Source organism: Aquarana catesbeiana, linkage group LG02, assembly GCF_042186555.1.
Source record: "Aquarana catesbeiana isolate 2022-GZ linkage group LG02, ASM4218655v1, whole genome shotgun sequence".
Taxonomy (NCBI): domain Eukaryota; kingdom Metazoa; phylum Chordata; class Amphibia; order Anura; family Ranidae; genus Aquarana; species Aquarana catesbeiana.
Genome location: NC_133325.1, coordinates 765,797,400 through 766,085,757, shown reverse-complemented (window position 1 = coordinate 766,085,757; position 288,358 = coordinate 765,797,400). Strand labels below are relative to the sequence as shown.

The window sequence follows — 288,358 nt, the reverse complement described above, 5'->3', positions numbered from 1 at the left end:
TTTCCTTTTAAATTTTTCTAAAAGCGGAGCTAGATTATCCCTAATATAATGACTTGGGTTATTATCTAGAACTATACCCAAATATTTGAGCTTGTCCACCACCCTAAAACGGGGTATCCCCTGCGGAAGAGAGCCCGTGGTCGAGTCAATCGGAAGGAGAGCAGACTTCTCCCAGTTGACTATCAACTCTGAGATCCTCCCAAATCCTTCCACCAACTGAATTGCCCTTACTAATGATGGCCCCATATCCCCCAAAAACAACAAAACGTCATCAGCGTATAACGCTATTCTTTCCTCGCCCCCCTTTTCTTATATAACCCTGCAGGCCAGATGAATTTCTTACTACCTCCGCAAAGGGCTCCATAGCTAGGGCGAACAGCAAAGGGGATAGCGGGCACCTCTGCCTAGTTCCCCTTTCCAGGGAAATCCGTTCCGAGTGTAAATTGTTTATTTTTAATCTAGCGCTGGGTTGGTGATATAATATTTTAAGACAATTTATATATAGGGGGCCGAACCCATATCTTTCCATTACCCACCATAAATACCCCCATTCTAGAGTATCAAATGCCTTGGCAATATCCAAGGACAGGACAACTCTGGAACCTGTGTTTTCTACCGGAGCCTGGAGGTTCAAATAAGTCCTTCTTATGTTTTTACTCATGGACCTGTTCTGTATGAACCCGGATTGATCCGGGTGAATCAAGGAGGAGATACATTTATTTAACCTAGTTGCCCGGACTTTTGCCAAAATCTTGACATCGGTACCCAGCAACGAGATTGGTCTATATGATGCTGTATCTAATTGGTCCTTCCCCTCCTTGTGAATTAGTACGATACTGGCTTCAGACATCGATGATGGTAAACTACCGGCTGCAGCTGACCAGTTCAATGTCTTCAGGAGTTCGGGGGCCAGCACCTCCCCATACTGCTTGTAAACTTCAACAGGCAATCCATCAGGGCCTAGGGACTTCTGGTTCGACATATCCACTATTGCATGCCGAAGTTCCTCTAGTGTTATTGGGGCATCCAGACTATTCCTGTCTGTGTCCAATAACATCGGGAGCTTAGTACCTTCCAAGAACTTCACCATCTCCCCCCGGTCTATGCTCTTCACACCCGATCCAATTGATTGTTACACTGTATTGGACGACATATCACTTCATGCTTGATGTCCTTTTTTTAACGTGAACAAATTTTTTTTTTGAATAAATCAGTAAAATGTATTCCTCCACCCTTTTCCTTGCCATTTCCCCCACAGAATATTTTTCTTTTTTAACATGTGAAGAAATATAAAATATATTAATCTAATGTGGCTACCTAAGCATTTTGAGATGTATTGCAACATGGCTGTATCTGTATATTTTTCTGTATCTCCAACAAAAAAATAAAATAAACTCATTAAAATAAGATGAAGTAAATATATGACTCTAATAATGAACTGTTTGGAAGCTCCATTAAGAGTTTGTCTTTACTAACCTTGTTCTGTGCAAAGTCTTATGGTGATTCACATTGCGTACTGTGATTTGTCTGGTTATAAAAACTGGGCCGTGGTGTGCTTAGCACTACTCCTGGTTTCTTTCTCTTTTTTTTGTTTGTTTAGGTCTCCATTCATTTTTACTGTGCTCCACCAGCATTTGGAATCTGGATGCCGGTAAAGCACAGATCACATTTGTAAAGCATAGCACTGTTCCAGTGTGGGAATACCTCTTCAGTGCAGTCCAGTGGCACTGGTAAAAAGCACAGCCTCAGCTTTACTGAGCCTTTCGGGTTGCATTCATATCTTACCGGCATTTGGAATACCAGTAAGAAATTAAGAAATAATGCCACTAGAAGCATGACACACATTTTTAAGCATTTTTTTCACAGGTTTCCAGAAACTTGAGCAGAAATTCACATTTCTGCCCACATTCCTGGAACACTTAGATGTGTATGCGGTGGCCCCTCAGTTTGTTTTTATGCACAATGCAGGGGACAGAAGGGGAAATACATGAAAATAAAAAGTAGATATTGGTCAAGGTTTTACAACTTGTTAAATTGTTATTTCCATTTAGACGCCTCCACTAGTAATTCTGCAATACTAAAGCATGAGATTGCAGGTTGCATACCTCCCCCCCAAACTCATCCCTACACTAAGACACTATGAACAACCAAATGGCTTGAATAATGGCCGCGACACTTTTATTGGTATGAATGAATTTTAAACAAATTAGTCATCAATTTTAACAAACATTTTGAATAATAAATAAATCTTACATAAACTGATCAGTCATAGGACTCAAGCAAATATCATAACTTCAAATTACAATCCCCTTGGTACAAGGATACAAGGGTGACAAACCACATAAAGTGTCTGCGATGGGGGGGGGATTCAAAGTCCAGTGTTAAGCCAACGGCATGAAGCCAAGGCAGCTGCTGCCTTATATACCGATCAAGCCGGTTTTAGAAGGTTCTTCACGGTCACATGTTTTACTTGGACCATACAGATAACACCTGCCCAGGTAGGCTTTAAAATTTAAAGGGCCAGCAATTCTATAAATACAATTAGGGTAATTTGAATTAGAACTGTAAACAGAAGGGCATGAATAAATTGCTCCCCCTTATGCCATGGGATTGCAGACCACATACCTCCCTCCCAAACGCATCCCTACACAAAAAACACTTTTATTGGTATGAGTGAATTTCAAACAATTTTATTCATCAATTTGAACAAACACACTGAATAATAAATAAATCTTACGGAATCCGCCCAGTCATAGGACTCGAGCAAATATCATAACTTCAAATTGCAAGTCCGCACCAATCAATCCTGTTTTAAACAGGTTTTGCCTACCCAAGAGCTGCCACCATTTCCACACAAGATTGAAGACCCAGATTGAATAGATTAAGCCCAACATCAGACAAATGAATGGAGATCTGTTGTTCCGCCTTCTCACCTTCTCCCAAAGCTTTAACTGAGTTGAAGAGAACCAAAGAAGGTGGGAATTATCTCCGAAAAGAAATGAAAGTACAAAAAGGAAAAGAGAGTTTAAAGCATTGAAAATCAATTCAATGAATAATAAAATTATAGTTTTTAGGTGGCCAATAACATTCCCTACCACATGAACTATAATTACCAGAGGTGGAGGCCATTGTATGCAAAGCTGAGAAAGATAAAAAGATAATTGACTCCAACGTAAACCTCTAATACCTTTCAAATAAATGGAGTCAGTGGACAGTGAAGAGTTTTCGGTATGCTGAGATGCTCTCCTACGTGTACAGAAAACAAAAGAGTGGCTAATAATCCACACGATCATTTTGGAACCTGTAAAAATCAAACAGAAAGGTTAGGGTGAATATAAACATTAAATCTATCAGACTCCCATCTACCCAATATTTTAATTATTGCATCGTCTAGACCCATTCTGTCGGCTTCTGTGGCAGCACCAATGTGTTAAAAATGAGTTGAGAACTTAAAATCAGAAAAACCAATGACATGCAAACATTTCTTGAATACTGAGGAAAACTGAGATTTTGTGACAGTTGAATCTTCAGGGTGGATCATGAAAATACCAGACACTTTAGGCCTGGCGGCCAAATAATTTGTAATTACTACTGAAGGGCAAATCATAGGATCACTGCATGAATAGGATTTGTATGATTCGGGTCCCGCGTCGGCTTGTCTTCCTGGTTCCTATGATAATAGGCGTTAATATTTAATAAAACGGAACAAACACAGCAACTAGTAGATAAGCTGACTGTTCTGTACAGGTAATGGGAGGATTTTATATTTGTGAATTGTTTTAATATTTTCTTTGGGCCTTCTTTGTTAGGTTTTTTTTTACCTGCTGAACTGTTCATTTATTCTTTTTTAATTACCGTATCTGTTGTTAGGTGCCAGCAGAGAGCTACAACCATCCCCTTCGAAAACCCATCAAAGATTACTTCAAAAAGTTGGACACCTTAGTGGACAAAGAGGTAATTTTTGTTATTTGTAACAGAATGGTTAACAGGGTGCTTGTTTTGAAATGTAATTACCGTAGTTGTGAATCGACAATAGCTTGGCCATAGAAAAAACAATTCACATTATTTTCTGAAGCTGGAAATCACATCGATGTCTTCTTTGCCAATGAAAAACTGACTAGTATCTACACAAATACACAAATGACTAGTTTCTTAAAATTTGGGACCCGTGGGTTAAATATCACCATCCAACGCTCTCCACAGAGAGTTTGATGGCTTTCTGAGGAACCCTCCATAAGAACCTGGGAACCCCCTCCACCATTCATCTCCTCACCCATTCCTTTGTTCCCCACCCACCTACCAACCGATCTTTTCCCTCCAAACTGTTTACTTTCACTTCCTTTCATTGCCCTCCTATCTTTATATTTTCAAATCTAGACCAAAGTCCCCCACAAAATCTCCCATTTTCTACTTTCTTTCCAACACTTACCTTAAATGTTTTCCCACCCTGGGATCAGAGAGCTTAAAGTGGATGTAAACCCTCACATATACCCAGTGAAGTGAATAGCTTCAGCTGATACACAGAGATGGAACAAATTCTCCTACATAAGTTTTACTTGTATATCTGCTGTCTTCTCCTTTCTACACCCTTTGAAAAGTGTGGATTGTGTTAAAAAAAATCTTTCTTCATCTTTCAGCAGTACATAGGGGTGGGTGTGGATACTGCACTTACACTGTGTGAGAGCTGATTGGAGGAAAGGGACACCCCCCCTCCACATAGGCAGAGGAGTGACGGAACATCCAAACCTGTAGTCTGAATAGGCCAGCTGTGTGCTTATTTCCCTCTAAGCTCCCTCCCTGACACACATTTTCAGCTCATGTTATCTCATGTGTCTGAGAAATTGTCAGAAGTGACTCACGATGATAACAGAATAACGAAGCACCGGAGAGAAACGACACTTAGAGCTTTGGAGAGAGACAAGTAAACACTACAGATATATGTACTTAGATCAAAATTCATGAATGGGGTTTACAACTAATTTAACCACTTCAGCCCCGGACCATTATGCTGCCTAAGGACCAGAGGACTTTTTCCAATTTGGCACTGCGTCGCTTTAACTGCTAATTGCGCGGTCATGCAATGCTGTACCCAAACGAAATTTGTGTCCTTTTCTTCCCACAAATATAGCTTTCTTTTGATGGTATTTGATCACCTCTGCGGTTTTTATTTTTTGCGCTGTAAACGGAGAAAGACCAAAAATTTTGAAAAAAAATGATATTTTCTACTTTTTGTTATAAAAAAAATCCAATAAACTCAATTTTAGTCATACATTTAGGACAAAATGTATTCGGCCACATGTCTTTGGTAAAAAAAAATGTCAATTAGCGTATATTTATTGGTTTGCGCAAAAGTTATAGCGTCTACAAGCTAGGGTACATTTTCTGGAATTTACACAGCTTTTAGTTTATGACAGCCTATGTCATTTCTTGAGGTGCTAAAATGGCAGGGCAGTACAAACTCCCCCCCCCAAATGACCTCATTTTGGAAAATAGACATCCCAAGGAAATTGCTGAGAGGCATGTTGAGCCCATTGAATATTCATTTTTTTTGAATAATGACTAAAAAAAAAAATTAAAAGTTGTCACTAAATGATATATTGCTCACACAGGCCATGGGCATATGTGGAATTGCACCCCAAAATACATTCAGCTGCTTCTCCTGAGTACAGGGATACCACATGTGTGGGACTTTTTGGGAGCCTAGCCGTGTACGGGGCCCCAAAAACCAATCACCGCCTTCAGGATTTCTAAGGGCGTAAATTTTTGATTTCACTCCTCCCTACCTATCACAGTTTTGAAGGCCATAAAATGCCCAGATGGCACAACCCCCCCCCCCAGATGACCCCATTTTGGAAAGTAGACACCCCAAGCTATTTGCTGAGAGTCATGTCGAGTCCATGGATTATTTTATATTTTGACACAAGTTGCGGGAAAGTGACAATTTTTTTTTTTTTTGCACAAAGTTGTCACTAAATGATATATTGCTCACACAGGCCATGGGCATATGTGGAATTGCACCCCAAAATACATTCAGCTGCTTCTCCTGAGTACAGGGATACCACATGTGTGGGACATTTTGGGAGCCTAGCCGCGTACGGGGCCCCGAAAACCAATCACCGCCTTCAGGATTTCTAAGGGTGTAAATTTTTGATTTCACTCTTCACTGCCTATCACAGTTTCGGAGGCCATGGAATGCCCAGGTGGCACAAACCCCCCCCAAATGACCCCATTTTGGAAAGTAGACACCCCAAGCTATTTGCTGAGAGGCATGGTGAGTATTTTGCAGCTCTCATTTGTTTTTGAAAATGAAGAAAGACAAGAAAAAACATTTTTTTTTCCTTTTTTCAATTTTCAAAACTTTGTGACAAAAAGTGAGGTCTGCAAAATACTCACTATACCTCTCAGAAAATAGCTTGGGGTGTCTACTTTCCAAAATGGGGTCATTGGGGGGGTTTGTGCCACCTGGGCATTCCATGGCCTCCGAAACTGATAGGCAGTGAAGAGTGAAATCAAAAATTTACGCCCTTAGAAAGCCTGAAGGCAGTGCTTGGTTTTCGGGGTCCCGTACGCGGCTAGGCTCCCAAAAAGTCTCACACATGTGGTATCCCCGTACTCAGGAGAAGCAGCAGAATGTATTTTGGGGTGTAATTTCACATATTCCCATGACATGTTTGAGCAATATATCATTTAGTGACAACTTTGTGCAACAAAAAAAAAAAATTTGTCTCTTTCCCGCAACTTTTGTCAAAATATAAAATATTCCATGGACTCGACATGACTCTCAGCAAATAGCTTGGGGTGTCTACTTTCCAAAATGGGGTCATTTTGGGGGTTTTGAACTGTCCTGGCATTTTATGCACAACATTTAGAAGCTTATGTCACACATCACCCACTCTTCTAACCACTTGAAGCAAAGCCCTTTCTGACACTTTTTGTTTACATGAAAAAATTATTTTTTTTTGCAAGAAAATTACTTTGAACCCCCAAACATTATATATTTTTTTAAAGCAAATGCCCTACAGATTAAAATGGTGGGTGTTTCATTTTTTTTTTCACACAGTATTTAGCGCAGCGATTTTTCAAACGCATTTTTTGGGGAAAAAACACACTTTTTTAAATTTGAATGCACTAAAACACACTATATTGCCCAAATGTTTGATGAAATAAAAAAGATGATCTTAGGCTGAGTACATGGATACCAAACATGACATGCTTTACAATTGCGCACAAACGTGCAGTGGCAACAAAATATATACATTTTTAAAAGCCTTTAAAAGCCTTTACAGGTTACCACTTCAGATTTACAGAAGAGGCCTACTGCTAAAATTACTGCCCTCGATCTGACCTTCGCGGTGATATCTCATATGCATGGTGCAATTGCTGTTTACGTTTGACGACAGACCGCTGCTTGCGTTCGCTTTAGCGCGAGAGCAGGGGGCGACAGGGGTGCTTTTTTTTTTTTTTTTTTCTTTATTATTTTTTTGCTTTTTTATCTTATTTTTAAACTGTTCCTTTCATTTTTTTTTAAATCATTTTTATTGTTATCTCAGGGAATGTAAATATCCCCTATGATAGCAATAGGTAGTGACAGGTACTCTTTTTTGAAAAAATTGGGGTCTATTAGACCCTAGATCTCTCCTCTGCCCTCAAAGCATCTGACCACACCAAGATCGGTGTGATAAAATGCTTTCCCAATTTCCCAATGGCGCTATTTACATCCAGCAAAATCGAAGTCATGAAATGTTGGTAGCTTCCGGTTTCTTAGGCCATAGAGATGTTTGGAGCCACTCTGGTCTCTGATCAGCTCTATGGTCAGCTGGAGAATCACCGGCTGCATTCTCAGGTTCCCTGTTGAGATAGGAGAGCCAGAGAAAAACACGGAAGACGGTGGGGGGGGATTCCCTCCCACGGCTTGTAAAAGCAGTCTAGAGGCTAATTAGCCGCTAGGATTGCTTTTACATGAAAGCCGACCGCTGGCTGAAAAGAATGATGCCAAGATGATACCTAAACCTGCAGGCATCATTCTGGTATAACCACTCAAAGTCGTGAATGGCGTACCTGAAGACAAAAAAATGGTTAACAATAAAACACAGTAAACGGTAAAGTATAAAAAATTGCATACCTGAAAAGCAAACATGATAAAACATAATAACAATAAAACACTGCAGAATAGAATACACTAAAAAACAGCAGAACAATAGAGAGAGAGAATAGAGAGAGAGAGAACAATAAAACGACAACTATTTTTTTTTATTTTATATATATTTTTTTTTTTTACACTTTTTTTGTAACTAACTTTTATAACTGTAACCGGTTCCAGGTTCGGGTCTCTCAAAATGCGATGGCATCTTAGGAGACCCTGTGAAAGTGTGTCCTAGTCTGTGCAATGCTGTACCCTACGCTAATACTCAACTAGTGTATGGTAGCGTTCAAAACATTCACCAATGCAAAAACCAGGATTGTCAGGACAGGAGGGACAATAATAGAGGGTGTCACGCCTATATCCGCGCTTGCTGCAGACACAACACCTTTTTTTGGGGGGGTTCGTTGGGTAGGGGTACTCGGGAGGACATAAAGAAAATGCCTCTCATGCAGCCGACTGCATTTGGTTGGGGATGTGAATGGGGGAAGTACGGGCGCTGCAGAAGTAGTGGGTTCCCAATTAGGATTGGCGAATGCAGCAGGAAGGGCATTATGGGCACGACAGGCCTGTTTGTCTTCTTCTTGGTGGCAGCGGGACACTACTTGTGCTTGCCACCTCACCAGCTTGAACTGCACTTATGGGACTCGCCACGTCACCAAGTGTTACTGCAGTGCTGGTTTGACTACGACCGGGGTGTACTAGGCCACTGGTGCTTGCCAGTTCACCAAAACGCTACCAAAAAACTGTTAGCGATCGCAGGGATCAGGCCTGACTCTGCAAACGCTGCAGTTATGCGTTTAGTGTTTTGTAAGTGACAGTGATCGATCGATACTGCACTTGGGTGGGCTGGGCTGGGCCGGGCGGAGGGGCAAAACGCAGGTGCTAGCAGGTATCTGGGCTGATCCCGCTATCACTGCGTTTTTGGGAACCCTAAACTACTGGGAACGCTAGTATAGATCTGATCAGATCAGATTTTGATCCGTTCAGATACTATACCACTAAGGGAGGTGTACGGTGCGTGCGTGGGTGTTAGCGGTACTGGCACTAACCTGACACTGCCTGGGGCTGGTGCTTGCCAGTTCACCAAAACGCTACCAAAAAAACTGTTAGCGATCGCAGGGATCAGGCCTGACTCTGCGAACGCTGCAGTTATGTGTTTAGTGTTTTGTAAGTGACAGTGATCGATCGATACTGCACTTGGGTGGGCTGAGCTGGGCTGGGCTGAGGGGTAAAACGCAGGTGCTAGCAGGTATCTGGGCTGATCCCGCTAACACTGGGTTTTTGGGAACCCTAAACTGCTGGGGACGCTAGTATAGATCTGATCGGATCAGATATTGATCAGATCAGATACTATACCACTAAGGGAGGTGTACGGTGCGTGCGTGGGTGTCAGCGGTACTGGCACTAACCTGACGCTGCCTGGGGCTGGTGCTTGCCAGCTCACCAAAATGCTACCAAAAAAACTGTTAGCGATCGCAGGGATCAGGCCTGACTCTGCGAACGCTGCAGTTATGCATTTAGTGTTTTGTAAGTGACAGTGATCGATCGATACTGCACTTGGGTGGGCTGGGCAGGGCGGAGGGGCAAAACGCAGGTGCTAGCAGGTATCTGGGCTGATCCCGCTAAGACTGTGTTTTTGGGAACCCCTGCTGGAGACGCTAGTATAGATCTGATCGGATCAGATATTGATCCGTTCAGATACTATACCACTAAGGGAGGTGTACGGTGCGTGCGTGGGTGTTAGCGGTACTGGGGCTAATCTGACGCTGCCTGGGGCGACACATATCTCCGCCGGGCGATCAGGGGGCTAAACCTTTATTCGGTAATAAACGGCGGGTGCCCTGACACTATAAAAAATAAACGAACTAACCAGCGTCACCCGTAACAGTTATACGGTGATCAGTGGTGAAAGGGTTAACTAGGGGGCAATCAAGGGGTTAAAACATTTATTAGGTATTATATGGGGGTCCCTGTCGCTATAAAATGCTGACGGCGAACCTAAATATTTACGTCCCTAACTAGCGTCACCAGTGACACTAATACAGCGATCAGAAAAATTATCGCTTAGCGACACTGGCAACAGGGGGTGATCAAGGGGTTAAAACTTTATTAGGGGGGGTTAGGGGGGTATCCTAGACCTAAAGGGGGCTAACAGTAACTGCCCTAACACAGTAACTGTCACAAACTGACACCATGCAGTAATCAGAAAAAAAAAAAAAACTGCTTGGTGTCAGTGTGACGGGGGGGGGGGGGGTGATTGGGGGGTGATCGGGGGGTAAAGGGGGGTGTTTTGTGTGCCTGGCATGTTCTACTGTGTGTGTGTAGTGTTTGTGCACTCATATTCCAGTCTTCTCTCCTCGGCGCTGGAACGGAAAATACCGAGCTGAGGAGAGATGACATCACTTCCTTTGTTGCTGTTTAGCATACAGCAGCAGAGAAATGATTCTATTGGCCGGCGGTGATCGCGAGGGGGGGGGCACGAATGGATGGTCTCCCCCTCACCTCCGATCGCCGCTGTACAATAGCTGACCGCCTCGGGCAGGGGGGGGTCCGGTCAGACCCCCCCACCCACGGGAAGCAGATCACGTATATGTACGTGATTCTGCCTGCCCGTGCCACCTTGCCGACGTACATCGGTGTGAGGCGGTCATTAAGTGGTTAAGCTTACGATTCAGGTACTCTTTGCATTGTTGCCCTGACTTTTATTGTAATACATTTATTTCTGGACCTTTTAGCAGTGGTGTAGTGCTTCAATTTAATTTTAGCTACATTACACTGCAAGAAGATATGGAGATCCTCTGGGGTGTAGAAGCAGCTCACCCAGGAACCAGATTATTTATATCAACTTCAATGCTTTAGGATAGCAATGCTATAGGTTAACCTTATGGGTTCAATGCTATTGTTTCACTTTCTTTGATTACATTTTTACCTGACAACATTTTGAAGTGTTCTCCCTGGTGTCAGTTTTATCTTGGGTCATTAAAACATACCTCTGTTAGTATTTTCTTTCTTATCTCAGATAATCCCATTCTCTGCTTCTTTTGTAGAATTATATTGAGTGCACCAAATGGAAGAGTACTGTTGGGAGTCAGGAAACTCTTGAATTGATTTCACACCTCAACTCCCATATAAGGGCCAAAAGCAGCACCATCTGATCAGGAAACAGAAGAATTTTATGTATTTTCTATTCAAAATAATGTCTTTTCTCAGTTTTTTATACCTTTTTTTTTTACTTTTGCACTATTTTAATTCTATGAATAAATGTAACTATTTTTCCAGATTTGCCAAAGGTTTCTATCAGTACAGAAGATACGACATTTGTCATTCATGCTACTATCTGCTCAATTTAATGGTGTTAAATGTTCAGCATGGCATAGTTATGGGTTATGTGGATTTCAACCAATAAATTGCAATAATTGAGTTGTCTGTGGACAATGTGCCAGTTGAAAAATTGGGAAACAGGGTTGATTTGGCAAATGTAAGAGAGGTATTGTAGGAAAAGGGGAAATATCCTTGCATATAAGACTTTTTTTTCTCAAACTTGTCCACAATATGAAAACTTACATTTTCTCAAGAAAATTCAAAACTGAACATTATTAGATGTATTATGACATCAAGTTATTTTTTTGCAAATGACACTGTATGACACCCAGCTGACTGTATTGAAATAACCCACTTGGATCGGTCTGTGCTCTTCACACCCGATCCAATGAATTGTTACACTGTATTGGACAACATATCACTTCATGCTTGATGTCCTTTTTTTAACGTGAACATTTTTTTTTATTGAATAAATCAGTAAAATGTATTCCTCCACCCTTTTCCTTGCCATTTCCCCCACAGAATATTTTTTTTATAACATGTGAAGAAATATAAAATATATTAATCTAATGTGGCTACCTAAGCATTTTGAGATGTATTGCAACATGGCTGTATCTGTAAATTTTTCTGTATCTCCAGCAAAAAAAATAAAATAAACCCATTAAAATAAGATGAAGTACATATATGACTCTAATAATGAACTGTTTGGAAGCTCCATTAAGAGTTTGTCTTTACTAACCTTGTTCTGTGCAAAGTCTTATGGTGATTCATATTGCGTACTGTGATTTGTCTGGTTATAAAAACTGGGCCGTGGTGTGCTTAGCACTACTCCTGGTTTCTTTCTCTTTTTTTGTTTGTTTAGGTCTCCATTCATTTTTACTGTGCTCCACCAGCATTTGGAATCCGGATGCCGGCAGAGCACAGATCACATTTGTAAAGCATAGCACTGTTCCAGTGTGGGAATACCTCTTCAGTGCAGTCCAGTGGCACTGGTAAAAAGCACAGCCTCAGCATTACTGAGCCTTTCGGGTTGCATTCATATCTTACCTGCATTTGGAATACCAGTAAGAAATTAAGAAATAATGCCACTAGAAGCATGACACACATTTTTAAGCATTTTTTTCACAGGTTTCCAGAAACTTGAGCAGAAATGCACATTTCTGCCCACATTCCTGGAACACTTAGATGTGTATGCGGTGGCCCCTCAGTTTGTTTTTATGCACAATGCAGGGGACAGAAGGGGAAATACATGAAAATAAAAAGTAGATATTGGTCAAGGTTTTACAACTTGTTAAATTGTTATTTCCATTTAGACGCCTCCACTAGTAATGCTGCAATACTAAAGCATGAGATTGCAGGTTGCATACCTCCCCCCCAAACTCATCCCTACACTAAAACACTATGAACAACCAAATGGCTTGAATAATGGCCGTGACACTTTTATTGGTATGAATGAATTTTAAACAAATTAGTCATCAATTTTAACAAACATTTTGAATAATAAATAAATCTTACAGAAACTGATCAATCATAGGACTCAAGCAAATATCATAACTTCAAATTACAATCCCCCGTGGTACAAGGATACAAGGGTGACAAACCACATAAAGTGTCTGCGATGGGGGGGGGATTCAAAGTCCAGTGTTAAGCCAACGGCATGAAGCCAAGGCAGCTGCTGCTTTATATACCGATCAAGCTGGTTTTAGAAGGTTCTTCACGGTCACATGTTTTACTTGGACCATACAGATTACACCTGCCCAGGTAGGCTTTAAAATTTAAAGGGCCAGCAATTCTATAAATACAATTAGGGTAATTTGAATTAGAACTGTAAACAGAAGGGCATGAATAAATTGCTCCCCCTTATGCCATGGGATTGCAGACCACATACCTCCCTCCCAAACGCATCCCTACACAAAAAACACTTTTATTGGTATGAGTGAATTTCAAACAATTTTATTCATCAATTTGAACAAACACACTGAATAATAAATAAATCTTACGGAATCCGCCCAGTCATAGGACTCGAGCAAATATCATAACTTCAAATTGCAAGTCCACACCATTCAATCCTTTTTTAAACAGGATTTGCCTACCCAAGAGCTGCCACCATTTCCACACAAGATTGAAGACCCAGATTAAATAGATTAAGCCCAACATCAGACAAATGAATGGAGATCTGTTGTTCCGCCTTCTCACCTTCTCCAAAAGCTTTAACTGAGTTGAGGAGAACCAAAGAAGGTGGGAACTATCTTCGAAAAGAAATGAAAGTACAAAAAGGAAAAGAGAGTTTAAAGCATTTAATATCAATTCAATGAATAATAAATTTATAGTTTTTAGGTGGCCAATAACATTCCCTACCACATGAACTATAATTACCAGAGGTGGAGGCCATTGTATGCAAAGCTGAGAAAGATAAAAAGATAATTGACTCCAGCGTAAACCTCTAATACCTTTCAAATATATGTGGTCAGTGGACAGTGAAGAGTTTTCGGTATGCTGAGATGCTCTCCTACGTGTACAGAAAACAAAAGAGTGGCTAATAATCCACACGATCATTTTGGAACCTGTAAAAATCAAACAGAAAGGTTAGGGCGAATATAAACATTAAATCTATCAGACTCCCATCTACCCAATATTTTAATTATTGCATCGTCTAGACCCATTCTGTCGACTTCTGTGGCAGCACCAATGTGTTAAAAATGAGTCGAGAACTTAAAATCAGAAAAACCAATGACATGCAAACATTTCTTGAATACTGAGGAAAACTGAAATTTTGTGAGAGTTGAACCTTCAGGGTGGATCAAGAAAATACCAGACACTTTAGGCCTGGCGGCCAAATAATTTGTAATAGCTACTGAAGGGCAAATCATAGGATCACTGCATGAATAGGATTTGTATGATTCGGGTCCCGCGTCGGCTTGTCTTCCTGGTTCCCATGATAATAGGCGTCTTTTCATCATTTCTGGTTTTGGCACATCCGCTAATGTCACCTCCGGTTGTTTGTTTGGCAGAGAGGCAACACGGTCGGCTCATGAAATTACAAAGGAATTCACCTCTCCTAGCGTTCATGCCTGTGGGAGGTGCGGGTCGGGGGTAACTATGAGGAAGGGGCTGCCCACATCGCATACCATTAGTCCTGGCATGACCAATGATGGCCAGAGGGGGGAGCAAGCCAGCTGGCCATGTAGTGGAGGTCCTGCGGGGGGATTAACTGATGTGAAATGTCAGACTATGTCACTGCAGGCATAGATGTCTTACAGCACGGACCACGGGGGGAGGGGGGGTTAGGGTGCAGGCCAAGCAGGTGCATTAGTCGTGCTGTATATAAGAGTAGCCTGCAATTACCAGATGTCACCTTCTAGCCTAATGTATCACTCTGCAGTGTTTTAAAAAAAATTATTAAATTTAAAATTAATAGAATCAAATTCAATGGTATCAAATTCAATGATATCAAAAATAATAATAGTGACAAATGCTCTTTAAATAGTTAAATGTTGATATGTTGATCTGTCCATACTAAAAAAATCAAATTCAATGGTATCAAAAATAATAGTGACAAGTGCTCTTTATCCATGCTGGTGAAGGATCTATTAGTGCAAGTGTTCCACTTCGTGCTCCCCCTAAGCTCCCGCACTCACTGAAGAGCTGTCCCCTCAGGGGGGTATCTCACATTCACAGCCTGTACTGTTTTATGCCAGGACACAGATCCACGCTTGGTATACTTCTTTGTTCCTTCAAGCAGTTAGCCCAATTTTTCTCAGTAATATGTAGAAAAGAAATAACATCCCATAGCGCAAGGACGTGTTACCATTTATTACATAAAAACATCTAGACATGCACTTACATTCGGTTAATACATCAACAGCAGGAAGTCCGGGACGCTCGTGCACTCCATGGACCAAGCCAGGAAGTGACGTAAAGACGCTAGAAGCAGCTGCACAGAGCCCATAGCACTTTTTACTTTACAACATACACATGCTTAAGAGCAGCGCCATACCCACTACCCCTCTTAATCCTTCAAAAACTGCAGATTACCAATGTCTGTATACAAGGAGATCCACAACACTTTTCAAAAAATGGTAAGTTCTATCATGTGAATTCTTGCTGCTTTTGTTCTGAGGAAATGTAGAAATCACAGACGTTGAAATATCTTCCCAGACACTTGCCTTCATAGACACAGTTTCCTTGACTTTCTCCTGTCTTCATTGACATGTCCCAACTATTGCATCATGTCACCATCCCTAAATGACACATTGCTTTCTCCAACTTTGTCTAATGTCCAGCACGTCAGTTTTGTTGCCTTTTGTCAAGCGACTGGCTTTTGGTTTGAACGCAATATTCCCAACGCACACATTCCTATAGAGATGGCTGTATTTGCAAGTGGGTGCTGAAGTGACCACCGGTTGGAACCGTATGTAGTCAGAGAAAGTAATGTCGCCAGCAGGCAGCCCCTTCATCAGGCATGTGGTCCTGTGTGGCTCCGAAACGTTGCTTTCTGCTGTAATGATGTGATCACTGATTAAAGATTTGGACCCATTTTTTGGAGATCCTGGTGTGCTGGTGACACTACTTTCTCTGGATTTTGGTTTGATCGACTTTTTTCCGGCGACTGGCGTGTTGGACTTGCTGGCTTTCATCTTTCCTGACAATGAGATCCACAGCACTTTTTGAAAAATCATAAGTTCCATCATGTGGTTTCTTGCTGCTTTTGTACTTAAAAGAGGTAGAAATTGCAAACATGGAAATATCTTCCCTGATACTTTGCTTTTACAGACGTACTGTCTTTCCCAAGGCATTGCTTTTATTGACATGTCCTGAATGTTGCATCATGTCGCCTGCCCTGAATGATTTAATTGAAGCAAACTTTTGAAATGTACAGTAGTAGGAATTATTTTTTTTAATTATTTTTCCATCTTCTCTCTTGGCTTGGTCCAAAGGTTTGAACAGATAGCAAGATGAGACTGTACAGTATACTAACAATGGGTCTAATGTTTGGCCAGACCTTCTCTAGCTTAATAGGAACTATTGAGGTTATGTGCTTTCCTTAGCCAGTAGTTTTCAGTGCATACATTGCTTATACTATCCAAATATCCTATTGTCTTCAACCACTCTTGTTTAAATACTGCTTGATGCAACACGTGTCATTTGTTTGAGAGATGCACCCATCAGAAATGTAATGTTGTTTGCCAGACAATACTGAATACTTTGCTGGCCTTCTTACCACGTATAGTCCAATGAGTAATCTATTTCTGAAAGAATATATAAAAATCAGCAACACTTGTGATTAAAATAGAAATATTCTCTTCATTGATCTTAATGTTGGTGTGATATATTTTTCATGCAATTGCATTTGTGGGCTTTAAAACTTCTACAAAGATGACACATCGCTTTCCATGACCAATGTGCCAGTTCAGTCACCTTTCATTGAGCTACGGCATGTCAGTTTTATTTCCTTTTGTAAAGCCAACTGACTTATTGTTTTCAGTCGGCTATCGTCAAGCAACCGGCATGTTGGACTGGCTGTATTTTATCTTCCCTGAAAATGAGATCCACAACACTTTTTGAAAAATGGTAAGTGAGTTCAGTTACCTTTCTCTGAGTGACCATTATATCAGTTAAAGTGGAGTTCCACCCACTTTTACAACTCTTCAGCATCCCTCACTAAACTGTGCACTGTAAACAAATTGGATATTTTTTTATTTTTTTTCTCAGCACCTACTGTATATCTGCTGTGTTCATTTTTCACTTCCTCCTCCCTGGCTGCGGCCCATCGCATCATTTCCTGTTTGTAATGCCTTCTGGGAAGGGGCAGCAACTTCCTCTGAAACTGCCGTTGCTATGGAAACCTGACCTGAAACCTATTACACTGCTTGTGCTGCACTGAGCATGTGCGAGGTCTGCAAGGATGAGATCCAGGAAGAAATACAGTCTGGCTTCAGATGCCCACACTTAAGATGGCCACGGCCTGCTGTAAGTTTATAAAGTAACAAACTACTGCTATAAACTAACAAAACAGACCTTAATTTACAGACTAACTTTACTAGAATACATTAAGCTTGTGTATTATAGGGGTATTTTTATTTAAAAAGTATAATTTCGGCCGGAACACCACTTTAAGAAACTCAGATCCATAGAAGAATGATGGCAGAAAAAAAGAGCAAGTAGTCAATCGAGTTTGCCCTTTTTTTTTTATTTATAAATATTTTTGTTTTTGTTTTGTTTTTTTTTTAATTAACTTTTATCAAGCAAATGGCTTGAGATCGTTGAGGCTCCAAATGGGTAATAAGTTGTGTTACACATTCTCCTTCGAGCACTTGATGTGACTCTTTCAAACACAACATTCTTTGCTGCAGTAATGAGTCACTTCAGCCCCAGCCCAAAAATGTTTTCTTCTTCCTGTAAATCCTTCTGTAGAGTTTAGTTCTTAATTTCCGTGTTCACGGTCTTCAGAGCTCCACAACACTGAGAATAAATACAGATTTTTATACTTTTATGGACCATGATTTAGTGAACATCAAACACATTCTGTACATATAAATCATCTAGTAAAGGTAAATCAGAGATCTCTGAAGCTCCCAGTATGGGTAGTTATAAATTCTCCTTCAAGTTCTCAATGTGTATTCTTCAATCAAAGCCTTCTTTGCTGCTGTAATGAGTTATTTAATTCCTAGAAATTCCTCAGGAAATGCTCTGTAGTTCATAATAATTATCAGTAAATTCTTTCGTAGAGCATGTTTCACTCTTCAGAGAAACTTCAATCTAGGGGCTCTAGTCCTTTATATAGGGGCAGGGATGTCTCCACTCAGAACAACTAACCAATGATAGTTAGTAAATCAGATATAGTGTAAAACAAACCAGCCAATTGTCAGTTACACATTAATACTGTATTTACAAACTACTTGTTAGTAATAGAACAAAGGATAGAAATTGGAGGCATGTCAAAGAGTTGATATAAGGTTGTTAATTAGAATTAAATTACATTAATTTTTACCAATACTAAATCTATAATCCATAGTATTAAAATGATATCAATAGACAATAATATAGACTGAATAACGTAATCACAAAGGATTTACATAGTAATATTCATATAAAATTATTTAATATAATTAATCACTGGACATGATAAAGCAGGTACAAAAAAATCGAACAATAAACACAATTGATACAATTGGTACAAGATCGATACATAAAAAGCTATTGTAGAGTATGAAAGTTTGTAGGCATCCATAAGTTGGTAACTCAACGCGTTTCTTGGCTTTCAACCAATCATCAGGAGTCAGATGCATAGTGACTATAAAATAGGATAATGAAACATCTATTAATATACAAAACCCTCTAGGTGGGTAAATGGTAAGCAAAAAGGAAACATCAGTTTCAATGGTGCTCACAAATCTCCATAGGTTGATAGCTAATGTAATGGGATTTTTCGGTGGTCTGGGTTAACAAAGTCTCACCCGGGGTTGAGGCAAAGAACATCCCCCATGATAACCCAAGGAAAACAACCACCAAGGGTATCGGAGCACCCCAAAAACCGCCACGTGGGAGTGGGCAACCAAGCCGCAAAACACATCAGATACTGTAAAAAGAAAAAGTGACTGCGTGAGGTTGGAGAGGGAGAAAGTGAGTAAGTGTAGATGGTAGGAATGAGTGTTACATTCACAGGTACACACCGAAGGATGAGTGTGTGTGAATATATTAAATACTATGGGCCAATGGGAAACATGGATCAAATAAATGTGAAAATGTGAAAAAAACAAAAATCAAAGACTAAATATGTGTACCATAAGGGTATGCAACAAAAACAAAGCCAAAGTCACACTGGTGAAAATGGAGGGTGGATGAATGATGAGGTGGTTACCTGTCTTGTCAGTGTTTAGCGCAAACTGATCACTTCCCCACTGCGGCGGTGCATGGAGCGAACATGCCATTAGCCGGTTCGCTCCATGCACCGCCGCAGTAGGGGAAGTGATCACTTTACACAGTCAGAAAGAGTCAGATACAGAAATGTTCTCACAAAGTGGAAGGAAACAGAAGTCAGTGCTGAGATCTCAGAGACATGTATGAGAAACTGAATACAGTTCTGCAGAAGTCTTATCTGGGCATGCTCCAACGGCTGGCACAACCCCAATACCAATTGGCCACTTTGATTCACTCTACCTTTGACTTATGAGCTGTCAATCAGACTTAAGCAGTCTATTACAGACGTAGATATACAAAAAGAGTGCAGAAAATGTGTCTTTTCACATGCCTGTACAGTAGTAAAATGAACCGGGCATGCTCCAACTGCTGACCCACCCCCAATAACCATTGGCTGCTTTCCTTCACGCTACATCTGACTTATGAGCTGACTTATGACTTATGAGCTGTCATTTGTCAGTTGTTCTGGGTTAAGAGCTTCCCTTCCCTTCCCTATATAATGGACTGGAGGCTGTAGACTGAAGCTTTACATGTGTGGAGCTCTGAAGACTGTGAACACGGAAATACTAAACTAAACTCTACGGAAGAATTTACTGATGATTATTAAGAACGAGAAAACATTTCCTTATTAGGACAGAAGTGACTCATTACTGCAGAAAAGAAGGCTGTGCTTGAAGGAGACACAGCGAGTGCTGAAATGAGAATGCATAAAACAACTTAACAAAAAATATGTGAAAAAAGTTGCGCTACTAGTGACACAAGAAAAATTACTATAAAACAGCAGCTAGCATCAACAACGTGACAGATTGTGTATAACGATAAAAAATAGAAAATGCAGCGCTTAAGGAACAGACACCCCCGGAGTCACCTTAGGGGTCAGTATTCAACTGGTGAATCATAAGTGGTGGAAAAAGAAATAAATGTGCAAAAATACACTGAAAGTGACAAGTGCATGAATGATGAGTAAATGAACTCATATAAACATGGCACAAACAAGTACTTTGGAGTACATATAATCGTATGACATAAGCTAATCAAGCTGACGATAAGTCTGTAATAAACAAAAACACATCCATGAACTCCTCTATATAGAGATATATAGTCTGTTGGAGAAGGCAGTAGAAGATATTTCTTCTGATGATGACAAATATGGGAAATGACTTCCCCACACAGCAATCAGAGGTGTGCATCAAAAAACAACAGGGGGAATGGATACTCTTACCCCAAAGTGTGGACACACACACCAGACGGCGGTGGGTCGATCAAGCATAAGACAATTGTTTCCAACAGGCTCTCCAATAAAACAACATAATACTCATACTTGGAACCTCGGAGATCTCTGATTTTCCTCACTGGATGATTCATGTGTTTAGAATTTGTTTGATGTTAATTATTCTCAAATATGGAACACGACGTTTAAAGATCTGCACTTATCAGCATGGTAAAAATAAAATCAGCAGCAATGGGATGCTTTTTTAATCAATTTGATTAAACAGAAATACATTTCAAGGCGTTTCACAATTTATCAACATGCTACAATTGACTTTACCTAAAGTTTTTTTTTTACTAAATGTAGAATTCTTCACGATAAAGCTTTGTGAATGTAATATCACAGTTCTACGACGGGCAGCTTGCTCTGTTATACCGTCACACTCCGGCAGTCAGAAAGAGTCAGATACAGAAATGTTCTCACAAAGTGGAAGGAGACAGAAGTCAGTGCTGAGACCTCAGAGGCAGAGAAGGTTTCTATCACACCAACATGTATGAGAAACTGAATACAGTTCTGCAGAAGTCTTACCTGGGCATGCTCCAACGGCTGGCACAACCCCAATAACCATTGGCTGCTTTCCTTCACGCTACATCTGACTTATGAGCTGACTTATGACTTATGAGCTGTCATTTGTCAGTTGTTCTGGGTTAAGAGCTTCCCTTCCCGTCCCTATATAATGGACTGGAGGCTGTAGACTGAAGCTTCACATTTGTGGAGCTCTGAAGACTGTGAACACGGAAATACTAAACTAAACTCTACTGAAGAATTTACTGATGATTATTAAGAACGAGAAAACATTTCCTTATTAGGACTGAAGTGACTCATTACTGCAGAAAAGAAGGCTGTGCTTGAAGGAGACACAGCGAGTGCTGAAATGAGAATGCACAAAACAACTTAACAAAAAATATGTGAAAAAAGTTGCGCTACTAGTGACACAAGAAAAATTACTATAAAACAGCTGCTAGCATCAACAATGTGACAAATTGTGTATAACGATAAAAAATAGAAAATGCAGCGCTTAAGGAACACAGACACCCCCAGAGTCACCTTAGGGGTCAGTATTCAACTGGTGAATCAGAAGTGGTGGAAAAAGAAATAAATGTGCAAAAATACACTGAAAGTGACAAGTGCATGAATGATGATAAATGAACTCATATAAACATGGCACAAACAAGTACTTTGGAGTACATATAATCGTATGACATAAGCTAATCAAGCTGACGATAAGTCTGTAATAAACAAAAACACATCCATGAACTCCTCTATATAGAGATATATAGTCTGTTGGAGAAGGCAGTTGAAGATATTTCTTCTGATGATGACAAATGTGGGAAACGACTTCCCCACACAGCAATCAGAGGTGTGCATCAAAAAACAACAGAGGGAATGGATACTCTTACCCCAAAGTGTGGACACACACGCCAGACGGCGGTGGGTCGATCAAGCATAAGACAATTGTTTCCAACAGGCTCTCCAATAAAACAACTTAATACTCATACTTGGAACCTCAGAGATCTACAATTGACTTTACTTAAAGTTTTGGAATTCTTCAGTATAAAGCTATGTGAATATAATGTAATGTAACAGTTCTACATTTTTGTAGCACGCACTGTTATACCATCACACTCCGGCAGTCAGAAAGACTACAAATACAAATCCATTACATGGTTGCATACAGTAATCAAATAGTCCATGGTAAATTTGTCATAGCATCTATGGTGACCCGTGTTTCGTGAGTTCAGTCTCACTCTTCAGGGGTTGATGCATAGACATAATCTATGAAGTAAAATTGTTAAAAAAATAACATAGTAATGAACATAAAATGTACCAGGTATATTGAAATGTGGGAATCAGACTAAGGGATCCATACTCACACAGATGCAGGATGCTGCATGCCAAAGTCCCACAGGTAGCCACCAGAGACGTCTGACCCAGGAGGTGTGGGTAAAGGATCCAAAATGGGCCAGCAGGACAGATGGAAAAACGGGCAAACAGAACAGTCCAGGAAAACAACGAGGAAATAAAAAGAACAAAATGGCTTTGCTATATCAATTTAGTGGCAACTGGTGAAGGTTTTTTTGATTGGTGTTTAAGTGAATTTTTTCAATAAAATTAATATATTTTTGCTAAAATGCCTGTTCCTCCTCAATGAATTGCTTTTGGTTGGAATTGGTCTCCAGTTCCATTTCTCTTCCCTCCTCCTCCTCTTTTTGATAAACAGAACAGTCCAGCACGGACTGCCAGGATGGTGGCTAGAAAAAGGAGTGCATATGGGTGATGATGTGCACTAAGAAAAAATATATATAACATGATGAAAAGGTAACATATTGGTGAGAAACTAATATAATAATGAGTGAATGGCCAAGAGCAACCACGTGGTACAATTGGGAATGATGAAAGTGACCTGCACAGCTGAATTGAATGAGAATCCACATGTGAAACTAAGTATATGTGTTATAAAGTATAAAATGCAACTTGGTGAGGCAGTGACTCCAGTGCTTAGGCACTTAGGCGAGTATCAAGTTAATGGAACAGAGATATGAAATATCACAATATTAACCAGGTTAACCACATACCAGTGTTCTGGCTAATCATCAGTAGAATCTGCACTTGTAGATGGGGATTCAACCCAAACATTCCAAACTTTATGGAACTTCAGGGCAGTGGGCACAGCCACGGGACAGGTAAGTGGCCTTGTATAATGGTAAAGCTAAATTGACTAAAAGTGTACAGAAGTTAATTGATGGCGCGGAAAGGGAATTTCCACCTAAGCACAATGACATAATAAAGTAATAACCCCAAAAAAGTTTGCCAAAGGATTAACTAGTCCTAGTTAACACACTTCTACTGTCAGAATAGTAGTGACAGATAAAATAAATGAAACAACATCACTCCAGAAAGTTTGAATCTGAGATCATTGCCAAAATATATGAATAAAGTCAGCTGAGGGTGAAGAACACCTCCAGCAGGAGGCTAGAACAGATGGATATATCTTGTGTAGATGTATGGGGGTGAAATACACTCTGTGCAAAATCTTGAGCTGATTTAGTGATTTGAGGCTATTTTGGACATTCATGGTACCGTACAAAGGCTAGACATAACCAAGGCACAGTATCTTGATCAGAATCCCAAAACTATACCTCTCACATGTGTACAGCTAATTTAAATTGTGTACAATAATGGGTCAGAGCAGTATAATGCCTATGACCCTGTACTTATACATAAAAATAATAATAATAATAATAGTGTCATGTAAAAAAAATTATTTTTATCATGAAAAACATTTCTTTAACAGGTATAGTTTTGGGATTTTGATCAATTTACGTATTTACTTAAGTGACAGCTTTTTTCACTGTACACTGTGTATTTACACACATTTTGTATTCATTTACACATCTTTTATACAGCTTTGTACTTTTCTTTGGTGCAGTGGAGTAAGAGAGATTCAGGGGCGGTTTATTTGTATATCTCTTGCTACAAACCAAGGCACAGTATCTCACAAAAGTGAGTACACCCCTCACATTTTTGTAAATATTTTATAACATCTTTTCATGTGACAAGATTGAAGAAATGACACTTTGCTACAATGTAAAGTTGTGAGTGTACAGCTTGTATAACAGTGTAAATGTGCTGTCCCCTCAAAATAACTCAACACGCAGCCATGTCTAAACCGCTGGCAACAAAAGTGAGTACACCCCTAAGTGAAAATGTCCAAATTGGGCCCAAAGTACCAAAACTTTGTGTGGCCACCATTATTTTCCAGCACTGCCTTAACTCTCTTGGGCATGTAGTTCACCAGAGCTTCACAGGTTGCCACTGGAGTCCTCTTCCACTTCTCCATGACCTGTACTGAGGAGGTGGTCTGTACTAAGGTGATGGTCTATACTGGGGTCTGTACTGGGGAAGTGGTCTGTACTGCGGTCTGTACTGAGGAGGCGGTCTGTACTGGGGTCTGTACTGAGGAGGTGGTCTGTACTGGGGGGTCTGTACTGCTTTGGGGTATGTGTGGTAAGACTAAAGTGTGTGGTAAGACCAAAGTGTGTGTGTGGTAGGACTAAAGTGTGTGTGGAAGACTAAAGTATAAGCGTGGTAAGACTAAAGAATAAGTGTGGTAAGACTCAAGTATAAGTGTGGTAACACTAAAGTATAAGCGTGGTAAGACTAAAGAATAAGTGTGGTAAGACTCAAGTACAAGTGTGTTAACAAACCTACGAAGTGACTACAAATAGACCTACAAGCATCCTTTCCTAGAAGTCTCCTCTCCACTTCATGCACACAAACATGAACCATTGCGCAAACTTCTTGAAAATCACTCTTGTGATGTTTTTACTCTTGATGATCCTGCCAAGCTGTTTGGAAACCAAAGAATGCACATTACCACTGTCGATCATCAAGGAGGTCCGCAACACTTTTAAAAATATGGTAAGTTTCATTGTGGATTCTTGCAGCTTGTCATGCCACTTTGGGCTCCCTTGTTAGTGTGATCCCCCCTTTATACTGTGCACACATTCTTATTCTGAATAAGTCATACTGGTGGTTTGCACTGAGGAGGGGGTCTGTCCTGGGGGTCTGTCCTGATGAGGTTGTCTATACTGGGGGTTTGTACTGAGGAGATGGTCTGTACTGGGGTCTGTATTGAGGAGGTGGTCTGCACGGGGGGTCTGTACTAAGGAGGTGGTCTGTACTGGGGGGGTGGTCTGTACTGGGGGGGTGGTCTGTACTGGGGAGGGGGTCTGTACTGAGGAGGTGGTCTGTACTGGGGGGGGTGGTCTGTACTGGGGAGGTGGTCTGTACTGGGGGTCTGTACTGAGGAGGTGGTCTATACTGGGGTCTGTACTGGGTAGGTGGTCTGTACTGAGGAGGTGGTCTGTACTGGGGTCTGTACTGAGGAGGTGGTCTGTACTGGGGTCTGTACTGAGGAGGTAGTCTCTATTGGGGGTCTGTACTGAGGAAGTGGTCTGTACTGGGGTCTGTACTGAGGAGGTGGTCTGTACTGGGGTCTGTACTGAGGAAGTGGTCTGTACTGGGATCTGTACTGAGGAGCTGGTTTGTACTGGGGTTTTGTACTGAGGAGGTGGTCTGTACTGAGGAGGTGGTCTATACTGGGGGTCTGTACTGGGGTCTGTACTGAGGAGGTGGTCTGTACTCGGGGTCTGTACTGAGGAGATGGTCTGTACAGGGGTATGTACTGAGGAGGTGGTCTGTACTGAGGGTCTTTATTAAGGTGGTGGTCTGTGCTGGGGAGTTGATCTGTACTGAGGAGTTGATCTGTACTGAGGAGGTGGTCTATACTGGGGTCTGTACTGGGGTCTGTACTGAGAAGGTGGTCTGTACTCGGGGTCTGTACTGAGGAGATGGTCTGTACGGGGGTATTTACTGAGGAGGTGGTCTGTACTGAGGGTCTTTATTAAGGAGGTGGTCTGTACTGGGGAGTTGATCTGTACTGAGGAGGTGTTCTGTACTGAGGGGGTGGTCTATCCTGGGGGTCTGTACTAAAGTGGTTGTCTGTACTTGTAGGACAGTCTGTACTGAGGTGGTGGTCTATACTGGAGGTCTGTACTGAGGAGTTGGTCTGTACTGAGGAGGGGGTCTGCACTGAGGAGGTGGTCTGTACTGAGGAGTTGGTCTGTACTGGGGTATGTACTGAGGAGGTGGTCTGTACTGAGAAGTTGATCTGTACTGAGGAGGTGGTCTGCACGAGGGGTTGATCTATACTGGGGGTCTATACTAAAGTGGTGGTCTGTACTGGTAGGACGGTCTGTACTGAGGAGGTGGTCTCTAATGGAGGTCTGTAATGAGGAGATGGTCTGTGCTGGGGTCTGTACTGAGGAGACCAAGTACTGAGCGATCAAAGACCACTGATGGCTCAGTTCTCAGTCTTCAGTGAGCAGAGAGCCGGTGACTGGCAGTGGGCTGTGGGGGGTTTGTAGTTTTTGTAGAAATGGTTTTATTATTTAGAAATAATAACCAGCAGTTTGTTTCCAATGCAGGTACATGTTTTATGTTTACAATCAAACTAATTCTGAATTATAAATCATAGATTGAGGAGAAGTTAGAGATCTCAGAGGCTCCCAGTACGGGTAGTAAGTTGTGTTCTGTATTCTCCTCCCAGCACTCGGTGTGTCTCCTTCAAGCACAGCGTTCTTTGCTGCAGGAAAGAGTCATTTCACCTGCACATGAAATATGTTCTCTCCTTCCAGTAAATCCTTCCGTAGAGTTCATTTCAGCTGCCTCGTGTTCACAGTCTTCAGAGCTCCACAGGTGTGAAGCTTCAGTCTATGGGCTCCATTATTTTATATTATACAATGTAGAGACTAAGGCTGGCCATACATTATACAATTTTCTTGTACAACTTTCCTTTAGATTTACCAAAACCATATAGTAGGAGGCCAAACCTAAACACTTTCAATTTGTATGCAATCAGGTAGGCCCTTGCACTACATAGTTGAAGGTAAATCTAAAGAATATTGAGTAAGAAAACTGTATGGTGTATGGCCAGCTTAAGCCATACACTTTGTGGAGCATGCTCAGTTCATTTCACATTTGTACAGGCATGTGAGCAGACATGGACACAAAGCTCTGTATGTCTGAGTGTAAGAAATCGCCATGCAAATTGTTCATATTTTGTAGTATTTGCTTCTCAGGCCGGGTTCACACTGATGCGGTACAGAAACCACAGCGATTCCTGTGCGCATCAGAATCGCAGGCAGTTTACACTGCGCTCTGCGCACCGCTGTGGGTGTCAATAGAAAGTTAATGACAACCCCAAATCGCAGTGCGAACTGTGGAATCGGATCACATGGGTCTGAACACCCATGCCATCCGATTCCAGTGGGGACCAAAAAAAAAAAGAGTCCTGCACCATTTTGGTGCGGATCCAGCGCGAATTGAGCCATACATAATGTATAGCTCAATTCACACTGCATCGGTGCGATTCCTGTACAAATGACATGCGATGCATTACGGCGCATCATTGTGAACCCATCCTCAGTATTGTCACACCAAATTTCAATGCTGGCCATACACATGTCAATTTTATTTTCTGACCGATGGGCTATTTGATCAAAACGCTGGAATCGAAAAAATATTGAATAGCGATAACTATGCTTTAGGACTGAAACAACTAATCAATTATAATTGATTATGAAAATAGTTGTCAATTATTTTTAAATCGATTAGTTGGTTAGCAGATTAGTTGGCCTGCACACAGAATGTACTATTTGTTTATATATCAGAAAATACAGTGCAGCACACATACAGCTCAGTACACCCTCCATACATGTCAGTATACACAGTGCAGCACACATACAGCTCAGTACACCCTCCATACATGTCAGTATACACAGTGCAGCACACATACAGCTCAGTACACCCTCCATACATGTCAGTATACACAGTGCAGCACACATACAGCTCAGTACACCATCCATACATGTCAGTATACACAGTGCAGCACACATACAGCTCAGTACACCCTCCATACATGTCAGTATACACAGTGCAGCACACATACAGCTCAGTACACCCTCCATACATGTCAGTATACACAGTGCAGCACACATACAGCTCAGTACACCCTCCATACATGTCAGTATACACAGTGCAGCACACATACAGCTCAGTACACCCTCCATACATGTCGGTATACACAGTGCAGCACACATACAGCTCAGTACACCCTCCATACATGTCAGTATACACAGTGCAGCACACATACAACTCAGTACACCATCCATACATGTCAGTATACACAGTGCAGCACACATACAGCTCAGTACACCCTCCATACATGTCGGTATACACAGTGCAGCACACATACAGCTCAGTACACCCTCCATACATGTCAGTATACACAGTGCAGCACACATACAGCTCAGTACACCCTCCATACATGTCGGTATACACAGTGCAGCACACATACAGCTCAGTACACCCTCCATACATGTCAGTATACACAGTGCAGCACACATACAGCTCAGTACACCCTCCATACATGTCAGTATACACAGTGCAGCACACATACAGCTCAGTACACCCTCCATACATGTCTGTATACACAGTGCAGCACACATACAGCCCAGTACACCCTCCATACATGGCAGTATACACAGTGCAGCACACATACAGCTCAGTACACCCTCCATACATGTCAGAATGTGTGAGGAGCAAGTCCTTGTGAGACACGGAGTCCCTGGCAGGAGAAGGAAGTGAGTGATTCTAAAGGCAGAAGGTTTTATTTACCTTGCTATATGGACACTCCATACTATACCATACCTCCCAACTGTCCCTGATTTGGAGCAATGTCCCTCTTTTCTCCTCATTTGTCCCTCATTTTGTTCTGATCTATATATTAAACCTTTCATCCAATTTCTAAATTGCTGCATTTGTAAATTTCAAAAGCCATTATAAAGGGATAGCAGTGGTAAAAAAAGCACTTGTGGGTTTAATTAATCTTTTTTGTTCTGTACAAGTCTCCTTTAAGGGGGCGTGTCAAGGGGTGCGCCTTATGCCTACAACCTTTTGCTAATAGGTGTCCTTCATTTCCATCTCAAAAAGTTGGGATATATACTATACTTTGCGGTTAGTTTTGGGGGCTCTCTGAAGGCAGGAGGACCCAGAAGTGTCGGTGGGGGACCCCAGAAGAGGAGGATCAGGACTGCTCTGTGCAAAACCATTACACAGAGCAGGTAAGTATGACAAGTTTGTTTTAAAAAAAAAAAAAAATCCAATGCTTACAATCACTTCAAGGGCTCTGTGAATGGAAGATCAGCATCTGAATCCAGAGAAGGTGGAGGCTGATAGACTGGAGGTAATATAAGACATTACAATTACATTTAAAGTAAAATTTTACCAGTATTATGCATTATATTTATTTAAAATGATTATATCCATGAGAAAAAGTATCAGTCTTTAGTATTACTTTATTATAACGGATTTATATTCCCCCACCACCCTTCATATCATGTCTGACCTCCAGTTAAAACATCCTGTATATCCTACTTCTGGGTGTATTTATTATTATATATATGATCTAAGTTTCTGAACGCAAATGACATACACTGTCCAAAAATTCCTCCGATCGAGAAACGTTTTCTATTCGGCCCCTTTGGATTTTACCATCACTGTAGCCAAAAATAAACATCGATTTGACCCCATTAATGATTAGACAATTGAACCAATGTTCTTAAGACAAAAATTCTTGAAGAAAAAATGTGTTTGTATATGGCCAGCATAAGTGACAGCAGGTGCAGATAGCAAGGGAGTCTGTCATGCAGAATATTATATTACAATCCTTCCTACAAATCTGCAAAACAGTGTTTTAGATCTTTTACATTTTTTTCTTTTAAATAAAAATGTTGATCTCTGAGTCCAATGATTTGTACCAGATTCAACCTCTAATAGTATGTATATATATATATATATATATATATATATATATATATATATATATATACATATATATATATATATATATCTTCTGTCAGTTATTCTCAGAGTGGATTCGATATTTTGCTCCCTAACCATATAGCTGGTTATTTATATTTAGGGCTGCGATTATTTTCATAATTGATTAGTTGGCCGATTATTGTTTCGATTAATCGGATCAAACCCTAAAATAAAAAGTGTGGTGTATAATTTAGTTAATATGCTAAGTTTAAAAAAAGACAATTTATTCTTGAATATCTCTATGCAGTGGTAAATATAAAAACCCAATTATATGGTTAGGGAGCAAAATCTCTAATCCACTCTGAGAATAACTGATAGAAGAGATACAGTATATATACAATTAGAGGTTGAATCTGGTACATATCATTGGACTCAGAGATCAAAATTTATATTAAAAAGAAAAAATATTAAAAAAGACCTTAATCACTGTTTTGCAGATTTGTAGGAAGGATTGTAATAGAATATTCTGCATGACAGACTCCCTTGCTATCTGCACCTGCTGTCACTTATGCTGGCCATATACAAACACATTTTTTCTTCGAGAATTTTTGTTTTAAGAACATTGGTTCAATTTTCTAATCGTTAGTGGGGTCAAGTCGGCGTTCATTTTTGGCCACAGCGACAGGAAAAATCCAAAGGGGTCGAATAGAAAACTTTTCTCGATCGGAGGAATTTTTGGACAGTGTATTTAATTTTCGTTCAGAAACTTAGATCATATATATAATAATAAATACACCCAGAAGTAGGATATATGGGTATTTTAACTGGAAGTCAGACATGAAGCTATATGAAGGGTGGAAGGGAGATATAAATCCTTTATAACAAAGTAATACTAAAAGCTGATACTTTTTCTCATGGTTATAATCATTTTAAATATAATGCATAATACTGGTAAACTTTTACTATAAATGTAATTGTAATGTCTTATATTACCTCCAGTCTATCAGCCTCCACCTTCTCTGGGTTCAGATACTGATCTTCCCTGCACAGAGCCCTTAAAGTGATTGTAAACGTTGGATTTTTTTTTAAAACAACAAACTTGTCTTACTTACCTGCTCTGTGTAATGGTTTTGCACAGAGCAGCCCTGATCCTCCTCCTCTGGGGTCCCCCACAGGCACATTTGGGTCCTCCTGCCTTCAGAGTGCCCCCAAAAACAAGCCACAAAGTATAGTATAGAGTGTCCATATAGCAAGGTAAAAAAACCTTCTGCCTTTAGAATCAGGCACTTCCTTCTCCTGCCAGGGACTCCGTGTTTCACAAGGCCTTGCTCCTCACACGTTCTGACAAGTATGGACAGTGTACTGAGCTGTATGTGTGCTGCACTGTGCATACTGGCATGTATGGACAGTGTACTGAGCTGTATGTGTGCTGCACTGTATTTTCTTATATATAAACAAATAGTACATTCTGTATACAGGCCAACTAATCGGCTAACCAACTAATCGATTATGAAAATAGTTGACAACCTGGGGGGATATCTGGGGTGTAGAGGGGTCAGAGTGCTGGGGGATATCTGGGGTGTAGAGGGGTCAGAGTGTTGGGGGGATATCTGGGGTGTAGAGGGGTCAGAGTACTGGGGGGATATCTGTGGTGTAGAGGATACAGAGTTCTGGGGAGATATCTGGGGTGTGGAGGAGTCAGAGTGCTGGGGGGATATCTCTGATGTAGAGGGGTCAGAGTGTGTGGGGGGGGATATCTGGGGTGTAGAGGGGTCAGAGTGCTGGGGGATATCTCTGATGTAGAGGGGTCAGAGTGTGTGGGGGGGATATCTGGGGTGTAGAGGGGTCAGAGTCCTGGGGGGATATCTGGGGTGTAGAGGGGTCAGAGTGTGGGGGGTATCTGAGGTGTAGAGGGGTTCACAGTGCTGGGGGGATATCTGGGATGTAAAGGGGTTCACAGTGCTGGGGGGATATCTGGGATGTAAAGGGGTTCACAGTGCTGGGGGGATATCTGGGATGTAAAGGGGTTCACAGTGCTGGGGGGATATCTGGGATGTAAAGGGGTCAGAGTGCTGGGGGGGGGGAATCTTGGGTGTAGAGGGGTCAGAGTGCTGGGGGGATATCTGGGGTGTAGAGGGGTCAGAGTGCTGGGGGGGGGGGAAATCTTGGGTGTAGAGGGGTCAGAGTGCTGGGGGGATATCTGGGATGTAGAGGGGTCAGAGTGCTGGGGGGATATCTGGAGTGTAGAGGGGTCAGAGTGCTGGGGGGGGGAATCTTGGGTGTAGAGGGGTCAGAGTGCTGGGGGGATATCTGGGGTGTAGAGGGGTCACAGTGCTGGGGGGATATCTGAGATGTAGAGGGGTCAGAGTGCTGGGGGGATATCTGGGGTGTAGAGGGGTCAGAGTGCTGGGGGGATATCTGGGGTGTAAAGGGGGTCACAGTGCTGGGGGGATATCAGTTCTGCAGGCAGCTTAGTCATTCTACCTTCTGTATATGTTATAGGTTTATCTTTCTCCTAAAAAAAAGTTTTTATTGATATCTGAAGTTTTCACAAGAGTGTTCTTTCCCAGGAATTGTGCTTTTATGTAATTTGTTCTCCTGCAATTGACTATCATTGAGTGAATGTTTAGCATTGATCACTAATTTTGTTTTGTTTTTTTTGTTTTTTTTAGAGTCCTTATGACAGAAATCCACCAAATGACAGCTGTAACACATCAGTCCTAGATGATGGAATCTACTATATTCCAGTGAGTTCTGTTTCATTAAGAGAGCTTTATAAGAATGTAAAAAGGCTATGGGGGTACCTCATCCTATATAGAATTCATAAAACCAAACCAACAGAATGGACTATCACGGTACCAAATGAGGAATATATACATAATAATTGTTCAATAATTTTAGTTATACAAAATTAGATATTTAAAATATTTTCATAAAAACATATAGATGCTCTCTTTTGCGGTTCATAAGTACATATTTCTCAAATTTCTGTCTGTAAAGATGGTTGCCTCGTTTCACATAGTCGCTTCCTCAGAACCATTTACATATGACATAAGATCAGAGAAACTTAAACAGGAAAACATGGGAAAAGATCATTAAAGACAAGAACATGCACTAAGATATCCTTTATATGGAAGTTCATATTAATATTAATAGGTATAGTGACCCAGAGGGGGACATATACCCCTATAACTTACGTATTGAGAACCCAAGATAGTTCAATCTATAGATGGAAGACGATGTGCCCAAAATTGGGAGGAGTGAGTAGAATTAAAGGAGATGTAGGAATCCGACCAGCATAGTCCCTCTACGGATTAATACAAGATTTATACCATTATAGGCATGGACCCAAAAAAAAAATATAGTCCTCAGGTGTCAATGCTTTAGAAAAAGTTAATTAATATCCATATACTCCCTAGAAACTGTATCATATAGTCATAGCCAGAACCAAATAAAAGTTCCCACTTCAAGGAAAGATGTCCCTTCCTTATATTCCTAAGGCAATACCTAAATAATCATGGAACAATCAATTAAAGATAAAATCCAAACATAGACAGGGGAGGAAAATAGACCATTGTATAAGCAAGGTACCTGTGTAATCCAAATCCTTGAGCCTATATACTCCACACAGAGACAAGAGGGGTGAAACAGTTGGTGACTACTATTGTATAGGATGCTGGTCGCTCAAAGTCCACACAAGCGCTGCTTTAAATTAACATGTGCTTGGTAAGGCAGAGAGCAAGCTCCAGCTGGGCCAGAAAACATCACTAAGATGAAAAGAAACCAGTCCACAATAGTAAAAATAAGCATAATACTGCCCCAATTATTATGTATATATTCCTCATTTGGTACCGTGATAGTCCATTCTGTTGGTTTGGCTTTATGAATTCATTAAAAGCTTTATTTATAAACTACACTATAGAGAGCCTTATAGTCTTCTCTGGGTTTAGTTCACTAAAGAATTTTTTTTTTTTTTACATTATTCTCAAAAGATATATACATGTGGTCCTTGGTATGCTGTAGAACTAGCTGCTATAACAGAATGTTCTCCTTAGGTTTTTTTTTTTAGTAAACAAGAATTTAAAAAACATATTTCTCCATCTCACGTAGAAAAAATGTAATCCATTCCCATTGCTGTGTACTTTGTTTTCAGGTGGAGGATGCAGCTATCGTTATTATAGAAGCTGGATATGAAATTACTAAGTTTCTTGGTTTACACCACCAAGGACTCGGCTATAAAGAGGAGGAATGCAATAGATTGATGGGGATTTTATTTGACTACACCAACATGATGGCTGGATGTGTAAGTCTACTAACCATTCACTTCTTTTTTTAAAAAGGTGTTTATTTTGGATTTCATAACATAAAAATATAAAAAAGATAACAAAAGTGGGACTGTAAGTACAATTGTGAAAGGTGCATTTAATGGAGCACCAACAATTCACTTCTTAACTGAGTTTAAACTGTAGTCCTACCTTGTGGTTTGGCCTAAATTGAGGTTCTCTAGGGAAATGGTGAATGGTTCATCTGGAGAATCGGATTTACTTAGTTAATTAGGACCAAAGGATTACTTACTGGTTTCTTTCTAGAACCAAAAGAATGCTTGGTGTGCCCACCCAACAGAAAATCCCCTTTGTGCTATTGCTGTCCACTGGTATTAGGATAATACATAATAAATAGATGTAGTACTTTCCTATTAGACTATTCACATCACAAGGGGTGGAAATTCTCCTCCCATAACCCCTTCAACATTAGATCCCTCTCAATGTGCAGGGCTTGCTAGTTGGGGAAGATGGGGCACTGCGCACCCATCATAGTACATAGAGAACTGCTAAGTGAGTTCATTTTTGCATGGTGGGGTAAATTATGGGATTCACCTCACTAAATCACCAAGAGGAGATTTTCATTTTCTCCCTCATCTCTATTCAGCACAAGTGCCAATTCATTTTTTTTTGGACCTATTTAGAAAAACAAAGGCACACTAGTCAGGTTGAACCAATGATCAAAAGTTTTAAGAAAAAGTGACCAATAAGCAGATGATTTTGATTTTTCACTGTTGATCTAGATCAGGGGTCCTCAAACTTTTTAGACAGGGGGCCAGTTCACGGTCCCTCAGACTGTTGGGGGGCCGCACTATAGTTTAAAAAAAATATAAACCAATTCCTATGCACACATCTTGTTTGTAGTGCAAAAAAAAAAAAAAAAAACAGGAAAAAAACAGTACAATATTTAAAATAAAGAACAATTGTAATCAATATAAACTTATCAGTATTTCACAGACTCCCCTCATTACAGAACCCCTCCCAATCACAGACCCCCCTCCCCATCACAGACTCATCCCATAACAAAGCCCCCCCCATGACAGATCCCCCATCACAAAGCCCCCCAACACAAACTCCTCTCCATCACAAAGCCCCACATAACAGATTCCCCCCATAACAGACTCCCCCATATCACATACTTCCCCCATTACAGACTCCTCCATCACAGATCCCCCATAACAGACTCCCCCATAATAGACTCCCCCATCACAGATCCCCCCATATCAGTCCCCCCCATAGCACAGACTCCCCCATCACAGATCCCCCATAACAGACTCCGCCATCACAGATCCCCCCATAACAGACTCCCCCATCACAGATCCCCCATAACAGACTCCGCCATCACAGATCCCCCCAAAACAGACTCCTCCATCACAGATCCCCCATAACAGACTCCGCCATCACAGATCCCCCCATAACAGACTCCCCCATCACAGATCCCCCATAACACACTCCCCATCACAGATCCCCCCATATCACAGATCCCCCCATATCACAGATCCCCCATATCACAGATCCCCCATATCACAGACTCCCCCATAACAGACTCCCCCCATATCAGTCCCCCACCATAGCACAGACTCCCCCATCACAGATCCCCCCATATCACAGATCCCCCATAACAGACTCCCCATCACAGATCCCCCATATCACAGATCTCCCCATCACAGATCCCCTATCACAGACTTCCCCATATCACAGATCCCCCCATAACAGACTCCCCATCACAGATCCCCCCATATCACAGATCCCCCCATATCACAGGTCCCCCCATATCACAGATTCTCCCCCATATCACAGATTCTCCCATAACAGACTCTGCCATCACAGATCCCCCCATCACAGATCCCCCCATATCACAGATCCCCCCATATCACAGATCCCCCTATCACAGACTCCCCCTATCACAGATCCCCCTATCACAGACTCCCCCTATCACAGACTCCCCCATATCACAGATCCCCCCAAAACAGACTCCCCATCACAGATCTCCCCCATAACAGACTCCCCATATCACAGACTCCCATATCACAAATCTCCCCATATCACAGACTCCGCCATAACAGACTCCCCCATATCACAGATCCCCCCATAACAGACTCCCCATCACAGATCCCCCCATATCACAGATCTCCCCCATAACAGACTCCCCCATAACAGACTCCCCCATATTACAGATCCCCCCATATCACAGATCCCCCCATATCACAGATCCCCCCATATCACAGACTACCCCATATCACAGATCCCCCATCACATATCCCCCCCATATCACAGATCCCCCATCACAGATCCCCCCATATCACAGATCCCCCATCACAGATCCCCCATATCACAGATCCCCCCCATGTCACAGACTCCCCCCATGTCACAGGATCTCCCCATGTTACAGGATCCCCCCATGTCACAGGGTCCCCCCATGTCACAGGATCCCCCCATGTCACAGACTCCCCTCATGTCACAGGATCCCCCCATGTCACAGACTCCCCCCATGTCACAGGATCCCCCCATGTCACAGACTCCCCCCATGTCACAGACTCCCCCCATGTCACAGGATCCCCCCATGTCACAGACTCCCCCCATGTCACAGGATCCCCCCATGTCACAGACTCCCCCCATGTCACAGGATCCCCCCATGTCACAGACTCCCCCCATGTCAAAGACTCCCCCAATGTCACAGGATCCCCCCATGTCACAGGATCCCCCTATGTCACAGACTCCCCCCATGTCACAGGATCCCCCCATGTCACAGACTCCCCCCATGTCACAGACTCCCCATGTCACAGACTCCCCCCATGTCACAGACTCCCTATGTCACAGACTCCCCCTATGTCACAGACCCCCCCATGTCACAGGATTCCCCCATGTCACAGGATCCCCCCATGTCGCAGACTCCCCCCATGTCACAGGATCCCCCCATGTCATATCACAGCACTCAACACTTACCTGTATCACGCAGGACACGAGGCATGGTAGGTCCGGACGGAGGGCGGGACTTTGGAAGTGAGGGGCAGGTGATTGGTTCCTGGGACCGCCCTGATGCCTAGTAACCAATCACCTGCTTCTTAGCACAAAAGGTCCTTTGTCCAGCCTGTCATGTCTCCCGTCCTGTGTGATGGAGGGAGCAGAGGGCAGGGGGAGTGCTGCAATTTTAAAGGGGCAGTCCGCGGGTCGGATAAAAAACGCTGGAGGGCCGGATTCGGCCCGCGGGCCGTAGTTTGAGGACCCCTGATCTAGATGAACAAGCACCATTCCGGGACAAGCGCAAACTAAGCACAGCGAACAGTTACTTGCAGTTGGCAGACAGGCAGAGTGGTCCAGTGACAGTCTTGGTTCATAGCAGGCAGAGTTCAAAGACTGGTGAACAACAAATCCCAGAAAGATGAAAAGATGACTCCACAGGTGAAGATCAGCAATATCAAATGAATGGTGACAGACCCTCCACCTTCAATCTAAGTTCTACGCTCACCTCAGAGCATGGACCCCTGAGCTAACAGACAGGCAGATGCCACACAAAAGGTAGGCAGCAAAACAAGTCAGTTTAAACTTCTCCTCCAGATCGATAACATCAGTACAGGTAAAAAAGGGCAGATCTAAGTGCTCACTGTGCAACAGGTTAAAATTTTATTAAGGTCCAATAGGGACTACTCACATGGAATGAAGAAATACAAGCGTGTAGCACAACAGTGTGCTGAATATTCCAAGGATGGCAGCGGGTGACGTCATCTGTGTGTGGCTCCTCCCCCGGGGAACCTGTTGCACAGTGAGCACTTAGATCTCCCCTTTTTTATCTGTACATGGTTTGGTGCTCCTACTGACATTATCGATCTGGAGGAGAAGTTTAAACTGACCTGTTTTGCTGCCTACCTTTTGTGTGGGACCTGCGGGCATGACTACCTGTTAGCTCAGGGGTCCATGCTCTGAGGTGAGCATAGAACTTTGATTAAAGGTTCAGGGTCTGTCACCATTCATTTGATATTGCTGATCTTCACCGGTGGAGTCATCTTTTCATTTTTCAGGGATTTGTTGTTCACCAGTGCATTGGACTGTTTTTTATTGCACCGCACTTCTTGTTTTTATCATTTGCTACAGATTTTTGTGAAAGTCTTTTAGTGTTCAGCTTGCATATGTGGGGTTTATTTATGCGCTGATTGCATATTCTATTTTACATTAAAGTTCAAAGACTAGTCAGGGTCAAATCCAAGGTCAAAAGGCAGGTTGAGTTCTGAGCGTAGTCAAAATCTGGTTCAAGGTCATCAACAAGGGAATCCAAACTAACTGGCAGGGCTCGGGCAAAGATGAAGGTCAAGGCACGGGAACAAGATAGGGAAACATGGACCCTGAAGCAGGCGTTGCAAACACTATTACAAGCATGACACTGAGGGTTTGGCAGGCTTAAAAGAGGTTTGAACACCACCCAGAGGCTGAGTCTAGCAATCACCCTACAGGTGGACAGAAAGACAGGGAGAGTGCAGCTCAGCCAAAACCAGGATGCTGAAATGAGATTGGCAGCTACCATGGATCAGGAATGTTACATACTCTTGACAACATATTAAAGTGGACATCTCAGTATTCTCTGCAATTATAAATGACTGAACAGGCCTCCCACTCTAATGCATTTTGCCCAAGGTATTTCCAAGATTAAGCCCTTCCTTAGGAGAAACGTGTTGGAACTGGAGGAGGACAGGCAGAAAGACAGGTTGTGAACCTTCATCAGTGTGCTGCCTTCTTATTTCCTTTTGAGAGCCAGTCTGTGGAGTGGAGAAGCACTCTTGGGTGGAAGGAATAGGAAGAGCTTGAAGCATTTTCTCATTCTCCTCTCCCCTAATGATCAGACTGCAACACTGTGCCTTTGAAGCTATCTGTATGGTGGGAGTGTGAAGCAAAGGCTGATCAGTTTCAGGTATTTTTTAACACAGCCAAAAACTATGTAGACATCAGGATTTAAATGACTGTGCCATATCTGACCCAGCATCTCAATCCAGGAAGTTAAGGCTAAACAAAGATGGCTCCGACCTTCTGGAGAGAAAAGCAGATTAAGGTATCGTTAGGGAGAGTACTGAGATCTCTATGAGAGAAAATAAATTACTAGAAGTGTTACATTTATACGTTACTTGGTATACATGCACTTAACATGAAAGAATACATCTAATTCTAGGTTGATGTTAAAAACATTAATTCATCAGTCATTACACAAACTACATTAAACATTGTTGATGAAATAACCTAAAATAATACATATTCTAGGATCTTGTCCTGCTTTATATAGTAGAAAACTGTTATGCCCCGTACACACGGTCAGATTTTCCGATGGAAAATGACTGATCGGAGCGTGTTGTCGGAAATTCCGACCGTGTGTGGGCTCCATCGGACATTTTCCATCGGATTTTCCGACACACAAAGTTTGAGAGCAGGATATAAAATTTTCCGACAACAAAATCCGTTGGCGGAAATTCCGATCGTGTGTACACAAATCCGACGGACAAAGTGCCACGCATGCTCAGAATAAATAAAGAGATGAAAACTATTGGCCACTGCCCCATTTATAGTCCAGACGTACATGTTTTACGTCACCGCGTTCAGAACGATCAGATTTTCCGACAACTTTGTGTGACCGTGTGTATACAAGACAAGTTTGAGCCAACATCCGTCGGAAAAAATCCTAGGATTTTGTTGTCGGAATGTCCGAACAAAGTCCGACCGTGTGTACGGGGCATTAGAGGAAACCTTTCAGCTTTAAATATTTAATAAAACGTAACAACCACAGCAACTAGTAAATCAGCTTTCTGTTCTGTACAGGTAATGGGAGGATTTTATATTTTTGAATTGTTTTAATATTTTCTTTGGGCGTTCTTTGTTAGGTTATTTTTTACCTGCTGAGCTGTTCATTTATTCTCTTTTAATCATATGTTGTTAGGTACCAGCAGAGAGCTACAACCATCCCCTTCGAGAACCCTTTAAAGATTACTTCAAAGATTACTTCAAAAAGTTGGACACCTTATTGGGCAAAGAGGTAATTTTTGTTATTTGTAACAGAATAGTTAACAGGGTGCTTGTTTTGAAATGTAATTACCGTAGTTGTGAATAGCTTGGCCATAGAAAAAACAATTCACATTATTTTCTGAAGCTGGAAATCACATCGATGTCTTCTTTGCCAATTAAAAACTGACTAGTAGCTACACAAATACACAAATGACTAATTTCTTAAAATTTGGGACCCGTGGGTTAAATATCCCCATCCAACGCTCTCCACAGAGAGTTTGATAGATTTCTGAGGAACCCTCCATGGGAACATAAGTTTTACTTGTATATCTGCTGTCTTCTCCTTTCTACACCCTTTAAAAACGTGTGGATCATGTTAAAAAATCTTTCAGCAGTACATAGGGGTGGGTGTGGATACTGCACTTACACTGTGTGAGAACTGATTGGAGGAAATGGACACCCCTCCCCCCTCCACATAGGCAGAGGAACGAAGGAACATCCAAAGCTGTAGTCTGAATAGACCAGCTGTGTGCTTATTTCCCTCTAAGCTCCCTCCCTGACACACATTTTCAGCTCATGTTATCTCATGTGTCGGAGAAATTGTCAGAAGTGACTCACAATGATAACAGAATAACGAAGCACCAAAGAGAAACAACACTTAGAGCTTTGGAGAGAGACAAGTAAACAATACAGATATATGTTCTTAGATTAATCTTCATGAATGGGGTTTACAACTACTTTAAGCTTACGAGTTGGGTAATCTTTGCATTGTTGCCCTGACTTTTATTGTAATACATTTATTTCTGGACCTTTTTAGCAGTGGTGTAGCACTTCAAATTAATTTTAGTTACATTACACTGCAAGAAGATATGGAGATCCTCTGGGATGTAGAATCCGCTCACCCAGGAATCAGATTATTTATATCAACTTCAATGCTTTAGGATAGCAATGCTATAGGCTAACCCAGGGGCGGACTGATAACTCATGGGGCCCCCGGGCAATAGGAGATTATGGGGCGCCCAGGCAATCAGAGATTATGGGGCCCCCAGGCAATCAGAGATTATGGGGCCACACAGTATACACACACACAGTATAAAATCACACAGTATACACATACATGTGCACACAGTAAACACAGACAGATGTAAAAAAAACACAGATTTATACATACTGTCCCTGGTTTTACTGAGGCTGGCAACCCTGATGGGGCCCCCTAGTGGCCCAGGGCCCTCGAGCAGTGCCCGAGTGGCTCAATGGTCAGTCCGCCCCTGGGTTAACCTTATGGGTTTAATGCTATTATTTCACTTTCTTTGATTACATTTTTACCTGACAACATTTTGAAGTGTTCTCCCTGGTGTCAGTTTTATCTTGGGTCAGTAACACATACCTCTGTTAGTATTTTCTTTCTTATCTCATGTAATCCCATTCTCTGCTTCTTTTGTAGAATTTTACTGAGTGCACCAAATTGAAGAGTACTGTTGGGATTGAGGAAACTCTTATATTGATTTCACACCTCAACTCCCGTATAAGGGCAAACAGCAGCACCATCTGATCAGGAAACAGAAGAATTTTATGTATTTTCTATTCAAAATAATGTATTTTCTCTGTTTTTTAGACCTTTTCCTTTTACTTCTGTACTATTTTAATTCTATGAATAGATTGAACTATTTTTCCAGATTTGCCAAAGGTTTCTATCAGTACAGAAGATATGACATTTGTCATTCATGCTACTATCTGCTCAATTTAATGATTTTAAATGTTTAGCATGGCATAGTTATGGGTTATGTGGATTTCAACCAATAAATTACAATAATTGAGTTGTCTGTGGACAATGTGCCAGTTGTAAAATTGGGAAACAGGGTTGATTTGGCAAATGTAAGAGAGATATTAAAAAGGTATTGTAGGAAAAGGGGACATATCCTTGCATATAAGACTTTTTTTTCTCAAACTTGTCCACAACATGAAAACTTACATTTTCTCAAGAAAGTAAAAAAAATGAACATTATTAGGTTTATTATGCCATCAGGTTATCTTTTTGAAAATGACACTGTATGACACCCAGCTGACTGTATTGAAATAACCCACTTGGATCGGTCTGTGCTCTTCACACCCGATCCAATGGATTGTTACACTGTATTGGACGACATAGCACTTTATGCTTGATGTCCTTTTTTACTTGAAAACATTTTTTTTAATTGAATAAATCAGTAAAATGTATTCCTCCACCCTTTTCATTGCCATTTCCCCCACAGAATTATTTTTTTTTTATAACATGTGAAGAAATATAAAATATATTAATCTAATGTGGCTTCTTAAGCATTTTGAGATGTTTTGCAACATGGCTGTATCTGTATGTTTTTCTGTATCTCCAACATAAAAAATAAAATAAACTCATTAAAATAAGATGAAGTAAATATATGAATCTAATAATGGACTGTTTGGAAGCTCCAGTAAGAGTTTGTCTTTACTAACCTTGTTCTGCACAAAGTCTTATGGTGATTTGCCGTACTGTGATTTGTCCAGTTCTAAAAACTGGGCCGTGGTGTGCATAGCACTACTCCTGGTTTCTTTCTTTTTGTTTGTTTAGGTCTCCATTTATTTTTACTGTGCTCCACCATCATTTGGAATCCTGATGCCGGCAGAGCACAGATCACATTTGTAAAGCATAGCACTGTGCCAGTGTGGGAATACCTCATTGAAGCAGTGGCCTCAAGCAGCACTCAAAGAGACACTTTGAGGGACAATACTGAGGCCTGAGTGTCCATGGCAAACTCTGTCTTCAGTTCAGTTCAGTGGCACTGGTAAAAGGCACAGCCTCAGCATTACTGAGCCTGTCAGGCTGCATTCACACCTAAGAGGCGTAATGCGTTGCATTTTTTGCCACGGTTGTCATATGAAAGCAAAGGGCTGCCTATCCACTTGGATGAAATAGCTCATGTACCTTGTTTGGCATGGAGCCAAGTGTATTTTGCGCTGCGTAACAAATGTGCAACAAAACATGGGACTGTTACCTGCATTTGGGAATGCCAGTAAGAAATTAAGAAATAATGCCACTAGAAGCATGACGCACATTTTGAAGCATTTTTTTCACACGTTTCCAGAAACTTGAGCAGAAATGCACATTTCTGCCCGCATTCCTGGAACACTTAGATGTGTATGTGGTGGCCCCTCAGTGTTTTTTTATGGACAATGGAGGGGACAGAAGGGGAAATACAAGAAAATAAAAAGTAGATATTGGTCAAGGTTTTACAACTTATTAAATTGTTATTTCCATTTAGAAAAAAACGACTCGGTACCAGGAGGCATGGGAGGTGAGGGAAGCAAGGGTGGGACTGCAAAGTTCAGATACAAATGTACCGCTAGAGCAAGAGCTCCTTAAAAGGAAGTCTTTCTCTGAGTCTGGAGTCAATGAGGATGGCAAATGTGATTACACTTCTCCAGCTCAGTGGGTATATCTCGGGCTGCTATCTCATCCTTGATGGTATCCGAGAGACCACGAGAAAAAGCAGCCACGAAGGCCTCATTGTTCCAAGCAACCTCTGCTGCCAGAGTACGGAATTCAATGGCGTAATCGGCAACGGTTCTCGTACTCTGTTTGATGGACATGAGGTACTTGGCAAAAAAGCGGAGTGTGCAGGAACGTCAAACACCCTTTTAAAAGAAGCCACAAATTCTGGGTAACTCAAGACAACAGGTTTTTGCGTCTCCCATAGAGGGTTTGCCCAGACCAAGGCTCTCTCGGAAAGCAAAGATATCACAAAACCTACTTTGCTTCTGTCCGTGGGAAACGCCTGGGGCTGCATCTCAAAGTATATCTCAACCTGGTTGAGAAACCCTCTGCATTGGACCATATCGCCCCCAAATCGCTGGGGAAGCAGAGTGGAACCAGACATACCTCTTATAGAGGTAATACTTGAGGCGGGTGCCTGCACAGAGACTGGAGCAGCAGCAGGGACGGCCTGCAGCTCAGGTTGTACCAGAACACCCACGGTGGGAAGTTCTAGGTGAGCCGTGCAACTCAGGAGCGTTTGTAACGCTATGGCAAACTGATCCATGCGGTGATCCTGCTCATCCAATCTGGAAAAATTATTACCAAGTAGATTGACTGCATCTTCTGAATTCATGGTCTTCGCCTACTGTCAGAAACCATGAATCAGACTGAGACAGAAGTACAGTTAAATCACACTTGTTTATTAATAATAATAAAAAGGTAAACAGAGTAAACATAGTTAAAACATAGCCAGAGTTCAGGAACCGGAACGGATAGTCAGACAAGCCAAAACGTCAGGGAGCCAGAGATGAGCGTAGTAGAACAGCAAGCAGGATCTGGAGCCAGAAGGAATGTCAGCCAAGTAAGTCTTTAACAGGAACACAGGAGAGCGTCTCTAGAGATGTGACCAAGGCGAAGGCAGAGATCATCTGGGCTGGATGGCTTAAGTAGGCAGGACTGTCGAGCAGGATATCATCAACAGGTGAGTCACTGTGGAGAGAAAATTATGAGATGAAACAATCAGCGCCACAAGTAAAAAAATGTTGTGATGTTTAAATAAGATAACCTAATAATAAACATGCACAGCTGCTAAACATTCCAAGTGGTACACCACACTAATTTTAAAATGGATAGTAAATAAATAAATGTAGCGTTGTGTGTAAAATTATAAATATAAAGTGCAAATCTCTAAAATAAATAAATCCTACATATAAATAAATAGTCCATAAAATGAAAAAATGAAGAAATAAAACACGAAAAACTCTTATTGTGATCAGTGTATCCACACAATTCCACCACAGTGATTGTTCATCCTCAAAAGGAGTGCACACCACCACCAGTAAAAATGCGCGCTCACCTCCCAGATTAGTCAAAACTCATATGCGGATCTCCCCACAAGCTCTTTGCTCTCACTTCCTCTTCCCAATCAATGGTGGGTAATCCAGATGGCTTCTTAATGGTAACTCAGCTCATTAATATCCAAAGAAGCGGATCATCTCCCAGCTTGGCTCAAGATTCCATGAGTTACGGACATGTAAATAATAAGTATAGAGACCATAGTGTTCTCCGTATACAAATTTATTCAAAGCCCCCAAACAGACAAATTGCACTTACGAGATAAAAACTTTTAAAATCACATAAAAACCTCCAGAGTAGCACCACCGTGTCCACATACACAGTGCCTGGCTGGACGTGACTATCAGCTCCTCCCTTCTAGACGCGTATCGGCCAATCACAGGCCTTCCTCAGTAGTTCTACATTTATTTATTTACTATCCACTGTGGAGAGAAAGGAGCTGGTAATTAGCCGACAGCTGAGCGGCCAACTTTGAGAAGGAAGAGCTGAGCCCAGCCCTGACACTCTGGGAGTAATTGTAACTGCCAGCCTTGCAATGCCTCATGGGAAATGTAGTTCCACATCAGCTGGAGGGCCCCAGGTTGCCTACCCCTGGTATACAGAATGATGCCATTTTAAATATGTAACTCAATAAAATTTTGTATATTTTTTTTAGACAAATCTAGTGTCAATTTAGTTCTCTTGTGCATTTTTTAAGTCCCGTCATTCTCTTGCTTGGTTCTGTCAATAAAAATATTGCACCACTGGTTTGGCACTCCTTTTAGGGCATACACCACCATACATAAATCATCCTTATACTTACGGGTTCTGGGTTCCCACGACACCAGACATCACATCTGCTCTCAATGCATTTTGTCACAAGAACTTCCTTAGAGCACAGAGTACACAACAGTCCCACCAACATATCATAAAGTAGCAAAATGTGGCAGCACATATATATTTGCTCGCACAAATCACATCCATTCTATTAATGGTAAAAGAGAAGTAAAGTAACAAAATATCCAGAATTGCAGGGCTCTAGTTTGAATGTTCTGCTGTGCAGGGCAGAGATCATCATTTAGTACATCATTTAGTACATATCAGCACTGCTTCTGTCTTGCAGCTTCTTTGCAGCCACTTCCTATCTACATACTCTCCAGAGAAGGTTGCATTTCTCAGGGTGAGTTTTCTGATGGTGACAACAGTGGACCATACCTCTGTAATGTGTGCATTGAAATGCCTATTTTGAGTCAGACAGAAGGCCATGTAATAGCAGTGGCGGGCCGTAATGCCGGACGCATGGATTCCAATCAAGGGGGGGTTTTGAAGCATTTTATTAGAGCCAGAGGCTCTAATATACTTCAAAAAAGGGTGGGCTCTAGGCGCAGAGCACTGGGCCTTGAGCCCACCCAGTTGTGTGATAATCGCTATTGTCATCCTGATTCTCTTCTCTGCAAATCAAGAAGCGGGTCCTGAGACCCGTTTCCTGATTGGCCGAAAAGAGAAGTGATCCTATTGGCCTAGAAGGAGGAGGGAGAAGGTGCAAGGCGGAAGCCCCTGCCTGTCACCCGGAGAAAAAATGCTGCCCGCGCCATAGATGGGGTAAGTGCAGGGCTGGTAACCGCCGCCGGCCGACCTGGAGGGAGGGTTGTGCGGATGACCGGACCAATCAGGGGGGTGGCTGTGGGTGCACTGTTTGCCGCCCCCCCCCAAAAAAAAATATACCACCACTTGCCGCCACTGTGTGATAGTGTGACAAAGGAGGAGCAAAGTTGGGAAACAGGGACAGAGCGCTGCCAACCTATAAAAACCAGAACCTAGACAAAAACCTTTATCGTAGCATCACCAGGGGTTGTTTTAATGAAAGCTACCCATTTAAAACTACTGAATATGACTTTCACATTGCATTAACAAATACAAACGTACATGCATCTACCATGGCTATGAAGTTTGATTTAAACCTTCAGACCATATTAGTGAAGCTAAGTGGAGATGAATTCTACGAAAAATGTATAATCTTTGTACTCTTAACAGCAGTCCCCACAACACACCACAAGGTGGTGGACTTGAGCACTGTGTGAAACAAAATGTTTCTTGCGGACATGTATACATTTTCTTGTAGAAATAAAATTTTGCATAATAACAGTAAACATTTTAAAAAGTGTAAAAAAAAAAGTTTCAAATTACCAGCAATGCCGTGTTCCTAAACCATAGTGTAAATGGGTATCTATCCTTAGAATACATATAATAAACCCACAAGAGGAGAAAACTTCTTTCTCTTTTGTCTGATATCGCATAGTCCCACAAATCTTCCCCAGTTTTCTCCCCTTGTGGGTTTATTATATGTTTCAAATTACCATGCAGCATTTTCAAATTCAGTTAAGCGTAGTGAAGATACGTTTGTCTCACTTTTTTTGCATTTTTGGCAATGTATTTTTAGAATTGCTGAAATACATATTTAGTTTTTAGGTGGGGGAAGGGGAGAGCACGTCTTTCAAAAATTAATTTAGGCATGAAGTTTAGAATAAAAAATGCCCTTTGCAGTTTAAAAAGGTAAAAAGGTAATACAAATTACAAATATCTATGATTGTTCACATTTGCACAGTGGCGCAGTGGGTAGCACTCTCACCTAGCAGTAAGAAGGGTCGCTGGTTCGAATCCCGACCACGACACTACCTGCCTGGAGTTTGCATGTTCTCCCTGTGTCTGCGTGGGTTTCCTCCGGGTACTCCGGTTTCCTCCCACACTCCAAAGACATGCTGGTAGGTTAATTGGATCCTGTCTAAATTGGCCCTAGTATAGGTATGAATGTGAGTTAGGGACCTTAGATTGTAAGCTCCTTGAGGGTATAGGGACTGATGTGAATGTATAATATATATATGTAAAGCGCTGCGTAAATTGACGGCGCTATATAAGTACCTGAAATAAATAAATAAATAAAATTTGTCATGGCATTAAAATGTTTCTGGTAAAAAAAATTGCATTTACTTAAAAATAAAATAAATATAAAAAATAAAAAAGTTAAATAAAGCTACTTGCATGTTAAGCATTTTTTAATATGCTGCACATATATATGTATTTCTTAAAAGAAAACAAAGTTTTTGTAAAAGCAGATTTAAATTAAAAAAATGATAATGTAAACTTTCTCTGAGGAGACAGGAAAAGGGAAGTGGTTCGTTTAAAAATGAAAAATATAACCCTCTTTTTGCTGATACAATTAGTTGTAATTAGATTCAAATAGGTTCCTACATTCCTAATACAAATGACACATTTCTGTGATTTGTCACATTTGTCATGGCATTAAAATGTTTCTGGAAAAAAAAATTGCATTTACTTAAAAATAAAATAAATAAAAAAGTTAACTAAAGCTACTAGCATGTTAAGCATTTACATGCTGCACATATATTAGTATATATTTAAAATAAAACAAAGTTTTTGTAAAAGCAGATTTAAATAAAAAAATGATAATGTAAACTTTCTCTTAGGAGACAGGAAAAGGGAAGTGGTTCGTTAAAAAATGAAAAATATAACCCTCTTTTTGCTGTTACAATTAGTTGTAATTAGATTCAAATAGGTTCCTACATTTAGACACGAGGGTATGTGGTACAAGCTATGTGTGAATTCTTTACCTAGTTTAGTAAACTCCTCGTAGTGCAATCCTGTTCATCCAGAAGTGTTTAATTGAACTAAATGCAGTTTGAATTGGTTTCCTGCAAAGTTATGTAACACCATTCATATGAAAAACTAGAAATCAGAAATAGAAGCTAAATTTTCTAAGTTGCTGGCTCATTGATATGATATTTAGGTAAATGAAAGTAAGGATTAGGGTTGAGGGAAGTTGGGGGAAATTATGTCCCTGAAATTTAATTGAAAATCAGGAGATTTTAGTGAAAAAATGGGGAAGGCGATTAAGGAGATTTTAACAGCTTTAAGTTTTTCCTATGGGTTATGGCAGTTCCTAATAACTATGCTGGATGTGTTTTTGTGCCAAAAAAGGGCTCTCATTAGTCTCATTATTTTGATTCTTTCATAGCAAAGAAAATACTACACAAGTAACAAATAAATACAACAGCAAAAAAAATAAGAAATAAAAAACAAAAATAAAATAAACAGTAGATTAAACAAATTCAACTATTTTTAATATACCACCCCCCCCCCCCCTCCAAAACAAACAAACATACAAATAAATCAATTAAAAAAATAAAAAGAGTAGAATATTTTTCAGGAGGGATTTTGGTCCACTCTTGTTCACAGATCTTTTTAAAATCTGTTTCTTGTCTGTCGCTTTGCAACTCGAAGTTTCAGCTCCTTCCATACATTTTCTTATAGGATTAAGGTCTGGAGACTGGCTAGGCCACTCCATGACCTTAATGTGCTTCTTCTTGAGCCACTCTTTTGTTGCCCCGTCCATTGGACCCTCAACGTGGCAAAGTGGGCCTGTTCCTTTAGCAGAGAAACAACCCAAAACATAATGTTTCCACCTCCGTGCTTGACTGTAGGGATGGTGTCCTTAGGGTCATAGTCAATATTTTTCTTCCTCCAAGCAAGGCAAGTTGAGTTAATGCCAAAGAGCAAATTTTAGTCTCATCTGACCACAGCACTTTCTCCCATTCCTTCTCTGAATCATTTAGATGTTCATTGGCAAACTTTAGATTGGCCTGTACATGTGCCTTCTTGGGGGAGGGACCCTGTAGGCACTGCAGGATTTCAGTTCATGGCAGCATATTGTGTTAGCAATGGTTTGTTTGGTGACTGTGGCCCCAACTGCCTTGAGATCATTAACAAGCACCTCCCGTGTAGTTCTGGGCCGATCCCTCACTTTTTTTGTAGGTCAGCAATCATCGTGATTGATGTTGGATCTACTTCAGGACCCATCAGTGTGCCTCATCAGAGCACATCAGTGTGCCTCATCAGTGCCCATCCGTGTGCCTCATCAGAGCACATCCGTGTGCCTCATCAGTGCCCATCAGTGTGCCTCATCAGAGCACATCAGTGTGCCTCATCAGTGCCCATCAGTGTGCCTCATCAGAGCACATCAGTGGGCCTCATCAGTGCCCATCAGTGGGCCTCATCAGTGCCCATCAGTGTGCCTCATCAGTGCCCATCAGTGTGCCTCATCAGAGCACATCAGTGTGCCTCATCAGTGCCTATCAGTGTGCCTCATCAGTGCCCATCAGTGTGCCTCATCAGAGCACATCAGTGTGCCTCATCAGTGCCCATCAGTGTGCCTCATCAGAGCACATCAGTGTGCCTCATCGGTGCCCATCAGTGTGCCTCATCAGAGCACATCAGTGAAAAAGAAAAATTGCTTATTTATAAAATGTTATAACAGAAACGAAGAAAATTTATTTTATTTTTTTTCAAAATTTTCAGTCTATTTTTTTGTTTAGGAAAAAAACCCAGCGGTGATTAAATACCACCAAAAGAAAGCTCTATGTACCATAGATTGTAGACTCTATAACTTACACAGCCTAAATAATATACACTGATTTGGGTTATTTTTAGCAAAGAAATTAAGCAAAATAAATTTTGGCCTAAATTTATGAAGAAAGATTGTTTATTTGCAAAGTTTTATAGCAGAAAGTAAGAAAAATATGTATTTTTTTTTTCAAAATGTTCATTCTTTTTCATTTATTTAGCTCAATTTGTCTAAAAAAAAAGATAAAATTTTCATATGGGTACAGTGTAGCATGACAGCACAATTGTCATTCAAAGTGTGACAGTGCTGAAAGCTGAAAATTGGCCTGGGTAAGAAGGGGGTGAAAGTGCCGGGTATTGAAGTGGTTAATTGAAAAAAGTTCATTTCTGTAGTGGTAATTGGTTGTCATTGCTCATTTATTATGCTCATTGAATGGTTGATTATAAAACTCATTGTTCAAACATCTTTTGCTCGAGATCAATTGTTTGAAAACATTTTATAACCCTTCCATTGAATAGTAATTTTTTAAAACATTATGCAGTGTACATTGTAAAATATGAGTTCTGAATGGAAACTACACACTTTAACTGCAGCGGGGCTTATTTACTATAGCAGTTTGGTAAAGCCTGGTACACATGGGCCGAATATAGGCCAGTATCAGCCGGTTCAGGGGAAACCAGCAGACATCTGGTCCCAGGGCAGCCATCACAAATGTTTAGGCCTTACACAGCTTTAGGCCTGGCCCCCCCTCGAGCCGCCTGACCCCCAGCAGTTCCCAACATTCCCCAGGCCCGCCCACTGGCTGTCCTACCGAATCCCCATACATGTAGGCACTCAGCTCCCCTCATACCTGTATACGCTTAGCCCCTTCCTAATGCCCCATACACACGATGAGATTATCGGACGAATGATCGTCTGTTTTTTATTGCATGCTGATCTCAGATCGAATCTGATGAGTTTACTAAAGTCACGAAAATTCCCGCACGACAGAAATAAAATTCGGAAGTGATGTCATGTGTTGTAATGCATTTGTATTGCATTTTCGAAACGATAGCTGTACTGATTAAACGAAAATCGTACGATCTGGCATCGTACGAAAACATTTTTCCTGCATGTCCGATAGAGTACTATCGGATGAACTGTCCTGATCGGCTCTCGAAAGCTCTGTACTAACGATCCGATTATCGTACGATCGCTTCGAAAGCGGTATTTTCCGTACGATTTTCTGATCGTGTGTACGGGGCATAACACATGTACACACTCAAATGTACACACTCAAACCTCCTCACACCTGTACACACTCAACCCACCTCATAGTTGTACGCACTCAGCCCCCCTCATACCTGTACACATTCAGCCACCCTCATACCTGTGCATGCTCAGCCCCCCTCACACTTGTATGCACTAAAAACCCTCATACCTGTACGCACTCAGCCCTGCTCATACCTGTGCACGCTCAGCCCCCTCATAGCTGTGCATGCTCACCCCGCTCATACCTGTACGCATAAAAAAAAACCTCATACCTGTACATACTCAGCCCCCCCTCATACCTGTGCACGCTCAGCCCCCCTCATACCTGTGCACGCTCAGCCCCCCTCATACCTGTGCACGCTCAGCCCCCCTCATACCTGTGCACGCTCAGCCCCCCTCATACCTGTACACACTCAGTCCCCTCACACCTGTACACACTCAGCCCCCCTCACACCTGTACACACTCAGCCCCCCTCTTACCTGTACACACTCAGCCCCCCTCACACCTGTACACACTCAGCCCCCCTCACACCTGTACACACTCAGCCCCCCTCACACCTGTACACACTCAGCCCCCCTCTTACCTGTACACACTCAGCCCCCCTCACACCTGTACACACTCAGCCCCCTCAAACCTGTACACATTCAGCCCTCCTTATACCTGTGCATGCTCAGCCCCCCTCACACTTGTGTGCACTAAACCCCCTCATACCTGTACGCATTAACCCCCCTCTCACACCTGTACACACTCAGCCCCCTCACACCTGTACACACTCAGCCCCCATATACCTGTACACAATAATCCCCCCTCATCCCTGTAAACACTCAGCCCCCCTAACACCTGGCACCCTTGTTTGGCCTTTGTGTATGGCAACCTGACTGACAGAAGTCGGCTGAATGTCTGGCTACTATAGAAATGGCTGTGAGGACTGTTCAATGTGTCCTGGCGGGGGGGGGGGGCAGTTTCCCTGTCAGAACACTATAGCTCAGTGGGGGAGTTTGCCAAACACTAACATCGGATGAGTGCAGCGATCTGTAAGTTTTCTTTTCATTCAGCCTGCTGGGTTGAATAAAAAAAAAAGCTTCCCATGTGTACCAGGCGTAGGATGATATCCTGCCTATTATAATGTGATTGGGAGTAGTGTAGGGATTACTATAGATTTTGTACTCAGCCCCGTCACTACTAGGTTTTAACAAATTGTGATTGCATGGAAAGGTCTTGTGTACTGACCCTAAGTCATGCCTGCAAACAGGAGACCACCTCCATCCAACCGCAATAAAACTTTTTTTTTTGCAAAGGAAGGTCAGATCTTTCTTTCCGTGTCCCCTTGTGGACAGACAATAAGGATAAATTAGTCCAAAGGGGACACAGGCAGTAATTCATATATTTACGACACAGACAGCAGTTCATATACTTACACTTTTTTTGTAGAGTTGGCAAGAGTTAAAACCTTAGTCAGATTTTTATTGTTTTTTTTTTTTTGTTCCAATGGGGAGAGAAAATGAAGGGAAATCATACTAATGAGGACATGGGTTGCGATAAAAATCGATTACTTTTGTGCAAAAGCACAGTTTTAGAAAACTTAACAACGACTTGCAGTAGGTTTGCGGTTGAACGGGTTGAGTTGGTGTCAGAGCTCTGCTATCAGTTGTTAGTCACTGAGCATCTTCTCAGCCATTCTTTGCATACTCTGCTCTCTCAGAGTGCTGGATGTGTCCAATCTTGTGGAACGCTCATCAGTCTTGACTAGGGATGAGCTTCGTGTTCGAGTCGAACCCATGTTCGACTCGAACATCGGCTGTTCGATCGTTCGCCGAATTGCGAACGATATGGGCCGTTCGCGCCAAATTCGTGTGGCGCGTCACGGCCCATAATTCACTGCGGCATCGCAGTGCATTGCTTGCTGATGATTGGCCAAGCATGCACTATGACCCGCATGCTTGGCCAATCACAGCGCCGCCTTAACAGAGAGCCATAATTGGCCAAAGCCAAGTAGGCTTTGGCCAATTATGGCTCAGGGGATTTAGTACACGCCCCACACTATATAAGGCCGCCTGCACGGCGGCCCTGTGCAGTGTGTTCCGGTGTGCTTAGAGAGAGAGAGAGATACAGTGTCATTTCATTTGAGTTAGCTAGATTAGGCAGGACAGTCAGTCAGTTAGCTGCACTTAAAGTGTATTGTGTATATATATGCATCCCAGGTGTTGCATATATATATATATATATACACTGTATTCAGTTTAGCTAGATCCGTTCCTGTTATCTTCTAGACTATTTACATTTAGTGCAGTGCGTCCTGCTCACAGTGTTCAGCTAGATCCGTTCCTGTTATATTGCTACTGACAGGCAGGCTTGTCTTGTTACAGTATTTTGAAGAAAATTACTGGTGTTCTTTTGATCCTATTAGTACCACAGTCAGGCAGCTAGACTATTTACATTTAGTGCAGTGCGTCCTGCTCACAGTGTTCAGCTAGATCCGTTCCTGTTATCTTCTTACTGACAGGCAGGCTTGTCTTGTTACAGTATTTTAAAGAAAATTACTGGTGTTCTTTTGATCCTATTAGTACCACAGTCAGGTAGCTAGACTATTTACAGTTAGTGCAGTGCGTCCTGCCCACAGTGTTCTGCTAAACCTACAAGTAAGTGGGGTGCGTCCTGCTCACAGTGCTCAGCTAAACCTACAAGTTAGTGGGGTGCGTCCACCTCACAGTGTTCAGCTAAACCTACAAGCTAGTGGGGTGCGTCCTGCTCACAGTGTTCAGCTAGATCCGTTTCTGTTATCTTCTTACTGACAGGCAGGCTTGTCTTGTTACAGTAAATACAGCTACCTGAAAAAAATTGCTGGTGTTCTTTTGATCCTATTAGTACCACAGTCAGGGCAGCTAGACTATTTACAGTTAGTGCAGTGCGTCCTGCTCACAGTGTTCTGCTAAACCTACAAGTTAGTGGGGTGCGTCCTGCTCACAGTGTTCAGCTAAACCTATAAGTTAGTGGGGTGCGTCCACCTCACAGTGTTCAGCTAAACCTACAAGCTAGTGGGGTGCGTCCTGCTCACAGTGTTCAGCTAGATCCGTTTCTGTTATCTTCTTACTGACAGACAGGCTTGTCTTGTTACAGTAAATACAGCTACCTGAAGAAAATTGCTGGTGTTCTTTTGATCCTATTAGTACCACAGTCAGGGCAGCTAGACTATTTACAGTTAGTGCAGTGCGTCCTGCTCACAGTGTTCTGCTAAACCTACAAGTTAGTGGGGTGCGTCCTGCTCACAGTGTTCAGCTAAACCTACAAGTTAGTGGGGTGCGTCCACCTCACAGTGTTCAGCTAAACCTACAAGCTAGTGGGGTGCGTCCTGCTCACAGTGTTCAGCTAGATCCGTTCCTGTTATCGTCTTACTGACAGGCAGGCTTGTCTTGTTACAGTATTTTAAAGAAAATTGCTGGTGTTCTTTTGATCCTATTAGTACCACAGTCAGGCAGCTAGACTATTTACAGTTAGTGCAGTGAGTCCTGCTCACAGTGTTCTGCTAAACCTACAAGTTAGTGGGGTGCGTCCTGCTCACAGTGTTCAGCTAAACCTACAAGTTAGTGGGGTGCGTCCACCTCACAGTGTTCAGCTAAACCTACAAGCTAGTGGGGTGCGTCCTGCTCACAGTGTTCAGCTAGATCCGTTTCTGTTATCTTCTTACTGACAGGCAGGCTTGTCTTGTTACAGTATTTTAAAGAAAATTGCTGGTGTTCTTTTGATCCTATTAGTACCACAGTCAGGCAGCTAGACTATTTACAGTTAGTGCAGTGCGTCCTGCTCACAGTGTTCTGCTAAACCTACAAGTTAGTGGGGTGCGTCCTGCTCACAGTGTTCAGCTAAACCTACAAGCTAGTGGGGTGCGTCCACCTCACAGTGTTCAGCTAGATCCGTTTCTGTTATCTTCTTACTGACAGACAGGCTTGTCTTGTTACAGTAAATACAGCTACCTGAAGAAAATTGCTGGTGTTCTTTTGATCCTATTAGTACCACAGTCAGGCAGCTAGACTATTTACAGTTAGTGCAGTGCGTCCTGCTCACAGTGTTCTGCTAAACCTACAAGTTAGTGGGGTGCGTCCTGCTCACAGTGTTCAGCTAAACCTACAAGTTAGTGGGGTGCGTCCACGTCACAGTGTTCAGCTAAACCTACAAGCTAGTGGGGTGCGTCCTGCTCACAGTGTTCAGCTAGATCCGTTCCTGTTATCTTCTTACTGACAGGCAGGCTTGTCTTATTACAGTATTTTAAAGAAAATTTCTGATGTTCTTTTGATCCTATTAGTACCACAGTCAGGCAGCTAGACTATTTACAGTTAGTGCAGTGCGTCCTGCTCACAGTGTTCTGCTAAACCTACAAGTTAGTGGGGTGCGTCCTGCTCACAGTGTTCTGCTAAACCTACAAGTTAGTGGGGTGCGTCCTGCTCACAGTGTTCAGCTAAACCTACAAGTTAGTGGGGTGCGTCCACCTCACAGTGTTCAGCTAAACCTACAAGCTAGTGGGGTGCGTCCTGCTCACAGTGTTCAGCTAGATCCGTTTCTGTTATCTTCTTACTGACAGGCAGGCTTGTCTTGTTACAGTAAATACAGCTACCTGAAGAAAATTGCTGGTGTTCTTTTGATCCTATTAGTACCACAGTCAGGCAGATAGACTATTTACAGTTAGTGCAGTGCGTCCTGCTCACAGTGTTCTGCTAAATCTACAAGTTAGTGGGGTGCGTCCACCTCACAGTGTTCAGCTAAAGCTACCTGTAGAAGGTTGGTGGTGTTCTCATACTACAGGCAGGCGATTTTGCTAGCTGCAGTATCAGTATATATATATATATATATATATATATATATATATATATATATATATATTCCAGCTTAGTGCAGCTACAGGCCATTAGTATGTCTGGAAGGCCAAGAAGGAGAGGCAGACAGTCACAAGCCAATAAGAGAGGGCAAGCAGGCTCTGTGTCTAGTGCTGGTCGTGGAGATGGTGCATCCTCATCAGCACGTGGCCATGGGACACGCTTGGCCTTTTTTTCGGCAGCTGGCCATGTTGAGCCGCAACATGCGGAAGACTTGGTCGAGTGGATGACCAAGCCGTCCTCATCCTCCTCATCCTCTCTCACCCATGCCCAGGGTACTTTGTCTGGCAAAGCAGCGGCCTCTTCCCTCGGCTCAATGTCATCAGTGACTCCTTCCCTAGCCCCACCATGTCCTCCTGAGGAGTCCCTCGAACTGTTTGACCACAGTGTTGGGTACATGCTCCAGGAGGATGCCCAGCGTTTGGAAGGCTCTGATGATGATACTGAGCTCGATGAAGGCAGTAACACGAGCACGGACAGAGGGGGTGCCCAAGAAGGACAGCAATCTGGCAGTCATGCTCCCCCTGCTGCAGCATACTGCCAGGTTTGCTCCAGTGATGAGGAGGGAGGGGATGATGAGGTCACTGACTCAACGTGGGTGCCTGATAGGAGAGAGGAGGAGGAGGAGGAGGAGGAGGCGGCACATCACCAACGAGGCAGGATGCCCTCCAGGGGCCAGCCTAAGGGCAGCACATTGACTGCATCACACCCCAAAGCTCCACATGTGCAGGGCGCTGCAGTCTCTGCGCGTTATTCAAAAAGTTCTTTGATGTGGGCCTTTTTTGAGACGAGTGCATCAGATCGCACCGCTGCTATTTGCAACATATGTCTCAAGCGTATCTCGCGTGGCCAAAACATCTCCCGCTTGGGTACCACATGCTTGACCAGACATATGTTGACCTGCCATGCAGTTCGTTGGCAAGCGTATCTAAAAGACCCACACCAAAGAACAAAGAGGACCTCTGCTTGCTCCTCATCAGCTGAGATTTCCAACCCCACTAGACCTTCAGTCCTCTCTGAGACCTGCACTGAGAGGAATGAAGGTGTAGAATTAGGTGTGTCACAGCCACGTACTTGTGGGCAATCTGATTTTGGTACACCGACGTCAGATTGTACCAGGCAAATTTCCCTGCCCCAGCTGCTGCACCGCCGAAAGAAGTTTGCTCCCAGCCATCCACATGCCCAGCGGTTGAATGCTAGCTTGGCAAAATTGCTAGCACTTCAACTGCTGCCTTTTCAGTTGGTAGACTCTGCCCCCTTCCGTGAGTTTGTGGAATGTGCGGTTCCTCAGTGGCAGGTACCCAAACGCCACTTTTTCTCACGGAAGGCGATTCCGGCTCTCTACCAGCATGTGGAAGGCAATGTCCATGCCTCGCTGGACAGGGCGGTCAGCGGTAAGGTGCATATTACCGCTGACTCATGGTCCAGCAGGCATGGACAGGGACGTTACCTAAGTTTCACGGCGCATTCGGTGACTCTGCTGGCAGCTGGGAAGGATGCAGGACAAGGTGCAGTAGTGTTGGAGGTTGTTCCGCCACCACGCCTCCAAAATGCTAATGATTGTGACACACCTCTCTCCTCCACCCCCTCCTCTTCTTCTTCCTCCATGGCCTCTTCCTCGGAACCAGCGGTGCTCCGTAGTCGTTCAAGGGGCTACGCAAGTACGCAGGCCAAAAGATGCCATGCGGTGCTTGAGCTGGTGTGCTTGGGGGACAGGAGCCACACTGGGGCAGAGGTTCTGTCAGCTCTGCAGGGGCAGGTTCAGAGGTGGTTGACGCCACGCCAACTTTAGGCAGGAATGGTGGTTTGCGACAATGGCACCAACCTCCTCTCTGCCCTCCGACAGGGACAAATGACCCATGTGCCCTGTTTGGCTCACGTCCTTAACTTGGTGGTGCAGCGGTTCTTGGGCAGGTACCCGGGCTTACAGGATGTCCTGAGGCAGGCCAGGAAAGTCTGTGTGCATTTCCGCCGGTCATATAATGCCAGTGCTCGGCTGACGGACCTCCAAAAGGAGTTTAACCTGCCCAAGAACCGCCTAATCTGTGACATGCCCACCAGGTGGAACTCAACGTTGGCCATGCTGCAGCGGCTGCACACGCAGCAGAGGGCCATCAATGAGTACCTGTGCGACTATGGCACCAGGACAGGGTCAGGGGAGCTTGGTTTTTTTTCCCCACGCCAGTGGGCCATGATCAGGGATGCATGCACTGTCCTGTCACCATTTGAGGAGGCCACGAGGATGGTGAGCAGTGACAGTGCATGCATCAGTGACACTGTCCCCCTTGTCCACCTGTTGGAGCACACGCTGCGTGGAATAATGGACAGGGCACTTGAGGCAGAACAGAGGCAGGAAGAGGAGGACTTCCTTAGCTCTCAAGGCCCCCTTTATCCAGACAGTGTTCCTGCGTGCCCGCCGATCACACAGGAAGAGGACGAGGAGGAAGAGGAGGAGGAGGAGGAGGAGGAAGATTGTGTCAGTATGGAGGTGGAGCCTGGCACTCAGCATCAGCAGCAGTCTTTAAGGGATCAGTCCCAAGAAACACATGGACTTGTACGTGGCTGGGAGGAGGTGGCTGCGGACCATGTCGTCCTTAGTGACCCAGAGGACTCCGGACCGAATGCCTCAGCAAACCTACGCTGCATGGCCTCCCTGATCCTGCAAAGCCTGCGTAAGGATCCTCGTATTCGTGGTATCAAGGAGAAGGACCAATACTGGCTGGCAACCCTCCTTGATCCACGTTACAAGGGTAAGGTTGCGGACCTTATCTTGCCATCGCAGAGGGAGCAGAGGATGAAACATCTTCGGGAGGCCTTGCAGAAAGGTCTGTGCAACGCGTTCCCAGAGACTGGGAGGTTACAAACTCCTGTTTCTGGACAACGTGTTGCTGAGGCTTCGGTCAGTCAAAGAAGGAGCGGTGGAGAAGGTGGCCGTCTGACCGATGCGTTCAGACAATTTTTTGGTCCGCAGCCCCAAGGTATGATCGGTTCCAGCAACCATCGCCAGCGTCTGTTTTACATGGTGCAGGAATACCTAGGGGCAAGATCAGACTTGGACACCTTTCCCACCGAAAATCCTCTGGGTTACTGGGTCTTGAGGATGGATCACTGGCCAGAGCTTGCACAGTATGCAATTGAGCTACTGGCCTGTCCTGCATCCAGCGTTCTTTCGGAACGCACATTCAGTGCTGCTGGAGGCGTGGTAACCGATCACAGGGTGCGTCTGTCCACTGACTCGGTCGATCGACTGACCTTCATAAAAATGAATGAGTCTTGGATCACCACCAGCTACCAAGCACCTGATGCTGATGTAACCGAATAATTTTTTTTTAAATCTCAGATCCCTTCAAAGACTGCCTATGCTGATGCTGAGTGACTATCCCTGAGTAATTATCCTCTTCCTCCTCAATCATCACGCTGATAGCTTGTAAGAACATTTTTGGTTCTGGGCGCCACCACCAGTGCCTAAGGCACAATTTTTCAGCCCCTGTTTAACAGGGGCGTGTAATTACAATTTTTGATGTAATACTTTGCAGCAGGGCTCGTTCCTGCATTCCAACTAGAGTGTCTGTGAGGGGTTGCAGTGTTGTGGCACCAGCACCAGTGCCTAAGGCCCAATTTTTCAGCCCTTGTTTAACAGGGGCGTGTAATTACAATTTTTGATGCAATACTTTGCAGCAGGGCTCATTCCTGCATTCCAACTAGAGTGTTCAACAGGGGCATGTAATTACAATTCTTGATCTAATATTTCACAGCAGAGCCCTGTGAGGGCTTACAGTGTTGTGGCCACAGCAACACCTAAGGCCCAAATTTCTGCTGAGTATATAGGGCAGGACCCTACTTTCAAACAACTAACTTACAAACGACTCCTACTTGCAAACGGAAGGAGACAACAGGAAGTGAGAATAAATCTACCCCTAGGAAGGGAAATTCTCTCCTGTAAGAGTTAATATGGGAAAAACATTTCTCCTTTCCACTGATGCTTTCCAATCCATTGGGACAAAAAGTGAGGTGAAATCTTCTGAAGAGGAGGAAAGACAGCAAAACAAATGTCACAGGGGTGATAACCCTTCCCTATGTTTTCCAAAAAGCTTAAAAAAGATTTTTTGGCTGGAGCTAAACACGTTAAAAATGTACCCGTTCAAAATTACAAAGAGATTCTACTTAACAACAAACCTACAGCCTGTATACTGCTGTTCAGAGTATATAGGGCCTGGTGGCCCCACACCTTTCCTTATTTTAATTTGGGTGTGGGGTTCCCCTTAATATCCATACAAGACCCAAAGGGCCTGGTAATGGACTGGGGGGTACCCATGCCGTTTGTCTCACTGATTTTCATCCATATTGCCAGGACCCGACATTACATTAAACCCGCAAGCAGTTTTAAATGAGATTTTTTCCTTTAAAAATGACATTTGGTGCAGGGACTGTTCTAAACACGGGAAGCACGCATCACTTTACAGGCATACTATAGACACCCCTCAGGTACGATATTTAAAGGAATATTTCACTTTTTTTTTTTTTTACTTTAAGCATCATTAAAATCACTGCTCCCGAAAAAACGGCCGTTTTTAAAAGTTTTTTTTGCATTGATACATGTCCCCTGGGGTAGGACCCGGGTCCCCAAACCCTTTTTAGGACAATACCATGCAAATTAGCCTTTAAAATGAGCACTTTTGATTTCGAACGTTCGAGTCCCATAGACGTCAATGGGGTTCTAATGTTCGTGCGAACTTTCGGTCCGTTCGCAGGTTCTGGTGCGAACCGAACCAGGGGGTGTTCGGCTCATCCCTAGTCTTGACACATCAATGGGTGAGAACTCCTCTTTGGTCAGGTAAGTCTTCCCTGAAGACCATTCTCATGTAGCGGGATCAGCTCGGCAGCTGAACCCTATGACATCATGGATCGTTAGTAGCTTTTGGAGCCGTGTCAGGAGTTGGAGTATGTGTAGATCGTTTTCCTCGGGTCTCAGAGTGATGGATGTGTCCAATCTTGTGCTGCGCTCATCCATGTAGTAATGTGTCAGTACTCTTCCCCGGTCAGGTAATGCTTCCTTGAAGATCGTTCTCAGGTGTTGGGATCAGCTCTGCAGCGTTCACTCTTCATAGCTGCTGAAATGCGGCTTCTGTCTTTCAGCCGACTGCCCTTCTTATATGGAAATAGGGAGTCACCCAGCCCATCATCGCCCAATCGATTGACAAATGACAGAAGCTGAGAGTAAATCACACCATATGACGTGAGTTGAGGCAAACAATCACTTTCGGAGTCATGTCAGAGGTTGGAGTACGCTTAGATCATTTTATTCTGGTATGTAAGAAGGTTCCATCCCTGAGATCTGAGAAAATGGACAAGAAAGTTAAAAAATAAGGTGAAATCATGGAATAATGTGTGAGGAAAAATCATTTTTTTGTAACTTTCTCTTGTCACGACTTGCTGTGAATACGGGTTCTCCATATTTATACCTAGCCTCTACTCCTTTAGTAAATTAACCCTAATAAGTGAGGGGTTTGTTCGCCGCCCCCCCCCAAAAAAAAAATTAAGCACCAGCCGCCACTGCTTCCATTCATGGAAAGATCTAAATCTGTCACAATCTCTGAGTGTTATCAGCAATAGAATGAATAATAAACATCACAGTTCATACATTTTATAATTGTAAATTTCATGTAAGGCTTGGATCACTCTTCTGAGACCTGAAAGTTGCTGACGGTGCAACTTTGCCAGGTGACTTCCTGGCGACTTGCTGGTGACTTGAGTACTACTTTTTTTTAAAATTCTTTTTTTATTATTTTATTTCCAAGAAAAGTACAAAAAAACATCCCACGCAGGGGCAAAGCTGGCAGATCAAAACAGCTACCAACTTACCCATATAGCTAGAGGCAATATCTAACATCACACCTCAATCTGGGCCCAATGCTTCAAATTCACAACTACCCCTTGCTACAAAGACATCATGTTTGTAACCCCTGACGTCATACAGCCAAATACAATCTCCTAACTAAATTTATCTGTATGATGTTTGTTCTACTGCTATTAGTTGTATACTTTGTGTATGGAATCTAGAACACTACATCGATTACCAGCACTTCATTCTTCCCCCTCTCATTTTTTCTTTTCCTTTCCCTTCTTATTTTTCTCATTCTCTTCTCCTAAACCTTCATGGTACCTACTTTTTTTCAATCAACTATTTTTTATTGAATTTTTTCACATATATAACAAAAGAAAAACATTTATGACATTCTCATCACATTACCCCACCCAACCTCTGTGCAAAAAACAAAACAAAAGAAAAAACACACAACACATCCCCCCTCTAACTGCGTTCATCAGACCCTATTTCAATTCCCGCTTTCACATTATTCCAAAATGGTGTCTATTTTATAAATATTCAATTCGTTCCAGTAATATCTTTCCTAAATAATTTCCCATATCATTAAGATGCTCATCTGAATGCTGAGCTAGATTAGACACTAGCCACCAATGCCAGATTGTTTCAAATTTCTAAGGGCATCTCCTATGTTTATAGGTCAATCCTAAATTAAGATTAATTGTTTTGTTCCATTGATCTGTCATTGGTGGACAGTTTGATGCCCATTTTTTGCAAAATAAGTTTACGTGCCATATACATAGTTCTCAGCCACATTACATCAGGGCCGTCTTTAATATTGACTGGACCCTGGGCAAACATTTTCTTGGGCCCCCTCTTCCATGCAATTTCGCTCTCCACATGCTTTGAGATATACAATAAATAGCAACTAGACTCAAAATCAGTTTACTTAATCAGATCAGGCAGAGATTGCGATTGGTTGCCAGAGGTTACAGTGTATCTTTACCGCTCACTGACTGGCTGCTAGAGGTTACAGCACACATTATGGCTCACCGTTATTTTCTAGAGGTTACAGCACATGACTTCTATTCGTTGATTGGTTGCTAGAGATTACTAAACATCAATACTGCTCACTGGTTGGTTGTTAGAGGTTACTGCACATTATTACTGCTCACTGATTGGTTGCAAGAGGTTAGTGCACAGCATTACTGCTCACTGGTTGCTAAAGGTTACAGCACATCATCTCCTCACTGCCTGCCTGCGTATTCACATGCACCAAAATTCAGGTTGCTGTGGCACCATGTTATTTTGAAGAAGGGTTCCACCTCCAATTTGCTTACTTTTGCAGAACATGATGTTAGGGTTAATGACCACAATTGTAGGCAGGACTTTCAAGCATGCTCCTTTACCTCCCCCAGTGGGCAGCATTCAGCAGAAGTGATGGTGGATGTGACCTCAGGGGGACATGATATACATATGAATGCCGCCGCTATCTAAATATCAATGCCGCAGTCCATGACTATTTACATATTAATGCTGCCGCTATTTACATATCAATGCAGGTTATTTACATGTAAACACAGAGTCTGCAGGTGAGTCATCTGTACATGGCAATAGGGCAGAACAGGGCAGCAGCAGCAGAACTTTACACTGAGATATAGGGACACAGCACAAGACTAAAACTTTAAGGGATAAGGGCATTTAAACTGGGCTAGTTGGCAAGTATGAGGCAGCTGCTGTGGGCCCCACTACAATGATGAGGTCCAGGACAGCTGCCCCTTTTACCCTGCCTTAAAAACGGTCCTGCATCACATGCACTTCCACTGGGAGAGTATCTTCTGGCATAACCCCTAGCAATGCTATTTTTGAATCAGGCTGTACTTGTGTAAAGCACAAGGAATTCAGAATATCAAATATGGACTCCCAGTAGCTGTGCAATTTGGGGCATCGCCACAACATATGTATAAGTGTACCTGTACCATTTGTGCATCTTGGGCAGTTGGGTGTAATTGCCTTACCCCAAGAATACAGGTACAGTGGAACCTCAGTTTACCAGTAACGCGGTTAACAAGCATTTTGAATGGCGAGTGTCACGGAACGTCCCACACTCCGCTTGAGTGCTTCCGTCATATACCACTTCCTCCCAGTCTGTATACAGATATCAGATATTCCAACCTCTCTGAGCACAAAACAAGGCGACACTTGCTTGTTGCTACCATGAACTGTTTTATTTAGAATCAAAGTTACAAGACTTTATATGCCGTTGGAACCTCCTCTAACAATACAACTGTAACCTAATTAACATAATTAACATGAGCTAATTAACTAAAAAAATTTACCCAGACCAGATGACAGACTTGTGGGCACCGAGCTTCACACAGTAGTATAAACACAATAGCTGCAGCTCTAATAGGAGTCGTCCCGTCTCCTACATTGTATAGAGGACAATGTGATCAGCTCATTCAATTAACATAAACACAGGTAGTTGGAGTTGATGACACCAGCATCTCCTCACAGGATGTGTCCCAACAGAATGAATCAGTCTTATCAGCAGGGGGCTGCTGGAGGAATCCCCCCTCCCTCTTCAGGGACACAAATCCGCAGCAAAGAGTCCCCAACAGAATCAAACAACATACAATATATACATATATACACGACGGAGTCCGATTAGTACAGTTCAGACTGGATTTCTCATTCACCTCACAAAGAGTATTGTTCCATTGAAAATCCAGGGCCCATAATCAAAAGGCAACAGGCTTGCATTCAGTCCTCTCCAACAGCCTCTGTCCCTGCTAGGTCTGTCACATTTCTCCCCTTTCGGCAGGAGACTAATACAGGAGGAGACCCCAGACGGGTTGACTCTGAAGTTAGTCAGTAGTTCCAGTCCTCTACTGCCTGTACCCACACAGTACCCCAAACAAATTGTTCCAAACAGAGTGTTACTCACCCAGCCAACCTCTGCCTCTCTCAGAGAACATATCTGCCGCTGGGGAGAGGCCTGGACTGGCCCTTCTCCCTGGAGTCCTTTCCGCCGCTGGAGAGAAGACAGGGGGACTGGGCTCACTCTGTCATGCTGTTGGGGATCTGGGCCGACTGCCCAGCATCCCTGGAGTATACAGGTGGAGACTGAAGTCCCATCCACCTTCACAGGAAATCCATCTCCTGTTAGTTGAGGGCAGAGTCCAGCAGTACTCGGCCCTGTTCCCAGCCCTTCTGCTGGAAACCCCACACCATCTGCTCTGGCTACCTGTTGGGGAGGGAGGCCGACTGCCCCACCTCCCTGGAACTCTGTAGTTGTTGCCGGTGATGGCCAGAGGTTGGTAGCACTCTGCCCGGGTGCCGGGGCTTCAACTGGGGAAGTTTCCTGTAACTCCACAGATACTGCTGTTGGTGCGGGGCAGAGCACAGTGAAGTTTGGCCCCAATAGCAGCTCTTCTGCTGGAGGCTCATCAGGTTGTTCTTCCTCAGCAGAAAAGTCTATTAAATCCCCTACCTCTATAACTGGTGTCTGTGGATAGAGGTTCACCATCTCCTGTCCGTGGAACTCTGAAGATGCCATCAGTGCTGAGCAGAGCGCAATGAAGTTTGGCCCTAATCCCAACTCTTCTGCTGGGGGCTCACTCGATGGTTCTTCCTCAGCAGAAAAGTCTATCAAATCTCCTGTCTCTGCAACTGGTGTCTGGGGGTGGAAGTTCACCATCTCCTGTCCATGGAATCCAGAAGATACTATCAGTGCTGGGCAGAGGTTAGCAGAGCTCTGCCCTGTTGTCAGCACTTCAGGTTTGGGGATGGCAATCTCCAGATTTTCCACTGCAGATTCTCTGGCATGCTGCTGGACAGGCACATTCCTCCATCCAAGATCATCCCATGCAGAAACAGGATCATCAAGGTCAGTCAGCACTTGCTGCATCCGCCATAAGACCTCCACCTCCATAGCTGCGGGGGCAGGTTGGCAAAGCACACTATTGCTCTGCCACATTGCCGACTCTTTAGCCAGGATTTCAGGGTTGTCAGCTGGTATTTCCTGATAGTCCCAGGCAAAGGGAGCCCAGCCCTGGCACTGAGCAATGTCTAGCAGCCGTCTGTAGGCGATCTCTAGCTCCCATTCCTGAACGGCCAGAAACTCCAAATCTTCCTGTGCCCAGTGCACTTCCGGAATGTTCAGTAGCCCTTCTCTGAAATCCATGATTTCGTCCAACCGCCACTCCAAATCACTCCCAAAGTTAGAGTCCCCTGTCAGCTTCACATACAACAGTCCCAAGCCGCCGTAGCTTAAGCCTTCCGTTGGGCTGTCATCCGCTATCCAGGGACATGCTTGGGATACATGCCACCGGAGGGCTCTGTAGCTCTCATCCAGCTTTATCTCTGCCCAGACCAGCCTGCTTAATTCAGCTGTCTGCTTCTTGCGTGGTTTTTCTCCCAAAAACCGCACCCGCAGTACGTACTGCGACCAGTACCTTTCCTCGATGGAGGGGAGAACTTTTCCCTGGTGTCGCTGCTCACGGGCTAGCGCTTCCTTCCAGAGTTTGCAGCGAATAGAATCACACCATCCCAGCAGGACCTGCTCTGACACTGGTCCTCTGTGCTGTATCTGCATCTCTCGCAACCTCCTTCTGAATTCCTCATCCATGGCGGCTGGTATCTGTACCTCTCCTCTCCTCTCCTGCTATCTGGACCTTGGATCTAGATGGAAGTTTGGATGTCCCAGACTGCAGGAAGCTTTCCCGCTGCTTGCCACCAATGTCACGGAACGTCCCACACTCCGCTTGAGTGCTTCCGTCATATACCACTTCCTCCCAGTCTGTATACAGATATCAGATATTCCAACCTCTCTGAGCACAAAACAAGGCGACACTTGCTTGTTGCTACCATGAACTGTTTTATTTAGAATCAAAGTTACAAGACTTTATATGCCGTTGGAACCTCCTCTAACAATACAACTGTAACCTAATTAACATAATTAACATGAGCTAATTAACTAAAAAAATTTACCCAGACCAGATGACAGACTTGTGGGCACCGAGCTTCACACAGTAGTATAAACACAATAGCTGCAGCTCTAATAGGAGTCGTCCCGTCTCCTACATTGTATAGAGGACAATGTGATCAGCTCATTCAATTAACATAAACACAGGTAGTTGGGGTTGATGACACCAGCATCTCCTCACAGGATGTGTCCCAACAGAATGAATCAGTCTTATCAGCAGGGGGCTGCTGGAGGAATCCCCCCTCCCTCTTCAGGGACACAAATCCGCAGCAAAGAGTCCCCAACAGAATCAAACAACATACAATATATACATATATACACGACGGAGTCCGATTAGTACAGTTCAGACTGGATTTCTCATTCACCTAACAAAGAGTATTGTTCCATTGAAAATCCAGGGCCCATAATCAAAAGGCAACAGGCTTGCATTCAGTCCTCTCCAACAGCCTCTGTCCCTGCTAGGTCTGTCACAGCGAGCAACTTTTTTTTTCAAATTCTGACTCGGTTTGTGAGTGTTGTCTCACAAGACGAGCAGAATTCAAGCTAACAGGGCCTGCAGCACTGCATTTGGCCTAAGGTGCGGGGGCACCGGAGCCGAGAAGAGCCGAAGGACGCCGATTACAGGCGATCGGTGGTGTTTGGCAATGCTCGGAAAGACACAGAAATACTCAGTTTCCGAGCCTTTCCAAAGTTTGCTGAGGTCATCCAAAGTGTCCTCGGGCCTTTCCGGCTGTTTCCGAGGTTCTCCGGTGCCCACCCACCTCTGGCCGCATGCGGTATTGCATGCCATTGAAGTCAATGCGGAACAAATTATTTTTGTTTCCATTGACTTCAATGGGGAAACTCGCTTTGATATGTGAGTACTTTGGATTACAAGCATACTTCTGGAACAGATTATGCTCGTAATCCAAGCTTCCACTGTACCTACTTTAACTTTTGATTGTAAATGACTTTTCAAATGCTTACCCGGACCAAGGTCCTTACATATGGTTTCACTTTTTGCCTCCCTCACATCCGAGTTTCCCGTCCCTGAAAGTCTACGCCGGGTGTTAATTGTTTGAATTTGTATTCATTCTTGTATCTACACAATGTACTTGTATTATTTTTGTATATTCTGTTTGCTATTTCCTTAACTACTTGCCGACCTGCTCACACAGATATACTGCGCAAGGTCAGCTCTCCTGCGCAAACTGACGTACCTGTATGCCAGTCCGCAAAAGCAAGATAGCGTCCCGCGGATTCAATGTCCGCTGACGGCCCGCGATTGCAGCGAGGAGAGGCAGAATGGGGAAAAGCCTATGTAAACAAGGCATTTCCCTGTTCTCCCTAGTGACATGGCAGAGATCTTCTGTGCTGTCATCTGGAACAGTGATCTCTGTCATGTTTCAGTAAGCCTATTTCCCTACAGTTAGAACATACCCAGGGAACACACTTAACCCCTTGATTGCCCCCTAGTGTTAACCCCTTCCCTGCCAGTGTAATTTTTACATTAATCAGTGCATTTTGTTTAGCACTGATCAATGTAATAATGTCACTGGTCCCCAAAAAGTGTACTTTGGGGTCATATTTATCTGCCGCAATGCAAATAATTAAAAAAAATAAAAGTCCCTAAATCTATCCCGTAGTTTGTAGACGTGATAACTTTTGCTCAAACCAATCAATATATGCCTATTGAGATTTTTTTTTTTAACAAAAACATGTCGAAGAAAATATATCGGCCTAAACTGATGAATAAATTAGTTTTTTTATATTTTTTTTGCATATGTATTATAGCAAAAAGTAAAAAAATGTTTTTACCGCAGAGGTGATCAATTACCACCAAAAGAAAGCTCTATTTGTGGGAAAAAAAGGGAACAGCATCGCACGACCACGCAATTGTCAGTTAAAGCGACGTAATGCCGTATTGCAAAAAAATTTCTGGTCATTAAGGGGGTAAAACCTTCCGGGGCTGAAATTGTTAAATAAACAGATATTTAAAAAAATAAAAAAACACCTACCAACATAGCACAGATTACCTAACTTACCCAAAACAAACTAACAAAAAAATAAATCAAAGGAAAAAAAAAAACAACAATAAATGCTACCTTAGCTCAAGTGTGTGTGACCCATAGAGCCTTTGTATAAGCAATCCGACCGTATGGGTAATTGGCTCTTTAGTGATAACAACCAACGTGGCTAAAAGCCACTCGGCTGTTATCCTAAGGAGCAGGAGGAGACATCCCCCCCTCCTGACGCCTTCAGCCGCTCTTCCCAGGCCTCCCGTCCCACCTGGAGACCCGATCCACCGTCCGCCGGCTAGCCGGATTCGGCTCTGATCGGGTCTCCAATGAAAAATCCCTATGTCACTTCTGGTTTACTTGGCTGCCAATGGCTCCGATTTAAAAAAAAATGACTGTATTCAGAATCTTCAATTTTGGCGATCTGAATATTTTTAAGTGTAAAAGAGGGTTTTGGGGTCTTTTAGACCCCCGATCCCTTCATAAAGAGTACCTGTCACCACCTATTACTGTCACAAGTGATGTTTAGATTCCTTGTGACTGCAATAAAAGTGATCAGATTTTTTTTTTAAATGGACAATGTAAAAAAAGAAATAAAGTAAATAAGAAACATTTTTTTTTAAAATCGCCCCTGTCCCCGCGATCTCACGCAACAAAGAAAACGCATACATAAGTTGCGGCTTCAAATGTAAACGTTGTTCAAATCACACATGTGAGGTATCGCCGCGATCATCAGAGCGAGAGCAATAATTCTAGCAAAAGACTTCCTCTGTAACTCTAACTTGGTTAGACTGTTAAATTTTTTTAAATCGTTGCCTATGGAGATTTGTAGGTACCGTAGTTTGTCGCCATTCCTCAAGTGTGCGCAGTTTCAAAGCATGACATGTTGGGTATATATTTACTTAGCGTAACATTATCTTTCACATTATACAAATGATTAGGCTAACCTTACTGTTTTGTTTTTTTAATTCATGAAAGTGACTTTTTTCCCAAAAAAATTAGTTTGAAAGACCGCTGCGCAAATACCGTGTGACATAAAATCGCAGTGGTGTAGACCAAGCCTTAACTAAACAGAGCAGCAGGAGGGGATTTTCAAAAAAAATATTCAGTTCATTAAACAAGCAATGTATCACTTACATCAGTCTTTCTCAACCAGGGTTTCACGGAACCCTAGGTTTCCTTCTGGGGTAGCTAATGGTTCCTTGAGCGGTGGTTTACTGACTTCACATGTGATGGTGCCCTCATAGGTTCAGGTCCAACACCACTTGGCACAGCCAGAGCCATGTCTATATAGGTGGCATTCAATGAAGGAGCATTCCTCTCATTGATCACCACCAAAGGAAGGGGCATTTTCCAATGCGTCTTGTGTATTGCAGCCATTTGAAATAATAATTTGTGGATGGAGCCTAAATAGACCTAGACGTTTGTGGTATGCTCTTCATGGTAAACCTAGAGGTGACTGTAAAAAGACCTAAAAGTCTGTGGTAAACTGTCCATGGTAGACTAAACTGTGTATGGTATAACTAAAGTGTGTGTGATAAGACTAATGTGTGTGTGTGGTAAGAATAAAGTGTCCGTGGTAAGAGTAAAGTGTGCATGGAAGTGGCGGCTGGTGCTCAAAATTCTTTGGGGGGCGCAAACAAACTGAAAACATTATGAAAAAAAACATCAATCGCAGCCACTGTGCCCATCAAACGCAGCCACTGTGCCCATCAAACACAGCCATACACTTTGTGGAGCATGCTCAGTTCATTTCACATTTGTACAGGCATGTGAGCAGACATGGACACAAAGCTCTGTACAGTATGTCTGAGTGTAAGAAATCGCCATGCTAATGCACTAACACCAGTTTAAAATTGTTCATATTTTGTAGCAATTGCTTGTCAGGCTGAGTTCACACTGATGAGGTGCAGAAACCGCATCAGAATCGCAGTCAGTTCACACTATACTCTGCGCACTGCTGTGGGTGTCAATAGAAAGTTAATGACCCCCCCCAAATCAGTTTGCAGAATGCAGTGCAAACTGTGGAATTGGATCACATGGGTCTGAACACCCATGCGATCCGATTCCAGTGCGGACAAAAAAAGTGTCCTGCACCTTTTTGCTGCGGATCCAGTGCGAATTGATGGTCCAATGGAACCCTTTTTGTTAGACCCAGAAGTGACTTTAAATCCTAGAAGTCCATGGTAAAGAGTACACCATGAGCTGTAAACCCAGAAGACCAAGGTACAGAGTACACCATGAGCTGAAAACCCAGAAGACCAAGGTAAAGAGTACACCATGAGCTGAAAACCCAGAAGACCAAGGTACAGAGTACACCATGAGCTGAAAACCCAGAAGACCAAGGTACAGAGTACACCATGAGCTGTAAACCCAGAAGATCAAGGTAAAGAGTACACCATGAGCTGTAGACTTTAAATAGAGTTAGAAGTGTCTTTTCCAAGAAGTCTCCTCTCCACTTCATGCACACAAACACGACCCATTGGGCGAACTTCTTGAAAAAGGCTCTTGTGATGTTTACACTCTTAATGATCCTGCCAAGCTGTTTGGAAACCAAAGAATGCACATTACAGCTGTTGATCTTCAAGGGGGTCCATAACACTTTTAAAAATATGGTAAGTTTCATTGAGGATTTTTGCAGCTTGTCATGCCACTTTGGGCTCCCTTGTTAGTGCAATTCCCCCTTTTTACTGTGCACACATTCTTATGCAAGTCATACTGGTGTTTTGCAGTGAGGAGGGGGTCTGTACTGAGGAGGTGGTCTATACTGGGGGTTTGTGTTGAGGAGGTGGACTGCACTGGGGGTCTGTACTGAGGAGGTGGTCTGTACTGGGGGTCTGTACTGAGGAGGTGGTCTGTACTGGGGGTCTGTACTGAGGAGGTGGTCTGTACTAAGGAGGTGGTCTATACTGGGGTCTGTACTGGGGTCCGTACTGAGGAGGTGGTCTGTACTGGGGGTCTGTACTGAGGAGTTGGTCTGTACTGGGGTCTGTACTGAGGAGGTGGTCTGTACTGGAGGTATGTACTGAGGAGGTGGTCTATACTTGGGGTCTGTACTGAGAAGGTGGTCTGTACTGGGGGTCTGAACTGAGGAGGTGGTCTGTACTGAGGAGGTGGTCTACACTGGGGGTCTGTACGGAGGAGGTGGCCTGTACTGGAGGTCTGTACTGAGGAGGTGGTCTGTACAGGGGTATTTACTGAGGAGGTGGTCTGTACTGAGGGTCTTTATTAAGGATGTGGTCTGTACTGGGGATTTGATCTGTACTGAGGAGGTGGTCTGTACTGAGGGGGTGGTCTATCCTGGGGGTCTGTACTAAAGTGGTGGTCTGTACTGGTCAGATGGTCTGTACTGAAGTGGTGGTTTATACTAGAGGTCTGTACGGAGGAGTTGGTCTGTACTGAGGAGATGGTCTGCACTGAGGAGGTGGTCTGTACTGGGGGTCTGTACTGAGAAGGTGGTTTGTACTGGGGTATATACTGAGGAGGTAGTCTGTACTGGGGTATGTACTGAGGAGGTGGTCTGTACTGAGGAGTTAATCTGTACTAAGGAGATGGTCTGTACTGAGGAGGTGGTCTGCACGAGGGGTTGATCTTTACTGTCTACTCCTCACCTCACTCCTTCAGTCTCCTCTCGCATTACTAGCTTACTAACTGACATATCATCTTAGATGTCGCACCACTTCCTTAAACTAAATCTTTCTAAAACTGAGCTATTAATAAGCCTAAATAGACCTAGAAGTCTGTGGTAAACCGCCCGTGGTAGACCTAGAAGTCTGTGGTAAACCATCCGTGGTAGATCTAGAAGTCCATGGTAAGGCTAAACCGTGCGTGGTAGACCTAGAAGTCCATGGTAAGACTAAACCGTGCGTGGTAGACCTAGAAGTCAGTGGCAAAGACTACACTGTGAGCTGTAAACCTAGAAGTCCGTGGTAAAGACTACACCATGAGCTGTAAACCCAGAAGACCGTGGTAAAGAGTACACCATGAGCTGTATACCCAGAAGACCATGGTAAAGAGTACACCATGAGCTGTAAACCCAGAAAACCGTGGTAAAGAGTACACAATGAGCTGTAAACTTTAAATAGAACTAGAAGTGTCTTTTTCTAGAAGTCTCCTCTCCACTTCATGCACACAAACATGACCCATTGGGTGAACTTCTTGAAAAAGGCTCTTGTGATGTTTACACTCTTAATGCCCCTGCCAAGCTGTTTGGAAACCAAAGAATGCACATTACAGCTGTTGGTCTTCAAGGAGGTCCACAACACTTTTAAAAATATGGTAAATTTCATTGTGGATTCTTGCAGCTTGTCATGCCACTTTGGGCTCCCTTGTTAGTGCAATTCCCCCTTTATACTGTGCACACATTCTTATGCAAGTCATACTGGTGGTTTGCAGTGAGGAGGGGGTCTGTACTGAGGAGGTGGTCTATAATCGGGGTCTGTACTGAGGAGGTGGTCTGTACTGGGGTCTGTATTGAGGAGGTGGTCTATATTGGGGGTCTGTACTGAGGAGGTGGTCTGTACTGGGGTCTGTATTGAGGAGGTGGTCTGCACTGGGGGTCTGTACTGAGGGGGTGGTCTGTACTGGGAAGGTGGTCTGTACTGAGGAGGTGGTCTGTATTGGGGGTCTGTACTAAGGAGGTGGTCTTTACTGGGATCTGTACTGGGGAGGTGGTCTGTACTGGGGGGTGTACTGAGGAGGTGGTCTGTACTGGGGTCTGTACTGAGGAAGTGGTCTGTACTGAGGAGTTGATCTGTACTAAGGAGATGGTCTGTACTGAGGAGGTGGTGTGCACGAGGGGTTGATCTATACTGTCTACTCCTCACCTCACTCCTTCAGTCTCCTCTCGCATTACTAACTTACTAACTGACATATTAGCATGGATCACCACTTCCTTAACCACTTCAATACCAGGCACTTAGACACCTTCCCGCCCAGCCCAATTTTCACCTTTCAGCGCTGTTGCAATTTGAATGACAATTGCGCAATCATGCTACACTGTACCCAAACACATTTTTTATCATTTTGTTCCCACAAATAGAGCTTTCTTTTGGTGGTATTTGATCACCTCTGCGGTTTTTATTTTTTGCGCAACAAATAAAAAAAGACTGAAAATTTAAAAAAAAAACAAGTTTTTCTTTGTTTCTGTTAAATTTTTTTGTAAACAAGTATGCTTTCTCCTTCAATAATGGGCACTGATATGGCTGCACTGATGGGCACCGATGAGGTGGCACCAATGAGGTGGCACTGATGAGGTGGCACTAATGGGCACTGATGATGGGCACTGATAGGCGGCACTGATGGGCACTGATAGGTGGCACTGATGGGCACTGATATGTGGCACTGGTATGCGGCACTGATGGGCACTCATAGGTGGCACTGATGGGCACACATAGGCGGCACTGATGGGCACTCGTAGGTGGCATTGATTGGTATATATGGGTGGCACTGATGGGTACTTATGTGTGGCACTGATGTGTGGCACTGATGGGCACAGATGGGCACAGATGGGCACTGACAGGTGGCACTGATGGGCAATGACAGGTGGCACAGATGGGCAATGACAGGTGGCACAGATGGGCAATGACAGGTGGCACTGATAGAGCATTGCTGGGCAGATCTGGGCATTGCTGGGCAGATCATGGACATAATAGTGCCAATCAGTGCCCATTTGTGGGCACTGATTGGCACAGATTGGGCACATGTGGATGGCCATGGGGTACATACCTGGCCATCCACGTTGCCCCTTCCCTGGTGGTCCTAGTGGCATCCCTGGTAGTCCAGTGGGGTGATCTGAGGGGGGGCTGCGCTGATAAACAATCAGCGCAGACCCCCCCTGCCAGGAGAGCCGCCGATCGGCTCTCCTCTACTTGCGTCTGTCAGACGCGAGTGAGGAAGAGCCGATCAACGGCTCTTCCTATTGACAGCGTGATCAGCCGTGATTGGACACGGCTGATCACGTGGTAAAGAGCCTCCGCCGGAGGCTTTTTACCAAGATCAGTGTAGCGGTGTGTAAGACTGACACACCGATCCACCGATCGCCGCGATGCGCGCCCCCGGGGGCACGCTGCGGCATGTTATCCTGCTGGACGTCATATGACGTCCAGTCAGGATAACAGAACCACTTCCCGGACGTCAATCCGCTATAGGGAGGGCGGGAAGTGGTTAAACTAAATCTCTCTAAAACTGAGCTATTAATATCCCCCCCCACCCGTGCCCCCCTCCATGACTTTTCCATCAAAATCAACAATGCAACTATCAGTCCCTCCCCTCATGCCAGGGTACTAGGTGTAATCCTAGACTCTGACTTGTCATTTCAGGCCCAAGTCCAATCGTTGTCAAAATTTTGTAGAGTTCACCTCCATAACATCTCTAAAATTTGCCCCTTTTTATCAAATGAAACCACCAAGCTCCTCATTCACTCCCTTCTTATCTCTCGCCTTGACTATTGCAACTCCCTTCTCATAGGCCTGCCTCTCTATAGGCTATCCCCTCTTCAGTCTATCATGAATGCTGCTGCCAGACTGTGTCTGCCAACCCTCTCCTCCAATCCCTACACTGGCTCCCAATCACCCAGCGAATTAATTTCAAAATACTAACCACAACATACAAAGCCATTCACAACTCTTCCCTGAGCCACATCACCAATCTTGTCTCCAAATATCACCCAAATCGTCCTCTCTGCTCTTCTCAAGAGATCCTACTCTCAAGCTCTCTCGTCTCCTCCTCCCATGCTCGTCTCCAGGATTTCTCCAGAGCCTCTCCCATCCTTAAGAACTCGCTACCTCCACCGGTCTGGCTATCCCCTACTCTTGATACCTTCAGGTGATCCCTGAAAACTCATCTCTTCAGGAAAGCCTATCACGTCTCCAACTAGTCTTCTACCACTTCCATCAGCTCATTCACCACAATTACAACCTTTTGTACCACCTGCCCTACCCTATTAGATTGTAAGCTCTTCTGAGCAGGGCCCTCTTAATCCTTTTGTATTTTATTGTATTATAACTGTATTGTCTCCTTTTTATATTGTAAAGCACTGCGTAAACTGTTGGCGTTATATAAATCCTATATAATAATAATAATAATAATAATAATAATAATAATAATAATAATACTGGGGGTCAATATTAAGTGGTGGTCTGTACTGGTAAGACGGTTTGTACTGAGGAGGTGGTCTCTACTGGAGGTCTGTATTGAGGTGGTGGTCTGTGCTGGGGGATCTGTACTGAGGAGGTGGTCTATATTAAAGAGGTGTTCTCCAGTTCTATTTTTGTTTGTTTACAACACAATGTTGCCATTCTGTCGCATTCAAATATATGTTTTTAACACGTTTGCAGAATTAAAGAGGAATTCGGGTTTAAAAAAAAAAAAAACATTTATACTCACCTCGGTGGATGTAGCATCAGTGAGAAACTACATCTGCATCAAAGACCAAATACTGAACGATCAAAGACCACTGATGGCTCAGTTTTCGGTCTTCAGTGAGCAGAGAGCCGGTGACTGTCAGCGGGCTGTGGGGGGGTTTGTCGTTTTTGTAGAAATGGTTTAATATATTTAGAAATAACAACTAGCAGTTTGTTTTCAATGCAGGTTTATTTTTTATTTTTCTCACCATTAAACTAATTCTGAATTATAAATCATACATTGAGGAGAAGTCAGAGATCTCCGAGGCTCCCAGTACAGGTAGTAAGTTGTGTTCTATAGTCTCCTCCCAGCACTCGGTGTGTCTCCTTCAAGCACAGCGTTCTTTGCTGCAGGAAAGAGTCATTTCACCTGCACATGAAATATGTTCTCTCCTTCCAGTAAATTCTTCTGTAGAGTTCAGTTCAGCTGCCTCGTGTTCACAGTCTTCAGAGCTCCACCGGTGTGAAGCTTCAGTCTACAAGCTCCATTCTTTTATATAGGGGGCGGGGAAATTCCTTCTTTATACAATGTAGAGACTAAGCCAGAAACTTTGTGGAGCATGCTCAGTTCATTTCACATTTGTACAGGCATGTGAGCAGACATGGACACAAAGCTCTGTATGTCTGAGTGTAAGAAATCGCCATGCTGATGCACTGACACCGGTTTAAAATTGTTCATATTTTGTAGCAATTGCTTGTCAAACTGGGTTCACACTAGGGTTGTCACCTGTCCGGGATTCACCCGGGTTTTGGATCATGTGTGGCAGCAAAAAAAGTGATCAGATTTTTTTTTTAAATGGACAATGTAAAAAAAAGAAATAAAATAAATAAGAAACATTTTTTTTTTAAAGCGCTCCTTCTCGATCTCGCGCAACAAAGAAAATGCATACATAAGTTGCGGCCACAAATGTAAACGGTGTTCAAATCACACATGTGAGGTATCGCCGCGATCATCAGAGCGAGAGCAATAATTCTAGCAAAAGACTTCCTCTGTAACTCTAACCTGGTTAGACTGTTAATTTTTTTTAAATCGTTGCCTATGTAGATTTGAAGGTACCATAGTTTGTCACCATTCCACAAGTGTGCGCAATTTCTAAGCATGACATGTTGGGTATATATTTACTCAGCGTAAAATTATCTTTCACATTATACAAAACGATTAGGCTAACCTTACTGTTTTGTTTTTTTAATTCATAAAAGTGACTTTTTTCCCAAAAAATTAGTTTGAAAGACCGATGCGCAAATACCGTGTGACATAAAATCGCAGTGGTGTAGACCAAGCCTTAACTAAACAGAGCAGCAGCAGCGTGGGGATTTTCAAAAAAAAATATTCAGTTCATTAAACAAGCAATGTATCACTTACATCAGTCTTTCTTAACCAGGGTTTCATGGAACCCTAGGTTTCCTTCTGGGGTAGCTAATGGTTCCTTGAGCGGTGGTTAACTGACTTCACACGTGATGGTGCCTTCATAGGTTCAGGTCCAACACCACTTGGCACAGCCAGAGCCATGTCTATATAGGTGGCATTCAATGAAGGAGCATTCCTCTCATTGATCACCACCAAAGGAAGGGGCATTTTCCAATGCGTCTTGTGTATTGCAGCCATTTGAAATAATCATGTGTGGATGGAGCCTAAATAGACCTAGACGTTTGTGGTATGCTCTTCATGGTAAACCTAGAGGTGACTGTAAAAAGACCTAAAAGTCTGTGGTAAACTGTCCATGGTAAACTAAACTGTGTATGGTATAACTAAAGTGTGTGTGGTAAGACTAATGTGTGTGTGTGGTAAGAATAAAGTGTCCGTGGTAAGAGTAAAGTGTGCATGGAAGTGGCGGCTGGTGCTCAAAATTCTTTGGGGGGCGCAAACAAACTGAAAACATTATGAAAAAAACATCAATCGCAGCCACTGTGCCCATCAAACGCAGCCACTGTGCCCATCAAACACAGCCATACACTTTGTGGAGCATGCTCAGTTCATTTCACATTTGTACAGGCATGTGAGCAGACATGGACACAAAGCTCTGTACAGTATGTCTGAGTGTAAGAAATCGCCATGCTAATGCACTAACACCAGTTTAAAATTGTTCATATTTTGTAGCAATTGCTTGTCAGGCTGAGTTCACACTGATGAGGTGCAGAAACCGCATCAGAATCGCAGTCAGTTCACACTATACTCTGCGCACTGCTGTGGGTGTCAATAGAAAGTTAATGACCCCCCCAAATCAGTTTGCAGAATGCAGTGCAAACTGTGGAATTGGATCACATGGGTCTGAACACCCATGCAATCCGATTCCAGTGCGGAGAAAAAAAGTGTCCTGCACCTTTTTGCTGCGGATCCAGTGCGAATTGATGGTCCAATGGAACCCTTTTTGTTAGACCCAGAAGTGACTTTAAATCCTAGAAGTCCATGGTAAAGAGTACACCATGAGCTGTAAACCCAGAAGAACAAGGTACAGAGTACACCATGAGCTGAAAACCCAGAAGACCAAGGTAAAGAGTACACCATGAGCTGAAAACCCAGAAGACCAAGGTACAGAGTACACCATGAGCTGAAAACCCAGAAGACCAAGGTAAAGAGTACACCATGAGCTGAAAACCCAGAAGACCAAGGTACAGAGTACACCATGAGCTGTAAACCCAGAAGATCAAGGTAAAGAGTACACCATGAGCTGTAGACTTTAAATAGAGTTAGAAGTGTCTTTTCCAAGAAGTCTCCTCTCCACTTCATGCACACAAACATGACCCATTGGGCGAACTTCTTGAAAAAGGCTCTTGTGATGTTTACACTCTTAATGATCCTGCCAAGCTGTTTGGAAACCAAAGAATGCACATTACAGCTGTTGATCTTCAAGGGGGTCCATAACACTTTTAAAAATATGGTAAGTTTCATTGTGGATTCTTGCAGGTTGTCATGCCACTTTGGGCTCCCTTGTTAGTGCAATTCCCCCTTTTTACTGTGCACACATTCTTATGCAAGTCATACTGGTGTTTTGCAGTGAGGAGGGGGTCTGTACTGAGGAGGTGGTCTATACTGGGGGTTTGTGTTGAGGAGGTGAACTGCACTGGGGGTCTGTACTGAGGAGGTGGTCTGTACTGGGGGTCTGTACTGAGGAGGTGGTCTGTACTGGGGGTCTGTACTGAGGAGGTGGTCTGTACTAAGGAGGTGGTCTATACTGGGGTCTGTACTGGGGTCCGTACTGAGGAGGTGGTCTGTACTGGGGGTCTGTACTGAGGAGTTGGTCTGTACTGGGGTCTGTACTGAGGAGGTGGTCTGTACTGGAGGTATGTACTGAGGAGGTGGTCCATACTGGGGGTCTGTACTGAGAAGGTGGTCTGTACTGGGGGTCTGAACTGAGGAGGTGGTCTACACTGGGGGTCTGTACGGAGGAGGTGGCCTGTACTGGAGGTCTGTACTGAGGAGGTGGTCTGTACAGGGGTATTTACTGAGGAGGTGGTCTGTACTGAGGGTCTTTATTAAGGATGTGGTCTGTACTGGGGATTTGATCTGTACTGAGGAGGTGGTCTGTACTGAGGGGGTGGTCTATCCTGGGGGTCTGTACTAAAGTGGTGGTCTGTACTGGTCAGATGGTCTGTACTGAAGTGGTGGTTTATACTGGAGGTCTGTACGGAGGAGTTGGTCTGTACTGAGGAGGTGGTCTGCACTGAGGAGGTGGTCTGTACTGGGGGTCTGTACTGAGAAGGTGGTTTGTACTGGGGTATATACTGAGGAGGTAGTCTGTACTGGGGGTCTGTACTGAGGAGGTGGTCTGTACTGAGGAGGGGGTCTGTACTGAGGTATATACTGAGGAGGTAGTCTGTACTGGGGTATGTACTGAGGAGGTGGTCTGTACTGAGGAGTTAATTTGTACTAAGGAGATGGTCTGTACTGAGGAGGTGGTCTGCACGAGGGGTTGATCTTTACTGTCTACTCCTCACCTCACTCCTTCAGTCTCCTCTCGCATTACTAGCTTACTAACTGACATATCATCTTAGATGTCGCACCACTTCCTTAAACTAAATCTTTCTAAAACTGAGCTATTAATAAGCCTAAATAGACCTAGAAGTCTGTGGCAAACCGCCCGTGGTAGACCTAGAAGTCTGGGGTAAACCGTCCGTGGTAGATCTAGAAGTCCATGGTAAGGCTAAACCGTGCGTGGTAGACCTAGAATTCCATGGTAAGACTAAACCGTGCGTGGTAGACCTAGAAGTTAGTGGCAAAGACTACACTGTGAGCTGTAAACCTAGAAGTCTGTGGTAAAGACTACACCATGAGCTGAAAACCCAGAAGACCGTGGTAAAGAGTACACCATGAGCTGTAAACACAGAAGACCGTGGTAAAGAGTACACCATGAGCTGTAAACCCAGAAAACCGTGGTAAAGAGTACACAATGAGCTGTAGACTTTAAATAGACCTAGAAGTGTCTTTTTCTAGAAGTCTCCTCTCCACTTCATGCACACAAACATGACCCATTGGGTGAACTTCTTGAAAAAGGCTCTTGTGATGTTTACACTCTTAATGCTCCTGCCAAGCTGTTTGGAAACCAAAGAATGCACATTACAGCTGTTGATCTTCAAGGAGGTCCACAACACTTTTAAAAATATGGTAAATTTCATTGTGGATTTTTGCAGCTTGTCATGCCACTTTGGGCTCCCTTGTTAGTGCAATTCCCCCTTTATACTGTGCACACATTCTTATGCAAGTCATACTGGTGGTTTGCAGTGAGGAGGGGGTCTGTACTGAGGAGGTGGTCTATAATCGGGGTCTGTACTGAGGAGGTGGTCTATTTCGGGGGTCTGTACTGAGGAGGTGGTCTGTACTGGGGTCTGTATTGAGGAGGTGGTCTGCACTGGGGGTCTGTACTGAGGGGGTGGTCTGTACTGGGAAGGTGGTCTGTACTGAGGAGGTGGTCTGTACTGGGGGTCTGTACTAAGGAGGTGGTCTTTACTGGGATCTGTACTGGGGAGGTGGTCTGTACAGGGGGGTGTACTGAGGAGGTGGTCTGTACTGGGGTCTGTACTGCGGAGGTGGTCTGTACTGGGGGTCTGTACTGAGGGGGTGGTCTCTACTGAGGAGGGGGTCTGTACTGAGGTATATACTGAGGAGGTAGTCTGTACTGGGGTATGTACTGAGGAGGTGGTCTGTACTGAGGAGTTGATCTGTACTAAGGAGATGGTCTGTACTGAGGAGGTGGTGTGCACGAGGGGTTGATCTATACTGTCTACTCCTCACCTCACTCCTTCAGTCTCCTCTCGCATTACTAACTCACTAACTGACATATTAGCATGGATCACCACTTCCTTAAACTAAATCTCTCTAAAACTGAGCTATTAATATCCCCCCCCCACCCGTGCCCCCCTCCATGACTTTTCCATCAAAATCAACAATGCAACTATCAGTCCCTCCCCTCATGCCAGGGTACTAGGTGTAATCCTAGACTCTGACTTGTCATTTCAGGCCCAAGTCCAATCGTCAAAATTTTGTAGAGTTCACCTCCATAACATCTCTAAAATTTGCCCCTTTTTATCAAATGAAACCACCAAGCTCCTCATTCACTCCCTTCTTATCTCTCGCCTTGACTATTGCAACTCCCTTCTCATTGGCCTGCCTCTCCATAGGCTATCCCCTCTTCAGTCTATCATGAATGCTGCTGCCAGACTGTGTCTGCCAACCCTCTCCTCCAATCCCTACACTGGCTCCCAATCACCCAGCGAATTAAATTCAAAATACTAACCACAACATACAAAGCCATTCACAACTCTTCCCTGAGCCACATCACCAATCTTGTCTCCAAATATCACCCAAATCGTCCTCTCTGCTCTTCTCAAGAGCTCCTACTCTCAAGCTCTCTCGTCTCCTCCTCCCATGCTCGTCTCCAGGATTTCTCCAGAGCCTCTCCCATCCTCTAGAACTCGCTACCTCCACCGGTCTGGCTATCCCCTACTCTTGCTACCTTCAGGTGATCCCTGAAAACTCATCTCTTCAGGAAAGCCTATCACGTCTCCAACTAGTCTTCTACCACTTCCATCAGCTCATTCACCACAATTACAACCTTTTGTACCACCTGCCCTACCCTATTAGATTGTAAGCTCTTCTGAGCAGGGCCCTCTTAATCCTTTTGTATTTTATTGTATTATAACTGTATTGTCTCCTTTTTATATTGTAAAGCACTGCATAAACTGTTGGCGTTATATAAATCCTATATAATAATAATAATAATACTGGGGGTCAATATTAAGTGGTGGTCTGTACTGGTAAGACGGTTTGTACTGAGGAGGTGGTCTCTACTGGAGGTCTGTATTGAGGTGGTGGTCTGTGCTGGGAGATCTGTACTGAGGAGGTGGTCTATATTAAAGAGGTGTTCTCCAGTTCTATTTTTGTTTGTTTACAACACAATGTTGCCATTCTGTCGCATTCAAATATATGTTTTTAACACGTTTGCAGAATTAAAGAGGAATTCAGGTTTAAAAAAAACAAAACATTTATACTCACCTCGGTGGATGTAGCATAAGTGAGAAACTACATCTGCATCAAAGACCAAATACTGAACGATCAAAGACCACTGATGGCTCAGTTTTCGGTCTTCAGTGAGCAGAGAGCCGGTGACTGTCAGCGGGCTGTGGGGGGTTTGTCGTTTTTGTAGAAATGGTTTAATATATTTAGAAATAACAACTAGCAGTTTGTTTTCAATGCAGGTTTATTTTTTATTTTTCTCACCATTAAACTAATTCTGAATTATAAATCATACATTGAGGAGAAGTCAGAGATCTCCGAGGCTCCCAGTACGGGTAGTAAGCTGTGTTCTATATTCTCCTCCCAGCACTCGGTGTGTCTCCTTCAAGCACAGCGTTCTTTGCTGCAGGAAAGAGTCATTTCACCTGCACATGAAATATGTTCTCTCCTTCCAGTAAATTCTTCTGTAGAGCTCAGTTCAGCTGCCTCGTGTTCACAGTCTTCAGAGCTCCACCGGTGTGAAGCTTCAGTCTACAAGCTCCATTCTTTTATATAGGGGGCGGGGAAATCCCTTCCTTATACAATGTAGAGACTAAGCCAGAAACTTTGTGGAGCATGCTCAGTTCATTTCACATTTGTACAGGCATGTGAGCAGACATGGACACAAAGCTCTGTATGTCTGAGTGTAAGAAATCGTCATGCTGATGCACTGACACCGGTTTAAAATTGTTCATATTTTGTAGCAATTGCTTGTCAAACTGGGTTCACACTAGGTTTGCCACCTGTCCGGGATTCACCCGGGTTTTGGATCATGTGTGGCAGCAAAAAAAGTGATCAGATTTTTTTTTAAATGGACAATGTAAAAAAAAGAAATAAAATAAATAAGAAACATTTTTTTTTTAAAGCGCCCCTTCTCGATCTCGCGCAACAAAGAAAACGCATACATAAGTTGCGGCCACAAATGTAAACGGTGTTCAAATCACACATGTGAGGTATCGCCACGATCGTCAGAGCGAGAGCAATAATTCTAGCAAAAGACTTCCTCTGTAACTCTAACCTGGTTAGACTGTTAATTTTTTTTAAATCGTTGCCTATGTAGATTTGAAGGTACCGTAGTTTGTCACCATTCCACAAGTGTGCGCAATTTCTAAGCATGACATGTTGGGTATATATTTACTCAGCGTAAAATTATCTTTCACATTATACAAAACGATTAGGTTAACCTTACTGTTTTGTTTTTTTAATTCATAAAAGTGACTTTTTTCCCCAAAAAATTAGTTTGAAAGACCGATGCGCAAATACCGTGTGACATAAAATTGCAGTGGTGTAGACCAAGCCTTAACTAAACAGAGCAGCAGCAGCGTGGGGATTTTCAAAAAAAAATATTCAGTTCATTAAACAAGCAATGTATCACTTACATCAGTCTTTCTTAACCAGGGTTTCATGGAACCCTAGGTTTCCTTCTGGGTTAGCTAATGGTTCCTTGAGCGGTGGTTAACTGACTTCACATGTGATGGTGCCTTCATAGGTTCAGGTCCAACACCACTTGGCACAGCCAGAGCCATGTCTATATAGGTGGCATTCAATGAAGGAGCATTCTTCTCATTGATCACCACCAAAGGAAGGGGCATTTTCCAATGCGTCTTGTGTATTGCAGCCATTTGAAATAATCATGTGTGGATGGAGCCTAAATAGACCTAGACGTTTGTGGTATGCTCTTCATGGTAAACCTAGAGGTGACTGTAAAAAGACCTAAAAGTCTGTGGTAAACTGTCCATGGTAGACTAAACTGTGTGTGGTATAACTAAAGTGTGTGTGGTAAGACTAATGTGTGTGTGGTAAGACTAAAGTGTGTGTGGTAAGAATAAAGTGTCCGTGGTAAGAGTAAAGTGTGCATGGTAAGACTAAAGTGTGCATGGAAGTGGTGGCTGGTGCTCAAAATTCTTTGGGGGGCCCAAACAAACTGAAAACATTATGAAAAAAAACATCAATCGCAGCCACTGTGCCCATCAAACACAGCCATACACTTTGTGGAGCATGCTCAGTTCATTTCACATTTGTACAGGCATGTGAGCAGACATGGACACAAAGTTCTGTAGGTCTGAGTGTAAGAAATCACCATGCTAATGCACTAACACCGGTTTAAAATTGTTCATATTTTGTAGCAATTGCTTGTCAGGCTGAGTTCACACTGATGAGGTGCAGAAACCTCATCAGAATCGCAGTCAGTTCACACTGTACTCTGCGCACTGCTGTGGGTGTCAATAGAAAGTTAATGACCCCCCCCCAAATCAGTTTGCAGAATGCAGTGCAAACTGTGGAATTGGATCACATGGGTCTGAACACCCATGCGATCCGATTCCAGTGCGGACAAAGAAAATGTCCTGCACCTTTTTGATGCGGATCCAGTGCGAATTGATGGTCCAATGGAACCCTTTTTGTTAGACCCAGAAGTGACTTTAAATCCTAGAAGTCCATGGTAAAGAGTACACCATGAGCTGTAAACCTAGAAGACCGTGGTAAAGAGTACACCATGAGCTGAAAACCCAGAAGACCAAGGTAAAGAGTACACCATGAGATGAAAACCCAGAAAACCAAGGTACAGAGTACACCATGAGCTGTAAACCCAAAAGACCAAGGTAACGAGTACACCATGAACTGTAGACTTTAAATAGAGTTAGAAGTGTCTTTTCCAAGAAGTCTCCTCTCCACTTCATGCACACAAACATGACCCATTGGGTGAACTTCTTGAAAAAGGGTCTTGTGATGTTTACACTCTTAATGATCCTGCCAAGCTGTTTGGAAACCAAAGAATGCACATTACCGCTGTTGATCCTCAAGGAGGTCCACAACACTTTTAAAAATATGGTAAGTTTAATTAAGGATTCTTGCAGCTTGTCATGCCACTTTGGGCTCCCTTGTTAGTGCAATTCCCCCTTTATACTGTGCACACATTCTTATGCAAGTCATACTGGTGTTTTGCAGTGAGGAGGGGGTCTGTACGGAGGAGGTGGTCTATACTGGCGGTCTGTATTGAGGAGGTGGTCTGCACTGGGGGTCTGTACTGAGGAGGAGGTCTGTACTGGGGGAGGTGGTCTGTACTGAGGAGGTGGTCTGTACTGGGGGTCTGTACTAGGGGAGGTGGTCTGTACTGGGGTCTGTACTGAGAAGGTGGTCTGTATTGGGGGTCTGTTCTGAGGAGTTGATCTGTACTGGGGTCTGTACTGAGGAGGTGGTATGTACTGGGGGTATGTACTGAGGAGGTGGTCCATACTGGGGGTCTGTACTGAGAAGGTGGTCCGTACTGGGGGTCTGAACTGAGGAGGTGGTCTATACTGGGGGTCTGTACTGGGGTCTGTACTGAGGAGGTGGCCTGTACTGGGGGTCTGTACTGAGGAGGTGGTCTGTACGGGGGTATTTACTGAGGAGGTGGTCTGTACTGAAGGTCTTTATTAAGGAGGTGGTCTGTACTGGGGAGTTGATCTGTACTGAGGAGGTGGTCTGTACTGAGGGGGTGGTCTATCCTGGGGGTCTGTACTAAAGTGGTTGTCTGTACTGGTCAGATGGTCTGTACTGATGTGGTGGTCTATACTGGAGGTCTGTACTGAGGAGTTGGTCTGTACTGAGGAGGTGGTCTGCACTGAGGAGGTGGTCTGTACTGGGGGTCTGTACTGAGAAGGTGGTCTGTACTGGGGTATATACTGAGGAGGTAGTCTGTACTGGGGTATGTACTGAGGAGGTGGTCTGTACTGAGGAGCTGATCTGTTCTAAGGAGATGATGTGTACTCTGCGCACTGCTGTTGGTGTCAATAGAAAGTTAATGACACCCCCAAATCAGTTTGCAGAATGCAGTGCAAACTGTGGAATTGGATCACATGGGTCTGAACACCCATGCGATCCGATTCCAGCGCGGACAAAAAAAAGTGTCCTGCATCTTTTTGGTGCGGATCCAGTGCGAATTGATGGTCCACTGGAACCCTTTTTGTTAGACCTAGAAGTGACTTTAAAACCTAGAAGTCCATGGTAAAGATTACACCATGAGCTGTAAACCCAGAAGACCAAGGTACAGAGTACACCATGAGCTGAAAACCCAGAAGACCAAGGTAAAGAGTACACCATGAGATGAAAACCCAGAAGACCAAGGTACAGAGTACACCATGAGCTGTAAACCCAAAAGGCCAAGGTAACGAGTACACCATGAGCTGTAGACTTTAACTAGAGTTATAAGTGTCTTTTCCAAGAAGTCTCCTCTCCACTTCATGCACACAAACATGACCCATTGGGTGAACTTTTTGAAAAAGGCTCTAGTGATGCTTACACTCTTAATGATCCTGCCAAGCTGTTTGGAAACCAAAGAATGCACATTACCGCTGTTGATCCTCAAGGAGGTCCAAAACACTTTTAAAAATATGGTAAGTTTCACTGAGGATTCTTGCAGCTTGTCATGCCACTTTGGGCTCCCTTGTTAGTGCAATTCCCCCTTTATACTGTGCACACATTCTTATGCAAGTCATACTGGTGTTTTGCAGTGAGGAGGGGGTCTGTACTGAGGAGGTGGTCTATACTGGGGGTCTGTATTGAGGAGGTGGTCTGCACTGGGGGTCTGTACTGAGGAGGTGGTCTGTACTGGGGGAGGTGGTCTGTACTGAGGAGGTGGTCTGTACTGGGGGTCTGTATGGAGGAGGTGGTCTGTACTAAGCAGGTGGTCTATACTGGGGTCTGTACTAGGGGGGGTGGTCTGTACTGGGGTCTGTACTGAGAAGGTGGTCTGTATTGGGGGTCTGTACTGAGGAGTTGGTCTGTACTGGGGTCTGTACTGGGGAGGTGGTCTGTACTGGAGGTATGTACTGAGGAGGTGGTCCATACTGGGGGTCTGTACTGAGAAGGTGGTCCGTACTGGAGGTCTGAACTGAGGAGGTGGTCTGTACTGAGGAGATGGTCTGTATTGAGGAGGTGGTCTATACTAGGGGTCTGTACTGGGGTCTGTACTGAGGAGGTGGCCTGTACTGGGGGTCTGTACTGAGGAGGTGGTCTGTACGGGGGTATTTACTGAGGAGGTGATCTGTACTGAGGGTCTTTATTAAGTAGGTGGTCTGTACTGGCGAGTTGATTTGTACTGAGGAGGTGGTCTGTACTGAGGGGGTGGTCTATCCTGGGGGTCTGTACTAAAGTGGTGGTCTGTACTGGTCAGATGGTCTGTACTGAAGTGGTGGTCTATACTGGAGGTCTGTACTGAGGAGTTGGTCTGTACTGAGGAGGTGGTCTGTACTGAGGAGGTGGTCTGTACTAAGGGTCTGTACTGAGAAGCTGGTCTGTACTGGGCTATATACTGAGGAGGTAGTCTGTACTGGGGTATGTACTGAGGAGGTGGTCTGTACTGAGGAGCTGATCTGTTCTAAGGAGATGGTCTGTACTGAGGAGGTTTTCTGCACGAGGGGTTGATCTATACTGTCTACTCCTCACCTCACTCCTTCAGTCTCCTCTCGCATTACTAACTTACTAACTGATATATCATCATGGATGTCGCACCACTTCCTTAAACTAAATCTCTCTAAAACTGAGTTATTAATAAGCCTAAATAGACCTAGAAGTCTGTGGTAAACCGTCCGTGGTAGACCTAGAAGTCTGTGGTAAACCGTCCATGGTAGACCTAGAAGTCCATGGTAAGGCTAAACCGTGCGTGGTAGACCTAGAAGTCCATGGTAAGACTAAACAGTGAGTGGTAGACCTAGAAGTCAATGGCAAAGACTACACTGTGAGCTGTAAACCTAGAAGTCCGTGGTAAAGACTACACCATGAGCTGTAAACCTAGAAGACCGTGGTAAAGCGTACACCATGAGCTGTAAACCCAGAAGACTGTGGTAAAGAGTACACAATGAGCTGTAGACTTTAAAAAGACCTAGAAGTGTCTTTTCCTAGAAGTCTCCTTTCCACTTCATGCACACAAACATGACCCATTGAGTGAACTTCTTGAAAAAGGCTCTTGTGATGTTTACACTCTTAATGATCTTGCCAAGCTGTTTGGAAACCAAAGAATGCACATTACAGCTGTTGATCCTAAAGGAGGTCCACAACACTTTTAAATATGGTAAGTTTCATTGTGGATTCTTGCAGCTTGTCATGCCACTTTGGGCTCCCTTGTTAGTGCAATTCCCCCTTTATACTGTGCACACATTCTTATGCAAGTCGTACTGGTGGTTTGCAGTGAGGAGGGGATCTGTACTGAGGAGGTGGTCTATACTGGGGGTCTGTACTGAGGAGGTGGTCTGTACTGGGGTCTGTATTGAGAAGGTGGTCTGCACTGGGGGTCTGTACTGAGGGGGTGGTCTGTACTGGGAAGGTGGTTTGTACTGAGGAGGTGGTCTGTACTGGGGGTCTGTACTGAGGAGGTGGTCTGTACTGAGAAGGTGGTCTGTACTGGGGTATATACTGAGGAGGTAGTCTGTACTGGGGTATGTACTGAGGAGGTGGTTTGTACTGAGGAGTTGATCTGTACTAAGGAGATGGTCTGTACTGAGGAGGTGGTGTGTACTGAGGAGGTGGAGTGCACGAGGGGTTGATCTATACTGTCTACTCCTCACCTCACTCCTTCAGTCTCCTCTCGCATTACTAACTTACTAACTGACATATCAGCATGGATGTTGCATCACTTCCTTAAACTAAATCTCTCTAAAACTGAGCTATTAATATCCCCTAATACTTTAATTAAATACTAATACTTTAATACTAACCACAACATACAAAGCCATTCACAATTCTTCCCCGAGCTACATCACCAATCTTGTCTCCAAATATCACCCAAATCGTCCTCTCTGCTCTTCTCAAGACCTCCTATTCTCAAGCTCTCTCGTCTCCTCCTCCCATGCATGTCTCCAGGATTTCTCCAGAGCCTCTCCCATCCCCTGGAACTCGCTACCTCCACCAGTCCGGCTATCCCCTACTCTTGCTACCTTCAGGTGATCCCTGAAAACTCATCTCTTCAGGAAAGCCTATCACATCTCCAACTAATGTTCTACCACTTCCATCAGCTCATTCCCCACAGTTACAACCTTTTGTACCACCTGCCCCACCCTATTAGATTGTAAGCTCTTCTGAGCAGGGCCCTCTTAATCCTCTTGTATTTTATTGTATTATAACTGTATTGTCTCCTTTTTATATTGTAAAGCACTGCGTAAACTGTTGGCATTATATAAATCCTATATAATAATAATAATAATAATAATACCGGGGGTCAATATTAAGTGGTGGTCTGTACTGGTAAGACGGTTTGTACTGAGGAGGTGGTCTCTACTGGAGGTCTGTATTGAGGTGGTGGTCTGTGCTGTGGGATCTGTACTGAGGAGGTGGTCTATATTAAAGAGGTGTTCTCCAATTCTATTTATGTTTGTTTACAACACAATGTTGCCATTATGTCGCATTCAAATATATGTTTTTAACACGTTTGCAGAATTAAAGATGAGTTCAGGTTAAAAAAAAAACATTTATACTCACCTCGGTGGATGTAGCATTAGTGAGAAACTACATCTGCATCAAAGACCAAATACTGAACGATCAAAGACCACTGATGGCTCAGTTCTCGGTCTTCAGTGAGCAGAGAGCCGGTGACTGTCAGCGGGCTGTGGGGGGTTTGTAGTTTTTGTAGAAATGGTTTTATTATTTAGAAATAACAACCAGAAGTTTGTTTCCAATGCAGGTTTATTTTTTTATTTTTCTCACCATTAAACTAATTCTGAACTATAAATCATACATTGAGGAGAAGTCAGAGATCTCCGAGGCTCCCAGTACAGGTAGTAAGTTGTGTTCTGTATTCTGCTCCCAGCACTCGGTGTGTCTCCTTCAAGCACAGCGTTCTTTGCTGCAGGAAAGAGTCATTTCACCTGCACATGAAATATGTTCTCTCCTTCCAGTAAATTCTTCCGTAGAGTTCAGTTCAGCTGCCTCGTGTTCACAGTCTTCAGAGTTCCACCGGTGTGAAGCTTCAGTCTATGAGCTCCATTCTTTTATATAGGAGGCGGGGAAATCCCTTCCTTATACAATGCAGAGACTAAGCCAGAAACTTTGTGGAGCATGCTCAGTTCATTTCACATTTGTACAGGCATGTGAGCAGACATGGACACAAAGCTCTGTATGTCTGAGTGTAAGAAATCGCCATGCTGATGCACTGACACCGGTTTAAAATTGTTCATATTTTGTAGCAATTGCTTGTCAGGCTGGATTCACACTAGGGTCCAGGATTCTCCCGGGCAGTTCGGGTTTTGAATCATGTGTCCGGTTTTCAGTCCCCCACAAACCCGGACACATTTTTTCAGACATGAATGTAGTTCAGAACAGGGCCTGACAGGATGGTGAGGGGGAACTATGCATGCTGCATTACTATTCTCTTTGAAGTGCCCAAAGGTGTCCCAGGTCTGTTATTATATAGAGCAGGGGTCTCCAAACTTTCTAAAAAAGAGGGCCAGTTTATTGTCCTTCAGGCTTTATGGGCACCGGACTGTGACAGGAGTGTATATTTTCCTGGCATTAGTGGGAGTAAACAACACCACAATTGGTATTAGAGGGAGGAATAGTGCCCCTTTGTTGGTATCATTGGCAGGAATTGTATTGTGTTGGTGTCAGTAGGAGAAATGGTGCCCCCATTATCGGTGTCAGTTGGCAGAATAGTGTCTCGTATCATTGGGAGGAATATTGCTCCAAGGGCTGGATAAAGGCAAGAAGAGGGCCACATCTGGCCCCCGGGCCGCAGTTTGGAGACCACTGCTATAGAGTATATTAAAAAAAGAACCAAAAATTGCTGTGTGCTGCTAAAGTGTTCGGGTTTGGCATGAAGATAAAGTGGCAACCCTAGTTCACACTGATGCGGTACAGAAACCACAGTGATTCCTGTGCAGGTTCCCGCACCGCTTCAGAATCGCAGGCAGTTTACACTGCGCTCTGCACACCGCTGTGGGTGGCAATAGAAAGTGAATGACAACCCCAAATCACAGTGCGAACTGTGGAATCAGATCACATGGGTCTGAACACCCATGCCATCCGATTCCAGTGCGGACAAAAAAAAAAGGGTCCTGCACCTTTTTAGTGCAAATCCAGTGCGAATTGAGCCATACATAATGTATAGCTCAATTCGCACTGCACTGGTGCGATTCCTGTACAAATGACATGCGGTGCATTACACCATCATTGTGAACCCATCCTTGGTATTGTCACACCAAATTCCAATGCTGGCCATACACACGTCAATTTTATTTTCTGATCAATGGGCTATTTGATCAAAACGCTGGAATCGATAAACTATTGCATAGCAATAATTATGCTTTAGGACTGAAACAACTAATCAACATAATCGATTATAATTCATTATGAAAATAGTTGTCAATTATTTTCATAATCGTTTAGTTGGTTAGCAGATTAGTTGGCCTGCATGCAGAATGCACTATTTGTTTATATATCAGAAAACACAGTGCAGCACACATACAGCTCAGTACACCCTCCATACATGTCAGTATACACAGTGCAGCACACATACAGCTCAGTACACCCTCCATACATGTCAGTATACACAGTGCAGCACACACACAGCTCAGTACACCCTCCATACATGTCAGAATGTGTGAGGAGCAAGGCCTTGTGAGACATGGAGTCCCTGGCAAGTAAAAGAAGTGAGTGATTCTAAAGGCAGAAGGTTTTTTACCTTGCTATATGGACACTCTATACTATACCATACCTCCCAACTGTCCCTGATTTGGAGCAATGTCCCTCTGTTCCTCTTTTCTCCTCATTTGTCACTCATTTTGGTCTGATCTATATATTAAACCTTTCATCCAATTTCTAAATTGCTGCATTTGTAAATTTCAGCAGCCATTATAAAGGGATAGCAGTGGTAAAAAAGCACTTGTGGGTTTAATTAATCATTTTTTTCTGTACAAGTCTCCTTTAAGGGGCGTGTCAAGGGTGTGCCTTAAGCCTACAAACTTTTGCTAATAGGTGTCCTTCATTTCCATCTCAAAAAGTTGGGAGGTGTACTATACTTTGTGGTTTGTTTTGGGGGCTCTCTGAAGGCAGAAGGACCCAGAAGTGCCGGTGGGGGACCCCAGAAGAGGAGGATCAGGACTGCTCTGTGCAAAACCATTACACAGAGCAGGTAAGTATGACAAGTTTGTTAAAAAAAAAAATCCAATGTTTACAATCACTTCAAGGGCTCTGTGCAGGGAAGATCAGCATCTGAACCCAGTGAAGGTGGCGGCTGATAGACTGGAGGTAATATAAGACATTACAATTACATTTAAAGTAAAAGTTTACCAGTATTATGCATTATATTTAAAATGATTATAACCATGAGAAAAAGTATCAGCTTTTAGTATTACTTTATTATAACGGATTTATATTCCCCCACCACCCTTCATATCATGTCTGACCTCCAGTTAAAACATCCTGTATATCCTACTTCTGGGTGTATTTATTATTATATATATGATCTAAGTTTCTGAACGCAAACGGCATACACTGTCCGAAAATTCCTCCGATCGAGAAAAGTTTTCTATTCGGCCCCTTTGGATTTTCCTGTCACTGTAGCCAAAAATAAACATCGATTTGACCCCATTAATGATTAGACAATTGAACCAATGTTCTTAAAACGAAAATTCTCAAAGAAAAAATGTGTTTGTATATGGCCAGCATAAGTGACAGCAGGTGCAGATAGCAAGGGAGTCTGTCATGCAGAATATTATATTACAATCCTTTCTACAAATCTGCAAAACAGTGTTTTAGATCTTTTACATTTTTGTTTCTTTTAAATAAAAATGTTGATCTCATTGAGTCCAATGATATGTACCAGATTCAACCTCTAATAGTGTGTGTGTATATATATATATATATATATATATATATATATATATATATATATATATATATATATATATATATATACATATATATATATCAAATTCTGTGGATTTGATATTTTGCTCCCCAACCATATAGCTGGTTATTTATATTTTGGGCTGCGACTAATGATTATTTTCATAATTGATTAGTTGGCCGATTATTGTTTCGATTATTGGATCAAACCCTAAAATAAAAAGTGTGGTGTATAATTTAGTTAATATGCAAAGTTTTAAAAAAGACAATTTATTCTTGAATATCTCTATGCAGTGGCAAATATAAAAACCCAATTATATGGTTTGGGAGCAAAATCTCTAATCCACTCTGAGAATAACTGACAGAAGAGATACAGTATATATACAATTAGAGGTTGAATCTGGAACATATCATTGGACTCAGAGATCAAAATTTATATTAAAAATAAAAAAAAATAAAAAAGACCTTAAACACTGTTTTGCAGATTTGTAGGAAGGATTGTAATAGAATATTCTGCATGACAGACTCCCTTGCTATCTGCACCTGCTGTCACTTATGCTGGCCATATACAAACACATTTTTTCTTTGAGAATTTTTGTTTTAAGAACATTGGTTCCATTTTCTAGTCATTAATGGGGTCAAGTCGGCGTTCATTTTTGGCCACGGTGACGGGAAAAATCCAAAGGGGTCGAATAAAAAACTTTTCTCGATCGGAGGAATTTTTGGACAGTGTATTTAATTTTCGATCAGAAACTTAGATCATATATATAATATTAAATAAACCCAGAAGTAGGATATATGGGTATTTTAACTGGAAGTCAGACATGAAGCTATATGAAGGGTGGAAGGGAGATATAAATCCTTTATAATAAAGTAATACTAAAAGCTGATACTTTTTCTCATGGTTATAATCATTTTAAATATAATGCATAATACTGGTAAACTTTTACTTTAAATGTAATTGTAATGTCTTATATTACCTCCAGTCTATCAGCCTCCACCTTCTCTGGGTTCAGATGGTGATCTTCCCAGCACAGAGCCCTTAAAGTGATTGTAAACTGATTTTTTTTTTAACAACAAACTTGTCATACTTACCTGCCCTGTGTAATGGTTTTGCACAGAGCAGCCCTGATCCTCCTCTTCTGGGGTCCCCCACCGGCACTTCTGGGTCCTTCTGCCTTCAGAGTGCCCCCAAAACAAGCCACAAAGTATATTATAGAGTGTCCATATAGCAAGGTAAAAAAACCTTCTGCCTTTAGAATCACTCACTTCCTTCTCCTGCCAAGGACTCCGTGTCTCACAAGGCCTTGCTCCTCACACATTCTGACATGTATGGACGGTGTACTGAGCTGTATGTGTGCTGCACTGTGTATACTGACATGTATGGAGGGTGTACTGAGCTGTATGTGTGCTGCACTGTGTATACTGACATGTATGGAGGGTGTACTGAGCTGTATGTGTGCTGCACTGTGTATACTGACATGTATGGACAGTGTACTGAGCTGTATGTGTGCTGCACTGTATTTTATTATATATAAACAAATAGTACATTCTGTATGCAGGCCAACTAATTGGCTAACCAAATAATCGATTATGAAAATAGTTGACAAGCTGGGGGGATATCTGGGGTGTAGAGGGGTCAGAGTGCTGGGGGGATATCTTGGGTGTAGAGAGGTCAGAGTGCAGGGGGGGGGATATCTGGGGTGTAGAGGGGTCAGAGTGCTGGGGGGGTATCAGGGATGTAGTGGGGTCACAATACAAGGGGTTCTCATGGTACATGGTAACAGTGCTGGAGGGAATATCTAGGGTGTAGAGGGGTCAAAGTGCTGGGGGGATATCTGGGGTGTAGAGAAGTCAGAGTGCTGGGGGGATATCTGGGGTGTAGAGGAGTCAGAGTGCTGGGGGATATCTCTGATGTAGAGGGATCGGAGTGCTGGGGGGATATCTGGGGTGTAGAGGGGTCAGAGTGCTGGGGGGATATCTGGGGTGTAGAGAGGTCAGAGTGCTGGGGGGGATATGTGGGGTGTAGAGGGGTCAGAGTGCTGGGGGGATATCTGGGGTGCAGAGGGGTCAGAGTCCTGGGGGGATATCTGGGGTGTAGAGAGGTCAGAGTGCTGGGGGGATATCTTGGGCGTAGAGGGGTCAGAGTGTGGGGGGGGATATCTGAGGTGTAGAGGGGTCAGAGTGCTGGGGGGATATCTGGGATGTAAAGGGGTTCACAGTGCTGGGGGGATATCTGGGATGTAAAGGGGTCAGAGTGCTGGGGGGGAAATCTTGGGTGTAGAGGGGTCAGAGTGCTGGGGGATATCTGGGATGTAAAGGGGTCAGAGTGCTGGGGGGGGAATCTTGGTTGTAGTGGGGTCAGATTGCTGGGGGAATATCTGGGATGTAAAGGGGTCAGAGTGCTGGGGGGGAAATCTTGGGTGTAGAGGGGTCAGAGTGCTGGGGGATATCTGGGATGTAAAGGGGTCAGAGTGCTGGGGGGGAAATCTTGGCTGTAGTGGGGTCAGAGTGCTGGGGGGATATCTGGGATGTAGAGGGGTCACAGTGCTGGGGGGATATCTGGGGTGTAGAGGGGTCAGAGTGCTGGGGGGATATCTGAGATGTAAAGGGGGTCACAGTGCTGGGGGGATATCAATTCTGCAGGCAGCTTAATCATTCTACCTTCTGTATATATTATAGGTTTATCTTTCTTCTAAAAAAAAGTTTTTATTGATATCTGAAGTTTTCACAAGAGTGTTCTTTCCCAGGAATTGTGCTTTTATGTAATTTGCTCTCCTGCAATTGACTATCACTGAGTGAATGTTTAGCATTGATCACTAATTTTGTTTTGTTTTTGTTTGTTTTTTTAGAGTCCTTATGACAGAAATCCACCAAATGACAGCTGTGGTACCCCAGAAATCCTAGATGATGGAATCTATATTCCAGTGAGTTCTGTTTCATTAAGAGCTTTATAAGAATGTAAAAAGGCTATGGGGGTACCTCATCCTATATAGAATTCATAAAACCAAACCAACAGAACGGACTATCACGGTACCAAATGAGGAATATATACATAATAATTGTTCAATAATTTTATTTATACAAAATTAGATATTTAAAATATTTTCGTAAAAACATATAGATGCTCTCTTTTGCGGTTGATAAGTACATATTTCTCAAATTTCTGTCTGTAAAGATGGTTGCCTCGTTTCACATAGTCGCTTCCTCGGAATCATTTACATATGACATAAGATCAGAGAACCTTAAACAGGAAAACATGGGAAAAGATCATTAAAGACAAGAACATGCACTAAGATATCCTTTATATGGAAGTTCATATTAATATTAATAGGTATAGTGACCCAGAGGGGGACATATACCCCTATAACTTACGTATTGAGAACCCAAGATAGTTCAATCTATGGATGGAAGACGATGTGCCCAAAATTGGGAGGAGTGAGTAGAATTAAAGGAGACGCAGGAATCTGACCAGAATAGTCCCTCTACGGATTCATAAAATATTTATACCATTATAGGCATGGACCCAAAAAAACATATAGTCCTCAGGTGTCAATGCTTTAGATAAAGTTAATTAATATCCATATACTCCCTAGAAACTGTATCATATAGTCATAGCCAGAACCATAGCCAGAACCAAATAAGAGTTCCCATTTCAAGGAAAGATGTCCCTTCCTTATATTCCTAAGGCAATACCTAAATAATCATGGAACAATTGATTAAAGATAAAATCCAAACATAGACAGGGGAGGAAAATAGACCATTGTATAAGCAAGGTACCTGTGTAATCCAAATCCTTGAGCCTATATACTCCACACAGAGACAAGAGGGGTGAAACAGTTGGTGACTACTATTGTATAGGATGCTGGTCGCTCAAAGTCCACACAAGCGCTGCTTTAAAATAACATGTGCTTGGTAAGGCAGAGAGCAAGCTCCAGCTGGGCCAGAAAACATCACTAAGATGAAAAGAAACCAGTTCACAATAGTAAAAATGAGCATAATACTGCCCCAGTGGCAGCTGGTGCTCCATTTTTTTTCGGGGGGCGCAAACAAAGCCCCAACCAACCCCATACCACCCCCCCACCCCCCCCCCCCCGTCACTCGCCCCCAATAGGGCCTACAGATAGATAGACACTGGGTGGGAGAGATAGACAGACAGACAGAGACTGGGTGGGATAGATAGATAGATAGATAGATAGATAGATAGATAGATAGATAGATAGATAGATAGATAGATAGATAGATAGATAGATAGATAGATAGATAGATAGATAGATAGATAGATAGATAGATAGATAGATAGATAGATAGATAGATAGATAGATAGATAGATAGATAGATAGACATCTATTCCTATATACTGATCTCCATGTATACACCGCTGGGATCTGTAGTAGGATTTTATATAAACCCATGTATTTCATATTATTCATATTTATTTTTATGTGTTATTAATACCAGTAGTAGTAGTATCAATATCAATAGTAGTATCAATAGTAGTAGCAGTAGTGTCAGTAGTAGTAGTAACAGTAGTAGTAGTATCAGTAGTATTAGTATCAATAGCATTAGTAGTAGTTATAAAATACGAAATTTTTCCCCGTGAGGTTTTTTAGCAGCAAAAAAGAGGGTAAAAAAGTACTGCATAAGATTACATAAATAGGATTTTAATAATGATAAAATATCAAAGAAAACTATAAATACAGTCAATCAAGACATCAGCTGTGGTACAAAAAATGAAATGAAAGCAACATCACTTATGTGACAGTCACAATATTATACAAAACATTGAGGTAAATTAGTACATGATTCGTGTGTATGAATCCAGTTTATTTGAATCCTGACGTGTTTCGACCCCACTGGGTCATCTTCAGAGGATTATTGTAGACTGTAAAAATATTTGTAAGAATTGAAGTTCATAATGGACTGAATAAATATATAGATGAATTTAAAGAGGAAAACAGCAGTATTGGACGTGTTCATATATAGATAGATAGACATCTATTCCTATATACTGATCTCCATGTATACACCGCTGGGATCTGCAGTAGGATTTTATATAAACCCATGTATTTCATATTATTCATATTTATTTTTATGTGTTATTAATACCAGTAGTAGTAGTATCAATATCAATAGTAGTACCAATAGTAGTAGCAGTAGTATCAATAGTAGTAGTATCAGTAGTAGTAGTATCAGTAGTATTAGTATCAATAGCAATAGTAGTAGTATCAATATCAATAGTAGTAGTAGTATCAATAGTAGTATCAATATCAAAAGTAGTAGTATCAATATCAGTAGTAGTAGTATCAATATCAATAGTAGTAGTATCAATATCAATAGTAGTAATATCAATAGTAGTAGTATCAATAGTAGTAGTAGTATCAATATCAATAGTAGTAGTATCGATATCAATAGTAGTAGTATCAATAGTAGTAGCAATATCAATATCAATAGTAGTAGTAATATCAAAAGTAGTAGTATCAATATCAGTAGTAGTAGTATCAATATCAATAGTAGTAGTATCAATATCAATAGTAGTAATATCAATAGTAGTAGTATCAATAGTAGTAGTAGTATCAATATCAATAGTAGTAGTATCGATATCAATAGTAGTAGTATCAATAGTAGTAGCAATATCAATATCAATAGTAGTAGTAATATCAATATCAATAGTAATAGCGAGATAGATAGGGAGATAGAGAGATATAGATAGAGAGATATAGATAGAGATAGAGAGATATAGATAGAGAGATATAGATATAGATAGAGAGATATAGATAGAGAGATATAGATATAGATAGAGAGATATAGATAGAGAGATATAGATATAGATAGAGAGATATAGATAGAGAGATATAGATAGAATGTGTGTGAATCCAGAGAGAAGATTAGACAGATAGAAGTGTTGGGGTTCCCCTCCATCCAGCAGAACTTTTCCTCCCCTCCCCCCAGCACTCACCTGGAAAACAGACCAGGACAGCCCAGCACAGTGAGCCCGGCTCCATCCTTCTCCCCGTACATTGAGACGGCTCCATTCACCAGTACTCTGACTCTGAGGACATACTCCGGCTCTCTCACTCTCCCTATGGCTGCATTCTCTAATCTCGGTGTGACTGTGTAGTCACACAGCAGTAGAGGAGTCCTCTCCCCATGCTTCCTCTGCTCGGGCGCACTGGGAGATAAAAGCGGAAGTGACATCATAACTTGAATGTCACTCAAAGTCCCGGCCATCTAATGCATATAATATGCGGAAGCTACTCAGCACGATGGATGGCGCCACAAGGCGGGTTAAAAGCCCACAAATGAAGCACCGCGTCTGCAATCTCGTGATTGCATAGACATGGCGCTTCCCATAGTGCACTGCGCCTGGCGCCCGAACGCAGTGCACTTATGGACATTTTTTTCAAATTTTTTTCATTTTTTTAAAGGGCCAGTTTTAAAAAATTATTATTATTATTTTTTTTTTGTGACTGCGCAGAGGGGGGGCGGCTCCCAGGCGCTCCCTATGGACGGGCCGCCACTGTACTGCCCCAATTATTATGTATAGATTCCTCATTTGGTACCGTAATAGTCCATTCTGTTGGTTTGGCTTTATGAATTCATTAAGAGCTTTATTTATAAACTACACTATAGAGAGCCTTATAGTCTGCTCTGGGTTTAGTTCACTAAAGAATTTTTATTTTTATTTTTTACATTATTCTCAAAAGATATATACATGTGGTCCTAGGTATGATCTAGCACTAGCTGTGATAACAGAATGTTCTCCTTAGGTTTTTTTTTTAGTAAACAAGAGTCAGAATTTAAATTTAAAAAACATATTTCTCCATCTCACGTAAAAAAAATGTAATCCATTCCCATTGCTGTGTACTTTGTTTTCAGGTGGAGGAAACAGCTGTCGTTATTGAAGAAGCTGGTTATGAAATTACTAAGTTTCTTCTTTTACATCACCGAGGACTCGGCTATAGAGAGGAGGAATGCAATAGATTGATGGGGATTTTAGATGACTACACCAACATAATGGCTGGATGTGTAAGTCTACCAACAATTCACTTCTTTTTTTTTAAAAGGTGTTTATTTTTGATTTTATAACATAAAAATACAGAAAAGATAACAAAAGTGGGACTGTAAGTACAATTGCGAAAGGTGCATTTAATGGAGCACCAGCTCACCTGGAGAATCGGATTTACTTAGTTAATTAGGTCCAAAGGATTACTTACTGGTTCCTTTCTAGAACCAACAGAATGCTTGGTGTGCCCACCCAACAGAAAATCCCCTTTGTGCTATTGCTGTCCACTGGTATTAGGATAATACATAATAAATAGATGTAGTACTTTCCTATTAGACTATTCACATCACAAGGGGTGGAAATTATCCTCCCATAACCCCTTCAACATTAGATCCCTCTCAATGTGCAGGGCTTGCTAGTTGGGGAAGATGGGGCACTGCGCACCCATCATAGTACATAGAAAACTGCTAAGTGAGTTAATTTTTGCACGGTGTGGTATATTATGGGATTCACCTCACTAAATCACCAAGAGGAGATTTTCATTTTCTCCCTCATCTCTATTCAGCACAAGTGCCAATTCATTTTTCGTGGACCTATATAGAAAAACAAAGGCACACTAGTCAGGTTGAACCAATGATCAAAAGTTTTAAGGAAAAGTGACCAATAAGCAGATGATTTAGATTTTTCACTGTTGATCTAGATGAACAAGCCACCATGCCGGGACAAGCACAAAGTAAGCACAGCGAACAGTTACTTGTAGTTGGCAGACAGGCAGATTGGTCCAGTGACAGTCTTGGTTAATAGCAGGCAGAGTTCAAAGACTGGTGAACAACAAATCCCAGAAAGATGAAAAGATGACTCCACCAGTGAAGATCAGCAATATCAAATGAATGGTGACAGACCCTCCACCTTCAACTTAGATTAAAGGTGGAGGGTCTGTCACCATTCATTTGATATTGCTGATCTTCACCGGTGGAGTCATCTTTTCATTTTTCAGGGATTTTTTGTTCACCAGCATATTGGACTGTTTTTTATTGCGCTGCACTTCTTGTTTTTATCATTTGCTACAGATTTTTGTGAAAGTCTTTTAGTGTTCAGCTTGCATATATGGGGTTTATTTATGTGCTGATTGCATATTCTATTTTACATTAGAGTTCAAAGACTAGTCAGGGTCAAATCCAAGGTCAAAAGGCAGGTTGAGTTCTGAGCGTAGTCAAAATCTGGTTCAAGGTCATCAACAAGGGAATACAAACTAACTGGCAGGGCTCGGGCAAAGATGAAGGTCAAGGCACGGAAACGAGGTAGGGAAACATGGAGCCTAAAGCAGGTGTTGCACACACTATCACAAGCATGACACTGAGGGTTTGGCAGGCTTAGAAGAGGTTTGAACACCACCCAGAGGCTGAGTCTAGCAATCACCCTACAGGTGGACAGAAAGACAGGGAGAGTGCAGCTCAGCCAAAACCAGGTTGCTGAAATGATATTGGCAGCTACCATGGATCAGGAATGTTGCATGCTCTTGACAACATATTAAAGTGGACATCTCAGTATTCTCTGCAATTATAAATTACTGAACAGGCCTCCCACTCTAATGCATTTTGCCCAAGGTATCTCCAAGATTAAGCCCTTCCTTAGGAGAAACGTGTTGGAACTGGAGGAGGACAGGCGGAAAGACAGGTTGTGAACCTTCATCAGTGTGCTGCCTTTTTATTTCCTTTTGAGAGCCAGTCTGTGGAGTGGAGAAGCACTCTTGGGTGGAAGGAATAGGAAGAGCTTGAGGCATTTTCTCATTCTCCTCTCCCCTAATGATCAGACTGCAACACTGTGCCTTTGAAGCTATCTGTATGGTGGGAGTGTGAAGCAAAGGCTGATCAGTTTCAGGTATTTATTAACACAGCCAAAAACTATGTAGACATCAGGATTTAAATGACTGTGCCATATCTGGCCCGGCATCCCAGTCCAGGAAGTTAAGGCTGAACAAAGATGGCTCTGACCTTCTGGAGAGAAAAGCAGATTAAGGCATCGTTAGGGAGAGTACTGAGATCTCTATGAGAGAAAATAAATTACTAGAAGTGTTACATTTATACGTTACTTGGTGTACATGCACCTAACATGAAAGAATACATCTAATTCTAGGTTGACTTTAAAAACATTAATTCATCAGTCATTACACAAACTACATTAAACATTGTTGATGAAATAACCTAAAATAATACATATTCTAGGATCCTGTCCTGCTTTATATAGTAGAAAACTGTTAGAGGAAACCTTTCAACTTTAAATATTTAATAAAACGTACCAACCACAGCAACTAGTAGATCAGCTGTCTGTTCTGTACAGGTAATGGGAGGATTTTATATTTTTGAATTGTTTTAATATTTTCTTTGGGCCTTCTTTGTTAGGTTATTTTTTACCTGCTGAGCTGTTCATTTATTCACTTTTAATTATATGTTGTTAGGTACCAGCAGAGAGCTACAACCATCCCCTTCAAAAACCCATCAAAGATTACTTCAAAAAGTTGGACACCTTAGTGGGCAAAGAGGTAATTTTTGTTATTTGTAACAGAATAGTTAACAGGGTGCTTGTTTTTAAATGTAATTACCGTAGTTGTGAATAGCTTGGCCATAGAAAAAACAATTCACATTATTTTCTGAAGCTGGAAATCACATTGATGTCTTCTTTGCCAATTAAAAACTGAATAGTATCTACACAAATACACAAATGACTAATTTCTTAAAATTTGGGACCCGTGGGTTAAATATCCCCATCCAACGCTCTCCACAGAGAGTTTGATAACTTTCTGAGGAACCCTCCATGGCAACCTAGGAACTCCCTCCATCATTCATCTCCTCACCCATGTGTTTGTTCCCCACCTACCTACCAACCAATCTTTTCCCTCCAGACTGTTTACTTTCACTTCCTTTCATTGCCCTCCTATCTCTATATGTGCATATCTAGACCATAGGCCCCCACAAAATCTCCCATTTCCTACTTGCTTTCCACACTTACCTTAAATGTTTTCCCACCTTGGGATCAGAGAGCTTAAAGTGGATGTAAACCCTCACATATACCCAGTGAAGTGAATAGCTTCAGTCGTTACACAGATATGAAACAAATTCTCCTACATAAGTTTTACTTGTATATCTGCTGTCTTCTCCTTTCTACACCCTTTGAAACATGTGGATCATGTTAAAAAATCTTTCAACAGTACATAGGGGTGGGTGTGGACTTACACTGTGTGAGAGCTGATTGGAGGAAAGGGACCCCCCCCCCTCCACATAGGCCGGGGAGCGAAGGAACATCCAAAGCTGTAGTCTGAATAGGCCAGCTGTGTGCTTATTTCCCTCTAAGCTCCCTCCCTGACACACATTTTCAGCTCATGTTATTTCATGTGTCGGAGAACTTGTCAGAAGTGACTCACAATGATAATAGAATAACGAAGCACCAGAGAGAAACAACACTTAGAGCTTTGGAGAGAGACAAGTAAATACTACAGATATATGTACTTAGATTAATCTTCATGAATGGGGTTTACAACTACTTTAAGCTTACGAGTTGGGTAATCTTTGCATTGTTGCCCTGACTTTTATTGTAATACATTTATTTCTGGACCTTTTTAGCAGTGGTGTAGCGCTTCAAATTAATTTTAGTTACATTACACTGCAAGAAGATATGGAAATCCTCTGGGATGTAGAATCCGCTCACCCAGGAATCAGATTATTTATATCAACTTCAATGCTTTAGGATAGCAATGCTATAGGTTAACCTTATGGGTTCAATGCTATTGTTTCACTTTCTTTGATTACATTTTTACTTGGCAACATTTTGAAGTGTTCTCCCTGGTGTCAGTTTTATCTTGGGTCAGTAACACATACCTCTGTTAGTATTTTCTTTCTTATCTCAGGTAATCCCATTCTCTGCTTCTTTTGTAGAATTTTGCTGAGTGCACCAAATGGAACAATACTGTTGGGAGTCAGGAAACTCTTGAATTGGTTTCACACCTCAAGGGCAAACAGCAGCACCATCTGATCAGGAAACAGAAGAATTTTATGTATTTTCTATTCAAAATAATGTATTTTCTCTGTTTTTTTAGACCTTTTTTTTTTTTTAACTTTTGCACTATTTTAATTCTATGAACAGATTGAACTATTTTTCCAGATTTGCCAAGTCTGGAAAAATAGTTTCTATCAGTACAGAAGATATGACATTTGTCATTCATGCTACTATCTGCTCAATTTAATGATTTTAAATGTTTAGCATGGCATAGTTATGGGTTATGTGGATTTCAACCAATAAATTACAATAATTGAGTTGTCTGTGGACAATGTGCCAGTTGTAAAATTGTGAAACAGGGTTGATTTGGCAAATGTAAGAGAGATATTAAAAAGGTATTTTAGGAAAAGGGGAAATATCCTTGCATATAAGACTTTTTTTTCTCAAACTTGTCCACAAAATGAAAACTTAGATTTTCTCAAGAAAGTAAAAAAAATGAACATTATTAGGTGTATTATGCCATCAAGTTATTTTTTTGCAAATGACACTGTATGACACCCAGCTGACTGTATTGAAATAACACACTTGGATCGGTCTGTGCTCTTCACACCCGATCCAATGGATTGTTACACTGTATTGGACAACATAGCACTTTATGCTTGATGTCCTTTTTTACTTGAAAACATTTTTTTTAATTGAATAAATCAGTAAAATGTATTCCTCCACCCTTTTCCTTGCCATTTCCCCCACAGAATTATTTTTTTATAAGATGTGAAGAAATATAAAATATATTAATCTACAGTGGCTACCTAAGCATTTTGAGATGTTTTGCAACATAGCTGTATCTGTATGTTTTTCTGTATCCCCAACATAAAAAATAAAATAAACTCATTAAAATAAGATGAAGTAAATATATGAATTTAATAATGAAATGTTTGGAAGCTCCAGTAAGAGTTTGTCTTTACTAACCTTGTCCTGCGCAAAGTCTTATGGTGATTTGCCATACTGTGATTTGTCCAGTCATAAAAACTGGGCCGTGGTGTGCATAGCACTACTCCTGGTTTCTTTCTTTTTGTTTGTTAAGGTCTACATTTATTTGGAATCCCGATGCCAGCAGAGCACAGATCACATTTGTAAAGCATAGCACTGTGCAAGTGTGGGAATACCTCATTGAAGCAGTTGCCTCAAGCAGCACTCAAAGAGGCACTTTGAGGGACAACACTGAGGCCTGAGTGTCCATGGAAAACTCTGTCTTCAGTGCAGTCCAGTGGCACTGGTAAAAGGCACAGCCTCAGCGTTACTGAGCCTGTCGAGCTGCAGTCACACCTGAGCGGCGTAATGCATTGTATTTTTTGCCACAGTTGTCATATGACAGCAAAGGGCTGCCTATCCACTTGGATGAAGTAGCTCATGTACCTTGTTTGGCACGGAGCCAAGTGTGTTTTGCGTTGCATAACAAATGTGCAACAAAACATGGGACTGTTACCTGCATTTGGAATGCCAGTAAGAAATTAAGAAATAATGCCACTAGAAGCATGACGCACATTTTTAAGCATTTTTTTCACACGTTTCCAGAAACTTTAGCAGAAATGCACATTTCTGCCCGCATTCCTGGAACAATTATATGTGTATGTGGTGGCCCCTCAGTGTTTTTTTATGCACAATGGAGGGGACAGAAGGGGAAATACAAGAAAATAAAAAGTAGATATTGGTCAAGGTTTTACAACTTATTAAATTGTTATTTCCATTTAGAAATAACTGACTCGGTACCAGGAGGCATGGGAGGTGAGGGAAGCAAGGGTGGGACTGCAAAGTTCAGATACAAATGTACCGCTAGAGCAAGAGCTCCTTAAAAGGAAGCCTTTCTCTGAGTCTGGAGTCAATGAGGATGGCAAACGTGATTACACTTCTCCGGCTCAGTGGATATATCTCGGGCTGCTATCTCATCCTTGATGGTATCCGAGAGACCACGAGAAAAAGCAGCCACGAGGGCCTCATTGTTCCAAGCAACCTCTGCTGCCAGAGTACGGAATTCAATGGCATAATTGGCAACGGTTCTCGTACTCTGTTTGATGGACATGAGGTACTTGGCAACAAAAGCGGAGTGTGCAGGAACGTCAAACACCCTTTTAAAAGAAGCCACAAATTCTGGGTAACTCAAGACAACAGGTTTTTGCATCTCCCATAGAGGGTTTGCCCAGGCCAAGGCTCTCTCAGAAAGCAAAGATATCACAAAACCTACTTTGCTTCTGTCCGTGGGAAACGCCTGGAAACACATATACTTTGAAACGCATCTCAAAGTATATATCAACCTGGTTGAGAAACCCTGTGCATTGGACCGGATCGCCCCCAAATCGCTGGGGAAGCGGAGCGGAACCAGACATACCTATTTTTTTTTTTTTGTGAACCCCTACGAATTGCAGGTGTGGTCCATGGAAGAGCTGAGAGCTCAATGGAATTCATATGGCTTTCCAAGTGAACCCAGAGCTTAGTCGTGTGGTTATAGAACCAGTCCAGTATGCGAGTAAGTATCGCTGCCTTATGGTACAATGAAGCGTCCGGGGCTCCAGCTTCCCCTCTCGCTTTTGGAAGAGATAACGTTCTGTATCCAATTCTAGGACAGGCTGAATTCCAAATAAATTTAGAGAACAGCTGGCGCAATTTCTGAAAATAGGAGTTAGGTATGCATATAGGGATTGTCTGAAATAGGTACAAAAAACGGGGAAGGACATCCATTTTCAAGGTGTTCACCCTACCAAGCCAGGAGAGCCGTTTAAATGTGTAATTAGACAGATCGGCTTGAGTTCTGAGAAGTAAGGGGGTAAAATTCTTGGAAAAGAGTTAGGTTGCATCCCCGGTATTTGAATACCAAGGTATCGAATGGAGGTGGATCCCGTTTTAAAGGAAAAGGCAGTAGAAAGTCTGCGTAGGTCCGACTTTGGCAGAGAAATATTGAGAATTTACGATTTATTGTAGTTTACTTTAAAGTTACTGACTTCCCCAAATCTCTGGAACTCCTGCATCACCGAGGGTAAAGACAAGTGTGGACGTGTCACAAATAGAAGCAGGTCATCTGCAAACAGAGCAAGTTTAGTTTGAGTGGGTCCGACTGTTATTCCGTGCACAGAGGGATTGTTTCGCAAAGCAATGGCTAGATGTTCCATGGTGAGAACATACAGGAGGGGAGATAGGGAGCATCCTTGTCGTGTTAGAGATAGAGAATGCCAACGACAAAGAACCGTTCAGTCTTATCCTAGCGGATGGAGAGGAGTAGAGGGACATTATCCTTGAGATCATGTGGGCTCCCAGTCCTATTTGTTGTAGAGACAGCCGAAGGAATTGCCAATCTACTCGGTCGAATGCCTTCTCCGCATCGACTGTTAAGAGGCATAAAGGAATATCGTGGGTTCGGGCATAGTTGGATAAAAGAAGGGTTTTCAGGGTGTTATCCCTTGCTTCTCGGCCACTCACAAATCCTACTTGATCCAAGTGGATCAAACTGGGCAACAATGGTTGTAACCTGTTGGCTAACACTTTAGCGAAGATCTTCAAATCTACCCCGATCAAGGATATTGGCCTATAATTTGTACATAAATTCAGGTTCTTCTCTGGTTTTGGAATAAGGGAAATATGAGCCTCAAGTGTTTGTGGGGGAAACACTGAGTCCTCTGATACAGAGTTGAATACTTTAGTGAGGAAAGGAATAAGAAGGGGAGCATCTGCTGTTATAGGTGTTTTATTTATTTATATTGATGGAAAGCGAGTTTGTCCGCAAATGTACGTGCAGATGTCTCATATAGACCTCTGAGATGTAATCGGGTATTGGAAACCTCAGTGAGCGTTTCGATTGTTGGGGAACGCTTATGGTCAAATTCCAGGTTTTGGAGCTTCTGGATTGCATCCACTATAGCGGCTGAGCGTTCCTTTTTTAGACGAGATCCTAATTGAATAAAGGTTCCACGTAATACTGCTTTCAGTGCCTCCCATTGGATGGGGAATGACATGGTATCTTGTGCGTGGTCCCAAAAAAAGTTAGAGATTGTTTCTGAGATACGTGTAATACAGTCCGAGTTAGCTAGCAATGAATCATTCAAGCGTCATGTCCACTCCCTGATAGGTGAGGAGGGGAGCGAGAATGTCAAGTATATAGCGGAGTGATCTGACCAGATCATAGAGTCTATTTCACACTCAGGAGACCAGTCTAGGCAACTGTGGTCGCTCAATAGATAGTCTATGCGACTATAGGTCTGATGTACCTGAGAAAAATGTGTGTAGTTACGAGCCTTAGGGTACAGTACCCTCCAAACGTCTGCAAGGCGTAAGTCGTATAGTGCGCGTTTCAGGGCCCTCAATTTGGGGAATGAGATACGTGACCTTGAGGTGGAGGAATCTAATGTTGGCTCCAGGGGGGTATTAAAATCTCCACCGAGGATGAGTTTGCCCTCTATGAATTCAGGTAGGATCTTCAGATACTGCAAAGCTGATGGAACTTGGTTGACATTTGGCAAATATATGTTAGCTATCGTAAATTTAACTCCCCACAGCAAAAACTTCACAAAGACGTACCTTCTCTAGCGGTCGGAGAGATGATCAAGCAATTCAACGGGGAGGCTTTTGTGAAAAGCTACAGATACTCCCTTAGTTTTCTGGGATAGATTAGTACTATGGATCCATCTGTTAAAATATCTGTTAGAGAAAGTGCATCTCCTGCAAGAGGAGTACATTAACTTGGCATTTATGCATTTGATATAGAATTTGTCCACGTTTAGAGGCAACATTGAGTCCATTTACATTGTATGAACACAATTTTAGTCGAGGGTGAGACAATACCATATAGGCCATGGTGGAGCGAGGAAATAGGAAAAAAAAATTGAAAGTCTAGAAAAAGAGGGAGAGGCGGTTGGGGGAGAAACGGAAAAGAGAAGGTAGTTACAAAAGTTAGAGGACACCTGGGAAAGGTGTCTCAAAACAAAATCTAATGTGTTTGTAGCAGCAAAACACTCTGTGAAATATCACGTGCTAGGCACAAATCGTGCCAAACCTATTTGGGGAGGGAGGTCGGATTAGAGAGGTCTGAGTTGTGAACCCGACAACATAGCAGGCATATATAACGTATATGTATCACACCTGTCTATCATAGTATATTGAATACTTAAAATTTTAAGTTATAGAAGAACATGGCATATATCTAATCAGTGTTTGAAAAAAAACATTTGAACACCCATAATCAGTCAGCTATCATCACAAGCAATAGTATGTATAACAAGCATTTAAATGAGGTAACATTGAGGAATTCTACTAGTTCTATGGTGTAGGATCAGTTAGGCCCGGGACTGAGAGGAGACCAAGAAGCCCAGAACAGGTAATAAGGTAGCTTCTGGGAGACTCCAAGTCAGTCAGCGGGTCCCCAGGCCCGAAGAACTAGAAAGGCACATTAGCTACAGGTATTACCCCAGAGACTTAGTGGTGGGCTCCACTCGGGTCAGGCCGCATCCCGAATAAAAGAATCATAGGGTTCTGGAAAATTGGGTAACAGAGGAAGGTTTCTTAAGGAAACAATGCTCATAGCATTCAATTTGGTCTTAGTATGGTCCGTGTGTGGATAAGTGTACAGTTAAGGCTAGGGACGTCCGATGTCGAATGGAGCCCCCACGCAGCCATAGAAAGCAGTAACATTGCCACTGTCTAATCTACACCCTTCTTTAGATGTAACTGTCCCAGTAAGGGCAACACAGCACCCCCCACCCCCTGAGCTTAGTAAACTTCTATACTATCTCTGTAAGCGGAGTGGTATAGTTAGTATGAGTTCATAGGAGGGTACAGAGAGAACACAGTACCATTGCAAACCTGGTCCAGTCCCTTAATGAAAACTGTGGAGTGAAAGGTGTAGATCCATTGTAAAACATTGAACAGATAGAACAAGTAACAGTGTTGACTCACGTGGGGAGCCAAATCAGTCTTCCGGGGATGTTGGACGTCTTGCTCTAGGACAAAAAGAAGCAGATCTAGATCTCGGATGTCTGTGACATTGCGGGAGAGGGCCCTGTAGTCGTTGACGATCCTCTGGAGGGTCTAGCCAGTTTGGGATGCTGATAGGGTCTTGTGCAAGGAAGGTGAAGAAGGCAGGAAGTTGTTCAGGGTCCGACAGAACAAACTTACAGTTGTTGTCTCAGGTTACCTTGATACTGAATGGATGGCCCCAGGTGTAGGAAGCCCCTGCTTGACAGATCAAATCCAAGAGTGGGCGGACTGCCCGTCTCATGTATAAGGTGTTGCGGGAGAGGTCCGGATAGAGGTGTACTGTGGATCCATCGAATTCTACAGGACCTAAGCGCCAGGCCTTATGCATAATCTCTTCCTTGAGGGTATAGTAATGGACCCGGCATAGGACATCGCGGGGGCAGTCGCTGCGGTCTCCCCCCATGCCTCCCACTCCATGCACTCTGTCCAGTTCAATAGGGGATGTAACTTCCCTGCCCAGGACCTGGTTGAGGATACAAAACGACAGTGGGTTTTAGATCAGTGCCTGAGGTTGCTTCCGGCACTCCCTGTATCCTGATGTTGTTCCTGCGGCTCCTGTTTTCGCTGTCCTCTATGCGGAGTTGGTGTTGCCGCAAGTGGGATAAATGTGACGTGGTTGCAGATTCGAGGGCCACAATACGAGCCGTATGGTCATCTTGGGTAGTAGCCAGAACAGATACAGCGTTCTCTGTCTTTGAAACCCGATGTTGGAGGGCTTGTAGTTCTTCATGGAGGGAGGCTTCCATCTTGGATGGCCAGGATTCAAAGTCCGCCCTAAAAGCAGAAAGAAGGGCTGTGGTCGCAGAGCCGGTTGATCCGCCCGAGGCCGGAGGAAGTAGCTCTGCAGGGCCATCTTCAGTGGAGATGTCAGGGGGCATAGCGACCATTGGAGGGGCCGAGGGCTCACCTGTAGTGTCCTTGCACATAGAGGAGTCCATGTGAACCAGAGAAGGAGGTTTAGGTTTGCCTGGGGTGTGACTGGCCGCCAGCATGTCCTTTCTCATGCGGGAGTCAAGCGAGGATGTACGGAGTAGGTAGCGCTGGATTGAACCTTGCTGCAGCTCAGCGGAGTCAGAGGAGGGAGAGCTTGAGGATGACATAGAGATTCGGGGTGTAAGTAATTGGTAGCACAGCCTGGTAATGTCGAGAGAGCACAGAGCTCAGTATCCCATTTCTTCAGCCGTCCATCGTCAGCCAGGAAACATGGTATCTAGTATGGGGGGATAGGACGGTCGCTACCTGCGACTCTGGAGCCAGGACTGCGTTCCCTGCTAGTCTTTTGCACCACAGTATGAGAGGGAAACGTGTTGCAGAACTATGGCGAGGTAGCAAACTGTCAGCCAAGGAATATTTATTCATTGGGAAGGGTTACAAGTGGCAGCTGGGTCATCTGGGCAGTTCTTGTGACAGTGTAGGGACACAGTGATCTAGGAGAAAAGGGGTTAAGGAGAACAGGAGCAAGTGCACGTGGGCAGTGTTGCAATCCACCCCACAAATGGGGGTGAATATTAGTTTAGTCCCTTTCTGAGGTCACAGACTACTATGTCGGGGCACCCTGGTGTTTAGGTTGGCCCTAGATTGAGCACAGAAGAGACGGGGAAACGACTGAGGTGTAGCAAGATGGCCGCCACTTACTGTGTGTGTGTTGGTAATTCTTCAGGCTGGCATGCAGGGGTGGCACAGGGGAGAACGCAGGCTTCGGTCAGTAGGCTGGGCTGCTCCGGTGTCCGTGTAGGAAAAGAGCCAGGTGTGGAGTAGCCAGGGAGGTCCGGATGTGTAGGCCGGGTGCACCAATATGGCCACCGCTCCCCCCTGTCAAGGCCGAAGCCGCGACCTGTATTTAAAGCGGCCGGAACACGGGATCGCCGTGTCAGCGGTCCCAGGCTGAGCCGTCCCGATGTCCGTGCAGGGGGAGAGCCAAGCGCAGAGCGGCCAGGAAGATCCAGATGCGGCCTGTGTGGGCCTGGTGTACTAATATGGTCGCCGCTCCCCTTGTCAAGGCCGAAGCCGCGGCCTGTAGTAAAATCGGCCGGATCACAGGATCGACGTTCAGCAGTCCCAGGTGACACCTTAGCGTTCCGGGGGACCCCGGGTTTAGTGTAGGTGGTGAGGCAGTCCTGTTAGGGGAAAAAAGGTGAAAATATCCAGACATACCTCTTATAGAGGTAATACTCAAGGCGGGTGCCTGCACAGAGACTGGAGCAGCAGCAGGGACGGCCTGCAGCTCAGGTTGTACCGGAACAGCCACGGTGGGAAATTCCAGGTGAGCCGTGCAACTCAGGAGCGTTTGCAACGCCATAGCAAACTGATCCATGCGGTGATCCTGCTCATCCAATCTGGAAAAATTATTACCAACAAGTAGATTAACTGCATTTTCTGAATTCATGGTGTTCGCCTACTGTCAGAAACCATGAATCAGACTGAGACAGAAGTACAGTTAAATCACACTTGTTTAATAATAATAGTAAAAAGGTAAACAGAGTAAACATAGTCAAAACATAGCCAGAGTTCAGGAACCAGAACGGATAGTCAGACAAGCCAAAACGTCAGGGAGCCAGAGATGAGCGTAGTAGAACAGCAAGTAGGATCTGGAGCCAGAAGGAATGTCAGCCAAGCAAGTCTTTAACAGGAACACAGGAGAGCGTCTCTAGAGATGTGACCAAGGCGAAGGCAGAGATCATCTGGGCTGGATGGCTTAAGTAGGCAGGACTGTCGAGCAGGATATCATCAACAGGTGAGTCACTGTGGAGAGAAAATTATAAGATGAAACAATCAGCGCCACAAGTAAAAAAATGTTGTTATGTTTAAATAAGATAACCTAATAATAAACGTGTGTAAAATTATAAATATAAAGTGCAAATCTCTAAAATAAATAAATCCTACATATAAATTAATAGTCCATAAAATGAAAAAATTAAGAAATAAAACATGAAAAACTCCTCTTGTTATCAGTGTATCCACACAATTCCACCACAGTGATTGTTCGTCCTCAAAAGGAGTGCACACCACCACCAGTAAAAATGCGCGCTCACCTCCCAGATGAGTCAAAACTCATATGCGGATCTCCCCACAAGCTCTTTGCTGTCATTCCTCTTCCCAATCAATGGTGGGTAATCCAGATGGCTCTTTTCTTAATGGTAACTCAGCTCATTAATATCCAAAGAAGCGGATCATCTCCCAGCTTGGCTCAAGATTCCATGAGTTACGGACATGTAAATAATAAGTATAGAGACCATAGTGTTCTCCGTATACAAATTTATTCAAAGCCCCCAAACAGACAAATTGCACTTACGAGATAAAAACTTTTAAAATCACATAAAAACCTCCAGAGTAGCACCACCGTGTCCACATACACAGTGCCTGGCTGGACGTGACTATCAGCTCCTCCCTTCTAGAAGCGTATCGGCCAATCACAGGCCTTCCTCAGTAGTTCTACATTTATTTATTTACTATCCACTGTGGAGAGAAAGGAGCTGGTAATTAGCCGACAGCTGAGCGGCCAACTTTGAGAAGGAAGAGCTGAGCCCAGCCCTGTAACTCTGGGAGTAATTGTAACTGCCAGCCTTGCAATGCCTCATGGGAAATGTAGTTCCACAACAGCTGGAGGGCCCCAGGTTGCCTACCCCTGGTATACAGAATGATGCCATTTTAAATATGTAACTCAATAAAATTTTGTATATTTTTTTTAGACAAATCTAGTGTCAATTTAGTTCTCTTGTGCATTTTTTAAGTATCGTCATTCTCTTGCTTGGTTCTGTCAATAAAAATATTGCACCACTGGTTTGGCACTCCTTTTAGGGCATACACCACCATACATAAATCATCCTTATACTTACGGGTTCTGGGTTCCCACAACACCAGACATCACATCTGCTCTCAACGCATTTTGTCACAAGAACTTCCTTAGAGCACAGAGTACACAACAGTCCCACCAACATATCATAAAGTAGCAAAATGCAGCAGACACATATATATTTGCTCGCACAAATAACATCCATTCTATTAATGGTAAAGGAAAAATAAAGTAACAAAATATCCAGAATTGCAGGGCTCTAGTTTGAATGTTCTGCTGTGCAGGGCAGAGATCATCATTTAGTACATATCAGCACTGCTTCTGTCTTGCAGCTTCTTTGCAGCCACTTCCTGTCTACATGCTCTCCAGAGATGGTTGCATTTCTCAGGGTGAGTTTTCTGATGGTGACAACAGTGGACCATACCTCTGTAATGTGTGCATTGAAATGCCTGTTTTGAGTCTGTGACAGAAGGCCATGTGATAGCAGTGGTGGGCCGTAATGCCGGATGCATGGATTCCAATCGGGGGGGGGGGATTTGAAGCATTTTATTAGAGCCAGAGGCTCTCGTATACTTCAAAAAAGGGTGGGCTCTAGGCGCAGAGCACTGCTCCTTGAGCCCACCCAGTTGTGTGATAATCGCTATTGTCATCCTGATTCTCTTCTCGGCAAATCAAGAAGCGGGTCCTGAGACCCGTTTCCTGATTTGCCGAAAAGACAAGTGATCCTATTGGCCTAGAAGGAGGAGGAAGAAGGTGCAAGGCGGAAGCCCCTGCCTGTCACCCGGAGAAAAAATGCTGCCCGCGCCATAGTTGGGGTAAGTGCAGGGCTGGTAACTGACCGACTGGGGGTGGGGGGGTGGGTGCAGGTAACCCAACTCGCCGGCCCGACCTGGGGGGAGGGTTGTGCGGATGACCGGACCAATCAGGGGGTGGCTGTGGGTGCACTGTTTGCCGCCCCCCCCCCCAAAAAAAAAAATATACCACCACTTGCCGCCACTGTGTGATAGTGTGACAAAGGAGGAGCAAAGTTGGGAAACAGGGACAGAGCGCTGCCAACCTATAAAAACCAGAACCTAGGCAAAAACCTTTATGGTAGCATCACCAGGGGTTGTTTTAATGAAAGCTACCCATTTAAAACTACTGAATATGACTTTCACATTGCATTAACAAATAAAAACGTACATGCATCTACCATGGCTATGAAGTTTGATTTAAACCTTCAGACCATATTAGTGAAGCTAAGTGGAGATGAATTCTACGAAAAATGTATAATCTTTTTACTCTTAACAGCAGTCCCCACAACACACCACAAGGTGGTGGACTTGAGCACTGTATGAAATAAAATGTTTCTTGCGGACATGTATACATTTTCTTGTAGAAATAACATTTTGCATAAAAACAGTAAACATTTTAAAAAATGTAAAAAAAAAAGTTTCAAATTATCAGCAATGCCGTGTTCCTAAACCATAGTATAAATGGGTATCTATCCTTAGAATACATATAATAAACCCACAAGGGGAGAAAACTTCTTTCTCTTTTGTCTGATATCGCATAGTCCCACAAATCTTCCCCAGTTTTCTCCCCTTGTGGGTTTATTATATGTTTCAAATTACCATGCAGCATTTTCAAATTCAGTTAAGCGTAGTGAAGATATGTTTGTCTCACTTTTTTTGCGTTTTTAGCAATGTATTTTTAGAATTGCTGAAATACATATTTAGTTTCTAGGTAGGGGAAGCGGAGAGCACGTCTTTCAAAAATTAATTTAGGTAGAGGTAAAAAGGTAATACAAATTACAAATTTCTATGATTGCTCACATTTGTCATGGCATTAAAATGTTTCTGGTAAAAAAATTACATTTACTTAAAAATAAAATAAATATAAAAAATAAAAAAGTTAAATAAAGCTACTTGCATGTTAAGCATTTATATGCTGCACATATATTAGTATATATTTAAAATAAAACAAAGTTTTTGTGAAAGCAGATTTAAATAAAAAAATGATAATGTAAACTTTCTTTGAGGAGACAGAAAAGGGGAAGTGGTTCGTTAAAAAATGAAAAATATATCCCTCTTTTTGCTGTTACAATTAGTTGTAATTAGATTCAAATAGGTTCCTACATTTAGACACGAGGGTATGTGGTACAAGCTATGTGTGAATTCTTTACCTAGTTTAGTAAACTCCTCGTAGTGCAATCCTGTTCATCCAGAAGTGTTTAATTGAACTAAATGCAGTTTGAATTGGTTTCCTGCAAAGTTATGTAACACCATTCATATGAAAAACTAGAGAACAGAAATAGAAGTTACATTTTCTAAGTTGCCGGCTCATTGATATGATATTTAGGTAAATGAAAGTAAGAATTAGGGATGAGGGAAGTTGGGGGAAATGATGTCCCTGAAATTTCAGTGAAAATCAGGAGATTTTAGTGAAAAAATTGGGAAGGCGATTAAGGAGATTTTAACAGCTTTAAGTTTTTCCTATGGGTTATGGCAGTTCCTAATAACTATGCTGGATGTGTTTTTGTGCCCAAAAAAGGGCTCTCATTAGTCTCATTATTTTGATTCTTTCATAGCAAGAAAACATTAGACAAGTAACAAATAAATACAACAGCAAAAAAAAAAAAAAAGAAATAAAAAACGCAAATAAAATGAACAGTAAATTAAACAAATTCAACTATTTTTAATATACCCCCCCCCCCAAAACAAACAAACAAACATACAAAAAAATAAATAAAAAAAAAACAATGACGAGTAGAATATTTTTCAGGAGGGGTTTTGGTCCACTCTTCACAGATCTTTTCAAAATCTGTAAGGTTTCTTGTCTGTCGCTTTGCAACTCAAAGTTTCAGCTCCCGCCATACATTTTCTTATAGGATTAAGGTCTGGAGACCGGCTAGGCCACTCCATGAATTTAATGTGCTTCTTCTTGAGCAACTCTTTTGTTGCCTTGGCGGTATGTTTTGGGCTAATGTCATGCTGCAAGACCCATCCACGACCCATCTTCAGTGTTCTGGCTGAGGGAAGAAGGCTCTCAACCAAGATTTTTACAATACATGGCCCCGTCCATTGGACACTCAACGCGGCAAAGTGGACCTGTACCTTTAGCAAAGAAACAACCCAAAACATAATGTTTCCACCTCTGTGCTTGACTGTAGGGATGGTGTCCTTAGGGTCATAGTCAACATTTTTCTTCCTCCAAGCACGGTGAGTTGAGTTAATGCCAAAGAGCAAATTTTAGTCTCATCTGACCACAGCACTTTCTCCCATTCCTTCTCTGAATCATTTAGATGTTCATTGGCAAACTTTTGATTGGCCTGTACATGTGCCTTCTTGGGGGAGGGACCCTGTAGGCACTGCAGGATTTCAGTCCATGGCGGCGTATTGTGTTACCAATGGTTTGTTTGGTGACTGTGGCCCCAACTGCTTGAGATCATTAACAAGCACCTCCCGTGTAGTTCTGGGCCGATCCCTCACTTTTTGTGTAGGTCAGCAATCATTGTGATTGATGCTGGATCTACTTCAAGACCCATCAGTGTGCCTCATCAGTGCCCATCAGTGTGCCTCATCAGTGCCCATCAGTGTGCCTCATCAGTGCCCATCAGTGTGCCTCATCAGTGCCCATCAGTGTGCCCCATCAGTGCCCATCAGTGTGCCTCATCAGTGCCCATCAGTGTGCCCCATCAGTGCCCATCAGTGTGCCTCATCAGTGCCCATCAGTGTGCCCCATCAGTGCCCATCAGTGTGCCTCATCAGTGCCCATCAGTGTGCCTCATCAGTGCCCATCAGTGTGCCTCATCAGTGCCCATCAGTGTGCCTCATCAGTGCCCATCAGTGTGCCTCATCATAGCCCATCAGTGTGCCCCATCAGTGCCCATCAGTGTGCCTCATCAGTGTGCCTCATCAGTGCCCTTCAGTGTGCCTCATCATAGCCCATCAGTGTGTCTCATAAGAGTACATCAGTGAAGAATAAAAATTGCTTATTTATAAAATTTTATAACAGAAACAAAGAAAATTTATTTTATATTTTTTCAAAATTTTCAGTCTTATTTTTTGTATAGGACAAAAAAAACCCAGCAGTGATTAAATACCACCAAAAGAAAGCTCTATGTACCATAGATTGTAGACTCTATAACTTACACAGCCTAAATAATATACACTGATTTAGGTTATTTTTAGCAAAGAAATTTAGCAAAATAAATTTTGGCCTAAATTTATGAAGAAAGATTGTGTATTTGCAAAGTTTTATAGCAGAAACAAGAAAAATGTGTTTTTTTTTTCAAAATGTTTATTCTTTTTTATTTATTTAGCTCAATTTGTCTAAAAAAAAAGATAAAATTTTCAGCGCTGAAAGCTGAAAATTGGCCTGGGTAAGAAGGGGGTGAAAGTGCCGGGTATTGAAGTCATTAATTGAAAAAAGTTCATTTCTGTAGTGGTAATTGGTTGTCATTGCTCATTTATTATGCTCATTGAATGGTTGATTATAAAACTCATTGTTCAAACATCTTTTGCTCAAAATCAATTGTTTGACAAAATTTTATAACCCTTCCATTGAATAGTAATTTTTTAAAACATTATGCAGTGTACATTTTAAAATAGGAGTTCTGAATGGAAACTACACACTTTAACTGCAATGGGGCTTATTTACTATAGCAGTTTGGTAAAGCCTGGTACACATGGGCCGAATATTGGCCAGTATCAGCCGGTTCAGCGGAAACCAGCAGACATCTGGTCCCAGGGCAGCCATCACAAATTTTGGGGCCCCTTACGAGGCTTTAGGCCTGGCCCTCCCTCAGGCCGCCTGACCCCCAGCAGTTCCCAACATTCCCCAGGGCCCGCCCACTGGCTGTCCTACCGAATCCCCATACCTGTAGGCACTCTGCTCCCCTCATACCTGTATGCACTTAGCCCCTTCCTCACACATGTACACACTCAATCCTCCTCACACCTGTACGCACTCAGCCCCCCTCACACCTGTATGCACTCAGCCATCCTCACACCTGTACACATTCAGCCCCCCTCATACCTGTGCACACTCAGCCCCCCTCACACTTGTATGCAATAAACCCCCTCATACCTATTGCCATAAAAAAAACCATACTTGTACGCACTCAGCCCCCCCCATACCTGTGTAAGCTCAGCCCCCCTCATACCTGTGCACGCTCAGCCCCCTCATACCTGTACAAACTCAGCCCCCCTCATACCTGTGCAAGCTCAGCCCCCCTCATACCTGTGCTCGCTCAGCCCCCCTCATATCTGTGCACGCTCAGCCCCCTCATACCTGTGCATGCTCAGCCCCCCTCATACCTGTGCACACTCAGCCCCCCTCATACCTGTGCACGCTCAGCCCCCTCATACCTGTACACACTTAGCCCCCCTCATACCTGTGCAAGCTCAGCCCCCTCATACCTGTGCACGCTCAGCCCCCCTCATACCTGTGCACGCTCAGCCCCCTAATACCTGTGCACGCTCAGCCCCCCTCATACCTGTACGCATAAAAAACCCCTCATACCTGTACGCACTCACCCCCCCTCATACCTGTGCACGCTCAGCCCCCCTCATACCTGTACACACTCAGTCCCCTCACACTTGTTTGCACTAAACCCCCTCATACCTGTACGCACTCAGCCCCCATATACCTGTACACACTAAGCCCCCTCATACCTATAAACACTCAACCCCCCTCATACATGTACACACTTAACCCCCCTCACACCTGGCACCCTTGTTTGGCCTGTGTGTATGGCAGCCTGTCCAACAGAAGTCGGCGGAATGTCTGGCTACTATAGAAATGGCTGTGAGCACTGATCAGTGTGTCCTGGCAGGGGGGTGGGCAGTTTCCCTGTCAGAACACTATAGCTCAGTGGGGGAGTTTGCCAAACACTAACATCGGATAAGTGCAGCGATCTGTAAGTTTTCTTTTCATTCAGCCTGCTGGGTTGAATAAAAAAAAAAAAAGCTTCCCATGTGTACCAGGCGTAGGATGATATCCTGCCTATTATAATGTGATTTGGAGTAGTGTAGGGTTTACTATAGATTTTGTACTCAGCCCCGTCACTACTGGGTTTTAACAAATTGTGATTGCATGGAAAGGTCTTGTGTACTGACCCTAAGTCATGCCTGCAAACAGGAGACCACCTCCATCCAACCACAATAAAACTTTTTTTTTGCAAAGAAAGGTCAGATCTTTCTTTCCGTGTCCCCTTGTGGACAGACAATAAGGATGAATCAGTCCAAAGGGGACACAGACAGTAATTCATATATTTACGACACAGTCAGCAGTTCATATACTTACACTTTTTTTGTAGAGTTGGCAAGAGTTAAAACCTTAGTCAGATTTTTATTGTTTTTTTTTTTTTGTTCCATTGGGGAGAGAAAATGAAGGGAAATCATACTAATGAGGACATGGGTTGCGATAAAAATCAATTACGTTTGTGCAAAAGCACAGTTTTAGAAAACTTAACAATGACTTGCAGTAGGTTTGCAGTTGAACGGGTTGAGTTGGTGTCAGAGCTCTGCTATCAGCTGTTAGTCACTGAGCGTCTTCTCAGCCATTCTTTGCATACTCTGCTCTCTCAGAGTGCTGGATGTGTCCAATCTTGTGTGTAGCAATAACTCACGGTGGAGCTGCTGGTTTAAGCGGGTCTGTTACCTTCACTTTGCATCCCTCTGTTTCAACAGCACCGGGTCTAGGGTTCCGTTGAGTTTACTGATGGACGATACACACACCAAGACTGGAGTACGTTTTCAATGCTGTATTAAACAAACGACTTAGGAAGTAGCAGGAAAGAGGTAGAAAGGAAACTTGCAGAAGAAACTCAAATATTCTCTGGTAGGGTTCTCTTGACAAAATGTCCTGGTAGGATTCAAATACTATTTGAAATGCGCTCCCCTCGTGGGACACACTTCTTGCTCATCTGGATAGGCCTCTCTCACCGGTCTAGCAGCCAGCATGCAGCACAAATCAAAGTCTCTGCCACAGACTTGTTTGGGAATAAAATTCATACGATCCTCTGCCACAGGATGTATAGGTTTTTCTGTAGTGAAAGTCAGTCACAGTTCTTGAACCTTTAAGCCGAGCTGGCAACACTATGCTGTATAGTTACTTTTGGATACGTCCTCCAACCGAGTCCCCAGGCCCCTCTATAGACCAACACGCCGCGTGATCTCTCCAAGACGGGTCCTCCCCTGGGATCTCCTCGGCTGTCCAGCTTCGTCACACAGGACCGACAGCTCAGGACCATTCCTCGGCCACGGTGGTAGGCTCCAGACAAGCCTCTGGACCCACCCCTGCGCTGCTGTATTGTGGGTCTCCTGAACGGAGGACCACGAGGTAGCTCCTTAACGCATACCTGTCGGCCAGGAGGGCCAGTAGGTGGCTGTAAAACGAACCCCAAAATATAGCGTCTGTCCCATAAATACCCTCGCCCAGAATGCAACTCGGAGGATCACCTCCACCGAGCGTGCCTCCGGGACAGAGGAACATCCATACGCTTCAACACGTTGTCTTTCTAACCCTGACCAGTGGCAACAGCGACACCCACTGGTCAGCACGGAAACACACACAACGTCAGCCAAGCTGGAACAGAGGCAAACTTTAACCTTCCAAACGCACAATTTACTAAATTTACCTAACATACGGTAGATTGCAAATCTACCAGCACTACATACTCCTCCCACTACAATAGACGTTGCCCCCAACGTCTGTCCCGACACAGTAACAATAACTCTCAAGCCTGAGAGTAAGCATTTGAGTTTCTTATAACTTTAGATAGGCAAAGGGAGAGAAAGGACAGTTTAAAGACACTATGAGACTTACATCTATAAAACATTATGTTCACAGCCGCAAACAAAACCACAGTATAATGATACACAACCTCACTAACTAACTAGCTGAAAAGCCTCCCAGCTCTATGCATGATCCGATAATCCCTGAAAAGGAAACATAGTTAGACACACACATATATACATCCTATACAACAGTAGGAGCAAAGCCTCATTAAAAATGAAACTCTCTTCCCACAACCTATACTAGAAAAAATATATACTTTAGGAGTCCATCCCTGCATAAGAACTTTTTCTTTTTCTATAAAAGAAATCCAACTAGCAAAAGAAGTCCTTGGATTTAAACACTCAACAGAATCTGTAGATCTTGACCACGCAGATCTCTTTACCCTGACACTATCTAGCTAGGTAATTTCAAAGTTCTATTGTCCATAATTACCAGTAAAACCGGGGATCTGGCAAGGTCAACGATTTCCCTTCTTTATCCACAGTGGTAATAAAGTACACAACATTGTCTTTTCCTGGTCTGCAAATTACCACTTTATCGGCATAGATGTGCCGACCGAAGTTCCAATGTACAAAGCATCCGCTGAAACGTTCATCCATCCGGACGGAACATCCAGTCTTTCTGAAAGGCTTAGGCACAGACAAGTAGTCACAAACAGCCTCATTGTACCAAAGTTCCCGATTAGCTTCAATCTCCTGCATAATATCCTGGTGCACATAGGGAAACTCCAATCCATACTCTGCGGCCACATGCTTGGTTAACATCCGTTGCAAGCGAGCAAGTTTTGGCAAAGATCTGTCTCTCCCCATACCAGGCGGTACACAGGAATTTAGTGACTTTCTCACCATAGACCCAGCCGGTGTCTGTAGTGAACTAGTAGCCTTTGGCAAAGTCTTAGCAACAGTACTGTGTGTTTCCACACAGGGTGACGTCTTCCCAGAACTCAGGGCAGTCCATTCAGAAAAAGTCATTGTGGAGGCAACATCTTTGCCTTGTGACCACAATAGCTCTTGCGACATGGTTTTAAATAAGTCATCATCCCCAGAAAGATCCGGCATGGATTCTATTTCCGAGTCTCTCAATTCTTCCGCTGGCAAATATTTATTTACATTCCCCAACAGTGGCTTACCCATTCCAGATGTAAACTCTGGTAGTTCCGGCTCAGGCATCTTCTGGGGTAGGCCTCGACCACGGCCGCGGGAAGCCTTTACATAGCCCACCTTCTTCTGAGTATGCACCGTAGGAGTAGGCGTAGTGGACTCAGGAACTAAAGTAATGTCTCCGGGCGAGACAACAGTAACAATGTCTCTTTCTGGAACATTGTCAGTAGCAACAGGCAAAGTGGCGGCCCGTTGCTCCCTCTCTGTAGCAATAGCAGCCTCCACTGTAGCGATACCTGTCACCCAATCCATCTGATTGGCACGGGGTGACATGGTAAGTTGCTCCACCACAAACAGGTATTCTTCACACTGTGGACATCGGCCGAATGGACGAAGATGCCTGGCCAATCCTACGCATCGATGGCAGGTCATGCCCAGTCCCTCAACATCTCCCGAGGTATACAGGACAAACCTCCCCTGCTGCTTCAATCGAACTCCAGTATCTGTGAGCAAAGTCCCAGATTGCACAGTATTCATCACGGTGCTTGCAGGGAACATTCTGGGTCCCACAACTGATTGCAACGCCGAAAAAGACATGTCCAAACTCTGATCTTTTCAGCACGATCACGAGGCCTCTCTTTTCCTCTGGCGCCCAACACACACACACGTCCCACGCGGTAGCAAGTAGGGTAACTCCTCCCACTTGTTCTTTCAGTCACGTAACTCCCGGGCCTTTTTCTGGCGCCCAGCGTCTACGCACTTAGAAGCAAAGTCCTGCAGTGTAACCTTTCCTCTTCCTAAAAAGAAACTTTTTTTCTCAAAGTCCAGCTCTCTCTGTAAACTCCCGGCAAAACACTCCACTGGGTTGCGATAATTGATGGTCAACAAATCCCGGACATCGCCCCCACATGTAGCACTAACTCACGGTGGAGCTGCTGGTTTAAGCGGGTCTGTCACCTTCACTCTGCTTCCCTCTGTTTCACCAGCACCGGGTTTAGGGGTTCCATTGAGTTTAATCCTGGACAACACACGCACCAACACTGGAGTACGTTTTCAATGCTTTATTAAACAAACGACTTAGGAAGTAGCAGGAAAGACGTAGAAAGGAAACTTGCAGAAGAAACTCAAATATTCTCTGGTAGGTTTCTCTTGACAAAATGTCCTGGTAGGATTCAAATACTATTTGAAATGCGCTCCCCTCGTGGGACACACTTCTTGCTCATCTGGATAGGCCTCTCTCACCGGTCTAGCAGCCAGCACGCAGCACGAATCAAAGTCTCTGCCACAGACTTGTTTGGGAATAAAATCCATACGATCCTCTGCCACAGCATGTATAGGTTTTTCTGTAGTGAAAGTCAGTCACAGTGCTTGAACCTTTAAGCCGAGCCGGCAACACTATGCTGTATAGTTACTTTTGGATACGTCCTCCAACCGAGTCACCAGGCCCCTCTATAGACCAGCACGCCGCGTGATCTCTCCAAGATGGGTCCTCCCCTGGGATCTCCTCAGCTGTCCAGCTTCGTCACACAGGACCGACAGCTCAGGACCATTCCTCGGCCGCGATGGTAGGCTCCAGACAAGCCTCTGGACCCACCCCTGCGCCGCTGTATCGTGGGCCTCCCGAACGGGGGACCATGAGGTAGCTCCTTAACGCATACCTGTCGGCCAGGAGGGCCAGCAGGTGACTGTAAAACAAACCCCAAAATATGGCGTCTGTCCCATATATACTCTCGCCTAGAATGCAACTCAGAGGACCACCTTCACCGAGCGTGCCTCCGGGACAGAGGAGCATCCATACGCTTCAACACGTTGTCTTTCCAACCCTGTCCAGTGGCAACAGCGACACCCACCGGTCAGCACGGAGACACACACGACGTCAGCCAAGCTGGAACAGAGGCAAACTTTAACCTTCCTAACGCACAATTTACTAAATTTACCTAACATGCAGTAGATTGCAAATCTACCAGCGCTACATGTGGAACGCTCATCAGTCTTGACACATCAATGGGTCAGTACTCCTCTTCGGTCAGGTAAGTCTTCGCTGAAGACCTTTCTCATGTAGTGGGGTCAGCTCAGCAGCTGAACCCTATGACATCATGGAGCGTTAGTAGCTTTTCGAGCCGTGTCAGGAGTTGGAGTATGTGTAGATCGTTTTCCTCGGGTCTCAGAGTGATGGACGTGTCCAATCTTGTGCTGCGCTCATCGATGTAGTAATGTGTCAGTACTCTTCCCCAGTCAGGTAATGCTTCCTTGAAGATCGTTCTCAGGTGTTGGGATCTGCTCTGCGGCGTTCACTCTTCATAGCTGCTGAAATGCAGCTTCTGTCTTTCAGCCGACTGCCCTTCTTATATGGAAATAGGGAGTCACCCAGCCCATCACCGCCCAATCAATTGACAAATGACAGAAGCTGGGAGTAAATCACACCATATGACGTGAGTTGAGGCAAGCAATCACTTTCGGAGTCATGTCAGTGGTTGGAGTACGCTTAGATCATTTTACTCCGGTATGTAAGAAGGTTCCATCCCTGAGATCTGAGACATTGATTTTGACTAAAGGACATAAAAGTTAAAAAATAAGGTGAAGTCATGGAATAATGTGTGAGGAAAAATAATTTTTTTGTAACTTTCTCTTGTCACGACTTGCTGTGAATACGGGTTCTCCATATTTATACCCAGCCTCTACTCCTTTAGTAAATTAACCCTAATAAGTCCAACATAAAAATACACTCTGGGGTTGATTTACTAAAGCCAAATCCACTCTGCGCTGCAAGTACAATTGAAAGTGCACTTGGAAGTGCAGTCGCTGTAGATCCGAGGGGAAGATCTGAAATGAGGGGAAGCTCTGCTGATTTTATCACCCAATCATGTACAAGCAAACATGCTGTTTTTTATTTTCCTTGCATGTTCCCCTCGGATCTACAGCGATTGCACTTCCAAGTAGAAATTGCCTTTAGTAAATAAACCCCTCTGTCTCCAGCTGGCACACCGTCCTAATACTTGAGCCATCACATCTCTAAAAGTGCACATAGACTGATCAAACCATTACATGACTTCCATACTGTGGCAGCCACTCATAAGGGGCGCAGGGGCACCACCCCTCTAATCCATGCGCCTGGCCCCTAATCTCCATGCAGGGCAATGGAAGAAGAAGAACATGATTGGAGCCTGAGGCTCTAATTGGTTTCAAAAAGGGTGGGCTCGGGGCGCAGAGCTCACCCACTTGTGTGACATTAGCGAATTAATATTCGATAATGTCTTCCTGCTTCTCCTCCTGGCCAGTCAGGAAGCGGGTCCTGAGACCCGATTGGCCAGGAATCCTTAGACCTTATTGCCGGGAGCCCTAAGACCTGATTGGCCGGGAGGAGAAGCGACTGCCGGAACTCGGGTGGAGATGCAGATGGGAAGCCGCGACCTTGATGGGGTAAATGCGGGGCTGTCAGGCGATGGGCAAGCGAAGCAGCGATCGAGCGGGACAACGGGGGGGGGGGAGTAAGGGGGCCAGGTTTGTTTGCCGCCCCCACAAAAAAAAATGAGCACCAGCCACCACTGCTTCCATACATGGAAAGATCTAAGTCTGTCATAATCTCTGAGTGTTATCAGCAATAGAATAAATAATAAACATTTAAACATCACAGTTCATACAATTTATAATCCTAAATTTCATGTAAGGCTCAGTTTACTCTACTGAGACCTGAAAGTTGCTGATGGTGCGACTTTGCCAGGTGGCTTCCTGGCGACATGCTGGCGATTTGCTGGCGACTTGACTACTACTTTTTTTTTCAAATTCTTTTTTTATTATTTTATTTCCAAGAAAAAAAAAAAAAGAAAAAACATCCCATGCAGGGGCACAGATGGCAGATCAAAACAGCTACCAACTCACCCATATAGCTAGAGGCAATATCAAACATCACACCTCAATTTGGGCCCAATGCTTCGAATTCACAACTACCCCTTGCTACAAAGACATCATGTTTGTAACCCCTGACGTCATACAGCCAAATACAATCTCTTAACTAAATGTATCTGTATGATGTTTATTTTACTACTGTTAGTTGTATACTTTGTGTATGGAATCTAGAACGCTACATCGATTACCAGCACTTCATTCTTCCCTCTCACCTCCCTTCTTTTCGTTTTCCTTCTTTTTTTCTCATTCTCTTCTCCTAAACCCTCATGGTACCTACTTTTTTTCAATCAACTAGTTTTTATTGAATTTTTTCACATATACAACAAAAGAAAAACACTTATGACATTCCCATCACATTACCCCACCCAACCTCTGTGCAAAAAACAAAACAAAACAAAAAAACACAACACATCCCCCCCTCTAACTGCGTTCATCAGACCCTATTTCAATTCCCACTTTCACATTATTCCAAGATGGTGTCTATTTTATAAATATTCAATTCACTCCAGTAATATCTTTCCTAATTAATTTCCCATATCTTTAAGATACTCATCTGAATGCATTGGACGCTTGGGTGGTCACCGAGCGCCGCGTTGGGGATCTCTCCCTCCTTGCCGGCGGCATTCCGGAACATTCTCGGATGCTCTTCATCACTGCGCATGCGCAGGGCCCCGCGTGTGCGACGTGACGTCATGGACATCGCGAGATTTCGGCGAGAATGACGAGACTTCGGAGCCTTTGCTCTTCCAGAACGCCGGGAGACCATACTCGGCTGCCACAATGGCGGCCATGCCGCCCCCACCATGGGATTATCGGCGGATTGTACACACCTGGGATGGATTGTGACAAGGTACACACACCCCCAAGTAATTACAGATATAAAATCGGTAATTGCAACATACTCTTAGTCTCCTCCTGCTTGGTGGACTGCAAACACTCTCTGTTGCCTGCTGCCACTCTCTGCTGTTACTCTCGGCTATCACTCAGTAAGTACACCCCTTTAGCGATGTGCCTTTGCAACATTTTTTTGCCCCACACAATTAGGGCTTATTGACCCTCATTTTTTGACTATTAATGATATGGTTCTTTCATATTCCTTATAACTTTATACTTTTTTCGCTTGTTTTTAGACTGGTTGACTCAGGATTGGATACTAACCCACTGAGTCCTATACAGCTTGTGACCAATTCCGGGTTGGCTAACAAGTAACAGTCTAGTCACATGAGGCAATATGATGCAATCACATGCGCTATCTAGCACCTTTTGAGGTAATAATTTGTACTCACACCACCACTACCCCCCCTCACCCACCCTTTGCTTTCACTCACACACGTTTGCACCATTTTATTTGTTTATCACACACCCATACCGCACGATTTGTCTCACTATTCACCCCTTTCACCTTTCCTTATTCTCCCACACTCTCTCACTCCCTCACTACCATTTTTACTTGAGCACAGCTAGAGTATTTACCAATACCCTATATACAGTTATGAATCATTTATGTTTATACTAGCCTTTAAAATATACTATACAAATATGGTCTTGAATTTTTTCGGTTTGAGCCATATGCATTATATCTATAATAAATATAGGTGACTTCAGTCCCCTAGTGGCTTTTTTGTCCACATAATAAACCTGACTACTTTATTATGGGCGTTCACTTAGTTCGTCTTGTAAATTTTCATCGCAGGTGTGTTTTGTGCTTTCCGGCCGGTCGTCTGACCCGGCGGGCGGTGCCCAAGGGTATGACCTCTCGTAAGTCACGTTGCTTCTCACTGCCCTGGTCTGGGCTGCGGTGGCGGTAGAGGTGTCTGGAATCCTCCCTTTGGGGAAGAGGGAAAAGCAACATATCTTTTTTAAGGATCTCCATGTGGAAAGTTTTCTCTCCTGTTGGACATACATTATTGGGTAACTATACTGTATTGGTGTATTACATGGTGAATGTAGTTATTGTTATATCAATGGAATCTATATGTGTATATCAATTCTATTTACGTGCTTTTTCCAGCAGACTGACCCTCTGAAGAAGACCCCAACTATAGGGGTTGAAACGCATCAGGTTTAATGTTCATGATATGAAGTATTGTTATGAATATATGTCTGCCAATGTATGTTCAGCCAACTTAGTTTTAAAGTACTCCCCACTGGAGCTCATTGTTTTAACTCTTATGGTATATTATTCAATAAAATTGTTATATTTTTTCATACATTACTGACTACATCTGTTACTGTGCTGCCAAAAAACCCCACTTTGGGGAAATTTTTCCTTTTTTTGTACTCATCTGAATGCTGAGCTAGATTAGACACTAGCCACCAATGCCAGACTTTTTCAAATTTCTAAGGGCATCTCCTATGTTTATAGGTCAGTCTTAAATTAAGATTAATAGTTTTGTTCCATTGATCTGTCATTGGTGGACAGTTTGATACCCATTTTTTGCAAAATAAGTTCACGTGCCATATACATAGTTCTCAGCCACATCACATCAGGGCCATCTTTAATATTGACTGGACCCTGGGCAAACATTTTCTTGGGCCCCCTTTTCCATGCAATTTCGCTCTCCACATGCTTTGAGACATACAATAAATAGCAGCTAGACTCAAAATCAGTTTACTGAATCAGATCAGGCAGAGATTGCAATTGGTTGCCAGAGGTTATAGTGTATCATTACCGCTCACTGACTGGCTGCTAGAGGTTACAGCACACATTATGGCTCACTGTTATTTTCTAGAGGTTACAGCACATGACTTCTGTTCGTTGATTGGTTGCTAAAGATTACTAAACATCAATACTGCTCACTGATTGGTTGTTAGAGGTTACTGCACATTATTACTGTTCACTGATTGGTTGCAAGAGGTTAGTGCACAGCATTACTGCTCACGTGTTGCTAAAGGTTACAGCACATCATCTCCTCACTGCCTGCCTGCGTATTCACATGCACCAAAATTCAGGTTGCTGTGGCACCATGTTATTTTGAAGAAGGGTTCCACCTCCAATTTGCTTACTTTTGCAGAACATGATGTTAGGCTTAATGACCACAATTGTAGGCAGGACTTTCAAGCATGCTCCTTTACCTCCCACAGTGGGCATCATTCAGCAGAAGTGAGGGTGGATGTGACCTCAGGGGGACATGATATACATATGAATGCAGCCTCTATTTAAATATCAATACCGCAGTCCACGACTATTTACATGTAGCAATAACTCTCGGTGGAGCTGCTGGTTTAAGCGGGCTTGTTACCTTCACTCTCCTTCCCTCTGTTTCACCGGCACCGGGTCTAGCGTTCCGCTGAGTTTACCTCCAGACAATATAAGCACCAACACTTGAGTACGTTTTCAATGCTTTATTGAACCAAGTAACAAAGGAAGTAGCAGGAAAGAGGCAGGAGGAAAACTGCAGGGAAGCTCAAATACCTTTCTTTAGGATTCTTCACAACGTCCCTTGAAGTTGAATATTTTAATAGAATGCAATCCCATTGTGGGACACGATCTTTGCTCGCCTGGATAGGCCTCTCTCACATGCCTAGCAGCCAGTACGTAGCACAAACAAAAGTCTCTGCCACATACTTGCTTAAAATAAACTCGTACGATTCTCTGCCACAGGATGTATTGGTTCTGCCGTGAATTTCAGACACAGTACTTGGACCTCTAAGCCAACCCGGCAGTACTATGCTGTAAAGTTACTTTAGGATACGTCCTCCAACTGAGTCACCAGGCCCCTCTCCAGACCAGCACTCTACATGATCCTTCCATGACGGGTCCTCCCCTGGGATCTTCTCGGTTGTCCAGCTTCTTCACTCTGGATAGACAGCTCAGGACCATTCCTCGGCTGCTGTGGTAGGCCCCAGACAAGCCTCTGGGCCCACCCACGAGCCGCAGCAGCGCGGGCCTCCAGAACGGAGGACCACGAGGTAGCACTACGCATACCTGTCGGCCAGGAGGGCCAGCAGGTGGCTGTAAAGGTGTCTGTCCCATAAATACCCTCTCCCAGAATGCAACTCGTAGGACCACCTCCACCGAGTTGTCTCCGGGACAGAAGAGCACCCATACGCTTCGACACGTTGCCTTTCCAACACTAGCCAATGGTAACAACGACACCCACTGGCTCAGTGTGGAACCACACGCAACGCCAGCCAAGCTGGAACAGAGGCAAATCTAACTTCCCCTAACGAGCAATTCACTAAATTTACCTATCAGATGGTAGATCATTAATCTACCAGCGCTACATACTCTCCCCACTACAATAGACGTTGTCCCCAACGTCTGTCCAAAAATAATGATAACAACCCCCAAGCATGGGAGCAGGTATTTGAGCTTTTAAAACTTGGATTAGATAAAGAAGAAAGAAAGACAGTGGAAAGACATTATAAGATTTACATCTATAAAACATTATGTTCACGTCCGTAAACAAAATCATCCTATGACTGTACATAACCTCACTATCTATCTAGCTGAAAAGCCTCACAGCTTGATAGGAGATCCAATAGTTCCTGAAAAGGAAAACATATTAAACACACATATATTCCATAATTACCCATAAAACCGGGGATCTGGCAAGGTCAGTGTCTTTCCCAGTTTATCCACTGTGGTAATGAAATATACAATGTCATCTTTTCCGGGCCTGCAGATGACCACTTTGTCAGCATAGATGTGCCGACCAAAGTTCGAGTGCATAAAACATCCACTAAAACGTTCATCCATTTTAACAGAACATCCAGTCTTTTGGAAAGGCTTAGGCACAGACAAATAGTCCCAAACAGCTTCACTGTACCAAAGTTCCCGGTTAACTTCAATCACTTGCATTATGTCCTGAGGGACATAGGGGAACTCCAAGCCATACTCCGTAGCTACACGCTTGTTTAACATTCTCTGCAAACGTGCAAGTTTGGGTAAGGACCTGTTCTTTAGCAGAGGCGATATCTTCACCTTGTGACCATAACATCTCTTGTGACATAGTCTCAAATAGGTCATCATCACCGGAAAGATCTGACAAGGATTCTATTTCCGAATATCCCAACTCTTCCGCTGGCAGATACTTATTTACAATCCCAGATACATTCCCCATCAGCTGCTTACCCGTTCCTGACGTGGACTTTGTTGGATCCGGTTCGGGTAGCCTCGGGGGGAGGGCCTCGGCCACGGCCGCCGGAAGCCTTCACATATCCCACCTTCCTCTGTACAGGTACAACAGAGACAGGCGTGGTGGACACAGAATTCAAAGCAATGTCCCCTGATGAGACGGCAACAGCAGTGTCTCTCTCTGGAACATTCTCGGCAACAACAGGCAAAGTGACGGCCTGCCGTTCTATCTCTGTAGTAGTAGCAGCTTCTACTGTGGCGATACCTGTTGCCCAATCCATCCGATAAGCACAGGGCGACATGGTAGGTTGCTCCACCACAAACAAATACTCTCCACATTGCGGACATCGACCAAACGGACGGAGATGTACGGCCAGTCCTTCACATCTGTGGCAGATCAATATCAATATCTCCTGAGGTATACAGAACAAACCTCCCCTGCGGCTTCAGACAAACTCCGGTGTCTGTGAGAAGGGTTCTGGTCAGCACAGTATTCAACACGGTGCTCGCAGGGAACATTCTTGGTCCCATAATTGGCTGCATCGCCGAAAAAGACATGGCCACTCTCTGATCTTCTCAGCACGATCACGAGGCCTCTCTTCTCCTCTGACGCCAAACACATACACGCGTCCCACGCGGCATCAAGTAGGGTAGGCTCCTCCCACTTGTTCTTCTGATCACGTAGCTCCCGTGCTTTTACTGGCGCCCGCCACCTACGCACCCAGAAATAAAGTCCTGCAACTTTAACCTCCTCTTTTCCTGAAAAATTTGACAAAGTCCAGCTCTCACCGTAAACTCCCGGTGAAACACTTCTCTGGGATGTGAGAATTGATGGTCAACAAATCCCGGACGACGCCCCCACATGTAGCAATAACTCTCGGTGGAGCTGCTGGTTTAAGCAGGCTTGTTGCCTTCACTCTCCTCCCCTCTGTTTCACCGGCACCGAGTCTAGGGTTCCGTTGAGTTTACCTCCGGACGATATAAGCATCAACACTTCGGTACATTTTCAATGCTTTATTGAACCAAGTAACAAAGGAAGTAGCAGGAAAGAGGCAGGAGGAAAACTGCAGGGAAGCTCAAATACCTTTCTTTAGGATTCTTGACAACGTCCCTTGAAGTTGAATATTTTAATAGAATGCAATCCCCTTGTGGGACACGATCTTTGCTCGCCTGGATAGGCCTCTCTCACTTGCCTAGCAGCCAGTACGTAGCACGAACAAAAGTCTCTGCCACAGACTTGTTTGAAATAAACACGTACGATCCTCTGCCACAGGATGTATTGGTTCTGCGGTGAATGTCAGACACAGTACTTGGACCTCTAAGCCAACCCGGCAGTACTATGCTGTAAAGTTACTTTAGGATACGTCCTCCAACCGAGTCACCAGGCCCCTCTCCAGACCAGCACTCTGCATGATTCTTCCATGACGGGTCCTCCCCTGGGATCTTCTCGGTTGTCCAGCTTCTTCACTCTGGATAGACAGCTCAGGACCATTCCTCGGCTGCTGTGGTAGGCCCCAGACAAGCCCCTGGGCCCACCGCTGCAGCGGCGCGGGCCTCCGGAACGGAGGACCACGAGGTAGCACTCTAATGCATACCTGTCGGCCAGGAGGGCCAGCAGGTGGCTGTAAAACGAACCCCTAAACATGGCGTCTGTCCCATAAATACCCTCTCCCAGAATGCAACTCGGAGGACCACCTCCACCGAGTTGTCTCCGGGACAGAAGAGCACCCATACGCTTCGACACGCTGCCTTTCCAACACTAGCCAATGGTAACAACGACACCGAGCAATTCAGAGGGAGGCGGGGTCACCGGGTGGCCCCGCCCCCCATTATTTAAGAACCGTCAGAAGAGGAGACGCGTCACACAGCGGGAGCCTCCCTCCATGCCAGCATGGATGCGGAGCGGCCTGGAGAAAAAGATGAAGAGAAGAAGAGAAGAAAAGAAGAAGATGAAGTAGAGAAGAAGATGAAGAGAAGAGCGGGAGCCTCACCCCATGCCATGGGTGCGGAGCGGCCCGAGGAGAAGAAGATAGAAGACGCCGCGGAGGAGATGCTGGACGAGAACGCCGGTGGAAGAACCAGAAGAGCCAGAAGAACCAGAAGAAGAAGATGAAGGAGGATAGAAGAAAGAAGAAAGAAGAAGCATTTAAATAAAGGAATTGTCAAAAACTGTCTCTTGTCATTTTTAACATTTTTGACAGTTTTTTAGTGAAATGGTAGGCCCTTACCATTTCACACAGGGGGGGCCGGGATCCGGGGGTCCCCTTGTTAAAGGAGGCTTCCAGATTCCGATAAGCCCCCCGCCCGCAGACCCCCACAACCACCGGCCAGGGTTGTGGGGATGAGGCCCTTGTCCTCATCAACATGGGGACAAGGTGTTTTGGGGGGCTGGTATGGAATTTAGGGGGACCCCCACGTCATTTTTTTTCTTAAATTTTGGTTTGGGGTTCCCCTGTGGGGAATTCCCATGCCGTTTTTATCAATGAACTTCTATGTGTATTGTCGGACCGGCAATGCAATAGCCGCGAGTAGTTTTAAATGACTTTTTTCCTTTGAAATGTCATTTTGCTGTCAGACTATTCTAAACACGGGAAACATGCGCCCCTTTACAGGCATACTATAGACACCCCCTAGCTACAAAATTTAAAGGGATATTACACTTTTATTGTTTGACTTTAAGCATTAATAAAATCACTGCTCCTGAAAAAACAGCCATTTTTAAAACTTTTTTTTGCATTGATCCATGTCCCCTGGGGCAGGATCCAGGTCACCAAACACTTTTTATGACAATAACTTGCATATAAGCCTTTAAAATTAGCACTTTTGATTTCTCCCATAGACTTTTAAAGGGTGCGGCATTCGAATTTGCCACAAACACCCCAAATTGTTCGCTGTTCAGCGAACTTGCGAACAGCCAATGTTTGAGTCGAACATGAGTTCGACTCGAACTCGAAGCTCATCGCTATTCCCTACAGTTAGAACATACCCAGGAAACACACTTAACCCCTTGATTGCCCCCTAGTGTTAACCCCTTCCCTGCCAGTGTAATTTTTACATTAATCAGTGCATTTTGTTTAGCACTGATCAATGTAATAATGTCACTGGTCCCCAAAAAGTGTAATTTGGGGTCATATTTATCTGCCGCAATGTCGCAGTCCCGCTAAAAACGACAGATTGCCGCCATTACCAGTAAAAATAATTTAAAAAAATAAAAGTCCCTAAATCTATCCCGTAGTTTGTAGACGCGATAACTTTTGCGCAAACCAATCAATATACTACTATTGCGATTTTTTTTTACCAAAAATATGTCAAAGAAAATATATCGGCCTAAACTGATGAATAAATTTGTTTTTTTTATATTTTTTTGCATATGTATTATAGCAAAAAGTAAAAAAATGTTTTTTACCGCAGAGGTGATCAAATACCACCAAAAGAAAGCTCTATTTGTGGGAAAAAAAGGGAACAGCATCGCACGACCGCGCAATTGTCAGTTAAAGCGACGTAGTGCTGTATTGCAAAAAATGTTCTGGTCATCAAGGCGGTAAAACCTTCCGGGGCTGAAATTGGTAAATAAACAGATATTTAAAAAAATAAAAAAACACCTACCAACATAGCACAGATTACATAACTTACCCAAAATAAACTAACAAAAAAATAAATCAAAGGAAAAAAAAAACAACAATAAATGCTACCTTACCTCAAGTGTGTGTGACCCATAGAGCCTTTGTATAAGCAATCCAGACAACTTAACCCCTTCACGCTGACCGTATGGGTAATTGGCTCTTTAGTGATAACAACCGACGTGGCTAAAAGCCGTTTGGCTGTTATCCTAAGGAACAGAAGGAGACGTCCCCCCCTCCCGCCGCCTTCAGCCGCTCTTCACAGGCCTCCTGCCCACCTGGAGACCCGATCCACCGTCCGCCGGATAGGCTGAGTCTCGTACGAAGCCGGATTCGGCTCTGATCGGGTCTCCAATGAAAAATCCCTACCTCACTTCTGGTTTACTTGGCTGCCAATGGCTTCTATTTAAAAAAAATGACTGTATTCAGAATCTTCAATTTTGGCGATCTAAATATTTTTAAGTGCAAAAGAGGGTTTTGGGGTCTTTTAGACCCCCGATCCCGTCATAAAGAGTACCTGTCACCACCTATTACTGTCACAAGGGATGTTTAGATTCCTTGTGACAGCAATAAAAGTGATCAGATTTTTTTTTTAAATGGACAATGTAAAAAAAGAAATAAAGTAAATAAGAAACATTTTTTTTTAAAGCGCCCCTGCAATAATTTTAGCAAAAGACTTCCTCTGTAACTCTAACTTGGTTAGACCTTAAATTTTTTTTAAATCGTTGCCTATGGAGATTTGTAGGTACCGTAGTTTGTCGCCATTCCACAAGTGTGCGCAGTTTCAAAGCATGACATGTTGGGTATATATTTACTCAGCGTAAAATTATCTTTCACATTATACAAATGATTAGGCTAACCTTACTGTTTTGTTTTTTTAATTCATGAAAGTGACTTTTTTCCCCAAAAAATTAGTTTGAAAGACCGCTGCGCAAATACCGTGTGACATAAAATCGCAGTGGTGTAGACCAAGCCTTAACTAAACAGAGCAGCAGCAGCGTGGGGATTTTCAAAAAAAAATATTCAGTTCATTAAACAAGCAATGTATCACTTACATCAGTCTTTCTCAACCAGGGTTTCACGGAACCCTAGGTTTCCTTCTGGGGTACCTAATGGTTCCTTGAGCTGTGGTTTACTGACTTCACATGTGATGGTGCCTTCATAGGTTCAGGTCCAACACCACTTGGCACAGCCAGAGCCATGTCTATATAGGTGGCATTCAATGAAGGAGCATTCCTCTCATTGATCACCACCAAAGGAAGGGGCATTTTCCAATGCGTCTTGTGTATTGCAGCCATTTGAAATAATCATGTGTGGATGGAGCCTAAATAGACCTAGAAGTTTGTGGTATGCTCTTCATGGTAAACCTAGAAGTGACTGTAAAAAGACCTAAAAGTCTGTGGTAAACTGTCCATGGTAGACTAAACTGTGTGTGGTATAACTAAAGTGTGTGTGGTAAGACTAAAGTGTGTGTGGTAAAAATAAAGTGTCCGTGGTAAGAGTAAAGTGTGCATGGAAGTGGCGGCTGGTGCTCAAAATTCTTTGGGGGGCGCAAACAAACTGAAAACATTATAAAAAAAAAAACATCAATCGCAGCCATTGTGCCCATCAAACACAGCCACTGTGCCCATCAAACACAGCCATACACTTTGTGGAGCATGTTCAGTTCATTTCACATTTGTACAGGCATGTGAGCAGACATGGACACAAAGTTCTGTAGGTCTGAGTGTAAGAAATCGCCATGCTGATGCACTAACACCGGTTTAAAATTGTTCATATTTTGTAGCAATTGCTTGTCAGGCACTGATGAGGTGCAGAAACCGCATCAGAATAGCAGTCAGTTCACACTGTACTCTGCGCACTGCTGTGGGTGTCAATAGAAAGTTAATGACCCCCCAAATCAGTTTGCAGAATGCAGTGCAAACTGTGGAATTGGATCACATGGGTCTGAACACCCATGCGATCCGATTCCAGTGCGGACAAAAAAAGTGTCCTGCACCTTTTTGGTGCGCATCCAGTGCAAATTGTTAGACCTAGAAGTGACTTTAAATCCTAGAAGTCCATGGTAAAGATTACACCATGAGCTGTAAACCCAGAAGACCGTGGTAAAGAGTATACAATGAGCTGTAGACTTTAAATAGACCCAGAAGTGTCTTTTTCTAGAAGTCTCCTCTCCACTTTATGTACACAAACATGACCCATTGGGTGAACTTCTTGAAAATGGCTCTTGTGATGTTTACACTCTTAATGATCCTGCCAAGCTGTTTGGAAACCAAAGAATGCACATTACAGCTGTTGATCTTCAAGGAAGTCCACAACACTTTTAAAAATATGGTAAATTTCATTGTGGATTCTTGCAGCTTGTCATGCCACTTTGGGCTCCCTTGTTAGTGCAATTCCCCCTTTATACTGTGCACACATTCCTATGCAAGTCATACTGGTGGTTTGCAGTGAGGGGGGGGGTCTGTACTGAGGAGGTGGTCTATACTGGGGGTCTGTACTGAGGAGGTGGTCTGTACTAGGGTCTGTATTGAGGAGGTGGTCTGCACTGGGGGTCTGTACTGAGGGGGTGGTCTGTACTGGGAAGGTGGTCTGTACTGAGGAGGTGGTCCGTACTGGGGGTCTGTACTAAGGAGGTGGTCTTTACTGGGATCTGTACTGGGGAGGTGGTCTGTACTGGGGTGTGTACTGAGGAGGTGGTCTGTACAGGGGGTCTGTACTGAGGAGGTGGTCTGTACTGGGGGTCTGTACTGAGGAGGTGGTCTGTACTGAGGAGGTGGTCTGTACTGAGGTATATAATGAGGAGGTAGTCTGTACTGGGGTATGTACTGAGGAGGTGGTCTGTACTGAGGAGTTCATCTGTACTAAGGAGATGGTCTGTACTGAGGAGGTGGTGTGTACTGAGGAGGTGGTCTGCACGAGGGGTTGATCTATACTGTCTACTCCTCACCTCACTCCTTCAGTCTCCTCTCACATTACTAACTTACTAACTGACATATTAGCATGGATCACCACTTCCTTAAACGAAATCTCTCTAAAACTGAGCTATTAATAGAACCCCCCCCGCCCGTGCCCCCCTCCATGACTTTTCCATCAAAATCAACAATGCAACTATCAGTCCCTCCCCTCATGCCAGGGTACTAGGTGTAATCCTAGACTCTGACTTGTCGTTTCAACCCAAAGTCCAATCGTTGTCAAAATTTTGTAGAATTCACCTCCATAACATCTCTAAAATGTGCCCCTTTTTATCAAATGAAACCACCAAGCTCCTCATTCACTCCCTTCTTATCTCTCGCCTTGACTATTGCAACTCCCTTCTCATTGGCCTGCCTCTCCATAGGCTATCCCCTCTTCAGTCTATCATGAATGCTGCTGCCAGACTTATACACCTTACCAACCGCTCAGTGTCTGCCAACCCTCTCCTCCAATCCCTACACTGGCTCCCAATCACCCAGCGAATTAATTTCAAAATACTAACCACAACATACAAAGCCATTCACAACTCTTCCCTGAGCCACATCACCAATCTTGTCTCCAAATATCACCCAAATCGTCCTCTCTGCTCTTCTCAAGACCTCCTACTCTCAAGCTCTCTCGTCTCCTCCTCCCATGCTCGTCTCCAGGATTTCTCCAGAGCCTCTCCCATCCTCTGGAAATCGCTACCTCCACCGGTCCGGCTATCCCCTACTCTTGCTACCTTCAGGTGATCCCTGAAAACTCATCTCTTCAGGAAAGCCTATCACGTCTCCAACTAGTCTTCTACCACTTCCATCAGCTCATTCACCACAGTTACAACCTTTTGTACCACCTGCCCCAACCTATTAGATTGTAAGCTCTACTGAGCAGGGCCCTCTTAATCCTCTTGTATTTTATTGTATTATAACTGTATTGTCTCCTTTTTATATTGTAAAGCACTGCGTAAACTGTTGGCGTTATATAAATCCTATATAATAATAATAATAATAATAATAATACTCGGGGTCAATATTAAGTGGTGGTCTGTACTGGTAAGACGGTTTGTACTGAGGAGGTGGTCTCTACTGGAGGTCTGTATTGAGGTGGTGGTCTGTGCTGTGGGATCTGTACTGAGGAGGTGGTCTATATTAAAGAGGTGTTCTCCAGTTCTATTTATGCTTGTTTACAACACAATGTTGCCATTCTGTCGCATTCAAATATATGTTTTTAACGCGTTTGCAGAATTAAAGAGGAGTTCAGGTTTAAAAAAAAAAAACATTTATACTCACCTCGGTGGATGTAGCATCAGTGAGAAACTACATCTGCATCAAAGACCAAGTACTGAACGATCAAAGACCACTGATGGCTCAGTTCTCGTTCTTCAGTGAGCAGAGAGCCGGTGACTGTCAGCGGGCTGTGGGGGGTTTGTCGTTTTTGTAGAAATGGTTTAATAAATTTAGAAATAAAAAATAGCAGTTTGTTTCCAATGCAGGTTTATTTTTTTATTTTTCTCACCATTAAACTAATTCTGAATTATAAATCATACATTGAGGAGAAGTCAGAGATCTCCTTCAAGCACAGCGTTCTTTGCTGCAGGAAAGAGTCATTTCACCTGCACATGAAATATGTTCTCTCCTTCCAGTAAATTCTTCTGTAGAGTTCAGTTCAGCTGCCTCGTGTTCACAGTCTTCAGAGCTCCACAGGTGTGAAGCTTCAGTCTACGAGCTCCATTCTTTTATATAGGGGGCGGGGAAATCCCTTCTTTATACAATGTAGAGACTAAGTCAGAAACTTTGTGGAGCATGCTCAGTTCATTTCACATTTGTACAGGCATGTGAGCAGACATGGACACAAAGCTCTGTATGTCTGAGTGTAAGAAATCGCCATGCTGATGCACAGACACCGGTTTAAAATTGTTCATATTTTGTAGCAATTGCTTGTCAGGCTGGGTTCACACTAGAGTTACCACCTGTCCGGGATTCACCCGGGTCATGTATGGCAGCAATAAAAGTGATCAGATTTTTTTTTTTAAATGGACAATGTAAGAAAAGAAATAAAATAAATAAGAAACATCTTTTTTTTTTAAAGCGCCCTGTCCCCGCGATCTCGCGCAACAAAGAAAACGCATACATAAGTTGCGGCCGCAAATGTAAACGGTGTTCAAATCACACATGTGAGGTATCGCCGCGATTGTCAGAGTGAGAGCAATAATTCTAGCAAAAGACTTCCTCTGTAACTCTAACCTGGTTAGACTGTTAATTTTTTTTAAATCGTTGCCTATGGAGATTTGTAGGTACCGTAGTTTGTCGCCATTCCACAAGTGTGCGCAATTTCTAAGCATGACATGTTGGGTATATATTTACTCAGCGTAACATTATCTTTCACATTATACAAAACGATTAGGCTAACCTTACTGTTTCGTTTTTTTAATTCATGAAAGTGACTTTTTTCCCCAAAAAATTTGTTTGAAAGACCGATGCGCAAATACCGTGTGACATAAAATCGCAGTGGTGTAGACCAAGCCTTAACTAAACAGAGCAGCAGCAGCGTGGGGATTTTCAAAAAAAATATTCAGTTCATTAAACAAGCAATGTATCACTTACATCAGTCTTTCTTAACCAGGGTTTCACGGAACCCTAGGTTTCCTTCTGGGGTAGCTAATGGTTCCTTGAGCGGTGGTTAACTGACTTCACATGTGATGGTGCCCTCATAGGTTCAGGTCCAACACCACTTGGCACAGCCAGAGCCATGTCTATATAGGTGGCATTCAATGAAGGAGCATTTCTCTCATTGATCACCACCAAAGGAAGGGGCATTTTCCAATGCGTCTTGTGTATTGCAGCCATTTGAAATAATCATGTGTGGATGGAGCCTAAATAGACCTAGACGTTTGTGGTATGCTCTTCATGGTAAACCTAGAAATTACTTTAAAAAGACGTAAAAGTCTGTGGTAAACTGTCCATGGTAGACTAAACTGTGTATGGTATAACTAAAGTGTGTGTGGTAAGAATAAAGTGTGTGTGGTAAGAGTAAAGTGTGCGTGGTAAGACTAAAGTGTGCATGGCAGTGGCGGCTGGTGCTCAAAATTCTTTGGGGGGCGCAAATAAATTGAAAACATTATGAAAAAAAACATCAATCGCAGCCACTGTGCCCATCAAACACAGCCACTGTGCTCATCAAACGCAGCCACTGTGCCCATCAAACACAGCCACTGTGCCACCAAATGCAACCACTGTGCCCAATAAAACGCAGCCACTGTGCCATCAAACGCAGCCACTGTGCCCATCAAACGCAGCCACTCTGCCATCAAATGCAGCCACTGTGCCCATCAAACGCAGCCACTGTGCCCATCAAACGCAGCCACTATGCCCATGAAATGCAGCCAAAGTGCCATCAAATGCAGCCACTGTGCCCATCAAACGCAGTCACTGTGCCATCAAACGCAGCCACTGTGCCATCAAACGCAACCACTGCGCCCATCAAATGCTGCCACTGTGCAATCAAACGCAGCCACTGTGCCATCAAATGCAGCTACTGTGCCAAACTCTGCCACTGTGCCCATCAAATGCTGCCAGTGTGCCCATCATATGCTGCCAGTGTGCCCATCAAACGCTGCCAGTGTACCCAACTGCCCATCAAATGCTGCCAGTGTGCCCAACTGCCCATCATATGCTGCCAGTGTGCTAATGTCACACAAGTGGGTGGGCTCTGCACCCCAAGCCCACCCTTTTTTAAAGCCAATTAGAGCCTCAGGCTCTAATCATGTTCTTCTTCAAAATAAAAACCCCATTGAAATCTATGCGTCCCTCACCCTGCATGGAGATTAGGGGCCAGGTGCATGGATTAGAGGGGGGTGCAAACAAACTGAAAACATTATGAAAAAAAAAAACATCAGCCACTGTGCCCATCAAACGCAGCCACTGTGCCGATCAAACACTGCCACTGTGCCATCAAATGCAGCCACTGTGCCATCAAACGCAGCCACTGTGCCCATCAAAAGCAGCCACTGTGCCATCAAATGCAGCCACTGTGCCCATCAAACGCAGCCACTGTGCCCATCAAACACAGCCACTATACCCATCAAACGCAGCCAATGTGCCATCAAATGCAACCACTGTGCCCATCAAATGCAGTCACTGTGCCATCAAACGCAGCCACTGTGCCATCAAATGCAACCACTGCACCCATCAAACGCTGCCATTGAGCAATCAAACGCAGCCACTGTGCCATCAACTGCAGCTACTGTGCCAAACGCTGCCACTGTGCCCATCAAATGCTGCCAGTGTGCCCATCATATGCTGCCAGTGAGCCCATCAAAGGCTGCCAGTGTGCCCAACTGCCCATCAAATGCTTTCTGAAGCCAATTAGAGCCTCAGGCTCTAATCATGTTCTTCTTCAAAATAAAAACCCCATTGAAATCTATGCGTCCCTCACCCTGCATGGAAATTAGGGGTTAGGCGCATGGATTAGAGGGGCGGTGCCCCTGCACCTGTTATGAGCAGCCACCACTGTATGGAAGTCATGTCATGGTCTGATCTGTCTATGTGCACTTTTAGAGATGTGATGGCTCAAGTATTGCAGTGCACTTGTAGTGTAAAGTGGATTTGCCTTTAGTAAATCAACCCCAGAGTGTATTTTTATGTTGGACTTATTAGGGTTGATTTACTAAAGGAGTAGAGGCTGGGTATAAATATGGAGAACCCATGTTCACAGCAAGTCGTGACAAGATAAAGTTACTAAAAAATGATTTTTCCCTCGCACATTATTCCATGACTTCACCTTATTTATTAACTTTCTTGTCCTTTAGTAAATCAAAATCAATGTCTCAGATTGCAGGGATGGAACCTTCTTACATACCGGAGTAAAATGATCTAAGCGTACTCCAAACTCTGACACGACTCCAAAAGTGATTGGCTGTCTCAACTCACGCCATATGGTGTGATTTACTCTCAGCTTCTGTCATTTGTCAATTGATTGGGCGATGATGGGCTGGGTGACTCCCTATTTCCATATTAGAAGGGCAGTCGGCTGAAAGACAGAAGCTGCATTTCAGCAGCTATGAAGAGTGAACATCGCAGAGCAGATCCCAACACCTGAGAACGATCTTCAAGGAAGCATTACCTGACCGGGGAAGAGTACTGACACATTACTACATGGATGAGCGCAGCACAAGATTGGACACATCCATCACTCTGAGACCCGAGGAAAACGATCTACACATACTCCAACTCCTGACACGGCTCCAAAAGCTACTAACGCTCCATGATGTCATAGGGTCTGCTGCCGAGCTGACCCCACTACATGAGAACGGTCTTCAGCAAAAACTTACCTGACCGAAGAGGAGTACTGACCCATTGATGTGTCAAGACTGATTAGCGTTCCACAAGATTGGACACATCCAGAATTCTGAGAGAGCAGAGTATGCAAAGAATGGCTGAGAAGACGCTCAGTGACTAACAGCTGATAGCAGAGCTCTGACACCAACTCAACCGATCCAAATGCAAACCTACTGCAAGTCGTTGTTAAGTTTTCTAAAACTGAGCTTTTGCACAAACGTAATTGATTTTTATCGCAACCCATGTCCTAATTTTCTCTCCCCATTGAAACGAAAAAAAAACAATAAAAATCTGACTAAGGTTTTAACTCTTGCCAACTCTACAAAAAAAGTGTAAGTATATGAACTGCTGTTGGGGGGCGTGGCCGGATGTGAGCAAGGCAGCAAGCTATTCTCAGAGGCTCCGTCTATCCTGATCTAATCCGCGATATAGGAGCACTTAATCCGCCTTTCCAAGATCACCATCCCACAGAGGAAGCTGCCAGGGTCAGAACAATTCATTCCTCGGCTTCCAAGAAGCAGCAGAAAGCTGCAAATGAACAGCGCCATACACGCTCCACGAAGGATGGGATGAAAGACTCCGCCCCCGCCATCTTGTCGGCACAGAGTTCAGCAAAGCGCGCCACACAGACAACAGGGAAGATGGCGACGGAAAGAGATGCTGCAGAGCTGGAGGCAGACGCTGAACAAGTGGAGGAATCCCAGAGGGCTGTGGATACTGATTCCATAATCAGACCGATCCTAGAAGCCATTAATGCCAGTAAGTCAGAACTTATGGGTAGGATTGACCACCTATCGTCTGAATGTACTCTGATAAGGCATGATCTTGATAAGATCAGGGGGCAAATCTAGCTGAACTGAAAGATATGGTGCTCTCCCTGCAGTGCAGAGCAATTGATGCTGAAGACCGACAGAGGAGGAACAATATCAGAGTGGTGGGCCTGCCTGAGGGTGCAGAAGGGGACAAGCCTGTCCTATTTGCTGAGAGTTTTTTCAAACAACTACTGTTGCTGAAAGATTTACCCCCCACCTACGTTGTAGAAAGAGCCAAAGAGTACCCACAGGTCGCAGACCGCCAGGAGCGTTCCCCAGGCCCCTGTTAGTCCGGTTCCTGAACTATAGGGACCGTGATATGATCCTGGCCAAGTCTAGACAAATACCTGAGCTGAAGTATGAAAATGCTAGAGTAATGTTTTTCCCAGACTTCTCGGCGGCTACGCAACAACAACGCAGGTCCTTCAACTAAATACGCAAGCGACTGAGAGATAAAGAGATCCAGTACAGTATGCTGTACCTAGAGCAAGCTTAGGATCCAATAAAAGGGCAGTGTGAGATTCTTTGAAGACCCTGGAGAGGCCAGTGACTGGCTTGACAAGGAACTATCCTGAATTTGTTTTGAACCGGAGATCAATCTCACCTGGAATTAATGTTGCACCTGTTGTGCTTTGTTTCAAGGCTCAGGAACTTATCCTAACATTCAGGTGTCCGTGGACTGCCGAGAGCGGACATTTGTGATTACTTAGGATTGAAAAGATAGAAGGTCTCATGGCCATTCTTTGAGTATCCGGGCGTTTCACCAAAAGGTCAAGAACATGCAGCGATGGTGGTCTGACTGACCGAGAATCCGACGTATGTGAGGACCCACAGCAGATGAGACGGTGAACTGAGGTCATACTTTAAACAACCATCCATTAACTCCAAACTGAGGATGCCTCCAGTGGAGCTTACTATACATTCACAGTTGTCCGTAACAAATTTTGCAATGGAGGTGTTTTTTTTTTTTTTTTCAAAGAGGAATGCTTCTCTCCTCAATTTGTGCTAAGGTACATTTTTTTGTTAATCTCTTTTTTTTTCCGGATGCTCCGTTGGTTTATGAACTGGAGCGATGAGAATACATGTGGATTCGACACAGAGCTGCAGAACTGTTGATTGCAACGACCAGATCTCAAAAGAAGTTTTTTGTTGTTGTTTTTGGGATGAAGCTATATACCGGAACTGTTTTTGTGTTTTGTTGGGGACTTTTCTCTGGTATAATAGCAGGGGGGAGGTATAACTGTCACAGCCCAAATATCTGAGCCTTTAGTCTGGTGTAAGAATCTTCTAATGTTATTGAGTGAGGATGACACCGCTGAGGGGGAACAGGTAGGTCCCCTGGCGTTTCATAATATTGGTCCTAAGGACCGAGAAGGTCATGACGGATAAAATTAATATTGTGTCCTGGAACGTCAGGGGACTTAACAACAAATTCAAAAGGGCCTCGGTCTTTCACTATTTAAAGCATTATAAACCACACCTAGTTGTTCTACAAGAAACTCACTTAGAGGGTAGTAAAGTTATGGCTTTGCGCAAACAGTGGATCCAAAAAGCTGTTCACTCTACTTATTCCACGTTTGCGAGAGGAGTATCCATTCTTATTAGCAGATCTGTTCCGTGTACTATTCACCACGTAATCACAGACCCAGAGGGCAGGTATGCTGCAGTTATACTAGATATTCTTAACAGTCGCATGTTGTTAATTAATGTATATGTGCCCCCACCCTTCCAAGTTCAAATTCTGTATGACATGTTGACAAGATTGACACAATTTCTACATTTACCCCTGGTCGTGTTGGGAGACTTCAACGCTGTGCTGGACGCGGCGTTGGACTCCTTTAACCTGGGCAGGACAAGCTCTGCTGATTTGCGGAGTTGGGCCTCCACGGCTGGAGTGGAGGAATTATGGCAGGGGAAGCATCCGACGGATAGATGCTTCTCCCACATATCGACAGCTCATGGTTCCTCAGCAAGAATAGACCTAGCTTTTGGCAATAATCTTATGCTACAGTATGTGGCAAGTATTGATTATCTGGCGGGTGGTCTGTCGGATCATAATCCTCTGTTTCTCACTCTGGCCGTCAGGTCGGGGGGGGGAGAGGGGGGGTTGGCGTCTATCTCCTAGTTGGTTGCAGCACGAACAGGTTGCTGCTGAGCTGGAGGAGGCTATTAAAAACTATTGGACGTCCAATGTTGGTGCGGCAGGGCCCCCAGTGGTCTGGGATGTCTTCAAGGCGGTCGCCAGAGGGGAATGCATATCGGCCATTAAGACCGCCCGGGTAAATGAGAACGAGGAATATAAAAACCTGCAACAGGAAGAGAGAGAACAGGCCAGGGCACATCAAGGGTCTCGTATGAATCCCTACTGGAGGTCAGACGGCGTCTGTCACTGTTGGTTAAAGGACAGACAAAGTCAGAGGAATCTCAGAAAATGCACAAGATTTTCGCTGAAGGGGACAAAAATGGAAAGCTCCTGGCTATGCTGGTGGTGGATCACCCTCCGATGGGTCACATCCCGGTTATAAAGGACGGGTGTGGGATGATGGTTAGTGATCCGGCACTTATCATGCAGGAGTTTGTGGATTTTTTCTCGTCACTATATTCTCCCATTCCTCCATATGACACGGCGGAATTGGATAATGTACTGCAGAGTCTACCTATACCTCGATTGTCAGAGGAAGACTGTACCTTGTTGGAGGCCAAAATAACAGTTAAGGAGATAGAGGCTGCAATATGTGCATTTCCGCCAAACAAGGCCCCTGGGCCAGATGGTATCCCAGCAGATTTTTATAAGGCTAATGTTGAATTATTAGCTGTTAGATTTAATTGGTTACTGGAACATTGTCTAGAACACTCCTCCTTACCTGATTCTATGATGGAAGCATATATGATTCTTCTGCCGAAGCCAGGGAAAGACCTGACTGACTGTGCATCTTACCGCCCTATAGCTCTCCTAAATACAGACCCTAAAATTTTAACCAAGTTATTAGCAACCAGACTCGCCCAGGTTATCCAGACAATAGTTAATATGGACCAAACAGGTTTCATGCCAGGAAAATCGACAGACACTAATCTCAGGAGACTGTTCACGCATTTACAGCTCTCCTCCACAGACTCTGAATCTAGAATTGTGGTATCCTTAGATATAGCAAAGGCCTTTGACTCTGTAGATTGGCAATTCATGAGTAAGGTACTGGAGGTCATGGGATTCGGACCCCACTTTCGGAAGTGGGTCTCTATGTTATACAAAAACCCTAAGGTGGCGATACGCATGGGTACGAGGGTGTCTCCTTTTTTTCCAATAGGTAGGGGTACAAGGCAGGGCTGTCCTCGCCTTGCGTGTCTCTGGGAGGGTTCAGGATATTAAAGTGGGCACCATCCACGAAACAGTAGCACTTTATGCTGATGATATGCTCTTGTTTCTGACAGATCCGGGGAACTCACTGAAGGTAGTACTGGAAATCTTGGATGACTTTGCCAGGTTTTCGGGGGTTACAGGTGAACTGGAGTAAGTCCTCAATTCTTCCATTAGATGACAGGGCAAAAAACGGGGTAGATCCGGATCTGCCACTACAATGGGTATCATCCAAGAAATACCTTGGGGTAAAGGTTACAGCAAATATAAATGATTATATGTCCCTCAATTTACTCCCACTGGTGACTTTCCTCAAACAAAAAACTCAGGCATGGACTAGGCTTCCACTGTCTCTGATAGGCAGGATCAGTCTACTTAAAATGAAGGTCCTGCCGGTAATTCTATACTTTTTGAGACATGCACCAGTGTGGATTCCAAAATCATTTTTCATCAATTGGATGGAATAGTGGGCTCCTTTTTATGGGCCCCAAAACCCCCCAGGATTGGGCTTAAGGTACTTCAGGAACCAGGAGACGGGGGGGACTAGCGCTCCCAGATTGGCACAAGTACTATCTGGCAGGGCAGATGGTTTTTGTACACAGATGGTTAACCATGGATGAAGGGGACGCATGGATGAAAGCCTGTGTATGGCTCTATTTATGGGTCTTAAATCTGAATTACCGTTAACTACTACTATGAAGGCTACGATCAAAGCTTGGGACATGGCGGTTCATTTAGCTTCTCCAAGCTTTCAGGGTTTTTTTTGCCCACGACTCCGCTGTGGATGAACCCTATGCTGCAGCATTTCTACAACATACCTGACCCCATGATATGGGCAATAAAGGGAGTTAAGACACTAGGAGACATAACAGCTTTCGGTGATCTTTTGATGTTTCCCCAGTTAAAGTCAAGGCACAACTTGGAAAATGTTTACTTATTCCATTACTTACTACTTAGACATGCGTATCAGTCACAATTCAGGGTCTGTAAAGTGGAATCTTTTCCATCAACTCTTGAATCAATGTTATCGGAGGATGTTCTAGACAAACCCCTCTTCAAATCTTACAAAGAGTTTTTCAAAACTACACCAAAAGCAGTTGCAAAAGTCAGAAGTAAATGGGAACTGGAGGTTCCAGAGCTGCAGGGAGAGGACTAGGATGAAGTGTGCGATCAACCGTTTCGTCATTTGGTGTCAGCCAGGGACAGGTTGATTCAATTTAAATTTCTTCATAGGAGCTATTTTACTCCTGCAAGGTTGAAAAGGATTTTTGGGACAGCCTCAGCGGAATGTTGGAGATGTTCATTTTCCCCAGCTGACGCTGGTCACATTTTCTGTCCACACATCAGAAGCTATTGGTAGGAGGTCCTTTCCTGCATTTCGGACCTTCTCACAATCCCTATTCCTTTAAATATAAAGGTATGTCTGGGACTGGTAGAAGAGGTGGTTCAGACCAAGGCAGACTTTGCTCACCATTTTGCTTTTTAATGCTAAAAAGGCCATTTTACTTAAATGGAAAGATTCAAGGGCTCCAGACGTCGCCTTTTGGAAGAAGTTGGTAAATAATATGATGCCCTTTTATAAATCTACTTACCAGGCTAGAGGATGTAGGAAAAAATTTGATAAGGTATGGCAGGCATGGTATGGAGCAGACAATAAGGTGGGATAGACACTCTAGTACAATGTTTAAGTTTTAACAGGAGAAAGTTAAAATATAAATGTGTGAGAACTCCATTTAACTGAAGGTAATGGAGGGTTGAAAGGATGGTGGTAGATTGAGGACTCATAGTGAGTTTTAAGGTTGCCTTTCTCAGCGATGAGGTGGTTTAAAAATAGGTGTTTTAAGTATGTATTAGACAATTTCAATCGGGATTTGGGCTGTGACGGGGGGGGGGAGAGTTGGGAGGGGGGGGTTTTACTGGAGGGGGTTTTTAGTATTTTGGACCCTGCAAGGCCAAAGTTGGGACTCTGCCATGTTGGCGGCCCGGTGGTTGTTGTATGTATTGAAAAATTTGAATAAAAAGAATTTTCAAAAAAAAAGTATATGAACTGCTGTCTGTGTCGTAAATATATGAATTACTGCCTGTGTCCCCTTTGGACTGATTCATCCTTATTGTCTGTCCACAAGGGGACACAGAAAGAAAGATCTGACCTTCCTTTGCAAAAAAAAAAGTTTTATTGCGGTTGGATGGAGGTGGTCTCCTGTTTGCAAGCATGACTTAGGGTCAGTACACAAAACCTTTCCATGCAATCACAATTTATTAAAACCCAGTAGTGACGGGGCTGAGTACAAAATCTATAGCAAACTCTACACTACTCCCAATCACATTAAAATAGGCAGCAGTGGCAGCTGGTGTTCAAAATTTTTGGGGGCACAAACAAACTGAAGAAATATTGAAAAAAAAACATCAATTGCAGCCACTGTGCCATCAAACGCAGCCACTGTGCCATCAAACGCAACCACTGTGCCCATCAAACACAGCCATACACTTTGTGGAGCATGCTCAGTTCATTTCACATTTGTACAGGCATGTGAGCAGACATGGACATAAAGTTCTGTAGGTCTAAATGTAAGAAATCGCCATGCTAATGCACTAACACCGGTTTAAAATGTTTCATATTTTGTAGCAATTGCTTGTCAGGCTGAGTTCACACTGATGAGGTGCAGAAACCGCATCAGAATCGCAGTCAGTTCACACTATACTCTGCGAACTGCTGTGGGTGTCAATAGAAAGTTAATGACCCCCCCAAATCAGTTTGCAGAATGCAGTGCAAACTATGGAATTGGATTACATGGGTCTGAACACCCATGCGATCCGATTCCAGTGCGGACAAAAAAAAGTGTCCTGCGCCTTTTTGGTGCGGATCCAGTGCGAATTGATGGTCCACTGGAACTCTTTTTGTTAGACCTAGAAGTGTCTTTAAATCCTAGAAGTCCATGGTAAAGATTACACCATGATCTGTAAACCCAGAAGACCGTGGTAAAGAGTACACCATGAGCTGAAAACCCAGAAGACCAAGGTACAGAGTACACCATGAGCTGTAAACCCAGAAGACCGTGGTAAAGCGTGCACAATGAGCTGTAGACTTTAAATAGACCTAGAAGTGTCTTTTTCTAGAAGTCTCCTCTCCACTTCATGCACACAAACATGACCCATTGGGTGAACTTCTTGAAAAAGGCTCTTGTGATGTTTACACTCTTAATGATCCTGCCAAGCTGTTTGGAAACCAAAGAATGCACATTACATTGTTGATCTTCCAGGCGGTCCACAACACTTTAAAAAATATGGTAAATTTCATTGTGGATTCTTGCAGCTTGTCATGCCACTTTGGGCTCCCTTGTTAGTGCAATTCCCCCTTTATACTGTGCACACATTCTTATGCAAGTCATACTGGTGTTTTGCAGTGAGGAGGGGTCTGTACTGAGGAGGTGGTCTATACTGGGGGTCTGTACTGAGGAGGTGGTCTATACTGGGGTCTGTATTGAGGAGGTGGTCTGCACTGGGGGTCTGTACTGAGGGGGTGGTCTGTACTGGGAAGGTGGTCTGTACTGGGGGTCTGTACTAAGGAGGTGGTCTTTACTGGGATCTGTACTGGGGAGGTGGTCTGTACTGGGGTGTGTACTGAGGAGGTGGTCTGTACAGGGGGTCTGTACTGAGGAGGTGGTCTGTACTGAGGAGGTGGTCTGTACCGAGGTATATACTGAGGAGGTAGTCTGTACTGTGGTATGTACTGAGGAGGTGGTCTGTACTGAGGAGTTGATCTGTACTAAGGAGATGGTCTGTACTGAGGAGGTGGTGTGTACTGAGGAGGTGGTGTGCACGAAGGGTTGATCTATACTGTCTACTCACCTCACTCCTTCAGTCTCCTCTCGCATTACTAACTTACTAACTGACATATTAGCATGGATCACCACTTCCTTAAACTAAATCTCTCTAAAACTGAGCTATTAATATCCCCCCCCCCCCCCACCCATGCCCCCCTCCATGACTTTTCCATCAAAATCAACAATGCAACTATCAGTCCCTCCCCTCATGCCAGGGTACTAGGTGTAATCCTAGACTCTGACTTGTCATTTCAGGCCCAAGTCCAATCGTTGTCAAAATTTTGTAGAATTCACCTCCATAACATCTCTAAAATTTGCCCCTTTTTATCAAATGAAACCACCAAGCTCCTCATTCACTCCCTTCTTATCTCTCGCCTTGACTATTGCAACTCCCTTCTCATTGGCCTGCCTCTCCATAGGCTATCCCCTCTTCAGTCTATCATGAATGCTGCTGCCAGACTGTGTCTGCCAACCCTCTCCTCCAATCCCTACACTGGCTCCCAATCACCCAGCGAATTAATTTCAAAATACTAACCACAACATACAAAGCCATTCACAGCTCTTCCCTGAGCTACATCACCAATCTTGTCTCCAAATATCACCCAAATCGTCCTCTCTGCTCTTCTCAAGACCTCCTACTCTCAAGCTCCCTCGTCTCCTCCTCCCATGCTCGTCTCCAGGATTTCTCCAGAGCCTCTCCCATCCTCTAGAACTCGCTACCTCCACCAGTCCGGTTATCCCCTACTCTTGCTACCTTCAGGTGATCCCTGAAAACTCATCTCTTCAGGAAAGCCTATCACGTCTCCAACTAATCTTCTACCACTTCCATCAGCTCATTCACTACAATTACAACCTTTTGTACCACCTGCCCTACCCTATTAGATTGTAAGCTCTTCTGAGCAGGGCCCTCTTAATCCTCTTGTATTTTATTGTATTATAACTGTATTGTCTCCTTTTTATATCGTAAAGCGCTGCGTAAACTGTTGGCGTTATATAAATCCTATATAATAATAATAATAATAATACTCGGGGTCAATATTAAGTGGTGGTCTGTACTGGTAAGACGGTTTGTACTGAGGAGGTGGTATCTACTGGAGGTCTGTATTGAGGTGGTGGTCTGTGCTGTGGGATCTGTACTGAGGAGGTGGTCTATATTAAGGAGGTGTTCTCCAGTTCTATTTATGTTTGTTTACAACACAATGTTGCCATTCTGTCGCATTCAAATATATGTTTTTAACGCGTTTGCAGAATTAAAGAGGAGTTCAGGTTTAAAAAAAAAAAACATTTATACTCACCTTGGTGGATGTAGCATCAGTGAGAAACTACATCTGCATCAAAGACCAAGTACTGAACGATCAAAAACCACTGATGGCTCAGTTCTCGGTCTATAGTGAGCTGTGACTGTTAGCGGGCTGTGGGGGGTTTGTCGTTTTTGTAGAAATGGTTTAACAAATTTAGAAATAACAACTAGCAGTTTGTTTTCAATGCAGGTTTATTTTTTTCTTTTTCTCACCATTAACTGCTTGCTGACCGCCGGCTGTCAATTGACGGCCAAGCGGCGCAGCTCTCGTGGCGGGCGGGCGTCATATGACGGCCTCGCTTTCCCAGCTCACCAGGGGGCGCGCACGCCGACGGCGATCACGCGCGCCCGACGTGTCACTGGGCACCCAGGGGCGTGCCCGGCGGCCGCGATGTCCGCCGGGCACCCGCGAATACCGGTAACACAGCAGGACCGTGGATCTGTGTGTGTAAACACACAGATCCATGGTCCTGTCAGAGGAGAGGAGACCGAAGGTGTGTTCCCAATACAGAGGAACACCGATCGGTCTCCTCCCCTAGTGAGTTCCCATCCCCTACAGTTAGAATCACTCCCTAGCAAACACAGTTAACCCCTCGATCACCACCTAGTGTTAACCCCTTCCCTGCTTGTCACATTTATACAGTAATCAATGCATTTTTATAGCACGGATCGCTGTATAGATGTGAATGGTCCCAAATATGTGTCAAAAGTGTCTGATATGTCCGCCGCAATATCGCAGTCACGATAAAAATCGCAGATCGCCGCCATTACTAGTAAAAAAATTTAAAAAAATAAAAATGTTATAAATCTATCCCCTATTTTGTAGATGCTATAACTTTTGCGCAAACCAATCTATATACGCTTATTGCGATTTTTTTACCAAAAATATGTACAAGAATACATATCGGCCTAAACTGAGAAAAAATTTGTTTAAAGAAAAAAAAATTGGATATTTATTATCGCAAAAGGTAAAAATTATTGTGTTTTTTTTTTAAACTTGTCACTCTTCTTTTGTTTATAGCGCAAAAAATAAAAAGCGCAGAGGTGATCAAATACCACTAAAAGAAAGCTCTATTTGTGGGGAAAAAATGATAACAATTTCATTTGGGTACAGTGTTGTATGACCGCGCAATTGTCATTCAAAATGTGACAGCGCTGAAAGCTGAAAAATGGCTTGGGCAGGAAGGGGGCGAAAATGCCCTGTATTGAGGAGAAGTCAGAGATCTCCGAGGCTCCCAGTACAGGTAGTAAGTTGTGTTCTGTATTCTCCTCCCAGCACTCGGTGTGTCTCCTTCAAGCACAGCGTTCTTTGCTGCAGGAAAGAGTCATTTCACCTGCACATGAAATATGTTCTCTCCTTCCAGTAAATTCTTCTGTAGAGCTCAGTTCAGCTGCCTCGTGTTCACAGTCTTCAGAGCTCCACCGGTGTGAAGCTTCAGTCTACGAGCTCCATTCTTTTATATAGGGGGCAGGGAAATCCCTTCTTTATACAATGTAGCGACTAAGTCAGAAACTTTGTGGAGCATGCTCAGTTCATTTCACATTTGTACAGGCATGTGAGCAGACATGGACACAAAGCTCTGTATGTCTGAGTGTAAGAAATCGCCATGCTGATGCACTGACACCGGTTTAAAATTGTTCATATTTTGTAGCAATTGCTTGACAGGCTGGGTTCACACTAGGGTTGCCACCTGTCCGGGATTCACCCGGGTCATGTGTGGCAGCAATAAAAGTGATCAGATTTTTTTTTTAAATGGACAATGTAAGAAAAGAAATAAAATAAATAAGAAACATTTTTTTTTTAAAGCGCCCCTGTCCCCGCGATCTCGCGCAACAAAGAAAACGCATACATAAGTTGCGGCCGCAAATGTAAACGGTGTTCAAATCACACATGTGAGGTATCGCCGCGATCGTCAGAGTGAGAGCAATAATTCTAGCAAAAGACTTCCTCTGTAACTCTAACCTGGTTAGACTGTTACATTTTTTTAAATGAAGATTTGTAGGTACCGTAGTTTGTCGCCATTCCACAAGTGTGCGCAATTTCTAAGCATGACATGTTGGGTATATATTTACTCAGCGTAACATTATCTTTCACATTATACAAAACGATTAGGCTAACCTTACTGTTTCGTTTTTTTAATTCATGAAAGTGACTTTTTTCCCAAAAAAATTCGTTTGAAAGACCGATGCGCAAATACCGTGTGACATAAAATCGCAGTGGTGTAGACCAAGCCTTAACTAAACAGAGCAGCAGCAGCGTGGGGATTTTCAAAAAAAATATTCAGTTCATTAAACAAGCAATGTATCACTTACATCAGTCTTTCTTAACCAGGGTTTCACGGAACCCTAGGTTTCCTTCTGGGGTAGCGAATGGTTCCTTGAGCTGTGGTTTACTGACTTCACATGTGATGGTGCCCTCATAGGTTCAGGTCCAACACCACTTGGCACAGCCAGAGCCATGTCTATATAGATGGCATTCAATTAAGGAGCATTCCTCTCATTGATCACCACCAAAGGAAGGGGCATTTTCTAATGCGTCTTGTGTATTGCAGCATTTGAAATAATCATGTGTGGATGAAGCCTAAATAGATCTAGAAGTTTGTGGTATGCTCTTCATGGTAAACCTAGAAGTGACTTTAAAAAGACCTAAAAGTCTGTGGTAAACTGTCCATGGTAGACTAAACTGTGTGTGGTGTAACTAAAGTGTGTGTGGTAAGAGTAAAGTGTGCATGGCAGTGGCGGCTGGTGCTCAAAATTCTTTGGGGGGCGCAAACAAATTGAAAACATTATGAAAAAAAACATCAATCGCAGCCACTGTGCCCATCAAACACAGCCACTGTGTCCATCAAACGCAGCCACTGTGCCCATCAAACACAGCCACTGTGCCACCAAATGCAACCACTGTGCCCAATAAAACGCAGCCACTGTGCCAAATGCAGCCACTGTGCCCATCAAACGCAGCCACTCTGCCATCAAATGCAGCCACTGTGCCCATCAAACGCAGCCACTGTGCCCATCAAATGCAGCCACTATGCCCATGAAATGCAGCCAATGTGCCATCAAATGCAGCCACTGTGCCCATCAAACGCAGTCACTGTGCCATCAAACGCAGCCACTGTGCCATCAAACGCAACCACTGTGCCATCAAATGCAGCTACTGTGCCAAACTCTGCCACTGTGCCCATCAAATGCTGCCAGTGTGCCCATCAAACGCTGCCAGTGTACCCAACTGCCCATCAAATGCTGCCAGTGTGCCCAACTTCCCATCAAATGCTGCCAGTGTGCTAATGTCACACAAGTGGGTGGGCTCTGCACCCCGAGCCCACCTTTTTTAAAGCCAATTAGAGCCTCAGGCTCTAATCATGTTCTTCTTCAAAATAAAAACCCCATTGAAATCTATGCGTCCCTCACCCTGCATGGAGATTAGGGGCCAGGTGCATGGATTAGAGGGGGGTGCAAACAAACTGAAAACATTATGAAAAAAAAAACATCAATTGCAGCCACTGTGCCCATCAAAAGCAGCCACTGTGCCATCAAATGCAGCCACTGTGCCCATCAAACACAGCCACTGTGCCATCAAATGCAGCCACTGTGCCCTTCAAATGCAGCCACTGTGCCATCAAATGCAGCCACTGTGCCCATCAAAAGCAGCCACTGTGCCATCAAATGCAGCCACTGTGCTCTTCAAATGCAGCCACTGTGTCATCAAATGCAGCCACTGTGCCCATCAAAAGCAGCCACTGTGTCATCAAATGCAGCCACTGTGCCCATCAAACGCAGCCACTGTGCCCATCAAACGCAGCCACTATACAAATCAAACGCAGCCAATGTGCCATCAAACGCAGTCACTGTGCCATCAAACGCAGCCACTGTGCCATCAAATGCAGCCACTGTGCCCATCAAAAGCAGCCACTGTGCCATCAAATGCAGCCACTGTGCCCATCAAACACAGCCACTGTGCCATCAAATGCAGCCACTGTGCCCTTCAAATTCAGCCACTGTGCCATCAAATGCAGCCACTGTGCCCATCAAAAGCAGCCACTGTGCCATCAAATGCAGCCACTGTGCCCATCAAAAGCAGCCACTGTGCCATCAAATGCAGCCACTGTGCCCATCAAACGCAGCCACTGTGCCCATCAAACGCAGCCACTGTGCCCATCAAACGCAGCCACTATACACATCAAACGCAGCCAATGTGCCATCAAATGCAACCACTGTGCCATCAAACGCAGTCACTGTGCCATCAAACGCAGCCACTGTGCCATCAAATGCAGCCACTGTGCCCATCAAAAGCAGCCACTGTGCCATCAAATGCAGCCACTGTGCCCATCAAACACAGCCACTGTGCCATCAAATGCAGCCACTGTGCCCTTCAAATGCAGCCACTGTGCCATCAAATGCAGCCACTGTGCCCATCAAAAGCAGCCACTGTGTCATCAAATGCAGCCACTGTGCCCATCAAACGCAGCCACTGTGCCCATCAAACGCAGCCACTATACACATCAAACGCAGCCAATGTGCCATCAAATGCAACCACTGTGCCATCAAACGCAGTCACTGTGCCATCAAACGCAGCCACTGTGCCATCAAATGCAGCCACTGTGCCATCAAACGCAACCACTGCGCCCATCAAACGCTGCCACTGAGCAATCAAACGCAGCCACTGTGCCATCAACTTCAGCTACTGTGCCAAACGCTGCCACTGTGCCCATCAAATGCTGCCAGTGTGCCCATCATATGCTGCCAGTGTGCCCATCAAAGGCTGCCCGTGTGCCCAACTGCCCATCAAATGCTTTCTGAAGCCAATTAGAGCCTCAGGCTCTAATCATGTTCTTCTTCAAAATAAAAACCCCATTGAAATCTATGCATCCCTCACCCTGCATGGAGATTAGGGGTTAGGCGCAAGGATTATAGGGGCGGTGCCCCTGCGCCCGTTATGAGCAGCCACCACTGTATGGAAGTTATGTCATGGTCTGATCTGTCTATGGTGTCCTTTTATGAAACTGAGATCAGCGGCGATCCCGAGTCTCACCGCTGATCTCAGCTCATTACCAGTTTATGAAACTGAGATATCAGCGGAGAACATGTTCTCCGCTGATTATCTCAGCACAGTGAGAATTTGTAACTGACTTCACAGAAACGGCCAGTTTATGAAGGTGCGATCTCAGCACCTCACTGGCGATCTGTTGCAGAATTCTCACTTTCTGATTCACCATTTCAGAAGTGGAGAATCAGAGTGAGAAGCCTGAAACTGGCTGATATTCTGGAGAAAGCAAGAAGTCTTTTGACTTCTTTCTTTCACCAAACAGTCAGAGCACACCTTCCCCACCATTACACACCCCAAAACCAGCAGGATAGGAATTTATAGTGTATATATATATATATATATATATATATATATATATATATATATATATACGTATATATATATGTGTATATATATATCTATAGCTATATAGATATATATATATATTTTTTTAGATGTTCACGTCTCTGGCTGGGTTCACACTTGTGTGATGCGTGAACCAGCGTGATTCCTGTGCGGGTTTTCACATCGCACCTACATTGACATCTGCGCACCACTGCGGGTGTCAATGTAAAGTTAATGACACCCCCAGATCATTTCACAGATCGCAGTGCGAACTATGTAATGGTGCAGGAATCGGATCGCATGGGTGTTCACACCCATGCGATCCGATTCCAGTGCGGACCAAATAAAGGGTCCTGTACCATTTTGGTGCAAATGCAATATGATTTAGGGCCAGTTCCCACTGCTGCGGTGTCCGAGATCGGATGTGATTCGCACCGCCCTGCAGTGCAAAATCACATCCGATCTCTGTGCGATGCGATTTCAGCCATACAGATAGTATTACTAAATTTGCATTGCCATCGGACCAAACTCTTACAGGACCCTTTTTTTGGTCCACAGCAGAATCGGATCGCATGGGTGTTCACACCCATGCGATTCGATTACTGTCCGAGTTTGCAGATCGCACTGCGATATGCGAACTGATTTGGGGGTGTTAACTTTTAGGCCCAGTTCACACTTGTGCGATGCCGGACATCGCACAGGCATCGCATGTAATTTGCAGCACACTGCCATTCACATTACATGCGATGTCTGTGCAGTGCGATATCAGCTGTACAGATAGTATGGCTGATATCGCACCGCATTCGGTGCAAACACGCACAGGACCCTTTTTTCTGTTTGGACCAGAATCGGATCGCATGTGTGTTCACACATATGCGATCCGATTCATGTCCGAACTGTCAGTTCGCAGTGCGATATGCAAGCTGATCTGGGGGTGTCGTTAACAATGTATTGACACTCCCCAGCGATTCGCATATGGCAGTGTGAACTGACATGCGAGTCGGTGCGATGCGGGAACCCGCAGTGGATTCGCAGTGTTCTCGCATCGCACCAGTTTATCAATTTTTGTTTATCTATAATGAAATATATTTTATTTTAATTTATTAATAAATATTTATACTTGTATACTTTATTAAAATTATTTTTTTAATGATTATAAATGTATTTTGCATTTATATGAATGGTGTATAGCTGCATTACATATGTGCATTACATTCATTTACTATACACCATTCACATTTAAATAGGGACATGTATGATCTTTAAATATTGATAAAAACAATGTTTTTTTTATAAATAGGTTAATGTATATTGTGTAGGGGGAATTTATTATTTTATTAATATGTTGGGGAATAATGTGTGCTGATTTGTGTTAAACTTTTGTATTTTATGGTTCCTCATACTGTAATCCCGCTACATCACACGAGATTATAGTGAGAGGAGCCATTCTCAGGAGTTCCCGGCGTTTGTAGATCACTCCTCACTCAACATGAGAAGCGATCTACACACTTTCATAAACAGGCACTCAGAGGAGAGCGATCTCCTCTGAGAATGCCTGGGAACTGAAAAGCGGTATTTTACCGCACTTTCATAAAAGGACACCTATGTGCACTTTTAGAGATGTGATGGCTCCAGTATTGCAGTGCACTTGTAGTGCAGAGTGGATTTGCCTTTAGTAAATCAACCCCAGAGTGTATTTTTATGTCTTATTATCGTTGATTTACTAAAGGAGTAGAGGCTGGGTATAAATATGGAGAACCCGTATTCACAGCAAGCCGTGACAAGAGAAAGTTACTAAAAAATTATTTTTCCTCGCACATTATTCCATGACTTCACCTTATTTATTAACTTTCTTGTCCTTTAGTAAATCAAAATCAATGTCTCAGATTGCAGGGATGGAACCTTCTTACATACCGGAGTAAAATGATCTAAGCGTACTCCAAACTCTGACACGACTCCAAAAGTGATTGGCTGTCTCAACTCACGCCATATGGTGTGATTTACTCTCAGCTTCTGTCATTTGTCAATTGATTGGGCGATGATGGGCTGGGTGACTCCCTATTTCCCTATAAGAAGGGCAGTCGGCTGAAAGACAGAAGCTGCATTTCAGCAGCTATGAAGAGTGAATGTCGCAGAGCAGATCCCAACACCTGAGAACGATCCTCAAGGAAGCATTACCTGACCGGGGAAGAGTACTGACACATTACTACATGGATGAGCGCAGCACAAGATTGGACACATCCATCACTCTGAGACCCGAGGAAAACGATCTACACATACTCCAACTCCTGACACAGCTCCAAAAGCTACTAACGCTCCATGATGTCATAGGGTCTGCTGCCGAGCTGACCCCACTACATGAGAACGGTCTTCAGCGAAGACTTACCTGACCGAAGAGGAGTACTGACCCATTGATGTGTCAAGACTGATTACCGTTCCACAAGATTGGACACATCCAGCACTCTGAGAGAGCAGAGTATGCAAAGAATGGCTGAGAAGACGCTCAGTGACTAACAGCTGATAGCAGAGCTCTGACACCAACTCAACCGATCCAAATGCAAACCTACTGCAAGTCGTTGTTAAGTTTTCTAAAACTGAGCTTTTTCACAAACGTAATTGATTTTTATCGTAACCCATGTCCTTATTAGTATGATTTCCCTTCATTTTCTCTCCCCATTGAAACGAAAAAAAACAATAAAAATCTGACTAAGGTTTTAACTCTTGCCAACTCTACAAAAAAAGTGTAAGTATATGAACTGCTGTTGGGGGGCGTGGCCGGATATGAGCAAGGCAGCAAGCTATTCTCAGAGGCTCCGTCTATCCTGATCTAATCCGCGATATAGGAGCACTTAATCCGCCTTTCCAAGATCACCATCCCACAGAGGAAGTTGCCAGGGTCAGAACGATTCATTCCTCGGCTTCCAAGAAGCAGCAGAAAGCTGCAAATGAACAGCGCCATACACGCTCCACGAAGGATGGGATGAAAGACTCCGCCCCCGCCCCCGCCATCTTGTCAGCACAGAGTTCAGCAAAGCGCGCCACACAGACAACAGGGAAGATGGCGACGGAAAGAGATGCTGCAGAGCTGGAGGCAGACGCTGAACAAGTGGAGGAATCACAGGGGGCTGTGGATACTGATTCCATAATCAGACTGATCCTAGAAGCCATTAATGCCAGTAAGTCAGAACTTATGGGTAGGATTGACCACCTATCGTCTGAATGTACTCTTATAAGGCATGATATTGATAAGATCAGGGGGCGGCTCAATACTGTGGAATCAAGGGTCTCTGATGTGGAAGACACCACTCACTCTCAGGGGGCAAATCTAGCTGAACTGAAAGATATGGTGCTCTCCCTGCAGCGCAGAGCAATTGATGCTGAAGACCGACAGAGGAGGAACAATATCAGAGTGGTGGGCCTGTCTGAGGGTGCAGAAGGGGACAAGCCTGTCCTATTTGCTGAGAGTTTTTTTCAAACAACTACTGTTGCTGAAAGATTTACCTCCCACCTACGTTGTAGAAAGAGCACACAGAGTACCCACAGGTCGCAGACCGCCAGGAGCATTCCCCAGGCCCCTGTTAGTCCGGTTCCTGAACTATAGGGACCGTGATATGATCCTGGCCAAGTCTAGACAAATACCTGAGCTGAAGTATGAAAATGCTAGAGTAATGTTTTTCCCAGACTTCTCGGCGGCTACGCAACAACAACGCAGGTCCTTCAACGAAATACGCAAGCGACTGAGAGATAAAGAGATCCAGTACAGTATGCTGTACCTAGAGCAAGCTTAGGATCCAATATAAGGGCAGTGTGAGATTCTTTGAAGACCCTGGAGAGGCCAGTGACTGGCTTGACAAGGAACTATCCTGAATTTGTTTTGAACCGGAGATCAATCTCACCTGGAATTAATGTTGCACCTTTTGTGCTTTGTTTCAAGGCTCAGGATCTTATCCTAACATTCATCTTCTAATGTTATTGAGTGAGGATGACACCGCTGGGGGGGAACAGGTAGGTCCCCTGGCGTTTCATAATATTGGTCCTAAGGACCGAGAAGGTCATGAATGGATAAAATTAATATTGTGTCCTGGAACGTCAGGGGACTTAACAACAAATTCAAAAGGGCCTCGGTCTTTCACTATTTAAAGCATTATAAACCACACCTAGTTGTTCTACAAGAAACTCACTTAGAGGGTAGTAAAGTTATGGCTTTGCGCAAAGAGTGGATCCAAAAACCTGTTGACTTTACTAATTCCACGTTTGCGAGAGGAGTATCCATTCTTATTAGCAGATCTGTTCCGTGTACTATTCACCACGTAATCACAGACCCAGAGGGCAGGTATGCTGCAGTTATACTAGATATACTTAACAGTCGCATGTTGTTAATTAATGTATATGTGCCCCCACCCTTCCAGGTTCAAATTCTGTATGACATGTTGACAAGACTGGCACAATTTCTACATTTACCCCTTTTCGTGTTGGGAGACTTCAACGCTGTGCTGGACGCGGCGTTGGACTCCTCCAACCTGGGCAGGACAAGCTCTGCTGATTTGCGGAGTTGGGCCTCCACGGCTGGAGTGGTGGAATTATGGCGGTGGAAGCATCCGACGGATAGATGCTTCTCCCACATATCGACAGCTCATGGTTCCTCAGCAAGAATAGAACTAGCTTTTGACAATAATCTTATGCTACAGTATGTGGCAAGTAATGATTATCTGGCGGGGGGGTCTGTCGGATCATAATCCTCTGTTTCTCACTCTGGCCGTCAGGTCGGGGGGGGAGAGGGGGGGGTTGGCGTCTATCTCCTTGTTGGTTGCAGCACGAACAGGTTGCTGCTCAGCTGGAGGAGGCTATTAAAAACTATTGGACGTCCAATGTTGGTGCGGCAGGGTCCCAGGTAGTCTGGGATGCCTTCAAGGCGGTCGCCAGAGGGGAATGCATATCGGCCATTAAGACCGCCCGGGTAAATGAGAACAAGGAATATAAAAACCTGCAACAGGAAGAGAGAGAACAGGCCAGGGCACATGCGGAATCCTCATGGAGGGTCTCGTATGAATCCCTCGTATGTGATGTAGGAAAAAATTTGATAAGGTATGGCAGGCATGGTATGGAGCAGACAATACGGTGGGATAGACACTCTAGTACAATGTTTAAGTTTTAACAGAAGAAAGTTAAAATATAAATGTCTGAGAACTCAATTTAACTGAAGGTAATGGAGGGTTGAAAGGATGGTGGTAGATTGAGGACTCATAGTGAGTTTAAAGTCTGCCTTTCTCAGCGATGAGGTGGTTTAAAAATAGGTGTTTTAAGTATGTATTAGACAATTTCAATCGGGATTTGGGCTGTGACGGGGGGGGGGGGGGGGGGGGGCCAAAGGCCAAAGTCGGAACTCTGCCATGTTGGCGGCCCGGTGGTTGTTGTATGTATGAAAAAATTTGAATAAAAAAAAAAGTATATGAACTGCTGTCTGTGTCGTAAATATATGAATTACTGCCTGTGTCCCCTTTGGACTGATTCATCCTTATTGTCTGTCCACAAGGGGACACAGAAAGAAAGATCTGACCTTCCTTTGCAAAAAAAAATTTTTTATTGCGGTTGGATGGAGGTGGTCTCCTGTTTGCAAGCATTACTTAGGGTCAGTACACAAGACCTTTCCATGCAATCACAATTTGTTAAAACCCAGTAGTGACGGGGCTGAGTACAAAATCTATAGTAAACTCTACACTACTCCCAATCACATTATAATAGACAGCAGTGGCGGCTGGTGTTCAAAATTTTTGGGGGTGCAAACAAACTAAAAAAATTTTGAAAAAAAAATTGCAGCCACTGTGCCATCAAACGCAGCCACTGTGCCATCAGACGCAACCACTGTGCCCATCAAACACAGCCATACACTTTGTGGAGCATGCCCAGTTCATTTCACATTTGTACAGGCATGTGAGCAGACATGGACACAAAGTTCTGTAGGTCTGAGTGTAAGAAATCGCCATGCTAATACACTAACACCGGTTTAAAATTGTTCATATTTTGTAGCAATTGCTTGTCAGGCACTGATGAGGTGCAGAAACCGCATCAGAATCGCAGTCAGTTCACACTGTACTCTGCGCACTGCTGTGGGTGTCAATAGAAAGTTAATGACCCCCCCAAATCAGTTTGCAGAATGCAGTGCAAACTGTGGAATTGGATCACATGGGTCTGAACACCCATGCGATCCGATTCCAGTGCGGACAAAAAAAGTGTCCTGCACCTTTTTGGTGCGGATCCAGTGCGAATTGATGGTCCACTGGAACCCTTTTTGTTAGACCTAGAAGTGACTTTAAATCCTAGAAGTCCATGATAAAGATTACACCATGAGCTGTAAACCCAGAAGACTGTGGTAAAGAGTACACCATGAGCTGAAAACCCAGAAGACCAAGGTACAGAGTACACCATGAGCTGAAAACCCAGAAGACCAAGGTAAAGAGTACACCATGAGATGAAAACCCAGAAGACCAAGGTACAGAGTATACCATGAGCTGTAAACCCAGAAGATCAAGGTAAAGAGTACACCATGAGCTGTAGACTTTAAATAGAGTTAGAAGTGTCTTTTCCAAGAAGTCTCCTCTCCACTTCATGCACACAAACATGACCCATTGGGCGAACTTCTTGAAAAAGGCTCCTGTGATGTTTACACTCTTAATGATCCTGCCAAGCTGTTTGGAAACCAAAGAATGCACATTACCGCTGTTGATCTTCAAGGAGGTCCACAACACTTTTAAAAATATGGTAAGTTTAACTGAGGATTCTTGCAGCTTGTCATGCCACTTTGGGCTCCCTTGTTAGTGCAATTCCCCCTTTATACTGTGCACACATTCTTATGCAAGTCATACTGGTGGTTTTCAGTGAGGAGGGGGTCTGTACTGAGGAGGTGGTCTATAGTGGGGGTCTGTGTTGAGGAGGTGGTCTGCACTGGAGGTCTGTACTGAGGAGGTGGTCTGTACTGGGGGAGGTGGTCTGTACTAAGGAGGTGGTCTGTACTGGGGTTCTGTACTAAGGAGGTGGTCTATACTGGGGTCTGTACTGGGGTCCATACTGAGGAGGTGGTCTGTACTGGGTCTGTACTGAGGAGGTGGTCTGTACTGGGGGTATGTACTGAGGAGGTGGTCCATACTGGGGGTCTGTACTGAGAAGGTGGTCCATACTGGGGGTCTGAACTGAGGAGGTGGTCTGTACTGAGGAGGTGGTCTGTACTGAGGAGGTGGTCTATACTGAGGAGGTGGCCTGTACTGGGGGTCTGTACTGAGGAGGTGGTCTGTACGGGGGTATTTGCTGAGGAGGTGGTCTGTACTGAGGGTCTTTATTAAGGAGGTGGTCTGTACTGGGGAATTGATCTGTACTAAGGAGGTGGTCTGTACTGAGGGGGTGGTCTATCCTGGGGGTCTGTACTAAAGTGGTGGTCTGTACTGGTCAGATGGTCTGTACTGAAGTGGTGGTCTATACTGGAGGTCTGTACTGAGGACTTGGTCTGTACTGAGGAGGTGGTCTGCACTGAGGAGGTGGTCAGCACTGAGGAGGTGGTCTGCACTGGGGTATATACTGAGGAGGTAGTCTGTACTGGGGTATGTACTGAGGAGGTGGTCTGTACTGAGGAGCTGATCTGTTTTAAGGAGATGGTCTGTACTGAGGAGGTGGTCTGTACTGAGGAGGTGGTCTGCACGAGGGGTTGATCTATACTGTCTTCTCCTCACCTCACTCCTTCAGTCTCCTCTCGCATTACTAACTTACTAACTGACATATTAGCATGGATCACCACTTCTTTAAACTAAATCTCTCTAAAACTGAGCTATTAATATCCCCCCCCCCTGCCCGTGCCCCCCTCCATGACTTTTCCATCAAAATCAACAATGCAACTATCAGTCCCTCCCCTCATGCCAGGGTACTAGACATCTGACATCCTAGACTCTGACTTGTCATTTCAGCCCCAAGTCCAATCGTTGTCAAAATTTTGTAGAATTCACCTCCATAACATCTCTAAAATGTGCCCCTTTTTATCAAATGAAACCACCAAGCTCCTCATTCACTCCCTTCTTATCTCTCGCCTTGACTATTGAAACTCCCTTCTCATTGGCCTGCCTCTCCATAGGCTATCCCCTCTTCAGTCTATCATGAATGCTGCTGCCAGACTTATACACCTTACCAACCGCTCAGTGTCTGCCAACCCTCTACTCCAATCCCTACACTGGCTCCCAATCACCCAGCGAATTAATTTCAAAATACTAACCACAACATACAAAGCCATTCACAACTCTTCCCTGAGCTACATCACCAATCTTGTCTCCAAATATCACCCAAATCGTCCTCTCTGCTCTTCTCAAGACCTCCTACTCTCAAGATCTCTCGTCTCCTCCTCCCATGCTCGTCTCCAGGATTTCTCCAGAGCCTCTCCCATCCTCTAGAACTCGCTACCTCCACCGGTCCGGCTATCCCCTACTCTTGCTACCTTCAGGTGATCCCTGAAAACTCATCTCTTCAGGAAAGCCTATCACGTCTCCAACTAGTCTTCTACCACTTCCATCAGCTCATTCACCACAGTTACAACCTTTTGTACCACCTGCCCCACCCTATTAGATTGTAAGCTCTTCTGAGCAGGGCCCTCTTAATCCTCTTGTATTTTATTGTATTATAACTGTATTGTCTCCTTTTTATATTGTAAAGCACTGCGTAAACTGTTGGCGTTACATAAATCCTATATAATAATAATACTGGGGGTCAATATTAAGTGGTGGTTTGTACTGGTAAGACGGTTTGTACTGAGGAGGTGGTCTCTACTGGAGGTCTGTATTGAGGTGGTGGTCTGTGCTGTGTGATCTGTACTGAGGAGGTGGTCTATATTAAAGAGGTGTTCTCCAGTTCTATTTATGTTTGTTTACAACACAATGTTGCCATTCTGTCGCATTCAAATATATGTTTTTAACACGTTTGCAAAATTAAAGAGGAGTTCAGGTTTAAAAAAAAAAAAACATTTATACTCACCTCGGTGGATGTAGCATCAGTGAGAAACTACATCTGCATCAAAGACCAAGTACTGAACGATCAAAGACCACTGATGGCTCAGTTCTCGGTCTTCAGTGAGCAGAGAGCCGGTGACTGTCAGCGGGCTGTGGGGGGTTTGTCGTTTTTGTAGAAATGGTTTAATACATTTAGAAATAACAACTAGCAGTTTGTTTTCAATGCAGGTTTATTTTTTTATTTTTCTCACCATTAACTGCTTGCTGACCGCCGGCTGTCAATTGACGGCCAGGCGGCGCAGCTCTCGTTGCGGGCGGGCGTCATATGATGGCCTCGCTTTCCCAGCCCACCAGGGGGCGCGCACGCGCCGCCGACGGCGATCATGCGCGCCTTCCATGTCACTGGGCACCCGGTGCACGTGCCTGGCGGCCGCGATGTCCGCCGGGCACCCGCGATTACCGGTAACACAGCAGGACCGTGGATCTGTGTGTGTAAACACACAGATCCACGGTCCTGTCAGAGGAGAGGAGACCAATAGTGTGTTCCCAGTACAGAGGAAAACCGATCGGTCTCCTCCCCTAGTGAGTCTCCACCCCCTACAGTTAGAATCACTCCCTAGCAAACACAGTTAACCCCTCGATCACCACCTAGTGTTAACCCCTTCCCTGCCTGTCACACTTATACAGTAATCAATGCATTTTTATAGCATGGATCGCTGTATAAATGTGAATGGTCCCAAATATGTGTCAATAGTGTCCGATATGTCCGCCGTAATATCGCAGTCACGATAAAAATCGCAGATCACCGCCATTACTAGTAAAAAAATTTAAAAAAATTAAAATGTTATAAATCTATCCCCTATTTTGTAGACGCTATAACTTTTGTGCAAAGCAATCTATATACGCTTATTGTGATTTTTTTTACCAAGAATATGTACAAGAATACATATCGGCCTAAACTGAGAAAAAATTTGTTTTAAAGGGAAAAAATGGATATTTATTATTGCAAAAGGTAAAAATTATTGTGTTTTTTTTTACTTGTCACTCTTCTTTTGTTTATAGCGCAAAAAATAAAAACCGCAGAGGTGATCAAATACCACTAAAAGAAAGCTCTATTTGTGGGGAAAAAATGATAACAATTTCATTTGGGTACAGTGTTGTATGACCGCGCAATTGTCATTCAAAATGTGACAGCGCTGAAAGCTGAAAAATGGCTTGGGCAGGAAGGGGGAGAAAATGCCCTGTATTGAGGAGAAGTCAGAGATCTCCGAGGCTCCCAGTACAGGTAGTAAGCTGTGTTCTGTATTCTCCTCCCAGCACTCGGTGTGTCTCCTTCAAGCACAGCGTTCTTTGCTGCAGGAAAGAGTCATTTCACCTGCACATGAAATATGTTCTCTCCTTCCAGTAAATTCTGCTGTAGAGCTCAGTTCAGCTGCCTCGTGTTCACAGTCTTCAGAGCTCCACCGGTGTGAAGCTTCAGTCTACGAGCTCCATTCTTTTATATAGGGGGCGGGGAAATCCCTTCTTTATACAATGTAGAGACTAAGTCAGAAACTTTGTGGAGCATGCTCAGTTCATTTCACATTTGTACAGGCATGTGAGCAGACATGGACACAAAGCTCTGTATGTCTGAGTGTAAGAAATCGCCATGCTGATGCACTGATACCGGTTTAAATTTGTTCATATTTTGTAGCAATTGCTTGTCAGGCTGGGTTCACACTAGGGTTGCCACCTGTCCAGGATTCACCCGGGTCATGTGTGGCAGCAATAAAAGTGATCAGATTTTTTTTTTAAATGGACAATGTACAAAAAGAAATAAAATAAATAAGAAACATTTTTTTTAAAGCGCCCCTGTCCCCGCGATTTCGCGCAACAAAGAAAACGCATACATAAGTTGCGGCTGCAAATGTAAACGGTGTTCAAATCACACATGTGAGGTATCGCCGCGATCGTCAGAGCGAGAGCAATAATTCTAGCAAAAGACTTCCTCTGTAACTCTAACCTGGTTAGACTGTTAAATTATTTTAAATCATTGCCTATGAAGATTTGTAGGTACCGTAGTTTGTCGCCATTCCACAAGTGTGCGCAGTTTCTAAGCATGACATGTTGGGTATATATTTACTCAGCGTAACATTATCTTTCACATTATACAAAACTATTAGGTTAACCTTACTGTTTCGTTTTTTTAATTCATGAAAGTGACTTTTTTCCCAAAAAAATTAGTTTGAAAGACCGATGCGCAAATACCGTGTGACATAAAATCGCAGTGGTGTAGACCAAGCCTTAACTAAACAGAGCAGCAGCAGCGTGGGGATTTTCAAAAAAAAATATTCAGTTCATTAAACAAGCAATGTATCACTTACATCAGTCTTTCTCAACCAGGGTTTCATGGAACCCTAGGTTTCCTTCTGGGGTAGCTAATGGTTCCTTGAGCTGTGGTTTACTGACTTCACATGTGATGGTGCCTTCATAGGTTCAGGTCCAACACGACTTGGCACAGCCAGAGCCATGTCTATATAGGTGGCATTCAATGAAGGAGCATTCCTCTCATTGATCACCACCAAAGGAAGGGGCATTTTCCAATGCGTCTTGTGTATTGCAGCTATTTGAAATAATCATGTGTGGATGGAGCCTAAATAGACCTAGAAGTTTGTGGTATGCTCTTCATGGTAAACCTAGAAGTAACTTTAAAAAGACCTAAAAGTCTGTGGTAAACTGTCCATGGTAGACTAAATTGTGTGTGGTATAACTAAAGTGTGTGTGGTAAGAATAAAGTGTGCGTGGTAAGACTAAACTGTGCGTGGTAAGACTAATGTGTGTGTGGTAAGAATAAAGTGTCCATGGTAAGAGTAAAGTGTGGGGGGCGTGGCCTGACGAGCTATGGAGTAGGACGTCTGCATAGAGAGCTCCTCTGCCCAAAATCCTACAACAGCCATCCTGCCTGTATCCTGTCAATCCTACCCAAAAACACACCCCAGCAGAGATACCCTGGTGCCTGCAAAGCCTCTGGAGCGGTTGGATTGCCAGGAACGCTCCCCGAGGCCGCGAAAACCGGAGCGCTCCGTTCTGGGGCCGGAAATCTAGGAAAGTCCCCGGCTTCGGCCTAGTGCCTGGAGCGGCGGCCATTTTGCTCCACCCGGCGGCGGCTCCGATCCGTTCCACGGGCGTGCTGGGACCCCCCGAGGCTGACCCCTGTATACACCGGCCCCCGGACTGCCTGTGGCCCCTGAAGCTGTGCCTCTGTGCCCTGTACCAGCCTGTGGAGCGGCCCGTGGCTCTGGCCTGGCCCTGAGAGTGGCGGCCATATTGCTACACCCAGAAACGGCTCCACTAGTTCCCCTGGCCTGCCTGGCTCCCCTAGAGAGGACTGATCCACAAGAACCTGGACCCCAGGACATCCTCAAAGAGTGCAGCACCCCGGGGGGGGACCAGGTATGTGGTAAAGTGTGAACCTGCACACAAAACCCCCCAAGGAAAGAGAGATCCTGTGGAGCGCTTCACAGGAATATTCCACCCCACGGGCTCCCCCTCCTATCCCGGGACAGAAGCAGACTATGTCCCCACCGAGACGGAACACTGGGACGGCAGACAAGCTCGCTCAATATCGCCGCCAGGACAAAGACATGCAACAAGATAATGGAGCCGGCGCAAGCGCGGACCCCGCTCCTCAGGCAACAGATACCGCCAAAGTTCTGGATGCCATAGCCGCCCTACAAGGTACCTTGACTGCAAAGATAGACGAAGTGAAAATTGATATATCCCTGATAAGACAGGACTTCTCAAAACTGAAAGACAGAGTCACAGAGGCTGAAACCAGGATCAGCAACGCGGAAGATGCCTTACACCCCATGAGACATACTACAGAGGAGATGCAGAGACAGATACAACAACTCCATGCCCATCAAGATGACATGGAAAACCGCCTCAGGCGTTGCAACCTCCGATTCATAGGACTGCCAGAGAAAGAGGAAGGCGCAGACCCAGCGACATACCTAGAAACGCTCCTGATCAAAACATACGGCCGAGAAGCCTTTTCAGCAATGTTTGCGGTGGAGAGAGCGCACCGCATTCCCGCGCGGCCACCACCACCCGGAGCGCCATCCCGCACATTCATCGCCAAATTTCTAAACTTTCGGGACAGAGACAAAATCCTCAAACTCACCCGGGAAAGAGGAAATATACAGATCGGGAATAGTCAGATTGCAGTATTCCCGGATTTTTCCAGCGAAGTGCAAAGGAGAAGAGCACAATATCAGGAGGTGAAACGCAGATTGAGGATCCTCCATCTTAAATATGCCATGTTATTTCCTGCTAGGCTGCGGGTGGAGGAGGACGGAAGAGTACAGTTCTTCGACGACCCGGCGGCAGCGACAGCATGGCTGGATCGCAGAAACGGACCCGCTTAATCTGTCTAAGAACACGTAACAACAGTGAGTACTTTCTGACTTTGAACAAAACTCGTTAATACTAGGGTCGCGGGATCCTTTTTTTTTTTGGGGGGGAGCCGGAGTCCAGCTGAGGGATATGAAGAATGGGGGCATACACAGCTTGTGTGCGGGTGGGGCGGATGGGAACAAGAACGCTAGCTCATGTGTAACGTAGCTATGGAACTTGGGGGATTATAAAATAGGATTGCGCAGGTTACCGGTTGCGCCTTTACAGTTTGAAAAGATTGGGGACAGTTTAAAGTGATCTGCTTTGCAAGACCTCTAAAGAACAGGAACGAACGCTACTATAGTATCCTGGAACAAGGGACTTAAATTAACCCGCTGCAAAGAGGGTGAAAAGGGCAAGAGGAACTCAATAACTGCAATGTGTGGTAGCCCTGAATATCAATGCTCCACGTTCGACAGGGGAACAGTCGCCCCTTTAGCAAAGTTGGATCAGCACAAAAGAAAAACTCATCTATTGCTTTTAAGAAATGTGCCTCCAGTGGAAGGTAACCGCTGGATGATTTGTTATATGCTGACAGTTTGGGTTTATATGCTCACATCAGGTTGGGGAGATGTGCAGCTGGGAGGGATGGGAACAGTTAAAGGGATATGTTACATGTTTTACTTTGGGAATATAAGAATTGTTATGACCTTAAAGTGGCTGAATAGGCAATACACAGTCAACAACAAATATGCATTAGCACACTGGTACTATGGAAAAGGCAGACTGAGGGGGTATTATCAGTATGAGATCTTACAAGATGGCAAATACACTAATCACATCCAGAAACTAACATGGCCAGTGTAAAGTTTTTAACATGGAACGTCCGCGGAATGCGGAATAAGGTTAAGCGAACCGCAGCATTAACATTTCTAAAATCACAAAAAGCAGATATTATAGCGTTAACAGAAACGCATATCACAGGTCAGATGCAGGTAGCCTTAAAAAAACCATGGATAGGATGGCTATACCACAGTACGCATACCAATCAATCAAGGGGGGTATCGATATTAGTAGCCAAAAGAGTGCCCTTTGAACTAATCGCACTAGAATCAGATAGAGTGGGAAGATACATCTTCCTACACGCCACCATAGGAGGCAACTCCCTATTGATTCTGGCATGTTATATCCCCCCCCCTTTTTCGATTGAGGTAGTATTGAAGGGATTGGCATTCATGGCACAAAACCCATCAGTTCCAGCTATTTGGTTGGGTGATTTTAACCAAACCATGAATCCAAATTTGGACAGACCAGACCTGGGAGGTGCGTCCAGGAATGTGCCGCACCAAACCAGACTCTGCAGACTTTTTACAGAATTTGCGTTAACAGACGTATGGAGATGGCAAAACCCGACCAAAAAAGCATACACATGTCACTCGGTAAGCTGCGACACGATGTCCAGGATTGATTTTATAATGGCCTCAAATGCACTGCTACCCAAAATTACAGGGTCGGGTATGGCTCCACGAGCTCTATCAGACCACTCACCTTGTTGGATAACAGCATCTCTATTAAAAGCGGTGCCCACCTCTGGGTGGAGGCTGAATCCATTCTGGTTATCGGTCCTGCCAGATCTCGAGAGCGTGGGGCAAGAACTACAGTATATGCTAAACAACTTAATAACCACAGATTCAGATACTGCAGCATGGGACAACTTCAAAAACCAAGCCAGTAGACTATTATCACTAAGAATAAACAGATTTAAAATTTCATCTAAACTGCTATTACAGATGACCACTGACAAACTACAGGAACTGGAACAGGTATACGCACAAGAACCCAATACAGATAATCTCCATAAAGTACAAATGCAATCCAGAGTAATAACCCAAATGCACATAGAGAAAGCTAAGCAACAGGTTTTTTTCAAAAAACAAAAAATTTTTGAACACGGGGAGCGAGCAGGTAAATTACTGGCATATTTAGCACATTTAAATGAAAAACCCCCAGTAGTGGTGACCCTAGCCACCCCACAGGGAGAAGAGGTGACAGACCCACACCAGGTAGCAGACATATTCCTAAACTTCTACAGGAATTTATATAAAACCCAGACAATATACTCCGCACAAGAAATTAAAAACCACCTACACAGAATTCAGTTCCCTAGACTCACATTAGAACAGGCCAAGCAACTAGACGCCCCCATTAGCCAAGACGATATATCCGAAGCACTGTCCCAACTAGCTAAATCTAAGGCCCCCGGACTAGATGGCCTGCCACTAGAATTCTACACTGCATTCCCTGAAATACTAGTCCCGAAATTGCAAAAACTATACCAACAAATATTTGAACATAAATCACTCCCTCCATCAATGCAGGAAGCACAGATAATAGTTCTACCTAAACCAGGAAAAGACCTCAGATACCCCGAGTCCTACCGCCCAATCTCACTACTTCAAGTGGATATTAAGATACTGGCCAAAATTCTAGCATCCCGCCTAAACAAAGTTATTCTTTCCTTAATACACCCAGACCAAACCGGCTTTATGCCTGGGAAAAATACGGCCATGAATATAAGAAGACTTTTTCTAAATATTCAAGCACAACACGACAATCGAGGTACCAGAGTAGTGGTGGCCCTAGACACAGCAAAGGCCTTTGACTCAGTGGAATGGCCTTTTCTATGGGAATGTCTACAGGAATATGGATTCGGTCCCAATTTTGTACAGTGGGTACAAATACTCTACCAGTCACCAAAAGCACGAGTTTTCGTCAATGGTTGTATGTCAGAGCAATTTCCCCTTGAGAGGGGCACACGCCAGGGGTGTCCCCTCTCTCCACTGCTATATGCCCTGGCTGCGGAACCATTGGCCATAGCTATAAGAGCTGACATGGACATAGTGGGTCTCAGAATAGGCGACTATATAGAGAAGATCGGACTTTACGCTGATGACACGATACTCTATTTAGCGGATCAGGGCCCATCACTTCAAGCAGCTCTAGACACAATAGACAAAATGGGGAAGTTCTCAGGCCTACGGATAAATTGGGAAAAATCACAGATACTCCCTATAGACCAATTTCCCCCAAACAATATACACCCGGAACTACCATTAGTCAGAGTAAACACTATCAAATATCTTGGGGTACTGGTTACAAGAGACTTACGCGAATATACAGTCAATAACATAGAGCCATTGTTTAACATGATAAAAACCAAAACGCAAGCATGGTCCAAACTACCTCTGGGAGTAATGGGGAGGATAAATATTATAAAAATGATCATCCTACCTAAGATCCTCTACATGGTATGGCATGCCCCACTATATATCCCCATAGGGATTTTCAAAAAAATGGAATCTATTTTGAACACCTTTGTCTGGGGACATCAAAGACATAAGGTAGCTTGGAATATCCTTAAAAACCCTACAGATATGGGGGGAACATCACTGCCAGATCTGCAGGAATACTACATAGCGGCACAACTGTCACATATGCACCACTACCATAACAATGAAAGACAAAGATACAGTACACTAGTAGCGAGTAGCCAAGACAGTCCCTTATCTACCCCTCTTCAAACTATACTACGAGGGGGTCAGGTTCATAGGAAAGGTCCACAATTTAATGACGGGTTACTTAAACATCACCAACGAATATGGGGACTGGCCCAGAAAAAACTTAAAATAGGGAATATCCACACGCACACTCCTTTATGGGCTAACGACCAGCTTGTGGAACTCAAAAAAATCCCAGACCCTATTATGTGGGCCAGATATGGAATTATATACCTGCACCAAGTAATGGTAAGCGCTAGGCCCAAAGCGTTTCAAACTCTTAAGGAAGAATACTCTATTCCGCAACAATTATTCTTTAAATACCTACAACTCCGACATGCCTTACGTTCTCAATTCAGAAACGAAAGTAGCATCTTGGAATATCCCCAAATCCTGGATATAATTATGGGAGCTGATTCGCAAAAATTGATATCCAACCTTTACTACTCTATAAGATTACCCAGAATTAGAGAAGTAATGCAAAAAGCCAAAACAAAATGGGAAAGAGATATAGGAGCCATTGGTGAATCAGACTGGGAGGAAATTCTAGAAAATGTTAAAGTAACATCTCCAAAACTGTCTGACAGGCTAACACAGATATACATCATCCACCAAGCATACCTCACACCTAGGGATGAGCTTCGTGTTCGAGTCGAACCCATGTTCGACTCGAACATCGGCTGTTCGATCGTTCGCCGAATTGCGAACGTTATGGGCCGTTCGCGCTAAATTCGTGTGGCGCGTCACGGCCCATAATTCACTGCGGCATCGCAGTGCATTGCTGGCTGATGATTGGCCAAGCATGCACTATGACCCGCATGCTTGGCCAATCACAGCGCTGTCAGTAGAGAGAGCTGTAATTGGCCAAAGCCAGGGTGGCTTTGGCCAATTACGGCTCAGGGCATTTAGTACACACCCCACACTATATAAGGCCGCCTGCACGGCGGCCCTGTGTAGTGTGTGTTCCGGTGTGCTGAGAGATAGAGAGAGAGAGAGACAGTGTCATTTGATTTGAGTTAGATAGATTAGGCAGAACAGTCAGTCAGTTAGCTGCACTTACAGTGTATTGTGTATATATATGCATCCCAGGTGTTGCATATATATATATACACTGTATTCAGTTTAGCTAGATCCGTTCCTGTTATCTTCTATCTAGACTATTTACATTTAATGCAGTGCGTCCTGCTCACAGTGTTCAGCTAGATCCGTTCCTGTTATCTTCTAGACTATTTACATTTAGTGCAGTGCGTCCTGCTCACAGTGTTCAGCTAGATCCGTTCCTGCTATTTACATTTAGTGCAGTGCGTCCTGCTCACAGTGTTCAGCTAGATCCGTTCCTGTTAAATTCCTACTGACCGGCAGGCTTGTCTGGTTACAGTATATAAAGCTACCTGAAGAAAATTACAGGTGTTCTATTTGATCCTATTAGTACCACGGTCAGGCAGCTAGACTATTTACATTTAGTACAGTGCGTCCTGCTCACAGTGTTCAGCTAGATCCGTTCCTGTTATCTTCCTACTGACAGGCAGGCTTGTCTGGTTACAGTATATAAAGCTACCTGAAGAAAATTACAGGTGTTCTATTTGATCCTATTAGTACCACGGTCAGGCAGCTAGACTATTTACATTTAGTACAGTGCGTCCTGCTCACAGTGTACAGCTAGATCCGTTCCTGTTATCTTCCTACTGACAGGCAGGCTTGTCTGGTTACAGTATATAAAGCTACCTGAAGAAAATTACAGGTGTTCTATTTGATCCTATTAGTACCACGGTCAGGCAGCTAGACTATTTACATTTAGTACAGTGCGTCCTGCTCACAGTGTACAGCTAGATCCGTTCCTGTTATCTTCCTACTGACAGGCAGGCTTGTCTGGTTACAGTATATAAAGCTACCTGAAGAAAATTACAGGTGTTCTATTTGATCCTATTAGTACCACGGTCAGGCAGCTAGACTATTTACATTTAGTACAGTGCGTCCTGCTCACAGTGTTCAGCTAGATCCGTTCCTGTTATCTTCCTACTGACAGGCAGGCTTGTCTGGTTACAGTATATAAAGCTACTTGAAGAAAATTACAGGTGTTCTATCCCAGCTTAGTGCAGCTACAGGCCATTAGTATGTCTGGAAGGCCAAGAAGGAGAGGCAGACAGTCACAAGCCAATAAGAGAGGGCAAGCAGGCTCTGTGTCTAGTGCTGGTCGTGGAGACGGTGCATCCTCATCAGCACGTGGCCATGGGACACGCTTGGCCTTTTTTTCGGCAGCTGGCCATGTTGAGCCGCAACATGCGGAAGACTTGGTCGAGTGGATGACCAAGCCGTCCTCATCCTCCTCATCCTCTCTCACCCATGCCCAGGGTGCTTTGTCTGGCAAAGCAGCGGCCTCTTCCCTCAGCTCAATGTCATCAGTGACTCCTTCCCTAGCTCCACCATGTCCTCATGAGGATTCCCTCGAACTGTTTGACCACAGTGTTGGGTACATGCTCCAGGAGGATGCCCAGCGTTTGGAAGGCTCTGATGACGATACTGAGCTCGATGAAGGCAGTAACATGAGCGCGGACAGAGGGGGTGCCCAAGAAGGACAGCAATCTGGCAGTCATGCTCCCCCTGCTGCAGCATACTGCCAGGTTTGCTCCAGTGATGAGGAGGGAGGGGATGATGAGGTCACTGACTCAACGTGGGTGCCTGATAGGAGAGAGGAGGAGGAGGAGGAGGAGGAGGAGGAGGAGGAGGAGGAGGCGGCAGCACATCACCAACGAGGCAGGATGCCCTCCAGGGGCCAGCCTAAGGGCAACACATTGACTGCATCACACCCCAAAGCTCCACATGTGCAGGGCGCTGCAGTCTCTGCGCGTTATTCAAAAAGTTCTTTGGTGTGGGCCTTTTTTGAGACGAGTGCATCAGATCGCACCGCTGCTATTTGCAACATATGTCTCAAGCGTATCTCGCGTGGCCAAAATATCTCCCGCTTGGGTACCACATGCTTGACCAGACATATGTTGACCTGCCATGCAGTTCGTTGGCAAGCGTATCTAAAAGACCCACACCAAAGAACAAAGAGGATCTCTCCTTGCTCCTCATCAGCTGAGATTTCCAACCCCACTAGACCTTCAGTCCTCTCTGAGACCTGCAGTGAGAGGAATGAAGGTGTAGAATTAGGTGTGTCACAGCCAAGTACTTGTGGGCAATCTGCTTTTGGTACACCGACGTCAGATTGTACCAGGCAAATTTCCCTGCCCCAGCTGCTGCACCGCCGAAAGAAGTTTGCTCCCAGCCATCCACATGCCCAGCGGTTGAATGCTAGCTTGGCAAAATTGCTAGCACTTCAACTGCTGCCTTTTCAGTTGGTAGACTCTGCCCCCTTCCGTGAGTTTGTGGAATGTGCGGTTCCTCAGTGGCAGGTACCCAAACGCCACTTTTTCTCACGGAAGGCGATTCCGGCTCTCTACCGGCATGTGGAAGGCAATGTCCATGCCTCGCTGGACAGGGCGGTCAGCGGTAAGGTGCATATTACCGCTGACTCATGGTCCAGCAGGCATGGACAGGGACGTTACCTAAGTTTCACGGCGCATTGGGTGACTCTGCTGGCAGCTGGGAAGGATGCAGGACAAGGTGCAGTAGTGTTGGAGGTTGTTCTGCCACCACGCCTCCAAAATGCTGATTGTGACACACCTCTCTCCTCCACCCCCTCCTCTTCTTCTTCCTCCATGGCCTCTTCCTCGGAACCAGCGGTGCTCCGTAGGCGTTCAAGGGGCTACGCAAGTACGCAGGCCAAAAGATGCCATGCGGTGCTTGAGCTGGTGTGCTTGGGGGACAGGAGCCACACTGGGGCAGAGGTTCTGTCAGCTCTGCAGGGGCAGGTTCAGAGGTGGTTGACGCCACGCCAACTTAAGGCAGGAATGGTGGTTTGCGACAATGGCACCAACCTCCTCTCTGCCCTCCGACAGGGACAAATGACCCATGTGCCCTGTTTGGCTCACGTCCTTAACTTGGTGGTGCAGCGGTTCTTGGGCAGGTACCCGGGCTTACAGGATGTCCTGAGGCAGGCCAGGAAAGTCTGTGTGCATTTCCGCCGGTCATATAATGCCAGTGCTCGGCTGACGGACCTCCAAAAGGAGTTTAACCTGCCCAAGAACCGCCTAATCTGTGACATGCCCACCAGGTGGAACTCAACGTTGGCCATGCTGCAGCGGCTGCACACGCAGCAGAGGGCCATCAATGAGTACCTGTGCGACTATGGCACCAGGACAGGGTCAGGGGAGCTTGGTTTTTTTTCCCCACGCCAGTGGGCCATGATCAGGGATGCATGCACTGTCCTGTCACCATTCGAGGAGGCCACGAGGATGGTGAGCAGTGACAGTGCATGCATCAGTGACACTGTCCCCCTTGTCCACCTGTTGGAGCACACGCTGCGTGGAATAATGGACAGGGCACTTGAGGCAGAACAGAGGCAGGAAGAGGAGGACTTCCTTAGCTCTCAAGGCCCCCTTTATCCAGACAGTGTTCCTGCGTGCCCGCCGATCACACAGGAAGAGGACGAGGAGGAAGAGGAGGAGGAGGAAGATTGTGTCAGTATGGAGGTGGAGCCTGGCACTCAGCATCAGCAGCAGTCTTTAAGGGATCAGTCCCAAGAAACACATGGACTTGTACGTGGCTGGGAGGAGGTGGCTGCGGACCATGTCGTTCTTAGTGACCCAGAGGACTCCGGACCGAATGCCTCAGCAAACCTACGCTGCATGGCCTCCCTGATCCTGCAAAGCCTGCGTAAGGATCCTCGTATTCGTGGTATCAAGGAGAAGGACCAATACTGGCTGGCAACCCTCCTTGATCCACGTTACAAGGGTAAGGTTGCGGACCTTATCTTGCCATCGCAGAGGGAGCAGAGGATGAAACATCTTCGGGAGGCCTTGCAGAAAGGTCTGTGCAACGCGTTCCCAGAGACTGGGAGGTTACAAACTCCTGTTTCTGGACAACGTGTTGCTGAGGCTTCGGTCAGTCAAAGAAGGAGCGGTGGAGAAGGTGGCCGTCTGACCGATGCGTTCAGACAATTTTTTGGTCCGCAGCCCCAAGGTATGATCGGTTCCAGCAACCATCGCCAGCGTCTGTTTTACATGGTGCAGGAATACCTAGGGGCAAGATCAGACTTGGACACCTTTCCCACCGAAAATCCTCTGGGTTACTGGGTCTTGAGGATGGATCACTGGCCAGAGCTTGCACAGTATGCAATTGAGCTACTGGCCTGTCCTGCATCCAGCGTTCTTTCGGAACGCACATTCAGTGCTGCTGGAGGCGTGGTAACCGATCACAGGGTGCGTCTGTCCACCGACTCGGTCGATCGGCTGACCTTCATAAAAATGAATGAGTCTTGGATCACCACCAGCTACCAAGCACCTGATGCTGATGTAACCGAATAATTTTTTTTGAAATCTCAGATCCCTTCAAAGACTGCCTATGCTGATGCTGAGTGACTATCCCTGAGTAATTATCCTCTTCCTCCTCAATCATCACGCTGATAGCTTGTAAGAACATTTTTGGTTCTGGGCGCCACCACCAGTGCCTAAGGCACAATTTTTCAGCCCCTGTTTAACAGGGGCGTGTAATTACAATTTTTGATGTAATACTTTGCAGCAGGGCTCGTTCCTGCATTCCAACTAGAGTGTCTGTGAGGGGTTGCAGTGTTGTGGCACCAGCACCAGTGCCTAGGGCCCAATTTTTCTGCCCCTGTCTAACAGGGGCGTGTAATTACAATTTTTGATGCAATACTTTGCAGCAGGGCTCATTCCTGCGTTCCAACTAGAGTGTCTGTGAGGGGTTGCAGTGTTGTGGCACCAGCACCAGTGCCTAAGGCCCAATTTTTCTGCCCCTGTCTAACAGGGGCGTGTAATTACAATTTTTGATGCAATACTTTGCAGCAGGGCTCGTTCCTGCGTTCCAACTAGAGTGTCTGTGAGGGGTTGCAGTGTTGTGGCACCAGCACCAGTGCCTAAGGCCCAATTTTTCTGCCCCTGTCTAACAGGGGCGTGTAATTACAATTTTTGAAGCAATAATTTGCAGCAGGGCTCGTTCCTGCGTTCCAACTAGAGTGTCTGTGAGGGGTTGCAGTGTTGTGGCACCAGCACCAGTGCCTAAGGCCTAATTTTTCAGCTCCTGTTCAACAGGGGCATGTAATTACAATTCTTGATCTAATATTTCACAGCAGGGCCCTGTGAGGGCTTACAGTGTTGTGGCCACAGCAACACCTAAGGCCCAAATTTCTGCTGAGTATATAGGGCAGGACCCTACTTTCAAACATCTAACTTACAAACGACTCCTACTTGCAAACGGAAGGAGACAACAGGAAGTGAGATGAAATCTACCCCTAGGAAGGGAAATTCTCTCCTGTAAGAGTTAATATGGGAAAACAATTTCTCCTTTCCACTGATGCTTTCCAATCCTTGTTCCACAAAAAAACCCAAATTTTCAAAAAACATTTTTCATTGGGACAAAAAAGTGAGGTGAAATCTTCTGAAGAGGAGGAAAGACAGCAAAACAAATGTCACAGGGGTGATAACCCTTCCCTATGTTTTCCAAAAAGCTTAGAAAAGATTTTTTGGCTGGAGCTAAACACGTTAAAAATGTTCAAAATTACAAACAGATTCTACTTAACAACAAACCTACAGTCCCTGTCTTGTTTGCACCGCCTGTATACTGCTGTTCAGAGTATATAGGGCCTGGTGGCCCCACACCTTTCCTTATTTTAATTTGGGTGCGGGGTTCCCCTTAATATCCATACAAGACCCAAAGGGCCTGGTAATGGACTGGGGGGTACCCATGCCGTTTGTCTCACTGATTTTCATCCATATTGCCATGACCCGACATGACATTAAACCCGCAAGCAGTTTTAAATGAGATTTTTTCCTTTAAAAATGACATTTGGTGCAGGGACTGTTCTAAACATGGGAAACACGCGTCACTTTACAGGCATACTATAGACACCCCCCAGGTACGATATTTAAAGGAATATTTCACTTTTTTTTTTTTACTTTAAGCATCATTAAAATCACTGCTCCCGAAAAAACGGCCGTTTTTAAAAGTTTTTTTTGCATTGATACATGTCCCCTGGGGTAGGACCCGGGTCCCCAAACCCTTTTTAGGACAATACCATGCAAATTAGCCTTTAAAATGAGCACTTTTGATTTCGAACGTTCGAGTCCCATAGACGTCAATGGGGTTCTAACGTTCGTGCGAACTTTCGGTCCGTTCGCGGGTTCTGGTGCGAACCGAACCGGGGGGTGTTCGGCTCATCCCTACTCACACCTAACATAATAAGGAAATTTCAACCTACACGGCCCGTAGTATGTCCTCACTGCCAGGCAGAGAGAGGTAGCTTCTTTCACTTAATCTGGAAATGCACTATTATTCAAACATACTGGAGTCAAGTGATTAAGTTCTTACACGACCAAATGGGTTCCCCTGTGGTGCTGGATCCAAAACTGTGCATACTCGGTCTTCTTCCAGACGTGGATATTGATAAATACCAAGCCACATTTATATCTGAAGTCCTGTTTTTGGCCAGGAAAGTGATTGCTAAGACTTGGATGCAGAATGTAACCCCCACCATAACAAGCTGGAAGAGGGATGTTAATAATTCCCTCCCATACAAGCAGTTGATCTACAAACACAGGGGAAACAGTCACAAATACTCAAGGATATGGGACGGATGGTTGGGAGACGGGGAGACATGTGTATAGTAATGCGTGAAAACAAGAATATCAACACCTAATAACCAAAACGCACAACTATATAATAAACGTTCCAACTCAGTCTGTTAGAACTTTACAGAGCTATTAACAATAGATATATCTTTGCTATGCTATGCCAGCCTTGTAAGGCGCTAATGTATGTAATCGTACCACATGTGACAATATTGTATGTATCTATGCATAGATCTCAAATGTGCTGTATAAATTTATGCCTAATTTCAATAAAGACTATTTTCCCAAAAAAAAAAAAAAAAAAGAGTAAAGTGTGCATGGCAGTGGCGGCTGGTGCTCAAAATTCTTTGGGGGGCGCAAACAAACTGAAAACATTATGAAAAAAAACATCAATTGCAGCCACTGTGCCCATCAAACACAGCCACTGTGCCATCAAACGCAGCCACTGTGCCCATCAAACGCAGCCACTGTGCCATCAAATGCAGCCACTGTGCCCATCAAACGCAGCCACTGTGCCCATTAAACGCAGTCACTATGCCCATGAAATGCAGCCAATGTGCCATCAAATGCAGCCACTGTGCCCATCAAACGCAGTCACTGTGCCATCAAATGCAGTCACTGTGCCATCAAATGCAGCCATTGTGTCATCAAATGCAGCCACTGTGCCATCAAATGCTGCCACTGTGCAATCAAACGCAGCCACTGTGCCATCAAATGCAGCTACTGTGCCAAACGCTGCCACTGTGAGCATCAAATGCTGCCAGTGTGCCCATCATATGCTGCCAGTGTGCCCATCAAATGCTGCCAGTCTGCCCATCATATGCTGCCAGTGTGCTAATGTTACACAAGTGGGTGGGCTCTGCACCCCGAGCCTACCCTTTTTAAAGCCAATTAGAGCCTCAGGCTCTAATCATGTTCTTCTTCAAAATAAAAACCCCATTGAAATCTATGCGTCCCTCACCCTGCATGGAGATTAGGGGCCAGGTGCATGGATTAGAGGGGGGTGCAAACAAACTGAAAACATCATGAAAAAAAAAACATCAATTGCAGCCACTGTGCCCTTCAAACACAGCCACTGTGCCCATCAAACGCAGCCACTGTGCCATCAAATGCAGCCACTGTGCCCATCAAACGCAGCCACTGTGCCATCAAACAGCCACTGTGCCCATCAAAAGCAGCCACTGTGCCATCAAATGCAGCCACTGTGCCCATCAAACGCAGCCACTGTGCCCATCAAATGCAGCCACTATACCCATCAAACGCAGCCAATGTGCCATCAAATGCAACCACTGTGCCCATCAAACGCAGTCACTGTGCCATCAAACGCAGCCACTGTGCCATCAAATGCAGCCACTGTGCCAGCAAACGCAACCACTGCGCCCATCAAACGCTGCCAATGAGCAATCAAACTCAGCCACTGTGCCATCAAATGCAGCTACTGTGCCAAATGCTGCCACTGTGCCCATCAAATGCTGCCAGTGTGCCCATCATATGCTGCCAGTGTGCCCACCAAACGCTGCCAGTGTGCCCAACTGCCCATCATATGCTGCCAGTGTGCTAATGTCACACAAGTGGGTGGGCTCTGCACCCCAAGCCCACCCTTTCTGAAGCCAATTAGAGCTCTAATCATGTTCTTCTTCAAAATATAAACTCCATTGAAATCTATGCGTCCCTCACCCTGCATGGAGATTAGGGGTTAAGCGCAAGGATTAGAGGGGCGGTGCCCCTGCGCCCGTTATGAGCAGCCACCACTGTATGGAAGTCATGTCATGGTCTGATCTGTCTATGTGCACTTTTAGAGATGTGATGGCTCAAGTATTGCAGTACACTTGTAGTGCAGAGTGGATTTGCCTTTAGTAAATCAACCCCAGAGTGTATTTTTATGTTGGACTTATTAGGGTTGATTTACTAAAGGAGTAGAGGCTGGGTATAAATATGGAGAACCCATGTTCACAGCAAGTCGTGACAAGAGAGGTTACTAAAAAATTATTTTTCCTCGCATATTATTCCATGACTTCACCTTATTTATTAACTTTCTTTTACTTTAGTGAATCAAAATCAATGTCACAGATTTCAGGGATGGAACCTTTTTACATACCAGAATAAAATGATCTAAGCGTACTCCAACCTCTGGACACGACTCCAAAAGTGATTGGCTGTCTCAACTCACGTCATATGGTGTGATTTACTCCCAGCTTCTGTCATTTGTCAATTGATTGGTCGATGATGGGCTGGGTGACTCCCTATTTCCATATAAGAAGGGCAGTCGGCTGAAAGACAGAAGCTTCATTTCAGCAGCTATGAAGAGTGAACGTCGCAGAGCAGATCCCAACACCTGAGAACGATCTTCAAGGAAGCATTACTTGACCGGGGAAGACTACTGACACATTACTACTTTGATGAGCGCAGCACAAGACTGGACACATCCATCACTCTGAGACCCGAGGAAAACGATCTACGCATACTCCAACTCCTGACACTGCTCGAAAAGGTACTAACGCTCCATGATGTCACAGGGTTCAGCTGCCGAGCTGACCCCGCTACATGAGAACGGTCTTCAAGGAAGCATTACCTGACCGGAGAAGAGTGCTGACACATTACTACATCGATGAGCGCAGCACAAGGTTGGACACATCCATCACCTTGAGACCCGAGGAAAACGATCTACACATACTCCAACTCCTGACACGGCTCGAAAAGCTACTAACGATCCATGATGTCATAGGGTTCAGCTGCCGAGCTGACCCCGCTACATGAGAACGGTCTTCAGCGAAGACTTACCTGACCGAAGAGGAGTACTGACCCATTAATGTGTCAAGACTGATGAGCGTTCCACAAGATTGGACACATCCAGCACTCTGAGAGAGCAGAGTATGCAAAGAATGGCTGAGAAGACGCTCAGTGACTAACAGCTGATAGCAGAGCTCTGACACCAACTCAACCGGTCCAACTGCAAACCTACTGCAAGTCATTGTTAAGTTTTCTAAAACTGAGCTTTTGCACAAACGTAATTTATTTTTATCGCAACCCATGTCCTCTTTAGTATGATTTTCCTTCATTTTCTCTCCCCATTGGAACAAAATAAAACAAAAAAACAATAAAAATCTGACTAAGGTTTTAACTCTTGCCAACAAAAAAAGTGTAAGTATATGAACTGCTGTCTGTGTCGTAAATATATGAATTACTGTCTGTGTCCCCTTTGGACTGATTCATCCTTATTGTCTGTCCACAAGGGGACACAGAAAGAAAGAATTGACCTTCCTTTGCAAAAAAAAAAGTTTTATTGTGGTTGGATGGAGGTGGTCTCCTGTTTGCAAGCATGAATTAGGGTCAGTACACAAGACCTTTCCATGCAATCACAATTTGTTAAAACCCAGTAGTGACGGGGCTGAGTACAAAATCTATAGTAAACCCTACACTACTCCCAATCACATTATAATAGGCAGCAGTGGCGGCTGGTGTTCAAAATTTTTTGGGGCCCAAACAAACTGATAAAATATTGAAAAAATAAACATCAATTGCAGCCACTGTGCCCATCAAACACAGCCATACACTTTGTGGAGCATGCTCAGTTCATTTCACATTTGTACAGGCATGTGAGCAGACATGGACACAAAGCTCTGTATGTCTGAGTGTAAGAAATCGCCATGCTGATGCACTAACACCGGTTTAAAATTGTTCATATTTTGTAGCAATTGCTTGTCAGGCTGAGTTCACACTGATGAGGTGCAGAAACCGCATCAGAATCGCAGTCAGTTCACACTGTACTCTGCGCACTGCTGTGGGTGTCAATTGAAAGTTAATGACCCCCCAAATCAGTTTGCAGAATGCAGTGCAAACTGTGGAATTGGATCACATGGGTCTGAATACCCATGCAATCCGATTTCAGTGCAGACAAAAAAAAGTGTCCTGCACCTTTTTGGTGCGGATCCAGTGCGAATTGATGGTCCACTGGAACTCTTTTTGTTAGACCTAGAAGTGACTTTAAAACCTAGAAGTCCATGGTAAAGATTACACCATGAGCTGTAAAAGCAGAAGACCGTGGTAAAGAGTACACCATGAGCTGTAAACCCAGAAGACCAAGGTAAAGAGTACACCATGAGCTGTAAACCCAGAAGACCAAGGTACAGAGTACACCATGAGCTGTAAACCCAAAAGACCAAGGTAAAGAGTACACCATGAACTGTAGACTTTAAATAGAGTTAGAAGGGTCTTTTCCAAGAAGTCTCCTCTCCACTTCATGCACACAAACATGACCCATTGGGTGAACTTCTTGAAAAAGGCTCTTGTGATGTTTACACTCTTAATGATCCTGCCAAGCTGTTTGGAAACCAAAGAATGCACATTACAGCTGTTGATCTTCAATGAGGTCCACAACACTTTTAAAAATATGGTAAGTTTCATTGAGGATTCTTGCAGCTAGTCATGCCACTTTGGGCTCCCTTGTTAGTGCAATTCCCCCTTTATACTGTGCACACATTCTTATGCAAGTCATACTGGTGTTTTGCAGTGAGGAGGGGGTCTGTACTGAGGAGGTGGTCTATACTGGGGGTCTGTGTTGAGGAGGTGGTCTGCACTGGTGGTCTGTACTGAGGAGGTGGTCTGTACTGGGGGAGGTGGTCTGTACTGGGGTATATACTGAGGAGGTAGTCTGTACTGGGGTATGTACTGAGCAGGTGGTTTGTACTGAGGAGTTGATCTGTACTAAGGAGATGGTCTGTACTGAGGGGGTGGTGTGTGCTGAGGAGGTGGTCTGCACGAGGGGTTGATCTATACTGTCTACTCCTCACCTCACTCCTTCAGTCTCCTCTCGCATTACTAACTTACTAACTGACATATCAGCATGGATGTCGCATCACTTCCTTAAACTAAATCTCTCTAAAACTGAGCTATTAATATCCCCCCCACCCCCACCCGTGCTCCCCTCTATGACTTTTCCATCAAAATCAACAATGCAACTATCAGTCCCTCCCCTCATGCCAGGGTACTAGGTGTAATCCTAGACTCTGACATGTCATTTCAGCCCCAAGTCCAATCGTTGTCAAAATTTTGTAGAATTCACCTCCGTAACATCTCTAAAATGTTGTCGTTTGTCGTTTTTGTAGAAATGGTTTTATTATTTAGAAATAACAACTAGCAGTTTGTTTCCAATGCAGGTTTATTTTTTTATTTTTCTCACCATTAAACTAATTCTGAACTATAAACCAAACATTGAGGAGAAGTCAGAGATCTCCGAGGCTCCCAGTACGGGTAGTAAGTTGTGTTCTGTATTCTCCTCCCAGCACTCGGTGTGTCTCCTTCAAGCACAGCGTTCTTTGCTGCAGGAAAGAGTCATTTCACCTGCACATGAAATATATTCTCTCCTTCCAGTAAATTCTTCTGTAGAGTTCAGTTCAGCTGCCCCGTGTTCACAGTCTTCAGAGCTCCACAGGTGTGAAGCTTCAGTCTACGTGCTCCATTCTTTTATATAGGGGGCGGGGAAATTCCTTCCTTATACAATGTAGAGACTAAGCCATACACTTTGTGGAGCATGCTCAGTTCATTTCACATTTGTACAGGCATGTGAGCAGACATGGACACAAAGCTCTGTATGTCTGAGTGTAAGATATCACCATGCTGATGCACTGACACCGGTTTAAAATTGTTCATATTTTGTAGCAATTGCTTGTCAGGCTGGGTTCACACTAGGGTTGCCACCTGTCCGGGATTCACCCGGACAGTCCTGGTTTTGAATCATGTGTCCGGATTTCAGTCCCCCACAAACCCGGACACATTTTTTCAGACATGAATGTAGTTCGGAACAGGGCCTGACAGGATGGTGAGGGGGAACTATGCACGCTGCATTACTATTCTCTTTGAAGTGCCCAAAGGTGTCCCAGGTCTGTAATCCTATAGAGCAGGGGTCTCCAAACTTTCTAAAAAAAAAAAGGGCTAGTTTATTGTCCTTCAGACTTTATGGGCACCGGACTGTGGCAGGAGTGTATATTTTCCTGGCATTAGTGGGAGTAAACATAACCACAATTGGTATTAGAGGGCGGAATAGTGCCCCTTTGTTGGTATCATTGGCAGGAATTGTATTGTGTTGGTGTCAGTGGGAGAAATGGTGCCCCATTATTGGTGTCAGTTGGCAGAATAGTGTCTCGTATCATTGGGAGGAATAGTGCTCCAAGGGCTGAATAAAGAAATCCAGTGCGAATTGAGCCATACATAATGCATAGCTCAATTCGCACTGCACCGGTGCGATTCCTGTACAAATGATATGCGATGCATTACACCGCATCATTATGAACCCATCCTCAGTATTGTCACACTCACACCAAATTCCAATGCTGACCATACACACGTCAGTTTTATTTTCTGATCGATGGGCTATTTGATCAAAACGCTGGAATCGATAAACTATTGAATAGCGATAACTATGCTTTAGGACTGAAACAACTAATCAACATAATCGATTATAATTGATTATGAAAATAGTTGTCAATTATTTTCATAATCGATTAGTTGGTTTGCAGATTAGTTGGCCTGCATGCAGAATGCACTATTTGTTTATACAATCACTTTAAGGGCTTTGTGAAGGGAAGATCAGCATCTGAACCCAGAGAAGGTGGAGGCTGATAGACTGGAGGTAATATAAGACATTACAATTACATTTAAAGTAAAAGTTTACCAGTATTATGTATTATTTTTAAAATGATTATAACCATGAGAAAAAGTGTCAGCCTTTAGTATTACTTTATTATAACGGATTTATATTCCCCCACCACCCTTCATATCATGTCTGACCTCCATTTAAAACATCCTGTATATCCTACTTCTGGGTGTATTTATTATTATATATATGATCTAAGTTTCTGAACGCAAATGACATACACTGTCCAAAAATTCCTCCGATCGAGAAACGTTTTCTATTCGGCCCCTTTGGATTTTCCCGTCACTGTAGCCAAAAATAAACATCGATTTGACCCCATTAATGATTAGAAAATTGAACCAATGTTCTTAAAACGAAAATTTGCGAAGGAAAAAATGTGTTTGTTATGGCCAGCATAAGTGACAGCAGGTGCAGATAGCAAGGGAGTCTGTCATGCAGAATATTCTATTACAATCCTTTCTACAAATCTGCAAAACAGTGTTTTAGATCTTTTTAATTTTTTTTCTTTTAAATAAAAATTTTGATCTCTGAGTTCAATGATATGTACCAGATTCAACCTCTAATAGTATATTTATATATCTTCTGTCAGTTATTCTCAGAGTGGATTTGATATTTTGTTCCCTAACCATATAGCTGGTTATTTATATTTTGGGCTGCGACTAACGATTATTTTCATAATTGATTAGTTGGCCGATTATTGTTTCGATTAATCGGATCAAACCCTAAAATAAAAAGTGTGGTGTATAATTTAGTTAATATGCTAAGTTTAAAAAAAGACAATTTATTCTTGAATATCTCTATGCAGTGGTAAATATAAAAACCCAATTATATGGTTAGGGAGCAAAATCTCTAATCCACTCTGAGAATAACTGATAGAAGAGATACAGTATATATACAATTAGAGGTTGAATCTGGAACATATCATTGGACTCAGAGATCAAAATTTATATTAAAAAGAAAAAAAATTAAAAAAGACCTTAATCACTGTTTTGCAGATTTGTAGGAAGGATTGTAATAGAATATTCTGCATGACAGACTCCCTTGCTATCTGCACCTGCTGTCACTTATGCTGGCCATATACAAACACATTTTTTCTTTGAGAATTTTTGTTTTAAGAACATTGGTTCCATTTTCTAGTCATTAATGGGGTCAAGTTGGCGTTCATTTTTGGCCACAGTGACGGGAAAAATCCAAAGGGGTCGAATAAAAAACTTTACTCAATCGGAGGAATTTTTGGACAGTGTATTTAATTTTCGTTCAGAAACTTAGATCATATATATAATAATAAATACACCCAGAAGTAGGATATATGGGTATTTTAACTGGAAGTCAGACATGAAGCTATATGAAGAGTGGAAGGGAGATATAAATCCTTTATAATAAAGTAATACTAAAAGCTGATACTTTTTCTCATGGTTATAATCATTTTAAATATAATGCATAATACTGGTAAACTTTTACTTTAAATGTAATTGTAATGTCTTATATTACCTCCAGTCTATCAGCCTCCACCTTCTCTGGGTTCAGATGGTGATCTTCCCTGCACAGAGCCCTTAAAGTGATTGTAAACAGATTTTTTTTTTTAACAACAAACTTGTCATACTTACCTGCTCTGTGTAATGGTTTTGCACAGAGCAGCCCTGATCCTCCTCCTCTGGGGTCCCCCACCGGCACTTCTGGGTCCTTCTGCCTTCAGAGTGCCCCCAAAACAAGCCACAAAGTATATTATAGAGTATCCATATAGCAAGGTAAAAAAAACGTCTGCCTTTAGAATCACTCACTTCCTTCTCCTGCCAAGGATTCCATGTCTCACAAGGCCTTGCTCCTCACACATTCTGACATGTATGGAGGGTGTACTGAGCTGTATGTGTGCTGCACTGTGTATACTGACATGTATGGACAGTGTACTGAGCTGTATGTGTGCTGCACTGTATTTTATTATATATAAACAAATAGTACATTCTGTATGCAGGCCAACTAATCGGCTAACCAACTAATCGATTATGAAAATAGTTGACAAGCTGGGGGGATATCTGGGATGTAGAGGGGTCAGAGTGCTGGGGGGGATATCTTGGGTGTAGAGAGGTCAGAGTGCGGGGGGGATATCTGGGGTGTAGAGGGGTCAGAGTGCGGGGGGGATATCTGGGGTGTAGAGGGGTCAGAGTGCGGGGGGGATATCTGGGGTGTAGAGGGGTCAGAGTGCTGGGGGGGTATCAGGGATGTAGTGGGGTCACAATACAAGGGGTTCTCATGGTACATGGTAACAGTGCTGGGGGGAATATCTAGGGTGTAGAGGGGTCAAAGTGCTGGGGGGATATCTGGGGTGTAGAGAAGTCATAGTGCTGGGGGGATATCTGTGGTGTAGAGGAGTCAGAGTTCTGGGGGGGATATCTGGGGTGTAGAGGGGTCAGAGTCCTGGGGGGATATCTGGGGTGTAGAGGGGTCAGAGTCCTGGGGGGATATCTGGGGTGTAGAGGGGTCAGAGTGCTGGGGGGATATCTGGGGTGTAGAGGGGTCAGAGTCCTGGGGGGATATCTGGGTTGTAGAGGGGTCATAGTGCTGGGGGGATATCTTGGGCGTAGAGGGGTCAGAGTGCGGGGGGGATATCTGAGGTGTAGAGGGGTCAGAGTGCTGGGGGGATATCTGGGATGTAAAGGGGTCAGAGTGCTGGGGGGGAAATCTTGGGTGTAGAGGGGTCAGAGTGCTGGGGTTATCTGGGATGTAAAGGGGTCAGAGTGCTGGGGGGGAAATCTTGGCTGTAGTGGGGTCACAGTGCTGGGGGAATATCTGGGATGTAAAGGGGTCAGAGTGCTGGGGGATAACTGGGGTGTAGAGGGGTCACAGTGCTGGGGGGATATCTAGGGTGTAGAGGGGTCAGAGTGCTGGGGGGGATATCTGAGATGTAAAGGGGGTCACAGTGCTGGGGGGATATCAATTCTGCAGGCAGCTTAATCATTCTACCTTCTGTATATATTATAGGTTTATCTTTCTTCAAAAAAAAAGTTTTTATTGATATCTGAAGTTTTCACAAGAGTGTTCTTTCCCAGGAAATGTGCTTTTATGTAATTTGCTCTCCTGCAATTGACTATCACTGAGTGAATGTTTAGCATTGATCTCTAATTTTGTTTTGTTTTTGTTTGTTTTTTTAGAGTCCTTATGACAGAAATCCACCAAATGACAGCTGTGGTACACCAGAAATCCTAGATAATGGAATCTACTATATTCCAGTGAGTTCTGTTTCATTAAGAGCTTTATAAGAATGTAAAAAGGCTATGGGGGTACCTCATCCTATATAGAATTCATAAAACCAAACCAACAGAATGGACTATCACGGTACCAAATGAGGAATATATACATAATAATTGTTCAACAATTTTATTTATACAAAATTAGATATTTAAAATATTTTCTTAAAAACATATAGATGCTCTCTTTTGCGGTTGATAAGTACATATTTCTCAAATTTCTGTCTGTAAAGATGGTTGCCGCGTTTCACATAGTCGCTTCCTCAGAATCATTTACATATGACATAAGATCAGAGAAACTTAAACAGGAAAACATGGGAAAAGATCATTAAAGACAAGAACATGCACTAAGATATCCTTTATATGGAAGTTCATATTAATATTAATAGGTATAGTGACCCAGAGGGGGACATATACCCCTATAACTTACGTATTGAGAACCCAAGATAGTTCAATCTATGGATGGAAGACGATGTGCCCAAAATTGGGAGGAGTGAGTAGAATTAAAGGAGACGCAGGAATCTGACCAGAATAGTCCCTCTACGGATTCATAAAATATTTATACCATTATAGGCATGGACCCAAAAAAACATATAGTCCTCAGGTGTCAATGCTTTAGAAAAAGTTAATTAATATCCATATACTCCCTAGAAACTGTATCATATAGTCATAGCCAGAACCAAATAAGAGTTCCCACTTCAAGGAAAGATGTCCCTTCCTTATATTCCTAAGGCAATACCTAAATAATCATGGAACAATCGATTAAAGATAAAATCCAAACATAGACGGGGGAGGAAAAGAGACCATTGTATAAGCAAGGTACCTGTGTAATCCAAATCCTTGAGCCTATATACTCCACACAGAGACAAGAGGGGTGAAACAGTTGGTGACTACTATTGTATAGGATGCTGGTCGCTCAAAGTCCACACAAGCGCTGCTTTAAAATAACATGTGCTTGGTAAGGCAGATAGCAAGCTCCAGCTGGGCCAGAAAACATCACTAAGATGAAAAGAAACCAGTCCACAATAGTAAAAATAAGCATAATACTGCGCCAGTGGCAGCTGGTGCTCCATTTTTTTGGGGGGGGCGCAAACAAAGCCCCAACCAACCCCATACCACCCCCCCCACCCCCCCGTCACTCGCCCACAATAGGGCCTACAGATAGATAGACACTGGGTGGGAGAGATAGACAGACAGACAGAGACTGGGTGGGATAGATAGATAGATAGATAGATAGATAGATAGATAGATAGATAGATAGATAGATAGATAGATAGATAGATAGATAGATAGATAGATAGATAGATAGATAGATAGATAGACATCTATTCCTATATACTGATCTCCATGTATACACCGCTGGGATCTGTAGTAGGATTTTATATAAACCCATGTATTTCATATTATTCATATTTATTTTTATGTGTTATTAATACCAGTAGTAGTAGTATCAATATCAATAGTAGTATCAATAGTAGTAGCAGTAATGTCACTAGTAGTAGTAACAGTAGTAGTAGTATCAGTAGTATTAGTATCAATAGCAATAGTAGTAGTTATAAAATACGAAATTGTTCCCCGTAGCAGCATAAAAGAGGGTAAAAAAGTACTGCATAAGATTACATAAATAGGATTTTAATAATGATAAAATCAAATCAAAGAAAACTATAAATACAGTCAATCAAGACATCAGCTGTGGTACAAAAAATGAGATGAAAGCAACATCAGTTACGTGACAGTCACAATATTATACAAAACATTGAGGTAAATTAGTACATGATTCGTGTGTATGATTTCAGTTTATATGAACTACTGACGCGTTTCGACCCCACTGGGTCATCTTCAGAGGATTGTTGTAGACTGTAAAAATATTTGTAAGAATTGAAGTTCATAATGGACTGAATAAATATATAAATGAATTTAAAGAGGAAAACAGCAGTATTGGACATGTTCATGTATAGATATATAGACATCTATTCCTATATACTGATCTCCATGTATACACCGCTGGGATCTGTAGTAGGATTTTATATAAACCCACGTATTTCATATTATTCATATTTATTTTTATGTGTTATTAATACCAGTAGTAGTAGTATCAATATCAATAGTAGTATCAATAGTAGTAGCAGTAGTATCAATAGTAGTAGTAACGGTAGTAGTAGTAGTATCAGTAGTATTAGTAGCAATAGTAGTAGTATCAATATCAATATTAGTAGTAGTATCAATAGTAGTATCAATATCAAAAGTAGTAGTATCAATATCAGTAGTAGTAGTAGTAGTAGTATCAATATCAATAGTAGTAGTAATATCAATAGTAGTAGTAATATCAATAGTAGTAGTATCAATATCAATAGTAGTAGCAATATCAATAGTAGTAGTATCAATATCAATAGTAGTAGTATCAATATCAATAGTAGTAGTATCAATATCAATAGTAGTAGTATCAATATCAATAGTAGTAGCAATATTAATATTAATAGTAGTATCAATATCAATAGTAATAGCGAGATAGATAGGGAGATAGAGAGATAGATAGATAGAGAGATATAGATATAGATAGAGAGATATAGATAGAGAGATATAGATATAGATAGAGAGATATAGATAGAGATAGAGAGATATAGATAGAGAGATATAGATAGAGAGATATAGATATAGATAGAGAGATATAGATAGAGAGATATAGATAGAATGTGTGTGAATCCAGAGAGAAGATTAGACAGATAGAAGTGTTGGGGTTCCCCTCCATCCAGCAGAACTTTTCCTCCCCTCCCCCAGCACTCACCTGGAAAACAGACCAGGACAGCCCAGCACAGTGAGCCCGGCTCCATCCTTCTCCCCGTACATTGAGACGGCTCCATTCACCAGTACTCTGACTCTGAGGACATACTCCGGCTCTCTCACTCTCCCTATGGCTGCATTTTCTAATCTCGGTGTGACTGTGTAGTCACACAGCAGTAGAGGAGTCCTCTCCCCATGCTTCCTCTGCTCGGGCGCACTGGGAGATAAAAGCGGAAGTGACATCATAACTTGAATGTCATCAAAGTCCCGGCCATCTAATGCATATAATATGCGGAAGCTACTCGGCGCGATGGATGGCGCCACAAGGCGGGTTAAAAGCCTGCAAATGAAGCACCGCGTCTGCAATCTTGTGATTGCATAGACGTGGCGCTTCCTATAGTGCACTGCGCCCGGTGCCCGAACGCAGTGCACTTATGGACCTTTTTTTCGAATTTTTTTCATTTTTTAAATGGCCAGTTTTAAAAAATTATCATTATTTTTTTTTGTGACTGTGCAGAGGGGGGGGCAGCGCCCAGGCGCCCCTATGGACGGGCCGCCACTGTACTGCCCCAATTATTATGTATATATTCCTCATTTGGTACCGTAATAGTCCATTCTGTTGGTTTGGCTTTATGAATTCATTAAGAGCTTTATTTATAAACTACACTATAGAGAGCCTTATAGTCTGCTCTGGGTTTAGTTCACTAAAGAATTTTTATTTTTATTTTTTACATTATTCTCAAAAGATATATACGTGTGGTCCTAGGTATGATCTAGCACTAGCTGTGATAACAGAATGTTCTCCTTAGGTTTTTTTTTAGTAAACAAGAGTCAGAATTTAAATTTAAAAAACATATTTCTCCATCTCACGTAGAAAAAATGTAATCCATTCCCATTGCTGTGTACTTTCTTTTGAGGTGGAGGATGCAGCTATCGTTATTGAAGAAGCTGGGTATGAAATTACTAAGTTTCTTCTTTTACATCACCGAGGACTCGGCTATAGAGAGGAGGAATGCAATAGATTGATGGGGATTTTAGATGACTACACCAACATAATGGCTGGATGTGTAAGTCTACCAACCATTAACTTCTTTTTTTTTTAAAGGTGTTTATTTTTTATTTTATAACATAAAAATACAAAAAAGATAACAAAAGTGGGACTGTAAGTACAATTGCGAAAGGTGCATTTAATGGAGCACCAGCTCACCTGGAGAATCGGATTTACTTAGTTAATTAGGTCCAAAGGATTAATTACTGGTTCCTTTCTAGAACCAACAGAATGCTTGGTGTGCCCACCCAACAGAAAATCCCCTTTGTGCTATTGCTGTCCTCTGGTATTAGGATAATACATAATAAATAGATGTAGTACTTTCCTATTAGACTATTCACATCACAAGGGGTGGAAATTCTCTTCCCATAACCCCTTCAACATTAGATCCCTCTCAATGTGCAGGGCTTGCTAGTTGGGGAAGATGGGGCACTGCGCACCCATCATAGTACATAGAAAACTGCTAAGTGAGTTAATTTTTGCATGGTGTGGTAAATTATGGGATTCACCTCACTAAATCACCAAGAGGAGATTTTCATTTTCTCCCTCATCTCTATTCAGCACAAGTGCCAATTCATTTTTTATGGACCTATATAGAAAAAGAAAGGCACACTAGTCAGGTTGAACCAATGATCAAAAGTTTTAAGGAAAAGTGACCAATAAGCAGATGATTTAGATTTTTCACTGCTGATCTAGATGAACAAGCACCATTCCGGGACAAGCGCATAGTAAGCACAGCGAACAGTTACTTGCAGTTGGCAGACAGGCAGAGTGGTCCAGTGACAGTCTTGGTTCATAGCAGGCAGAGTTCAAAGACTGGTGAACAACAAATCCCAGAAAGATGAAAAGATGACTCCACCAGTGAAGATCAGCAATATCAAATGAATGGTGACAGACCCTCCACCTTCAACTTAGTTTAAAGGTGGAGGGTCTGTCACCATTCATTTGATATTGCTGATCTTCACCGGTGGAGTCATCTTTTTGTTTTTCAGGGATTTGTTGTTCACCAGCATATTGGACTGTTTTTTATTGCGCCGCACTTCTTGTTTTTATCATTTGCTACAGATTTTTGTGAAAGTCTTTTAGTGTTCAGCTTGCATATGTGGGGTTTATTTATGCGCTGATTGCATATTCTATTTTACATTAGAGTTCAAAGACTAGTCAGGGTCAAATCCAAGGTCAAAAGGCAGGTTGAGTTCTGAGCGTAGTCCAAATCTGGTTCAAGGTCATCAACAAGGGAATCCAAACTAACTGGCAGGGCTTGGGCAAAGATGAAGGTCAAGGCACGGGAACGAGGTAGGGAAACATGAAGCCTAAAGCAGGTGTTGCAAACACTATCACAAGCATGACACTGAGGGTTTGGCAGGCTTAGAAGAGGTTTAAACACCACCCAGAGGCTGAGTCTAGCAATCACCCTACAGGTGGACAGAAAGACAGGGAGAGTGCAGCTCAGCCAAAACCAGGTTGCTGAAATGAGATTGGCAGCTACCATGGATCAGGAATGTTACATGCTCTTGACAACATATTAAAGTGGACATCTCAGTATTCTCTGCAATTATAAATTACTGAACAGGCCTCCCACTCTAATGCATTTTGCCCAAGGTATCTCCAAGATTAAGCCCTTCCTTAGGAGAAACGTGTTGGAACTGGAGGAGGATAGGCAGGAAGACAGGTTGTGAACCTTCATCAGTGTGCTGCCTTTTTATTTCCTTTTGAGAGCCAGTCTGTGGAGTGGAGAAGCACTCTTGGGTGGAAGGAATAGGAAGAGCTTGAGGCATTTTCTCATTCTCCTCTCCCCTAATGATCAGACTGCAACACTGTGCCTTTGAAGCTATCTGTATGGTGGGAGTGTGAAGCAAAGGCTGATCAGTTTCAGGTATTTATTAACACAGCCAAAAACTATGTAGACATCAGGATTTAAATGACTGTACCATATCTGACCCAGCATCTCAGTCCAGGAAGTTAAGGCTGAACAAAGATGGCTCCGACCTTCTGGAGAGAAAAGCAGATTAAGGCATCGTTAGGGAGAGTACTGAGATCTCTATGAGAGAAAATAAATTACTAGAAGTGTTACATTTATACGTTACTTGGTATACATGCACTTAACATGAAAGAATACATCTAATTCTAGGTTGACTTTAAAAACATTAATTCATCAGTCATTACACAAACTACATTAAACATTGTTGATGAAATAACCTAAAATAATACATATTCTAGGATCCTGTCCTGCTTTATATAGTAGAAAACTGTTAGAGGAAACCTTTCAGCTTTAAATATTTAATAAAACATAACAACCACAGCAACTAGTAGATCAGCTGTCTGTTCTGTACAGATAATGGGAGGATTTTATATTTTTGAATTGTTTTAATATTTTCTTTGGCCCTTCTTGGTTATTTTTTACCTGCTGAGCTGTTCATTTATTCTCTTTTAATTATATGTTGTTAGGTACCAGCAGAGAGCTACAACCATACCCTTCGAAAACCCATCAAAGATTACTTCACGAAGTTGGACACCTTATTGGGCAAAGAGGTAATTTTTGTTATTTGTAACAGAATAGTTAACAGGGTGCTTGTTTTGAAATGTAATTACCGTAGTTGTGAATAGCTTGGCCATAGAAAAAACAATTCACATTATTTTCTGAAGCTGGAAATCACTGAATAGTATCTACACAAATACACAAATGACTAATTTCTTAAAATTTGGGACCCATGGGTTAAATATCCCCATCCAACGCTCTCCACAGAGAGTTTGATAACTTTCTGAGGAACCCTCCATGGCAACCTAGGAACCCCCTCCACCATTCATCTCCTCACCCATTTGTTTGTTCCCCACCTACCTACCAACCAATCATTTCCCTCCAGACTGTTTACTTTCACTTCCTTTCATTGCCCTCCTATCTCTATATGTGCATATCTAGACCATAGGCCCCCACAAAATCTCCCATTTCCTACTTGCTTTCCACACTTACCTTAAATGTTTTCCCACCCTGGGATCAGAGAGCTTAAAGTGGATGTAAACCCTCACATATACCCAGTGAAGTGAATAGCTTCAGTTATTACACAGATATGAAACAAATTCTCCTACATAACTTTTACTTGTATATCTGCTGTCTTCTCCTTTCTACACCCTTTGAAACATGTGGATCATGTTAAAAAATCTTTCAACAGTACATAGAGGTGGGTGTGGACTTACACTGTGTGAGAGCTGATTGGAGGAAAGGGACCCCCCCTCCACATAGGCAGAGGAGGGAAGGAACATCCAAAGCTGTAGTCAGAATAGACCAGCTGTGTGCTTATTTCCCTCTAAGCTCCCTCCCTGACACACATTTTCAGCTCATGTTATCTCATGTGTCTGAGAAATTGTCAGAAGTGACTCACAATGATAACAGAATAACGAAGCACCGGAGAGAAACAACACTTAGAACTTTGGAGAGAGACAAGTAAACAATACAGATATATGTGCTTAGATTAATCTTCATGAATGGGGTTTACAACTACTTTAAGCTTACGAGTTGTGTAATCTTTGCATTGTTGCCCTGACTTTTATTGTAATACATTTATTTCTGGACCTTTTTAGCAGTGGTGTAGCTCTTCAAATTAATTTTAGTTACATTACACTGCAAGAAGATATGGAGATCCTCTGGGATGTAGAATCCGCTCACCCAGGAATCAGATTATTTATATCAACTTCAATGCTTTAGGATAGCAATGCTATAGGTTAACCTTATCGGTTCAATGCTATTGTTTCACTTTCTTTTATTACATTTTTACCTGACAACATTTTGAAGTGTTCTCCCTGGTGTCAGTTTTATCTTGGGTCAGTAACACATACCTCTGTTAGTATTTTCTTTCTTATCTCAGGTAATCCCATTCTCTGCTTCTTTTGTAGAATTTTACTGAGTGCACCAAATGGAACAGTACTGTTGGGATTCAGGAAACTCTTGAATTGGTTTCACACCTCAACTCCCGTATAAGGGCAAACAGCAGCACCATCTGAACAGAAGAATTTTATGTATTTTCTATTCAAAATAATGTATTTTCTCTGTTTTTTTAGACCTTTTTTTTTTTACTTTTGCACTATTTTAATTCTATGAACAGATTGAACTATTTTTCCAGATTTGCCAAAGGTTTCTATCAGTACAGAAGATATGACATTTGTCATTCATGCTACTATCTGCTCAATTTAATGATTTTAAATGTTTAGCATGGCATAGTTATGGGTTATGTGGATTTCAACCAATAAATTACAATAATTGAGTTGTCTGTGGACAATGTGCCAGTTGTAAAATTGGGAAACAGGGTTGATTTGGCAAATGTAAGAGAGATATTAAAAAGGTATTGTAGGAAAAGGGGAAATATCCTTGCATATAAGACTTTTTTTTCTCAAACTTGTCCACAAAATGAAAACTTACATTTTCTCAAGAAAGTAAAAAAAAATTAACATTATTAGGTGTATTATGCCATCAAGTTATTTTTTTGCAAATTACATTGTATGACACCCAGCTGACTGTATTGAAATAACCCACTTGGATCGGTCTGTGCTCTTCACACCCGATCCAATGGATTGTTACACTGTATTGGACGACATAGCACTTTATACTTGATGTCCTTTTTTACTTGAATTTTTTTTTTTTAATTGAATAAATCAGTAAAATGTATTCCTCCACCCTTTTCCTTGCCATTTCCCCCACAGAATTATTTTTTTATAACATGTGAAGAAATATAAAATATATTAATTTAATGTGGCTACCTAAGCATTTTGAGATGTTTTGCAACATGGCTGTATCTGTATATTTTTCTGTATCCCCAACATAAAAAAATAAAATAAACTCATTAAAATGAGATAAGGTAAATATATGAATCTAATAATGAACTGTTTGGAAGCTCCATTAAGAGTTTGTCTTTACTAATCTTGTTCTGTGCAAAGTCTTATGGTGATTTGCCGTACTGTGATTTGTCCAGTCATAAAATCTGGGCCGTGGTGTGCATAGCACTACTCCTGGTTTCTTTCTTTTTTTGTTTGATTAGGTCTCCATTGATTTTTACTGTGCTCCACCAGCATTTGAAATCCGGATGCCGGCAGAGCACAGATCACATTTATAAAGCATAGCACTGTGCCAGTGTGGGAATACCTCATTGAAGCAGTTGCCTCAAGCAGCACTCAAAGAGGCACTTTGAGGGACAACACTGAGGCCTGAGTGTCCATGGCAAACTCTGTCTTCAGTGCAGTCCAGTGGCACTGGTAAAAAGCACAGCCTCAGTGTTACTGAGTCTGTCGGGCTGCATTCACACCTGAGTGGCGTAATGCGTTGCATTTTTTACCACGGTTGTCATATGACAGCAAAGGGCTGCCTATCCACTTGGATGAAGTAGCTCATGTACCTTGTTTGGCATGGAGCCAAGTGTGTTTTGCGTTGCATAACAAATGTGCAACAAAACATGGGACTGTTACCTGCATTTGGAATGCCAGTAAGAAATTAAGAAATAATGCCACTAGAAGCATGACGCACATGTTTAAGCATTTTTTTCACACGTTTCCAGAAACTTGAGCAGAAATGCAGATTTCTGCCCGCATTCCTGGAACACTTATGCCTCGTTTCCACTGAGCAGATCGGTTCAGGTCGGTACAGTTTGAATGGCTTAGAATGGTCTGGTCTATTCTGGTGAGCGTTTCCACTGCAAGTGGGACCACAAGGGGCCATACAGGGTTTTGAAAAAATGCCTCAGCATAGCACAGCAGAGGGTTTTCTGTCAGCCAATCAGTGGAATGTATCGTAGCTGCACCCTAACCGAACCGTTCCATTTTCTATGGCCCCACATCTGAAGCAGGACCCTGAATGGAGCGGTACGGTTCGGTTGTATAGGCCGCTTTTATAATGGAAACACCCAAAATAGCGTACTGTACCAAACCGATCCGCTCAGTGGAAACGAGGCATTAGATGTGTATGTGGTGGCCCCTCAGTGTTTTTTTATGCACAATGGAGGGGACAGAAGGGGAAATACAAGAAAATAAAAAGTAGATATTGGTCAAGGTTTTACAACTTGTTAAATTGTTATTTCCATTTAGAAATAACTGACTCGGTATCAGAAGACATGGGAGGTGAAGGAGGCAGGGTGGGACTGCAAAGTTCAGATACAAATGTACCGCTAGAGCAAGAGCTCCTTAAAAGGAAGTCTTTCTCTGAGTCTGGAGACCATGAGGATGGCAAACATGATTACACTTCTCCAGCTCAGTGGGTATATCTCAGGCTGCTATCTCATCCTTGATGGTATCCGAGAGACCACGAGAAAAAGCAGCCACGAGGGCCTCATTGTTCCAACCAACCTCTGCTGCCAGAGTACGAAATTCAATGGCGTAATCGGCAACGGTTCTCGTACTCTGTTTGATGAACATGAGGTACTTGGCAACAAAAGCGGAGTGTGCAGGAACGTCAAACACCCTTTTAAAAGAAGCCACAAATTCTGAGTAACTCAAGACAACAGGTTTGTGCGTCTCCCATAGAGGGTTTGCCCAGACCAAGGCTCTCTCGGAAAGCAAAGATATCACAAAACCTACTTTGCTTATGTCCATGGGAAACGCCTGGGGCAGCATCTCAAAGTATATCTCAACTTGGTTGAGAAACCCTCTGCATTGGACCGGATCGCCCCCAAATCGCTGGGGAAGTGGAACGGAACCGGTAATACTCAAGGCGGGTGCCTGCACAGAGACTGGAGCAGCAGCAGGGATGGCCTGCAACTCAGGTTGTACCGGAGCAGCCACAGTGGGAGATTCCAAGTGAGCCGTGCGACTCAGGAGCGTTTGTAACACCATGGCAAACTGATCCATGCTGTGATCCTGCTCATCCAATCCAGAAAAAATATTACCAACAAGTGGATTGACTGCATCTTCTGAATTCATGGTCTTCGCCTACTGTCAGAAACCATGAATCAGACTGAGAAAGAAGTACACTTAAATCACACTTGTTTAATAATAATAATAATAATAATAAAAAGGTAAACAGAGTAAACGTAGTCAAAACATAGCCAGAGTTCAGGAACCGGAACGTATAGTCAGATAAGCCAAAACGTCAGGGAGCCAGAGATGAGCATAGTAGAACAGCAAGCAGGATCTAGAGCCAGAAGGAATGTCAGCCAAGCAAGTCTTTAACAGGAACACAGGAGAGCGTCTCTAGAGATGTGACCAAGGTGAAGGCAGAGATCATCTGGGCTGGATAGTAAGCAGGACTGTGGAGCAGGATATCATCAACAGGTGAGTCACTGTGGAGAGAAAGGAGTTGGCAATTAGCTGACAGTTGAGCAGCCAACTTTGCGAAGGAAGAGCTGAGCCCAGCCCTGACACTCTAGGAGTAATTGTAACTGTCAGCCTTGCAATGCCTCATGGGAAATGTAGTTCCACAACAGCTGGAGGGCCCCAGGTTACCTACCCCTGGTATACAGAATTATGCCATTTTAAATAAGTAACTCAATAAAATTTTGTATATTTTTTTTAGACAAATCTAGTGTCAATTTAGTTCTCTTGGGCATTTTTTAAGTCCCGTCATTCTCTTGCTTGGTTCTGTCAATAAAAATATTGCACCACTGGTTTGGAACTCCTTTTAGGGCATACACCACCATACATAAATCATCCTTATACTTACGGGTTCTGGGTTCCCACAACACCAGACATCACATCTGCCCTCAATGCATTTCGTCACAAGAACTTCCATAGAACACAGAGTACACAACAGTCCCACCAACATATCATACAGTGGCAAAATGCAGCAGACACATATATATTTGCTTACACAAATAACATCCATTCTATTAACGGTAAAGGAAAAGTAAAGTAAAATAACAAATTATCCAGAATTGCAGGGCTCTAGTTTGAATGTTCTGCTGTGCAGGGCAGAGATCATCATTTAGTACATATCAGCGCTGCTTCTGTCTTGCAGCATCTTTGCAGCCACTTCCTGTCTACATGCTCTCCAGAGATGGTTGCATTTCTCAGGGTGAGTTTTCTGATGTGACAACGGTGGACCATACCTCTGTAATGTGTGCATTGAAATGCCTGTTTTGAGTCTCTGACAGAAGGCCATGTGATAGCAGTGGCGGCCCGTAATGCAGGGCGAACGGGCCCCTAATCTACATGCATGGAGCTGGACGCATGGATTCCAATCGGGGGGGGGTTGAAGCACATGATTAGAGCCAGAGGCTCTAATAGGCTTCAAAAAAGGGTTGGGCTCGGGGCGCAGAGCACTGTGAGCCCACCCAGTTGTGTGACAATAGCGGATAAATATCTATTGTCGCTATTGTCATCTTGATTCTCTTCTCGGCAAATCAAGAAGCGGGTCTTGAGACCAGTTTCCTGATTGGCCGAAAAGAGAAGTGATCCTATTGGCCTAGAAGGGGGAGGGAGGAGGAGGGAGGAGATGCAAGGCGGAAGCCCCCAACTGTCACCTGGAGGGAAGTGCTGCCCGCGCCATAGATGGGGTAAGTGCGGGGCTGGTAACCGACTGACCGGGGGTGGGGGGATGGTTGCAGGTAACCCAACCCGCCGGCCCGACCTGGGGGGGTGGTTCTGCGTATGACCCAACCAACCGGGGGGAGGCTGTGGGTGCACTATTTGCCGCCCCCCCCCAAAAAAAATACCACCAGCCGCCACTGTGTGATAGTGTGACAAAGGAGGAGCAAAGTTGTGAAACAGAGACAGAGCACTGCCAACCTATAAAAACCAGAACCTAGACAAAAACCTCTATTGTAGCATCACCAGGGGTTGTTTTAATGAAAGCTACAAATTTAAAGCTACTAAAAATTACTTTCACATTACATTAACAAATAACAATGTACATGCTTCTACCATGGCTATGAAGTTCGATTTAAACCTTTATGCCCCGTATACACGGTCGGATTTTCCGACGGAAAATGTGTGATAGGAAATTCCGACCGTGTGTAGGCTCCATCACACATTTTCCATCGGATTTTCCGACACACAAAGTTTTAGAGCAGGATCTAAAATTTTCTGACAACAAAATCCGTTGTCGCAAATTCCGATCGTGTGTACACAAATCCGACGGACAAAGTGCCACGCATGCTCAGAATAAATAAAGAGATGAAAGCTATTGGCCACTGCCCCGTTTATAGTCCCGACGTACGTGTTTTACGTCACCGCGTTCAGAACGATCGGATTTACCAACAACTTTGTGTGACCGTGTGTATGCAAGACAAGTTTGAGCCAACATCCGTCGGAAAAAATCCTAGGATTTTGTTGTCGGAATGTCCGAACAAAGTCTGACCGTGTGTACGGGGCATTAGACCATATTAGTGAGATGAGTTCTACGAAAAATGTATCTTTGTACTTTTAACAGCAGTCCCCCCAACACACCACAAGGTGGTGGACTTGAGCACTGTATGAAACAAAATGTTTCCAGCAGACATGTATACATTTTCTTGTAGAAATAACATTTTGCATAATAAAACATTTTAAAAGTGTACAAAAAGGGTTCAAATTACCAGCAATGCTGTGTTCCTAAACCATAGTGTAAATGGGTATCTATCCTTAGAATACATATAATAAACCCACAAGAGGAGAAAACGTCTTTCTCTTTTGTCTGATATCGCATAGTCCCACAAATCTTCCCCAGTTTTCTCCCCTTGTGGATTTATTATATATTTCAAATTACCATGCAGCACTTTCAAATTCAGTTAAGCGTAGTTAAGATATGTTTGTCTAACTTTTTTTGCGTTTTTAGCAATGTATTTTTAGAATTGCTAAAATACATATTTAGTTTCTAGGTGGGGGAAGAGGAGAGCACGTCTTTCAAAAATTGCATTTTTCAAAAAAAAAGTTTTCATTTATTGAAAAAAGGCATGAAGTTTAGAAAAAAAAGCCCTTTTGCAGTTTAAAAAGGTAATACAAATTACAAATTTCTGTGATTTCTCACATTTGTCATGGCATTAAAATGTTTCTGGTAAAAAAAAAATGCATTTACTTAAAAATAAAATAAATATAAAAAATAAAAAAGTTAAATAAAGCTACTTGCATGTTAAGCATTTACATGCTGCACATATATTAGTATATATTTAAAATAAAACAAAGTTTTTGTAAAAGCAGATTTAAATAAAAAAATAATAATGTAAACTTTCTCTGAGGAGACAGGAAAAGGGAAGTGGTTCGTTAAAAAATGAAAAATATAACCCTCTTTTTGCTGTTACAATTAGTTGTAATTAGATTCAAATAGGTTCCTACATTTAGACACGAGGGTATGTGGTACAAGGTATGTGTGAATTCTTTACCTAGTTTAGTAAACTCCTTGTAGGGCAATCCTGTTCATCCAGAAGTGTTTCATTGAACTAAATGCAGTTTGAATTGGTTTTCTGCAAAGTTATGTAACACCATTCATATGAAAAACTAGAAATCAGAAATAGAAGCTAAATTTTCTAAGTTGCTGGCTCATTGATATGATATTTAGGTAAATGAAAGTAAGGATTAGGGATGAGGGAAGTTGGGGGAAATGATGTCCCTGAAACTTCAGTGAAAATCAGGAGATTTTAGTGAAAAAATGGGGAAGGCGATTAAGGACATTTTAACAGCTTTAAGTTTTTCCTATGGGTTATGGCAGTTCCTAATAACTATGCTGGATGTGTTTTTGTGCCCAAAAAGGGCTCTCATTAGTCTCATTATTTTGATTCTTTCATAGCAAGAAAACACTACACAAGTAACAAATAAATACAACAGCAAAAAAAAAAAAAGAAATAAAAAACGCAAATAAAATGAACAGTAAATTAAACAAATTCAACTATTTTTAATATACCCCCCCCCAAAACAAACAAACAAACATACAAAAAAATAAATAAAAAAAAACAATGAAGAGTAGAATATTTTTCAGGAGGGATTTTGGTCCACTCTTCACAGATCTTTTCAAAATCTGTAAGGTTTCTTGTCTGTCGCTTTGCAACTCAAAGTTTCAGCTCCCGCCATACATTTTCTTATAGGATTAAGGTCTGGAGACTGGCTAGGCCACTCCATGACCTTAATGTGCTTCTTCTTGAGCCACTCTTTTGTTGCCTTGGCGGTATGTTTTGGGCTAATGTCATGCTGCAAGACCCATCCACGACCCATCTTCAGTGTTCTGGCTGAGGGAAGAAGGCTCTCAACCAAAATTTTTACAATACATGGCCCCATCCATTGGACCCTCAACGCGGCAAAGTGGACCTGTACCTTTAGCAAAGAAACAACCCAAAACATAATGTTTCCACCTCCGGGCTTGACTGTAGGGATGGTGTCCTTAGGGTCATAGTCAACATTTTTCTTCCTCCAAGCACGGTGAGTTGAGTTAATGCCAAAGAGCAAATTTTAGTCTTATCTGACCACAGCACTTTCTCCCATTCCTTCTCTGAATCATTTAGATGTTCATTGGCAAACTTTAGATTGGCCTGTACATGTGCCTTCTTGGGGGAGGGACCCTGCAGGCACTGCAGGATTTCAGTCCATGGCGGCGTATTGTGTTACCAATGGTTTGTTTGGTGACTGTGGCCCCAACTGCTTGAGATCATTAACAAGCACCTCCCGTGTAGTTCTGGGCCGATCCCTCACTTTTTGTGTAGGTCAGCATTCATCGTGATTGATGCTGGATCTACTTCAGGACCCATCAGTGTGCCTCATCAGTGCCCATCAGTGTGCCTCATCAGTGCCCATCAGTGTGCCTCATCATAGCCCATCAGTGTGCCTCATCAGTGCCCATCAGTGTGCCTCATCAGTGCCCATCAGTGTGCCTCATCAGTGCCCATCAGTGTGCCTCATCAGTGCCCATCAGTGTGCCTCATCAGTGCCCATCAGTGTGCCTCATCAGTGCCCATCAGTGTGTCTCATCATAGCCCATCAGTGTGTCTCATAAGAGTACATCAGTGAAGAATAAAAATTGCTTATTTATAAAATTTTATAACAGAAACAAAGAAAATTTATTTTATATTTTTTCAAAATTTTCAGTCTTATTTTTTGTATAGGACAAAAAAAAACAGTGGTGATTAAATACCACCAAAAGAAAGCTCTATGTACCATAGATTGTAGACTCTATAACTTACACAGCCTAAATAATATACACTGATTTAGGTTATTTTTAGCAAAGAAATTTAGCAAAATAAATTTTGGCCTAAATTTATGAAGAAAGAAAGATTGTTTATTTGCAAAGTTTTATAGCAGAAACAAGAAAAATGTGTTTTTTTTTTTCAAAATGTTTATTCTTTTTTATTTATTTAGCTCAATTTGTCTAAAAAAATATTTCATATGGGTACAGTGTAGCATGACAGCACAATTGTCATTCAAAGTGTGACAGAGCTGAAAGCTGAAAATTGGCCTGGGTAGGAAGGGGGTGAAAGTGCCCGGTATTGAAGTCATTAATTGAAAAAAGTTCATTTCTGTAGTGGTAATTGGTTGTCATTGCTCATTTATTATGCTCATTGAATGGTTGATTATAAAACTCATTGTTCAAACATCTTTTGCTCAAAATCAATTGTTTGACAAAATTTTATAACCCTTCCATTGAATAGTAATTTTTTAAAACATTATGCAGTGTACATTTTGAAATAGGAGTTCTGAATGGAAACTATACACTTTAACTGCTATGGGGCTTATTTACTATAGCAGTTTGGTAAAGCCTGGTTCACATGGGCCGAATATAGGCCAGTATCAGCCGGTTCAGCGGAAACCAGCAGACATCTGGTCCCAGGGCAGCCATCACAAATTTTGGGGCCCCTTATGAGGCTTTAGGCCTGGCCCTCCCTCAGGCCGCCTGACCCCCAGCAGTTCCCAACATTCCCCAGGGCCCGCCCACTGGCTATCCTACCGAATCCCCATACCTGTGGGCACTCTGCTCCCCTCATACCTGTATGCACTTAGCCCCTTCCTCACACATGTAAACACTCAATCCTCCTCACACCTGTAGGCACTCAACCCACCTCATAGCCTCATAGTTGTACGCACTCAGCCCCCCTCACACCTGTACACATTCAGCCCCCCTCATACCTGTGCACGCTCAGCCCCCCTCACACTTGTATGCACTAAACCCCCTCATACCTATTACCATTAAAAAAACCATACCTGTACGCACTCAGCCCCCCTCATACCTGTGTAAGCTCAGCCCCCCCTCATACCTGTGCACGCTCAGCCCCCTCATACCTGTACACACTCAGCCCCTCTCATACCTGTGCAAGCTCAGCCCCCCTCATACCTGTGCACGCTCAGCCCCCTCATACCTGTGCACGCTCTGCCCCCCTCATACCTGTGCATGCTCTGCCCCCCTCATACCTGTGCATGCTCAGCCCCCCTCATACCTGTGCATGCTCAGCCCCCTCATACCTGTACACACTCAGCCCCCCTCATACCTGTGCAAGCTCAGCCCCCTCATACCTGTGCACGCTCAGCCCCCCTCATACCTGTGCACGCTCAGCCCCCTCATACTTGTGCACGCTCAGCCCCCCTCATACCTATACGCATAAAAAAAACCTCATACCTGTACGCACTCAGCCCCCCCCATACCTGTGCATGCTCAGCCCCCCTCATACCTGTACACACTCAGTCCCCTCACACTTGCATGCACTAAACCCCTCATACCTGTACGCACTCAGCCCCCATATACCTGTACACACTAAGCCCCCTCATACCTGTAAACACTCAGCCCCCTCATACATGTACACACTTAACCCCCCTCACACCTGGCACCCTTGTTTGGCCTGTGTGTATGGCAGCCTGTCCAACAGAAGTCAGCCGAACGTCTGGCTACTATAGAAATGGCTGTGAGCACTGATCAGTGTGTCCTGGCAGGGGGGGTGGGCAGTTTCCCTGTCAGAACACTATAGCTCAGTGGGGGAGTTTGACAAACACTAACATCGGATGAGTGCAGCGATCTGTAATTTTTCTTTTCATTCAGCCTGCTGGGTTGAATAAAAAAAAAAAGCTTCCCATGTGTACCAGGCGTAGGATGATATCCTGCCTATTATAATGTGATTGGGAGTAGTGTAGGGTTTACTATAGATTTTGTACTCAGCCGTCACTACAGGGTTTTAACAAATTGTGATTGCATGGAAAGGTCTTGTGTACTGACCCTAAGTCATGCCTGCAAACAGGAGACCACCTCCATCCAACCGCAATAAAACTTTTTTTTTGCAAAGGAAGGGTCAGATCTTTCTTTCCGTGTCCCCTTGTGGACAGACAATAAGGATGAATCAGTCCAAAGGGGACACAGACAGTAATTCATATATTTCGACGACACAGACAGCAGTTCATATACTTACACTTTTTTTGTAGAGTTGGCAAGAGTTAAAACCTTAGTCAGATTTTTATTGTTTTTTTTTTTGTTCCATTGGTGAGAGAAAATGAAGGGAAATCATACTAATGAGGACATGGGTTGTGATAAAAATCGATTACTTTTGTGCAAAAGCTCAGTTTTAGAAAACTTACCAATGACTTGCAGAAGGTTTGCAGTTGAACGGGTTGAGTTGGTGTCAGAGCTCTGCTATCAGCTGTTAGTCACTGAGCGTCTTCTCAGCCATTCTTTGCATTCTCTGCTCTCTCAGAGTGCTGGATGTGTCCAATCTTGTGTGTAGCAATAACTCACGGTGGAGCTGCTGGTTTAAGCGGGTCTGTTACCTTCACTTTGCTTCCCTCTGTTTCACCAGCACCGGGTTTAGGGGTTCCGTTGAGTTTACTGATGGACGATACACACACCAACACTGGAGTACGTTTTCAATGCTTTATTAAACAAATGACTTAGGAAGTAGCAGGACAGAGGTAGAAAGGAAACTTGCAGAAGAAACTCAAATATTCTCTGGTAGGGTTCTCTTGACAAAATGTCCTGGTAGGATTCAAATACTATTTGAAATGCGCTTCCCTCGTGGGACACACTTCTTGCTCGTCTGGATAGGCCTCTCTCACCAGTCTAGCAGCCAGCATGCAGCAGGAATCAAAGTCTCTGCCACAGACTTGTTTGGGAATAAAATCCATACGATCCTCTGCCACAGGATGTATAGGTTTTTCTGTAGTGAAAGTCAGTCACAGTGCCTGAACCTTTAAGCCGAGCCGGCAACACTATGCTGTATAGTTACTTTTGGATACGTCCTCCAACTGAGTCACCAGGCCCCTCTATAGACCAACACGCCGCGTGATCTCTCCAAGATGGGTCCTCCCCTGGGATCTCCTCGGCTGTCCAGCTTCGTCACACAGAACCGACAGCTCAGGACCATTCCTCGGTCGCGGTGGTAGGCTCCAGACAAGCCTCTGGACCTACCCATGCACCGCTGTATCGTGGGCCTCCTGAACGGAGGACCACGAGGTAGCTCCTTAACGCATACCTGTTGGCCAGGAGGGCCAGCAGGTGGCTGTAAAACGAACCCCAAAATATGGCGTCTGTCCCATAAATACCCTCCTCCAGAATGCAACTCAGAGGATCACCTCCACCGAGCGTGCCTCCGGGACAGAGGAGCATCCATACGCTTCAACACATCATCTTTCCAACCCTGACCAGTGGCAACAGCGACACCCACCGGTCAGCACGGAAACACACACAACATCAGCCAAGCTGGAACAGAGGCAAACTTTAACCTATGCAAACAAAGCCTGGGGAATGCCCAGGGAAAAACCAAAACCTACTTACCACCAGCTCGCAGACAACCAAATTAACCTGTCTAACAGTATGCGTTAAAAACAGGGGTTTAGTCCGCACGCATTTGCAAATGCATGCGTAAGCCACAGAGCCTCGTCAAGGCACCCTGATATCTGTGGTCCTAACACTAAAATATGAGTGTTCCCACAGTGGAGGCACATGCATTCTAATGGATAAATGCTGGCAGGTGGACTGAAGGGCAGCCCATCCCTTCTTAAAGGTACAGAAGCACACCAAACACCCAGCAAATAGCACTATGGCTGCAAAGCTGCGAGCTGGTGGTAAGTAGGTTTTGGTTTTTCCCTGGGCAATCCCCAGGCTTTGTTTGCATCTGTTTGTAGCCCTCCAAAGCCGCTTACTGCGATAGCAAACTTTAACCTTCCTAACGCACAATTTACTAAATTTACCTAACATGCGGTAGATTGCAAATCTACCAGCGCTACATGTGGAACGCTCATCAGTCTTGACACATCAATGGGTCAGTACTCCTCTTCGGTCAGGTAAGTCTTAGCTGAAGACCGTTCTCATGTAGCGGGGTCAGCACGGCAGCTGAACACTATGACATCATGGATCGTTAGTTAGCTTTTGGAGCCGTGTCAGGAGTTGGAGTATGTTTAGATCGTTTTCTTCAGGTCTCAGAGTGATGGACGTGTCCAATCTTGTGCTGCGCTCATCCATGTAGTAATGTGTCAGTACTCTTCCCCGGTCAGGTAATGCTTCCTTGAAGATCGTTCTCAGGTGTTGGGATCTACTCTGCGACGTTCACTCTTCATAGCTGGTGAAATGAAGCTTCTATCTTTCAGCCGACTGCCCTTCTTATATGGAAATAGGGAGTCACCCAGCCCATCATCGCCCAATCAATTGACAAATAACAGAAGCTGGGAGTAAATCACACCATATGACGTGAGTTGAGACAGCCAATCACTTTCGGAGTCATGTCAGAGGTTGGAGTACGCTTAGATCATTTTATTCTGGTATGTAAGAAGGTTCCATCCCTGAAATCTGAGAAAATGATTTTGATTTACTAAAGGACAAGAAAGTTAAAAAATAAGGTGAAGTCATGGAATAATGTGTGAGGAAAAATCATTTTTTTGTAACTTTCTCTTGTCACGAATTGCTGTGAATACAGGTTCTCCATATTTATACCTAGCCTCTACTCCTTTAGTAAATTAACCCTAATAAGTCCAACATAAAAATACACTCTGGGGTTGATTTACTAAAGCCAAATCCACTCTGCACTGCAATTATATTTGAAAGTGCACTTGGAAGTGCAGTCGCTGTAAATCCAAGGGGAAGATCTGAAATGAGGGGAAGCTCTGCTGATTTTATCGTCCAATCATGTACAAGCAAACATGCTGTTTTTTATTTTCCTTGCATGTTCCCCTCGGATCTACAGCGATTGCACTTCCAAGTGGATTTGCCTTTAGTAAATAAACCCCTCTGTCTCCAGCTGGCACACCGTCCTAATACTTGAGCCATCACATCTCTAAAAGTGCACAGAGACAGAGCAAACCATGACATGACTTCCATACTGTGGGTGCCGTTCATAAGGGGTGCAGGGGCACCACCCCTCTAATCCATGCGCCTGGCCCCTAATCTCCATGCAGGGCGATGGACGCATAGATTTCAATGGGGTTTTTTATTTTTGAAGAAGAAGAAGAACATGATTGGAGCCTGAGGCTCTAATTGGCTTCAAAAAGGGTTGGCTCGGGTCGCAGAGCCCACCCACTTGTGTGACATCAGCGAATTAATATTTGCTAATGTCTTCCTGCTTCTCCTCCTGGCCAGTCAGGAGGCGGGCCCTGAGACCTGATTGGCCAGAAATCCTTAGACCTAATTGCCGGGAGTCCTAAGACCTGATTGGCCGGGAGGAGAAGCGACTCCCGGGACTCGGGTGGAGATACAGAGGGGAAGCGGCGACCTTGATGGGGTAAATGCGGGGCTGGCAGGCGATGGGCAAGCGAGGCAGCGATCGAGCGGGACAACGGGGGGGGGTGAGGGGGCCAGGTTTGTTTGCCGCCCAGCTGCCAACTTACCCATATAGCTAGAGGCAATATCAAACATCACACTCTCAATTTGGGCCCAATGCTTCGAATTCACAACTACCCCTTGCTACAAAGACATCATGTTTGTAACCCCTGATGTCATACAGCCAAATACAATCTCTTAACTAAATTTATCTGTATGATGTTTATTCTACTGCTGTTAGTTGTATACTTTGTGTATGGAATCTAGAACACTACATCGATTACCAGCACTTCATTCTTCCCCCTCACCTCTCTTCTTTTCTTTTTCCTTCTTTTTTTCTCATTCTCTTCTCCTAAACCCTCATGGTACCTACTTTTTTTTTCAATCAACTAATTTTTATTGATTTTTTTCACATATACAACAAAAGAAAAACACTTATGACATTCCCATCACATTACCCCACTCAACCTCTGTGCAAAAAAACAAAACAAAAAAAACACACAACACATCCCCTCTCTAACTGCGCTCATCAGACCCTATTGCAATTCCCGCTTTCACATTATTCCAAGAAGGTGTCTATTTTTTAAATTATCAATTCACTCCAGTAATATCTTTCCTAATTAATTTCCCATATCATTAAGATACTCATCTGAATGCTGAGCTAGATTAGACACTAGCCACCAATGCCAGATCTTTTCAAATTTCTAAGGGCATCTCCTATGTTTATAGGTCAGTCTTCAATTAAGATTAATTGTTTTGTTCCATTGATCTGTCATTGGTGGACAGTTTGATACCCATTTATTGCAAAATAAGTTTACGTGCCATACACATAGTTCTCAGCCACATCACATCAGGGCCGTCTTTAATATTGACTGGACCCTGGGCAAACATTTTCTTGGGCCCCGTCTTCCATGCAATTTCGCTCTCCACATGCTTTGAGACATACAATAAATAGCAACTAGACTCAAAATCAGTTTACTGAATCAGATCAGGCAGAGATTGCGATTGGTTGCCAGAGGTTACAGAGTATCATTACCGCTCACTAACTACCGCTCATTATGGCTCACTGTTATTTTCTAGAGGTTACAGCACATGACTTCTGTTCGTTGATTGGTTGCTAGAGATTACTAAACATCAAAAATAGTAGAAGGAATTAATGGGATTATAACAGTGCCAAACAATTATTGGAATACATTGATTAAAAATTATAATGTTTTATTAACAAGCAGATTTAAAGAGTATACAATAAATGTACACATCAAGGGTGTGATCATACAAAGAAGGAAATATACATAACCAACTATACAGCAATATTGCAAGACCCAGCCTGTGGTGTAGCGGCAGGTCTTGTAAACAGGTATTGAAATCCTACATGTTTCGCCAACATTGGCTTCCTCAGGGACAGTTGGTTATACCTGTATTAGTTTCCTGAAATCTAAATAGAGAAATAAATGATCAGAAAGGGTTTAACTGTATGTATCTCAAACAAACAAAACAAATAGTATGCATTATAGGGCTGTCAGACATGATCACGGATCTCCCTGCACAAAAAATTGCTGGAGCAAGTGACCGTTCCAGACACCACCCCCGAAGGAACAACTCCCCACCCAACGGGTAACCCCAGAAAGGACCCTCATTACCCTAGATGGTGAAATACCTACCAATGGCTCACAGGGGGTGGGCGTAACAATCCCCAGGGTGAATTCAAAGCTCCACAGTGCAAGTAGGGGGCTGCAGGGGGCAAAAAAAGGGCCTGGCAAATAAAAAGAATTATATATAAATTGTATGGTTCTGGTGAACCCCAGAGACAATCTGGGTGTTCAGACCGGACTGACATCGGGCTAACATTGCCTCAATAATACTCACAGTGTAAATCTTAATAACAGAAGAAAAGTAAGGGCACCCGGTAGGCTGATATAAATGTTGACTGGAATGGCTGGTGAAAAATAACTAAAAAGTAGAGAAGGAAAAAGAGAGGGGTAAGGGCATATAAAAGATAGTATTGAAACCATCATCAAAGAGGTATATTTTAATTGCAGTATATGAACGATTCGTATTCTTAACATAAGAGGGAAGTGATGTGACGTGCGGACTGAGATATTTGTCAACAAGTGCGCTTGCGTTTTCGGTAAGGCATTGACACCCGGACACGATAGGGCGGCCGGGCAGAGACTCTAGAGATTTATGCAATTTTGGTAAAGCATAAAAAGTTGGTATTTTGGGGTCTTTGACATTCAAAAATTTCCAAGTATTACCATCAATAGTACCTTGTTGGTAAGCAGAAAAAATCAGTTGGTAATATTCCGTAGCAAAGTTGTCAATGAGTAGCCTAGAAATGGGTCGATACCACTCCCTGTTGTCAAGGATGTTGCGGCACATGTATTCATAAGCCGCAATATCCATGACAACCACATTTCCACCCTTGTCAGCTGGTTTAATAACCAGCCCTGGATGGTTTTGCAAAGATTTCAAGGCCCGTCTATGGGCAAGAGACAAATTAGAGGATTGAGAATTGGAAAAATCCAGGCATTTGATGGCGTTAGTCATTTGTTCGACAAAAGCCCATATATTGGGGTTGGTGGAAAGTGTAGGGAATGATTGAGATTTAGGTGTAAATGAAGTGGAAGGAGGGAAGCAGACACCAGAGATGGCAATACCTGCATCATCAGCAGATGACGGGTAATCATCCTCTGTGCCACCCTCCTCTAGTAGTGACATCAGTTCCTCAATGGCCTTGATTTCAGCCAATGTGGGAGCAGCATTGTGTGATGAAGGATCTACAGTGGTTGTGTGAGAGGATTTGTCATAAATGACTTTGTACATATATTTCCATGCGAATAGATGGATATCTTTGATAAATTGGAATTTGTTGAAGTCAGCAGAGGGACAGAACGTGAGGCCTAGCTGAAGCACCTTAATTTGTTCTTTTGTGAGTGAAAAGGATAAAAGATTGACTACATCTAGGTCATGGGTTCTTTGTTGGAAAGAACATCCTAAGGGTTCGGCATGGGGCTCTGCGGTGAGTCCAGTGTCTGGGCTAAAAAAAATAGGGGCGATCTTCGGGTCGATTGATTGTGTACTAGTGGGAAACATGGAGATGAGATTAGGTTCACTTACCCGTCTAGCAGTAGGTGCAGGAAGAGCAAGGGGTGCTGACGCAGTGGTTGTGAGTGTGTGGTGCGCAGTTCTAGTGATTGTGGAAGGTGGTCGTGGCAGTGCACGCGTAAGAGGTGTAGAGGTATTAGTAGTTTTAGGTCGAACAACAGTGGATTTCGACGCAGTGGTGGCTCCAAAAGTGCGACAAATAGAGTCCGTGATCACGTCTAATGTGTATCCCTCAAGATGGGCCCGCAGGTCCTTGTCCCTTTGGGAAAATCTTGGGGAGGACACATCGGTAGCATGATCCAAATACCATTCATTAATTGAAACATCCAGTAGATCCAATTCTTGTTCATACTGTTGACATAAGATGGTAATCATGTTAAAGGAACAGGATTGCAGATTGTCTTCCCATGATTTTTTTCAGGGGATCAGTTACTTTTTTAATGTTGGGAAAAATCTGTATCCGAAGACCCCAAGGAACAATTTGATGTTCAACATATTTTTCAAAATAGGTTTTATGCCAATATGTACAAACTTTTTTTTCCAAAAGGCGCTAAAGCCGTATAAAAGCCTTATCAAGTTCTGCATCGGATATGTACGATGCAGTTTGAGAGGTCTGAATTTTGGTCATTAGGTCCTCCCAGGCCTCCCTACAAAAGTCAGCCATAGTATCCACGGAAACGTAAATATGTCAAATAAGAAAAGAATCAAAAATGTAGAGAGCAGACCAACAAATGTTAATTGGGTTAAGAAAAAAATACGTATTGTTCTTAAAAAAGGGAAAATTCCAAAATGTATTGTACAGAGGACGATCCAGCAAGGAAAGTGTGTATATAAATTATAATGTTTTATTAACAAGCAGATTAAAAGAGTATACAATAAATGTACACATCAAGGGTATAACAGTATGTATCTCAAACAAACAAAATAAATAGTATGCATTATAGGGCTGTCAGACATGATTACGATCTCCCCGCACAAAAAAATTGCTGGAGCGAGTGACCGTTCCAGACACCACCCCCGAAGGAACAACTCCCCACCCAACGGGTAACCCCAGAAAGGACCCTTATTACCCTAGATGGTGAAATACCTACCAATGGGTCACAAGGGGTGAGTGTAACAATCCTCAGGGTGAATTCAAGGCTCCACAGCGCAAGTAGGGGGCTGCAGGGGGCAAAAAGAGGGCCTGGCAAATAAAAAGAATTATATATAAATTGTATGGTTCTGGTGAACCCCAGAGACAATCTGGGTGTTCAGACCGGACTGACATTGGGCTAACATAGCCTCAATAATACTCACAGTGTAAATCTTAATAACAGAAGAAAAGTAAGGGCACCCGGTAGGCTGATATAAATGTTGACTGGAATGGCTGGTTATAATTGCAGTATATGAACGAAGTTCAATAAGGTAAGATGCCCCATAAGATTCCTTAAATAGATAGAGAAAGAAAAAACAAACTCACCCATACGTCCAGTAAGACTGTTCATATTAATTTGAACTATGAAGGTACAGTCAATGGGGATAATATATTGGGCACAGAGAGGCTGCGCTGTAGAAAGAGGCATAAGGTCAGGCTTACTATTTGAAAACATGAGCAACAGAAGAGCCGACAGCACGGAGTGCAATGTAGAACATAAGCTTACCACATTGCATACCACAGCGGGTGTGGGTGCCCTTGAACGCCGGCAGCGGAATGGCCGGAGAAGCCGGCCTCTTATGCCCCCCACACACGAGCGGCGTCTGACGTCACTGAACGTGTGAGCGGACATGTGAGGACACTGCGCATGCGCCCGTCAATAGCTCCGTGGGCCTACAAGGTCCAGGGGGCTGTGCGGGAGAGTCTGACGCATCATATGTTGTTAATGACGCGGAGTGTTTAATAGATTGTAGAGCCAGCCAGATCGGTGGCACTACAGTGTACCAGAAGATATCCGATGCAGAATTTGATAAGGCTTTTATACAGCTTCAACGCCTTTTGGAAAAAAAAGTTCGTACATATTGGCATAAAACCTATTTTGAAAAATATGTTGAACATCAAATTGTTCCTTGGGATCTTGGGATACAAATTTTTCCCAACATTAAAAAAGTAACTGATCCCCTGAAAAAATCATGGGAAGACAATCTGCAATCCTGTTCCTTTAACATGATTACCATCTTATGTCAACAGTACGAACAGGAATTGGATCTACTGGATGTTTCAATTAATGAATGGTATTTGGATCATGCTACCGATGTGTCCTCCCCAAGATTTTCCATCTTGAGGAGTACACATTAGACGTGATCAATGCTAAAGAAAGCAAATTTCTGCGAGATAAATTGGCCCACACCAACGGCTATGCTTATAGATGGGAGAACAATATTTCTAATAAACCGATGACAAAACCTAGTTCTGAGAATGTACCTAAAAGTAACAATGACGCACCTAATGTTTTTTCTACCTCTTTCTCCTCTAGCACTTCCACCACGTATCAAGACCTTTCACAGGATAGGATTCCCAAAAAAAGAAAGGGCGAACTACCTACCACCTCCACGGACTCTATTTGTCGCACTTTTGGAGCCACCACTGCGTCGAAATCCACTGTTGTTCGACCTAAAACTACTAATACCTCTACACCTCTTACGCGTGCACTGCCACGACCACCTTCCACAATCACTAGAACTGTGCACCACGCACTCACAACCACTGCGTCAGCACCCCTTGCTCTTCCTGCACCTACTGCTAGACGGGTAAGTGAACCTAATCTTACCTCCATGTTTCCCACTAGTACCCAATCAATCGACCCGAAGATCGCCCCTATTTTTTTAGCCCAGACACTGGACTCACCGCAGAGTCCCATGCCGAACCCTTCAGATGTTCTTTCCAACAAAGAACCCATGACCTAGATGTAGTCAATCTTTTATCCTTTTCACTCACAAAAGAACAAATTAAGGTGCTTCAGCTAGGCCTCACGTTCTGTCCCTCTGCTGACTTCAACAAATTCCAATTTATCAAAGATATCCATCTATTCGCATGGAAATATATGTACAAAGTCATTTATGACAAATCCTCTCACACAACCACTGTAGATCCTTCATCACACAATGCTGCTCCCACATTGGCCGAAATCAAGGCCATTGAGGAACTGATGTCACTACTAGAGGAGGGTGGCACAGAGGATGATTACCCGTCATCTGCTGATGATGCAGGTATTGCCATCTCTGGTGTCTGCTTCCCTTGTAGGCCCACGGAGCTATTGACGGGCGCATGCGCAGTGGCTTCACATGTCCGCTCACACGTTCAGTGACGTTAGACACCGCTCATGTGTGGGGGGCATAAGAGGCCTACTTCTCCGGCCATTCCACTGCCGGCGTTCAAAGGCACCCACACCCGCTGTGGTATGCAATGTGGTAAGCTTATGTTCTACTTTGCACTCCGTGCTGTCGGCTCTTCTGTTGCTCATGTTTTCAAATAGTAAGCCTGACCTTATGCCTCTTTCTACAGCGCAGCCTCTCTGTGCCCTATATATTATCCCCATTGACTGTACCTTCATAGTTCAAATTACTTTGAACAGTCTTACTGGACGTATGGGTGAGTTTGTTTTTTCTTTCTCTATCTATTTAAGGAATCTTATGGGGCATCTTACCTTACTGAACTTCGTTCATATACTGCAATTATAATATACCTCTTTGATGATGGTTCCAATACTATCTTTTATATGCCCTTACCCCTCTCTTTTTCCTTCTCTACTTTTTAGTTATTTTTCACCAGCCATTCCAGTCAACATTTATATCAGCCTACCGGGTGCCCTTACTTTTCTTCTGTTATTAAGATTTACACTGTGAGTATTATTGAGGCAATGTTAGCCCGATGTCAGTCCGGTCTGAACACCCAGATTGTCTCTGGGGTTCACCAGAACCATACAATTTATATATAATTCTTTTTATTTGCCAGGCCCTCTTTTTGCCCCCTGCAGCCCCCTACTTGCGCTGCGGAGCCTTGAATTCACCCTGGGGATTAATACGCCCACCCCTTGTGACCCATTGGTAGATATTTCACCATCTAGGGTAATGAGGGTCCTTTCTGGGATTTCCCGCTGGGTGGGAAATTAATGTACAAAGTCATTTATGACAAATCCTCTCACACCACCACTGTAGATCCTTCATCACACAATGCTGCTCCCACATTGGCCAAAATCAAGGCCATTGAGGAACTGATGTCACTACTAGAGGAGGGTGGCACAGAGGATGATTACCCGTCATCTGCTGATGATGCAGGTATTGCCATCTCTGGTGTCTGCTTCCCTCCTTCCACTTCATTTACACCTAAATCTCAATCATTCTCTACACTTTCCACCAACCCCAATATATGGGCTTTTGTCGAACAAATGACTAACGCCATCAAATGCCTGGATTTTTCCAATTCTCAATCCTCTAATTTGTCTCTTGCCCATAGACGGGCCTTGAAATCTTTGCAAAACCATCCAGGGCTGGTTATTAAACCAGCTGACAAGGGTGGAAATGTGGTTGTCATGGATATTGCGGCTTATGAATACATGTGCCGCAACATCCTTGACAACAGGGAGTGGTATCGACCCATTTCTAGGCTACTCATTGACAACTTTGCTACGGAATATTACCAACTGATTTTTTCTGCTTACCAACAAGGTACTATTGATGGTAATACTTGGAAATTTTTGAATGTCAAAGACCCCAAAATACCAACTTTTTATGCTTTACCAAAATTGCATAAATCTCTAGAGTCTCTGCCCGGCCGCCCTATCGTGTCCGGGTGTCAATGCCTTAACGAAAACGCAAGCGCACTTGTTGACAAATATCTCAGTCCGCACGTCACATCACTTCCCTCTTATGTTAAGAATACGAATCGTTCATATACTGCAATTAAAATATACCTCTTTGATGATGGTTTCAATACTATCTTTTATATGCCCTTACCCCTCTCTTTTTCCTTCTCTACTTTTTAGTTATTTTTCACCAGCCACTCCAGTCAACATTTATATCAGCCTACCGGGTGCCCTTACTTTTCTTCTGTTATTAAGATTTACACTGTGAGTATTATTGAGGCAATGTTAGCCCGATGTCAGTCCGGTCTGAACACCCAGATTGTCTCTGGGGTTCACCAGAACCATACAATTTATATATAATTCTTTTTATTTGCCAGGCCCTCTTTTTTCCCCCTGCAGCCCCCTACTTGCGCTGTGGAGCCTTGAATTCACCCTGGGGATTAATACGCCCACCCCTTGTGACCCATTGGTAGATATTTCACCATCTAGGGTAATGAGGGTCCTTTCTGGGGTTACCCGTTGGGTGGGGAGTTGTTCCTTCGGGGGTGGTGTCTGGAACGGTCACTTGCTCCAGCAATTTTTTGTGCAGGGAGATCCGTGATCATGTCTGACAGCCCTATAATGCATACTATTTGTTTTGTTTGTTTGAGATACATACAGTTAAACCCTTTCTGATCATTTATTTCTCTATTTAGAATTCAGGAAACTAATACAGGTATAACCAACTGTCCCTGAGGAAGCCAATGTTGGCGAAACATGTAGGATTTCAATACCTGTTTACAAGACCTGTCGCTACGCCACAGGCTGGGTCTTGCAATATTGCTGTATAGTTGCTTATGTATATTTCCTTCTTTGTATGATCACACCCTTGATGTGTACATTTATTGTATACTCTTTTATTATGCTTGTTAATAAAACATTATCATTTTTAATCAATGTATTCCAATAATTGTTTGGCACCGTTATAATCCCCTTAATTCCTTCTACTATTGTTGCTATTTTCATTGGGATGAGGTGCCGTATTATAACGAGGACTACCCAGTCATAAACCCTTTTTACTAAACATCAATAGTGCTCACTGATTGGTTGTTAGAGGTTACTGCACATTATTACTGCTCACTGATTGGTTGCAAGAGGTTAGTGCACAGCATTACTGCTCACTGGTTGCTAAAGGTTACAGCACATCATACCCTCACTGCCTGCCTGCGTATTCACATGCACCAAAATTCAGGTTGTTGTGGCACCATGTTATTTTGAAGAAGGGTTCCACCTCCAATTTGCTTACTTTTGCAGAACATGATGTTAGGCCTAATGACCACAATTGTAGGCAGGACTTTCAAGCATGCTCCTTTACCTCCCACAGTGGGCAGCATTCAGCAGAAGTGATGGTGGATGTCACCTCAGGGGGACATGATATACATATGAATGCCGCCTCTATTTAAATATCAATGCCGCAGTCCACGACTATTTACATATTAATGACACCACTATTTACATATCAATGCAGGTTATTTACATATAACTGCAGGTGAGTGGCAATAGGGCAGAGCTGGGCAGCAGCAGCAGAACTTTACACTGAGATATCGGGACACAGCACAAGACTAAAACTTTAAGGGATAAGGGCATTTAAACTGGGCTAGTTGGCAAGAATGAGGCAGCTGCCCCTTTTGCTCTGCCCTAAAAACGGTCCTGCATCACGTGCACTTCCACTGGGAGAGTATCTTCCGGTATAACTCCTAGCAATGCTATTTTTGAATCAGGCTGCACAAGGAATTCAGAATATCAAATATGGACTCCCAGTAGCGGTGCAATTTGGGGCATCGCCACAACATATGTATAAGTGTACCTGTACCATTTGTGCATCTTGGGCAGTTGGGTGTAATTGCCTTACCCCAAGAATACAGGTACAGTGGAACCTCAGTTTACGAGTAACGCAGTTAACGAGCATTTTGAATGAGGAGCAACTTTTTTCTAAAATTCTGACTCGGTTTGTGAGTGTTGTCTCGCAAGACGAGCAGAATTCAAGCTAATAGGGCCTGCAGCACTGCATTTGGCCTAAGGTGCGGGGGCACCAGAGCCGAGAAGAGCCGAAGGACGCCGATTACAGGCGATCGGCGGCATTCGGCAATGCTCGGAAAGACACGGAAATACTCAGTTTCCGAGCCTTTCCGAGGTTTGCCAAGGTCAGCCAAAGTGTCCTCGGGCCTTTCCGGCCATTTCCGAGGCTCTCCGGCGCCCCCCCACCTTTGGCCGCATGCGGAATTGCATGCCATTGAAGTCAATGCAGAGTAAATTATTTTAGTTTCCATTGACTTCAATGGGGAAACTCGCTTTGATATGCAAGTACTTTGGATCACGAGCATTCTCCTGGAACAGATTATGCTCGTAATCCGAGGTTCCACTGTACCTACTTTAACTTTTGATTGTAAATAACTTTTCAAATGCTTACCTGGACCCAGGTCCTTACATATGGTTTCACTTTTTGCCTCCCTCACATCCGAGTTTGCCATCCCTGAAGGTCTATGCCGGGTGTTAACTGTTTGAATTTGTATTCATTCTTGTATCTACACAATGTACCTGTATTATTTCTGTCTATTCTGTTTGCTATTTCCTTAACTACTTGTAGACCTGCTTACACAGATATACTGCGGAAGGTCGGCTCTCCTGCGCAAACTGACGTACCTGTACAATAGCAAAGATAGCGTCCCGCGGACTCAATGTCCACTGACGGCCCGCGATTGCGGCGAGGAGAGGCAGAACGGGGAACTGCCTATGTAAACAAGGCATTTCCCTGTTCTGCCTAGTGACATGACAGAGATCTTCTGTTCTGTCATCTGGAACAGTGATTTCTGTCATGTTTCAGTAAGCCTATTTCCCTACAGTTAGAACATACCCAGGGAACACACTTAACCCCTTGATTGCCCCTAGTGTTAACCCCTTCCCTGCCAGTGTAATTTTTACATTAATCAGTGCATTTTGTTTAGCACTGATCAGTGTAATAATGTCACTGGTCCCCAAAAAGTGTATTTGGGGTCATATTTATCTGCCGCAATGCAAATAATTAAAAAAAATAAAAGTCCCTAAATCTATCCCGTAGTTTGTAGACGCGATAACTTTTGCGCAAACCAATCAATATATGCCTATTGAGATTTTTTTTACCAAAAATATGTCAAAGAAAATATATCGGCCTAAACTGATGAATACATTTGTTTTTTTATATTCTTTTTGCATATAAATTGTAGCAAAAAGTAAAAAAATGTTTTTACCGCAGAGGTGATCAAATACCACCAAAAGAAAGCTCTATCTGTGCGAAAAAAAGGGAACAGCATCGCACGACCGCGCAATTGTCAGTTAAAGCGACGTAGTGCCGTATTGCAAAAAATGTTCTGGTCATTAAGGGGGTAAAACCAACCAGGGCTGAAGTTGTTAAATAAACAGATATTTTAAAAAATTAAAAAACACCTACCAACATAGCACAGATTATATAACTTACCCAAAACAAACTAACAAAAAATAAATCAAAGGAAAAAAAACCCAACAATAAATGCTACCTTAGCTCAAGTGTGTGTGACCCATAGAGCCTTTGTATAAGCAATCCAGATAACTTAACCCCTTCACGCCGACCGTATGGGTAATTGGCTCTTTAGTGATAACAACCAACGTGGCTAAAAGCCACTCGGCTGTTATCCTAAGGAGCAGGAGGAGACGTCCCCCCCTCCCGCCACCTTCAGCCGCTCTTCCCAGGCCTCACGTCCCACCCGGAGACCCGATCCACCGTCCGCCGGATAGGCTGAGACCCGTACGAAGCCAGATTCGGCTCTGATCGGGTCTCCAATGAAAAATCCCTACGTCACTTCTAGTTTACTTGGTTGCCAATGGCTCCGATTTTAAAAAAAATACTGTATTCAGAATCTTCAATTTTGGTGATCTGAATATTTTTCAGTGCAAAGGAGGGTTTTGGGGTCTTTTAGACCCCCGATCTCTTCATAAAGAGTACCTGTCACCACCTATTACTGTCACAAGGGATGTTTAGATTCCTTGTGACAGCAATAAAAGTGATCAGATTTTTTTTTAAAATGGACAATGTAAAAAAAGAAATAAAGTAAATAAGAAACATTTTTTTTTTAAAGCGCCCTGTCCCCGCGAGCTCGCGCAACAAAGAAAACGCATACATAAGTTGCGGCCGCAAATGTAAACGGTGTTCAAATCACACATGTGAGGTATCGCCGCGATCGTCAGAGCGAGAGCAATAATTCTAGCAAAAGACTTCCTCTGTAACTCTAACCTGGTTAGACTGTAACATTTTTTTAAATCGTTGCCTATGGAGATTTGTAGGTACCGTAGTTTGTCGCCATTACACAAGTGTGTGCAGTTTCAAAGCATGACATGTTGGGTATATATTTACTCAGCGTAACATTATCTTTCACATTATACAAAACGATTAGGCTAACCTTACTGTTTCCTTTTTTAATTCATCAAAGTGACTTTTTTCCTAAAAAAATTAGTTTGAAAGACCGCTGCGCAAATACCGTGTGACATAAAATCGCAGTGGTGTAGACCAAGGCTTAACTAAACAGAGCAGCAGGAGCGTGGGGATTTTCAAAAAAAAATATTCAGTTCATTAAACAAGCAATGTATCACTTACATCAGTCTTTCTCAACCAGGGTTTCACGGAACCCTAGGTTTCCTTCTGGGGTAGCTAATGGTTCCTTGAGCTGTGGTTTACTGACTTCACATGTGATGGTGCCTTCATAGGTTCAGGTCCAACACTACTTGGCACAGCCAGAGCCATGTCTATATAGGTGGCATTCAATGAAGGAGCATTCCTCTCATTGATCACCACCAAAGGAAGGGGCATTTTCCAATGCGTCTTGTGTATTGTAGCCATTTGAAAAAATCATGTGTGGATGGAGCCCAAATAGACCTAGAAGTTTGTGGTATGCTCTTCATGGTAAACCTAGAAGTGACTGTAAAAAGACCTAAAAGTCTGTGGTAAACTGTCCATGGTAGACTAAACTGTGTGTGGTATAACTAAAGTGTGTGTGGTAAGAATAAAGTGTGCGTGGTAAGAATAAACTGTGCGTGGTAAGACTAAAGTGTGTGTGGTAAGATTAAAGTGTCCGTGGTAAGAGTAAAGTGTGCATGGTAAGACTAAAGTGTGCATGGCAGTGGCGGCTGGTGCTCAAAATTCTTTGGGGGGCGCAAACAAACTGAAAACTGAAAACAAAACAAATGAAAAAAAACATCAATCGCAGCCACTGTGCCCATCAAACGCAGCCACTGTGCCCGTCAAACACAGCCACTGTGCCCATCAAACACAGCCATACACTTTGTGGAGCATGCTCAGTTCATTTCACATTTGTACAGGCATGTGAGCAGACATAGACACAAAGTTCTGTAGGTCTGAGTGTAAGAAATCGCCATGCTAATGCACTAACACCGGTTTAAAATTGTTCATATTTTGTAGCAATTGCTTGTCAGGCTGAGTTCACACTGATGAGGTTCAGAAACCGCATCAGAATCGCAGTCAGTTCACACTGTACTCTGCGCACTGCTGTGGGTGTCAATAGAAAATTAATGACCCCCCCCCAAATCAGTTTGCAGAATGCAGTGCAAACTGTGGAATTGGATTACATGGGTCTGAACACCCATATGATCCGATTCCAGTGTGGACAAAAAAAAGTGTCCTGCACCTTTTTGGTGCAGATCCAGTGCGAATTGATGGTCCACTGGAACCCTTTTTGTTAGACCTAGAAGTGACTTTAAATCCTAGAAGTCCATGGTAAAGATTACACCATGAGCTGTAAACCCAGAAGACCGTGGTAAAGAGTACACCATGAGCTGAAAAACCAGAAGACCAAGGTACAGAGTACACCATGAGCTGTAAACCCAGAAGACCAAGGTAAAGATTACACCATGAGCTGTAAACCCAGAAGACCGTGGTAAAGAGTACACCATGAGCTGAAAACCCAGAAGACCAAGGTAAAGAGTACACCATGAGCTGAAAACCCAGAAGACCAAGGTAAAGATTACACCATGAGCTGTAAACCCAGAAGACCGTGGTAAAGAGTACACCTGAGCTGTAAACCCAGAAGACCGTGGTAAAGAGTACACCATGAGCTGAAAACCCAGAAGACCGCGGTACAGAGTACACCATGAGCTGTAAACCCAGAAGATCAAGGTAAAGAGTACACCATGAACTGTAGACTTTAAATAGAGTTAGAAGTGTCTTTTCAAGAAGTCTCCTCTCCACTTCATGCACACAAACATGACCCATTGGGCGAACTTCTTGAAAAAGGCTCTTGTGATGTTTACACTCTTAATGATCCTGCCAAGCTGTTTGGAAACCAAAGAATGCACATTACCACTGTTGATCTTCAAGGAGGTCCACAACACTTTTAAAAATATGGTAAGTTTCATTGAGGATTTTTGCAGCTTGTCATGCCACTTTGGGCTCCCTTGTTAGTGCAATTCCCCTTTATACTGTGCACACATTCTTATGCAAGTCATACTGGTGGTTTGCAGTGAGGAGGGGGTCTGTACTGAGGAGGTGGTCTATACTGGGGATCTGTGTTGAGGAGGTGGACTGCACTGGGGGTCTGTACTGAGGAGGTGGTCTGTACTGGGGGAGGTGGTCTGTACTGAGGAGGTGGTCTGTACTGGGGGTCTGTCATGAGGAGGTGGTCTGTACTAAGGAGGTGGTCTATACTGGGATCTGTACTGGGGTCCGTACTGAGGAGGTGGTCTGTACTGGGGGTCTGTACTGAAGAGTTGGTCTGTACTGGGGTCTGTACTGAGGAGGTGGTCTGTACTGGGGGTATGTACTGAGGAGGTGGTCCATACTGGGGGTCTGTACTGAGAAGGTGGTCCGTACTGGGGGTCTGAACTGAGGAGGTGGTCTGTACTGAGGAGGTGGTCTATACTGGGGGTCTGTACTGAGGAGGTGGCCTGTACTGTGGGTCTGTACTGAGGAGGTGGTCTGTACAGGGGTATTTACTGAGGAGGTGGTCTGTACTGAGGGTCTTTATTAAGGAGGTGGTCTGTACTGGGAAGTTGATCTGTACTGAGGAGGTGGTCTGTACTGAGGGGGTGGTCTATCCTGGGGGTCTGTACTAAAGTAGTGGTCTGTACTGGTCAGATGGTCTGTACTGAAGTGGTGGTCTATAATGGAGGTCTGTACTGAGGAGTTGGTCTGTACTGAGGAGGTGGTCTGCACTGAGGAGGTGGTCTGTACTGGGGGTCTGTACTGAGAAGGTGGTCTGTACTGGGGTATATACTGAGGAGGTAGTCTGTACTGGGGTATGTACTGAGGAGGTGGCCTGTACTGAGGAGCTGATCTGTTCTAAGGAGATGGTCTGTACTGAGGAGGTGGTCTGCACGAGGGGTTGATCTTTACTGTCTACTCCTCACCTCACTCCTTCAGTCTCCTCTCGCATTACTAGCTTACTAACTGACATATCATCATGGATGTCGCACCACTTCCTTAAACTAAATCTCTCTAAAACTGAGCTATTAATAAGCCTAAATAGACCTAGAAGTCTGTGGTAAACCTAGAAGTGACTTTAAATAGACCTAGAAGTCTGTGGTAAACCGCCCGTGGTAGACCTAGAAGTCTGTGGTAAACCGTCCGTGGTAGACCTAGAAGTCCATGGTAAGGCTAAACCGTGCGTGGTAGACCTAGAAGTCCATGGTAAGACTAAACCGTGCGTGGTAGACCTAGAAGTCAGTGGCAAAGACTACACTGTGAGCTGTAAACCTAGAAGTCCGTGGTAAAGACTACACCATGAGCTGTAAACCCAGAAGACCGGGGTAAAGAGTACACCATGAGCTGTAAACCCAGAAGACCATGGTAAAGAGTACACCATGAGCTGTAAACCCAGAAGACCGTGGTAAAGAGTACACCATGAGCTGTAAACCCAGAAGACCGTGGTAAAGAGTACACAATGAGCTGTAGACTTTAAATAGACCTAGAAATGTCTTTTTCTAGAAGTCTCCTCTCCACTTCATGCACACAAACATGACCCATTGGGTGAACTTCTTGAAAAAGGCTCTTGTGATGTTTACACTCTTAATGATCCTGCCAAGCTGTTTGGAAACCAAAGAATGCACATTACAGCTGTTGATCTTCAAGGAGGTCCACAACACTTTTAAAAATATGGTAAATTTCATTGTGGATTCTTGCAGCTTGTCATGCCACTTTGGGCTCCCTTGTTAGTGCAATTCCCCCTTTATACTGTGCACATATTCTTATGCAAGTCATACTGGTGGTTTGCAGTGAGGGGGGTCTGTACTGAGGAGGTGGTCTATACTGGGGGTCTGTACTGAGGAGGTGGTCTGTACTGGGGTCTGTATTGAGGAGGTGGTCTGTACTGGGGTGTGTACTGAGGAGGTGGTCTGTACAAGGGGTCTGTACTGAGGAGGTGGTCTGTACTGGGGTCTGTACTGAGGAGGTGGTCTGTACTGGGGGTCTGTACTGAGGAGGTGGTCTGTACTGAGGAGGTGGTCTGTACTGAGGTATATACTGAGGAGGTAATCTGTACTGGGGTATGTACTGAGGAGGTGGTCTGTACTGAGGAGTTGATCTGTACTAAGGAGATGGTCTGTACTGAGGAGGTGGTTTGTACTGAGGAGGTGGTCCCCACGAGGGGTTGATCTATACTGTCTGCTCCTCACTTCACTCCTTCAGTCTCCTCTCGCATTACTAACTTACTAACTAACATATTAGCATGGATCACTACTTCCTTAAACGAAATCTCTCGAAAACTGAGCTATTAATATCCCCCCCACACCCTTGCCCCCCTCCATGACTTTTCCATCAAAATCAACAATGCAACTATCAGTCCCTCCCCTCATGCCAGGGTACTAGGTGTAATCCTAGACTCTGACTTTTCATTTCAGGCCCAAGTCCAATCGTTGTCAAAATTTTGTAGAATTCACCTCCATAACATCTCTAAAATTTGCCCCTTTTTATCGAATGAAACCACCAAGCTCCTCATTCACTCCCTTCTTATCTCTCACCTTGACTATTGCAACTCCCTGCTCATTGGCCTGCCTCTCCATAGGCTATCCCCTCTTCAGTCTATCATGAATGCTACTGCCAGACTGTGTCTGCCAACCCTCTCCTCCAATCCCTACACTGGCTCCCAATAACCCAGCGAATTAATTTCAAAATACTAACCACAACATACAAAGCCATTCACAACTCTTCCCTGAGCTACATCACCAATCTTGTCTCCAAATATCACCCAAATCGTCCTCTCTGCTCTTCTCAAGACCTCCTACTCTCAAGCTCTCTCGTCTCCTCCTCCCATGCTCGTCTCCAGGATTTCTCCAGAGCCTCTCCCATCCTCTAGAACTCGCTACCTCCACCGGTCCGGCTATCCCCTACTCTTGCTACCTTCAGGTGATCCCTGAAAACTCATCTCTTCAGGAAAGCCTATCACGTCTCCAACTAGTCTTCTACCACTTCCATCAGCTCATTCACCACAATTACAACCTTTTATACCACCTGCCCTACCCTATTAGATTGTAAGCTCTTCTGAGCAGGGCCCACTTAATCCTTTTGTATTTTATTGTATTATAACTGTATTGTCTCCTTTTTATATTGTAAAGCACTGCGAAACTGTTGGCGTTATATAAATCCTATATAATAATAATACTGGGGGTCAATATTAAGTGGTGGTCTGTACTGGTAAGACGGTTTGTACTGAGGAGGTGGTTTCTACTGGAGGTCTGTATTGAGGTGGTGGTCTGTGCTGGGGGATCTGTACTGAGGAGGTGGTCTATATTAAAGAGGTGTTCTCCAGTTCTATTTATGTTTGTTTACAACACAATGTTGCCATTCTGTCGCATTCAAATATATGTTTTTAACGCGTTTGCAGAATTAAAGAGGAGTTCAGGCTTAAAAAAAAAAAACATTTATACTCTCCTCAGTGGATGTAGCATCAGTGAGAAACTACATCTGCATCAAAGACCAAGTACTGAACGATCAAAGACCACTGATGGCTCAGTTCTCGGTCTTCAGTGAGCAGAGAGCCGGTGACTGTCAGCGGGCTGTGGGGGGTTTGTCGTTTTTGTAGAAATGGTTTAATAAATTTAGAAATAACAACTAGCAGTTTGTTTTCAATGCAGGTTTATTTTTTATTTTTCTCACTGTTAAACTAATTCTGAATTATAAATCATACATTGAGGAGAAGTCAGAGATCTCCGAGGCTCCCAGTACAGGTAGTAAGCTGTGTTCTGTATTCTCCTCCCAGCACTCGGTGTGTCTCCTTCAAGCACAGCGTTCTTTGCTGCAGGAAAGAGTCATTTCACCTGCACATGAAATATGTTCTCTCCTTCCAATAAATTCTTCTGTAGAGTTCAGTTCAGCTGCCTCGTGTTCACAGTCTTCAGAGCTCCACAGGTGTGAAGCTTCAGTCTACGGGCTCCATTCTTTTATATAGGGGGCGGGGAAATCCCTTCCTTATACAATGTAGAGACTAAGCCAGAAACCTTGTGGAGAATGCTCAGTTCATTTCACATTTGTACAGGCATGTGAGCAGACATGGACACAAAGCTCTGTATGTCTGAGTGTAAGAAATCGCCATGCTGATGCACTGACACCGGTTTAAAATTGTTCATATTTTGTAGCAATTGCTTGTCAGGCTGGGTTCACACTAGGGTTGCCACCTGTCCGGGATTCACCCGGGTTTTGAATCATGTGTAGCAGCAATAAAAGTGATCAGATTTTTTTTTAAATGGACAATGTAAAAAAAAGAAATAAAATAAATAAGAAATATTTTTTTTTTAAAGCGCCCCATCTCGATCTCGCGCAACAAAGAAAACGCATACATAAGTTGCGGCTGCAAATGTAAACGGTGTTCAAATCACACATGTGGGGTATCGCAGCGATCGTCAGAGCGAGAGCAATAATTCTAGCAAAAGACTTCCTCTGTAACTATAACCTGGTTAGACTGTAAAATTTTTTTATATCGTTGCCAATGGAGATTTGTAGGTACCGTAGTTTGTCGCCATTCCACAAGTGTGCGCAATTTCTAAGCATGACATGTTGGTTATATATTTACTCAGCGTAACATTATCTTTCACATTATACAAATGATTAAGCTAACCTTACTGGTTCCTTGAGCTGTGGTTTACTGACTTCACATGTGATGGTGCCCTCATAGGTTCAGGTCCAACACCACTTGGCACAGCCAGAGCCATGTCTATATAGGTGGCATTCAATGAAGGAGCATTCCTCTCATTGATCACCACCAATAGAAGGGGCATTTTCCAATGCGTCTTGTGTATTGCAGCTATTTGAAATAATCATGTGTGGATGGAGCCTAAATAGACCTAGAAGTTTGTGGTATGCTCTTCATGGTAAACCTAGAAGTGACTTTAAAAAGACCTAAAAGTCTGTGGTAAACTGTCCATGGTAGACTAAATTGTGTATGGTATAACTAAAGTGTGTGTGGTAAGAATAAAGTGTGTGTGGTAAGAATAAAGTGTCCGTGGTAAGAGTAAAGTGTCCATGGTAAGAGTAAAGTGTGCATGGCAGTGGCGGATGGTGCTCAAAATTCTTTGGGGGGCGCAAACAAACTGAAAACATTATGAAAAAAAACATCAATTGCAGCCACTGTGCCCATCAAACACAGCCACTGTGCCCATCAAATGCAGCCACTGTGCCCATCAAACAAAACCACTGTGCCCAATAAAACACAGCCACTGTGCCATCAAACGCAGCCACTGTGCCCATCAAACGCAGCCACTGTGCCATCAAATGCAGCCACTGTGCCCATCAAACGCAGCCACTGTGCCCATTAAACGCAGTCACTATGCCCATGAAATGCAGCCAATGTGCCATCAAATGCAGCCACTGTGCCCATCAAACGCAGTCACTGTGCCATCAAATGCAGCCACTGTGCCATCAAATGCAGCCATTGTGTCATCAAATGCAGCCACTGTGCCATCAAATGCAACCACTGCTCCCATCAAATGCTGCCACTGTGCAATCAAACGCAGCCACTGTGCCATCAAATGCAGCTACTGTGCCAAACGCTGCCACTGTGAGCATCAAATGCTGCCAGTGTGCCCATCATATGCTGCCAGTGTGCCCATCAAATGCTGCCAGTGTGCCCATCATATGCTGCCAGTGTGCTAAGGTTACACAAGTGGGTGGGCTCTGCACCCCGAGCCCACCCTTTTTAAAGCCAATTAGAGCCTCAGGCTCTAATCATGTTCTTCTTCAAAATAAAAACCCCATTGAAATCTATGCGTCCCTCACCCTGCATGGAGATTAGGGGCCAGGTGCATGGATTAGAGGGGGGTGCAAACAAACTGATAACATCATGAAAAAAAAAACATCAATTGCAGCCACTGTGCCCTTCAAACACAGCCACTGTGCCCATCAAACGCAGCCACTGTGCCATCAAATGCAGCCACTGTGCCCATCAAACGCAGCCACTGTGCCATCAAACACAGCCACTGTGCCCATCAAAAGCAGCCACTGTGCCATCAAATGCAGCCACTGTGCCCATCAAACGCAGCCACTATACCCATCAAATGCAGCCAATGTGCCATCAAATGCAACCACTGTGCCCATCAAACGCAGCCACTGTGCCCATCAAATGCAGCCACTATACCCATCAAACGCAGCCAATGTGCCATCAAATGCAACCACTGTGCCCATCAAACGCAGTCACTGTGCCATCAAACGCAGCCACTGTGCCATCAAATGCAGCCACTGTGCCATCAAACGCAACCACTGCGCCCATCAAACGCTGCCAATGAGCAATCAAACTCAGCCACTGTGCCATCAAATGCAGCTACTGTGCCAAACGCTGCCACTGTGTCCATCAAATGCTGCCAGTGTGCCCATCATATGCTGCCAGTGTGCCCACCAAACGCTGCCAGTGTGCCCAACTGCCCATCATATGCTGCCAGTGTGCTAATGTCACACAAGTGGGTGGGCTCTGCACCCCAAGCCCACCCTTTCTGAAGCCAATTAGAGCCTCAGGCTCTAATCATGTTCTTTTTCAAAATATAAACCCCATTGAAATCTATGCGTCCCTTACCCTGCATGGAGATTAGGGGTTAGGCGCATGGATTCGAGGGGCGGTGCCCCTGCGCCCGTTATGAGCAGCCACCACTGTATGGAAGTTATGTCATGGTCTGATCTGTCTATGTGCACTTTTAGAGATGTGATGGCTCAAGTATTGCAGTGCACTTGTAGTGCAGAGTGGATTTGCCTTTAGTAAATCAACCCCAGAGTGTATTTTTATGTTGGACTTATTAGGGTTGATTTACTCAAGGAGTAGAGGCTGGGTATAAATATGGAGAACCCATGTTCACAGCAAGTCGTGACAAGAGAGGTTACTAAAAAATTATTTTTCCTCGCATATTATTCCATGACTTCACCTTATTTATTAACTTTCTTTTACTTTAGTAAATCAAAATCAATGTCACAGATTTCAGGGATGGAACCTTTTTACATACCAGAATAAAATGATCTAAGCGTACTCCAACCTCTGGACACGACTCCAAAAGTGATTGGCTGTCTCAACTCACGTCATATGGTGTGATTTACTCCCAGCTTCTGTCATTTGTCAATTGATTGGTCGATGATGGGCTGGGTGACTCCCTATTTCCATATAAGAAGGGCAGTCGGCTGAAAGACAGAAGCTTCATTTCAGCAGCTATGAAGAGTGAACGTCGCAGAGCAGATCCCAACACCTGAGAACGATCTTCAAGGAAGCATTACCTGACCGGGGAAGAGTACTGACACATTACTACTTTGATGAGCGCAGCACAAGACTGGACACATCCATCACTCTGAGACCCGAGGAAAACGATCTACACATACTCCAACTCCTGACACGGCTCGAAAAGGTACTAACGCTCCATGATGTCACAGGGTTCAGCTGCCGAGCTGACCCCGCTACATGAGAACGGTCTTCAAGGAAGCATTACCTGACCGGAGAAGAGTGCTGACACATTACTACATTGATGAGCACAGCACAAGGTTGGACACATCCATCACCTTGAGACCCGAGGAAAACGATCTACACATACTCCAACTCCTGACACGGCTCGAAAAGCTACTAACGATCCATGATGTCATAGGGTTCAGCTGCCGAGCTGACCCCGCTACATGAGAATGGTCTTCAGCGAAGACTTACCTGACCGAAGAGGAGTACTGACCCATTAATGTGTCAAGACTGATGAGCGTTCCACAAGATTGGACACATCCAGCACTCTGAGAGAGCAGAGTATGCAAAGAATGGCTGAGAAGACGCTCAGTGACTAACAGCTGACACCAACTCAACCGGTCCAACTGCAAACCTACTGCAAGTCATTGTTAAATTTTCTAAAACTGTGCTTTTGCACAAACGTAATTGATTTTTATCGCAACCCATGTCCTCATTAGTATGATTTCCCTTCATTTTCTCTCCCCATTGGAACAAAATAAAACAAAAAAACAATAAAAATCTGACTAAGGTTTTAACTCTTGCCAACAAAAAAAGTGTAAGTATATGAACTGCTGTCTGTGTTGTAAATATATGAATTACTGTCTGTGTCCCCTTTGGACTGATTCATCCTTATTGTCTGTCCACAAGGGGACACAGAAAGAAAGAATTGACCTTCCTTTGCAAAAAAAAAAGTTTTATTGTGGTTGGATGGAGGTGGTCTCCTGTTTGCAAGCATGAATTAGGGTCAGTACACAAGACCTTTCCATGCAATCACAATTTGTTAAAACCTAGTAGTGACGGGGCTGAGTACAAAATCTATAGTAATCCCTACACTACTCCAAATCACATTATAATAGGCAGCAGTGGCGGCTGGTGTTCAAAATTTTTTTGGGCCCAAACAAACTGATAAAATATTGAAAAAATAAACATCAATTGCAGCCACTGTGCCCATCAAACACAGCCATACACTTTGTGGAGCATGCTCAGTTCATTTCACATTTGTACAGGCATGTGAGCAGACATGGACACAAAGCTCTGTATGTCTGAGTGTAAGAAATCGCCATGCTAATGCACTAACACCGGTTTAAAATTGTTCATATTTTGTAGCAATTGCTTGTCAGGCTGAGTTCACACTGATGAGGTGCAGAAACCGCATCAGAATCGCAGTCAGTTCACACTGTACTCTGCGCACTGCTGTGGGTGTCAATTGAAAGTTAATGACCCCCCAAATCAGTTTGCAGAATGCAGTGCAAACTGTGGAATTGGATCACATGGGTCTGAACACCCATGCAATCCGATTTCAGTGCAGACAAAAAAAAGTGTCCTGCACCTTTTTGGTGCGGATCCAGTGCGAATTGATGGTCCACTGGAACTCTTTTTGTTAGACCTAGAAGTGACTTTAAAACCTAGAAGTCCATGGTAAAGATTACACCATGAGCTGTAAAAGCAGAAGACCGTGGTAAAGAGTACACCATGAGCTGTAAACCCAGAAGACCAAGGTAAAGAGTACACCATGAGCTGTAAACCCAGAAGACCAAGGTACAGAGTACACCATGAGCTGTAAACCCAAAAGACCAAGGTAAAGAGTACACCATGAGCTGTAAACCCAAAAGACCAAGGTAAAGAGTACACCATGAGCTGTAAACCCAGAAGACCAAGGTAAAGAGTACACCATGAGCTGTAAACCCAGAAGACCAAGGTACAGCGTACACCATGAGCTGTAAACCCAAAAGACCAAGGTAACGAGTACACCATGAACTGTAGACTTTAAATAGAGTTAGAAGGGTCTTTTCCAAGAAGTCTCCTCTCCACTTCATGCACACAAACATGACCCATTGGGTGAACTTCTTGAAAAAGGCTCTTGTGATGTTTACACTCTTAATGATCCTGCCAAGCTGTTTGGAAACCAAAGAATGCACATTACAGCTGTTGATCTTCAATGAGGTCCACAACACTTTTAAAAATATGGTAAGTTTCATTGAGGATTCTTGCAGCTAGTCATGCCACTTTGGGCTCCCTTGTTAGTGCAATTCCCCCTTTATACTGTGCACACGTTCTTATGCAAGTCATACTGGTGTTTTGCAGTGAGGAGGGGGTCTGTACTGAGGAGGTGGTCTATACTGGGGGTCTGTATTGAGGAGGTGGTCTGCACTGGTGGTCTGTACTGAGGAGGTGGTCTGTACTGGGGGAGGTGGTCTGTACTGGGGGAGGTGGTCTGTACTGGGGTATATACTGAGGAGGTAGTCTGTACTGGGGTATGTACTGAGGAGGTGGTTTGTACTGAGGAGTTGATCTGTACTAAGGAGATGGTCTGTACTGAGGAGGTGGTGTGTGCTGAGGAGGTGGTTTGCACGAGGGGTTGATCTATACTGTCTACTCCTCACCTCACTCCTTCAGTCTCCTCTCGCATTACTAACTTACTAACTGACATATCAGCATGGATGTCGCATCACTTCCTTAAACTAAATCTCTCTAAAACTGAGCTATTAATATCCCCCCCACCCCCACCCGTGCTCCCCTCCATGACTTTTCCATCAAAATCAACAATGCAACTATCAGTCCCTCCCCTCATGCCAGGGTACTAGGTGTAATCCTAGACTCTGACATGTCATTTCAGCCCCAAGTCCAATCGTTGTCAAAATTTTGTAGAATTCACCTCCGTAACATCTCTAAAATGTTGTCGTTTGTCGTTTTTGTAGAAATGGTTTTATTATTTAGAAATAACAACTAGCAGTTTGTTTCCAATGCAGGTTTATTTTTTTATTTTTCTCACCATTAAATTAATTCTGAACTATAAATCATACATTGAGGAGAAGTCAGAGATCTCCGAGGCTCCCAGTACGGGTAGTAAGCTGTGTTCTATATTCTCCTCCCAGCACTCGGTGTGTCTCCTTCAAGCACAGCGTTCTTTTCTGCAGGAAAGAGTCATTTCACCTGCACATGAAATATGTTCTCTCCTTCCAGTAAATTCTTCTGTAGAGTTCAGTTCAGCTGCCCCGTGTTCACAGTCTTCAGAGCTCCACAGGTGTGAAGCTTCAGTCTACAAGCTCCATTCTTTTATATAGGGGGCGGGGAAATTCCTTCCTTATACAATGTAGAGACTAAGCCATACACTTTGTGGAGCATGCTCAGTTCATTTCACATTTGTACAGGCATGTGAGCAGACATGGACACAAAGCTCTGTATGTCTGAGTGTAAGATATCGCCATGCTGATGCACTGACACCGGTTTAAAATTGTTCATATTTTGTAGCAATTGCTTGTCAGGCTGAGTTCACACTAGGGTTGCCACCTGTCCGGGATTCACCCGGACAGTCCTGGTTTTGAATCATGTGTCCGGATTTCAGTCCCCCACAAATCCGGACACATTTTTTCAGACATGAATGTAGTTCGGAACAGGGCCTGACAGGATGGTGAGGGGGAACTATGCACGCTGCATTACTATTCTCTTTGGAGTGCCCAAAGGTGTCCCAGGTCTGTAATCCTATAGAGCAGGGGTCTCCAAACTTTCTAAAAAAAAAAAGGGCTAGTTTATTGTCCTTCAGACTTTATGGGCACCGGACTGTGGCAGGAGTGTATATTTTCCTGGCATTAGTGGGAGTAAACATAGCCACAATTGGTATTAGAGGGCGGAATAGTGCCCCTTTGTTGGTATCATTGGCAGGAATTGTATTGTGTTGGTGTCAGTAGGAGAAATGGTGCCCCATTATTGGTGTCAGTTGGCAGAATAGTGTCTCGTATCATTGGGAGGAATAGTGCTCCAAGGGCTGGATAAAGAAATCCAGTGTTAATTGAGCCATACATAATGTATAGCTCAATTCGCACTGCACCGTGCGATTCCTGTACAAATGATATGCGATGCATTACACCGCATCATTATGAACCCATCCTCAGTATTGTCACACTCACACCAAATTCCAATGCTGACCATACACATGTCAATTTTATTTTCTGACCGATGGGCTATTTGATCAAAACGCTGGAATCGATAAACTATTGAATAGCGATAACTATGCTTTAGGACTGAAACAACTAATCAACATAATCGATTATAATTGATTATGAAAATAGTTGTCAATTATTTTCATAATCGATTAGTTGGTTTGCAGATTAGTTGGCCTGCATGCAGAATGCACTATTTGTTTATACAATCACTTTAAGGGCTCTGTGAAGGGAAGATCAGCATCTGAACCCAGAGAAGGTGGAGGCTGATAGACTGGAGGTAATATAAGACATTACAATTACATTTAAAGTAAAAGTTTACCAGTATTATGTATTATTTTTAAAATGATTATAACCATGAGAAAAAGTGTCAGCCTTTAGTATTAATTTATTATAACGGATTTATATTCCCCCACCACCCTTCATATCATGTCTGACCTCCAGTTAAAACATCCTGTATATCCTACTTCTGGGTGTATTTATTATTATATATATGATCTAAGTTTCTGAACGCAAATGACATACACTGTCCAAAAATTCCTCCGATCGAGAAACGTTTTCTATTCGGCCCCTTTGGATTTTACCATCACTGTAGCCAAAAATAAACATCGATTTGACCCCATTAATGATTAGAAAATTGAACCAATGTTCTTAAAACGAAAATTTGCGAAGGAAAAAATGTGTTTGTATATGGCCAGCATAAGTGACAGCAGGTGCAGATAGCAAGGGAGTCTGTCATGCAGAATATTATATTACAATCCTTCCTACAAATCTGCAAAACAATGTTTAAGATCTTTTTAATTTTTTTTCTTTTAAATAAAAATTTTGATCTCTGAGTTCAATGATATGTACCAGATTCAACCTCTAATAGTATATATATATATATATCTTCTGTCAGTTATTCTTAGAGTGGATTTGATATTTTGTTCCCTAACCATATAGCTGGTTATTTATATTTTGGGCTGCGACTAACGATTATTTTCATAATTGATTAGTTGGCCGATTATTGTTTCGATTAATCGGATCAAACCCTAAAATAAAAAGTGTGGTGTATAATTTAGTTAATATGCTAAGTTTAAAAAAAGACAATTTATTCTTGAATATCTCTATGCAGTGGTAAATATAAAAACCCAATTATATGGTTAGGGAGCAAAATCTCTAATCCACTCTGAGAATAACTGATAGAAGAGATACAGTATATATACAATTAGAGGTTGAATCTGGAACATATCATTGGACTCAGAGATCAAAATTTATATTAAAAAGAAAAAAAATTTAAAAAGACCTTAAACACTGTTTTGCAGATTTGTAGAAAGGATTATAATAGAATATTCTGCATGACAGACTCCCTTGCTATCTGCACCTGCTGTCACTTATGCTGGCCATATACAAACACATTTTTTCTTTGAGAATTTTTGTTTTAAGAACATTGGTTCCATTTTCTAGTCATTAATGGGGTCAAGTCGGTGTTCATTTTTGGCCACAGTGACGGGAAAAATCCAAAGGGGCCGAATAAAAAACTTTACTCAATCGGAGGAATTTTTGGACAGTGTATTTAATTTTCGTTCAGAAACTTAGATCATATATATAATAATAAATACACCCAGAAGTAGGATATATGGGTATTTTAACTGGAAGTCAGACATGAAGCTATATGAAGGGTGGAAGGGAGATATAAATCCTTTATAATAAAGTAATACTAAAAGTTGATACTTTTTCTCATGGTTATTATAATCATTTTAAATATAATGCATAATACTGGTAAACTTTTACTTTAAATGTAATTGTAATGTCTTATATTACCTCCAGTCTATCAGCCTCCACCTTCTCTGGGTTCAGATGCTGATCTTCCCTGCACAGAGCCCTTAAAGTGATTGTAAACAGATTTTTTTTTTTAACAACAAACTTGTCATACTTACCTGCCCTGTGTAATGGTTTTGCACAGAGCAGCCCTGATCCTCCTCTTCTGGGGTCCCCCACCGGCACTTCTGGGTCCTTCTGCCTTCAGAGTGCCCCCAAAACAAGCCACAAAGTATATTATAGAGTATCCATATAGCAAGGTAAAAAAAACGTCTGCCTTTAGAATCACTCACTTCCTTCTCCTGCCAAGGATTCCATGTCTCACAAGGCCTTGCTCCTCACACATTCTGACATGTATGGAGGGTGTACTGAGCTGTATGTGTGCTGCACTGTGTATACTGACATGTATGGAGGGTGTACTGAGCTGTATGTGTGCTGCACTGTGTATACTGACATGTATGGAGGGTGTACTGAGCTGTATGTGTGCTGCACTGTGTATACTGACATGTATGGAGGGTGTACTGAGCTGTATGTGTGCTGCACTGTGTATACTGACATGTATGGACAGTGTACTGAGCTGTATGTGTGCTGCACTGTATTTTATTATATATAAACAAATAGTACATTCTGTATGCAGGCCAACTAATCGGCTAACCAACTAATCGATTATGAAAATAGTTGACAAGCTGGGGGGATATCTGGGATGTAGAGGGGTCAGAGTGCTGGGGGGATATCTGGGATGTAGAGGGGTCAGAGTGCTGGGGGGATATCTTGGGTTTAGAGAGGTCAGAGTGCGGGGGGGATATCTGGGGTGTAGAGGGGTCAGAGTGCTGGGGGGGTATCAGGGATGTAGTGGGGTCACAATACAAGGGGTTCTCATGGTACATGGTAACAGTGCTGGGGGGGAATATCTAGGGTGTAGAGGGGTCAAAGTGCTGGGGGGATATCTGGGGTGTAGAGAAGTCATAGTGCTGGGGGGATATCTGTGGTGTAGAGGAGTCAGAGTGCTGGGGGATATCTCTGATGTAGAGGGGTCAGAGTCCTGGGGGGATATCTGGGGTGTAGAGGGGTCAGAGTCCTGGGGGGATATCTGGGGTGTAGAGGGGTCAGAGTGCTGGGGGGATATCTGGGGTGTAGAGGGGTCAGAGTGCTGGGGGGATATCTTGGGCGTAGAGGGGTCAGAGTGCGGGGGGGATATCTGAGGTGTAGAGGGGTCAGAGTGCTGGGGGGATATCTGGGATGTAAAGGGGTTCACAGTGCTGGGGGGATATCTGGGATGTAAAGGGGTCAGAGTGCTGGGGGGGAAATCTTGGGTGTAGAGGGGTCAGAGTGCTGGGGGATATCTGGGATGTAAAGGGGTCAGAGTGCTGGGGGGGAAATCTTGGCTGTAGTGGGGTCACAGTGCTGGGGGAATATCTGGGATGTAAAGGGGTCAGAGTGCTGGGGGATAACTGGGGTGTAGAGGGGTCACAGTGCTGGGGGGATATCTAGGGTGTAGAGGGGTCAGAGTGCTGGGGGGGATATCTGAGATGTAAAGGGGGTCACAGTGCTGGGGGGATATCTGAGATGTAAAGGGGGTCACAGTGCTGGGGGGATATCTGAGATGTAAAGGGGGTCACAGTGCTGGGGGGATATCAATTCTGCAGGCAGCTTAATCATTCTACCTTCTGTATATATTATAGGTTTATCTTTCTTCAAAAAAAAAGTTTTTATTGATATCTGAAGTTTTCACAAGAGTGTTCTTTCCCAGGAATTGTGCTTTTATGTAATTTGCTCTCCTGCAATTGACTATCACTGAGTGAATGTTTAGCATTGATCACTAATTTTGTTTTGTTTTTGTTTGTTTTTTTAGAGTCCTTATGACAGAAATCCACCAAATGACAGCTGTGGTACACCAGAAATCCTAGATGATGGAATCTACTATATTCCAGTGAGTTCTGTTTCATTAAGAGCTTTATAAGAATGTAAAAAGGCTATGGGGGTACCTCATCCTATATAGAATTCATAAAACCAAACCAACAGAATGGACTATCACGGTACCAAATGAGGAATATATACATAATAATTGTTCAATAATTTTATTTATACAAAATTAGATATTTAAAATATTTTCGTAAAAACATATAGATGCTCTCTTTTGCGGTTGATAAGTACATATTTCTCAAATTTCTGTCTGTAAAGATGGTTGCCGCGTTTCACATAGTCGCTTCCTCAGAATCATTTACATATGACATAAGATCAGAGAACCTTAAACAGGAAAACATGGGAAAAGATCATTAAAGACAAGAACATGCACTAAGATATCCTTTATATGGAAGTTCATATTAATATTAATAGGTATAGTGACCCAGAGGGGGACATATACCCCTATAACTTACGTATTGAGAACCCAAGATAGTTCAATCTATGGATGGAAGACGATGTGCCCAAAATTGGGAGGAGTGAGTAGAATTAAAGGAGACGCAGGAATCTGACCAGAATAGTCCCTCTACGGATTCATAAAATATTTATACCATTATAGGCATGGACCCAAAAAAACATATAGTCCTCAGGTGTCAATGCTTTAGAAAAAGTTAATTAATATCCATATACTCCCTAGAAACTGTATCATATAGTCATAGCCAGAACCAAATAAGAGTTCCCAGTTCAAGGAAAGATGTCCCTTCCTTATATTCCTAAGGCAATACCTAAATAATCATGGAACAATCGATTAAAGATAAAATCCAAACATAGACAGGGGAGGAAAAGAGACCATTGTATAAGCAAGGTACCTGTGTAATCCAAATCCTTGAGCCTATATACTCCACACAGAGACAAGAGGGGTGAAACAGTTGGTGACTACTATTGTATAGGATGCTGGTCGCTCAAAGTCCACACAAGCGCTGCTTTAAAATAACATGTGCTTGGTAAGGCAGATAGCAAGCTCCAGCTGGGCCAGAAAACATCACTAAGATGAAAAGAAACCAGTCCACAATAGTAAAAATAAGCATAATACTGCGCCAGTGGCAGCTGGTGCTCCATTTTTTTGGGGGGGGCGCAAACAAAGCCCCAACCAACCCCATACCACCCCCCCACCCCCCCGTCACTCGCCCACAATAGGGCCTACAGATAGATAGACACTGGGTGGGAGAGATAGACAGACAGACAGAGACTGGGTGGGGATAGATAGATAGATAGATAGATAGATAGATAGATAGATAGATAGATAGATAGATAGATAGATAGATAGATAGATAGATAGATAGATAGATAGATAGATAGATAGATAGATAGATAGATAGATAGATAGATAGATAGACATCTATTCCTATATACTGATCTCCATGTATACACCGCTGGGATCTGTAGTAGGATTTTATATAAACCCATGTATTTCATATTATTCATATTTATTTTTATGTGTTATTAATACCAGTAGTAGTAGTATCAATATCAATAGTAGTATCAATAGTAGTAGCAGTAATGTCACTAGTAGTAGTAACAGTAGTAGTAGTATCAGTAGTATTAGTATCAATAGCAACAGTAGTAGTTATAAAATACGAAATTGTTCCCCGTAGCAGCATAAAAGAGGGTAAAAAAAGTACTGCATAAGATTACATAAATAGGATTTTAATAATGATAAAATATCAAAGAAAACTATAAATACAGTCAATCAAGACATCAGCTGTGGTACAAAAAATGAGATGAAAGCAACATCAGTTACGTGACAGTCACCATATTATACAAAACATTGAGGTAAATTAGTACATGATTCGTGTGTATGATTTCAGTTTATATGAAATACTGACGCGTTTCGACCCCACTGGGTCATCTTCAGAGGATTGTTGTAGACTGTAAAAATATTTGTAAGAATTGAAGTTCATAATGGACTGAATAAATATATAAATGAATTTAAAGAGGAAAACAGCAGTATTGGACATGTTCATGTATAGATAGATAGACATCTATTCCTATATACTGATCTACATGTATACACCGCTGGGATCTGTAGTAGGATTTTATATAAACCCACGTATTTCATATTATTCATATTTATTTTTATGTGTTATTAATACTAGTAGTAGTAGTATCAATATCAATAGTAGTATCAATAGTAGTAGCAGTAGTATCAATAGTAGTAGTAACAGTAGTAGTAGTATCAGTAGTATTAGTAGCAATAGTAGTAGTATCAATATCAATATTAGTAGTAGTATCAATAGTAGTATCAATATCAAAAGTAGTAGTATCAATATCAGTAGTAGTAGTATCAATATCAATAGTAGTAATATCAATAGTAGTAATAATATCAATAGTAGTAGTATCAATATCAATAGTAGTAGCAATATCAATAGTAGTAGTATCAATATCAATAGTAGTAGTATCAATATCAATAGTAGTAGCAATATCAATATCAATAGTAGTATCAATATCAATAGTAATAGCGAGATAGATAGGGAGATAGAGAGATAGATAGATAGAGAGATATAGATATAGATAGAGAGATATAGATAGAGATAGAGAGATATAGATAGAGAGATATAGATAGAGAGATATAGATATAGATAGAGAGATATAGATAGAGAGATATAGATAAAGATAGAGAGATATAGATAGAGAGATATAGATAGAGAGATATAGATATAGATAGAGAGATATAGATAGAGAGATATAGATAGAGATAGAGAGATATAGATAGAGAGATATAGATAGAGAGATATAGATATAGATAGAGAGATATAGATAGAATGTGTGTGAATCCAGAGAGAAGATTAGACAGATAGAAGTGTCGGGGTTCCCCTCCATCCAGCAGAACTTTTCCTCCCCTCCCCCCAGCACTCACCTGGAAAACAGACCAGGACAGCCCAGCACAGTGAGCCCGGCTCCATCCTTCTCCCGGTACATTGAGACGGCTCCATTCACCAGTACTCTGACTCTGAGGACATACTCCGGCTCTCTCACTCTCCCTATGGCTGCATTCTCTAATCTCGGTGTGACTGTGTAGTCACATAGCAGTAGAGGAGTCCTCTCCCCATGCTTCCTCTGCTCGGGCGCACTGGGAGATAAAAGCGGAAGTGACATCATAACTTGAATGTCATCAAAGTCCCGGCCATCTAATGCATATAATATGCGGAAGCTACTCGGCGCGATGGATGGCGCCACAAGGCGGGTTAAAAGCCTGCAAATGAAGCGCCGCGTCTGCAATCTCGTGATTGCATAGACGTGGCGCTTCCTATAGTGCACTGCGCCCGGCGCCCGAACGCAGTGCACTTATGGACCTTTTTTTCGAATTTTTTTCATTTTTAAAGGGCCAGTTTTAAAAAATTATCATTATTTTTTTTGTGACTGTGCAGAGGGGGGGGGGCAGCGCCCAGGCGCCCCTATGGACGGGCCGCCACTGTACTGCCCCAATTATTATGTATATATTCCTCATTTGGTACCGTGATAGTCCATTCTGTTGGTTTGGCTTTATGAATTCATTAAGAGCTTTATTTATAAACTACACTATAGAGAGCCTTATAGTCTGCTCTGGGTTTAGTTCACTAAAGAATTTTTATTCTTATTTTTTACATTATTCTCAAAAGATATATACGTGTGGTCCTAGGTATGATCTAGCACTAGCTGTGATAACAGAATGTTCTCCTTAGGTTTTTTTTTAGTAAACAAGAGTCAGAATTTAAATTTAAAAAACATATTTCTCCATCTCACGTAGAAAAAATGTAATCCATTCCCATTGCTGTGTACTTTCTTTTCAGGTGGAGGAAGCAGCTATCGTTATTGAAGAAGCTGGGTATGAAATTACTAAGTTTCTTCTTTTACATCACCGAGGACTCGGCTATAGAGAGGAGGAATGCAATAGATTGATGGGGATTTTAGATGACTACACCAACATAATGGCTGGATGTGTAAGTCTACCAACCATTAACTTCTTTTTTTTTTAAAGGTGTTTATTTTTTATTTTATAACATAAAAATACAAAAAAGATAACAAAAGTGGGACTGTAAGTACAATTGCGAAAGGTGCATTTAATGGAGCACCAGCTCACCTGGAGAATCGGATTTACTTGGTTAATTAGGTCCAAAGGATTAATTACTGGTTCCTTTCTAGAACCAACAGAATGCTTGGTGTGCCCACCCAACAGAAAATCCCCTTTGTGCTATTGCTGTCCTCTGGCATTAGGATAATACATAATAAATAGATGTAGTACTTTCCTATTAGACTATTCACATCACAAAGGGTGGAAATTCTCTTCCCATAACCCCTTCAACATTAGATCCCTCTCAATGTGCAGGGCTTGCTAGTTGGGGAAGATGGGGCACTGCGCACCCATCATAGTACATAGAGAACTGCTAAGTGAGTTAATTTTTGCATGGTGTGGTAAATTATGGGATTAACCTCACTAAATCACCAAGAGGAGATTTTCATTTTCTCCCTCATCTCTATTCAGCACAAGTGCCAATTCATTTTTTATGGACCTATATAGAAAAACAAAGGCACACTAGTCAGGTTGAACCAATGATCAAAAGTTTTAAGGAAAAGTGACCAATAAGCAGATGATTTAGATTTTTCACTGCTGATCTAGATGAACAAGCACCATTCCGGGACAAGCGCATAGTAAGCACAGCGAACAGTTACTTGCAGTTGGCAGACAGGCAGAGTGGTCCAGTGACAGTCTTGGTTCATAGCAGGCAGAGTTCAAAGACTGGTGAACAACAAATCCCAGAAAGATGAAAAGATGACTCCACCAGTGAAGATCAGCAATATCAAATGAATGGTGACAGACCCTCCACCTTCAACTTAGTTTAAAGGTGGAGGGTCTGTCACCATTCATTTGATATTGCTGATCTTCACCGGTGGAGTCATCTTTTTGTTTTTCAGGGATTTGTTGTTCACCAGCATATTGGACTGTTTTTTATTGCGCTGCACTTCTTGTTTTTATCATTTGTTACAGATTTTTGTGAAAGTCTTTTAGTGTTCAGCTTGCATATGTGGGGTTTATTTATGCGCTGATTGCATATTCTATTTTACATTAGAGTTCAAAGACTAGTCAGGGTCAAATCCAAGGTCAAAAGGCAGGTTGAGTTCTGAGCGTAGTCCAAATCTGGTTCAAGGTCATCAACAAGGGAATCCAAACTAACTGGCAGGGCTCGGGCAAAGATGAAGGTCAAGGCAGGGGAACGAGGTAGGGAAACATGGAGCCTAAAGCAGGTGTTGCAAACACTATCACAAGCATGACACTGAGGGTTTGGCAGGCTTAGAAGAGGTTTAAACACCACCCAGAGGCTGAGTCTAGCAATCACCCTACAGGTGGACAGAAAGACAGGGAGAGTGCAGCTCAGCCAAAACCAGGTTGCTGAAATGAGATTGGCAGCTACCACAGATCAGGAATGTTACATGCTCTTGACAACATATTAAAGTGGACATCTCAGTATTCTCTGCAATTATAAATTACTGAACAGGCCTCCCACTCTAATGCATTTTGCCCAAGGTATCTCCAAGATTAAGCCCTTCCTTAGCAGAAACGTGTTGGAACTGGAGGAGGACAGGCAGGAAGACAGGTTGTGAACCTTCATCAGTGTGCTGCCTTTTTATTTCCTTTTGAGAGCCAGTCTGTGGAGTGGAGAAGCACTCTTGGGTGGAAGGAATAGGAAGAGCTTGAGGCATTTTCTCATTCTCCTCTCCCCTAATGATCAGACTGCAACACTGTGCCTTTGAAGCTATCTGTATGGTGGGAGTGTGAAGCAAAGGCTGATCAGGTATTTATTAACACAGCCAAAAACTATGTAGACATCAGGATTTAAATGACTGTGCCATATCTGACCCGGCATCTCAGTCCAGGAAGTTAAGGCTGAACAAAGATGGATCCGACCTTCTGGAAAGAAAAGCAGATTAAGGCATCGTTAGGGAGAGTACTGAGATCTCTATGTGAGAAAATAATTTACTAGAAGTGTTACATTTATACGTTACTTGGTATACATGCACTAAATTTGAAAGAATACATCTAATTCTAGGTTGACTTTAAAAACATTAATTCATCAGTCATTACACAAACTACATTAAACTGTTAGAGGAAACCTTTCAGCTTTAAATATTTAATAAAACATAACAACCACAGCAACTAGTATATCAGCTGTCTGTTCTGTACAGGTAATGGGAGGATTTTATATTTTTGAATTGTTTTAATATTTTCTTTGGGCCTTCTTTGTTAGGTTGTTTTTTACCTGCTGAGCTGTTCATTTATTCTCTTTTAATTATATGTTGTTAGGTACCAGCAGAGAGCTACAACCATCCCCTTCGAAAACCCATCAAAGATTACTTCAAAAAGTTGGACACCTTAGTGGGCAAAGAGGTAATTTTTGTTATTTGTAACAGAATAGTTAACAGGGTGCTTGTTTTGAAATGTAATTACCGTAGTTGTGAATAACTTGGCCATAGAAAAAACAATTCACATTTTTTTCTGAAGCTGGAAATCACATTGATGTCTTCTTTGCCAATTAAAAACTGAATAGTATCTACACAAATACACAAATGACTAATTTCTTAAAATTTGGGACCCGTGGGTTAAATATCCCCATCCAACGCTCTCCACAGAGAGTTTGATAACTTTCTGAGGAACCCTCCATGGCAACCTAGGAACCCCTTCCACCATTCATCTCCTCACCCATTTGTTTGTTCCCCACCTACCTACCAACCAATCATTTCCCTCCAGACTGTTTACTTTCACTTCCTTTCATTGCCCTCCTATCTCTATATGTGCATATCTAGACCATAGGCCCCACAAAATCTCCCATTTCCTACTTGCTTTCCACACTTACCTTAAATGTTTTCCCACCCTGGGATCAGAGAGCTTAAAGTGGATGTAAACCCTCACATATACCCAGTGAAGTGAATAGCTTCAGTTGTTACACAGATATGAAACAAATTCTCCTACATAACTTTTACTTGTATATCTGCTGTCTTCTCCTTTCTACACCCTTTGAAACATGTGGATCATGTAAAAAAATCTTTCAACAGTACATAGAGGTGGGTGTGGACTTACACTGTGTGAGAGCTGATTGGAGGAAAGGGACCCCCCCTCCACATAGGCAGAGGAGGGAAGGAACATCCAAAGCTGTAGTCAGAATAGACCAGCTGTGTGCTTATTTCCCTCTAAGCTCCCTCCCTGACACACATTTTCAGCTCATGTTATCTCATGTGTCGGAGAACTTGTCAGAAGTGACTCACAATGATAACAGAATAACGAAGCACCGGAGAGAAACAACACTTAGAACTTTGGAGAGAGACAAGTAAACAATACAGATATATGTGCTTAGATTAATCTTCATGAGTGGGGTTTACAACTATTTTAAGCTTACGAGTTGTGTAATCTTTGCATTGTTGCCCTGACTTTTATTGTAATACATTTATTTCTGGACCTTTTTAGCAGTGGTGTAGCACTTCAAATTAATTTTAGTTACATTACACTGCAAGAAGATATGGAGATCCTCTGGGATGTAGAATCCGCTCACCCAGGAATCAGATTATTTATATCAACTTCAATGCTTTAGGATAGCAATGCTATAGGTTAACCTTATCGGTTCAATGCTATTGTTTCACTTTCTTTTATTACATTTTTACCTGACAACATTTTGAAGTGTTCTCCCTGGTGTCAGTTTTATCTTGGGTCAGTAACACATACCTCTGTTAGTATTTTCTTTCTTATCTCAGGTAATCCCATTCTCTGCTTCTTTTGTAGAATTTTACTGAGTGCACCAAATGGAACAGTACTGTTGGGATTCAGGAAACTCTTGAATTGGTTTCACACCTCAACTCCCGTATAAGGGCAAACAGCAGCACCATCTGATCAGGAAACAGAAGAATTTTATGTATTTTCTATTCAAAATAATGTATTTTCTCTGTTTTTTTAGACATTTTTTTTTTACTTTTGCACTATTTTAATTCTATGAACAGACTGAACTATTTTTCCAGATTTGCCAAAGGTTTCTATCAGTACAGAAGATATGACATTGTCATTCATGCTACTATCTGCTCAATTTAATAATTTTAAATGTTTAGCATGGCATAGTTATGGGTTATGTGGATTTCAACCAATAAATTACAATAATTGAGTTGTCTGTGGACAATGTGCCAGTTGTAAAATTGGGAAACAGGGTTGATTTGGCAAATGTAAGAGAGATATTAAAAAGGTATTGTAGGAAAAGGGGAAATATCCTTGCATATAAGACTTTTTTTTCTCAAACTTGTCCACAAAATGAAAACTTACATTTTCTCAAGAAAGTAAAAAAAAATTAACATTATTAGGTGTATTATGCCATCAAGTTATTTTTTTGCAAATGACACTGTATGACACCCAGCTGACTGTATTGAAATAACCCACTTGGATCGGTCTGTGCTCTTCACACCCGATCCAATGGATTGTTACACTGTATTGGACGACATAGCACTTTATACTTGATGTCCTTTTTTACTTGAATTTTTTTTTTTTTAATTGAATAAATCAGTAAAATGTATTCCTCCACCCTTTACCTTGCCATTTCCCCCACAGAATTATTTTTTTATAACATGTGAAGAAATATAAAATATATTAATTTAATGTGGCTACCTAAGCATTTTGAGATGTTTTGCAACATGGCTGTATCTGTATATTTTTCTGTATCCCCAACATAAAAAAATAAAATAAACTCATTAAAATGAGATGAAGTAAATATATGAATCTAATAATGAACTGTTTGGAAGCTCCATTAAGAGTTTGTCTTTACTAATCTTGTTCTGTGCAAAGTCTTATGGTGATTTGCCGTACTGTGATTTGTCCAGTCATAAAATCTGGGCCGTGGTGTGCATAGCACTACTCCTGGTTTCTTTCTTTTTTTGTTTGTTTAGGTCTCCATTGATTTTTACTGTGCTCCACCAGCATTTGGAATCCGGATGCCGGCAGAGCACAGATCACATTTATAAAGCATAGCACTGTGCCAGTGTGGGAATACCTCATTGAAGCAGTTGCCTCAAGCAGCACTCAAAGAGGCACTTTGAGGGACAACACTGAGGCCTGAGTGTCCATGGCAAACTCTGTCTTCAGTGCAGTCCAGTGGCACTGGTAAAAAGCACAGCATCAGTGTTACTGAGTCTGTCGGGCTGCATTCACACCTGAGTGGCGTAATGCGTTGCATTTTTTACCACGGTTGTCATATGACAGCAAAGGGCTGCCTATCCACTTGGATGAAGTAGCTCATGTACCTTGTTTGGCACGGAGCCAAGTGTGTTTTGCGTTGCATAACAAATGTGCAACAAAACATGGGACTGTTACCTGCATTTGGAATGCCAGTAAGAAATTAAGAAATAATGCCACTAGAAGCATGACGCACATGTTTAAGCATTTTTTTCACACGTTTCCAGAAACTTGAGCAGAAATGCAGATTTCTGCCCGCATTCCTGGAACACTTATGCCTCGTTTCCACTGAGCGGATCGGTTCAGGTCGGTACAGTTTGAATGGCTTAGAATGGTCTGGTCTATTCTGGTGAGCGTTTCCACTGCAAGTGGGACCACAAGGGGCCATACAGGGTTTTGAAAAAATGCCTCAGCATAGCACAGCAGAGGGTTTTCTGTCAGCCAATCAGTGGAATGTATCGTAGCTGCACCCTAACTGAACCGTTCCATTTTCTATGGCCCCACATCTGAAGCAGGACCTTGAATGGAGCGGTACGGTTCGGTTGTATAGGCCGCTTTTATAATGGAAACACCCAAAATAGCGTACTGTACCAAACCGATCCGCTCAGTGGAAACGAGGCATTAGATGTGTATGTGGTGGCCCCTCAGTGTTTTTTTATGCACAATGGAGGGGACAGAAGGGGAAATACAAGAAAATAAAAAGTAGATATTGGTCAAGGTTTTACAACTTGTTAAATTGTTATTTCCATTTAGAAATAACTGACTCAGTATCAGAAGACATGGGAGGTGAAGGAGGCAGGGTGGGACTGCAAAGTTCAGATACAAATGTACCGCAAGAGCAAGAGCTCCTTAAAAGGAAGTCTTTCTCTGAGTCTGGAGACCATGAGGATGGCAAACATGATTACACTTCTCCAGCTCAGTGGGTATATCTCAGGCTGCTATCTCATCCTTGATGGTATCCGAGAGACCACGAGAAAAAGCAGCCACGAGGGCCTCATTGTTCCAAGCAACCTCTGCTGCCAGAGTACGGAATTCAATGGCGTAATCGGCAACGGTTCTCGTACTCTGTTTGATGAACATGAGGTACTTGGCAACAAAAGCGGAGTGTGCAGGAACGTCAAACACCCTTCTAAAAGAAGCCACAAATTCTGAGTAACTCAAGACAACAGGATTTGCGTCTCCCATAGAGGGTTTGCCCAGACCAAGGCTCTCTCGGAAAGCAAAGATATCACAAAACCTACTTTGCTTCTGTCCATGGGAAACGCCTGGGGCAGCATCTCAAAGTATATCTCAACTTGGTTGAGAAACCCTCTGCATTGGACCGGATCGCCCCCAAATCGCTGGGGAAGTGGAACGGAACCGGTAATACTCAAGGCGGGTGCCTGCACAGAGACTGGAGCAGCAGCAGGGATGGCCTGCAACTCAGGTTGTACCGGAGCAGCCACAGTGGGAGATTCCAAGTGAGCCGTGCGACTCAGGAGCGTTTGTAACACCATGGCAAACTGATCCATGCTGTGATCCTGCTCATCCAATCCAGAAAAAATATTACCAACAAGTGGATTGACTGCATCTTCTGAATTCATGGTCTTCGCCTACTGTCAGAAACCATGAATCAGACTGAGAAAGAAGTACAGTTAAATCACACTTGTTTAATAATAATAATAATAATAATAAAAAGGTAAACAGAGTAAACGTAGTCAAAACATAGCCAGAGTTCAGGAACCGGAACGTATAGTCAGATAAGCCAAAACGTCAGGGAGCCAGAGATGAGCATAGTAGAACAGCAAGCAGGATCTAGAGCCAGAAGGAATGTCAGCCAAGCAAGTCTTTAACAGGAACACAGGAGAGCGTCTCTAGAGATGTGACCAAGGTGAAGGCAGAGATCATCTGGGCTGGATAGTAAGCAGGACTGTGGAGCAGGATATCATCAACAGGTGAGTCACTGTGGAGAGAAAGGAGTTGGCAATTAGCTGACAGTTGAGCAGCCAACTTTGCGAAGGAAGAGCTGAGCCCAGCCCTGACACTCTAGGAGTAATTGTAACTGTCAGCCTTGCAATGCCTCATGGGAAATGTAGTTCCACAACAGCTGGAGGGCCCCAGGTTACCTACCCCTGGTATACAGAATGATGCCATTTTAAATAAGTAACTCAATAAAATTTTGTATATTTTTTTTAGACAAATCTAGTGTCAATTTAGTTCTCTTGGGCATTTTTTAAGTCCCGTCATTCTCTTGCTTGGTTCTGTCAATAAAAATATTGCACCACTGGTTTGGAACTCCTTTTAGGGCATACACCACCATACATAAATCATCCTTATACTTACGGGTTCTGGGTTCCCACAACACCAGACATCACATCTGCCCTCAATGCATTTCGTCACAAGAACTTCCATAGAACACAGAGTACACAACAGTCCCACCAACATATCATACAGTGGCAAAATGCAGCAGTCACATATATATTTGCTTACACAAATAACATCCATTCTATTAACGGTAAAGGAAAAGTAAAGTAAAATAACAAATTATCCAGAATTGCAGGGCTCTAGTTTGAATGTTCTGCTGTGCAGGGCAGAGATCATCATTTAGTACATATCAGCGCTGCTTCTGTCTTGCAGCATCTTTGCAGCCACTTCCTGTCTACATGCTCTCCAGAGATGGTTGCATTTCTCCGGGTGAGTTTTCTGATGTGACAACGGTGGACCATACCTCTGTAATGTGTGCATTGAAATGCCTGTTTTGAGTCTCTGACAGAAGGCCATGTGACAGCAGTGGCGGCCCGTAATGCAGGGCGAACGGGCCCCTAATCTACATGCATGGAGCTGGACGCATGGATTCCAATCGGGGGGGGGTTGAAGCACATGATTAGAGCCAGAGGCTCTAATAGGCTTCAAAAAAGGGTTGGGCTCGGGGCGCAGAGCACTGCGCTGCGAGCCCACCCAGTTGTGTGACAATAGCGGATAAATATCCGCTATTGTCATCTTGATTCTCTTCTCGGCAAATCAAGAAGCGGGTCTTGAGACCAGTTTCCTGATTGGCCGAAAAGAGAAGTGATCCTATTGGCCTAGAAGGGGGAGGGAGGAGGAGGGAGGAGATGCAAGGCAGAAGCCCCCAACTGTCACCTGGAGGGAAGTGCTGCCCGCGCCATAGATGGGGTAAGTGCGGGGCTGGTAACCGACTGACCGGGGGTGGGGGGGTGGTTGCAGGTAACCCAACCCGCCGGCCCGACCTGGGGGGGTGGTTCTGCGTATGACCCAACCAACCGGGGGGAGGCTGTGGGTGCACTATTTGCCGCCCCCCCAAAAAAATATACCACCAGCCGCCACTGTGTGATAGTGTGACAAAGGAGGAGCAAAGTTGTGAAACAGGGACAGAGCACTGCCAACCTATAAAAAACAGAACCTAGACAAAAACCTCTATGGTAGCATCACCAGGGGTTGTTTTAATGAAAGCTACAAATTTAAAGCTACTAAAAATTACTTTCACATTACATTAACAAATAACAATGTACATGCTTCTACCATGGCTATGAAGTTCGATTTAAACCTTTATGCCCCGTACACACGGTCGGATTTTCCGATGGAAAATGTGTGATAGGAAATTCCGACCATGTGTAGGCTCCATCACACATTTTCCATCGGATTTTCCGACACACAAAGTTTTAGAGCAGGATCTAAAATTTTCCGACAACAAAATCCGTTGTCGCAAATTCCGATCGTGTGTACACAAATCCGACGGACAAAGTGCCACGCATGCTCAGAATAAATAAAGAGATGAAAGCTATTGGCCACTGCCCCGTTTATAGTCCCGACGTACGTGTTTTACGTCACCGCGTTCAGACGATCGGATTTTCCAACAACTTTGTGTGACCGTGTGTATGCAAGACAAGTTTGAGCCAACATCCGTCGGAAAAAATCCTAGGATTTTGTTGTCGGAATGTCCGAACAAAGTCCGACCGTGTATACGGGGCATTAGACCATATTAGTGAGATGAGTTCTACGAAAAATGTATCTTTGTACTCTTAACAGCAGTCCCCCCAACACACCACAAGGTGGTGGACTTGAGCACTGTAACAAAATGTTTCCAGCAGACATGTATACATTTTCTTGTAGAAATAACATTTTGCATAATAAAACATTTTAAAAGTGTACAAAAAGGGTTCAAATTACCAGCAATGCCGTGTTCCTAAACCATAGTATAAATGGGTATCTATCCTTAGAATACATATAATAAACCCACAAGAGGAGAAAACGTCTTTCTCTTTTGTCTGATATCGCATAGTCCCACAAATCTTCCCCAGTTTTCTCCCCTTGTGGGTTTATTATATATTTCAAATTACCATGCAGCATTTTCAAATTCAGTTAAGCGTAGTTAGAGCCCTTGCACACTGGGGTGGGGGGCGGCGTCGGCGGTTTTACCCCCCGCTAGCGGCCGAGAAAGGGTTAAATACCACTGCAAAGCGCCTCTGCAGAGGCGCTTTGCCGGCGGTATAGCCGCGCCGTCCCATTGATTTCAATGGGCAGGAGCGGTAAAGGAGCGGTATACACACCGCTCCTTCACCGCTCCGAAGATGCTTGCACACTGGGGCGGTTTGCAGGCGCTATTGCGCTAATAATAGCGCCTGCAAACCGCCCCGAAAGTGCCGCTGCTTTCATTCCAGTGTGCAAGCCCCGAGGGCTTGCACACTGGAGCGATGCGCTGGCAGGACGGTAAAAAAAGTCCTGCCAGCAGCATCTTCGGAGCGGTGAAGGAGCGGTGTGTATACCGCTCCCTTACCGCTCCTGCCCATTGAAATCAATGGGACGGCGCGGCTATACCGCCGGCAAAGCGCCTCTGCAGAGGCACTTTGCGGTGGTATTTAACCCTTTCTCGGCCGCTAGCGGGGGTAAAACCGCCCCGCTAGCGGCCGCATACCGACGGTAAAACGCCGCTAATAATAGCGGCGTTTTACCGCCGACGCCGCCCCCCGCCCCAGTGTGCAAGGGCTCTTAAGATATGTTTGTCTAACTTTTTTTGCGTTTTTAGCAATGTATTTTTAGAATTGCTAAAATACATATTTAGTTTCTAGGTGGGGGAAGAGGAGAGCACGTCTTTCAAAAATTGCATTTTTCAAAAAAAAAGTTTTCATTTATTGAAAAAAGGCATGAAGTTTAGAAAAAAAAGCCCTTTTGCAGTTTAAAAAGGTAATACAAATTACAAATTTCTGTGATTTCTCACATTTGTCATGGCATTAAAATGTTTCTGGTAAAAAAAAAATGCATTTACTTAAAAATAAAATAAATATAAAAAATAAAAAAGTTAAATAAAGCTACTTGCATGTTAAGCATTTACATGCTGCACATATATTAGTATATATTTAAAATAAAACAAAGTTTTTGTAAAAGCAGATTTAAATAAAAAAATAATAATGTAAACTTTCTCTGAGGAGACAGGAAAAGGGAAGTGGTTCGTTAAAAAATGAAAAATATAACCCTCTTTTTGCTGTTACAATTAGTTGTAATTAGATTCAAATAGGTTCCTACATTTAGACACGAGGGTATGTGGTACAAGGTATGTGTGAATTCTTTACCTAGTTTAGTAAACTCCTCGTAGGGCAATCCTGTTTATCCAGAAGTGTTTCATTGAACTAAATGCAGTTTGAATTGGTTTCCTGCAAAGTTATGTAACACCATTCATATGAAAAACTAGAAATCAGAAATAGAAGCTAAATTTTCTAAGTTGCCGGCTCATTGATATGATATTTAGGTAAATGAAAGTAAGGATTAGGGATGAGGGAAGTTGGGGGAAATGATGTCCCTGAAATTTCAGTGAAAATCAGGAGATTTTAGTGAAAAAAGGCGATTAAGGACATTTTAACAGCTTTAGGTTTTTCCTATGGGTTATGGCAGTTCCTAATAACTATGCTGGATGTGTTTTTGTGCCCAAAAAGGGCTCTCATTAGTCTCATTATTTTGATTCTTTCATAGCAAGAAAACATTAGACAAGTAACAAATAAATACAACAGCAAAAAAAAAAAAAAGAAATAAAAAACGCAAATAAAATGAACAGTAAATTAAACAAATTCAACTATTTTTAATATACCCCCCCCCCTCCAAAACAAACAAACAAACATACAAAAAAATAAATTAAAAAAAACAATGAAGAGTAGAATATTTTTCAGGAGGGATTTTGGTCCACTCTTCACAGATCTTTTCAAAATCTGTAAGGTTTCTTGTCTGTCGCTTTGCAACTCAAAGTTTCAGCTCCCGCCATACATTTTCTTATAGGATTAAGGTCTGGAGACTGGCTAGGCCACTCCATGACCTTAATGTGCTTCTTCTTGAGCCACTCTTTTGTTGCCTTGGCGGTATGTTTTGGGCTAATGTCATGCTGCAAGACCCATCCACGACCCATCTTCAGTGTTCTGGCTGAGGGAAGAAGGCTCTCAACCAAAATTTTTACAATACATGGCCCCATCCATTGGACCCTCAACGCGGCAAAGTGGACCTGTACCTTTAGCAAAGAAATAACCCAAAACATAATGTTTCCACCTCCGGGCTTGACTGTAGGGATGGTGTCCTTAGGGTCATAGTCAACATTTTTCTTCCTCCAAGCACAGTGAGTTGAGTTAATGCCAAAGAGCAAATTTTTGTCTCATCTGACCACAGCACTTTCTCCCAGTCCTTCTCTGAATCATTTAGATGTTCATTGGCAAACTTTGGATTGGCCTGTACATGTGCCTTCTTGGGGGAGGGACCCTGCAGGCACTGCAGGATTTCAGTCCATGGCGGCGTATTGTGTTACCAATGGTTTGTTTGGTGACTGTGGCCCCAACTGCTTGAGATCATTAACAAGCACCTCCCGTGTAGTTCTGGGCCGATCCCTCACTTTTTGTGTAGGTCAGCAATCATCGTGATTGATGCTGGATCTACTTCAAGACCCATCAGTGTGCCTCATCAGTGCCCATCAGTGTGCCTCATCAGTGTGCCTCATCAGTGCCCATCAGTGTGCCTCATCAGTGTGCCTCATCAGTGCCCATCAGTGTGCCTCATCATAGCCCATCAGTGTGCCCCATCAGTGCCCATCAGTGTGCCTCATCAGTGCCCATCAGTGTGCCCCATCAGAGCACATCAGTGTGTCTCATAAGAGTACATCAGTGAAGAATAAAAATTGCTTATTTATAAAATTTTATAACAGAAACAAAGAAAATTTATTTTATATTTTTTCAAAATTTTCAGTCTTATTTTTGTATAGGACAAAAAAAAAAAAAGTGGTGATTAAATACCACCAAAAGAAAGCTCTATGTACCATAGATTGTAGACTCTATAACTTACACAGCCTAAATAATATACACTGATTTAGGTTATTTTTAGCAAAGAAATTTAGCAAAATAAATTTTGGCCTAAATTTATGAAGAAAGATTGTTTATTTGCAAAGTTTTATAGCAGAAACAAGAAAAATGTGTTTTTTTTTCAAAATGTTTATTCTTTTTTATTTATTTAGCTCAATTTGTCTAAAAAAATATTTCATATGGGTACAGTGTAGCATGACAGCACAATTGTCATTCAAAGTGTGACAGCGCTGAAAGCTGAAAATTGGCCTGGGTAGGAAGGGGGTGAAAGTGCCGGGTATTGAAGTCATTAATTGAAAAAAGTTCATTTCTGTAGTGGTAATTGGTTGTCATTGCTCATTTATTATGCTCATTGAATGGTTGATTATAAAACTCATTGTTCAAACATCTTTTGCTCAAAATCAATTGTTTGACAAAATTTTATAACCCTTCCATTGAATAGTAATTTTTTAAAACATTATGCAGTGTACATTTTAAAATAGGAGTTCTGAATGGAAACTACACACTTTAACTGCAATGGGGCTTATTTACTATAGCAGTTTGGTAAAGCCTGGTACACATGGGCCCGAATATTGGCCAGTATCAGCCGGTTCAGCGGAAACCAGCAGACATCTGGTCCCAGGGCAGCCATCACAAATTTTGGGGCCCCTTACGAGGCTTTAGGCCTGGCCCTCCCTCAGGCCGCCTGACCCGCCAGCAGTTCCCAACATTCCCCAGGGCCCGCCCACTGGCTGTCCTACCGAATCCCCATACCTGTGGGCACTCTGCTCCCCTCATACCTGTATGCACTTAGCCCCTTCCTCACACATGTACACACTCAATCCTCCTCACACCTGTACAAACTCAACCCACCTCATAGTTGTACGCACTCAGCCCCCCTCACACCTGTATGCACTCAGCCATCCTCACACCTGTACACATTCAGCCCCCCTCATACCTGTGCACGCTCAGCCCCCCTCACACTTGTATGCACTAAACCCCCTCATACCTATTGCCATAAAAAAAAACATACCTGTACGCACTCAGCCCCCCCCATACCTGTGTAAGCTCAGCCCCCCTCATACCTGTGCACGCTCAGCCCCCTCATACCTGTACACACTCAGCCCCCCTCATACCTGTGCAAGCTCAGCCCCCCTCATACCTGTGCACGCTCAGCCCCCCTCATACCTGTGCACGCTCAGCCCCCCTCATACCTGTGCATGCTCAGCCCCCCTCATACCTGTGCACGCTCAGCCCCCCTCATACCTGTGCACGCTCAGCCCCCTCATACCTGTACACCCTCAGCCCCCCTCATACCTGTGCAAGCTCAGCCCCCTCATACCTGTGCACGCTCAGCCCCCCTCATACCTGTGCACACTCAGCCCCCTCATAGCTGTGCACGCTCAGCCCCCCTCATACCTGTACGCATAAAAAACCCCTCATACCTTTGCACGCTCAGCCCCCCTCATACCTGTACACACTCAGTCCCCTCACACTTGTTTGCACTAAACCCCCTCATACCTGTACGCACTCAGCCCCCATATACCTGTACACACTAAGCCCCCTCATACCTATAAACACTCAACCCCCCTCATACATGTACACACCTAACCCCCCTCACACCTGGCACCCTTGTTTGGCCTGTGTGTATGGCAGCCTGTCCAACAGAAGTAGGCCGAATGTCTGGCTACTATAGAAATGGCTGTGAGCACTGATCAGTGTGTCCTGGCAGGGGGGGTGGGCAGTTTCCCTGTCAGAACACTATAGCTCAGTGGGGGTGTTTGCCAAACACTAACATCGGATGAGTGCAGCGATCTGTAAGTTTTCTTTTCATTCAGCTTGCTGGGTTGAATAAAAAAAAAAAAAGCTTCCCATGTGTACCAGGCGTAGGATGATATCCTGCCTATTATAATGTGATTGGGAGTAGTGTAGGGTTTACTATAGATTTTGTACTCAGCCCCGTCACTACTGGGTTTTAACAAATTGTGATTGCATGGAAAGGTCTTGTGTACTGACCCAAAGTCATGCCTGCAAACAGGAGACCACCTCCATCCAACCGCAATAAAACTTTTTTTTTTGCAAAGGAAGGTCAGATCTTTCTTTCTGTGTCCCCTTGTGGACAGACAATAAGGATGAATCAGTCCAAGGGGGACACAGACAGTAATTCATATATTTCGATGACACAGACAGCAGTTCATATACTTACACTTTTTTTGTAGAGTTGGCAAGAGTTAAAACCTTAGTCAGATTTTTATTGTTTTTTTTTGTTCCATTGGGGAGAGAAAATGAAGGGAAATCATACTAATGAGGACATGGGTTGCGATGAAAATTGATTACTTTTGTGCAAAAGCTCATCTTTAGAAAACTTAACAATGACTTGCAGTAGGTTTGCAGTTGAACGGGTTGAGTTGGTGTCAGAGCTCTGCTATCAGCTGTTAGTCACTGAGCGTCTTCTCAGCCATTCTTTGCATACTCTGCTCTCTCAGAGTGCTGGATGTGTCCAATCTTGTGTGTAGCAATAACTCACGGTGGAGCTGCTGGTTTAAGCGGGTCTGTTACCTTCACTTTGCATCCCTCTGTTTCAATGGCACCGGGTCTAGGGTTCCGTTGAGTTTACTGATGGACGATTCACACACTAACTCTTGAGTACGTTTTCAATGCTTTATTAAACAAAGGACTTAGGAAGTAGCAGAAAAGAGGTAGAAAGGAAACTTGCAGAAGAAACTCAAATATTCTCTGGTAGGGTTCTCTTGACAAAATGTCCTGGTAGGATTCAAATACTATTTAAAATGCGCTCCCCTCGTGGGACACACTTCTTGCTCGTCTGGATAGGCCTCTCTCACCGGTCTAGCAGCCAGCATGCAGCACGAATCAAAGTCTCTGCCACAGACTTGTTTGGGAATAAAATCCATACGATCCTCTGCCACAGGATGTATAAGTTTTTCTGTAGTGAAAGTCAGTCACAGTGCTTGAACCTTTAAGCCGAGCCGGCAACACTATGCTGTATAGTTACTTTTGGATACGTCCTCCAACCGAGTCACCAGGCCCCTCTATAGACCAACACGCCGCGTGATCTCTCCAAGACGGGTCCTCCCCTGGGATCTCCTCGGCTGTCCAGCTTCGTCACACAGGACGGACAGCTCAGGACCATTCCTCGGCTGCGGTGGTAGGCTCCAGACAAGCCTCTGGACCCACCCCTGTGTCGCTGTATCGTGGGCCTCCTGAATGGAGGACCACGGGGTAGCTCCTTAACGCATACCTGTCGGCCAGGAGGGCCAGTAGGTGGCTGTAAAACGAACCCCAAAATATGGCGTCTGTCCCATAAATACCCTCGCCCAGAATGCAACTCGGAGGACCACCTCCACCGAGCGTGCCCCCGGGACAGAGGAGCATCCATACACTTCAACACGTTGTCTTTCCAATTCTGACCAGTGGCAACGGCGACACCCACCGGTCAGCACGGAAACACACACAACGTCAGCCAAGCTGGAACAGAGGCAAACTTTAACCTTCCTAACGCACAATTTACTAAATTTACCTAACATACGGTAGATTGCAAATCTACCAGCGCTACATACTCCCCCCACTACAATAGACGTTGTCCCCAACGTCTGTCCCGACACAGTAACAATAACTCTCAAGCCTGAGAGTAAGCATTTGAGTTTCTTATAACTTTGGATAGGCAAAGGGAGAGAAAGGACAGTTTAAAGACACTATGAGACTTACATCTATAAAACATTATGTTCACAGCCGCAAACAAAACCACAGTATAATGATACACAACCTCACTAACTAACTAGCTGAAAAGCCTCCCAGCTCTATGCATGATCCAATAATCCCTGAAAAGGAAACATAGTTAGACACACACATATATACATCCTATACAACAGTAGGAGCAAAGCCTCATTAAAAATGAAACTCTCTTCCCACAACCTATACTAGAAAAAATATATACTTTAGGAGTCCATCCCTGCATAAGAACTTTTTCTTTTTCTATAAAAGAAATCCGGCTAGCAAAAGAAGTCCTTGGATTTAAACACTCAACAGAATCTGTAGATCTTGACCAGGCAGATCTCTTTACTCTGACACTATCTAGCTAGGTAATTTCAAAGTTCTATTGTCCATAATTACCAGTAAAACCGAGGATCTGGCAAGGTCAATGATTTCCCTTCTTTATCCACAGTGGTAATAAAGTACACAACATTGTCTTTTCCTGGTCTGCAAATTACCACTTTATCGGCATAGATGTGCCGACCGAAGTTCCAATGTACAAAGCATCCGCTGAAACATTCATCCATCCGGATGGAACATCCAGTCTATCTGAAAGGCTTAGGCACAGGCAAGTAGTCACAAACAGCCTCACTGTACCAAAGTTCCCGATTAGCTTCAATCTCCTGCATAATATCCTGGTGCACATAGGGAAACTCCAATCCATACTCTGCGGCCACACGCTTGGTTAACATCCGTTGCAAGTGAGCAAGTTTTGGCAAAGATCTGTCTCTCCCCATACCAGGCAGTACACAGGAATTTAGTGACTTTCTCACCATAGACCCAGCTGGTGTCTGTAGTGAACTAGTAGCCTTTGGCAAAGTCTTAGCAACAGTACTGTGTGTTTACACACAGGGTGACGTCTTCCCAAAACTCAGGGCGGTCCATTCAGAAAAAGTCATTGTGGAGGCAACATCTTCACCTTGTGACCACAATAGCTCTTGCGACATGGTTTTAAATAAGTCATCATCCCCGGAAAGATCCGGCATGGATTCTATTTCCGAGTCTCTCAATTCTTCCGCTGGCAAATATTTATTTACATTCCCCAACAGTGGCTTACCCATTCCGGATGTAGACTCGAGTAGCTCCGGCTCAGGCATCCTCTGGGGTAGGCCTCGACCATGGCCATGGGAAGCCTTTACATAGCCCACCTTCTTCTGAGTATGCACTATAGGAGTAGGCTTAGTGGACTCAGGAACTAAAGTAATGTCTCTGGGCGAGACAACAGTAACAATGTCTCTTTCTGGAACATTGTCAGTAGCAACAGGCAAAGTGGCGGCCCGTCGCTCCCTCTCTGTAGCAATAGCAGCCTCCACTGTAGCGATACCTGTCACCCAATCCATCCGATAGGCATGGGGCGACATGGTAGGTTGCTCCACCACAAACAGGTATTCTTCACACATGCACGGCCAATCCTACGCATAGATGGCAGGTCATGCCCAGTCCCTCAACATCTCCTGAGGTATACAGGACAAACCTCCCCTGTGGCTTCAATCGAACTCCAGTATCTGTGAGCAAAGTCCCAGATTGCACAGTATTCATCACAGTGCTTGCAGGGAACATTCTGGGTCCCACAACTGATTGCAACGCCTAAAAAGACATGGCCACACTCTGATCTTTTCAGCACGATCACAAGGCCTCTCTTTTCCTCTGGCGCCCAACACACACACGCGTCCCATGCGGTAGTAAGTAGGGTAACTCCTCCCACTTGTTCTTTCAGTCACGTAACTCCCGGGCCTTTTTCTGGTGCCCAGCGTCTATGCACTTAGAAGCAAAGTCCTGCAGTGTAACCTTTCCTCTTCCTGAAAAGAAACTTTTTTTCTCAAAGTCCAGCTCTCTCTGTAAACTCCCGGCAAAACACTCCACTGGGTAGCAATAATTGACGGTCAACAAATCCCGGCCGACGCCCCCACATGTAGCACTAACTCACGGTGGAGCTGCTGGTTTAAGCGGGTCTGTTACCTTCACTCTGCTTCCCTCTGTTTCACCGGCACCGGGTCTAAGGTTCCGTTGAGTTTACTCCTGGACAACACACGCACCAACACTGGAGTACGTTTTCAATGCTTTATTAAACAAACGACTTAGGAAGTAGCAGGAAAGAAGTAGAAAGGAAACTTGCAGAAGAAACTCAAATATTCTCTGGTCGGGCTCTCTTGACAAAATGTCCTGGTAGGATTCAAATACTATTTGAAATGCGCTACCCTCGTGGGACACACTTCTTGCTCGTCTGGATAGGCCTCTCTCACCGGTCTAGCAGCCAGCATGCAGCACGAATCAAAGTCTCTGCCACAGACTTGTTTGGGAATAAAATCCATACGATCCTCTGCCACAGCATGTATAGGTTTTTTTGTAGTGAAAGTCAGTCACAGTGCTTGAACCTTTAAGCCGAGCCGGCAACACTATGCTGTATAGTTACTTTTGGATACATCCTCCAACCGAGTCACCAGGCCCCTCTATAGACCAGCACGCCGCGTGATCTCTCCAAGACGGGTCCTCCCCTGGGATCTCCTCGGCTGTCCAGCTTCGTCACACAGGACCGACAGCTCAGGACCATTCCTCGGCCGCGGTGGTAGGCTCCAGACAAGCCTCTGGACCCACCCCTGCGCCGCTGTATCATGGGCCTCCCGAACGGAGGACCACGAGGTAGCTCCTTAACGCATACCTGTCGGCCAGGAGGGCCAGGAGTAAAACGAACCCCAAAATATGGCGTCTGTCCCATAAATACCCTCGCCCAGAATGCAACTCAAAAGACCACCTCCACCGAGCGTGCCTCCGGGACAGAGGAGCATCCATACGCTTCAACACGTTGTCTTTCCAACCCTGACCAGTGGCAACGGCGACACCCACCGGTCAGCACAGAAACACACACGACGTCAGCCAAGCTGGAACAGAGGCAAACTTTAACCTTCCTAACGCACAATTTACTACATTTACCTAACATGCGGTAGATTGCAAATCTACCAGCACTACATGTGGAACGCGCATCAGTCTTGACACATCAATGGGTCAGTACTCCTCTTCGGTCAGGTAAGTCTTCGCTGAAGACCGTTCTCATGTAGCGGGGTCAGCTCGGCAGCTGAACCCTATGACATCATGGAGCGTTAGTAGCTTTTGGAGCTGTGTCAGGAGTTGGAGTATGTGTAGATCGTTTACCTCGGGTCTCAGAGTGATGGACGTGTCCAATCTTGTGCTGCGCTCATCCATGTAGTAATGTGTCAGTACTCTTCCCCGGTCAGGTAATGCTTCCTTGAAGATCGTTCTCAGGTGTTGGGATCAGCTCTGCGGCGTTCACTCTTCATAGCTGCTGAAATGCAGCTTCTGTCTTTCAGCCGACTGCCCTTCTTATATGGAAATAGGGAGTCACCCAGCCCATCATCGCCCAATCGATTGACAAATGACAGAAGCTGGGAGTAAATCACACCATATGACATGAGTTGAGGCAAACAATCACTTTCGGAGTCATGTCAGAGTTTGGAGGACGCTTAGATCATTTTACTCCGGTATGTAAGAAGGTTCCATCCCTGAGATCTGAGACATTGATTTTGATTTACTAAAGGACATAAAAGTTAAAAAATAAGGTGAAGTCATGGAATAATGTGTGAGGAAAAATATTTTTTTTGTAACTTTCTCTTATCACGACCTGCTGTGAATACGGGTTCTCCAAATTTATGCCCAGCCTCTACTCCTTTAGTAAATTAACCCTAATAAGTCCAACATAAAAATACACTCTGGGGTTGATTTACTAAAGCCAAATCCACTCTGCACTGCAAGTGCACTGCAAGTACATTTGAAAGTGCACTTGGAAGTGCAGTCGCTGTAGATCCGAGGGGAAGATCTGAAATGAGGGGAAGCTCTGGTGATTTTATCACCCAATCATGTACAAGCAAACATGCTGTTTTTTATTTTCCTTGCATGTTCCCCTCGGATCTACAGCGATTGTACTTCCAAGTGGATTTGCCTTTAGTAAATAAACCCCTCTGTCTCCAGCTGGCACACCGTCCTAAAACTTGAGCCATCACATCTCTAAAAGTGCACATAGACAGATCAAACCATGACATGACTTCCATACAGTGGCGGATGCTCATAAGGGGCGCAGGGGCACCACCCCTCTAGTCCATGCGCCTGGCCCCTAATCTCCATGCAGGCGATGGACGCATAGATTTCAATGGGGTTTTTTATTTTTGAAGAAGAAGAAGAACATGATTAGAGCCTGAGGCTCTAATTGGCTTCAAAAAGGGTGGGCTCGGGGCGCAGAGCTCACCCACTTGTGTGACATTAGCGAATTAATATTCGCTAATGTCTTCCTGCTTCTCCTTCTGGCCAGTCAGGAAGCGGGTCCTGAGACCCGATTGGCCAGGAATCCTTAGACCTTATTGCCGGGAGTCCTAAGACCTGATTGTCCGGGAGGAGAAGCGACTGCCGGAACTCAGGTGGAGATGCAGAGGGGAAGCCGCGACCTTGATGGGGTAAATGCGGGGCTGGCAGGCGATGGGCAAGCGAAGCAGTGATCGAGCGGGACAACGGGGGGGGGGAGTGAGGGGGCCAGGTTTGTTTGCCGCCCCCACCAAAAAAATGAGCACCAGCCACCACTGCTTCCATACATGGAAAGATCTAAGTCTGTCACAATCTCTGAGTGTTATCAGCAATAGAATAAATAATAAACATTTAAATATCACAGTTCATACAATTTATAATCCTAAATTTCATGTATGGCTCAGTTCACTCTACTAAGACCTGAAAGTTGCTGATGGTGCGACTTTGCCAGGTGGCTTCCTGGCGACATGCTGGCGATTTGCTGGCGACTTGAGTACTACTTTTTTTTTCAAATTCTTTTTTTATTATTCTATTTCCAAGAAAAAAAAAAAAAGAAAAAACATCCCACGCAGGGGCACAGATGGCAGATCAAAACAGCTACCAACTCACCCATATAGCTAGAGGCAATATCAAACATCACACCTCAATTTGGGCCCAATGCTTCAAATTCACAACTACCCCTTGCTACAAAGACATCATGTTTGTAACCCCTGATGTCATACAGCCAAATACAATCTCTTACCTAAATTTATCTGTATGATGTTTATTTTACTACTGTTAGTTGTATACTTTGTGTATGGAATCAAGAACACTACATCGGTTACCAGCACTTCATTCTTCCCTCTCACCTCTCTTCTTTTCGTTTTCCTTCTTTTTTTCTCATTCTCTTCTCCTAAACCCTCATGGTACCTACTTTTTTTCAATTAACTAATTTTTATTGAATTTTTTCACATATACAACAAAAGAAAAACACTTATGACATTCCCATCACATTACCCCACCCAACCTCTGTGCAAAAAACAAAACAAAAAAAAAAAACACACAACACATCCCCTCTCTAACTGCGTTCATCAGACACTATTTCAATTCCCGCTTTCACATTATTCCAAGATGGTGTCTATTTTATAAATATTCAATTCACTCCAGTAATATCTTTCCTAAATAATTTCCCATATCATTAAGATACTCATCTGAATGCTGAGCTAGATTAGACACTAGCCACCAATGCCAGATCTTTTCAAATTTCTAAGGGCATCTCCTATGTTTATAGGTCAGTCTTAAATTAAGATTAATTGTTTTGTTCCATTGATCTGTCATTGGTGGACAGTTTGATACCCATTTTTTGCAAAACAAGTTTACGTGCCATATACATAGTTCTCAGCCACATCACATCAGGGCCGTCTTTAATATTGACTGGACCCTGGGCAAACATTTTCTTGGGCCCCCTCTTCCATGCAATTTCGCTCTCCACATGCTTTGAGACATACAATAAATAGCAGCTAGACTCAAAATCAGTTTACTGAATCAGATCAGGCAGAGATTGTGATTGGTTGCCAGAGGTTACAGTGTATCATTACCGCTCACTGACTGGCTGCTATAGGTTACAGCACACATTATGGCTCACCGTTATTTTCTAGAGGTTACAGCACATGACTTCTGTTTGTTGATTGGTTGCTAGAGACTACTAAACATCAATACTGCTCACTGGTTGGTTGTTAGAGGTTACTGCACATTATTACTGCTCACTGATTGGTTGCAAGAGGTTAGTGCACAGCATTACTGCTCACTGGTTGCTAAAGGTTACAGAACATCATCTCCCCACTGCCTGCCTGTGTATTCACATGCACCAAAATTCAGGTTGCTGTGGCACCATGTTATTTTGAAGAAGGGTTCCACCTCCAATTTGCTTACTTTTGCAAAACATGATGTTAGGCTTAATGACCACAATTGTAGGCAGGACTTTCAAGCATGCTCCCAGTGGGCAGCATTCAGCAGAAGTGATGGTGGATGTGACCTCAGGGGGACATGATATACATACGAATGCTGCCTCTATCTAAATATCAATGCCGCAGTCCATGACTATTTACATATTAATGCTGCTGCTATTTACATATCAATGCAGGTTATTTACATATAAACACAGAGTCTGCAGGTGAGTCATCTGTACATGGCAATAGGGCAGAGCTGGGCAGCAGCAGCAGCAGCAGAACTTTACACTGAGATATAGGGACACAGCACAAGACTAAAACTTTAAGGGATAAGGGCATTTAAACTGGGCTAGTTGGCAAGTATGAGGCAGCTGCTTTGACCCCACTACAATGATGAGGCCCAGGGCAGCCGCCCCTTTTGCCCTGCCTTAAAAACGGTCCTGCATCACATGCACTTCCACTGGGAGAGTATCTTCTGGCATAACCCCTAGCAATGCTATTTTTGAATCAGGCTGTACTTGTGTAAAGCACAAGGAATTCAGAATATCAAATATGGACTCCCAGTAGCTGTGCAATTTGGGGCATCGCCACAACATATGTATAAGTGTACCTGTACCATTTGTGCATCTTGGGCAGTTGGGTGTAATTGCCTTACCCCAAGAATACAGGTACAGTGGAACCTCAGTTTACCAGTAACGCGGTTAACGAGCATTTTGAATGGCGAGCAACTTTTTTTTTTTAATTCTGACTCAGTTTGTGAGTGTTGTCTCACAAGACGAGCAGAATTCAAGCTAATAGGGCCTGCAGCACTGCATTTGGCCTAAGGTGTGGGGGCACCGGAGCCAAGAAGAGCCGAAGGACGCCGATTACAGGCGATTGGTGGTGTTCAGCAATGCTCAGAAAGACACGGAAATACTCAGTTTCCGAGCCTTTCCGAGGTTTGCCGAGGTCAGCCAAAGTGTCTTCGGGCCTTTCCAGCCGTTTCCGAGGTTCTCCGGCGCCCGCCCACCTCTGGGCGCATGCGGTATTCCATGCCATTGAAGTCAATGCGGAACAAATTATTTTCGTTTCCATTGACTTCAATGGGGAAACTCGCTTTAATATGCGAGTACTTTGGATTACGAGTAGGGATGAGCCGAACACCCCCCTGTTCGGTTCGCACCAGAACATGCGAACAGGAAAAAAGTTCGCTCGAACACGCGAACACCGTTAAAGTCTATGGGACACGAACATGAATAATCAAAAGTGCTAATTTTAAAGGCTTATATGCAAGTTATTGTCATAAAAAGTGTTTGGGGACCTGGGTCCTGCCCCAGGGGACATGGATCAATGCAAAAAAAAGTTTTAAAAACGGCCGTTTTTTCAGGAGCAGTGATTTTAATAATGCTTAAAGTCAAACAATAAAAGTGTAATATCCCTTTAAATTTCGTACCTGGGGGGTGTCTATAGTATGCCTGTAAAGGGGCGCATGTTTCCTGTGTTTAGAACAGTCTGACAGCAAAATGACATTTGGAAGGAAAAAACTCATTTAAAACTACTCGCGGCTATTGCATTGCCGACAATACACATAGAAGTTCATTGATAAAAACGGCATGGGAATTCCCCCCAGGGAAACCCCGAACCAAAATTAAAAAAAAAAAAAATGACGTGGGGGGGTCCCCCTAAATTCCATACCAGGCCCTTCAGGTCTGGTATGGATATTAAGGGGAACCCCGGCCAAAATTAAAAAAAAAAATGACGTGGGGTTCCCCCTAAATTCCATACCAGACCCTTCAGGTCTGGTATGGATTTTAAGGGGAACCCCGCGCCAAAAAAAAAAAAAAAAAACGGCGTGGGGTCCCCCCAAAAATCCATACCAGACCCTTATCCGAGCACGCAACCTGGCAGGCCGCAGGAAAAGAGGGGGGGACGAGAGTGCGGCCCCCCCCCCTCCTGAACCGTACCAGGCCACATGCCCTCAACATTGGGAGGGTGCTTTGGGGTAGCCCCCCAAAACACCTTGTCCCCATGTTGATGAGGACAAGGGCCTCATCCCCACAACCGTGGCCGGTGGTTGTGGGGGTCTGCGGGCGGGGGGCTTATCGGAATCTGGAAGCCCCCTTTAACAAGGGGACCCCCAGATCCCGGCCCCCCCCCTGTGTGAAATGGTAAGGGGGTACTTACCCCTACCATTTCACTAAAAAACTGTCAAAATAGTTAAAAATGACAAGAGACAGTTTTTGACAATTCCTTTATTTAAATGCTTCTTCTATCTTCCTTCATCTTCTTCTTCTTCTGGTTCTTCTGACTCTTCTGGTTCTTCCTCCGGCGTTCTCGTCCAGCATCTTCTCCGCGGCGTCTTCTATCTTCTTCTCCTCGGGCCGCTCCGCACCCATGGCATTGGGGGGGAGGCTCCCGCTCTTCTCTTCATCTTCTTCTTCACCCTCTTCTCTTCTTCATCTTCTTCATCTTCATCTTCTCTTCTTTTCTTCTGCGGGCTGCTCCGCATCCATGCATGGAGGGAGGCTCCCGCTGGGTGACGGCGTCTCCTCGTCTGACGGTTCTTAAATAACGGGGGGCGGGGCCACCCGGTGACCCCGCCCCCCTCTGACGCACGGTGACTTGACGGGACTTCCCTGTGACGTCACGGGGAATGCCACAGGGAAGTCCCGTCATGTCCCGTGCGTCAGAGGGGGGCGGGGTCACCGGGTGGCCCCGCCCCCCCGTTATTTAAGAACCGTCAGACGAGGAGACGCCGTCACACAGCGGGAGCCTCCCTCCATGCATGGATGCGGAGCGGCCCGCAGAAGAAAAGAAGAGAAGATGAAGATGAAGAAGATGAAGAAGAGAAGAGGATGAAGAAGAAGATGAAGAGAAGAGCGGGAGCCTCCCCCCCAATGCCATGGGTGCGGAGCGGCCCGAGGAGAAGAAGATAGAAGACGCCGCGGAGAAGATGCTGGACGAGAACGCCGGAGGAAGAACCAGAAGAGCCAGAAGAACCAGAAGAAGATGAAGGAAGATAGAAGAAGCATTTAAATAAAGGAATTGTCAAAAACTGTCTCTTGTCATTTTTAACTATTTTGACAGTTTTTTAGTGAAATGGTAGGGGTAAGTACCCCCTTACCATTTCACACAGGGGGGGGCCGGGATCTGGGGGTCCCCTTGTTAAAGGGGGCTTCCAGATTCCGATAAGCCCCCCGCCCGCAGACCCCCACAACCACCGGCCACGGTTGTGGGGATGAGGCCCTTGTCCTCATCAACATGGGGACAAGGTGTTTTGGGGGGCTACCCCAAAGCACCCTCCCAATGTTGAGGGCATGTGGCCTGGTACGGTTCAGGAGGGGGGGGGGGCCGCACTCTCGTCCCCCCCTCTTTTCCTGCGGCCTGCCAGGTTGCGTGCTCGGATAAGGGTCTGGTATGGATTTTTGGGGGAACCCCACGCCGTTTTTTTTTTTTTTTTTTTTGGCGCGGGGTTCCCCTTAAAATCCATACCAGACCTGAAGGGTCTGGTATGGAATTTAGGGGGAACCCCACGTCATTTTTTTTTTTTAATTTTGGCCGGGGTTCCCCTTAATATCCATACCAGACCTGAAGGGCCTGGTATGGAATTTAGGGGGACCCCCCACGTCATTTTTTTTTTTTTTAATTTTGGTTCGGGGTTTCCCTGGGGGGAATTCCCATGCCGTTTTTATCAATGAACTTCTATGTGTATTGTCGGCAATGCAATAGCCGCGGGTAGTTTTAAATGTGTTTTTTCCTTCCAAATGTCATTTTGCTGTCAGACTGTTCTAAACACGGGAAACATGCGCCCCTTTACAGGCATACTATAGACACCCCCCAGGTACGAAATTTAAAGGGATATTACACTTTTATTGTTTGACTTTAAGCATTATTAAAATCACTGCTCCTGAAAAAACGTCCGTTTTTAAAACTTTTTTTTGCATTGATACATGTCCCCTGGGGCAGGACCCGGGTCCCCAAACACTTTTTATGACAATAACTTGCATATAAGCCTTTAAAATTAGCACTTTTGATTTCTCCCATAGACTTTTAAAGGGTGTTCCGCGGCATTCGAATTTGCCGCGAACACCCCAAATTGTTCGGTGTTCGGCGAACTTGCGAACAGCTAATGTTCAAGTCGAACATGAGTTCGACTCGAACTCGAAGCTCATCCCTAATTACGAGCATACTTCTGGAACAGATTATGCTCGTAATCCGAGGTTCCACTGTACCTGACTTTTCAAATAGAATTGGAAGATAAAAGCGGGAATTTGCGTGAGGCATGTAAGTGGGTGTATAAGAGTATATAATGTGATATGATGTCTAGAGTAAGTCCTTTACATTGTTATATCTACAAAGGATTTGCAAGGTAATGATGATAAAAAAGTTTAATAACATAAATCCTAGAACATAGTACAGTCATGAATGGAAGCATCATGAGACACAGTTGGACATATATAAACAGTATGTTAAAAGGCGTAATTCAGACACAGATTGTACAGTTACAAAAAGAAATACATTGTACAGTAAATTGATATTTGCATCCATAGTTGTTAACTCAACGCATTTCTTGGCTTACAACCAATCATCAGGAGTCCGATGCAATTTAACTGCATTTAAGACAATAAAACAACTATTAGTATACGGACAGATGTGTGGAGAAGGAGTACAAAGGGAATCTGGATGTCAATGATACTCACAGGCAGTGCATTGGTCAGCATCAAGCAATGCACTAAAGTGCAGCAGTGGTCTGGGTCTGCAAAGTCTCCGCCGGGGTTGAGGCAGAGAGCACGCCCCGAAAACCCGCCGGCCACAGCCACCAAGTTGATCAAAACACCCCAAGGAACGCCAGGAAGGGGCAAACAGTGAAGCCGCATAGCAATGAAAAAGCTGTGGGGAAGAAATGGAAAAGAGATGACGTGAACATAACCTGGGGTGTGAGAAAGTGTATGTGAATAGGGAGGGTGAATGTAATGACACCAGCTGGAAGCCAAGGGGTGAATAAGTATGTGTGTTGAGGGAAGCCAAAGACTGATAGGGAGTGAGTGAAATAAAGTGTGTGTGCAGCTGAGAGGTCAGTGCTCCTATCCATAAACCAGAGTGAAAGTATGAGGAATAGTTACCTGTGTTGTGTGAGTGCCGGGCAAAGCCAAATGCCCCATAGCCATAGCGAGACATCAGAGTGCCCGGCCAAAGGCCTCCGTTATGTACCGCGGGCTGGGGGCGTGTTCACCCCAACGTCATGTAAGGGTGTGGTGACGTCACAGGGGAGGGAAGGAAAGCCGAGCCGCGATATCCAATCGCGGCCGCCTCCCATCCCTGTGACGCTAAAGCCCGGGGATGGAAAACCTCCACTAGCTCCCGCAATATGGCAGCCATAGGCGCCGCATGCGGGGCGTGGTGAACATGACGCCGATGCGCCAAGGTCAGGGCCCGCCCCCGTCGTATGTCAAGACGGGTGACGGGTCATGAGCTGGGCGCATCGCAACCCCGGAAGATAGACCCGATAGACACCAGCACCAAGCTGCAAATTGAAAGTGGTAACAATAAGGTGTGTGGTCTGTAATAAGGAATCAAAAATTGTTTAGAGAGGAGAAAATGAAAAGGATAACGGAGAAAAAAACAAAAAACAAAGGCAAAAATTAATTGCCTTGAATTGAATTATTGTCCAATTAATGTTCCATTTCTTCCCCACAGCTTTTTCATTGCTATGCGGCTTCGCTGTTTGCCCCTACCTGGCGTTCCTTGGGGTGTTTTGGTCAACTTGGCGGCTGTGGCCGGCGGGTTTTCGGGGCGTGCTCTCTGCCTCAACCCCGGGGGAGACTTTGCAGACCCAGACCACTGCTGCACTTTAGTGCATTGGTTGATGCTGACCAATGCACTGCCTGTGAGTATCATTGACATCCAGATTCCCTTTGTACTCCTTCTCCACACATCTGTCCATATACTAATAGTTGTTTTATTGTCTTAAATGCAGTTAAATTGCATCGGACTCCTGATGATTGGTTGTAAGCCAAGAAATGCGTTGAGTTAACAACTATGGATGCAAATATCAATTTACGGTACAATGTATTTCTTTTTGTAACTGTACAATCTGTGTCTGAATTACGCCTTTTAACATACTGTTTATATATGTCCAACTGTGTCTCATGATGCTTCCATTCATGACTGTACTATGTTCTAGGATTTATGTTATTAAACTTTTTTATCATCATTACCTTGCAAATCCTTTGTAGATATAACAATGTAAAGGACTTACTCTAGACATCATATCACATTATATACTCTTACACACCCACTTACCTGCCTCACGCAAATTCCCGCTTTTATCTTCCAATTCTATTTGAAAAGTCAGGTACAGTGGAACCTCCGATTACGAGCATAATCTGTTCCAGAAGTATGCTCGTAATCCAAAGTACTCGCATATTAAAGCGAGTTTCCCCATTGAAGTCAATGGAAACGAAAATAATTTGTTCCGCATTGACTTCAATGGCATCAAAGGAAAAAAAAACCCAACAATAAATGCTACCTTAGCTCAAATGTGTGTGACCCGTAGAGCCTTTGTATAAGCAATCCAGATAACTTAACCCCTTCACGCCGACCGTATGGGTAATTGGCTCTTTAGTGATAACAACCGACGTGGCTAAAAGCCACTCGGCTGTTATCCTAAGGAGCAGGAGGAGACATTCCCCCCTCCTGCCGCCTTCAGCCGCTCTTCCCAGGCCTCCCGTCCCACATGGAGACCCGATCCACCGTCCGCCGGCTAGGCTGAGACCCGTTTAAAGCCGGATTCGGCTCTGATCGGGTCTCCAATGAAAAATCCCTACGTCACTTCTGGTTTACTTGGCTGCCAATGGCTCCGATTTAAAAAAAATGACTGTATTCAGAATCTTCAATTTTGTCGATCTGAATATTTTTAAGTGCAAAAGAGGGTTTTGGGGTCTTTTAGACCCCCGATCCCTTCATATAGAGTACCTGTCACCACCTATTACTGTCACAAGGGATGTTTAGATTCCTTGTGACAGCAATAAAAGTGATTTTTTTTTAATATGGACAATGTAAAAAAAGAAATAAAGTAAATAAGAAACATTTTTTTTTTTTAAAAGCGCCCCTGTTCCCGCGATCTCGCGCAACAAAGAAAACGCATACATAAGTTGCGGCCTCAAATGTAAACGGTGTTCAAATCACACATGTGAGGTATCGCCGCGATCGTCAGAGCGAGAGCAATAATTCTAGCAAAAGACTTCCTCTGTAACTCTAACCTGGTTAGACTGTAAAATTTTTTTAAATCGTTGCCTATGGAGATTTGTAGGTACCGTCGTTTGTCGCCATTCCACAAGTGTGCGCAGTTTCAAAGCATGACATGTTGGGTATATATTTACTCAGCGTAACATTATCTTTCACATAATAAAAATGATTAGGCTAACCTTACTGTTTCGTTTTTTTAATTAATGAAAGTGACTTTTTTCCCGAAAAAAATTAGTTTGAAAGACCGCTGCGCAAATACCGTGTGACATAAAATCGCAGTGGTGTAGACCAAGCCTTAACTAAACAGAGCAGCAGGAGCGTGGGGATTTTCAAAAAAAATATTCAGTTCATTAAACAAGCAATGTATCACTTACATCAGTCTTTCACAACCAGGGTTTCACGGAACCCTAGGTTTCCTTCTGGGGTAGCTAATGGTTCCTTGAGCGGTGGTTAACTGACTTCACATGTGATGGTGCCTTCATAGGTTCAGGTCCAACACCACTTGGCACAGCCAGAGCCATGTCTATATAGGTGGCATTCAATGAAGGAGCATTCCTCTTATTGATCACCACCAATAGAAGGGGCATTTTCCAATGCGTCTTGTGTATTGCAGCCATTTGAAATAATCATGTGTGGATGGAGCCTAAATAGACCTAGAAGTTTGTGGTATGCTCTTCATGGTAAACCTAGAAGTGACTGTAAAAAGACTAAAAGTCTGTGGTAAACTGTCCATGGTAGACTAAACTGTATGTGGAATAACTAAAGTGTGTGTGGTAAGACTAAACTGTGCGTGGTAAGAATAAAGTGTCCGTGGTAAGAGTAAAGTGTGCATGGTAAGACTAAAGTGTGCATGGAAGTGGCTGCTGCTCAAAATTCTTTGGGGGGCGCAAACAAACTGAAAACATTATAAAAAAAAAAAAACATCAATCGCAGCCACTGTGCCCATCAAACACAGCCATACACTTTGTGGAGCATGCTCAGTTCATTTCACATTTGTACAGGCATGTGAGCAGACATGGACACAAAGTTCTGTAGGTCTGAGTGTAAGAAATCGCCATGCTAATGCACTAACACCGGTTTAAAATTGTTCATATTTTGTAGCAATTGCTTGTCAGGCACTGATGAGGTGCAGAAACCGCATCAGAATCGCAGTCAGTTCACACTGTACTCTGCGCACTGCTGTGGGTGTCAATAGAAAGTTATGTCATAGGGTTCAGCTGCCGGGCTGACCCTGCTACATGAGAACGATCTTCAAGGAAGCATTACCTGACCGGAGAAGAGTGCTGACACATTACTACATCGATGAGCGCAGCACAAGGTTGGACACATCCATCACTTTGAGACCCAAGGAAAACGATCTACACATACTCCAACTCCTGACACGGCTCGAAAAGCTACTAACGATCCATGATGTCATAGGGTTCAGCTGCCGAGCTGACCCCGCTACATGAGAACGATCTTCAAGGAAGCATTACCTGACTGGGGGAAGAGTACTGACACATTACTACATCGATGAGTGCAGCACAAGATTGGACACGTCCATCACTCTGAGACCCGAGGAAAACTATCTACACATACTCCAACTCCTGACACGGCTCCAAAAGCTACTAACGATCCATGATGTCATAGGGTTCAGCTGCCGAGCTGACCCTGCTACATGAGAACGGTCTTCAGCGAAGACTTACCTGACCGAAGAGGTGTACTGACCCATTAATGTGTCAAGACTGATGAGCGTTCCACAAGATTGGACACATCCAGCACTCTGAGAGAGCAGAGTATGCAAAGAATGGCGCTCATTGACTAACAGCTGATAGCAGAGCTCTGACACCAACTCAACCGGTCCAACTGCAAACCTTCTGCAAGTCGTTGTTAAGTTTTCTAAAACTGAGCTTTTGCACAAACGTAATTGATTTTTATCGCAACCCATGTCCTCATTAGTATGATTTCTCTTCATTTTCTCTCCCCATTGGAACGAAATAAAACAAAAAAACAATAAAAATCTGACTAAGGTTTTAACTCTTGCCAACTCTACAAAAAAAGTGTAAGTATATGAACTGTTGTCTGTGTCGTAAATATATGAATTACTGTCTGTGTCCCCTTTGGACTGATTCATCCTTATTGTCTGTCCACAAGGGGACACAGAAAGAAAGAATTGACCTTCCTTTGCAAAAAAAAAAGTTTTATTGTGGTTGGATGGAGGTGGTCTCCTGTTTGCAGGCATGAATTAGGGTCAGTACACAAGACCTTTCCATGCAATCACAATTTGTTAAAACTCAGTAGTGACGGGGCTGAGTACAAAATCTATAGTAAACTCTACACTACTCCCAATCACATTATAATAGGCAGCAGTGGCGGCTGGTGTTCAAAATTTTTGGGGGCGCAAACAAACTGAAAAAATATTGAAAAAATAAACATCAATTGCAGGCACTGTGCCATCAAATGCAGCCACTGTGCCCATCAAACGCAGCCACTGTGCCATCAAACGCAGCCACTGTGCCCATCAAACACAGCCATACACTTTGTGGAGCATGCTCAGTTCATTTCACATTTGTACAGGCATGTGAGCAGACATGGACACAAAGCTCTGTATGTCTGAGTGTAAGAAATCGCCATGCTAATGCACTAACACCGGATAAAATTGTTCATATTTTGTAGCAATTGCTTGTCAGGCTGAGTTCACACTGATGAGGTGCAGAAACCGCATCAGAATCGCAGTCAGTTCACACTATACTCTGCGCACTGCTGTGGGTGTCAATAGAAAGTTAATGACACCCCCAAATCAGTTTGCAGAATGCAGTGCAAACTGTGGAATTGGATCACATGGGTCTGAACACCCATGCGATCCGATTCCAGTGCGGACAAAAAAAAGTGTCCTGCACCTTTTTGGTGCGGATCCAGTGCAAATTGTTAGACCTAGAAGTGACTTTAAATCCTAGAAGTCCATGGTAAAGATTACACCATGAGCTGTAAACCCAGAAGACCAAGGTAAAGAGTACATCATGAGCTGAAAACCCAGAAGACCAAGGTACAGAGTACACCATGAGTTGAAAACCCAGAAGACCAATGTACAGAGTACACCATGAGCTGTAAACCCAGAAGATCAAGGTAAAGAGTACACCATGAGCTGTAGACTTTAAATAGAGTTAGAAGTGTATTTTCCAAGAAGTCTCCTCTCCACTTCATGCACACAAACATGACCCATTGACGAACTTCTTGAAAAAGGCTCTTGTGATGTTTACACTCTTAATGATCCTGCCAAGCTGTTTGGAAACCAAAGAATGCATATTACAGCTGTTGATCTTCAAGGAGGTCCATAACACTTTTAAAAATATGGTAAGTTTCATTGAGGATTCTTGCAGCTTGTCATGCCACTTTGGGCTCCCATTCTTATGCAAGTCATACTGGTGGTTTGCAGTGAGGAGGGGTCTGTACAGAGGAGGTGGTCTATACTGGGGGTTTGTGTTGAGGAGGTGGACTGCACTGGGGGTCTGTACTGAGGAGGTGGTCTGTACAGGGGGAGGTGGCCTGTACTGGGAAGGTGGTCTGTACTGGGGGTCTGTACTGAGGAGGTGGTCTGTACTAAGGAGGTGGTCTATACTGGGGTCTGTACTGGGGTCCGTACTGAGGAGGTGGTCTGTACTGGGGGTCTGTACTGAGGAGTTGGTCTGTACTGGGGTCTGTACTGAGGAGGTGGTCTGTACTGGGGGTATGTACTGAGGAGGTGGTCCATACTGGGGGTCTGTACTGAGAAGGTGGTCCGTACTGGTGGTCTGAACTGAGGAGGTGGTCTGTACTGAGGAGGTGGTCTGTACTGAGGAGGTGGTCTACACTGGGGGTCTGTACTGAGAAGGTGGCCTGTACTGGGGGTCTGTACTGAAGAGGTGGTCTGTACGGGGGTATTTACTGAGGAGGTGGTCTGTACTGAGGGTCTTTATTAAGGAGGTGGTCTGTACTGGGGAGTTGATCTGTACTGAGGAGGTGGTCTGTACTGAGGGGGTGGTCTATCCTGGGGGTCTGTACTAAGGTGGTGGTCTGTACTCGTCAGATGGTCTGTACTGAAGTGGTGGTTTATACTGGAGGTCTGTACTGAGGAGTTGGTCTGTACTGAGGAGGTGGTCTGCACTGAGGAGGTGGTCTGTACTGGGGGTCTGTACTGAGAAGGTGGTCTGTACTGGAGTATATAGTGAGGAGGTAGTCTGTACTGGGGTATGTACTGAGGAGGTGGTCTGTACTGAGGAGCTGATCTGTTCTAAGGAGATGGTCTGTACTGAGGAGGTGGTCTGCACGAGGGGTTGATCTTTACTGTCTACTCCTCACCTCACTCCTTCAGTCTCCTCTCACATTACTAGCTTACTAACTGACATATCATCATGGATGTCGCACCACTTCCTTAAACTAAATCTTTCTAAAACTGAGCTATTGATAAGCCTAAGTAGACCTAGAACTCTGTAGTAAACCTAGAAGTGACTTTAAATAGACCTAGAAGTCTGTGGTAAACCGCCCGTGGTAGACCTAGAAGTCTGTGGTAAACCGTCCGTGGTAGACCTAGAAGTCCATGGTAAGGCTAAACCGTGTGTGGTAGACCTAGAAGTCTATGGTAAGACTAAACTGTGCGTGGTAGACTTAGAAGTCAGTGGCAAAGACTACACTGTGAGCTGTAAACCTAGAAGTCCGTGGTAAAGACTACACCATGAGCTGAAAACCCAGAAGACCGTGGTAAAGAGTACACCATGAGCTGTAAAACCAGAAGACCGTGGTAAAGAGTACACCATGAGCTGTAGACTTTAAATAGACCTAGAAGTGTCTTTTTCTAGAAGTCTCCTCTCCACTTCATGCACACAAACATGACCCATTGGGTGAACTTCTTGAAAAAGGCTCTTGTGATGTTTACACTCTTAATGCTCCTGCAAAGCTGTTTGGAAACCAAAGAATGCAGATTACAGCTGTTGATCTTCATGGAGGTCCACAACACTTTTAAAAATATGGTAAATTTCATTGTGGATTCTTGCAGCTTGTCATGCCACTTTGGGCTCCCTTGTTAGTGCAATTGCCCCTTTATACTGTGCACACATTCTTATGCAAGTCATACTGGTGGTTTGCAGTGAGGAGGGGGTCTGTACTGAGGAGGTGGTCTATACTGGGGGTCTGTACTGAGGAGGTGGCCTGTACTGGGGTCTGTATTGAGGAGGTGGCCTGCACTGGGGGTCTGTACTGAGGGGTTGGTCTGTACTGGGAAGATGGTCTGTACTGAGGAGGTGGTCTGTACTGAGGAGGTGGTCTGTACTGGGGGTCTGTACTAAGGAGGTGGTCTTTACTGGGATCTGTACTGGGGAGGTGGTCTGTACTGGGGTGTGTACTGAGGAGGTGGTCTGTACAGGGGGTCTGTACTGAGGAGGTGGTCTGTACTGGGGTCTGTACTGAGGAGGTGGTCTGTACTGGGGTCTGTACTGAGGAGGTGGTCTGTACTGAGGAGGTTCGTCTGTACTGAGGTATATACTGAGGAGGTAGTCTGTACTGGGGTATGTACTGAGGAGGTGGTCTGTACTGAGGAGTTAATCTGTACTAAGGAGATGGTCTGTACTGAGGAGGTGGTGTGTACTGAGGAGGTGGTCTGCACGAGGGGTTGATCTATACTGTCTACTCCTCACCTCACTCCTTCAGTCTCCTCTCGCATTACTAACTTACTAACTGACATATTAGCATTGATCACCACTTTCTTAAACTAAATCTCTCTAAAACTGAGCTATTAATATCCCCCCCACCCGTGCCCCCCTCCATGACTTTTCCATCAAAATCAACAATGCAACTATCAGTCCCTCCCCTCATGCCAGGGTACTAGGTGTAATCCTAGACTCTGACTTGTCATTTCAGCCCCAAGTCCAATCGTTGTCAAAATTTTGTAGAATTCACCTCCATAACATGTCTAAAATTTGCCCCTTTTTATCAAATGAAACCACCAAGCTCCTCATTCACTCCCTTCTTATCTCTCGCCTTGACTATTGCAACTCCCTTCTCATTGGCCTGCCTCTCCATAGGCTATCCCCTCTTCAGTCTATTATGAATGCTGCTGCCAGACTTATACACCTTACCAACCACTCAGTGTCTGCCATGACTTTTCCATCAAAATCAACAATGCAACTATCAGTCCCTCCCCTCATGCCAGGGTACTCCTCCAATCCCTACACTGGCTCCCAATCACCCAGCGAATTATTTTCAAAATACTAACCACAACATACAAAGCCATTCACAACTCTTCCCTGAGCTACATCACCAATCTTGTCTCCAAATATCACCCAAATCGTCCTCTCTGCTCTTCTCAAGACCTCCTTCTCACAAGCCCTCTCATCTCCTCCTCCCATGCTCGTCTCCAGGATTTCTCCAGAGCCTCTCCCATCCTCTAGAACTCGCTACCTCCACCGATCCGGCTATCCCCTACTCTTGCTACCTTCAGGTGATCCCTGAAAACTCATCTCTTCAGGAAAGCCTATCACGTCTCCAACTAATCTTCTACCACTTCCATCAGCTCATTCACCACAATTACAACCTTTTGTACTACCTGCCCTACCCTATTAGATTGTAAACTCTTCTAAGCAGGGCCCTCTTAATCCTCTTGTATTTTATTGTATTATAACTGTATTGTCCCTTTTTTATATTGTAAAGCACTGCGTAAACTGTTGGCGTTATATAAATCCTATATAAAAATAATAATAATACTGGGGGTCAATATTAAGTGGTGGTCTGTACTGGTAAGACGGTTTGTACAGAGGAGGTGGTCTCTACTGGAGGTCTGTATTGAGGTGGTGGTCTGTGCTGGGGGATCTGTACTGAGGAGGTGGTCTATATTAAAGAGGCGTTCTCCAGTTCTATTTATGTTTGTTTACAACACAATGTTGCCATTCTGTCGCATTCAAATATATGTTTTTAACGCATTTGCAGAATTAAAGAGGAGTTCAGGTTTAAAAAAAAAAAAACATTTATACTCACCTCGGTGGATGTAGCATCAGTGAGAAACTACATCTGCATCAAAGACCAAGTACTGAACGATCAAAGACCACTGATGGCTCAGTTCTCGGTCTTCAGTGAGCAGAGAGCCGGTGACTGTCAGCGGGCTGTGGGGGGTTTGTCGTTTTTGTAGAAATGGTTTAATAAATTTAGATATAACAACTAGCATTTTGTTTTCAATGCAGGTTTATTTTTTTATTTTTCTCACCATTAAACTAATTCTGAATTATAAATCATACATTGAGGAGAAGTCAGAGATCTCCGAGGCTCCCAGTACAGGTAGTAAGCTGTGTTCTGTAGTCTCCTCCCAGCACTCGGTGTGTCTCCTTCAAGCACAGCGTTCTTTGCTGCAGGAAAGAGTCATTTCACCTGCACATGAAATATGTTCTCTCCTTCCAGTAAATTCTTCTGTAGAGTTCAGTTCAGCTGCCCCGTGTTCACAGTCTTCAGAGCTCCACCGGTGTGAAGCTTCAGTCTACAAGCTCCATTCTTTTATATAGGGGGCGGGGAAATTCCTTCTTTATACAATGTAGAGACTAAGCCAGAAACTTTGTGGAGCATGCTCAGTTCATTTCACATTTGTACAGGCATGTGAGCAGACATGGACACAAAGCTCCGTATGTCTGAGTGTAAGAAATCGCCATGCTGATGCACAGACACCGGTTTAAAATTGTTCATATTTTGTAGCAATTGCTTGTCAGGCTGGGTTCACACTGATGAGGTGCAGAAACCGCATCAGAATCGCAGTCAGTTCACACTGTACTCTGTGCCACCTGTCCGGGATTCACCCGGGTTTTGAATCATGTGTGGCAGCAATAAAAGTGATCAGATTTTTTTTTTAAATGGACAATGTAAAAAAAGAAATAAAATAAATAAGAAACATTTTTTTTTTAAAGCGCCCCTGTCCCCGCAATCTCGCGCAACAAAGAAAACGCATACATAAGTTGCGGCCGCAAATGTAAACGGTGTTCAAATCACACATGTGAGGTATCGCCGCGATCGTCAGAGCGAGAGCAATGATTCTAGCAAAAGACTTCCTCTGTAACTCTAACCTGGTTAGACTGTTAAATTTTTTTAAATCGTTGCCTATGGAGATTTGTAGGTACCGTAGTTTGTCGCCATTCCACAAGTGTGCGCAATTTCTAAGCATGACATGTTGGGTATATATTTACTCAGCGTAAAATTATCTTTCACATTATAAAAAACGATTAGGCTAACCTTACTGTTTCGTTGTTTTAATTCATGAAAGTGACTTTTTTCCCAAAAAAATTAGTTTGAAAGGCCGATGCGCAAATACCGTGTGACATAAAATCGCAGTGGTGTAGACCAAGCCTTACCTAAACAGAGCAGCAGCAGCGTGGGGATTAAAAAAAAAAAATATTCAGTTCATTAAACAAGCAATGTATCACTTACATCAGTCTTTCTCAACCAGGGTTTCATGGAACCCTAGGTTTCCTTCTGGGGTAGCTAATGGTTCCTTGAGCTGTGGTTTACTGACTTCACATGTGATGGTGCCTTCATAGGTTCAGGTCCAACACCACTTGGCACAGCCAGAGCCATGTCTATATAGGTGGCATTCAATGAAGGAGCATTCCTCTGATTGATCACTACCAATAGAAGGGGCATTTTCCAATGTGTCTTGTGTATTGCAGCTATTTGAAATAATCATGTGTGGATAGAGCCTAAATAGACCTAGAAGTTTGTGGTATGCTCTTCATGGTAAACCTAGAAGTGACTTTAAAAAGACCTAAAAGTCTGTGGTAAACTGTCCATGGTAGACTAAACTGTGTGTGGTATAACTAAAGTGTGTGTGGTAAGACTAATGCCGCGTACACACGAGTGGACTTTACGGCAGACTTTGCTCGGCGGACTTTTCGACAGACTTTGCGACGGACTTTCTGAATGAACGGACTTGCCTACACACAATCCACCAAAGTCTGTCGAATTCGTACGTGATGACGTACGACCAAACTAAAACAAGGAAGTTGATAGCCAGTAGCCAATAGCTGCCCTAGCGTGGCTTTTTGTCCGTCGAACTAGCATACAGACGACCGGACTAGATTTCGACGGATTGATTTAAAACATGTTTCAAATCTAAGTCCGTCCAACTTTTGAGAAAACAAAGTCCGCTGGAGCCCACACACGATCGAATTGTCTAACGAAATCCCGTCCGCCGGGCAAAGTCTGCCGTAAAGTCCGCTCGTGTGTACGTGGCATAAAGTGTGTGTGGTAAGAATAAAGTGTCCGTGGTAAGAATAAAGTGTACGTGGTAAGACTGAACTGTGTGTGGTAAGACTAATGTGTGTGTGATAAGAATAAAGTGTCCGTGGTAAGACTAATGTGTGTGTGGTAAGACTAAAGTGTGTGTGGTAAGAATAAAGTGTCCGTGGTAAGACTAATGTGTGTGTGGTAAGAATAAAGTGTTCGTGGTAAGAGTAAAGTGTGCATGGTAAGACTAAAGTGTGCATGGAAGTGGCGGCTGGTGCTCAAAATTCTTTGGGGGGCGCAAACAAACTGAAAACATTATGAAAAAAAACATCAATCGCAGCCACTGTGCCCATCAAACGCAGCCATACACTTTGTGGAGCATGCTCAGTTCATTTCACATTTGTACAGGCATGTGAGCAGACATGGACACAAAGTTCTGTAGGTCTGAGTGTAAGAAATCGCCATGCTAATG

General features: G+C 43.7%; 2 long non-coding RNA genes across 3 annotated transcripts; both read left to right on the top strand.

Annotated features, from left to right (window-relative positions):
• The first annotated feature begins 96,930 nt into the window (after positions 1 to 96,930).
• LOC141129309 (uncharacterized) lies at positions 96,931 to 202,637 on the top strand. 2 transcript variants are annotated; one of them, XR_012241805.1, is made up of 5 exons: positions 186,357 to 187,223; positions 193,884 to 193,961; positions 197,678 to 197,827; positions 200,257 to 200,340; positions 201,700 to 202,637. It is a non-coding gene; the product is annotated as an uncharacterized lncRNA (long non-coding RNA). The 2 variants fall into 2 exon arrangements; XR_012241806.1 differs by lacking the exons at positions 186,357 to 187,223; positions 193,884 to 193,961 and adding an exon at positions 96,931 to 97,152.
• A 34,296-nt stretch (positions 202,638 to 236,933) lies between these two features.
• On the top strand, positions 236,934 to 253,633 carry LOC141129308 (uncharacterized). The gene is made up of 5 exons (XR_012241804.1): positions 236,934 to 237,804; positions 244,842 to 244,919; positions 248,722 to 248,871; positions 251,232 to 251,315; positions 252,702 to 253,633. It is a non-coding gene; the product is annotated as an uncharacterized lncRNA (long non-coding RNA).
• Positions 253,634 to 288,358: the final 34,725 nt, after the last annotated feature.